General features: G+C 47.8%; 2 protein-coding genes across 12 annotated transcripts; one reads left to right on the top strand and one right to left on the bottom strand.

Moving 5' to 3' along the window:
• Positions 1-78,149: 78,149 nt before the first annotated feature.
• On the top strand, positions 78,150-232,659 carry LOC140459705 (fibroblast growth factor receptor 1-like). Of its 6 annotated transcripts, XM_072554130.1 has the most exons (19): positions 78,151-78,339; positions 122,777-122,932; positions 148,275-148,476; positions 170,429-170,692; positions 172,756-172,884; positions 179,228-179,397; positions 185,137-185,260; positions 194,996-195,186; positions 197,235-197,385; positions 208,867-209,063; positions 211,756-211,901; positions 214,285-214,406; positions 215,916-216,026; positions 217,328-217,518; positions 218,444-218,566; positions 223,940-224,010; positions 225,025-225,162; positions 228,737-228,842; positions 229,823-232,659. In XM_072554130.1, exons 3-19 carry the CDS (start codon positions 148,386-148,388, stop codon positions 229,997-229,999), a joined length of 2,502 nt encoding a protein of 833 aa, XP_072410231.1. In that variant the 5' UTR covers positions 78,151-78,339; positions 122,777-122,932; positions 148,275-148,385; the 3' UTR covers positions 230,000-232,659. The 6 variants fall into 6 exon arrangements, with proteins under 6 accessions (XP_072410234.1, XP_072410231.1, XP_072410229.1 ...); XM_072554128.1 differs by lacking the exon at positions 122,777-122,932; XM_072554132.1 differs by lacking the exons at positions 122,777-122,932; positions 197,235-197,385 and adding an exon at positions 201,306-201,450 and having other exon boundaries at positions 78,154-78,339.
• Positions 232,660-260,665: 28,006 nt separating this feature from the next.
• Positions 260,666-283,801, bottom strand: letm2 (leucine zipper-EF-hand containing transmembrane protein 2). 6 transcript variants are annotated; one of them, XM_072554121.1, is made up of 11 exons: positions 283,619-283,801; positions 278,447-278,747; positions 272,629-272,701; positions 268,609-269,038; positions 268,234-268,377; positions 267,445-267,582; positions 264,898-265,101; positions 264,521-264,640; positions 263,839-263,955; positions 262,819-262,947; positions 260,666-262,023 (listed from the first exon to the last, which is right to left on the bottom strand). In XM_072554121.1, the coding sequence occupies exons 2-11, from the start codon at positions 278,700-278,702 to the stop codon at positions 261,967-261,969; spliced, it is 1,668 nt and encodes a 555-aa protein (XP_072410222.1). In that variant the 5' UTR covers positions 278,703-278,747; positions 283,619-283,801; the 3' UTR covers positions 260,666-261,966. The 6 variants fall into 6 exon arrangements, with proteins under 6 accessions (XP_072410222.1, XP_072410223.1, XP_072410225.1 ...); XM_072554122.1 differs by having other exon boundaries at positions 268,609-268,960; XM_072554124.1 differs by lacking the exon at positions 267,445-267,582.
• Between the last annotated feature and the right edge of the window lie 4,557 nt (positions 283,802-288,358).

The following is a 288,358-nucleotide window of genomic DNA, read 5'->3' as shown; positions in this document are numbered from 1 at the left end:
AATCACCTGAAATCCATACCCTCCACCTATTGACGCATCAGACTTTGGAAACAGGCTTCTAATCTTGATCCAAACTGTTAATGATTTCAGACCCTACGTCTGAAGCGGCACTGAACCTTCTCTGCTGTAAGCAGACGAACGCCAGCCTCAGCAGTCTCTCGCATGACTTCCACCTTTCAAACCTCGAAGCATTGCACCCTCTCTAAAGCCCTCCCATCCTTCAAATTGGGCACAGTGCAGCCACTCCAAGGATCTGTACACAGCAGTTGGCAGGCTGATGCTGTTGGCAGTATTGTCTTGTGGTTTCGGATGTCATTGCCATACATGGAGCTTGCAGGTCCATGCAGAAGAAAACTAAATTAGCATCGACGCCACCATTTCCACAGAGGGTCATGAATGAGGTTGGCAAGTCAGAGTGAGGGCATGCTCCACCACTGGCAGCAGTCTATCAGTACCACATGTTGACCTTCCTCAACTTCACATCTGTACCTCTTGTCCTTTCTGCTGAAAACCCATCGTCTTTGACCGTAGATTTTGGACACCATCCCTCGCATCTCCTTCAATGGTTTGGTGTCAAATTATGCTTGATAATACTCCTGGAAAGCACCTTGGGATGTGTCACCATGTGAAAGGCACTTTACTCTCTTAAACTGAAAGTAGAGCTCCCTCTACTCTTTTAAAATAAAGGTAATAAAGTGGGATTAAACAGCACTGACCAACCACTGCAGCAAAATACAAATTATCGGCCGCCAGATACTTGCTAAATTAAAATAGCATCATCCAAGGTGATGACGCACTCCAGCCCCCGTGGTCCCCATTGGTCTCCAAAGGCCTCAATCCTGCCACTGAGTTCCCTCTCCAGGGACACGCAAACATGGATGTATGTGACCCATCAAAGAAAGGCAGACAGTCAGGTGCACCAACCCTTTACAGCCCAGTGCCTTGACCTGTTCATGGTCACTTTGGGCCAGGCGCTCGAGGAAACCAATGAGAAGGCTGTCTGCAGCTCTCTGCCCCTCCTCACACAGGCTGCCTGCAGATCACTCTACAAGGGCACTGCGCTGGCAAAGACACCAACTCTGATGAGACTTCGAAGCAAGGCAATGCAGGGCCACCGTAAAGAGGTGTGTTTACCACTTTGATCACACAAACCCATCTAAAGACTCACGTGTAAGTTTACACAATCTGCTGACCGAATATTTATTAATAAGCATGATCACCTCTGGATAATTTCCTCCAATTGAGATGCCTGACAAATATAAGGGAAAAGATTATCTGTTTCCATCTGCACACAGAGAGATCAACCTTCCACAGGAGGGACAATTTGTCCTGTTGTTTGTTTTATTTGTGCCTTGAGTCATAACTCCATGTGAGAAGGCAGGAAATGGGGAAATTGCAGCATGACTATGCACTGGGTTTCACAGACCTCGCTGTTTCACTGAGTTCAGGTACAGTATCTATCAGGAAAAAGTGGATTGATTTTTCTTTTACACAATAGCCCTTTGGTAATGATTTGAGATTGAAGAATCAATTCTTTAGTTAGTTTACACTGAGAATGCCTTGAGCTCTTGTGACACAATGGTAGTATTCCTACATCTGAGCCAGGAGGCCTGGAGTCAGGTCCAAACTGTTCCAAAATTATATAATAGTGTCTCTGAGCAAGTTGAGGTAGTATTGTGCTAGGCTTCCTGTTCCCTGGCCCAGCTAGTGCTCCTTCACCTCTGCACCAGGCTGCAGCGTGCACTCCATCAGCCCCTGCTAGCTCCATTATGGTCAGAACAGGGGGGCCATTAGGGATGGGTTTCTGTTGCACAGCCCAGGAACACGCCAATTCAAGCACAAAGCTGTATTTTGAGGGGTGAATGTGAAGCAGTCAGTGATGTAAAATGGTCACGAGTTTATGGCGGAGACAGAAGAATGAGAGACTGCTGGAGAATGAGCAATCTGTATGAGACTGTAGTAGGAAATGTCTTTTTGCAAACTGCTGGGATGGCCTAACGATGGGGTTGTCCAAGGTTACTCAGATAGGATAACAGATCAGGACAACCAGCCGGTTCAGCTCTCCAGGGGACAGGGACAAACAACATGAGAGGAAGGACAGAGCAGAATGTGGTGCTCCACAGACCCAAACTCCAAGCCAACCGCATCCTGGGAAGGGGCTGACTGCACTCCAGCTCAAACCAGTGTCGGCCAGCGTCCATGGAGAGAGAGCAAGCTAACGTTTTGAGTCGAGATGACTCTTCATCAGGAGCATTGGTGTTTTCAGTACAGATTCCAGCGTCTGCAGCGATTTGCTCCGAGCTGAAAATACTTGTCATTTTGACAGGCACGGGTCCCACCTAGCCCCCATTGGACAGAACAGATCTGACCACAGGAGAGATCAGTGAGGGGCACTCGATTGATCAGACAGGGCAAAGTAAGGACATGGCTGATCAGAGCATCCAAGGTGCAAGAGATGCTCTTGATCTCACCTTTGTTCTCACCTTTGTTAAAAAGCTTTCAAATAGACCCTGAAAGATTCGGAACTTCTTTGTTTGATAAGACAACCACAGCAACTGGGAGCTAGAACAAAAGCAGTGTCCCTTAAAGAACAAGGTCCCCAGGTGGGTAGCTCAACCCAGCCTGGCAACCCAGGGACACTACACTCATTAGCCTCATGGGTGTAACTCCTTTCCTTCTGACAGGTGGGGAGGGCACAGCACCCTCACATGGTTTAGAGAAGAAAGGAAAACAAGCTTTCGCACACTACCCGGGGACACGGAAGGCAGAACAAACACACAGTAAAGCCTCAGCCCACTGCACACGCGTTCCATCTCAAATGCTTGAGACAATAGATTTTGCATTATTGATTTGATTGAGTACAAAACAAAATGATTGAAAGCACACAGGAAGAAAGTGGAATTGCATTGCAGCTCTGTAGAGATTTTATACTGAGGATGTGGGCTGTCAATATGTATTATATCAAACGCTGGAGATCAGCATCCTTGATCATCTTATCCATGGGTGGGGGGAGGAAGGGGAGCTGAGGAGAAACTTGGCAGAATGTGACTTTTAGAAACTCCACAGTAAAGTGTTTTTTTTTAAAGTCTGTAGGAGAAGCAAGTTTGAAGCAGCAGGAGGAAGCTTTATGTTGTGGATTTATTTCTCTGTGAGATCTTGTCAAAGCAGCGAAATTCATGGAAGTGGCCTCTCTATAACACAGGAAGAGCCTGATTTTAATCTGCAAGGCCAGCCCTTGTAATAATGTACCAAGTTGCATTTCCTGTTCACGGCTTATTAATCCATCATGGATGTTTAATACTTGGCAATTAATGACTGTCTTTGACAGACACAGGTCAATACAGACAGCTTGTTTGGCAGAAAACTGCCACACCCGTACTCATATTGAGTGAACACATGCGGTCGAATTGAGTTGAAAAGTATAAAGTGACAGTGAAAAATTCATTGCCTTTAAGCTTCCTTCGTAACCATCACTAAAACCAGGATCCACAATTCTGACCATACTTTCTCAGAGGTGCATCTGGACAGTTGGAAGAAAATAAAGTCTGGATTTCACTGTTTCTTACCCGTTATCAGTAATTCATCTCTGAGCACTGAAATACCATGAGTCCTGGAGTTCCTGATGGATAGTCAGACTGTCTCCATACCACCGGCAATCCAGCTCCGACTTCCCTCACCTCCCTCCACATTCACAAGGCAGATTTGCACTGACAAAGCACCTTTCCCAACTCAGGAAGCTGGAAAGAGCTTTGCAGCTGACCCCGTATATTTGAGGGGTAGATACTCTTGCCATGTAGGAGATGCAGCACAGCAAGATCCCACAAACAGCAGCATCAGAATGAGCAGACAGACTGTGTCTGTTTTTAGCCGTCATGGGAGTACTGTAAATATTGATCAGGAGACCAGAGTTCATCTCTCTGTTGAGCCTCTCGTGGTTCCAAGGGAGATTTTACATCATTTGAGAAGGCAGTGAGAACCTTGGCCCTTCGGAAAGTCAGTGCCTTTGGCTGTGTCACTTTCTGTCAGCACTGTCCTGGATGTGTCGGCCACTCAAATGCATTGATTTCTTGCTGGAGTACAGAACCTTGGCACAGACCATCCATCAGGACAATCCAAAAGGAGCCATTCTTCATTTCAACATTTGTGAATGTTCACAATTCTTATTAACAATGAAGTGGACAGAATTCTCAGAGGACATGACAGATATGGATAGGGCCTTTCCCCTGGTGGGTGACTCAAGAAGCTCAACAACTGTGTAAGACTGAGGTGAGGAGGAATTTCAGTAGGTGCTGAACCTTTGGAATTCTGTAACCCAGTGGACTGTGGGAGTATAACCAACGATATGAAAGTGAGGACCAAAGATGCTGGAGATTAGAGTTGAGAGTGGTGTTGAAAAAGCACAACAGATCAGGCAGCATCCGAGGAGCGGGAGAGTTGGCATTTTGGGCATAAGCCCTTCATCACAAATGAGGCTGTGAGCCTTGGGGGTGGAGAGATAAATGGGAGGGGGTGTGGGACTGGGGGGGAAGGTAGCTGGGAATGCAATAGGTAGATGGTGATATGTCAGAGAGGAAGGTGGAGCAGATAGGTGGGAAGGAAGATGGACAGGTAGGACAGATCAAGAGGGCAGTGCTGAGTTGGAGGGGTGGATCTGAGATAAGGTGGGGGGAGGGGAAATGAGAAAACTGGTGAAATCCACATTGATGCCATGGGGTTGGAGGGTCCTGAGGCGGAAGATGAGGCGTTCTTCCTCCAGGCGTCGGGTGGGAAGGGAGTGGCGATGGAGGAGGCCCAGGACCTGCATGTCCTTGGCAGAGTGGGAGGGGGAGTTGAAGTGTTCAGCCACAGGGCTGTGGGGTTGGTTGGTGCAGGTGTCCCAGAGATGTGAAGTATAACCATTGAACAGGTTTCAGCCAGAATGCAAGAGAGTTCTGGTAATCACCCACATTAACGGGCAGGGAGAGAGTGTTGGGAAGTGGCATTGATTAGCTGCGAATACAAGACAGCAATGTCTTGTATTTACATAGCACCTTGAACATGCCCATTACTGAAGTGCTCTTGAACAAATGTTCATACCCAGCAATGTCAGAGGAAATGGATGTCTGAAACCTTAGGTTTTAAGGAGTGTCTCCATGGAAGAGGCTTTGCCAGGTGGATAGTGTTAAAGAGGAAATGTTAGAGCTTCAGGCTTTGGTAGCAGAAGGCCAAGTTATCAATGGCACAATAATTACAATCAGGGATGATGCAAATATCAGAGGGTGTTGGAACATTGGAGCTGTTTACACAGATGGGGAAGGACAATGAGGCTGTGGGGAGATCTGAAACCAATGGAAAACTCTCACAGCGAGGTCACCTCACAAGCACAAGGACACTGCCAAACCCTATTCTGATTTGGCCCTGAGCTTAATGTTCACACACCACCATCAAGTAACACAGGACTGCAGTCAGCATCAGTCACCCTGCCTGATATCGCCTTGCTCCAGGCCACCTCACTGCCACTGCTTGAGGATGATATGAGAGAGGAACCTGAGAAGCAGAGACAACAAACAGAAATCACTGCTGGTGGCAGGGCATGGAGAGAAGGCTATTTGAAAGATATGTAGCATCCTTGGCTCTGTTGGGAGAAGCTGAGGGCAGGTTTAGTAAGTCTTTTCAACTGTTTCCACTGGCTGCAGACCAGAGAATATAAAGCTAACATAATCGGTAAAGCCCCTGTGGCAAAGTGAACATTTTGTTAACACAGTGAGTTGTTTGAATCTGAAAGGCACTGCCTGAAATAGATTCAGCAGCAACTTGCAATGTTGAAAGTGACACTCACCTCCGTTGCTGGGCTGAATGGGCTGAACAGCCTTGACTGAAGTTGTCATTGTATTATGGTGTGGTTCCAGAAATACTCAGAAGGGAAAAGATTTGCAAAGCTGTGGGGGAAAGAGCAGGGGGCAGCAAAGATTTGTGATTTCAAACCCCTCGCTCTCTCTCTCTCTCCTCTCGCTACATCGACAGCTCAGCTTGTGTTTATTGTTCTCCCCATTTTGTCCACCCAAGTGCACTGCTGTGCATCAATTTGTCATCGATCAGTGCTGTCCTGGACCAGAGCTAAGCAGACAACTCTTTGAAAGCATCAGCACAGCACTAATGGGATGCATGGCCTCCAGCCTACACTGTGAGATTCAGCCTGTTTGCACAGTTTTGCATCAGGATAGAGTTTGAATCGAACATTCTCCCTGTTTGCATGCCTGCTACCTAAACTTGTAATCCCAGGATAGAGTTAACAAGGGGCTCGGGGTGACACTTCACTGGAAATAGGACAATAACAAAACTAGTTTTGAATTGCAGGGGCTTTTTTTTAAACATCCTGTCAGTGTGGTTTCCAAAGTTCACTTTGGTTTCTGTGGAAATTTCCCAAACATCAGAGGTATTCCTTGTCACTTACTGGTTTGCTTTGAACATACTGCTGGTGATGGAAAGCATTCTCATTCCATCCCTGCTGTCTGCATGTATCTGTACAATCTAGATAACTGAGATAAGAACTCCTGCTCGCCCCGCCCACCGAAGCAATCTCTTACCCGTAGACCACAGTCTTAATGATGCTCCTCTCCCTATCTCTGAACTTGGGAAGGTGAGTTTACCTCCAAATGGCACAATGTAAGGGGCAGGGAGCTTAGATTCCCTGGAGTCTCTTTCCCTCAATGCCACTGCTGTTATCTGATCTTGCTCCCTCTCTCTCTCGCTCTGTATTCTTATCCCCCTTCTGTGTCTCACAACTGTCAGTGACCTCTCATCATACTTTGTTCACATCCACATCAGCCGCCCCTTTCTGAAAAAGTCAATTTCGCTGGCACCAGAGGGAAGCCTGGGAGATTTCACAGGGAATACCACACTTTGCTGCTTTAGGGGCGACTGCAACCTCTTCTCAGGGAGCAGAGCCACATGTTCATGAAGACCACACGCAGCTTGGGTTGTCATCTCAGCTGAGATACCTCCAGCGTGCCAGTCTGTCTCATTGCCAATGACCAAGGTCCATCTTGACTGTGTCTGGGTGATGAATGCATGACAGTGAATCGACAGCCCTTTTTACACCTCTTCCCCAATTCACTCACGCACATTTCACACATGGAAGAAAAGCCAAAGTGATCGTAGAGCAGTCACCACCAAGGGTAACCTTCAGGTATGAGTGGCATTACAGCCACGCAGGGGAGTAAGTCATATTTCAATCCTCTCCTCCATCATTCCAGTGTGACATGTCAACGTGGACAAAGAAACTGATATCAGAAAGTTGACAGGAAGTATGTGCCAACAATATAACCCAGACATATTGTCAAAATGGTTGGAGTATTGTGACCATATGGCAAACACTTGGCCCAACTATTTTTCTTGTGTGTTCTGAATATTCCAGAAAATGTCCTGTGACACACAGGCAGATTCTAAATCTGGTCCTTCTGGAGATTGAGCACAATGTTGGCCCAAGGAGAGAGCCTCAGATATGTGCATCACTCCAAATTCCCAACTTTCCTTCAGCTCTGACCTGAACATTGTCTCAGTGTTGGGAAGGTCCCCTTCAGGCAGCACCTCAGCACCAAAGGTCATAGAATCGTACAGTCATACATCATGGAAACAGACCCTTCAGTCCAACTCATCCACGTCAACCACACATCCCAATCGGATCGAGTCCCACCTGCCAGCACCCGGCCCATATCCCTCCAAACCCTTCCTATTCATATACACATCCAGATGCCTTTTAAATGTTGCAATTGTACCAGCCTTCACCACATCCTCTGGCAGCTCATTCCATACACACACCACCCTCTGTATGAAACAGCTGCCCCTCAGGTCTCTTTTATATCTTTCCCTTCTCACCTTAAACCTATGCCCTCTAGTTTTGGACTCCCCCGCCCCAGAGGAAAGACCCTGACTATTTACCCTATCCACGCCCCCCTTATGACTTTATAAATGTCTATTATGTCACCCCTCAGCCTCTGATGCTCCAGGGAAAACAGCCCCAGCCTGTTCAGCCTCTCCCTGTAGCTCAAACCCTCTAACCCTGGCAGCATCCTTGTAAATCTTTTCTGAACCCTTTCAAGTTTCACACCATCCTTCCAATAGGAAGGCCTAACTAATGTCCTGTCCAGCTGCAACATGACCTCCCAACTGCTGTACTCAAAGAGCCAAGTGCCTTCGGCTCTTCGGTCAGATGAAGCATCAGCAACCAGCACCTGGGTGCGGCTGGCACAGCACCGTGATCTCTGTGGGTCTGCCTGCTGCTGGCTCAGGGAACGCTGTGATCAAACTGCCACTGAGAAACTGAGCCCAAAGCTGTGGCGTGACCCGAAAGCTGGATCTCAGTGAACAGAGGCTAGGCGTCTCTCCTCCTGTGGCTCACTGTGAACGTCCTACCCATGGATGCTTCTGGAGTTTCTCCAGCACCTTGTGCCTTTGTTTCAGATCACCAGCGTCTATGGCTCTGTTTTACTTGTGCAAGAATCTAGAACTGCTGAGACCTTCCTGTGCACAAATTCACACAACCATTTCTGATATTACTGCCATTGGTAACAAAACATTTTGAGACAGCCCACGATCATGAAAGACACTATAAATACAACCTTTCTTTCTAGTATACAAAATATAGAAAACGGCATTTATTCAAGTGGTTGGACTTTAATGTGGAGGATATCTCAAGCCAGTGTGGTAATAACTCAAAACAAGCAAAATACTGTGTCTACTGGGACTGACACAGTGGCTTAATGGTTAACACTGCTGCCTCACAGTGCCAGGGACCTGCATTCAATTCCACCCTCAGATGACTGTCTGCATGGAGTTTGCACATTCTCCCCGTGTCTGCCTGGATTTCCTCCAGCTTCCTTCCACACTCCAGAGATCTGCAGGTTAGGTAGATTGGCCAGGCTAAATGTGGTGTTACAGAATGAGGATCAGGGGCTAGGTCAGGTGGACAGTGCAGACTGATGGGCCGAATAGCCTGCTTCCACACTGATTTAGGGGCTGGCACAGCGGTTAGCCCTGCTGTCTCACAGCATGAGGAACTTGGGTTTGATTCCACCCTTGAGCGACTGCCTGTATGGAGTTTGCATGATCTCCCTCTGTCTTGGTCTGTGTGGGTTTCCTCCCACAGTCCAAAGATGTGCAGGTTAGGGGGATTGGCCATGGGAGATGCAGGGATAAGGTAGGCGTGTGGATCAGATCAGGATTCTCTTTGGAGGGTGGTGTGGACTCGATAGGCCAAATGGACCTGCTTCCACAATGTAGGGGTTCCATTATTCTTCCATATCTGGTGGAGGTTTTCATTTTTGCTTGCATCATCCTTCAAGAAGCCCAATCTATATTTTGCACTGACCGGACATCTGATCTCAAAGTACTTTTTATTTAAAATCATGAGTCTTCAATTAAGCTAATCTGCGCTTCATGCAATTTAGTCCCAGAGAGGTTTACATCATCAATCATACATGCTGAAAAACGAGAACCGTTTCAGAGAGGAAATTAAACTATCCAGAGGGTGTGCATTTATTTGTCAGGCAAAGTTGAGAAGTCAATGGAAGAACAGCAACAAAGTAGAACTAAAACACTGCAGATGCTGGAGATTGGAAATAAAGGCAGACAGTGGTGGAGATGCTCAGCAAGCCTATGGAGTTTATGGAGAGGGAAAATATACTATTGTTTTGAGTCCCAATGTGATTTAGTTCTGAAAAGGAGTCATGTTCAACTTGGAACATGAACTCAGTTTCTCTCTCTCCCTCCACAAGTCCTGCCAGACCTGCTGTGAGTGTCTCCAGTGCTGAATGTTTTTACTTTAGCCCAAGTTTGCACTGTGTGCTGTTGACTGTATGTTTAGCAGAAACCTGGAAATTACCTCCACAATTTCAGCTCTGAAAATGGAAAAGGTGGGGATGACATGATACATCGGGGCATAGATCACAGATGGTCATGAAATGTCATGCCACTTTCAGAGCTGACATCAGCATAGCATTTGAATTTTCTCACAGTGGTGGAAAGGTCAAACTTCTCACAGAGAAGAGGACATCAAATCAAGTCTTTCAATTGTCCCCTGCACCCATTCATTGAGGTCAGGCTGAATTCTGACTATCAATCAGAGCAAATTGCCAGGTTTATCAAAACCGTTGATTGGCACGAAACATATAATCTGCTATTTCAATTTGTTCTACAAGTGACTTTCTATTTTGTCCACAAACCACTAACATTGACTATGATGGAAACTGCAGCACAGATATAGAGCACTTTGTCCCTTGATCTGGAGCCATCCGTTTTATCCTCTTGTCCATGTGGGTTTGTACTCTCAATTAGCCCTTTAAATGTCACTGAACCAGATTCCAAACATGCCAGGAGGCCTTCGCTGACTTAGCAACACAGCAGTGGAACGGGGGTTGTGAAGCCCCTCAGCTCTGCCTCACCCTTCACTGATGTTACAACTCAATCCAACTGCTCCAAGGCTCCAGAACCTTTTCCAATCTTGTCCAGCTAAAGTCTCCGGATCTCAGCTTTAAAATGACTACCTGGGGAGATCCAAGATGGCGGCGACTCAGCAAGTCTGAGTCTATAGTGCTTCTCCCAAAGTGGAGCCCCCTCCCCCACCACACTCACCAAATCAACTAAAAATAGTTTTTATTTAATGTAATTAGTGGTTTAGTACTAAATTTATACAGTTCAGTCTCCTGTAAAAATGACTGGGGGAAAGGAGCCCCTCCCCAACCCTCCTCAGCTGCAGCAGAGGCGTCCGCAGCCGCCCTGGGGGACTTACCTACGGTAGCGAGCCTCGCAGAAATAATCTCCAAACTCAACGCGAAGATCGATGCTTTCATAGAAGAGTCCCGAAGTCAGTGGAATTCAGTCTCAACCGCGCTACAAAAGCACGGCCGAGACATCGAAGAAATTGAATGCCAGGTCGTCGAAAAAATATTCATTTGCTGGGCCTTCCCGAATGGGAAGAAAAAGGCCAGCTTACAAGGTTCCTTGAACAGTGGCTTCTGTAGTTATTGAATCTGAAGGCTGGATCAGGCCATGTAAGGGTAGAATGGGCCCTTCGGGTTGCAATATGCTCGAACCAGCGCCCCCACCCAGTCCTGTTCTGGCTGCAGAGCTATAAGGTGAGGCAGATGATCTTGGAAGCCTCCAGAAATCTTGGGAAAGATCCACAAGCCATGACTCATAAAGGATCCAAGATTATGTTATTTCAGGACTTTTCCCCAGCTTTGGTTCAAAACAGGAAGGCGTTTGATGAAGCAAAGAAGTGTTTAAGGGATTTAAACATTCAATACTCCTTGCGCTACCCAGCTATACTATGCTTTAGCCGTGAAGGGTCCGTGTATAACTTCGGATCACCAGAGAAGGCCAAGGAACTTTTGGACTCTCTTAGACAAATTATAAGAATTAATTGATGTTGTTTTGCCCTACCCCCACCCCGGTTTACCCCTTTTTTTCCCTTTCGTTATCTTACTGTTTAATATTATCTCCGGGGGGTGGGAAGAAGGGCTTATTTAGTCATCCTTTACTTAGCGATTTCCTTCCCCCCACGTGTTTTTATATATATATATATGCCAGGGGGTCTAGTTAATGTAGATGGGGGGAAGGTGGCTACCTTATCTTATTTTATCTTTGTCCTTGGGAGCAGGGTTGTTTCCCCTGTTATTTTGTATTAATATATTTAATTATTATTTGCTGAGACTGTAATTTTATAGTCATATATGTTCATACACGGTATTAACATTACCAAATATATCCAGGTGTTGGTGTGGGTGGTGGTAGAGGGGGTAGGGCACTCACTGTTAGTTCTCGTTCAGTAGTATACTTGAATTTTCTTTATCCTATCATGGGGTGCTTGGGTCAAGGGTGGGGCACTGATTAGGAGAGGTTATGAAGGGTTTTTTGGAAAGGAAGTGATGCCCCCTGGGAATAAGGGGGAAGATCTCGAATTAAATACGTTTTATACTTTTTTTTTACTATTTAGAAATAGCTTTTTTACTATATTGATCTGAATGTACTAAAGAGCTTTTATTTTTGTGAATTTGATATGCTCTTTGTGCGGGATATTTTGGATAAATACGGGTTTGTGTTGTGATCTGATGTTAACACATTCCGATCATGTATATCACTGCTCAGTTTATGTGTTATCCGTTGGATTTTTTTTTTCTCTTGGTATTTCTGTTTTCTTGTTTGATAGATTCTGGTTATCATTTATTTAAGATTTAACTGTATATTAATGTTTATACTTGGGTCGTTTATTTTAGTTTTCTTTTGTAAACTTGTGGTGTGAATGTGTCTGTGTGTGTGTGTGTGTGTGTGTGTGTGTGTGTCTGTGTGTGTGTGTCTGTGTGTGTGTGTGTGTGTGTGTGTGTGTGTGTGTCTGTGTGTGTGTGTGTCTGTGTGTGTGTGTCTGTGCCTGTGTGTCTGTGTGTGTGTGTCTGTGTGTGTGTGTGTGTGTGTGTGTGTGTGTGGTCACTCTGATTTTGATATGATGTCCCCTCCCTTGTCCTAGGCATTTCCTCTTCAGTGGAAACAGTTTCCACTTGCCACACTATCATCACTCTTCCTGGACAAACCCACGGAGATCTTGTCACTTAGCGGTAGTGTCCTTATCTCTGGGCTGGAGACTCTGCTCTAGTTGTCTCCATAACGTTGTGGCCATGGAAAGAGAGCCTATGATGCCCTTTGACAGACTAACCAGCCTGCAGGCCATTCCCCAAGGGAGGAGGAGTGAATGTGAAGATATATGAAGAAGATAGATAGATGAACCAAACCCTGCAGATAGGGAGATAGGGAACATCACCCAGAAGCCTTAGCCTGCTCCCATCCTTCAGGTTTCAGGTTCAGGGATGTCCACCTGATCTCCATGAACCACAATTCCAGCTCATTTTATTGAATGAACCCTCGGATCCAACTCGCAAAATCCAAATTCCAGCCAGTCAATAAATACATGAGAAAAAGATTGCTTCTAGTGAAATCAAATTGATTCATCAGAGAGTTTAGATTGCTGACTGGACGGATTAGATTACTGATAAAACAGCTATGATATTAGATCGTGATATTAGATCAATAGTAGGAAATGTTAAGATGTGCATGCTAGTACCATATGGCAAGATCACAATCTACAAGACAGAATATGGACAATTGATTGGATTAATGGATTACCAGGAAGACAATAAATCAGAACAGGTAGAAGCATCATGTGGCAAAATGTTGAATGTAACTTCTTCAAGAGCCAATGTCTTCCAAACAAAAAAGCTTCTCCCTCTTGCCAACAAAGGAATGCTATTTCAGGAGAGGGTGCCTCCCAGTTGGTTCAATGGTTACTAATCCTTATGTTCAGTGAAGTGGTACAAAGTCAATGATTCATTCGCCCCAGCTTTCACCCCGAGTCTGTGCTGAGTCTGTTGGCCATTTTACTTGCCTCAATGTTCATGGGTAGGGACAGAAAGAAAAATATGATTACTCTTTGTATGAAGATGATGAGAGAGCACAGAATTTGCCTGAGACATAATTAACAACAGAGTGAAATCGATCCACTGGCTCTTGTCCACAAAGTGCAGGACAAACCAATCTGGCCAGTTACTGCCTCATTAGTCCACTCTGAGTTATCAACAAAGCAATGGAAGATATTGTCAGCAGCAGCCCCTTGTTATGGACCAGGCCAGACCCCCTCAAAACATTTCAAGAAAGTAGCCCGGACCCTAACTTTACTCGTTGTCTTAAGTAGGTGTACAGTGGATATTCTAGGAGAGATGCAGCTGGTCCAACCACTTAGTTTTAAACAAAACCGAATTTATTTGCAAGATTACTGAATGAAACACAAACAAAAGAGATCAAAATATAGAATAACTTAACTATTTAACCTATCCAAAAACCCAACGGACTACCCCAACTTTATGATCCTGTTCCAAATACTCGCAACAATCCCCATAAACAGTCCTTTGCACAAAAGGTAAAATCAAACACAGGTTCTTACAGGAGAGAGAGAGATGACAGAGAGATTCGGTATGGAACACCTTCTTCCATGTACCTGTTTGTTTAACCAGCAGCCTCAAAAAAACCGAACTCTTGCCAAGGCTAAAACCAAACCAAACCAGAGAAAAGCTGAGATGGGAGAGCTGGCCCCTCCCCTTCCATTATCCAAGTGATTGTTTAAAAACTTAAAAGCTTCTTCAAGCAGATAAACCCAGACATTTTGGAAATCTATGTGTTTACAACACCTCTTAAAAAAAACTAAGGACAAGCTAACCTTGTTAAAGGAAGAGCATCATCACAATATGCAGCAATTCATAGTGGCCAATACCTAATCCACCAATGCTCAGTTTTGGTTCTGTCAGCATCACTCATCTCCAAAGCTCATTAATGCCTTTGCTCAATCATTCCTGATGAGAGTCAGGGTCCAAGACGTGAAAACATCACAATAATCCACAGCTTCTGTGCTTCTTGAATATCTCTGATTTGTATCACCGCATCAGTGGTGGCTGTGTCTTCAGCTAACTCACCCCTAATCTTTGGAGTTCCCTCACTCTCTCTTTCCTTCTTTAAAAACTACGTCTTTCACCAAGCATTTGGCTATCTGCCCTCTGCATTTGTGTAGCCTCAGGGACATTCCATTACACCAGAGGTGTTCTCCAAATAAAGCATTGTTAACAATTAACATTGTGGCACTGTGACTCTATGTGTATCATTTACAGGATTCTCTACTTCACAAAGTCAACTCCTTCACAACCTGAAAGATCAACAGGAGAAAATGCATTAGAACACCTAGACTTCAATGTTCCCCTCCAAGTCACACAGCATTCTGACTTTGATTTGATTGATATCTTTGATTTGATTTACTTATTGTCATGTGCATTTTGTTACAAAAGTTTTAAGATAGCACTGGAGACTGGCAGCACTACACAACACCTCTCACTGTGTTTTGTAACAAATTACAGTAAAAAGTGTTGTACAGTGTTGCCAATCTCCAGTGCCATCTGAAAATACGAAATAAAGCCAAGACACAGAAAATAAAGACAGAAAAATAAAGAAGATGTATTCAACTTTACAGTCCATCCTGCTAAGTGCTCTGCCATAGGTCATGGACACAAGCACCCTTGCCATTCCACCACTGCTGGATTAAGAGTCACCACTCTTCAGCACCACCTCACCTCCATCAACACCCTCACCTCCATGAGTCCTCGATGGACCTCACCCATGCACATGCCACCGATGCTGCAGGGTATCGGACTGGCTCAAACTTGACTCTGAGGGCGTCGTAAGTCCACGACAGGCCCACCTCACCAATGTGGCCTCTGCTGATGCTGCTGTGTCTCGTACTGGGTCCAAACTAGTCTCCACTACCACCTCCATGAATCTGTGCTGGAAACAGACGCTGCCAGGAACCCCACTGCAGCAGCCATGAGTCAGTAGTGGAACTGCCTCAACCATGCAGGAACCTAAACCCGTCTCTGGCACCAACACCTTGAGTCCACACTGAGCCCATTGAGTCCATATTGGGCCCACCTGAGTCCGCACTGGGCCCACCTGAATCCGCACTGGGCCCACCTGAGTCCGCACTGTGCCCACTTGAGTCCGCATTGGGCCCACGTGAGTCCGCATTGGGCCCACTTGAGTCCACACTGGGGCCATTTGAGTCTACACTGGGCCTACTTGAGTCCACGCTGGGCCCACTTGAGTCTGCATTAGGCCCACTTGAGTCCGCACTGGGACCACCTGAGTCCGGACTGGGCCCACCTGAGTCTGGACTGGGCCCTCCTAAGTCCGCACTGGGCCTACCTGAATCCTCACTGGGCCTAGTTGAGTCCACACTGGGCCCACATGTGTCCACGCTGGGCCCACTTGAGTCCACACTGGGCCCACTTGAGTCTGCATTAGGCCCTCTTGAGTCCACACTGGGCCCATCTGAGTCCACACTGGGCCCACTTGAGTCCTCACTGGGCCCACTTGAGTCTACACTGAGCCCACCTGAGTCCTCACTGGGCCCACCTGAGTCCACACTGGGCCCACTTAAGGCCACGCTGGGCCCACATCTGTCCACACTGAGCTCACTTCAGTCTTCACTGGGCCCACTTGAGTCCACACTGGGCCCACTTGAGTCCTAATTGGACCCATTGAGTCCTCACTGGCCCCACTTGAGTCCACGCTGGGCCCACTTAAGGCCAAGCTGGGCCCACATGTGTCCATGCTGGGCCCACTTAAGTCCTCACTGGGCCCACTTGAGTCCACACTGTGCCTGAATCCACACTGTGCCCACCTGAGTCCTCAGTGGGCCCACTTGAGTCCATTCTGGGCCCACTTGAGTCCATTCTGGGCCCACTTGAGTCCATTCTGGGCCCACTTGAGGGCATGCTGGGCCCATATGTGTCCATGCTGGGCCCACTTGAGTCCTTATTGGGCCCACTTGAGGCCATGCTGGGCCCATATGTGTCCACGCTGGGCCCACTTGAGTCTGCACTGGGCCCACTTGAGTCTTCACTGGGCCCACTTGAGTCCTCACTGGGCCCACTTGAGTCCATACTGGGCCCACTTGAGGCCATGCTGGGCCCACATGTGTCCACGCTGGGCCCATTTGAGTCCTCACTGGGCCCACTTGAGTCTGCATTGAGCCCACATGTATCCACACCGGGCCCACTTGAGTCCACACTGGGCCCACTCGCTGACTGCCACAACTTGGAACCATATCATCGTTTCTTCACAATCACTGTGTCTGACTCCCTTCCTCACAGCTCTGTGCACGCACCCACACCACATGGACTGCAAATGTTGAAGAGGACAACACATTGTCACCTTTTCAAGCACAATTAGTGTTGTGCAAACAAAAAAGCTGGCCTTGCCAATGACACCAGCATGTGAAAGAATTATTTGAAACAATGACAGGGAAGAATGGCTGGGCAGCAGTTGTATAGTACGGCTGTCAGGAGGAAAGTGGACAGGCCCATTGGAGAGAGGAATCATTGGATGAGTTGTACATCTTAATCTAGTTATTCAGTGAATCATCCTGCAATCGATTCAAGTTATCTGGACAGCGGAATTGAGCATATCCTTCTGATTGTATCATCAATGCCTCCTATATGACAGCGATTGCTGCAGCAGTTAAACGCTGAGATGTTGAGCTGATCTCCAGTGATTAACATTAATTCAGGCTGGAAGGTGTCATTCCAGTGAGCTAGGAGCCAGTTGGCATTGCACCAGCATCTCTCAACAGGCAAATTCTTCCAAGCATTGCTCATTCTTTCTGTGATGTTGAAATATTCAATCAAAATTACCTTCTGTCTTTGTGTAAGCATTTGATCACATGTGCCCTTCTCTGTCATGTCAGATGATTTAACACTTCCTGCTGCCTTCGATGGCAGCAGGTCTTGTCTTTGAACTGATTTGTTTTTGAGGCAAGCACTTGTGGTTTGTGTGAAGTTAGGAACAATCTTCCAGTTCCTCTCAATCTCTCTGGCAGATGCTGACTCCCTCCTGGTGTGTGATGGCTAATCCACCATGTGCAGTACTAGGGTTGAGCCTGACCATGTCTGTGCTCCCTTTCAAGTGCAGGGTCACTGGATAACAATCAGGAGCAGGAACTCTACTCCTCCTCCCAGTTAGAGCACTTGGACCCATTGTAATCCCCTCATATCTGACCCAGGTCTAACCAGATAATTGATTTGATTGGATTTGTACCTCAGGACAGTGAGAAGTTCTGTTTAGCATGCAGTACAGGCATATCATACTGTACAAATCATATGAGGGTAGTAAAGCAGAGTGAAGAGCACAATGTTACAGCTACAGGGAAGGTACACAGAGAGCGAGATCAACAGGAAATTTAAATATTGAGAGGTCCATTCAAAAGTCTGGGAACAGCAGGGATGAAGTTGTTCTTGAATCTGTTGGTAAGTGCATACAAACTGTGATGTCTTCTGCCCGACGAAGGAGGGTGGAAGAGCATATAACCGGGGTTGGAGGGGTCTTTGATTACGTTGGTTGCTTTCCCGATGCATGGGAAGTATAGATGATGTAAAAGGATGGGAGGCTGGTTTTCTTGATGGACTGAGCTGTGTTCACAACTCTCTGTAGTTTCTTGCAGGCTTGGGAACAGCGCTCGCCATACCAAGCTGTGATGCGACCAGCCAGGATGCTTTCAATGGGGCATCGACAACAATTGCTCTGAGTCCTTGTGGACATGCCGAATTTCCTCAGCCTCCTGAGGAATTAGAGGCATTGCTGTTCTTTCTTGACCTTAGTGTCAACATGGGTGGACCAAGACAGATTGTTGGTACTCATCACTCCTAGCAACTTGACATTCTCAACCATCTCCATCTTGTACTAATGATGCAGACAAGGCTGTGCCCTCCACTCTACCTCCTGAAGTCAATGGCCAGCTCCTTCACTTTGCTCATGTTGATGCAGCTAAGCACTCAATCTCTTTCCTGTACTCTGTCTCGTTCATTGTTTGAGACTGCCCTCTGAGAAGATAATTGTAGTCAAGTGACAAATGTGGAGGAGCTCCACAGGTCACATCAGAAAACAAAAAAAACTTTTTACAGGGACCAAAATGGCCAATTAAATACCTCATTTATCAATTTTAAAAAACAAGACCAATCTCAAATCTAAAATAAAATGTATTCAATAACACTGCAACAATTAGTTAACATGCACAGTCAGTGAAATGGAAGAATAAATGCTTATACCTCTGGGTATCCCCAAAATAAAAAAAAATGTCTCCACTTTTCAGGACAAGTAACTGAAACAGATTTCTCTGCAGAAATTGCCTTTCTGAAAAATTATTCTTTGGCCAAGAGGTTCTTGTTGAAGGAAGACATAGAATGTCCCAGAGTCTGTTCCTATGATGTTTGTATGGTGATGTCACTGTTATTCAATGTCTGACTTTGAAGCCTTGCAGACATGGCGTGTCCAGGAAAAATATCTTGAGGTGTTACTTCAATCACCTTTTTAAAGAGAATGAATAGTTTGACCCTGAACTCATCAAGAAGGTTTACATTTCAGAAATCAGCTGGGCAGCTTATTCTTTGTAAGCTTTCCTCCAGACTTAGCTTGTTCGTCCTCAGCTTCTCTCCAGCTGAACTAGATACAAGGCAGTCACTCTTCAAACACTATCCTAGTAAAAGTCAAGCATTTATCATCTGTAACACAGGAACCTTCTTTAAACAAAATCGTCAATGTCCACAGTGAAACTTCAATTTCCTCTTTTAAAGAAACCACTCCAGGTCTTTGCTTAAACCTGAAAATAAATCCATTTTCCACAATTCTTCAAAACATAGTCCTCCAAGCAATATTAATAATCTGGCAGGGTTTGCTGACATCAGCAACTTGTATGTGTGCTTATTCGGGTACATGCATGTGCCCAGTTCCAAACTCAATATCATCACGTGGACTTTATGGGTAATGTCCTTTGCAAATATACTGCTGCACATGCACAAGGAAGTGCATGCAATTTTCAACTGGACTTCAATAGTAGGGAGAGGTGGTGCAGGATAGGAGACAGAGGGGTGCTGGTCTTGAGGGAGAGGGTTTTGACCACAATACTGAAGGGACAGTGATATATTTCCAATTCAGGATGGTGAGTGGCTTGGAGGGGAGCTTGCAAGTAGTGGTGTTCCCCTGTTTCTGCTGCCCTTGTCCTTCAAATTGGAAGGTGCTGTCGAAAAAGCCTTGATCAATTGTGACAGTGCATCTCAGAGATGGCATCTATTGCTGCCACTGTTCATTGGTGGTGAAGGAACAATGAAGTTGGCAGATATGCTTCCAATCAAGCATTCTGGTTGGTGTCAAGCTTTATGAGTGTTGTTAGGGCTGCACTCATCCAGGCAAATGGAGAATATTCCAACATCCTCCTGACTTGTGCCTTGACATTGGTGGAAGGGCTTTGTGGAGTCAGAAGGTGTTTTACTCACTGCAGTTGTCCTAACCTCTGACCTGCTCTTGAAGTCGTAGAGTGCACTAGGCTGGTCCAGTTCAGGTTCTGGTGAATGGTAACTCCCAGGATGGCAAAGCAGTACCAAAAGTGTTCTGAGGAGGGGTCACTGCACCCAAAATGTTAACCCTAATTTCTTTCCACAGATGTTGCCAGACCTGCCGAGCTTTTCCAGCAATTTCTACTTTTGTACAAACTTTCCAGACTGTTCTGGGCATAGACACTAATAAAATCAGCTGACATCACAGGAACTGTTGTAAGACAACAATGCGAACACTGGCATTAGTCCTCATGGAATACAATCCCTACAGTGTGGAAACAGGCCACTCAGCGCACACTAACCCTCCAAAGAGCATGCCACCCAGACACCAACCCCATTCCTGCATTTCCCATGGCCAATCTACCGAACCAGCACATCCTTGGACTGTGGGAGGAAATCGGAGAACAAAGATGAAGCCCATGCAGACACAGAGAGAATGTGCAAATGCCCCCCAGACAGTCGCCTGAGGGTGGATTCAAACCTGGGTCCCTGGTACTGTGAGACGGCAGCACTAACCACTGAGCCACCATGACAACCACCACCAGGGCAATAAAGGATGGACAATCAGTGTTTTCCTGGCCAGTGATGCACATATTTCATGAACAAATTTTGTAAAAACAAACTTTGTAACCCCTTTGAGAAGCAGAGGGAGGGAGTGGGCATGTGGAATGAAAGCAGTTTGCATCATTGTATTTTGGGTATTGAAGTAGCTGAAACCTTATTGCACTCCAGAATGAGTTTTCAGCACGAACTGTATACCATACTGAAAATTCATCAGCATATTAGTCTAGAACAACTCTGCCTTTTGAAACTGGTCATTTGGGAATCGGGCAGATCGGATGCTCCACTACAATGTTGTATTTCCTTAAGATTAGCTGTTTCAGGAAACTGAAAAGTAATAAACTCACTGGAAACAAGGAAATGCGATGGATTGGACCCAGGTCCATTGAATCTGAGTCCAAGACAAAGTCTTGTGTCAACTAAGGGACCCAGCAAATGCAGCTTGAGAAAAACACGAAGGCTGATTGTGATTCAATCCCATTTCTGTTTGTTACTTGCTGATTTCTTTTTGGCAAATGGTCGTGATTAAACAGTGACCATTTATGCCCATCATCAGGAAACTGTTTGGCTTCAAACCCCTGAAACCGTCAGGGAGGAAGGTGAGATGAACATTAGTCAGAATTGCAGGCTGTTTCAGCAATGACATCATGTTAAACACAAATGTTTTAAAGATCAGCAATGAGGATGTTTAAGTTTACTCACAATTTCTCACCCAGCACATAGAGACCACAGTCATCCCACTGACACAGTGAAGGGGTTTGTCTGAAAAAATGTGCCCTGATATCGCCAGAATATTACCTGCAAAACAAGATACTCATTGAACTGAGGGGTACAGATGGCAAAACTGATCTGATTCCATTGTGTTTATTCCAGTGAAGAGTGAAGGACAGCAGGACGAGGTGAAAAGGATGATCATGTTCCAAGGACAGATGTAATTCCATATATCGAATGACCAGGTGCATCTGCTACCAAGCAAGGAGGCATTCGGTAAGGTGCTGACAAGTCATGTCCCTGTTACAGATGCAGTGGGTGAAATGGGATGGCTGGCTTCATCACAACAGCTATAGGAGATGAAAGCAATTTTGCACTTCAGAAAAATGGCCACAGTTTTGGCTGTACAATGGTTATAACAGCCTTAGAAAAGCACACCAGCCAAAAGACTAGGAAGGAACCTTGGACAATGAGAAAATGCTGAGAGGCTGTATAAACATAAAACAATAGTCTCTGCAGATGAGTCAGTTCGATTCAGAGAGGAGGAAACTTGCATTAAAAAGCCCCCTCTTCCATTCTCAGGACAATGAAGCAGTGACAGAAGTCACTGTTTTCATGTGGGGGTGCACTGAAGCCAATTTTCACACAGGCATGTGCCACAGGCAACAATGTGATAGTGACCAAATGATTTTCATTCATTCTGACGAAGGGATAACCATTGCTCAGGTTAAAAACTGATCCCCTGCTCTTTTCTTATTGTACAATGAGATCTTTTGCATTTGATTGAGGGGGAGGTGATGTAGCAAGACCATAGAGTGAACATGAACAGGCCCTATATATAACAGTTATGCCACACAAATGCCAGGCAATGAACACCTAAAAAAAAAGAGAATCTAATCATTGTCTCTTGATATTCAATAGTATCAGCACTGCTGAATCTACCACTAATAATATCTTGAGGATTACCACTGACCAGGAATGAAATTGGACTGGCCATATAAATACAGTGACTACAACAGCAGGTCGGACAATGAATCCTGCAGTGAGTAACCGACTCCCCAGAGCTTGTCCACCATCTACAAGGCACAAGTCAGGAGTGTAACTTGCCCGGATGGGTGCAGCTCCAACAACACTCAAGAAGCTTGACACCATCCAGGACAAAGCAACCCGCTTGATTGGCACCACATTGACAAACATGAACTCCCTCCACCACTGGGTCTCAGTAGCAGCAGTGTGTCCTATCTACAAGATGCACTGCAGTAATTCACCAAAGATCCTTTGACAGCACCTTCAAAACCCCAATGACTACTTCCATCTAGAAGGACAAAGGCAGCAGATGCATGGGAACAACACCACCTTCAAGTTCCCCTCCAAGCCACGCACTATCCTGACTTGGAAATATATCACCATTCCTTCTCTGTTGCTGAGTCAAAATCCTAGAATTCTCTCCCGAAGGATATTGTGGGTCCACCTACAGCATACGGACAGCAACAGTTCAAAAAGGCAGTTCACCACCGCCTTCTCCAGGAAAACTAGGGATGGGCAATAAATACTGGCCAGTCAGCAACACCCACCTCCCCATCAGAAATATTACATCATCAGATTATACCTAAATTGCTCACAATATATTCTGAAATTCACTCAGCTGTGTTTTGTGGGAATGGCAGCAGCCAATTTGCACTCAGTAAGGTCCCAGAAAAAGCAATACGTTGAAAGAGCGGCTAATTCAGGCTGAGTCATGTTGGTCAAGGGGGACGTCTTGGCCTGGGCTCTGGGAGTAATACCAAGGCTGTTTGAAAAATACCATGGGATATTGGCTGCCCCATCAGAAGGCGATCAGGGAGTTGGAATCAGTTTAATACTTCAACCTAAAGTTGCAAGAATACTTGTGAGCATTTTAGCCGCAGCATTTTTGAGATTTCCTCAAGTAAATGTGAGAATGTTTCCAAGCATTTAAGCAGCACTGAGATGCACATTGTACCCATTAGAGTCTGTTCAAAGAAAAAAGGAAACTAGGCCCAATGGAAGAACTGTGCTTTGTAGGAAAACACAAATCCTGTCGAATTCAGAGATGAAATCCCAAACCCTCTCATCCTTAGTGTTTGACCAAAGACAAATAAGCAAAACTATCCCCACATGCAAACATTTTCACTGGGCCAAGTGGATGCTGAATTTCAGGAGGTCAGGGTCTTAAACTCGGCTGTGACATGTTAAGTCCTACCATCCACTGGAGGAGTCAGAAAGTCAGTCTTCTCCCATATCCAGCCACCCATTAACTCTGCCACATTTGTGGCCGCTTTTGACTCCAAGACATGCATTGTAACATGTCCACTCCACTTCAGGAAAACATATTTATCTTAAGACTTTTATTATATGGAATGCACAACCTTACAAAGAACAGACTGCTTTAACTGTCTGAACAAAAGGCGTCTTGAAAGAGGCCCATATGATTATGATTGAAAAGTGGCGTCAGCAAGTTGAAGGAGTATTCAAAGAATGCATGTGGAAATGATTACCAGTCAACTTCCTTATTATAAACGCAACTGAAGTTACTAATGTAGTTATGCACAAGCTTATTCCTAATAACAGAGTGCCAATAAAGTTCCTCCCAAAGCTCCTTAAAATGCCTCGTTCTTTAAATCCTGTTTAATGGTACAGTGGAAACCTTGCCAGGAAACTCTAGTCTTCATGGGGTTACCAGCTTGTTGATGTGTTAGCTGAAAATAAACCAGGAGGAACAGAGCACGATCCTTCCAAAATAATCCCGGATGTCAAAAACTGACACAGGAAGGCAGAAGCACAAGATTTGCTCCCAATAAGACATATCAAATTTGACCAAATCTGCACTTGCTGTTTAACCACAAAACCCATATCTTTCATGTCACAAAGACGGAACTTGCTTGGAAAATTGAGTAGGTCTGGCAGCAACTGTGGAGGGAAAGCACAGTGAACGTATCAGACCCAGTGACCCTCCATCAGAACTGGAGTTTTTGCTGTAGTTTCTCATCTGTTCCTCTTTCACAAGGAATAAAATGCTCTTCCATTCCCTTCAATTCTCCTTTCTTGAGATCATATTTCTTGTCTTTTTAGGAATGAATGAACTGGTTCATCTTCTGCTTTACTCCTTGTCTCACAGTACTGACAGAAAGACAGCACCAGTCCTACCAAGGTCAGGATTGGGGAGTCTTTAAATTGGCATGTTCAAGACTTGCAACATTGTCACAACACAGCACTGATGGGAAAGCATGGGACCAGCCACTCTCAGTTTACAATCAGCCACTGAAGTGTGTCTCACGGATTTCAGTGAACAATATAAGCGCCTCTTAGCCAGCACAATGCACAAGCAAGATGTTCATTTGTTCACCTGAAGGAGCCAGGATTTCCCTCGGAGTGAATCCCAAAGTGGGAGGGGGGGGAGGGGCTGTCATTTACAGATGACAAGATTACAAAGGTCGAGGTCACTTTGGATGATCGATGAACATTCCCATCAAAACAGAGCCCATTAAAAATGGACCATGACTGCCACAGCATTTCCAGGCACTGTGGCTCATTGGTGAAGCATTTGAATCCAAGTTTCTGAGTTCCTGCATCTCTGACTGGGGCACCGTAACAGACTTGATCATACAAGCTTCACCTTCTCCTTGACCAATCTGACATCAATCCACGCAATAACAGAGGTCAGAGGAGATCCTGAATGTGGGCAACATGTCTATATTTAATTCTTTCACAGCGCGAGGACATCACTGGCTGGGTCAGCATTTACTGCCCCTTCCTCACTATCTAGAGGGTACTTCAGAATCAATCACGTTACTGTGGGTCTGCAGCCACATGTAGGCCAGAGCAGACAAGGATGGCAATTACCTTCCCTAAAGGACAACAGTAACCCAGGTGGGTTTTTCACCTGTACATTTGACAATGGATTTGTGGTCATTATTAATTCCAGACTATTTTTTATTAAGTTCCAATTCCACTACCTGATGTGGCGGGATTCAAACTCATGTCCCAGGACACTAATGGGGTCTCAGGAGTAGCAGCCCAGTGATAATACCACCAGACCATCACCTCGCTTCAGCTCCAAGGAAGGGCAGGAGAATATTGACCTTGACAAAAGGTAGAGCACCCATCCATTGGTGATCAGTTATGTTACCCTGAGCCTATAGTGTGAGAGTATGACCGTTCAAAGTGTATACTGTGTGACAAAGTACGGAGTGAAGCTGAGGAACAGCTGGGGGAAAGAGCTGGACATGTGTGCGCCATATGGCAAAGTACAAATGTCAGAGTGATACCAAGATAGGGAAAGCTTCCTGTTCGTGCCAGTAATTTAGAGGCAAGCTGAAGATCGTTTTTTTTTGTTGAAAATCTTGTGCTGGCTGTTTATATTTGCTGAGCCCAAAAGAACACATTCCAGCCTTTTATTCTCAACAGAATGCGAGATACTTGAGGCGACTGAGGGAGCCTCACTTGCCTGGTTTAATTGCTGTCAGTTGAAGAGCTACATGGAGGAGTGTCTTTGACATGCCTTCCCTTCGAATTGAGCAAAACTGGTTTCATTTGACAGCACACAAGAGATATCAAACCATATCCGTCTTGGAGATCTGCCTGCCTATTGCCTCAATGTGAAAGCTTGCGATTTATGGCAGGTTTGAAAGTTCAAGTTGTCAATTGTTTGCTTAGCTGGTTGCTCTCCTGCATGTTACTTTGCTCAATCTTTTTGCAAAGTCTTGGATGTTCATCATGTATACTGACCTTCAGCTGAGAGGGGGTGGCTCAGCAAGTTGTGCCAGGCTTCAGATACCATTCTGTAGTCAGTTGTTGGGAGAACATTTGGCAGCACCCCTTCGGTACTTCTTTCAGATGGCGATGTCTGTAACATACCTGGGCACATCTTTGGAAACCCATTCCAACAATAGAGACAGGGATAAAGATTTGCATTTATATAGCAACCTTGCACCTCGCAAGCCAATTGCATATGCTAACGTTGTAATGTGGGAAGTGCAGGTCTCAACTTATAAACAGCAAGCTCTCACAAGCAAAAAGGTCACAGTAACCAGAGAATCTCTTCAAATGATGTTGGAGGAAAGACAAATATTGGCTCACCTGCCCAGTTTTTATTCACTGTGATGTGGTACTGGACCCTTTCGGGTGGCAGGGTGACTCAGTGGTTAGCTCTGTTCCCTCACAGTGCCAGGGACCAACATTCGATTCCACCCTTAGGCGACTGTTTGGAGTTTGTATATTCTCTCCGAATCTGCATGGGTTCCCTCTAAGTGCTCCCACAATCCAAAGATGTGCAGGTCAGGTGGATTGGTCATTATAAATGTCAGGCTACAGGGTAGGAGCTGGGTGGCTGCCTCCAAAGGTGCAGACACAATGGGCTGAATTGGTCTCTTTCTCCACTGTCGGGATTCTCTGATTTATATCAAGCTAAACAGTCCCTCTGACATTCCACTGGTACCATGCTCAAATATCAGTGGGTTTTGTGCCTGAACCTTTGAACCCGAAATGGCGAGGGTGACCAGAGCTGGCCCACGTTTGTACAAACAAGGGTGAGGCTCCACTCCCCACCTTCAATTCCCAATATTGCAAAGAATGAGGGCTTCAGTAACCCTCACCTCACTCTCATCACTGACTACAAGACTGGACTGATGAGTGGATCTTATTGAGTACGGGCTCCCTGATTGGCCCATATTAACAGCCGTAATAAGGAATGTCAAACTCACTGAGATCCATCTGGTCCTTGCTCCAATCACTGCATTGTTACAGGGAGGTGGTGTAGACAGGATAATCATGGAGGTGTCATTGACACGTAAAGAGACCGAAACCAGCACCTGGGAGCATGAGATGGTTAGTAATAAAGGCACTGGGGGAGTTCAGGAGGAAGTGTCTTTACTCAAATGGTGTTGAGAATGTAGAACTTGTGATCACAAATTGGAGAATAGGATTTTCGCATTTCACAGAAATACAAAGAACTGAAAGGAACATGAGGGAGAGAGGACCAGAAGGATATGGATTGTCAGGTCGGGACATGAATAAATGAGGCAACTAGTCAGGTTCTGTGCAGGAGTTGAAATATCGTAAAGTTGGATCCCAATTCCAGTTTTTCTTTCACAAAGCATTTTAAGGACCCCCCCCCCCTGTTATTATTGATGACTGACTGGATTCAGTTAGTTTCCAGCTCCCTTCCTTTTATCGAGGATGGAGAGGCCTGCTCTAGTTTGACGAGGACCCTTATTGACAGTTCTTCCTGTTCAGTTCTTTCAGCTGTTGACCCAGTGAAGCCCCACTGAGTGACCCTCTGCCGAATGCATGCAGACTGTATCGAGGGCAAACATTAGTCCCTTGGAACTCATTCCTCTCAGGACAGTGCAATGTTCCCAGTTCCTGCTGCAAGCAGCCGGCCATCTTTGTACCTCAGGCATTGTGGGAAGAAAGCAATCAGAGAGAATACACCAGCCAGCACAGCAAGATCCAAAACACAGCGATGACACAATAAGCAGATTTCTCAGGTGCTGACTGAGAACCAATCTTCACCAGGATTTCGGGATGAACACATAGCTGAGAGAGAGAGAGAGAGAGAGAGAGAGAGACAGACCTGGTCTTTGTGTATTAACCATAAGTGAGTATTGTTTGCTAGTGTGTGGGATTGAGTTTGATGAACACTCAGAGGAATGTCAGGTTGTGTGTATACATTACCTCTGACTGGACATGGTCTAACCCATACACAGGATGAGAGTTGACAGTAGGCTTCTGGCTTAACCATCCCCCACTACCTCTGGTGGTCATGTCATCAATGATGATTTGGCCTACCTAATTTATATATTATACTAACTCTCCAACTCTCTGATTCTGGTCAATAGCTTATTTTCAATACTTTACAGGACAGCACAGTGGCTCAGTGGTTCGCACTGCTGCCTCAGCGCCAGGGACCTGGACTTGGTGACTGTGTGTGTGGAGATTGCACATTCTCCCCGTGTCTGAGTGGGTTTCCTCCAGTTTCCTCCCATAGTCCAAAGATATGCAGGTGAGGGTAGATTGGCTGTGCAAAGTTGCCCACACTGTCCAGGGATTTGCAGGTGGATTAGCCATGGGAAATGCGAGGTTAGGGTAGGAGGGCTAAGAATAGGTGGGATGCTTTTCAGGGGGCTGATGTGGGCTTGATGGGCTAAATGGCCTGCTTCCACATTGAAGGGATTCGATGATACGCTTCTTGTCCCATCCACCATAGAGCACCTTGAACAGCCCAGTGCACACTGTGTACTGTGCCAGGAGGGTCAGTCTGGACTGCCAGCTGCCAGTGGTTGCACTTTGGGACTCAAGAAAGATCCAGCCTATCATTCCATTCCTACAGTCATGCGTTCCTTTCACCTGCATGGCGGAAATAAAAGCAAGGTTTGTGTAGCTTAGAGGGTGGGCAGCTGCTGGGCTTGGGGAGAAAGTGCTGGACCGCAGATGCAGACAGGCCCATTCAAACTTCCAAAGATAGGAAGCTGAGATAGGTCCCAAATCTTACTGTATTACTTCCCTTCACAAACAACAAAAAAAATGACAATTACCACCTTCTGATAAGCTGCAGTTGACAAAGCCCTGGAAATTCTTGATTTCCTGTTTTGACAGAAAGTGCAGACGTCATTGTGCTCTGTTCGCCTGCTTTGCCCTGTCTTCAGCACAGGAAAGTGGAATGATCTTATCTTCTTCTGCATCTCAATCCTGTTCGCTCGACACAGGCCTTCCTCCTTGGAGTTAAGTCTGTGGAATGTAGCCAGCTTAACCCCACCCACTCACAGCAGCAGTCCTTCCTATTTTCCTAAATTCACGGCGATCACAAACAGCAAAATGTCAGATTGTTTAAGTTGGAGCGGGGGAGTGGAATTTAAGAAGAGGTGCCACGAGCAATATCACGATTCATTCCCCACCCCCCTGCAGCCTGAGACACTTGGAATAGCCAACTCACCGATGTAGTCAAGGTGGTCTGATAGGGGAGAGAGAAAAATAAAGGGAAAATAGAGTTTGGTTCGATTGTACACCAGAAAGATAAGATTAGAGTGGTGCTGGAAAAGCACAGCAGTTCAGGCAGTATCTGAGAGATTTATGTCTCCACCCTCAAGGCTTCCAGCCTCGTTCCTGATGAAGGGCTCCTGCCCAAAACGTCGATTTTTCTGCTCCTCGGATGCTGCCTGATCTGTTGCGCTTTTCCAGCAACACACTCTCCAGCATCTGCAGTCCTCACTTTCGCCATCAGAAATACACTTCCAGAGTATGATCCTCAAACGCTTTGTGAACTCTGCTGGCTGCTGAGGTGTGGGGGTTGGGGGACGCTGGGAACCTCTCATCTGCGATGTATCACATCGAAACGACGGTCTCCTCTCAATCAGTCTGAGCAGCGGGGATTGGACTATTAGAGGTGTCTCCAGATGGGCAAAACATTAACCTGAGGCCCTGCCTGACTGCTCTGCCTCACAGACGTTACCTTTGAGCTGGCATCATTTGGCAAGGGGCAGAGAATTCCTTGAGGAGAATTGCCAATGTCCGATGGTTCACCTTTTGTTTGCTGCTGCAGTGAGATCTAGCTGTACGCTGGAGTGACCATCCTCAATGGGTCTACTCCACGATGGTGACTGCCCTTCCATTGTCATTGTTTGACTGACACGGGAGAGGAGATGGGGTAGGACAGAGTGAGAACGATTGTATCCTTCCCGGGGTCATGAAAAGGATGTGAACCCAGCCCTGTGTAAAATGGCAGTCTGTGGGCAGCCTGTGTATTGAGCACAGTTGATAAACCTTCTCCTGTATGTTTCAAACCCATTATAGATTTGACAAGCTCTGAGCTGAATCATCCTTGGAAGCAGCTAATTTTGGTTGGTTTGTGGAAAGCATATATGTATATATAGCTGTAACTCTCCACAACCACTTGGCTCCCGACCAGACATCATGAGGCTTCACCTCACTTTCAAGTGATGGATTTCATGCCTGTGTAAAAATGAAGAGTTCTAGAAGAATGCACTGCAGTGGTAGTTTCCATTTACATTGACCCATTTCTCCAGGTTGGAGATCATTATGATACTGACAGTGACTCTCCCAGACAGTGAGCCAAAAGCTTTGACATCTCCAAATATATTGCTGATTCACAAAGTTCGATCTGTATCTTTTCAGCACCAGCTCTTTTCTGGGTAGCTGGATGGCTCAGTGGTTAGCACTGCTGCCTCACAGCCCCAGCGATCTGGGTTCAATTCCAACCTCGGGGGACTGTCTGTGTGGAGTTTGTGCGTTCTCCCCTGTGCCTGTGTGGGTTTCCTCCGGGTGCTCTGGTTTCCTCCCACAATCCAAAGATGTGCAGGTTAGGTGGATCATCCATGCTTAATTGCCCCATGGTGTGCAGGCAATGTGTTAGCCATGGGAATGGCAGGGTCTCAGGGATGGGGGTAGGATGCTCTTCAGAGAGTTGATGTGGATTCAATGGGCCAAATGGCCTGCTTCCAGACTTCAGGGATTTTCTCAAAGGACTTGACATGCTGACAACTGATAGCATGTTTTTACCAAATATCATCAAGCTTTTTAATGAGGACCAATGTGATTTTCTGCTTGCTCAGCTTGATAATGCATTGACCAATCTCTCACTAACCTTGATTAAACGTGTATAAGGATCTCAATGGGCAAGGGAGTTCTTAAACTATCAGCTGCTGTGATTTTTTTTCCAGAATTTTTAGAGAACCATGTGACTGATGGATTGTTTTGCGACTTGTCTGTAACACAAACCATTGGTGTGGGAGACAGAGCAGCCAAATTGTCTGCTGATTCACAAAAAGGACACTTCCAGTTGGAAAAAGAGCTGAGAAGAAAACACAGGAAACGTGGAAGTGGACTGTGTCAACTTTCACTGGATCAATAGAGCAAGAGAGAATCATTGTGGCAGAGAGGCCCAGCAGGATCTCTAGAGGTCAACAATCCATATCTCCCAGACATGTAGAGTTACAGGGATCAGGCAGGTGGTAGGATGCTCTTTAGAGGGTCAGTGTGGAGTCAATGGTCAAATGGACTACTTCTACAGTGTATCGATTCTATGACATGGGGGTTAACATTGTTGAAAAACTCCACAAGAGGCTGGTACTGTGTCACCAGGTTACCCTTTATTTACACGTGGAAAAAGATTAACACTGATCCAGCTCCCACAGAGCCAGCTTTCTCAGAGTGAACAAGACGTCTGACATCTCTGTTCTTTTTTTTCAGACACCCCTTTTTTTTTCTTCTTCTTTTTCTTTACCCCCCACATTACTGCCTAACTGTGGTAGTGCTTACTTTTTCCCCCAGCACCCATGGTGTGTGTGTGCAGGTGTGAGACACAGTGAGAGACACAAGGTGTATGAATCTTTATTCGATTTCCACCACCAGGAAAAAAGGAAACACCCGAGTGGCCAACGACAAGCACTGCCCTTCACATCAAAGGGCAATGCTGTGTGATCAAAACAGTGAAGGGGCGGGGAGGGACTAAATCAAAATAGAGTTGGAGGGGGAAATAATGCACTCCACTCCGTGCAGTGCCCATGTCTCTCAGAACAACTCCAGGGTGTTGGTGGACACCGCGTGCTCCTTCTCCAGAGACACCCGGGCTCTAACGTAACACCCCTGTTCTTTTTTTTTCCTTTTTTCCTACCTCTGACACGTCTGTTAACACCCCTGTTCTTTTTTTTTCTTTTCTTTTTTTTCCTTTTTTTGTGGACACCATGTGCTCCTTCTGTAGGGATTCCTGCTACTTTTTTAAAATCTTTTTTTTTCTTTCTTTTTTTTTCTTTTATTTAACCCCCACACTACTGCCTAACTGCGGTAGTGCTTATTTTTTCCCCAGCACCCATGGTGTGTGTGTGCAGATGTGAGACACAGTGAGAGACACAAGGTGCACAAATCTTTATTCAATTGCCACCACCAGGAAGATAGGAAAAACACCCGAGTGGCCAGTGACAAGCACTGCCCTTCACATCAAAGGGAAATGCTGCATGATCAAAACAGTGAAGGGAGGGTAGGGACTAAATCAAAATAACACCCCTGTTCTTATCTGTCAGCCAGGGCTCTCTGATTGGACCAGATTAACAGCCTCAATTTGGGAACTCAGATTCCATAAGGTCCACCTTGTTACAATCGTGATACATTTCACATCCACTGTGACTCATCTGAACCTTCTTTAGTTCCCTTCCAGAAGGCTAAACCAGTAAAACCAGCACATGGGACAGACTGGTCTGACTCCATCTTAAATACTTCAAAACACAGGGCCATGCCCACTGTGATGCTCACCCCCACGCCTTTCTGGTCTGATCCTCTGGGAGTTCTGCTGCAGGCATATTCATTTTACTCTCTGCAGAGATTGGACAAGGATCAGGTGAATCTGTTAACCTAGGTCACTCAGAGAGTCTCTCCATTCTAGGAACTGGCTTGGAGCTGATCGGTAAGAGCGTTGGTAATGTGCACACGTAACTAAAGGGTGACTTGTTGATGGGATTCTGGCCTCTCCACAGTTATTTCACTCACCCAAGCGTTTTGAAGATATGACAGTGCCAAGAATGGCCTCATTGGGACAAAGGTGGCAAACAGCAGCATGAGTCAGCAGTGAACATAGGAGCTTATTGTGGACAACGTTTGGACTGTTGGCCCACCACTGTTGGCTAATAGCTTTACATGGCATCTCCATCTGCATGTCCACATGGGGACCACCATAGTGAGCTGACACAGAAGTGAGTTATGCTGAATGGTTTCAACACTGGCAGGAGGATGTGCCCTAGAGTGCCAAGGAATGGTCTACATCACAAAACTAGCTGCCTACTTCAGGTGGGGGTTGTGGCGGGGGGGGATGCTGGGATGGGGAAAATGGATCCACACCTTGCACACCCCACACTGCCCTGTTTCTGACTGCATTCCCCACTGGGGTGGAAGTGTTCTTCATTGCTTTCTTCCTCAACAGCTTTTGAACAATCTTTCCCTCCCTGCCCAACCACTGAGCGTTTCGGTAAGGTTTGAGTGACAGTGAGGGCAGACGATGAGAATGTTGATCAAAGGGGTATGGTTAAAGGTGTGTGATGAAGGAAGAGGAATGGACAGCGGGAGAGGGTCAGGCAACTGAAAGCTGTCCCTGGAGGAGTGACAACAGTGGGGGATGTGCTCCTCCAGCTATTCCCTCTGACCAGCCTCAGCCACATTCCCTGATCTGCTGATGCGATGCTGTGCTCACGTCTCCTGTCACTACCCCTGAGGTGAGGGTCACTCTCCCCTTTCCACTACACTGAGGGTGGTGACGCCTCTGCTATTTCCTGCATCACCACCAGCATCATATTACTGTCTGCAACCACAGGCTGAGCTGGCAAGGTGCTCAAAGCACTGAGAAGCACCCATAAGTAACGGTCCACATAACTCACCATCACACAGACAGGTGCCAGGTGCAACCTGTTCGGGCTGTATTCTGCAGATTGGACAAACTCTGGGGTTGATGCAATGCTTCATACTCCACACTTGACCAAACCCCCTCGCCCTCAACTGGGAATTGAGGTTCCTTCCACTCGGGTCTAATGCTCTCCACAAGCTCCTGAGCTCTAGCCACAGCTTTCACTCAGGGAACAGACCAACTGAAGAAAGTCCTGTCGTTATCTCTAGTGGCACCTCCCAAACGTTTCTGCTGTTTTGGAAACGGTCACAGCCCCCAAGTGAGAACCAGGGAGTGAGGGGCTCAGTGTGCTGGGAGAACATGTGCGGTCCTGTGTCAGTGGGAGCCCTCTGTGTTGGTGCAGGACATGGTTGTTGTTGGTACTCAGTCAGATCCCTGAAGTGACCGTCAGTGCCTCAGAGCCCACGTTTTCCAAACCTCACCCAGTGACCCCTTTTGGGGTTTCACCCACCAGCTCCTTCCTTCACCACCTCCACCCCATTCCCAACCTCGATGCAGTGCCTTGCACAACATTTCAAGGCACCTTGGAAGTGCTGGTGAAGTGTAGACCCTATCATCATGTGAGGAAAATCAGCAACCAAGTCGTCTGTCCAAGGGACTGCCCGAAATGGCACTGTAATAATGACCAGCCAATCTGTATTCAGTGCTGTGGATTGAAGGATAAGTACTGGTGAGGATTGCCACTTATAGAATATTTGACGTCCAGCAGATACACCAGGAGCAGTTGGATGTGACATCCAGAGAAACGTTAGCCGTGCCAGAGCAGCACCCTCTCTGACCAGCCCAGATGTCCATCCTCCCAACTGGAACTGAGCACAACCTTTCAGACTGAGAGATGTGCATGTTCCCATCTGAAACAATAGGTGAGCAATTTCGAAACACATCTTAAAGATAACAAAAGCCCACACTGGGCTTTAAATCTTGTTTGCGAATTGCTTTTTAAAAATTGCTTTTCAGGGAAATTAACTGAGTTCTCGGGAATATTGTGGACCTTAATATTTATCCATGTTGAAGCCAGTCCTACTTCAGATCTCTGAACTCCAACCCCTACTTCCCTTGTCGCCCAGCTTTCTGAATTCTTTCAAAACCCCAATTGGGATGACCCGCAAACATCAATCCTTCAATACTTTGGCGCTGCTGCCTCACAATTTTACAGAGTGAGTGCGCCTTCAGTGCAAGACAGCAGCTCATCGTTATCTTCTCAAGCACGGTAAGTGATGGGAAATAAATGTTGTCCCAGCTAGTAAGGCCACATCCTCAGAATGAACACGCATTTTTAAAAAAAGTAACGGAAGTCCAAGCTTCAACACTTCAACTTGTAATGTCATTGGGGAGAAATGATAGCCTCTGCCCATATCTGCACTGTCAGCAGTTCATCTTGATTGGAATGCGCTGTGTGTGCAACTACAATACACAACAGAGGATTTCTGCCCCCCAACCACACTCACATGTCCACTCAAACCAGGTCGCTCATGTGTACCATCACACCAGGAGGCAAACTGCTGTGGCCAAACTTACGGGCAAGGAAGGGAAAATGTCTTGAAATGTTCAAGATTGCCAAAGAATTAACTTGGCATTGGGTGACATTACACTGACAGGAAGATGCCAGATGTTATCTCGTGGATGTGGTTTGTGGCAGACAAACCCACAATGAGACTGCAGTGAATGAGAAAAAGACGAGGCAAGAAATCTATATTTAGGCCAATCCTGCCGTCTTTTCGTGCAGTGTGTTGAACATCTGGGAAGTATCCAACCCATGATGGACACAGATGCAGATGGACTGTACTAAAGGTTTTCATGTTGTGCAAGCGTTCAATCAAATAATTCACAGATAATTTATCTTTTCCTTCCTCCTGAATGTTATAATGTGGGAGAGGAAACGAGAGAGAGAGAGAGAGAGAGAGAGAGATGCATAGTTGCATTCATATGCCACCATGATACCTCCTGGGGTTGTTTCAAAGTGTACAGACTGTGAGTTACCCTTCAAGGCAGGGTCACTTCCATTATGTAAGTAAGCACTGACATCAGTTTGTGCACTGAAAGATCCCGCAAACAATAACTGGGATACAGGACCATTTGTGGTGGTGATAGCGGTAATGACACTGACTGAAGTTGATCCTCTTGCTCTCCTGCGAAACACCTTGGGATGTTTCCTGCATTGAAGGTGCTATGTAAATTCAGGTTGCTGTCCGCGAACATTTAGTAATTTCTGGACTTGGGTATTCCTGCTCCTCTATCATTTCTAGTCACACAATATTGAGAAGATACTCCAATGTATCTTTCTGGTGAGGAAACCTCCCACTTTGATTCAACGGCATTTGCCATGGCTTGGCCCAACCATTTAATCTGTCTATGTCCCTGTGTGTCCTTACGATTACAGTCATGTGACCTCATGTGCTGTTCAACTTAGTGTCACCATTTAAACATCTTGAAGAGGAATATTCCCCTCAGGCTCCCCTCCTCACTACGTGGCATTGTTGGAATTGGACCCAATATTGGAATAGGAGTTCTGAATCTCATCTCTGGTCCAGTCTGCAATGCACAGTCATCTGCAAGGCACATGAAGAGAGAAAATGTTGGAAATACATGCACAGAAAATAGGACAGGGGAAGGCCATTCTGCCCTTTGAGCCTACTCCACCACTCAATCTGATCATGTCGTTTCAGTATCCCACTCTCGTTTTCAGCCACTCCCTCGTGATCCCCTTAGTCACAAGGGCCATGTCTGACTCCTTCATGACTATCTCTATCGAACCAGTCCCTACAATTTTCTGTGGGAGACAATTCCACAGGTTCACAGCTCTCTGAGTGAAGGAACTCCTCCTCATCTCAGTTCCGAATGGTTTACCCCTTATTCTTAGATTGTCTAGTTCTGGACTTTCCCAACATCAGGAACATTCCTTGCACATCTAGCCTGTCCAATCTCATGAGGTGTTTGTATGTTTCCATGAGAATCTCCCTTCACTCGTTGAAATTTCTGACAGGGCAGCATCGATGGGAAGAGATACAGCATTGATGTTTCAGATTGATCATGCTGTCTCCATTAAGATGGTCAGACAAGAGTGCTCCCATCAAGTCATTGTAGTCCATTAACTCGTGCTGCAACGAAGGATGCTCTCCACAATCTGAGGTACTACCACGGAGCCAATCGATCCTCCGAGGAAGCAGCATGTCTTGGGAGGCTGGAGAGAAGATCCTCTGGAACTTACAGCTTTATGGCCTTACTGACATGAACCATGACAACAACAACAACACAGCACAGAGAGGCATCATGAGAAGGAAAATCAATTCATTATTTCACTCCAAGGACAGAAGAGACCCAAAAGCTTCGGCAGGGTTCCAAGAAAAGACTTCTTTAAAAAAAGAATATAGAAAGGGTGAAAAGTGGAGAGTGACAGCAAAGGATCTCCAGAGCTTAGGACCCAGGCCAGACAGCAAGAGAGCTCAAGAGGTCAGGATTAGAGGAGCACCAAGATTTCAAAGGGGTTGGAGGGGATGAGATGGAGAGGGAGAGGCGAGGCCACCAAAGGGCTTGAACACAGGAAGAAGGATTTTAAAAGCGAGATGAGGCAGGCTGAGAACCAATGTTATTCAGCAAGCTCTGGGGTGGGAGGGGGAAGGGCTTGAATAAGGCAGGTAGTACCTGAAGGGGTTGAACCGACATCACCCACTATGTTAGAAAGTGCCATGCCACTGTTTGTCAAGCCTGAGCCAATGTTGTGCTGAAGACCTTGTGTGGGCTTCCTGCCTCTCACAGTACCAGTTGCTGAGGAGAGTTCCAGTGGCAACGAATCTAGTGAAGACATCAGGTGGCTCAGTGGTTAGCACTGCTACCTCACACAACCAGGGACCTGGGTTCAATCTCACTCTCAGGTGAGGGTCTGTGCAGAGTTTGCACGTTCTCCCTGTGCCTGTATGGGTTTCCTCCCACAGTCCATAGATGTGTAGGTGAGGGTGGAGTGGCCAGGCTAAATTGTCCCATAGTGTCCTGGGATGTGCAGGTGAGGTAGGTGAGCCATGGGGAATGCAGGGTTACAGGGATGGGGTGGGTCTGGAGTTGGGGGGATGGGGGAGGATACTGCCCAGAGGGTTAGTATGGACTTGGTGCGCTGAATGGCCTGCTTCCACACTGATTCGAACATGTCCACAACAATGTAAGAAAGGCGACTTCATCTGAGTCAGGAGAAAGGCAGCAGAGTTTTGGCTGAGCTCACATTTAAGGATAGTGAACAAACAGAAGACGGTGACTGATATTCAATCAATGCAGGTTCCTGCGAGGTCCCATTCACCAAGTTAGAGTCATAGATATACAGCACGGAAACAGACCTTTCGGTCCAACTCGTCCATGCCCACCAGATATCCTAACCTAATGTAGTCCCATTTGCCAGCACTTGGCCCATATCCCTCCAAACCCTTCCTTTTCATATACCCATTCAGATGCCTTTTAAATTTTGTAATTGTACCAGCCTCCACCACATCCTCTGGCAGCTCATTCCATACACATACCATCCTCTGACTGAAAAAGTTGCCCCTTAGGTCTCTTTTATATCTTTCCCCCTGACCCTAAACCTATGCCCTCTAGTTCTGGACACCCCCACCCCAGGGAAAAGACTTTGTCTATTTATCCTATCCATGCCCCTCATGAACGTAAACCTGCCCACGAAAGAATCACAGTCTCAAATGGCACCACTTCCAGGATTAAATCTCTTACTGGAGTTTTCAGAGTGCACACTGCGCTGCTGATATCTCAGGCTCCATGCAGGGGGAACAGATTTGGAAACTGAACCCAACTGTGCACAATATCCTGTAATCACAGGCGACAATGTGCCTGCAATCTGCTTCCCATGGGTGAGAAGCAGCTCCCCCTTGGGATAAACTTAATCACCTCCTGAATTCAGGAACAACTCAACCCAATGATTTAAAAGCATGCCAGCCAGCGCTGTTTTGCACCTTGAATGAATCTTGTTTCTCATTGACGTCAGGCACAGGATGATTGAGAAGCAGTCCAGAATGCAGCTGTTACAAATTCACCAGCCCACATCAGAAACTTAATGACATTTTTTGAGGTCTCTGCACTATTGTGTCTAATGAGAACAATGACAAATTCTTGGAAAGAAGCACTGGGGTCTGTTTCTCTGAAGGAGGCACTCAGTTAATGAAATTCACAGCAGGCCCACTCCTGTTCCCCATGTTTCTACAAGGTACTGAGTCGGATGATCAGCCATGAACACTTTTTATGTTGTACCAGGCAGGAAGGGCTGAATGGCCTCCTCCTGCTATGTTCAAAGCATTCTGTGCAGTTGGGCTGAGTCACGAGCACCACAAATGAGACTGTTTAGGATTTTGAGTCCTGCATCTATTCATTGATACCAGGCAGCATTGTGGCTGGGAAATTTCTGCTGGTCTGCAAGTCAGCAAGGGGGATCTCCAACAGACAGACAGTAAATCAGGGCTGATTTACTGTATGGGTGACCACAGTCACTCGACCCAGCATTAGTGCTCATGCATTCCACTTGGAATATCACCAGCAAGGAAGCATTTGAGCAAAACATAATATCCACTATCATCAGTGGTCACTCTGTAACCAATCCAGAAATGGCCATTTGTAGTTCTATGAGTACTCAACAGTCAGGCACTCTCTGTCACTATACCAGCAGAGACCAGTTGTAGCTCTGTGACCAAACCAGCAAAGACCAGCTGTATCTCTGTGACGATACCAGCATAGACCAGTGTAGCTCTGTGATTATACCAGCAGAGACCAGTTGTAGCTCTGTGACAACCCAGCAGGGACCAGCTGTATCTCTGTGACTATACCAGCAGAGACCAGTTGTACCTCTGTGACTATCCAGCAGAGACCAGTGTAGCTGTGATGATACCATGAGAGACTAATTTGAGTTCTGTGACTATACCACAAGAGACTAGTGTAGCTCTGTGACTATACCAGCAGAAACCAGTTGTATCTCTGTGACTATCCAACAGAGACCAGTGTAGTTCTGCGACTATCCAGCAGAGACCAGTGTAACTCTGTGACTATACCAGCAGAGACCAGTTGTATCTCTGTGACTATCCAGCAGAGACCAGTGAAGCTGTGATGATACTATGAGAGACTAATTTGAGTTCTGTGACTATACCAGAAGAGACCAGTGTAGCTCTGTGACTATACCAGCAGAGACCAGTTGGAGTTCTGTGACTATATCACCAGACACCAGTGTAGCTCTGTCGCTATACCAGCAGAGGCCAATTGTAGCTCTGTCACTATACTAGCTGAGACCAGTTGTATCTCTGTAACTATTCAGCAGAGACCAGTTGTAGCTCTGTGACTATACCAGCAGAGACCAGTTGTAGTTCTGTGATGATACTATGAGAGGTCTGTGACTATACCAGCAGAGACCAGTTGGGGTTCTGTGACTATATCAGCAGTGACCAGTGTAGCTCTGTTGTTATAGCAGCAGAGACCAATTGTAGCTCTGTCACTATACCAGCTGAGACAAGTTGTATCTCTGTGACTATCCAGCAGAGACCAGTTTTGGTCTGTGACTATCCAGCAGAGACTAGTTGCAGCTCCGTCACGATACCAGCAGAGACCAGTTGGAGCTCTGTGACTATACCAGCAGGTACAGTGTAGCTCTGTCACTCTCCCAGAAGAGACCAGTTATAGCTCTGTGACAATCCAGCAGAGACCAGTGTAGCTCTGTGACTATACCAGCAGAGACTATTTGTAACTCTATTACAATCCTGATAGACAGCAGTAATAACTATGGTAGACCAACTGACAGTGAAATACCTGTGGGCAATATTCCCATGTGACAGAATCAGTGTACTCATTCCAAGGAAATTGATTATTTCTACTGACAGAGAGTTTCCCCAAATGTAATGACCATTGTGAGGGAAGACCTCATTTCTCGAGGGGTAAACCATGTCTTTATTCTTTGGTCCCAAGATAATCAGGATAAAACACTGGGGTATGGTTTACAGAGTCTCCATTTTCAACCCAAGCTCTAGCTCAAACGCTGTGAAGAAAGCAGTCAGTTTTTAATCATTCCTGCCTTGAGTCTGCAATCGTGAGAATGTGTGTTCACTTTACGAGCAAATTGAATGTTCTCTGTAAAAGGGTTTAATTGCCAGATGATTAAAATGCAGGCACAAGATCAACGAACAGGCAAGAGTTCAAACTATTGACATAATAAATAGTGTCTAAATTCTCTGATATTTTGTGGAACAATATGTGCAGTTCCCTGAAGTCGGTGCACTGCTCCAAAAATAGCACTGGGTATGAAAAAAAGTTTATAATCTTTCTAAGGCCGCATCTTTGAGACTGCTTTTCCGTTGAGTTTTTGCTGCATTTTGTCAGGCTGGCCTCAGCGTGACTGAGTCACAAACAAACTGCACGCCTCGAATAGCGTTGCAGCTGCTCATTCACCAAGGGGGACCCCAGTCCTGTTGGTTTTCTAGGGGCAGCCTCTTTTATCATTGTCCAACTCAAACCGAGGGCTTTGAGCTGACAGGAAAGAATGACGAGTTCAGGGCTCTTCTCTTGACAGGAATAAGAAGGAGCGGCTGAGTGGCCCGTCTTTAATTGTGTGATTCTTCTGCTCACATTGAGGCGTTTGGGCTCAAAGATGTGTTCAGCTTTGGGCTTCGAAATAACACTGGCTTTTTCCATGTCAAGACGAAATACTGCAATGTATGGGATTCAGAGATGTACCAATCCCCTGTCTTTTTGATCCATTGCTGAAAGACCATTTCTGAAATTCTACTGAAATGATTGGAAATTGGTCAGCCAGGTGGATGGGATGGAATTTGAGTTCTCTGATCAGAACTATTTGTTTCACCCAATCAGGGAGCCCTGGCTGACAGATAGAAACGAGAGTGTGACTGGTCACTTGGGTGTTTCCTTTCTGCCTGGTGGTGGAAGTTTGAATAAAGATTCTTGCATGTTGTGTCTTTCACTGTGTTTCACACCTGCAACGCACACAACAGGGGTGCCGGGAAATTAATAAGCACTACCGCAGTTAGGCGGTAATGTGGGGGTTTTAAAAAACAAACGAGTGTCAGAGGTTCTGTTCACTCAGAGAGCTGGCTCTGAGGGAACTGGATCAGAGTCAAGGTTTCTACAAAACAAAAGAAAAAAAAAGAAACAAGAGTGTTCTAGTTCACTCTGAACAAGCAGGAGCAGTTCCAAGGGCTTTCCACCTGTGGAGATGAAGGGTGACTTGGTGATGGGGCACCAGCTTGTATGGAGTTATTCCATCGACCACCTCACGTTAGTTAGTCGCTGCTCCAAGACTTCACCACAAAACAAAAAACTAAAATACAGGACTGCGGGTGCTGGAAATCTGAAACTATAATAGAGATTGCTGGAGAAACTCAGCACGCCTGGAGTCACTGGAGTTGAAGTGTTAAATTTGCTTTTCTCTCTCCCACAGATGCTGCCAGACCTGCTGAGTTTCTCCAGCGCTCTCTGTTTTTGCTCGATGACAGAACACTATGAAGGGGATCTCTCGGAGCCCTCTCGGTGGAGGTCTGACAGTGGGGAGTTGGTGGGGGGGGGGGGCTGCGGGTGGTGTTGAGGAGCTGCTCTGAAAATGCACAGTGTGGCTGTCTCTTTGACTGTGCTCAGAGAGTGCTGGCTGAGTTGTGCAAAGTGTGGGTCGCCGTGGTGATGTCGTCCTTCCCCTGTTTTAGCATCAAACACTGCGGGATGGTGGGAGTAGGCAGACAGTGAGACTCTGTTCTGCCCAGAGACTGTTCCCACTGACCATGTACTGAATATGCTGCAGCACCCCCACTCCCCCCCCACCCAACTCAACCCACTCAGCCATGCGACACTCGGCATTTCCAGCTGTCTGTCTGCTCCACTACAGTCGGGCTGCCAATGAATTGCCAATTAGCACTGAGTTATGGGCAGTTTGAAACCGTGGACGTGAGCCCAGTCTGGGCTGGGACTGGGGCCACATTCCACCTCATAACCTAAATCATCCATTTAATTATTCCCTCGGCACAAGAAAGCCAGATTTCCCTCGTAAAAGGCAGTTTGCAAAAAGGACCCCTGTTGGAAAATCACGGCAAATTCCTCCCAAGATTTCATCCAGTTGCAAGTTGCAATTTGAATAACAATGGTTAGTTATCTCATTGTTCAGGCAGGCAACTGACATCGTTTGCCAACATTAATCACTTAAACAGCAAAGAAAGATGTGACGGTCAGGATGGAACAGAAACACCCAATTCTAGTGTGTGTCCCCTTCACATCAGTGGCTGTGACCACTTCACTCGCTCTCCCAGAGAGCCTCTCCTCATCAGAAAGAATCACATTCAGATAGTGTATTGCACTGCCTCAGGACAATGACAGTCTTCTGAATTGTCACCCGAGTTGTCACATCAGAGATGTAGGTCTGCATAGCAAGCTCCCAAAATTGACAGTGAGGTAACAACCAGATGTACTGCTTCTTGGTGATGTTATATTGGTCAGGAGGTCGGGAATGTTCTGAGGATGGTCACAAGACATCCGTGGAAGGTCAAGAGAGACCTCAGCTGAACCTTGTTTGGAAGGTGGTCCCTCCTGACAGTGGAACACTCGTTCAGTGCTGCAATCTTTGGATTCAGAGGCACTGAGATTTTTTCACTCAGTGTGCATTCTGTGTTGGCCTGAAGCAGCGGTGGCCAACTCCTGCCAGTAGGCCGGTGAAAGTACAGGCCAGATGTCAATCTTCCCTCCATCTCAGACCTATTCACAGAGTAAGGCATGACTGAAACATAACTTTTAACCTGACAAATGATCACTGCTACCAGGATCAATCAGTGTCTCAAGACATGTACTTCATGCAAATGGCAGGCTGGAAGACAGGGAGAGACTACTGGTCAAACAATGTCAAACCACTGCAGTACCATGCCAAGCCTGACCATGAACAACACAAGAGGTTCTTGAAGGGAGAGGGAGATTGAGACATTTTCTTCATCAATCTGTTTGTAAGTGTTACAACACCACACCTCCAGGAGATCTGGGTCCTTTCTTTCAGACCAGAAGTTTTTTAAAATTAAAAAAAGTCAATTGTTCGTATGTCTTACAAGACATTTCACAGGTGCTCCAGTAATCATTGAATGAACCTCCTCTGCCTGTTTATCCTGAAACTGAATCTGTCCGATTAACACGCTGAGCTGTTTGGCCAATCAGCCCCAAGTCTCCTCATACACCTCGACATGACTTCTAACTTGTGTGCCTGTGATTGTCCCAGTCCACCATCTTTCCCAGCCCTCTCAGGCATCCCCGATTTCAACCAGTCCCCCATCTGGTGGATGTGCCTTCGTCTGCTGAACCCTAAGTCTTTGGAATCCCCTCCCTGAATATCTCCAGCTCTCTCCTTCCCTCCCCACCTTCAATACACTTGGTTGAACTGAATGTCTTTCAGTCCATCTTGAACTGATATTTCCAAAAGTGGCTTGTTACTCCCATTTTGTTACTCCCTGAAACACGCAGACGATAAGGATGCAATGCAAATGCCAGTTGTTGTTGTAATTGCGAGAGCAGCCGAGTGTGGCGAAGTCTCTTTTCTGGCTGATGGAAATGTTGCATCAATTTGTGCAGCTGTGGCCCAGATGCTGAAATGCAATCTGGCTTCTCAAGCTACTGACCTCTGCTCTGATCCAACGGGTCCCCTGGTTTTCTGTGAAGCCACAGACCAGCGGGGGAAGGAGGTGAGGTTCCACTAAGTAACGTTGGCCTGAATGACTCAACTGAAGCAGCTGTCCCCCCAAGAGCAGGACCCCTCAGAGGTCCAGAGTGCTGCTCACCACAGATCCACAAACAAAAGCATCAAGTGAGGGACAGAACGGCAGGCAAGAGGCCCGACAGCTCAGCAGGGAGGATGAGCAGAACTGGTGTTCATTTCAATAGAACACTGAATGCAGTGAAAGCATTTTCTTGAGAAAGAAAATATATCAGCAGGTCCACAGCTCAAATTCTCATTATTGAATCAGCAGCATATAGCTGCCCTGGCTTTGTCAAACCATTGTTCAGTGATTGGCTCACTGGTCCCAAACATGGATATATATGCAGCACCCCTTTTGTGCTCAACACAAGACTGTGTCACTTTCACGTCACACACTGAAAAACTCAACGGAGGTGCTATCACAGATTCTGGATTAGTGGTGCTGGAAGAGCACAGCAGTTCAGGCAGCATCCGAGGAGCTTCGAAATCGACGTTTCGGGCAAAAGCCCTTCATCAGGAATTTTACCGAGTGTTATCACAGACAGCGGGCTGACTAATGCGCCAACTGCTCGATGAAATCACAATCCTACACCCATTCTCCACAACACTGCCACTCCCATTCCCATTCCCAATAACGCACCAAGCAAAGACAGATGTCATTGTGATTGGGACAGTATCGTCAAGGAAGGACCACTATTGTCTGTGGCCAGGATCGAGCGTCTGAAAGACTGTGTTACCTGGCTGGTCACCAGGTTCTCTGGTGGGCTGCACTGCAGATGAACTTGGAGAGGGAAAGGAAAGATCCAGTTGTTGGAGTCCATGTAGGCACCAACCATATCAATAGACAGAGGAAAGAGGCTTTGCTGAGGGAACGGGAGTGGCCAGGAGGCTAAATGAAAAAGCAGAGTCAAAAAGATAAGAATCTTCGGATTACAACCTGAGCCAGGGGCTAACTGGCACACGGCCAACAAGATTAACGAGGGAAGTGCAGGGCTCAAACATTGGTGTGCTTCTAATTCATGGGATATTGGATCAATCTTGGGGAAGGAGGGAGCTCTTCCAATCGGACAGTCTCCACTGGCACCAGACTCCGAGCAAATCACAGAACTGGGGCGAAACAAAATAGTGGGACCTGGGATCAATTGCATGGAATGTTCTGGAAGAAATTAAAAGGGACGCGGGATCAGAAATGTTATTAAAGTTCCCTGAACAATTCCTGGGATAGAGACTATGGGAAGTGTCAGGAATCTAACTGGAGGCACATCAGATTAGGACACAACTGTTAGGAGGTGGGGAGTGGGGGGAGGGTGAAGGGGGTGTGGAAAGGAGCCCTGAAGATATTGTGCTTTAATACACGCAGTATCTGAAACAAGGTAAAGGAGCTTGGAGCACAGATTGAAGTTGGCTGTGTTGTGGGTGTCACAGAGACATGGCTGCAAGGGGATCAGGGCTGGGAGTTAAACATCCAAAGATACATGTTCTTGCTGAAGGACAGTAGGTAGGGAGAGAGGGTGGAGTTACATTGTTTGTAAGAGAAAAACTAACTCAAGCACAAGACGTGGTGTCTGGGCAGAAGGTGCAGAATCTATGTGGATAGAGTTGAAGAACTGCAAAGGGAAAAAGACCCCGCTGGAAGTTAAGTTGAGGCCTCCCTGTAGTAGTCAGGATGTGGGGGAAAAAGTAAATCAGAATAAATAAAAGGCACGAATGAAAAACACAATGATAGTAATCATGGGCGATTTCAATGTGCAGGTGGACTGGGACAATCACGTTGGTAGTGGATCTCAAGGAAAGGAATTCGTGGAATGTCCCCAAGATGGTATTTTTTGGGAGCAGCTTGTGGTAAAACCCACTCAGGAACAGGCAATACTGGATTTGATGATGTGTAATGAGACAGACTTGATTAGGGAATGCCTTAGGAGCAGTGACCACAACATGGTTGAATTCGCCCTGCCATCTGAGAAGGAGAAACCGGGAATCAGGCACAATAGTTTCACAATTGGGTGAAGGGAACTTCAAAGACGTGAGGGAGGAGCTGGCCAGAGTTCTTTGGAAGAGGAGCCAAGCAGAGAAGACAATGGAACAGCGATGGCAGGAGTTTCTGGGAGTAATTCATGGAGCAGGAATAGAAGGTGACAAAGAAATCGCAGAGGAACTGAACAGATACTTTTCATCAGTCTGCACAGTGGAAGAGACCAGCAGCATACCAGAATTCAACAGAGTTTGGGGCCAGAGGTGAGTACAGTGACTACTCCTAAGGAGAAGGTGTTGGGGAAGCTGAAAAGCCAGAAAGTGGACAAATCACTCAGACCGGGTGGACTACACCCCAGAGTTCTGAAGGAGAGAGCTAAAGGGATTGTGGAGACATTGGTGGTGATCTTTCAGGAATCACTGGAGTCAGAGAGGGTTCCAGAGGACTGGAAAATGGCTTATGTAACACCTCTGGTTCAGACAGGAGGGAGAGAGGCAGAAGATGGGAAATTATAGGGTAGTGAGCCTGACTGTGGTTGTTTGTAAAATTTTAGAGTCCGTTATTAAGAGTACTTGGAAGTTCATGGTAAAATAGGACAGAGCCAGAGTGGCTCCCTCAAGGGGAGGCCATGCCTGACAAATCTGTTGGTAATGATCACCAAGAGAGTGTGTGATCTATTTGAATTTCCAGAAGGACTTTGATATTCAAAGTGCTGCCCAGGAGGTTTGTGAAACCATGACATCAGGGCAAGGTACTATCCCAGATCGAGGAGTGGCTGACTGGCAGAGGAGATAAAAGGGTCTATTTCCAGGAAGGCAGACAGTGACTAGGTGAGATCTGCAGGGGTCCATGTTTAGACCACAACGATTCACGTTATATGTGTTCATGATCTGCACGACGGAACTGATGGTATCGTTACGAAGTTTTCAGATGCAAAAAAGATAGGTGGAGGGGCTGGTCATGGTGAGGAAGACAGAAAGCTGCAGAAAGACTTGGACAGGCTAGGAGAGGGACTGAATGTGGCAGATGGAATACAACATGGGAAAATGTGTAGTTATGCACTTTGGTTGGAAGAACAGACGCGTGGAATATTTTCGAAACAGGGAAAGGCTTCAGAAATCTGAAGCACAACAGGACTTCAGAGTATTTGTTCAGGGTTCTTTTAAGGTTAACCTGCAGGTTCAGTTGGCGGTTAGGGAGGCAAATTCAATGTTAGCATTCATTTCGAGAGGGCTAGAACCCCAAGAGGAGAGATGTGCTGCTGAGGTTGTACAGAGCTTTGGTCAGTCCACATTTGGAAGATGGTGAACAGTTTAACATATCTAAGGAAGGATGTGCTGGCCAAGGAGAGGATCCAGAGGAGGTTTACAATGGTACAGGAATGAAGGGCATGTCATATGAGGAGCAGTTGGGGACTCTGGGCCTGTCACTCAGTGGGGTTTGGAAGGATGAGGAGGGTATCTGATTGAAACGTACAGGATCCTGAGAGGCCTGGATAGAGTGGATGTGGAGAAGATATTTCCACTCATCGGAGAGACAAGGAACCTAGGGCAGTCTCAGTGAGAAGCTACGAGCCTTGAGAACTGAGATGAGGAGGCATTAGTTCAGCCAGAGGGTGGGGAATCTGTGGGACTCATTGCTGCAGAGGGCTGTGCAGACCAAAGTCATGAAGTATATTTCAGACGGAGATCGATAGGTTCTCGATGAGTGAGGGGTTCAAGGGTTATGGGGAGAAGGCAGGAGGATGGGGCTAAGAAACATATCAGCCAAGATTAAATGCCCAAACAGACTTGATGGGCTGAGTGGCCAAATGCCACACCGAAATCTTATGGGATATTGTCTCCATTTTTGAAACACACCAACTCCCACATGATTTCCAATAATAATCACACTCCCATCTCCACTCTCAAGAACAATCTCACACACATTCCGCCCCCCCCCACCCGACAACCCCCATTCCCAATAACGGACTCCCTTCCATCTCCATTCCCGTTAAGATACCCCTTCCCATCCCTCCTGCTGAATTACACAGTCACCATTGAGACGAGTGAACAAATACTGTGGTTTTCTGTTGTTGTTTGTTGTAAAGAATCCTGGGCAGGGCAGTGGGGGCGAACTCCCCAGCTTGTTTTCACAGAGTGGTCTGACAGTGGCTCAGTTTAACATCTCATGTGAAAGGTGGGACTGGCAACAGTGCAGTACTCAAACTGTCAGCCGAGATTATTCAGTCAAGTCCCTGGAGTGAAATTTAAACCCACAACCAGTGACTCAGAGGTGAGAGTGCTCACCACGAAGCCACATCTGAATGAAGGTCAGCTTCAGTTTCTTTGCAATTTCCTTGTCATAAATCACATTGCAAAAATAAAAAAAAATTAAATAAGCATATCTTCCTTTCAATAAAGAATCCATTCCTGATCCACAGCGTTATTTGCAATTTAAGCAGTGAGTGAGATGAATTCAATGCCATGACTGTGTTGTCCCAAAACACCTTATGCTTGTTCCCTTGATCTGAGCAATGTCTCGGGGCTGTTCATTGAACAACAGTCTTCGAACTCTGAACCCATTCAGCCGTGACCTGTGTCATTGCACATTTGTATTTCCGAGCACGATCGAGCTCTTTTAATGAAACTGTGACTCTCTGGCCTGGTCAGAGGTGACATGCTCTCAGTGCTAGGTATGACCAAAATCTGTAAGGTTACAAGGGAATATTGGCAGAGCAGAGGAGGTGAATTAGAATTGCCTGTCAGGAACCCTCTGGCCCCAAAGGTGCCAATGGCCAGGTTAACAGAGAGGGAAAGAAGGGGAAAAGAAATTTTTGTTTTGCAGAAGGACTTTTCCAGAATTAGTTCTGGGATGTGGGTGCCCCTGACCGGATCAACATTTATTGGCCAAGTCAAATGGGCTGGAGAAGCTGGTGGCGAGTTGTCTCCATGAACGGTTGCATTTCTTGAGGTTTACGATCACCCACAATGCTGTTAGGAGGGGAATTCCAGGATTCTGACCCAGTAACACTGAAGAAAAGGCAGGATATTTCCAAATGGGCCAGTGAGATGCCTCGACGGGAACTTGTATGTTCTAGCTGGAAGTGATTATGGGCTCAGAAGGTGTTGTCAGAGTGAATTTCCTTGGTGAATTTCCACGTTGCGTTTTGTAAATGGGTAGACTTAGTTGCAAGTGAAAACTGCTGAGTTCCATTTTTGCTGTGGAGTGTGTGTATATGGGATACTGCCTTTGTTATGGAGTGTGCGTATGTTGGATACTGCCTTTGCTCTGGAGTGTGTGTATCTGGGATGCTGCCTTTGCACTGGAGTGTCTGTATTTGGGATACTGCCTTTGCTATGGAGTGTGTGTGTATCTGGGATACAGCCTTTGTGATGGAGTGTGTGTGTATCTAGGATACAGCCTTTGCGATGGAGTGTGTGTATCTGAGTTACTGCCTTTGCTATGGAGTGTGCGTATGTTGGATACTGCCTTTGCTATGGAGTGTGTGTGTATCTGGGATACTGCCTTTGCTATGGAGTGTGTGCATGTGGGGTACTGCCTTTGATATGGAGTGTGTGGATATGGGATACTGCCTTTGCTATGAAGTGTGTGTGTATCTGGGATACAGCCTTTGCGATGGAATGTGTGTGTGTATCTGGGATACTGCCTTTGCTATGGAGTGCGTGCATGTGGGGTACTGCCTTTGATATGGAGTGTGTGGATATGGGATACTGCCTTTGCTATGAAGTGTCTGTGTATGTGGGATATGCCTTTGTTATGGAGTGTGTGCATGTGGGATACTAACTTTGCTATGGAGTGTGTGTATATGGATTACCTACTTTGATATGGAGTGTGTGTATATGGGATACTGCTTTTGCGATGGAGTGTGTGTATCTGGGATACTGACTTTGCTATGGAATGTGTGTATATGGGATACTGCCTTTGATATAGAGTGCGTATATGGGATACTGGTTTTGCTATAGAGTGTGTGTATCTGGGATGCTGCCTTTGCACTCGAGTGTGTGTATTTGGGATACTGCCTTTGCTATGGAGTGTGTGTATTTGGGATACTGCCTTTGTTATGGAGTGTGTGTATATGGGATACTGCCTTTGTTATGGAGTGTGTGTATATGGTATCCTGCCTTTGCACTGGAGTGTGTGTATTTGGGATACTGCCTTTGCTATGGTGTGTGTGTATCTTTGATACAGCCTTTGCTATGGAGTGTGTGTGTTTCTGGGACACTGCCTTTGCGATGGAGTGTGTGCATGTGGGATACTGCCTTTGATATGGAGTTTGTGTATCTGGGGATACTGCCTTTGATATGGAGTGTGTGGATATGGGATACTGCCTTTGATATGGAATGTGTGTATCTGGGATACTGCCTTTGATATGGAGTGTGTGTATCTGGGGATACTGCCTTTGATATGGAGTGTGTGGATATGGGATACTGCCTTTGATATGGAATGTGTGTATCTGGGATACTGCCTTTGATATGGAGTGTGTGTATCTGGGATACTGCCTTTGTTATTGAGTGTGTGTATCTGGGATACTGCCTTTGTTATTGAGTGTGTGTATATGGAATACCTACTTTGATATGGAGTGTGTGTATCTGGGATACTGCCTTTGATAAAGTGTGCGTATATGGGATACTGGTTTTGCTATGGATTATGTGTATATGGAACACTGCCTTTACTATGGAGTGTGTGTATATGGAATACTGCCTTTGTTATTGAGTGTGCGTGTCTGGGATACTGCCTTGCTATTGAGTGTGTGTATCTGGGATACTACCTTTGTTATTGAGTGTGTGTATCTGGGATACTGCCTTGCTATTGAGTGTGTGTATCTGGGATACTACCTTTGTTATGGAGTGTGTGTATACGGGATACTGCCTTTGTTATGGAGTGTGTGTATCTGGGATACTGCCTTTGTTATGGAGTGTGTGTATCTGGGATACTGCCTTTGTTATGGAGTGTGTGTATCTGGGATACTGCCTTTGTTGTGGAGTGTGTGTATGTGGGATACTGCCTTTGCTATGGAGTGTGTGTTTCTGGGATACTGCCTTTGATATAGTGTGCGCATATGGGATACTGGTTTTGCTATGGAGTGTGTGTATATGGAACACTGCCTTTACTATGGAGTGTGTGTATCTTGGAAACTGCCTTTGTTATGGAGTGTGTGTATCAGAGATACTCTCTTTGTTATGGAGTGTGTGTATTTGGGATACTGCATTTGTGATGGAGTGTGTGTATCGGGGATACTGCCTTTGTTATGGAGTGTGTGTATCTGGGATACTGCCTTTGTTATGGAGTGTGTGTATATGGGATACTGCCTTTGATATGGAGTGTGTGTATCTTGGAAACTGCCTTTGTTATGGAGTGTGTGTATCTGGGATACTGCCTTTGCTATGGAGTGTGTGTTTCTGGGATACTGCCTTTGATATAGTGTGCGTATATGGGATACTGGTTTTGCTATGGAGTGTGTGTATATGGAACACTGCCTTTGCTATGGAGTGTGTGTATCTGGGATACTGCCTTTGATATGGAGTGTGTGTATCTTGGAAACTGCCTTTGTTATGGAGTGTGTGTATCTGGGATACTGCCTTTGCTATGGAGTGTGTGTTTCTGGGATACTGCCTTTGATATAGTGTGCGTATATGGGATACTGGTTTTGCTATGGAGTGTGTGTATATGGAACACTGCCTTTACTATGGAGTGTGTGTATCTGGGATACTGCCTTTGTTATGGAGTGTGTGTATATTGGATGCTGACTTTAGTATGGAGTGTGTATGTGGGATACTGTCTTTGATAGGGAGTCTGTGTATATGGGATACGGCCTTTGCTATGGAATGTGTGTATATGGGATACTGCCTTTGATATAGTGTGCGTATATTGGATACTGACTTTGCCATGGAGTGTGTGTATCTTGGATACTGCCTTTGCTATGGAGTGTGTGTATCTTGGATACTGCCTTTGCTATGGAGCGTACGTAGATGGGATATTGCCTTTGCTATGAAGTGTGTGTATCTGGGATACTACCTTTGCTATGGAGTGTATGTATATGGGATACTGCCTTTGTTATGGAGTGTGTGTATCTGGGATACTGCCTTTTCGATGGAGTGTATGTATCTTGGATACTGCCTTTGATATGGAGCGTCTGTGTCGTAGATACAGCCTTTGCTATGGACCGTATGTAGATGGGATACTGCCTTTGCTATGGAGTGTATGTATATGGGATACTGACTTTGTTATGGAGTGTGTGTATCTGGGATACTGCCTTTGCTATGGAGTGTATGTATATGGGATACTGACTTTGTTATGGAGTGTGTGTATCTGGGATACTGCCTTTGCTATGAAGTGTGTGTATCTGGGATACTGCCTTTGATATGGAGTTTCTGTATCTTGGATACTGCCTTTGATATGGAGTTTCTGTATCTTGGATACTGCCTTTGTTATAGCGTGTGTGTATCTCGGATACGGCCTTTGCTATGGAGCGTTTGTATTTGGGATACAGGCTTTTTTATGCAGTGTGAATATATGGGGTACTGCCTTTGTTATGGAGTGTGTGTATATGGGATACTGCCTTGCTATTGAGTGTGTGTATCTGGGATACTACCTTTATTATGGAGTGTGTGTATACGGGATACTGCCTTTGCTATGGAGTGTGTGTATCTGGGATACTGCCTTTGTTATGGAGTGTGTGTATCTGGGATACTGCCTTTGTTATGGAGTGTGTGTACGTGGGATACTGCCTTTGCTATGGAGTGTGTGTTTCTGGGATACTGCCTTTGATATAGTGTGCGCATATGGGATACTGGTTTTGCTATGGAGAGTGTGTATATGGAACACTGCCTTTACTATGGAGTGTGTGTATCTGGGATACTGCCTTTGTTATGGAGTGTGTGTATATTGGATGCTGACTTTGTTATGGAGTGTGTATGTGGGATACTGTCTTTGCTATGGAGTGTGTGCATGTGGGATACTGCCTTTGATAGGGAGTCTGTGTATATGGGATACTGCCTTTGATATAGTGTGTGTATCTTGGATACTGCCTTTGATATGGAGCGTGTGTATCTGGGATACTACCTTTGTTATGGAGTGTGTGTATCTAGGATACTACCTTTGCTGTGGAGTGTGTATCTGGGATACTGCCTTTGGTATGGAGTGTGTGTATCTTGGATACTGACTTTGTTATGGAGTGTGTGTATCTTGGATACTGCCTTTGCTATGGAGCGTGTGTATCTGGGATACTACCTTTGTTATGGAGTGTGTGTATCTGGGATACTGACTCTGATATGGAGTGTGTATATCTTGGATACTGCCTTTGTTATGGAGTGTGTGTATTTGGGATACTGCCTTAGTTATGGAGTGTGTGTATATGGGATACTGCCTTTGTTATGGAGTGTGTGTATATGGGATACTGCCTTTGTTATGGAGTGTGTGTATATGGGATACTGCCTTTGTTATGGAGTGTGTGTATCTGGGATACTGCCTTTGTTATGGAGTGTGTGTGTCTGGGATACTGCCTTTGTTATGGAGTGTGTGTATATGGGATAGTGCCTTTGCTATGGAGTGTGTGTATCTGGGATACTGCCTTTGCTATGGAGCGTGTGTATCTGGGATACTGCCTTTGATATGGAGTGTGTGTATCTTGGAAACTGCCTTTGTTATGGAGTGTGTGTATCTGGGATACTGCCTTTGCTATGGAGTGTGTGTTTCTGGGATACTGCCTTTGATATAGTGTGCGTATATGGGATACTGGTTTTGCTATGGAGTGTGTGTATATGGAACACTGCCTTTACTATGGAGTGTGTGTATCTGGGATACAGCCTTTGTTATGGAGTGTGTGTATATTGGATGCTGACTTTGGTATGGAGTGTGTATGTGGGATACTGTCTTTGCTATGGAGTGTGTGTATATGGGATACTGCCTTTGATATAGTGTGCGTATATTGGATACTGACTTTGCCATGGAGTGTGTGTATCTTGGATACTGCCTTTGCTATGGAGTGTATGTATATGGGATACTGACTTTGTTATGGAGTGTGTGTATCTGGGATACTGCCTTTGCTATGGAGTGTATGTATATGGGATACTGACTTTGTTATGGAGTGTGTGTATCTGGGATACTGCCTTTGCTATGAAGTGTGTGTATCTGGGATACTGCCTTTGATATGGAGTTTCTGTATCTTGGATACTGCCTTTGATATGGAGTTTCTGTATCTTGGATACTGCCTTTGTTATAGCGTGTGTGTATCTCGGATACGGCCTTTGCTATGGAGCGTTTGTATTTGGGATACAGGCTTTTTTATGCAGTGTGAATATATGGGGTACTGCCTTTGTTATGGAGTGTGTGTATCTGGGATACTGACTTTGTTATGGAGTGCGTGTATCTGGGATACTGCCTATGCTATCGAGTGTATGTATCTGGGATACTGCCTTTGCTATGGAGCGTGTGTGTATCTGGGATACTGCCTTTGTTATGGAGTGTGTGTATCTGGTATACTGCCTTTGCTATGGAGTGTGTGTATCTGGGATACTGCCTTTGTTATGGAGTGTGTGTATCTGGGATACTGCCTCTGCTATGGAGCGTGTGTATTTGGGATACTGCCTTTGTTATGGAGTGTGTGTTTAAGGGATACTGCCTTTGTTATGGAGTGTGTGTATCTGGGATACTGCCTTTGCTATAGAGTGTGTGTATCTGGGATACTGCCTCTGCTATGGAGCATGTGTATTTGGGATACTGCCTTTGTTATGGAGTGTGTGTATATGGGATACTGCCTTTGCTATGGCGTGTGTGTATATGGGATACTGCCTTTGTTATGGAGTGTATGTGTCTTGGATACTGACTTTGTTATGGAGTGTGTGTATATGGGATACTACCTTTGTTAAGGAGTGTGTGTAACGGGGATACTGCGTTTGCTATGGAGTGTGTGCATATGGGATACTGACTTTGTTATGGAATGTGTGTATATGGGATCCTACCTTTGCTATGGAGTGTGTATCTGGGATACTACCTTTGCTATGGAGTGTGTGTATCTTGGATACTGACTTTGTTATGGAGTGTATGTATATGGGATACTGCCTTTGCTATGGAGTGTGTGTATCTGGGATATTGCCTTTGTTATGGAGTGTGTATCTGGAATACTACCTTTGCTATGGAGTGTGTGTATCTGGGATACTGCCTTTGTTATGGAGTGTGTATATGGGATATTGCCACTGTTATGGAGTGTGTGTACCTGGGATACTGCCTTTGTTATGGAGTGTGTGTATCTGGGATACTGCCTTTGTTATGGAGTGTGTGTATATGGGATAGTGCCTTTGCTATGGAGTGTGTATATCTGGGATACTGCCTTTGCTATGGAGCGTGTGTATCTTGGAATCTGCCTTTGTTATGGAGTTTGTGTATATGGGATACTGCCTTTGCGATGGAGCGTGTGTATCTGGGACACTGCCTTTGCGATGGAGCGTATGTATATGGGATACTGCCTTTGATATGGAGTGTGTGTATATGGGATACTGCCTTTGCCATGGAGTGTGTGTATCTGGGATACTGCCTTTGCTATGGAGTGTGTGTATCTTGGATACTGACTTTGTTATGGAGTGTGTGTATATGGGATACTACCTTTGCTATGGAGTGTGTATCTGGGATACTGCCTTTGCTATGGAGTGTGTGTATCTTGGATACTGACTTTGTTATGGAGTGTATGTATATGGGATACTGCCTTTGCTATGGAGTGTGTGTAACTGGGATATTGCCACTGTTATGGAGTGTGTGTTTCTGGGATACTGCCTTTGTTATGGAGTGTGTATATGGGATATTGGCACTGTTATGGCGTGTGTGTATATGGGATACTGCCTTTGTTATGGAGTGTGTGTATATGGGATACTGCCTTTGTTATGGAGTGTGTGTATACGGGATACTGCCTTTGTTATGGCGTGTGTGTATACGGGATACTGCCTTTGTTATGGCGTGTGTGTATATGGGATACTGCCTTTGTTATGGAGTGTGTGTATCTGGTATACTGCCTTTGTTATGGAGTGTGTATATGGGATATTGGCACTGTTATGGCGTGTGTGTATATGGGATACTGCCTTTGTTATGGAGTGTGTGTATCTGGTATACTGCCTTTGTTATGGAGTGTGTGTATATGGGATACTGCCTTTGTTATGGAGTGTGTGTATCTGGTATACTGCCTTTGTTATGGAGTGTGTGTATATGGGATACTGACTTTGTTATGGAATGTGTGTATATGGGATACTGCCTTTGCTATGGAGTGTGTGTATCTTGGATACTGACTTTGTTATGGAGTGTGTGTATATGGGATACTACCTTTGCTATGGAGTGTGTATTAGATTAGATTAGATTAGATTACTTACAGTGTAGAAACAGGCCCTTCGGCCCAACAAGTCCACACCGCCCCGCCGAAGCGTAACCCACCCATACCCCTACATCTACATTTACCCCTTACTTAACACTATGGGCAATTTAGCATGGGCAATTCACCTGGCCTGCACATCTTTGGACTGTGGGAGGAAACCGGAGCACCCGGAGGAAACCCACGCAGACATGGGGAGAACGTGCAGACTCCACACAGTCGAGGCGGGAATTGAACCCGGGTCTCAGTTGCTGTGAGGCAGTAGTGCTAACCACTGTGCCACCGTGCCACCCTGGGATACTGCCTTTGCTATGGAGTGTGTGTATCTTGGATACTGACTTTGTTATGGAGTGTGCATATATGGGATACTATCTTTGTTATGGAGTGTGCATATATGGGATACTATCTTTGTTATGGAGTGTGTGTATATGGGATATTGCCTTTGTTTTGGAGTGTGTATCTGGAATACTACCTTTGTTATGGAGTGTGTGTACCTGGGATACTGCCTTTGTTATGGAGTGTGTGTATCTGGGATACTGCCTTTTCTATGGAGTGTGTGTAACTGGGATACTGCCTTTGCTATGAAGTGTGTGTATCTGGGATACTGCCTTTGCTATGAAGTGTGTGTATCTGGGATACTGCCTTTGTTATGGAGTGTGTGTATCTGGGATACTGCCTTTGTTATGGAGTGTGTGTATCTGGGATACTGCCTTTGCTATGAAGTGTGTGTATCTGGGATACTGCCTTTCCTATGGAGTGTGTGTATCTGGGATACTGCCTTTGTTATGGAGTGTGTGTATCTGGGATACTGCCTTTGCTATGGAGTGTGTGTATCTGGGATACTGCCTTTGTTATGGAGAGTGTGTATATGGGATACTGCCTTTGTTATGGAGTGTGTGTATATGGGATACTACCTTTGCTATGGAGTGTGTGTATCTGGGATCCTGCCTTTGTTATGGAGTGTGTGTATATGGGATACTACCTTTGTTATGGAGTGTGTGTATATGGGATACTGCCTTTGTTATGGAGTGTGTGTATATGGGATACTACCTTTGTTATGGAGTGTGTGTATGTGGGATACTACCTTTGTTATGGAGTGTGTGTATCTGGGATACTGCCTTTTCTATGGAGTGTGTGTATCTTGGATACTGCCTTTGATATGGAGCGTCTGTGTCGTAGATACAGCCTTTGCTATGGACCGTATGTAGATGGGATACTGCCTTTGCTATGGAGTGTATGTATATGGGATACTGCCTTTGTTATAGAGTGTGTGTATCTGGGATACTGTCTTTGCTATGAAGTGTGTGTATCTGGAATACTACCTTTGCTATGGAGTGTATGTATATGGGATACTGCCTTTGTTATAGAGTGTGTGTATCTGGGATACTGCCTTTGCTATGGAGTGTATGTATATGGGATACTGCCTTTGTTATAGAGTGTGTGTATCTGGGATACTGCCTTTGCTATGGAGTGTGTGTATCTTGGATACTGCCTTTGATATGGAGCGTCTGTGTCTTAGATACTGCCTTTGATATGGAGTGTGAATGTATGGGGTACTGCCTTTGTTATGGCGTGTGTGTATCTGGGATACTGCCTTTGTTATGGAGTGTTTGTATTTGGGATACTGCCTTTGTTATGGAGTGTGTGTATCTGGGATACTGCCTTTGTTATGGAGTGTTTGTATTTGGGATACTACCTTTGTTATGGAGTGTGTGTATCTGCGATACTACCATTGTTATGGAGTGTGTGTATATGGGAAACTGCTTTTGCTATGGAGTGTGTATCTGGGATCCTACCTTTGCTATGGAGTGTATGTTTCTTGGATACTGACTTCGTTATGGAGTTTGTGTATATGGGATATTGCCTTTGCTATGGAGTGTGTGTATCTGGGATACTATCTTTGTTATGGAGTGTGTATCTGGGATACTGCCTTTGCTATGGAGAGTGTGTATAAGGGATATTGCCTTTGCTATGGAGTGCATGTGTATGGGATACTGCCTTTGTTACGGAGTGTGTGTATATGGGATACTGCCTTTGCGATGGAGCGTGTGTATCTGGGATACTGCCTTTGCTATGGAGTGTGTGTATCTGGGATACTGCCTTTGCGATGGAGCGTATGTATATGGGATACTGCCTTTGATATGGAGTGTGTGTATATGGGATACTGCCTTTGCTATGGAGTGTGTGTATATGGGATACTGCCTTTGATATGGAGTGTGTGTATCTTGGAAACTGCCTTTGTTATGCAGTGTGTGTATCTGGGATACTGCCTTTGATATGGAGTGTGTGTATCTTGGAAACTGCCTTTGTTATGGAGTGTGTGTATCTGGGATACTGCCTTTGTTATGGAGCGTGTGTGTATATGGGATACTGCTTTTGTTATGGAGTGTGTATATGGAATACTGCCTTTGTTATGGAGTGTGTGTATGGGGTACTGACTTTGTTATGGAGTGTATGTATCTGGGATACTGACTTTGTTATGGAGTGCGTGTATCTGGGATACTGCCTATGCTATCGAGTGTATGTATCTGGGATACTGCCTTTACTATGGAGTGTGTGTATCTGGGATACTGCCTTTGTTATGGAGTGTGTGTATCTGGTATACTGCCTTTGCTATGGAGTGTGTGTATCTGGGATACTGCCTTTGTTATGGAGTGTGTGTATCTGGGATACTGCCTCTGCTATGGAGCGTGTGTATTTGGGATACTGCCTTTGTTATGGAGTGTGTGTTTAAGGGATACTGCCTTTGTTATGGAGTGCATGTGTATGGGATACTGACTTTGTTATGGAGTGTGTGTATCTGGGATACTGCCTTTGGTATAGAGTGTGTGTATCTGGGATACTGCCTCTGCTATGGAGCGTGTGTATTTGGGATACTGCCTTTGTTATGGAGTGTGTGTATATGGGATACTGCCTTTGCTATGGCGTGTGTGTATATGGGATACTGCCTTTGTTATGGAGTGTATGTGTCTTGGATACTGACTTTGTTATGGAGTGTGTGTATATGGGATACTACCTTTGTTAAGGAGTGTGTGTAACGGGGATACTGCGTTTGCTATGGAGTGTGTGCATATGGGATACTGACTTTGTTATGGAATGTGTGTATATGGGATACTGCCTTTGCTATGGAGTGTGTGTATCTTGGATACTGACTTTGTTATGGAGTGTGTGTATATGGGATACTACCTTTGCTATGGAGTGTGTATCTGGGATACTGCCTTTGCTATAGAGTGTGTGTATCTTGGATACTGACTTTGTTATGGAGTGTATGTATATGGGATACTGCCTTTGCTATGGAGTGTGTGTATCTGGGATATTGCCTTTGTTATGGAGTGTGTATCTGGAATACTGCCTTTGTTATGGAGTGTGTATATGGGATATTGCCACCGTTATGGAGTGTGTGTATCTGGGATACTGCCTTTGTTATGGAGTGTGTGTATCTGGGATACTGCCTTTGTTATGGAGTGTGTGTATCTGGGATAGTGCCTTTGCTATGGAGTGTGTGTATCTGGGATACTGCCTTTGCTATGGAGCGTGTGTATCTTGGAAACTGCCTTTGTTATGGAGTGTGTGTATCTGGGATACTGCCTTTGATATGGAGCGTGTGTGTATATGGGATACTGCTTTTGTTATGGAGTGTGTATATGGGATACTGCCTTTGTTATGGAGTGTATGTGTCTTGGATACTGACTTTGTTATGGAGTGTGTGTATCTTGGATACTGACTTTGTTGTGGAGTGTGTGTATATGGGATACTACCTTTGCTATGGAGTGTGTATCTGGGATACTGCCTTTGCTATGGAGTGTGTGTATCTGGGATACTGCCTTTGTTATGGAGTGTGTGTATCTGGGATACTGTCCATATTAGAACAGTTGAGGAGGAAATTACTGCAGATGCGTGAATCTGTTCTGCCGACAAAAATTGCTGGGAGCTGACAGCGGGCCCGTCAGCATCTGTGTAGAGAGAGCAAGCTCATATTTCGAGTCGACATGACTCTTCATCGGAGTATTGTCCGGCTGTGGTTTCCAGCATTTTTTGTTTTTCAAGCAGTTGATGATTCATGGTTTAACAATACATTATCTTGTTCAGTGTTTCAACAGGCTAAAGTTATGCCAATTCATCCTTTTGTTGTATTTTAACTGCGCCGTAAGAATAAAGTGTGTTTTGATTAAAGCGGAGTAGAACACAAATCGAATCATATCAGGAACATTGCCGTAAACATACCTTTTTGTAAAAACGTAAATGTTAGCGTCTTGTCCATCTCCAGAATATCCATTGGGGTTGGGGTCAGGTCTGGCTGGTGCATGACCAGACTTGACATTGGCTTCAGTGAGAGATTACACGTGGGAAGGCCGTGGGTTTTGTTTTGTAGGTTATTTGTTTCAGACGTGTCTCCTGTTTTGTGATGGGCTGACGTTGGCTTCCTGTTCAGAGACAGGTCGCGGGGAGGGGGTGGGGATGGAGCTGTTCAACACTGTGGTCACCACAGCTCTTTCCCTTGCCACCTATTGGTCTGGTTGTACCCACTCTCCTGCGGAGATGAGGAGACAGCGACCAGGAACAGGAATTCTGGCTGATCATCCTCTGAATGGAGGAGGCGTTCCAATGCAGCCTTCACTGAGAAAGCACCTCAATGCAGGAGAAGGAATGTGGGGACAGGAATAGGCCATTCAGCCACTCAAACCTGTTCTGTTCACTGTCTCTGTGAAGTCCTCGGTGTTCCTGTACTCATTGAGAGAGATAACTTGATTGAATCAAATTAAGACTTGGTTTGTTTAACCGGCTTCTGGACTTGGCACAGGACTTGTCAGAATAAGCAGACAAAAGCTATTTTCACTTGTCTCAGAAACCCGGAGAATTGATTTCACTCCCTCGCACTTTGGTGAGCGGTTTCAGGTTTGAACATCTTCCTTGCTGCGGTTCAGGGGTTCCGGGGGGATCGGATCCGGGGCAACAGCCGGATCCAGAGACTTCGGGCAGGATCAGCGGGGTTTCCCAGTGACTTGGGAATCACAACCCACCGTGTTCACTCCGGGAAATTCTCCAACAAACAGCAAAAACAAAAGACCAATGGAGAGGGACGCCAGTGGTTTGTAAACCAGCAGATGGTTACGGAAAATGGTGTATTGGCCAGAGCGTTAAGTGGCTGCTGAGCAAACACAGCAACTGCCAAAAGCCTCAGTTAATTGAAATTTGCTTTTGCAGTTCGGAGTGGATTAAATCCTCAAGCCCTTAATCTACAGTGACTGGTCAGAGGGCAAAGCACATTGTCATCTTGGCAACGTTAGACAATTTGCTCTCTCCTTCCGGAGGGGATGAAGCCTCCTTGGTAACAAATAGAACAAGGGAGCTGCTTTTGCACTCTGAAATGCTATTGAATTCCAAATAAAAGGAAGCTGGGCCAGGCGGACGGAAAGCACCAGTGATTTCACGGGATGATTACTGGGCCAAAAATGCAACAGGACTCTGCTTCCACTCATCCGGCCCCTCTGTCTCTGTGTGCCCATCTCCTTTCATATCTCCCTGCAAATAAGCTGGGCTCTGTCAGGATCTTCCTTTCAGGTAAACTCTGGCCATTTGATGTCTTCTCCCAGACATTTATTCACAGCAGGAGGCCATTCTGCCTGTCTAATCCATGCTGGCCCTTTCAAAGACCTGTCCACAAAGCGCCAGTCCCCTGTAAAGGACTCCTTTTGGTGATGAACCCAAATGTTTCTCTGGAGAGCAGGCTGCTTCCCACTGCCCTGTCTGTTGGGAGAGACACTGTGTCCCATCTTCCAACCCCTCCCCTGTTCCCTTTACCACTTGTCTCAATGTGAACATCACACTGACTGGCTGTCTCTGGGTGGGGGGGGTTGGGGGGGGAGGGGGGGGGGTGCTCTCTGTGCTGTAGCTCTCGTCCTGACCCCGCCAAGTCCCACATTGTGACAATGTTCAGTTCTGGTCTCCCTCCTACAGGAAAGATGTTGTGAAACTTGAAAGGGTTCAGAAAGGATTTTCAAAGATGTTGCCAGGGTTGGAGGATTTGAGTGAAAGGGAGAGGCTGAATAGGTGGGGGCTGTTTTCCCTGGAGCATCAGAGGCTGAGGGGTGAACTTATAGAAGTTTGAAAAATCATGAAGGTGTGAATAGGATAAATACATAAAGTCTCTTCTCTGGGATGCGGGAGTCCAGAACTAGGGGCATAGGTTTCGGGTGAGAGGGGAGTAGATATAAAAGAGACTAAGGGCAACGTTTCATGCACAAGGAGTTACGTGTATGGAAAGAGCTGCCAGAGTAAGGTGGTGCAGGCTGGTACAATTGCAACATTTAAAATACATCTGGATGGGTATATGATTAGGAAGGGTTTGGAGGGATATGGGCCGGGTGCTGGCAGGTGGGACTATACTCGGTTGGGATATCTGGTCAGCATGGACGGGTTGGACCGAAGGGTCTGTTTACATGCTGTACTGATCTTGAACTAATTGTTGCTGGTTGGAGTGACCATCACTGGGGAATGTAGTTACAAAATTAAGCTGATTTTATATACTTTTGTTATTCTAAGCTGTTGAAGAGGTATCAATATAAACACAGGATATAGATACAAGAAGTTGTATTTCATTGAATGGTGAATCTATCTTGATGGGCTAATTGACCTGTTACAATGTTTCCAAGTTCTTATTTCTTTCTTCATCATGTATATACGTTAACACCCTCTGAAATTGTATCTTTGCCTGGACCATATGATAGGAAGTTCCACAGTCCGACCACTTTCTCAGTTTTTCCGGAATCCCTCACTGGATATGTATATTGAAACCCTTTGGGGTTTTGTTTAAGAGGTGAGTGATGAATGGTCACTGTGCACTGAGATTGTTGCTCAGCTGTGACTCCCAGTAGATCTGCATGGAGACATTCACCAAGTCTGAAAGAGAATGACAGTGAGGAGTTCAGCTCGGGAGAAAACGGACAGCTTTCATATCGAACTGTCAATCGTAGAGTGGAACTCTGCTGGTTGAATTACCAGGAAAGTGCTCAACAGAAACTGGAATAAAAGACTTGAGTTCAGGCCAGGGACAGGAATACATTCAGCAGCTGGAGCCTGTTCCAATGGTCCATTGGAACTTGGCTAACTGACTTACTTATTGAGCTCTCAGAATTGGATGATTTCTCTGTAAAAACCAAATGAGTTGTGGATACTGGAAATCAGAAACAAAACCAGAAATTAGTGGAAAAGCTCAGCAGGTCTAGCAACATTAGTGAAGAGAAATCAGAGTTAACGCTTCAGGTCTGATCCCTGTCCAAGAGTTGGCTGGGAGTTGGCTGGGGGATTTTCACTGTTGCTGTCAATGAGCTGGGCTGACACAGAGCAGGTCCCAGATCATTCAGCAGGCTTTCCTGGAGCCGATGACTTGTCTCCTGTTGGTGCAAGTTGCTGAGCTGAGCTGAGCAGGGGCATGAGAAAGGTGAAGGCAGTGCTGAAACCAGCACTCCAACATGAGCAAGCACTCAGGATTTGATCCAGTGTTCAAACAATAGGTTCCAGCTGGATGAGCAAATACATCAGTTTACACAAAAAATCAAAGCTTTCTCTTCTGCAACAGTTAAAAGAGGGCAAACACAGTTATGACTAAGTAAATAATCACAGTGAGGCAAGCTGTTCAGACATGACAGTAAATAAAGAGCAATGCAGTTGGAGTGTTGTAAAACATGAAGTACTGAGGTTCCAGGCTCACGTTTTAATGAAATCTCTTCCAACCCTCCAAAAACATCATCAGTCAAGCCCCATTTACCAATCTCACCAATCCTGAGACATTAACATTGACTCAAAGTCACTGACAACTGCGATGTATTAATTCTCATTCTGTCATGGCCTCACCTATCCCCACCCTTCTTCATCTCTTTCCCAAAGTAGTCCCATGCTGCTCTCACCAACTACCTCCACCCCCCCACCTCCCGCCCCTACCCTGACTTGAATGACTGTTTGTCTTCTCTTTGTTTATTTACCTGCATGACCCAAAAAACTGGGATAAGATGGAAAGAGCCAGGGGAACGGTGGGCACACATCTTGCCCCTCCAGAATGCTATCCCTGAGAAAAGAATCCACCTGGTGATGTTTCCCCTTGACAATGATCTGATGTGCCTCTTTTAACAGCACCTTTCAGACCTGGGATCACTCCAGTACAGTGAGACAAGGGCAGCAGAAATCTGGGATTTCTCCTGCACCACACAAACAACAACAGCTTGAGAAGGCAGCTTACCGCCACCTTAACCAGGGCAATTAGGAATGGGCCCAGGCACCAATTGCCAAATCACATGAACAAATGGGGGATAAGGTTTGTTTGTGTGCTCGTCTGTAATGCACGCAACCTTACGTCCCCAGCATGGAGCACCCTCACCACAAGGAAGGTAGCAGCTATTGGTGATGGTCAGCAGTAGGGTGAGAGGGTAATGGATGTCGCCTTGTCAGCACTGTCTACATTTAGGGAAAAGTGAGAAAGTAAAATTGTTGTTTATTTGCAAGGTGCTACAGATAGGTTGACTGAGTGAACAAAACCATGGCATATGGAGTTGATTATAGCAAAAAGTTGTACAGTTTGATAGGACAAATCAAAACACAGACTATTATTGAAATGGAGAGAGACTCCAAACAAATGTGGTGCAGAGGGGTCTAGGTGTTCTTGTGCACAAAAGTGAGCATGTAACTAATTACAGAAGGCAATTTGATCTTCCTTGCTTATGGACTGGAGTTTAAAAACAGAGAAGTCTTGTTACAGGCTATCAGTGAGGCCACAACGTTGGTATCTGTATTTAAGAAAGGATATACTGTACCAGCATTGGACACGGTTCAAACGAAATACAGAAAGGTGATGAAGAAAGGTCACTGGACCCCAAACGTTACCTCTGCTTTGTCTCTCCACAGATGCTGCCAGCCCTGCTGAGTTTTTCCAGATTCTGAGGGGGTGTGAAAGGGTTGTGATTTGGAAAAGGTGCTTCCGCGAGTGGGGCTAACTCAGTCTATGGTACACAGTTACAGAACAAGGGAACAAGCATTTCAAACTGAGGTACAGAGGAAATCCTTCTCCCAGGAAGTAGTGAGAAGTGGAATTGTCTCCCTCAGAAAGTCTTGAACACTGAAGTATTTGAAGAGGAGATAAGTAGATTTTTGAAACATCGGAGTGTTGACGGTTGTGAGGAGCTGTCACAGAAGGGAAGTTGATGTCTGGGGCAGATCAGCCGTGATCTTAATGAAATCTGGGAGAGGCTTGAGGGGCTGAGTGGCCTACTTTGATGTTCTCACGTCCCTTATTACTTTGGTCAGCAATCTCAATACAGGTTCAAGGCAGTCAGTCTGACGGAAAGCTAAAATTCCCTCCTTTGTGCACAAAGCTGATTGACTACTCAGTGTTATGTGCTCAGACACATATACAACCACCACCTTTAAGGCCTTAATTTTGAATACAGACGTTCACAAAGAGAAGTCTATCAACCTCAGTTTTAAAGCGAAGAATTGATCTGACATGCATTGCAGTTTGGAGATGACTATTCCAGACTTGTCCAACAATTTGTGTGTGTGAGAGTCTTTCCATCAGCAGGATGTTATTGAGAAGGCAGGGGGCTTCTTCAGTTGCCTGGAGGACCATGGGAAGGCTCACCAAACCACGCAACCACACACCAACCAAGTGCCGGTGGGGACTTACCCTGGAGTGAAGATCCTGAGAATGGAAGTCCCCCCAGTACTTGCCACAAAGAAAACTGTCAGAGACCAAAAAAAAACTGCAGATGCTGGGAGACAGGCAGGAGGTTGGAAGAACATAGCAAGCCAGGCAGCATCAGGAGAGGCACAAGTCACCGTTTCAGGTGTAAAAAGAAGACTGTAGTTGCTGCAGGAAGATTGAGTCCGGACTCCCAAATCTCACCGAGCGGTGGGGAGGGGGGGTGGGGTTGGGGTGGGGAGGGTGGTGGTGGTGATGGTGATGGTGATGGGGGAGGGGGGGGAAGGCAGTGTTCAGGATGGGTGGGGTACTGGGTGTTGTTCTTCGGTTGGGATTTGTGAGGATGGGGGCAGGTAAGGTCCTGATGTCCAGCTCCTGATCCGGGCACTGAGGGAGCAGCTACCTTCCCACTACCTGCCCTGACCCCTGAGGTGATGAGCTTGGGTTGAAGGGTTTTGGCAGTCGGTGAATGGTGTGGGTGCAACATCACCCTACTTTCATCAAATAGCATTCCACCTTCAAGTTCTCACCTCCAGCAGCAGAAGATTTTGCCTAAAGTTTCACTGACAGAACAAAGAACAGCTTCTTTGGCCCACCAAGCCTGTGCTGACACATGACAGATTTCTCAGCCAAAGACCTTTTGCCTCTATGTGGTCCATATCTCTGTAATCCCTGCTTATTCATGTAATTGTCAAGATACCTCTTAAACATTGTTATTGTATCCACCTGCGCCACCCCTTCTAGAAGCACATTCCAGACACTTACCACACTCTCACATCTCCTCTAAACTTTCCCTCTTTTACCTTAAACCTAAATCCCCTAGTAATTGACATTTCGACCCTGGGAAAGAGACTCCAACTCGCCATTCTATCAATGCCTTCTATCATTTTGTCAACTTCCATGAGGTCACCACTCAGCCTCCAATGTTCAAGTGGAAACGATCAGAGTGGGTTCAATGTCTCCTCATAACTAATAGCCTCCAAATCAGGAAACAGTCTGGTGAATCTTTTCTGTACCCTCTTCAAAGCCTCCACATCTTTCTGATAGTGTGGTGACCAGAACTGGATGCAATATTCCACATCCGGCTGCAACATGCCTTGCCAATTTTTGCACTGTATGTCCTGACTGATGAAGGTAAGTATGCTGTACGTCTTGTTTACCACCTTATCCACTTGTGTTGCCACTTCCAGGAGAAAGTGAGGACTGCAGATGCTGGAGATCAGAGTCGAGATTGTGTGGCTGGAAAAGCACAGCAGGTCAGGCAGCATCTAAGGAGCAGGAGAATTGATGTTTCAGGCATAAGCCCTTCATCAGGAATGAGGAACAGCACACCTTGGTGTTGTCTGCAAAGTTACTAATCAGACTACCTACACTCTCCTCCAAATAATTTCTATATAAATTACAAACTACAGAAGTCCCAGCACAGATCCCCATGGAACACCATGAGCCAGAGATGTCCAGTTGGAAAAGTACCCTGCTACCATTACCCTCTGTCTTCTATGACCAAGCCAGTTCTGTAGCCATCTTACTAGCTCACCATAGATCACATGTTACCTCACCTTGCCATGAGGAATCATGCAAAACGCTTTCCTAATGTCCGTGTAGACAACATCCAGCCCTCTATCCTCATCAATCATCTTTGTCACTTGTTATGGACCAGACGAAACCCCCTTAAAACTTATCAAGGAAACAGCCTACACCCTAACTTTTAACTTGTTTAAAAGACAAGTGTAAGGCATTGTGATCCAGATTTGATTGATCAAACTATTAGGTTTTAAGTAGAAGATGTTTAATTCTTACACTAAACACAAATGAAAAAAGGTATAACCTTATTTAAAGACTTAATAAAATAATACATTATTTAACCACTACTCATTAACTGTTCCAATAGAGCAGCATCCCACAGACACACCCTTGGCAAAGGCAAATTGGGCAAACCAAATTACCCTTACTTACTATCACCCTCCATTCCAGAAGGAACACAGGCAGAATGAATCCAGCAAGGACAGAATTCAAGCTGTTTGTGGCAGCAGAGAGACAGCTGTATCTTGCCGCTACAGTCCCAAAACCCCAACTTCAACAACTGAAAGCAGAACTAAAACCCTAGGTTTGAAAAGTTTCCAACTTGCCTGTGGATTTACCTTCAACACTCCACCCAAATCGACATTCCCAAGTTCCTGTCTAATATTGTGGCAGTTATTGTCTAATATTGTCTAATATTGAGGACAACTCTTATCTGTATCCATAACTAACTTTAAACTTATGGAATTGTGATCACTGTTCCTAAAATAATCCCCTTTGATCACCTGACTAGGCTTATTCCCCAATATCAGGTCAAGTATGGCCCCTTCCTTCATTGGACTATTCAGCTACTGTTTCCAAAAACTGTTCTGGAAACACCTAACAAATTCCAACACCCCCATCCACCCCCCCCCCCCCCCCCCCCCCCAGATTCCTGGCGCTAACTGAGTCCCAGGGAGAAAGTGAGGACTGCAGATGCTGGAGATCAGAGTGGAGAGTGTGATGCTGGAAAAGCCCAGCAGGTCAGGCAGCATCCGAGGAGCAGGAGAATCGATGCTTCAGACATAAGCCCTTCATCAGGAATCCTGATGAAGGGCTTATGCTCAAAACGTTGATTCTCCTGCTCCTCGGACATTGCCTGACCTGTTGTGCTTTTCCAGCATCGCATTCTCAACAGTAAATGAGTCCCAGTCAATACAGGGGAGGTTAAGATCACCTTCCACAATAACCCTGTTGTCTTAACATTATTTGTCCATATATCTGTTCCTCTATCTCCTGCTGGCTGTTGGCGGGTCTGCAGTACAATCCCATCAAACTGATGGGACCCTTCCTATTATTGAGTCCTATCCATATGACCTTGCTGGATGGGCTCCCCTAGAGGTAGGCCCTACCTCAGGAGAGGTGTGGCTCCAAATTTTAGACCTTGTATTTTAGTCCCAGAGTCACCAGATTTCGCCTTTTTATCCTATGTGTTCCCCTTAAAGTCATGGTGAGGACGTGCTGGTCTTGGACTGGAGTTTACAAAGTTAAAAAAAATCACACAACACAAGGTTATAATCCAACAGGTTTATTTGGAAGCACTAACTTTCGGAGCACTGCTCCTTCATCAGGCTCAGATACATATACACTCTTACACACTCACACGATCACAGACCCTCACTCATGCACACACTCTCTCAGGGACACATGCACACACTCACACACACACAAACCCTTTCTCATACACACTCTCTCTCAGGCACTCTTACACACACACACACACCCTCTCTTATACACACAATCTCTCGCAGGCACACACACACTCTTACATACTCACACACTCACGCAGACCCTCTCTCATATACACGCTTTCTCTCAGTTTCACACACACACACACTCATGCAGACCCTCTCTCATGCACACACTGTCTCTCAGGCACACACACACACTCTTACATACTCTCACACTCACACAGACACTCTCTCATACAGATAGTCTCTCTTAGACACACAGACATACACACACACACGCACATACTCACACTCATGCAGACCCTCTCTCATACAAACACTCTCGCTTAGGCATACATACACACTCTCAGACACACACAGACACTCTCTCATACACACACTCTCTCAGGCACACACACACATACTCATACACACACACACACTCACGCAGACCCTCTCTCATACACACACCCACACACACACTCTTACATACTCACACACTCAGGCAGACCTCAGCTCAGGCACACACACTGCCTCTCAGGCACACACACTACCTCTCAGGCACACACACATACACACACACTCACAATCTTACACACTCACACAGACCCATACTCATACACACACTCTCTCAGGCACACATACACACACTCAGGCAGACCCTCTCTCATACACACACTGTCTCTCAGGCACATACACACACACACACAGACACTCTCTCATACACACTCTCTCGCAGGCATGCACACACACACACACACACACACATACGTACTCATGCAGACCCTCTCTCATACACACACTCTCTCTCAGGCACACACATACACTCTGACATACTCACACAGATCCACTCTCAAACAGATACACTCTCTCAGGCGCATACACCCACACACCCACACACTCTTGCGTACTCACACACTCACGCAGACCCTCTCTCATACACACACTCTCTCTCAGGCACACACATACACTCTGACATACTCACACACTCACACAGATCCACTCTCAAACAGATACACTCTCTCAGGCACATACACCCACACACTCTTGCATACTCACACACTCACACAGACCCACTCTCAAACACACACACACACACGCACTCTTACATAGTCACACACTCACACAGACCCACTCTCAAACACCCACACACCCACACACTCTTGCATACTCACACACTCACGCAGACCCACTCTCAAACACACACACACACACAGATCCACTCTCAAACACACACACTCTCTCAGGCACATACACCCACACACACCCGCACTCTTACATACTCACACAGATCCACTCTCAAACACACACTCACTCTCAGGCACACACACACACACACACTCTTACATATTCGCACACTCACACAGACCCACTGTCATACACACGCTCTCTCTCAGGCACACACACACACACTCAGACAGACCCTCTCTCATACACACACTCTCTCAGGCACACACGCACGCACTCACAGTCATGCAGACCCTCTCTTATACACACACTGTCTCTCAGGCACATACACACACACACACACACACACACACACACTCCCTCATACACACACTCTCTCAGGCACACACGCACGCACTCACAGTTATGCAGACCCTCTCTTATACACACACTGTCTCTCAGGCACATACACACACACACACAGAGACACTCTTTCATACACACTCTCTCGCAGACACACACACACACACATACACACACACTCACGCAGACCCTCTCACATACACGCACTCTCTCTCAGGCACACACATACACTCTGACATACTCACACACTCACACAGATCCACTCTCAAACAGATACACTCTCTCAGGCACATACACCCACACACCCACACACTCTTGCATACTCACACACTCACACAGATCCACTCTCAAACACACACACACACACGCACTCTTACATAGTCACACACTCACACAGATCCACTCTCAAACACACACACTCTCTCAGGCACATACACCCACACACACCCGCACTCTTACATACTCACACAGATCCACTCTCAAACACACACTCACTCTCAGGCACACACACACACACACACTCTTACATATTCGCACACTCACACAGACCCACTGTCATACACACGCTCTCTCTCAGGCACATACACACACACACACACACACTCCCTCATACACACACTCTCTCAGGCACACACGCACGCACTCACAGTCATGCAGACCCTCTCTTATACACACACTGTCTCTCAGGCACATACACACACAGACACTCTTTCATACACACTCTCTCGCAGGCACGCACACACACACACACACACACACACACATACGTACTCATGCAGACCCTCTCACATACACGCACTCTCTCTCAGGCACACACATACACTCTGACATACTCACACACTCACGCAGACCCACTCTCAAACACACACGCTCTCTCGGGCACACACACCCACACACCCACACACTCTTACATACTCACACACTCATGCAGACCCACTCTCAAACACACACACGCACTCTTACATAGTCACACACTCACACAGATCCACTCTCAAACACACACGCTCTCTCAGGCACACATACACACACACGCACTCTTACATAGTCACACACTCACACAGATCCACTCTCAAACACACACGCTCTCTCAGGCACACACACCCACACATACACACACACACACACTCTTACATAGTCACACACTCACACAGATCCACTCTCAAACACACACGCTCTCTCAGGCACACACACCCACACATACACACACACACACACTCTTACATAGTCACACACTCACACAGATCCACTCTCTCTCACGCACACATACACATACACAACTCACTCACAATCTTTCACACGTACACACTCATGCAGACCATCTCTCATACACACACTCTCTCTCAGGCACACACGCTCACACTGACTCACACTCTTACATACTCACACAGAGCCTCTATCTCATATACATCCTCTCTCAGGCACATACACACACATTCACACAGACCCTCTCTCATACACGCACTCTCTCTCAGGCACACATACACACACACACACACACACACACTCAAACGCACATACACACACACTCACTCATACACACTCTCTCTCAGGTACACAGACATACATTCACACACTCTTACATACCCACACACTCACACAGACCCTCTCTCATACACACACTCTCTGTCAGACAGACACACACATGAAAACACACATACACACACACTCTCACTGGCCTGTATTACATCACACGCACACACTCTATCAAGGACACAAACACACACACAGTCTCACACTGTCACACTTGCACACACGAACACACATTTAGGTCTGTGTGGTCAAGTTGTGTTTGCAGATACATTCTATTTTGTTCAAAAAGCACACAGTCTGTCGGCAGTCAATCCACGTGACATTTTATCAATTCCTACTTTGGAAATAGAACCAGTAAGGCTCATGATTGGAATACAGACAGACTCTAACCTCACACCTTTAATACATTATGTGAGCTGAGACATCACTTTTTTTAATAAAACCTTAAGTTATCCCAGGACTGTGATTTGGAAGTTGTTCTGGGATTTACGTGTTGCTGAATTGAAACTGCAACCCATTCGAAAAGATGGAAGACTTCACAGCAATCTAGGTTTGTTCAATATATCACCTCAGTTGTATGGCACAACGATCTTTTGTTATAAATTCTGTGTTCTATGGTCCTGCCCCACTAGCTAACTGATGAAGGAGCAGTGCTCTGAAAGCTTGTACTTTTAAATAAACCTGTTGGACTATAATCTGGTGTCCTGTGATTTTTAACCTGAATATCACAATGACTTTGACCGAATTCATCTTCCAAACTGCACAGAATGTAAACGTGGTTTGGTGTAATCTTTTCTTCTGAGTGATTCCTGTAAGTTTGGGTGTCAGTTTGATGAATTGACTCCGTGTTCCCTCCAAGGCCAGCAGATTCTTCACAAGGTGCGACATGCAAACACCACTTTCTGATGTCATCTTAAAGACCAGCAAATCACGGCACAGACAGGCAGAGAAAGAAATCAGTGACCTCCATGTTTTTATTGGATTGAGAATGAAGGTTACTGCATTTTGTTACCTGATCACAACCATGTGATTTATTGAAGGACTTTCAAGAAAATCACATTTAACCAGCCTTTTACACATTCTCACCACATCCTGTGATGGGGTGGTGCGAACTGCGTTATTTGTGACGATAATATGGCTTTAAGAGGCATATTTTGTCCTGGCTTTTTTTTGCAGAGAGGTTTTAAGGTCGAGGTGTTGAGCAATCTTCACAGAGCCACTGGAGTAAACACTTTGTGAGTCCTTAGGTTTCTTTTAAAATTGGAACAATAGAAGCAGCCTGAATGGGTGTGGTTGAGCTCTCACAGAACTAGGATCTTTTGTTTCACTCACAATTATTGTTGGGGTCTTGTGGCTGGGTTTGGAAGCAGAAGCGCATCTCTCCCTGCTACTCTCACTCTCTCTCAGAGTTTTCTCATTACGTTTTTCCTCCTGGGCTGCTCGAATTGAATGGGAGACAATTGGTTTTATTGACTTTGCTTTTGCCAAGTGTGTGTTGTTGGGGATGTTACTATGTTGCAACAGTTACTTTCTTGTTGTAAAATAGTCTTTTATTCTGTTAAATTTTCCAATCGAGTTCAGTTATTCCAATTTCCTCTTTCTTTTGTTGTATTTTAACTATTGTGAATGAATAAAGTGTGTTTTGCTTCAAATCTGGTTGTTTGACCAATGGGATTGCATCTGCAATACAATACCTTGCACTTGTCTTTAAAGTAAGGAAAAGTTAGGCTCTGGGCTATCTTCTTCACATCTGTTGAGGTGGTCCGGTCTGGTCCATAATATATTACATTGTCAATCTATCAGGACAATGGAAACACACTCTGTATTGGTGTGTCTGTTGTTTGCTTTTTTGGATAGATCTAATCTGAGCTGAGAAGCTGGAGAGCTTCCTCCTGGAGGGCAGAGTAGAGGGCAGCAGAGAGACAGGGGAGGTGATCCGGGTGGAGTTGGACGATGGATGTCATACAGTGGTTGTGGACAGGCGACAGAAGATGTGTTTGGATGGTGCATAGCATGACAGGAGATCTCCTGACAGCAGGAGCTAAAAACAGATGGACTGATGGAGTTTCGCAGACTGAGGACAATGCCAGGACAGGCAGCAAAAACTGGACAGATGGGTTCAGAAAGAACACACACATATATCTGCACTTTATTTGTCTCATGCTAATCAATTTCCTGTGCTGTATTTTCAACTGACCTTCTGAATGTTGGAAATGAAATATTTCAGTAAATAACAATGCACCAACTGTTTGCACTAAAGTAAATGTAAACGCAGCAGTTTATGGAACGATACAATTGCTTGTTGTGCTAACCTGTAATGTGTGTGCAGGTGATTGACAACAGTATGAGCAAGTTCCGTCACAAATCCTGTGACTTGAGTTCCAGATTTATTCTTTTTCAATCCAAAAGGTCGCAAATGAATCCTCCGTTATCTGGTATTGTTTCATGTAGAACAGAAGGCTTAACAATACTGGTAAAAAGGCTTATATGTGTGCTGGGTTAAAAGCTGGCTGTCTTCTTGTTACCAGAGTATTTGTTTTAGGATCAAAATCAAGACAAAAATATCTGTGGCTTGAATGGAGCTGTACAGAAAGATCCCAGGTTGGTACCGGTCAAGGTTTTGGTAGAGGTGAGGACAGAATTTAACCCTTCCCTATCTGGGACCTTCTGGTGAAGAGGGGGCACCACTGGGTTTGGAGATCTCTGAAACCATTCATGTTAAAAATTGAGCTCTTAATCTTGACGACTGTCGGTCCACTTGATTGTCATGGCTGCAATGCTCTGTTCTGGGCTGACCAAGGAAAGGGCACCATCTTAGGTTGGCTGAAAACCAGAAGAGATTGGTCCTTGTTCACAGTCTCAGCCCTGGGCCAGACAGATGAGAATTCAAGTCCCACTCCAAAGGCTTGTCTATGCAGTGCAAGCTGACACCAGGACAGCACTGTGCATGACATTGGTTCATCAATGAGATGTTACCCTGAAGTCAGCAGATGAATTATTCATTTTAAGTCCAAGATCGAGAGATCATATTCGCCAAAGAAACAAAGGAATGTGGGGAACAGATGGATCTGAGGAGTTAGGTTGGAGAATTAGATACAATCTCATTGAATGGGGAAGCAGGTTTAACTGGTTGAATGGCCTCTTACTGTTCCTTATGTTTCTACTTGCCCTCTTCAGTGGAAGTAAGATTCCGTGACAGTATTTGAGAAACTGGGGGGGGGGGGGGGCGGGGGGTTTGGTGTGTCGCCCCAATGTTCTGAGCACTACACAAAGTCTCTGTTTAAATCTGACCCGAATTAAGTTTTTTCATTGTGAAGGTGTAGAGTTTAAGGGCCAATATTCCTGACTTTGGTCGTCAATTTGCAAATGTTTCTTCAGATCTCAATCTGCACCATGCCAAAGAAATTGTGACTGGAACTGTTCATTCTCCCTCAATGTTCTTTCCCAGTGAACTCTGAGACAAAGTTTTCAATGACAGATATCGAAAGCAACAGTGGAAGCATCCCCCGAAAAAGTCAAACATCTCTGCTAAGCGATGGCCCACCAAAATGCAACGAGGTTCGTTCAGAAAGACACCAAATCCAAAATGTGGGGGTCAAGTCAAAGCAACTGAGGGAGTGGCATCAGGGTGGCTCAGTGCACTGCTGCCTCACAGCAGCAGGGACCCGGGTTCGATTCCAATCTCGGGCGACTCTCTGTGTGGAGCTCACACATTCTCCCCGTGTCTGTGTGGGTTTCCTCCCACAGTCCAAAGATGTGCAGGTTAGGGTGGATTGGCCATGGGAACTTGTCCCGTCATGTCCAGGGATGTGCAGGCTCGGTCAATGAGCCATGGGAAGTGCAGGGTTACAGGGATAGGGTTGGGGATGGGTCTGGGTGGGATGCTGTGGACTAAATGGGCTGGATGGCCTGCTTCCACATGCAAAGGTTCTGAAAATCTCCAAAGAATTCCTCTCACTGGCTTTCTGCAGGACACCTGTACAGGAATAGAGACTAGGTGAAAGTGGCTACTGCAGATGCTGGAGATCAGAGTCAAGATTAGAGTAGTGCTGGAAAAGCACAGCAGGTCAGGCAGCATGTGAGGAGCAGGAAAATCAACATTTCAGGAAACCAGAGCACCCAGCGGAAACCCATGCAGACACAGTGAGAACGTGTAAGCTCCGCACAGAGAGTCATCCAGAGTTGGGAATCAAACCCAGGTCCCTGGCACTTGGAAGAAGCAATGCACTGAGCCACCATGATGCTTTTGCCCGATGATGTCGATTTTCCTGCTCCCAGGACACTGCCTGACCTGCTGTGCTTTTCCAGGATTAGAGACTGAAGAGTGCAGCTTTCAGTTGTCAAACCCAGTGGAAGCATTGGGATTTCAGTCCCTGAAGGTGGAGGACTGCTGAGAAAGAAAATGAGACTGGTGTGTGTGACCTAATTTTAATTTATTTGGTATGTTGTAATTCAGTTGAGAAGTAATTTCAGCCAGTAATATGTTCATAAAACCAGGATGGGCAGAGATAAGGTGAGCAGCAAAGATCTTGTCCTTAGGGGAGGGTAGGCAAGTCCAAAACTGGAGGACACAATTTTAAGGTGAGAGGGGAAAGATTTGAAAGGGTCCTGAGGGGCAGCTTTTTCATGCAGAGGGTGGTGCCCATGTGGAACAAGCTGCGAGAGGAAGTGGTAGATGCTGGTCCAGTGACAACATTCAAAATACATGTTGGCAGGTATTGGACTAGCAAAGGTTTTGAGGGATATGGGTCAAGATTAGAGTGGTGCTGGAAAAGCACAGCAGGTCAGGCAGCATCTGAGGAGCAGGAGAATCGATGTTTCGGACAAAAAGCCCTTCCTCAGGACTGATGTGGACCAAGTGCAGGTGAAATTGACTCTGGGAAAGCTAGCTCGTATGGATGAGTTGGATGGAAAGGTCTGTTAAAAAGATTTGTCCTTGAATTTGTCTTGGCCTGACGTAACCTAACTCCAGTTTCAACACCGATTCCTGTGGGGGACTGTGATTCACTTAACGTCGTTCTGCTTCAAGCTCACAGTCTATGCCAACCACCATGAACTGAGGACTGACGGCGCTCATCTTCCGATGCGCGTCACCTCGAGCCAAAAAAAAACCCCGTTGGGATCTTGCTGTGCCGATGTTGTGGGTGCCAGGGCTGCCACTGGCCCGGTGCGGGAGGGAGAGACAGCAAGGCCAATCCCAATGGGATCCCATTTTGTGTTGGAAGTTTGTGTTCCCCCACAGACAGGGCAGGGCGCTGGGAGGGAGGGTTGCTTTCTGTGATTTTTTTCTGTTCGAGGTGGGGGGCACACCTCGGTCGTTAAGCGGGAGGAACACCAGAGGGGGGGGGAAAGGTCTTTGTGTGTGTGTGTGAGAGAGAGAGAGGTTGGCGGGGGAAAAGACCCAGCACCTTGCAACTGCTGAGAGACACACACACACACAGAGCTCAGAGCAAACTCTCAGGGAGAGAAACCCAACCTCTCTCTCTCAGTTTGTGTGTGTGTAGCATCACGTGTACCACCTCCTTCCCTACCCCCCTCCCCTTCTCACTCTCTCTCCAGCTCCAAGGAGGAAAGGGAAAACGCTGGAGCGATGGAGGCAGGAGCGAGCAGGGGGTGCGCTGGGCACTGAGAGACTCCAGGAACCTCGGCTCTCTCTGACCCGGGAGGGGGGAGGTGAGTGTGCTGCTCCAAGGGAATGGGGACAGACAGAGACACAGACTCCTCTCCGACTCACACAGACAAAGGCAACTCTCCAGGGGAGGTGGAGGGGGAGAGAAACTAAAGAAAAGTTAGCCAAAGTTTGGCTGCTGCCTTTGTTTGGAGCCTGGAGTCCCGCGCGTTCCCCTCGCCCAGGGGAGGGAGGATTGCAGGCTGGGGGGGGGGGGGAATTGGAATCGGGTTCGGATGGGAATGCATAGCCTTTCCTGGACCCATCTCCTCACCATTGACCCCCCCGGGGCGGGGGGTTGCCCCTGTTGAAGTGGTCCTTCCCCCTCCGCCCCCTCCAAGCCCCCCGATTCAGGGCAGACGCTGGGAAAACGCAGCGAGACCGACCTTTTCCCGGGGCAGGAGTTTGGATGGACCCGGGGAAGGAGGGAGAGAGGAGGGAGGGAAAGGCGGGCTTTGGGAAGCTCTCCTGCTCCCTGCAAACCCCGGGATCTCTGGCAAACGCTGAGCCCCTTCTGGTTGCTTCGGTTCAATGGAAACTGGGGTCTGCTGTGTCCCAGTGTCTCTGTCTGTCTCTGTGTGTGTCTGTGTGTTTTATTATTTTACAATGGTTTCGGGAAAGAAAGCCATGCTCGCTCCTTCCTCAATCCTGTCCCTGTGTCTCTCCTTCCCACCACCCCCCCCCCCCCCCACCCCCCACCGAGATTCCCAACATGAAATTCTTTCCTCCCGTTTCAACTGCAGCTCTGAGCCCACAAAATGGGGAGGGGAGGCAATGTTGAGCGTGGGGGGGGGGTGGTAAAGTGAGATTGTTCACCGTCTCATTCTGGCCCCCAGGTCCCAGAATCAGGGAGAGAGGGAGCGGGGAGGGAGGCTGATCCTGAGGGAGAGAGAGGGGGGAAGGAGGCTGATCCTGAGGGAGAGAGGGGGGAGGGAGGGAGCGGGGAGGGAGGCTGATCCCGAGGGAGAGAGAGGGGGGAAGGCTGATCCCGAGGGAGTGGGGGAGAGTGGGGGGAAGCTGATCCTGAGGGAGTGGGAGAGAGGGATGGGAGGCTGATCCCGAGGGAGAGGGAGGGGGATGGAGGCTGATCCGGGGGGAGAGAGGGAGCGGGGAGGGAGGCTGCTTCTGAGGGAGAGGGAGGGAGGGGGGAGAGAGGGAGCAGGGAGGGAGGCTGCTCCTGAGGAAGAGGAAGAGGGAGGGGGGAGGAAGGCTGATCCCGAGGGAGTGAGGGGGAGGGAGGCTGATCCAGAAGGAGAGAGGCGGAGGGAGGCTGATCCCGAGGGAGTGGGAGGGAGAGGGGAGGAGGCTGATCCCGAGCGAGTGGGAGGGAGGGAGGCTGATCTCGGAGGGGTAGGGAGGGAGGGAGAGAGAGGGGAGGGAGGCTGCTCCAGAGGGAGGGGGCAGGCTGATCCCAAGGGAGTGGGAGAGAGAGGGGGGAGGGAGGCTGATCCCGAGGGAGCGGGGAAAGAGAGGGGCAAGGCTGATCCCGAGGTGGTGGGAGGGAGGGGGGAGGCTGATCCCAAGGGAGTGGGAGAGAGAGGGGGGAGGGAGGCTGATCCCGAGGGAGAGGGAAAGGGAGGGGGATGGAGGCTGATCCGGGGGGAGAGAGGGAGTGGGGATGGAGGGAGGGCGGAGAGAGGGAGCGGGGAGGGAGGCTGGTTCCGAGGGAGAGGGGGAGGCAGATCCCCTCTCTCCTCTCCCTCGGGGAGAGGGAGGGGGTAGGGAGGCTGGTTCCAAGGGAGATGGAGGGGGAAAGCTGATCCCGAGGGAGTCGGGGAGAGGGAGGGGGGAGGCTGATCCCGAGGGAGTGGGGGAGAGGGAGGGGGGAAGCTGATCCCGAGGGAGTGGGAGAGAGGGATGGGAGGCTGATCCCGAGGGAGAGGGAGGGGGATGGAGGCTGATCCGGGGGGAGAGAGGGAGCGGGGAGGGAGGCTGCTTCTGAGGGAGAGGGAGGGGGGGGGGAGAGAGGGAGCAGGGAGGGAGACTGCTCCTGAGGAAGAGGGAGAGGGAGGGGGGAGGAAGGCTGATCCCGAGGGAGTGAGGGGGAGGGAGGCTGATCCAGAAGGAGAGAGGCGGAGGGAGGCTGATCCCGAGGGAGTGGGAGGGAGAGGGGAGGAGGCTGATCCCGAGCGAGTGGGAGGGAGGGAGGCTGATCCCGGAGGGGTAGGGAGGGAGGGAGAGAGAGGGGAGGGAGGCTGCTCCAGAGGGAGGGGGCAGGCTGATCCCAAGGGAGTGGGAGAGAGAGGGGGGAGGGAGGCTGATCCCGAGGGAGCGGGGGAAAGAGAGGGGCAAGGCTGATCCCGAGGTGGTGGGAGGGAGGGGGGAGGCTGATCCCAAGGGAGTGGGAGAGAGAGGGGGGAGGGAGGCTGATCCCGAGGGAGAGGGAAAGGGAGGGGGATGGAGGCTGATCCGGGGGGAGAGAGGGAGTGGGGATGGAGGGAGGGCGGAGAGAGGGAGCGGGGAGGGAGGCTGGTTCCGAGGGAGAGGGGGAGGCAGATCCCCTCTCTCCTCTCCCTCGGGGAGAGGGAGGGGGTAGGGAGGCTGGTTCCAAGGGAGATGGAGGGGGAAAGCTGATCCCGAGGGAGTCGGGGAGAGGGAGGGGGGAGGCTGATCCCGAGGGAGTGGGGGAGAGGGAGGGGGGAAGCTGATCCCGAGGGAGTGGGAGAGAGGGATGGGAGGCTGATCCCGAGGGAGAGGGAGGGGGATGGAGGCTGATCCGGGGGGAGAGAGGGAGCGGGGAGGGAGGCTGCTTCTGAGGGAGAGGGAGGGGGGGGGGAGAGAGGGAGCAGGGAGGGAGACTGCTCCTGAGGAAGAGGGAGAGGGAGGGGGGAGGAAGGCTGATCCCGAGGGAGTGAGGGGGAGGGAGGCTGATCCAGAAGGAGAGAGGCGGAGGGAGGCTGATCCCGAGGGAGTGGGAGGGAGAGGGGAGGAGGCTGATCCCGAGCGAGTGGGAGGGAGGGAGGCTGATCCCGGAGGGGTAGGGAGGGAGGGAGAGAGAGGGGAGGGAGGCTGCTCCAGAGGGAGGGGGCAGGCTGATCCCAAGGGAGTGGGAGAGAGAGGGGGGAGGGAGGCTGATCCCGAGGGAGCGGGGGAAAGAGAGGGGCAAGGCTGATCCCGAGGTGGTGGGAGGGAGGGGGGAGGCTGATCCCAAGGGAGTGGGAGAGAGAGGGGGGAGGGAGGCTGATCCCGAGGGAGCGGGGGAAAGAGAGGGGCAAGGCTGATCCCGAGGTGGTGGGAGGGAGGGGGGAGGCTGATCCCAAGGGAGTGGGAGAGAGAGGGGGGAGGGAGGCTGATCCCGAGGGGGAGAGAGGGGGGAGGTAGGCTGATCCCGAGGGAGCGGGGGAAAGAGGGGCAAGGCTGATCCCGAGGGGGAGAGAGGGGGGGCGGGCTAATCCTGAGGGGGAGGGAAAGAGAGGGGGACTGATCCAGAGGGAGGGGGGAGGCTGATCCCTCGAGAGTCGGCGAGAGAGGTGTGGAGGCTGATCCCGAGGGAGAGGAGGGCGGGGGGCTGAGCCCTCGGGAGTGGGGTGGGGGAGGGAGGGAGGCTGATCCCGAGGGAGTGGGAGAGGGGGTGGTGGTGGGGGGGGGGGGTCTTATCCAGAGGGAGAGACAGTGGGGGAGGCTGATCCCGAGGATGGGGGGTGTGGTGGAGGCTGTTACCGAGGGGGGGAGAGAGAGAGCGGGGAGGCTGATCCCTCGGGAATGGGCGAGAGCGGTGTGGAGGCTGATCCCGAGGGAGAGGAGGGCGGGGGGCTGAGCCCTCGGGAGTGGGAGAGAGAGGGGGGGAGGGAGGCTGATCCCGAGGGAGAGGGAGGGGGGAGGCTGATCCCAAGGGAGTGGAAGAAAGAGGGGGTGGGAGGGAGGCTGATCCCGAGGGATTGGGGGTGGGGGTGGGGAGCTTATCCAGAGGGAGAGACGGGGGGGGGGGCGAGGCTGATCCCGAGGATGGGGGGGTGGTGGAGGCTGATACCGAGGGGGAGAGAGAGAGGGGGGATGCTGATCCTGAGGGAGAGGGAGAGAGAGAAGGGAGGCTGATCCCGAGTGAGGAGGGGGGGGGTGAAGGCTGATGTGGGGGGGGGGGGTGGTGGTGGAAGGGGGTGGCTGATCCCGAGGGAGTGGGAGAGAGGGGAGGAGTCTGATCCTGAGGGAGTGGGAGAGGGAGACTGATCCTGAGGGAGAGAGGGGAGGAGGCTAATCCCGAGGGAGAGAGGGGAGGAGGCTGATCCTGAGGGAGAGAGGGGAGGAGGCTGATCCCGAGGGAGTATGAGAGGGAGGCTGATCCCGAGGGAGAGAGGGGAGGAGACTGATCCCAAGGGAGAGGAGGGAGTAGGCTGATCCCGAGGGAGTGGGAGAGAGAGGGGTGAGGCTGATCCGAGTTGGGGGGGGGGGCAAGGTGGATCCCGAGGGAGAGCAGGGAGGGAGGCTGATCCCGAGGGAGAGGAGGGGGGAGGCTGATCCCGAGGGAGAGGAGGGGGGAGGCTGATCCCAAGGGAGAGGAGGGGGGAGGCTGATCCTGAGGAAGTGGGAGGGGGGCTGATCCAGAGGGGAGTGAGGCTGATCCTGAGGGAGTGGGAGAGAGAGGGGTGGGAGGCTGATCCCGAGGCGGGGGTGGGTGGGGCGGGGAGGGTGAAGGGGGTGGCTGATCCCGAGGGAGAGAGGGCAGGAGGGTGATCCCGAGGGAGGTTGAGGGAGGCTGATCCCAAGGGAGTGGGAAAGAGAGCGGGGTGGGAGGCTGATCCTGAGGGAGTTGGTGGGGGGGGAGGGAGAGGCTGATCCCAAGGGAGAGGGAGCGGGGAGGCTGATCCCAAGGGAGTGGGGTGGGGGGCTTATCCCAAGGAGGGGGGTGTGGTGGAGGCTGATCCCGAGGGAGTGGGAGAAAGAGGGGAGGGAGGCTGATCCCGAGGGAGTGGGAGAAAGAGGGGAGGGAGGCTGATCCCGAGGGAATGGGAGAGAGGGGGGGGAGGCTGGTCCCAAGTGTGGGGTGGGGGGGGGGGATGAAGGGAGTGGCTGATCCCGAGGGAGTGGGAGAGAGGGGAGGAGGCTGATCCTGAGGGAGAGGAGAGGAGTCTTATCCTGAGGGAGTGGGAGAGAGGGGAGGAGGCTGATCCCGAGGGAGTGGGGGAGAGAGGGGAGGGAGGCTGATCCTGAGGGAGAGAGGGGAGGAGGCTGATCCCGAGGGAGTGGGGGAGAGAGGGGAGGGAGGCTGATCCCGAGGGAGTGGGAGAGAAGAGAGAGGCTGATCCCGAGGGAGAGAGAGGAGAGGAGGCAGATCCTGAGGGAGAGTGGGGAGGAGGCTGATCCCAAGGGAGAGGGAGAGAGAGTGGGGAGGGAGGCTGATCCCGAGGGAGCGGGAGAGAGGGAGGAGGCTGATCCCGAGGGAGAGGGGAGAGAGGGAGGAGGCTGATCCCGAGGGAGAGGGGAGAGAGGGGAGGAGGCTGATCCCGAGGGAGCGGGAGAGAGGGGAGGAAGTTGATCCCGAGGGAGTGAGGGAAGGAGGCTGATCCCGAGGGAGAGCAGGGAGGAAGCTGATCCCGAGGGAGAGAGGGGAGGAGGCTGATCCCGAGGGGAAGGGAGAGAAGAGGGAGAGAAGAGGGAGGCTGATCCTGAGGGAATGGGAGAGAGGGAGCACCAGGCTGATCTCAGGGGAGATGGGGGACAGACCCTGAGGGAACCTGATAGGGAGGATGCTGATCCCAGGAGAGGGGGCACTAACTGAGGGCAGGTTGCATCCCATTGTGTCCTCCTGTCTGTTTTGGACCCTTATTCCCCAGTGGCCTGTTCCGAGGTTTTGATGGGATGGACTATGAAATGTCTGTGATGATACAGTGCACAATCTCCTCATGCTAGTGCAGAATAAGATGGCCTAACATGAACTCCTGGTTGTTGCCTTGTGAAGTCCCTTGGGATTTTTGTGTGTTGTTCAAGGTGCGGTATGAATACTAAATGATGTGATGGAAGAGAATGCTTGGGCATTGACCTTGTTATGTTGTAAGAAGGACCTTGGTGTTGGAATGAGGTGAATACTCTGCTCCTGTCATGCTCCCTTCTCTCCGTCTGCTTTTTAAAAAATTCTTTGTGAAAATCCCAGCAACTGTTTGTTTCCCATTCACTGCCCGTGAAGCTGCTGAGCAAAGTCTGTGGGGCTGTTCCTGAGAGCACAGAGTGCAGCGTCCAAACCCTGGCCTCTGCTGGCCTGACTGACTGCAGGTTGTGTGACTATCCTGGGTTTGCCCATGGTTTCCTGGTTTGAGGAGGGGCAAGTTGACTTAGCCTCCTCCTCCTCCTCCTGAGCAATACTCAGGAAGGTGCTGGGCCTCCTTGGACAGCCATCAGAAGGGGGGTGTCTCTGAAGCAAGGTGACAGAGCTGATGAGCCAGTGCTCTGAACCAATCAAGCCAGCAATTGTTCATTCAATACTTTTCATCCAGGGTTACTGAGAGTGAGAATCTGTACTCTCTGGGTGATGATAGAGCAGGGAGTGATCAGAGCTTGCTTCTGCTTGTAAGTAGCAGAGAATGTGATGGGCTGAACAGTCTCCTTCAGGGCTGGAACCATGCTGTTGGTGTATTTCGATGAAGTGAGGGGATTGTGTTGGTTCTGTGTCTGCGTGCGATAATTGTCCCGGTTTGTTGGAAATGGAGCAGAATGCGGCAGCATGTTTCTGTCATGATCCAGCCTGTGTAGGTACCATGACCCCTGTCCTATCGGCTGCCTGGATGTGACAGCAACACCTGAGCAGTGGACTGGCTATCACAGAGGATTTGGAAAAGCCCAACACGTCAGGAAGCATCTGAGGAGCAGGAGAGCCGACGTTTCAGTCATAAGCTCTTCATCAGGAATCCTTCAGATGCTGCCTGCCTGACCTGCTGTGCTTTTCCAGCGCCTCACTTTCTGAGTCTGACTCTGCAGTGTCTGCAGCCCTCACTGTTCCTGGAGGACGGCCAGGGTTTGTTGGCCCTGGGGGATTACTGCTGCACATCTGGATGCACATGTGTCCATATGTCAAGTGCAGAGAACCTCTGATAATCCTGGGCCGAATATTTCTCCGAGATGTTCCCAAGGTGTCCTTGGACACTGACAGGGAATGCTGTGTTTTGAATTCTGCTGACCACTCTGATTAGGTTGAGCTACCCGCGGTGTGATGATATTGAAGAGAGGTGTTAAACCAAGTTGTATTCCTTCAGCATTAGATTCCCTACAGTTCAGCCAACAAGTCCACACCCACCCTCTGAAGAGTAACCCACCCAGACCCTGAATAATGCACTTAACCTGAACACTGTGGCCAATTTAGCATGGCCAATTCACCTTTGGACTGTGGGAGGAAACCGGAGCACCCGGAGGAAACTCACGCAGACACGGGGAGAACATGCAAACTCCACTCAGACAGTCGCCCGAGGCTGGAATTGAACCTGGGTCCCTGGCGCTGTGAGGCAGCAGTGCTAACCACTGAGCCACCGCGTTGAGAGTGAAGCTGGTCAGGTGCTGGGGTTGGGTTTGTGGTTAACAAACAAGCGACTGTGGGTGGCTGGGGATCTCAAACAAAAACAGCCAATTGTTGGAGAAACTCAGCAGGTCTGCCAGAGTTTGTGGACTGGGTCAAACAGAGTTAACATGGCCATTTAGAGTCCCGTTCTGAACAAGGGCAACGGGTCTCTGTTTCTCTCTCCACAGATGCTGCCAGACCTGCTGTGTTGCTCCAGCAATGTCTCTGTTGGTTTGTCACAGGGGAAGCTCTGGTATTGGGTGGATGGCCAGTTTGAGGTTGTGTTGAAGATTTCCCTCTCCTGGTCTGAGGTGATGTGTTAAAGTAGGTCAAATCCCATGCTGAAGGCTGTGTTCACTTCAGGTCACCCCTCTGTTTTTGGTTCGACATTGAAACGAAGCCTTGACTCAGCCCCAGAATATCTTTGGTGCCTGGCTACCTTTCAGATTGTACGAACAGCTGAGGATTTCAGCAGTTTTGGTGGAAACCACGCTGGCTTGCACAGCTCTTGTACAACTCAAACTGACTGGGTTTCGCAGACCCTGAACACACTGATCCTTACTCCTGGTCTGTTCTCTTCCAGTGCACACGTGCTCATTTATCTGAAAGCTCCTTCTGTAGCTACCGAATGAATAATGCAGGAAATGGACTAAGCAGTTGGGTGGTAATTTCTCCAAGACATTTCCAGGCCAGTTAGTCTTTGTGGCATTGTGTGTTCACCCAGTAATGTGGCAATCAGTGATAAGTTGCTCCAAAAGGGCATGGCTGAGGGGAGCAGAGTAAACCAAAGCTGGCAAATGTTGGGTAGGTTTTGCACGTAATTCCATTAAACCATTGATGAGCTCGGCTTCAGATGCATACTACTGGGTACTTGTATTGAAACCTTTATTTCAAAATGGATTATGAAGATTATTCTGAAGTGAGCATTGTATCCTCAGGGAAACTGTTTGTACCACACACGAGACAAGCTCTCTTTTTCTCGACCCCCTTCTCTCTAAGAGAAACATAAGGCTCCATGTTGCTGTTATCATTGCTGAAATCCTGAGGTCCTGAGGTCCTGAGTCAATATTGAGGATTCTCTCCTCTGTAGACAGCTGTGCTAAGTGAGCAGGGGTGTTGATCGCTTGTGACAATGCTTCCTTGGGGATTGTGGAGCAAAATTGTCGGATGACTCGACATGTTATGGCAGGGTCTGCAGGAGATGGCACGAAGGAGTTGGGCGAGGTGCCACCTGAAGGTACATTTCTCAAGCCAGAACTGCTTTTCTTTTAGCTGCGTTTTCTCAGCTTGAGTGGATTGCTTGGCCGCAATGGGTGGCCCTTACAGCTGTGACTGGCCTGGCCTGGGTTATTGAGAAAAGCAGAAAGCTTATTTCTACTCATGTTCACAGCTCCCACGTAGGAAGTGAAGGGCACGTTTCTCAGCATGCCAAAGCAGGTCTGAAGTCACTTCGTGGATGAGTTAGCCCGATATCACAGAATGCTGCTGTCCCCACTGTCAATCACAGGACACTGCCTGAGCTCGCCATTCTGCCCTTTTTTTAAGACCAGTGCGGTTGGTGTGTGACTCCAACCCCAATGTCACACTCTCAGCATCGCAATTTGGCCTCCCCTTCTTGCTCCATGCCCAAGGAAGTTGTGACTTGTGGGATTTGAGAAGAATCAGTCAGCACACCACTATCAGAAGGGGAAGCTTGTTGAAGTGTGCATGAGGGAGAAGGAGGGGACGGAGCAGGCTAATGCTGTCGAAGGGAACGTTTTTGAGATTTGGGTTGCTCAGCCTTATCAGACAGTGCTTTGAGAAACCACGTGGTGTCTTCCCGTGAGGTGAAATACTCCCTCAGTCCTACCCTGACTGGAAGCCTCTGGTTTTGTGGATTGTTGCTCAGGATGGTGTTGTACCAACTGTTGCCATGCTCTCTCACTTAGTCCTGTAGGTCAGCCTCACCCTGGGATTTTTTATGCCAGAGAGACCCTTTATCTGATAAATATTGAGAAGACACTGGCTTCTGAAGCACATTGGCCCCAGTTTTCTGAGGTGAAGCCTACATGTGGTCCCTGACTGTCTCACTCATGCCCCACATCCGAGATGATAGCCTATCACTTTACCTTCTGTTATTGCTAATTTACTCTGAAAGAATTGGAAATATATGTTTAACAATTACACTGAGGGCTGCAGTGCTTAACACTGGACCATAAGCTGTGAGTCCAAACCTTGAGGGTGATGTAGGATAAAGGATGAGGTCTGACTGTGGAATGCCAATTAAATGGTGTATGTCACAGGAAGTGATGCAGTCACATGATCTTGTGCTGTCTTGCAGCCTGGTGGTAAGATGGAGCCACAGGAAAGTATCTTTCCTTATACTTCTGTCAACTCTTGTCAATATTCTAAAGCATCTTCTGGAAGGCTAAGTTCACTTCTGGTCCCCTTCCTATCGGAAGGATGTTGTGAAACTTGAAAGGGTTCAAAAAAGATTTACAAAGATGTTGCCAGGGTTGGAGGGTTTGAGCTACAGGCAGAGGCTGAACAGGCTGGGGCTGTTTTCCCTGGAGCGTCGGAGGCTGAGGGGTGACCTTATAGAGGTTTATAAAATCATGAGGGGCATGGATAGGGTAAATAGACATCTTTTTCCTGGGGTGGGGAGTCCAGAACTAGGGGGCATACGTCGGGGTGAGAGGGGAAAGATATAAAAGAGACCTAAGGGGCAACTTTTTCACACAGAGGGTGGTGTGTGTATGGAATGAGCTGCCAGAGGAAGTGATAGAGGCTGGTACAAATACAACATTTAAAAGGCATCTGGATGGGTATATGAATAGGAAGGGTTTGGAGGGATATGGGCCGGGTGCTGGCAGGTTGGGACTAGATTGGGTTGGGATATCTGGTCGGCATGGATGGCTAAGACCAAAGGGTCTGTTTCTGTGCTGTACATCTCTGACTTGCTGACCAGAACCCAATGAGACCTGGGAATAATAACAGATAGTAAACCAATGTGAGATCGTATGTCTGCACATGGAAAGATATGGAAACACATACTGGATGCTGTGATTGAATATGTGGTTATTTTGAGTGTTTTTGCACACACGACCTGGAAAAGTGTACACGATGTTTTGGTTTGCCATGTATTATCAGTGGGTTTTTTTTTCTTTCATGATTGAAGCTCAGTTAACAAATCTTAAGTGTAATGACTTGCGCAGGATGCAAGCATTTGTTTTCTGCTGAACCCCCCCCCCCCCTCCACATTTTGCTGCCACAGTGAGACAGTTTGTCCTCCCCGCCAGTTGGGAAATTCAACCCATTTGAAGGCACCACCCTCTCTGTTGGCACCAGGTGAGAGAGCTGCAGCAAAACTTAGTTGCTTCCCTTCAACTCCAGAAGATCCAGCCTGTTTTCTCCCCAACTGTGTTCACTCAGGTAACGCTGTGGCTTTCTGCAGAAAGTGTTTGAACCCTCTGGGCTCAGATTTCCACTTCTGGTAGATACCTTGGCGCTGACATGAAAGCAGCCGGGCCTGAGCAACAACACAGTGCAGTGTGAGCGACAGATTTCCTTTGTTTGTCAGTGCTTTACTCCGTCTCCCTTCGAATTCACGCCTCTGTAATCCAAACCAGAGCCTGACATTAAGGGCCAGTGAAAATGTGCAAATCCTTTGGTGTACCTTTTCCTCTTTAATGGCTTGAACTTTACGTGAACTCTATGTTGATGAGGAAGAATTCGAAACTAATCAGTGGGCCCGGGGCCCAGCAAGTTGGGAAGAGGCCTAGAGCTGGTTTCCAAGGAAGGGCTCACCCAATTCATATAGAAACGAGGAGGAATCTCTTCTGTTGAGGTTGGGATTTTGTTGAAGTTGCCCAGACAAGAGAACCACAGCAGCAGCTGGCTGATGGGACAGATTCTTGCTCCATGTCAGAAGTTGACAGGCCGTACTGAGATCGAAGAGCTGATTCCTTCACCTGTTTCCGCTGACCTTACGAAGTGGCACGTGTCTGGGGGAACGAGATGGGTTCATGGAAGCAGACCAAACTTAGAAAAAGGCAGTTGGGAGTTTTTCCATGAGAGAGAAACACAACCTCGGGCTGCAGCTGGGCAAAAATGAACAAGGAACATGGACCAATTGTACAGCTTTGAAAGGGCTAGCACGACCAGAATGGGGTGAATGGCCTCCCTGTAATTCCGAGACGCGCGTTTTGAATCCAAACACCTGCATTGGTATTGCAAGCTGGACATATGAGATTCCTGCAGGTTTGACTGTAAGGGTTTGGTCTCCATTGAGGAGCTGCGAGGGAAGGGGTTGAGTCACGTTCACAGGATTCTTCTGTCCTCTTCCATGCAGTTGCCATTTGAAAAGGATTGTGCATCACATGTGGTGTCAAGGTGAGGGTTAAACTTGTGGAATGTGGCAGGAGCTATCATTGAGAAGTCCGGCCAAGGCCTTGCTGATAGGGAGAGTTCAGTCCACTGTTTCCACAGTATGTTCCTCAACGCAACTGCTTCCAAAGTAATATCTGTTGCTGAAGGACTGGCGCCAGGTTGCCAAAGTGTCCCTGATATCACACACTCTGAGAAAGGTAGGGAGTCTCCAGCAGTGCAGTTCCTCTGAACAAGCTGGACTGAACCCAATGTTGTCAAACCAGCATTGCCAAGGGCCATCCCACTTTGGAGTATTAACTCTTCATCGCTCAGTGAGGACACTAAACTCAGATCAGCCTGAGACTCCAACACTTGCTAGAGTCAGAGGTTATTTGCAATCTACTGAAATAGCCTGTTATTGTCAATCAGACTCCAGCATGGGTAATGCCTGTTTCTGGCCGTGCCATGTTGGACCTATGCTCAGTGGTGTTTGGAAGAATGAGGACTGTCCAATACTGAAGAGGTTTTGGCAGGAGCAGGAGAGACAGACTGCTTTCACGACTTGAAAACACAGGGACATAGCCTCACGGTAATGGAGTTCATCATTTTAGAGTCATAGTCATAGAGATGTACAGCATGGAAACAGACCCTTCGGTCCAACCTGTCCATGCTGACCCAGATATCCCAACCCAATCTAGTTCCACCTGCCAGTGCCCGGCCCATATCCCTCCAAACCCTTCCTATTCTTATATCCATCCAAATGCCTCTTAAATGTTTCAATTGTACTCGCTTCCACCACTTCCTCTGGCAGCTCATTCCATACACATACCACTCTCTGCGTGAAAAGGTTGCCCCTTAGGTCCCTTTTATATCTCTCCCCTCTCACCTTAAACCTATGCCCTCTAGTTCTGGACTCCCCCACCCCAGGGAAAAGACTTTGCCTATTTACCCTATCCATGCCCCTCATGATTTTATAAACCTCTATAAGGTTACCCCCTCAGCCTCAGACACTCCAGGGAAAACAGCCCCAGCCTATTCAGCCTCTCCCTGTAGCTCAAATCCTCCAACTCTGACAACGTCCTTGTAAATCATTTCTGAACCCTTTCACATTTCACAACATCTTTCCGATAGGAAGGAGACCAGAATTGCACGCAATATTCCAGCAGTGGCCTAACCAATGTCCTGTACAGCCGCAACCTGACCTCCCAACTCCTGTACTCAATACTCTGACCAATAAAGGAAAGCATACCAAACGCCTTCTTCACTATCCTATCTACCTGCGACTCTGCTTTCAAGGAGCTATGAACTTGCACTCCAAGGTCTCTTTGTTCAGCAACACTCCCTAGGACCTTACCATTAAGTGTATAAGTCCTGCTAAGATTTGCTTTCCCAAAATGCAGAATCTCGCATTTATCTGAATTAAACTCCACCTGCCACTTCTCAGCCCATTGGCCCATCTGGTCAAGATCCCATTGTAATCTGAGATAACCCTCTTCGCTGTCCACTACACCTCCAATTTTGGTGTCATCTGCAAACTACTAACTGTACCTCTTATGCTCGCATCCAAATCATTGATGTAAATGACAAAAGATAGAGGACCCAGCACCGATCCTTGTGGCACTCCACTGACCACAGGCCTCCAGTCTGAAAAACAACCCTCCACCACCACCCTCTGTCTTCTACCTTTGAGCCAGTTCTGAATCCAAATGGCTAGTTCTGCCTGTATTCCATGAGATCTAACCTTGCTAATCAGTCTCCCATGAGGAACCTTGTCGAACGCCTTACTGAAGTCCATACAGATCACATCTACCACTCTGCCCTCATCAATCCTCTTTGTTACTTCTTCCAAAAACTCAATCAAGTTTGTGATACACGATTTCCCACACACAAAGCCATGTTGACTATCCCTAATCAGTACTTGCCTTTCCAAATACATGTACATCCTGTCCCTCAGGATTCCCTCCAACAACTTGCCCACCACCAAGGTCAGGCTCACCGGTCTATAGTTCCCTGGCTTGTCTTTACCGCCCTTCTTAAACAGTGGCACCACGTTTGCCAACCTCCAGTCTTCCAGCACCTCACCTGTGACTGTCAATGATACATATATCTCAGTAAGACGCTCAGCTTCCCACAGTTCTTGGGTACACCTGATCAGCTCCTGGAGATTTATCCACCTTTCACCATTTCAAGAAACCCAGCACTTCCTCCTCTATAATCTGGACATTTTGCAAGATGTCACCATCTATTTCCCTACAGTCTATATCTTCCATATCCTTTTCCACAGTAAATACTGATGCAAAATATTCATTTAGTAACTCCCCCATTTTCTGTGGCTCCACACAAAGGCCGCCTTGCTGATCTTTGAGGGACACTATTCTCTCCCTCGTTACCCTTTTGTCCTTAATATATATTTGTAAAAACCCTTTGGATTCTCCTTAATTCTATTTGCCAAAGCTATCTCATGTCCCCGTTTTGCTCTCCTGATTTCCCTCTTAAGTATCCTCCGACTGCCTTCATACTCTTTTAAGGATTCATTCGATCTATCCTGTTTATACCTGACATATGCTTCCTTCTTCTTCTTGACCAAACCCTCAATTTCTTTAGTCATCCAGCATTCCCTATATCTACCATCCTTCCCTTTAACCCTGACAGGAATATATTTTCTCTGGATTCTTGTTCTCTCATTTCTGAAGACTTCCCATTTTCCAGCCGTCCCTTTACCTGCGAACATCTGCCTCCAATCAGCTTTTGAAAGTTCTTGCCAAATACCGTCAAAATTGGCCTTTCTCCGCTTTAGAACTTCAACTTTTAGATCTGGTCTATCCTTTTCCATCAATATTTTAAAACGAATAGAATTATGGTTGCTGGCCCCAAAGTGCTCTCCCATTGACACCTCAGTCACCTGCCCTGCCTTATTTCCCAAGAGTAGGTCAAGTTTTACACCTTCTCTAGTAGGTACATCCACATACTGAATCAGAAAATTGTCTTGTACACACTAAAGAAATTCCTCTCAATCTAAACTTTTAACACTATGGCAGTCCCAGAGAGGAACACTAGTTCCTTCAAATGATTGCAAATCTTTGGAGTCCTCTGCTTTATCCCAGAGGAAAGTGTTGAGTACATGTAAGGTGGGGATCACCAAGAATTCTGGAATCCCAGGGAATGAAAGGACATAGGAATGAGTGGCACAGGGGAATTGAGGTCAGAGATCAGCCATGATGGTCCTGGGTGACAGAGTAATCTCGAGAGGCGAAAGGGTCTATGCAGGATAGCTGGTCAGGGAATTGGGAAGTTCAGACTCAGATCGGTACTTGGTGGAGGAGGTCAGGCAGAGGAGAAGGTACTCTAATCTTCACCTGACCTGATGAGCAAAGGCTTAATCCTGACACTGGGTGCCTGATATGCAAGATATGTAAGGCTGGTATTTACTGTGTTCCCAAACTCATTCCAAAGCTCTTGACAGCTCTTGAAGGACCTGGTGAAACATAGTTGCTGTTGGAATTTCTACACAGGAAATGCACCACACTGTGTTAGCATTGCCAGCTGCAGAGTCTCTCTCTTCAAAGTTGTTTCTTTCTTTGTGGTTGAGGAATGAACTTTTGCTAGGTTTGCCAAGTGGCATGTTTTACAGCAGAGGGCAGGTGGGGGTGGGGAGGTTGGGGGCGGGGGGGTGCTTGTTTACATGGTCTCTTCTTAAAGACAGCATTGAAGTGTTTGCCTGGACTCCCCTGGATGTTTGGGTTTTGAGTTGTCAGCGCACTGACATCAGGCAGTGTGAGAGTGCTGAGGTGCAGCCACAAGCTGTTCGAGCACTTCATTCACAAGGAGCAGCCTCTGATGCCTGTTTCCATCACAAAACCGATTTCACAGAGATGTACAGCACAGAACCAGACCCTTCAGTCCAACCCATCCATGCCTATCAGATATCCCAACCCAATCTAGTCCCACCTGCCAGCACCCGGCCCATATCCCTCCAAACCCTTCCTATTCATATACCCATCCAAATGCCTTTTAAATGTTGCAATTGTACCAGCCTCCACTACTTCCTCTGGCAGCTCATTCCAAACATGTATCACCCTCTGTGTGAAAAAGCTCCCCCTTAGGTCCCTTTTATATCTTTCCCCTCTCACCCTAAACCTCTGCCCTCTAGTTCTGGACTCCCCGACCCCAGGGAAAAGACTTTGTCTATTTATCCTATCCATGCCCCTCATGATTTTATAAACCTCTATAAGGTCACCCCTCAGCATCCGACCCTCCTGGGAAAACAGCCCCAGCCTGTTCAGCCTCTGCCTGTAGCTCAAATCCTCCAACCCTGGCAACATCCTTGTAAATCTTTTCTGAACCCTTCCACGTTTCACAACATCTTTCCAAAAGGAAGGAGACCAGAATTGCACAAAATATTCTAAAAGTAGCCTAACCAATGTCCTGTACAGCTGCAACATGACCTCCCAACTCCTGTACTCAATACTCTGACTAATAAAGGAAAGCATACCAAACACCTTCTTCACTATCCTATCTACCTGTGACTCCACTTTCAAGGAGCTGTGAACGGGTTCAACCTCAAACCTAAGCTCCAGAGATGATTCTATTTCTTTTATTTGTTTTTAATTTCTCACAAGCTTTGTTGAATCTTGACTCTGTCCAAATCTGGTCCAGTCCACGTGGCCTTTTGTTAGCCAAGTCATGTCAGTGAGAGCCAGAGAATCCCGACAGTGTGGAAGCAGACCTAATCCACATGGACCCTCTGAAGAGCATCCCACCTGGACCCACCCCATAACCCTGCATTTCCCATCGGCCAATCCGCCTGACCTGACCTGGACTGTGGGAGGAAACCAGAGCACCCGGAGGAAACCCACACTGACACGGGGAGAATGTACAAACTCCACACAGACAGTCGCTTGAGGCTGGAATTGAACCTGGGTCCCTGATGCTGTGAGGCAGCAGTGCTAACCACTGGGCCATGGTGCCACCCCCAGCCTATTGGTCACAGGTTCTGGTTTGCTGTTGCCACTGAATATCACGCGTATTTGCATGAACACTTTCATTGTCGGGGTGAGTAGTGCTGAACATGGCAAGCCTGTGTCTCTTACCTGCCAGCCTGCACACGTTAGCTATAAATGGTTGAACATTCTTTGTGAAATCCTTGCCTTTGAAGTGTGTAATGAGCTGCTTGCGAGTCTTCAGGAGCATGCTGCTGTCTAGCCGAGTGGAATTTGTAGGCAATTGCAGATGCCGTGCTTAAAATGGCATGTTCGCCCCCAGACTGCGGTGCGTTAATATCTGTTTTTAGCCGCCTCCCTGCCCTCAGGATCATTCTGTGTAACACACACGAATGTATTGATGTTGTCAGATCAGAGCGCCACTTTCCCCAGCACTTTGTAGGGCTGCCAGGATAAGCAGAGGTCTGACAGCTGTGGGAACACAGGGCCCCACACAGTGCTTGTGAAAATCGCTCTTCCTCATGCGTGGGAGGATTAGCAGCAATGATAATGCTGCTGAGGAAGGTGGGGGGCGGGGGGGGGGGGGGGGGGGGGGGGGGAGAGACACTGGGAGACAGCTACAGTGGGAATACTTGCACTTGCCTCATTGTAAACTCTACATCAGAGAGACGGTGCCATCCATGGCTCAGTTCAGACGGAATGGAACACAGTTTCTGAACAACCGATTGGTGGGCTCAGGCATTTTGACACAATGAGCTAGTCCAACCTCAAAGTTGGCAGGAACAGAGTCTGGTTTCAGAAGAAAGGTAGACGACTCTTTGAGCAGTAGAAGAAGCTGAAGGGTGCTGAGGGCAGGGAATTGGATAGCTCTGTCAACAAACCAGCATGACCTTGATGGACTGAACAGCTTCAGTTCACCCCCAGACCTCCCTGCCCCCACCCCGACTCTGCAAAAACCCATGTTTTGGCATTGAGCATTGACCTCTGGCTGAAGTCAGTGGGGCTGGGCTGGAGAGGTGTTGAACTCATGGCAATATTATCCCCTGCTTGCTGACAAGTTAGCCCCTGTGTTCCCAGAGGTCGGGGTCCGGTGTATTCGTTCCGTCCTGGTGAACAAGGTCTTTGCAGTCAGGATTGGAATGGAGTTGTGCGCTGTGACACATGGGGGACCATTCCACCAGAGCCAATGAAATGAATCTGCCCTCTGCATCATTCGAGCCCAGTGTAGAAGGCAGCCGCTGGAGGTTTCTGATGATCATATTTAGCTGCAGGGCCAGCCGCCATGGTCAGCGAAGGCAGGTCCTAGCAGAGAGAACTCAGCAAGAGAGGGTCTCATGTGTCCAACCAAGCAGTGTGAAGAAAGGTTTTCCAAGCAGCCAGTGGTACCTGAGTGTGTGCGCCTTTGCAATGGGATTGGGATGGTGACCTGAAGGGGGATTGAAAGGGTCTTGGGGCAAGGCTGGCTGGCTGAGAAGATCCAAATGACTGTGTCAGAGAGCTAGCACAGACAGGCTGAAGGGTCATTTTCATTCAGTGCTGTGGTTGTTTGATTATTCCGTGTGATTTTGTGCGAAATGGACAAAATCCCATTTAATGTCATTGGGTAAAAGTCCAAATTAGTGCAGATGGAGTGAGTGTGTTTGAAGCTCTCCATCATAAACAGCGCACTGGACAGTGTGACCAAGCAGTTGAGTAGCCTCTTGTAGATTGGTTCACCTTTGCTGCATAGCCTGTGCTATGTCAGACACTGCTGGACATGGAGTGCCACGTGAACACAACTCAATGAACTGAAGTCCACTTCAAAATTGCTGCGAGGACTTTAATTTTAGTTTTGTGTCAAGTATAAATAATCTACTCTACTGTCAAGTTTTGATATCTCAAGTGTCCTGCAGAGAAACGCTTCCTGTTTTCAGTCGTATTTGACCAGCCCTTGCATTCTTTGGTGTTGTCAGTCATTTTCTGCTTGTGCTGTTTGGAGCCCTTGTCTGCAGTGTATGAAATTTCTGTGCACATGCCAAATATCAACAGAGGTGTGACTTGGTGCTTTTGTATATTGTTAGACACATTCTTGCCACATGGAAAGATGCTTGATAACCCAATAGTTCGTCTTGAAATGTAGTCACAGTTTGTTTTCAGATCGAGTTGGCGCATCACACTAAGAAAGTGAGGGCTGGCCAAAAGGTTTTCCTCATTGGTTGAGGAATAAATCTTGAATGAGACCTAAGAACTCCTGTCCTGATCTTTGATGCAAGGTGTCGGATTTTTTTTTCCCATCTGTCTCAAGAGGTGCCCAGGGGCCCCTGTGTTGCAGCACAGTGTCAGTGTTGGTGATAAGCTAGAGTCTGGGACTTGAGCCCACGACCCTGGGATATGAGAATGCTATAGGAAACGTAAAGGACGCGAAGCTGCTTGGCTCGAGCAGAGAAGAACTCTGAAAGACTGATTGCAGATGGAACCTGAGGAGTTGTTGCCTTTGGATATCGAGCTGTGTTAATTACAGCCTGTGTGTGTCTGGCTGAGCGGTACAAAGACAGACTTCCTGAATTGATCGGAATGCACGGGCTATGCATGTTTGCACATGCTGGAAAATGCAAGCAGGTCCTCTCCTTGGGAATGCCGGAGTGTAGCAAGGCAAGCGGATAAAACTGTTGAGATACAGAGGTGATAGGGCTGACCTGGTGATGTCAGGTTTTGCTTTCAAATGGAGGGGCATATGGAAAGCAGTGTTCGCCCGTCATGGACAAAGATTGGTGGCATGTGATCTGTACTGTCTTGTTAGTGGGTTTGTGGATCCTGACAGGATTATTTTGCTGATGGTGCAACACACTCTGCTGTTACCTTTTTGGCCCTCTTTCTGCTTGCTGAACTGGTCACTTCTCAATGCGTGTGAGAAGCTGTCTGGCTGGGAACCTTGATGTGGTTGAAGAGGTTCCACATGGATAACCCCTTGTGAATCTGATGGGGACAGGGATACAAACCAACATGAACTGCCTTTTCGCCTGCTGCAGACTGTCTCCTTTCCAAATACAGAGCAACGTAAGAGTCAGGACTGGATGAGATCCTACAGGCCTTCAAGCCTGCTCAATCACCAAGATTTTGGCTGATCAGATGTCTTTCTGTGCCTGGTTACCCTTGATAACCTATTGCCCCCTTTTGTTTTCATCAAGAATTGATCTGCCTGTGCTTTCAAAATGTTCAGGCATTCTGTGCCCACTGCTTTTGAAGGAACAGAATTTCAAAAACACGCAACCTTCTGCAAAACAACATTTTGCCTTTAGTACTGGGCACGTTCCCATCAGGTAGCACCCTTTCCACCTTCACCCTGTCCAGACCTGCAAGATATTGGGTTGTTCAATCAAATCCCCTCTTCACATCCTAAAGTCTGATATTTATGAGCTTAACTGCTCATCGGAGTATCCACCTTTTTCATAGAGTCACCTCGTAATGTATCTCTGAATTGCTTGCACAGCACTTACATCCCTCCTGAATGAAGATGACCAGTTGTGTACCCAGTATCCAGGCGTGAGTTCACCAATGTCATGGGTGACCTCCCTAATTTTGTTATTTCCTTCACAATTCAAATCACAACAAGTAGCAACACAGGCTCAGAAAGCTGCCAAGAAAAGGGGGAAATGGACAAGTAGAGGATTTAGATTTGTGAGTTGTGTATCCAATCTGGTGGGCGGGGGGGGGGGGGCGGTTACAGCATTATTAAAAGGATGTCGAGGCACATTTGAGGGTGTACAAATTAAAAAATCCTCCATGATATACATCAGCAAAGGGCGAGTAGTGGTGGGCATGGAGAGCTGAAAAATGCTGAAACGTTTGCAAAGCTGGGGACAGAGAATGTGGCCAGAACTCTCTTGGTTAAGGAAGTGTTCTCAAGGGCTGAGCTGATCGTTGGTTTAGTTCCAAAGCGTTTCTTACATTTCGAGAACTCCTTTTCCATGTTAGCCAAATGCTGAGGAGCTTGACCGGAATCCAGTTGAAAAGACACATGAAACTGGAGAAAGGGTTATCAGGATGGATGGCCTACAGCTCACTGAAAGTTTGGTCTTCAAGGAGTGAGGGAGCTGTGAAAGTCGAGAGATTGGGGGAAGAGTACTGTTATGGAAAGGACTGAGGCATATGTTTTCTTCAGAGCAATCTTCTTAATCCATTGGTATGGAATATTAGTAATATCATTGAGCGAGATTAGCCCTCAGACCACATGGACGTGAGGTAACCTGGCTATTCCCACCTTAGTCTTGGTGGCTTGTGTTTCCTGTCGGACAGCTGGTGACATTGCCCATGTTTTGATCAGCTGTAACGTGGTTGGAGATGTCGTTATTGCGTGCAGTCAGAACCCTAATCTTAATTTCTTGTGTCAACTGGCTTGCATTGAGACTGATCACTTGTCTGTTGCTGAATGAAGGGTCTGTGTTTCCAGCTTCCTTTTGTGGCTATCACATTGACCTGATTTGTATTAGATTGAACCTCTCCAGCTTCAGCCAGTTACCAAGGCTGTTGGTTCACGAATCATTTAGAGGGTGAGAATGCTTCCAATCTGAGTGAGCATCCCCTCTGGTGGCAATGAGAAGATACTGCACAGCTAGGTCCAAGACTAGAATGGGATTACTGGTTGGAACCAGAGAACCTTGCCAGCTAGCTGCAGATCAAATGATGATCAGAAATTCACCCTTGGCTTGACCTCTTTTTGTTTTTTAAAAATCAGATTTTTCTGTCCGGTTGGGGTGTCAGTTCCCTTCATCCCTCAGCCTGCCCCTCCCTCCCTGTATCTCTCTGTCCCACTCCTCCAGTGTGTTTGGAGATGGTGGGGGACAGTGTAGGTGAATTGTTATCCATGTTCCCAGAAACCCAGGCAATCATTCATCAATCTTCATGTCTGAATGCTGCAGACCTGAGGAACAGCAAGAGTGGAGTTAGAAGCCATTCAGGTGAAGGGGTGGTGAAACCATCAACATGTCAACTTTCACATCAGCTCCACCTCGATGCTTCTTCCAGGCTTCAGGCTGATAGCATTCTGTGTGAGTCTGGGACTTGGTTCCTCCTTGCTGAGGTCTCACTTCACTGCGGTTGGATTGCTTTGTCTTCATTTCATTGAAAAGGCAGTGGGAGCTGTCTTTCTGTGCTGGAATGCCAGTGAAAGCTCAGGTTCCTGGTGGAAGATGGCATTGAGACCGTAATCCCAATCTGTTCTATTCAGCACTTGGAAAGCTCAACACTGCTCCTTCACAGAGTCACATGTCCCATTTTAAGGGACAATTGAGTTGGCTTCTCATCTTAGTGACGTGTATTCATTTGTGATTCTGGGCTCCAGCGCAGGGCTAATTTGGTTTACTACATATTTGGAGGCCATTCTGTCAGCTTCCTGAGTCCTGTTTATCTTGGAACTGCTTGCCCAAATGATCATCTCTACTTTTCAAGTACATCTTCGGAAGTAACCTTTTGATCAAGCCTTTGGCCACCTGCCCCATCATGGCCTTGTGTGGCTCTTGTTCACATTTTGATTGAAAGTTACTCTGGGTAAAATGCCTCAGAATGGCTTCCTGCGATTTAAAGGTTGGGAATGGATCCAGGTTTGTTGTTGTGATGAAGGCCAGCCACCGTCAGGTCTCGGTGGGAACGCTTGCTGATTCCTGGAGTTGGGAAGACCAAACCTTCAGCTCTTGGCATGGTGTGTGCTTTGGCTTCTGTTTGTCTCTGGTCTGTTGGGTTTGTATGGGTAAGGGTTGCCATTTGGTGATTTGTGGGCCTATCAGATAGGGTTGTGTGTGAGAGTACAATGAGCATACTCAGTGAAGGAGGGCAGACAGAGACACCGCAGTAAGCACCCAGATCTGATCAGCGTGTACTCTCCAGCTGGCCAACACTACACCAGGAGGAAACACAAAGGGGGACTTGGTGAATTGGTTTGTGTTTTACCTCATTGTTAAAAGAGCAAGGTGAATATTTGAATGTTAGCACCTCACTATCGTCATGCCAACGCGCAGTGTGTCAGTTTGACCTCCCTTGCCTCTGTGTCAGAACTTTTTGGGTTCGGATCTCATCCTGGGATGAAAGCCTGCAGCAGAGCACTGAGTGAGGGCTGTGCACTGTGGTCTGCCTGTGTGTCTCAGTTGCCTGGAAAAGGATCCATTCTGAACAGATTCTCTCCAGTCGCTGCACCTCAGGCATCACTAGAGGGAATAGGTGGTCACGTGACTGGTGACGGAAACTGGCTGCTGTGTTTCTGACACCCCAGCAGCAATACGACTCAAACATTGCCTCGTTCAGTATGAATGCAAGTGGCCTTTGTGAAATCAGTACACTTTTTAATGCTTGCTGTGATGGAGCAGCAGCAGCAGCTACAGAACTCCAGGCAGTATGTGCCTCCATGTTGTGCAGAAATGGAATAAACTGACATTGAGGTTAGCCAGAGATGGTTTTGGTGTGAGTTGGCAAACTATAACTGTGAAGTTATAGTTTGAGAGCAGGTGGCTGAGGGGTTCAGGAGGTAAGATCACATTGTAAAGTGAGGGATCTGGTGGAGGAGACCATCTGTGGATCCCTGAGTGAGTGTGTCTGTCCTATTAACACGTCAGTGCAAAGCTTGCTGTCAGATTCACCTTCTGTTTCCGCCTTCTTTCAGAGACCAACGGATCTCCTGGTTTTCTGGTGACGCTCCCTAAACAGTGAGCTGTGAGGGATGAGTAGACAAGTGGATCTGTTTGATATTGTGAGTGTGTCATGAGCTGAAGGCCAACGCAACAGAAGGTTGCAGTGTTCAAGCGAAGGACATGAAGAATTGCCTTTGAGAGTGAAGCTAGAAGGTCACTTCAATCCCATGGAAAGGCAGCCAGCTTCATTGATGTGTTCGAGACAGGTGTTATTCACTGGGAGGGATTTCCCCAGAAGCACTCCTCCTGTCTGAAAAGGTGACTGAGTGGGGTACTGTGTGTTTGCAACCTCCTTATGCACCAGCATTGCATGTACAAGGTAACGCAAGGCTGAAGGAGTGAATGTCAGGGACCACCATGGACTGTGTGCAGGGGGATCAGAGCCTTCAGAGCTGGGAGCGGGTGATTGCTTGGTCAGTGGCCTCTGCTTTCAGCAGTTCCTGTCACCCAGATACAGGCAGCATTGGGATTACATAGCACCCTCCAACCTTGAGCAAGGGTGCCCTGAGACTGACTGTTGGTAAGCTGTTTGACCACCAGTCTTGCCTCCCTGTCCTGGACAGCTTTGAGCTCACAATGATCAGGGGGGTGGTGAGGGAGAGAGACAACTCTGTTCTGTAAGATATTCCTGTCAGTGCTGGTGTCTGTTCCTCTGGGGAAGAAAAATTAATTGCTTCATCTTCAGAAATCTGAACTCAGAGCGTTGACTTTTCATGAATAGTGAGACGTCATCGAATCAACAATCAGGTGGAGCAGGAAGTAGGACTGAGTTCATTCATTGGGACACAAGCCATTTCTCATCACCCATTCAGTGACATGTTCAGCAATTTGTACATTAATGATGTGAGAGGGAAAAGTCTTAGGATGTGTATTACTGGCTAAGAGCTGAACATGATATGCACTTGAAGTGCTGACTCTTAAAGTGTATCGGTAATTCTTGATAGATAATAATGGTGAAGACTCAGTATGGTTTGAGGAGGCCCATATTCTGTGGAAGGTGAGAGAGTGTGGGTGTGGAGGATGGAGACTGAAGGAAGAGTGATGTTCGGTTTGGGGTAAGGACAGTGGTGAGGGTGGGTCACATCCTGGCCACTAAGTAGAATTTGCAGTAGGGTCTTGTGAATGGTAAACTCAGATGGTATTCCAGACTTGGGTGGGAGGAAAGCTTGCACACTGAATAGTCAGTGGATGTACTTGTGTAACTCATGGACCAGCATTGTAGAGAATGTCAGTGTTGCTACACTGTGGTGAGACAGCATTTTGGATTGCCTCACACTGCGTGGGTGTGCCGGTGCTGTTGGCTCGCTTGCCAAGGTCACCGCTCCAGATGTTGTTTCGAGGTCACTTGTGGAAAAATAGCATGCTGGGCAGCATCTGGGAGGGAATGGAGTCCCAGGATAAGTGTGGTGGAAAGTTTGTGACCATGTACCAGAACAAGGTGACCAGAGCAATTCCCATAAGGCATCTCTCTGCTGAACACAGTAGGAATGTACTTGCCCATGTGTTGCCTTGGTGAGACTGCAGATCATGGCTAATTACTTCTATCCCGGATCTCACTGTCATCCCAGAACTTGGAAGGACTTCAATTTGTGTGATTTTTCATAATCTGGAAGTTCCAGGAGTAATGCATAAACCACTATATATTGGCCTCCTCCATCTCACCAAGGCATTTGATCAAGTAAATAGAGCAAAGCAATGGAGAAAATTGGCTTCCTGTCAGAGCTGCTCAATTTCCTGTCCTCTTTTCAAGACAACATGATGGGTAAGGTCAGTTCGGGAGAGATGAGGCAACTCTGATCATCAATCAGCAAGTGTGCCAAGTGTGGTTCTCAATGTTTTTCTGTATACAGGTGAGACTTGGACACCATGGGAGAAAAGGCAGAATAGTTGGCATTTCCCTGTCTCTGTCCTGCCTGTCAGATTGCGAAGTGTGTGGCCATTGGTTTGAATTGCTGCCAGTGTTGCGCATGCAATGTGACCAGTCAGTTAAGGGTTGGTCACTGAGGTTGGGTTCAGGGAACCAAGTCTCAACTTGTTGGAATTTTTTAATCCAGCCACTTTTGAATTGATGGCCCCTGTGTTTATTCAGGGCTTTGTTTGCTGAGTTGCTGGGCTGACATGTCTCGGTGTTGAGCTGGGCTGATGTGGTGGAATGAATCTCATCGGGCCCCCAGTCCGGTGGGTCACGGTGTCATTTGGTTCCCTTCAGATCAGTCCCTTAACAGCAGTCAGCTCTGCACCTTACCCTTGTGTGAATGACCTTCTGTGAGCCTGGGAGCATACAGCTGACAGCGTGTCGTCTCTGTGCTGCTGCTGAACGCTCCCAGTGGAACCATCCGACCATATGCTCAGGCTCAGAGCTCCCGGTTTGGAGAATTCCAACACCACATAACCTTCACTATTCAGTCCCTTCACTACCAACACACAGTGGCAACTGCACTGTGCTGACTCTCCCAAGGCTCTTCCAAAAGCACCATGCAGACCCACAACCTCTGCCATACAAGTCGTGTCATAACTGCACAGAGGCTGGTGTCCTGTCACCAAATGACCCTTTATTTACACATGGAGCATCCTTGAGACTGAGCCAGCTCCCTCCAAGCCAACTCTGTCATTTACACATGTCAACCAGGGCTTTCTGGCTGGGACGGGAAGAAAGTGAGGACTGCAGATGCTGGAGAGTCCGAGTCGAGAGAGTTGTGCTGGAAAAGCCCAGCTGGTCAGGCAGCATCTGAGGAGCAGGAGAATCAACGTTTCGGGCATGAACCCTTCTTCAAGAATGCCTGAAACATCGATTTTCCTGCTCCTTCCTGATTGGGACAGTTAACCTGGTTCAGTAAGGGAATGCCCATTCTCTAAGATCCACTTGGCTGACTTTGTTACAATCTCTACAGTAGTCTGCGTGTTGAGGGCAGTGTTGAGCACTGGTGCCCTTCTTGGTTATATAGTGTTTTCTTTCTCTGCCTCGTGAGTGGCATGTTATCTTTATAATCCCCTCTTCTACTTTTCTCCCTGTAAAGGCAGGTCTATTCATCCAGCACTGCTCCCTATTCTAGGTTAACCTGAAAGGGTTAATACTGAGGAGTGTCACATGAGCTAGCCAGTGCACCGATGCCATGTGAATGTGTGGGCAGGCCTGATTCAGCCCTCGAAGCAGTACAATGTAATAGCAGGTCCGACTCAATGTCTCTGTCACACGGTCTATCAATAGCCCACTGCTGACCTGTAACAGACCTGACCTTGTTAATACTGTGGGAGTCTTCTAGTTAGACCAGGAAGTGGTTTTGCTCTGCCATGTTTACATCCTGTATAGATAGCTACACTTTGAGAATGGTATCCTCACCTTCACTAGGAGGTCAGGCAGTATCCGAGGAGCTGGAGATTCGACATTTCGGGCATAGCCCTGACTGAAGAACGGTCACGGCCACATTTTGAACTCTCCTCAAATGCTGCCTGACTTGCTGTGCTTTTTCTAGCGCCACGCATTATCAATTCTGACTCTCCAGCATCTGCAATCCTCACTTTCTCCTACCTTCACCGGGAGCATCCACTGACCACGTGGAAAGGAGGAGCAAATAGAATACAGGAAGAATTCAACTGTTGGAGCATAGGGAGAGGGAACGAGACAGTTTATGCTGTGTGTCCACAGAAAGAGGAATCTTTCCTGTGCAGTGCTGCATCACTTACAGTGCATGTTTTATCTCTGGCGTTGACAGGGATTGAAGACTCAATTCAACACTTGAAGAACATGGGATTAAATCAAGTGAGATTTGTAAAAGCAAAGCCCTCTTCATTTGTTACAAGATCTTGCTTTGGAAAAAAAAAGCTATTTAAAAATGCACGTGACATCAACCTCAAAGGGAACCATTTTGATTGCGTACAAAGCACCTTGAGAATGTGCACATTTTCATTTGGGAGACCCCCGTGTGGGAAAGAGTGGATCAATCTGGGATAGCTGTTTGAGTGAAGAAACCCACTGGTTTCTGTGCTGTGTGATTCCATAACATTTCCCAGTTGGCATTTGGTCAGTTGACCTTTGAATAGGCCAGGGCCTGATGAGGAGAGGGACAAGGATGATTCATTTTTAAAATGAGTGTGTATGTATGGCAATCCCTCATAGCGCATCAGTGGAGGAGGCGAAAAACTGATTGCAGCACACAAGTGCAGAGTTCCAGCTGTAATGTATTACAATTCAGGCAATAAATCTGACAGGCAGGAACTTGACTGAAATGTAAATACCCAAGAAAAGAATAAGATGAGAAATAACTCACCCGGGAGGAAGTGCAGACCGGATTTGGCTCAGACCTGCATTGAGGGAAACACGATAATGTGTCGAGCAGTGCTCAATCAGCAGGAGTGAGAGAAGGGGCATGGAGGGGGAAAGGGGCTGGTGTGTGGGTGTGTCAGCTCCTGCTCCTGACCAGAGCTTCTCTCCACATGCCTCATGTGTGACTCCCTGGTCACATTGGAAAAGTCTGTCTCTTCTCAGTGACAGTACAACAGCCCAAGTCTCCCATATGGCCAGAGAACAGTCAGAGCAGTACAGACCATAGGTATGTGTTGGGACCATCTAGATCCCGCTAACTGTGGAATTTGTTCAGGAAGTTGGGTTGGGCAGTGAGTAGTTGCCCTGCATGTGAATCCCTCTGAAAGATGAGAGTCCTGTTGGAGAATTTGGAGGGCTCCACTTCACTTTATGGAATGGTTACCCAGGCAAAGTGTTCACTCCTCCGGTAAACATTCAACCAATCCCCTGCTCACTGTTAACTCTCCGACTGCACTGCCTTGCAACCAGGGAACCATCCCCTGTCCTGACCCGACCTGACCAGGGCAGACCCCCTCAAAGTGTTTAAGAAGGTAGAGTGGACCCAAACTTGTTCTTATTTTAGAGGCAGACGTGCAATGAATATTGCAGGTGTGATGCAGCTGGTCAAACCACTCGGCTTGAAGCAAAACAATTTCTTTCAACACTGCACTTAAACACAAACAAAAGAAAACAGAATTTAGAGTAACTTAACTATTGGAAAGATTAACCGACCCAATACAGCAACTTAACTGAGGAGCTGGTCCAATTCCCGTAACATCCCATAAGCACACCACTTGCCAAAAACTAAATTCAAACACAGGTTCTTACAGGAATGAGAGATTTCAGAGAGAAAAGTCCGGCAGGGATTATCTGCTGACACATGGAACCTTTTGCACTGCAGCAGCTTCTGGGACTGCTACCACTAAACCTCACGAGAAAAATCCTGAAATGGGAGAATTGGCCATTCCCTGCCATTGTTAAGGGAGACATTTCCGCACCTCTGCCTTTATGACCTCTCTTGGAAAAAAACCCAAGGATTAAATAACCTTTTTAAAGTGACAGCATTGTCACAATGGTCATGGCCTGACATGACTTTGCTGGCCCGAGCCTCTCCCACTACCATGCACACGACATCCCCTCCGACCTGTCTAACTTGACTCCCTCATCCCAAACCCCCTGATCCACATGGAGCACTCACTCATGCACATAGCACACGACCCACTTGGCACACCAGCCTCCTCACCTGCCTGACATCCTGACCCCACCGTTGTCTTATGTACTTCCCTTTCACGGGAGCTGTTGAAGTGTCGGCTTAGCTCATGTGCTTTTAAATCCCAGAACGCAGGCACAGGCGCACACACACACACACACACAGACAGACATATACAGGCACATGTGCACACACACGTCTGAGACAGGTCTGTCAACCAGTACCCCTGCCCAGGAACTGCCAGTACCAGACAGGTTGTGTTGCAGCTGTATAGGGTGCTAGTGAGGCCACACCCGGAGTACTGTGTGCAGTTTGGGTCTCCTTACTTGAGAAACAATGTACTGGCAATTGAGGGGGTGAGAGAATGTCCACTAGGTTGACTCCGGAGTCGAGTGAGTTGGTTTATAAGGAGAGACTAAGTAGACTGGGATTATATTCATTGGAATTCAGAAGAATGAGGAGGGATCTCATAGAAATATATAAAATTATGAAGGGAATAGATAGGATAGAAGTAGAGAAGATTATTCCACTGTTGGGTGAAACAAGCACTAAAGGGCATAGCCTCAAAATTAGGGAAAGCAGATTTAGGTTTGAATTGAGTAAGAACGTGTTTACCCAGAGGGTTGTGAATCAATGGAATTGCCTGCCCAGAGAAGCAGCTGAGGTTACCTCGTTGAATGGTAGCCCATGGAAAGGTCAGCCATGATGTTACTGACTGGTGGAGCAGGCTCAAAGAGGCTAGGCAGCCTACTCCAGCTCTCGAGGGGCATTCTTTAATTCAGAGTTAGCAAATGGGTTTCTGCATCTGATGGGCATATCTGGGCCATAGGTTATTGCATGGCAGCACTGTTCGAGAAGGTGAGGTGGTGGAGCCCAGGGTAAAGACTACCGGGGGGGGGGGGGGTAGAGGTCGAAGGTCTCACTCAGGCAAGGTCCTAAACTGGTCAGTTGTCAAGTCCAGATGACATCATGGTGTGGATAGTGCTTCAGTATTAAAACTCTCGGATCGGTGGACAGCATAGACCATTTCCAGCAGCAATGGAAACCAAGAGAGTTGGAGAACAGTCGGCCGATCTGTTCATCCCCCTGCCATCAGAAAGCGCTTGCATTGATTTAGCGCCTTTCACCATGTCCCAGCGAAGTCTTGTCACTGTTGATGTGTAATCTTTTGGTGGACTGCAAAATCCCACAAGCAGTCGTCTGGTAATTGTGATTCAGGCAAGGACTAAAAATATTGGCCCAGCCATTCTGACCAACACCCCCACGCCTGCCTCCCCAGATCTCCTTCGGAACAATCCCACATCATAGTTTATGTCTTGCTGAGCAAACCAAGAGAACCTTGGTGCGGTTGGTCTTCATTACGCTGACTCAGGGAGAGTGTCCCTCTTCAGTAAAACCGAGTGAAGCATCTCACTGGGGTGGTAGCTCACACAGATGGAGCCTGTGGCTTCTGAGCTCAGGAACAGGGGAGAAACCAGTACATTTCAGAGAGGCGAAGACAGGCACTCTCAAGATGTGAGGCATGTGACACAAGAAACAGGAGCTGGACAACGCCAAGAAAGAAAACAAGGCACATTTTCTCACTTTCAAACGGATTTTCCAAGAAAACTGTTAATGAAATGGCATTTCCTTGCAAGTACAACGTAGCTGTAAGATTTGTTTTGGTTGAGAAACAAATGGAGCCATTGATTACCATCCAAATGGATGTTGTCAGTTAGGGTCAGGAGTTAGGGTACTACATGGGCTGCAGGCTGGGCAGTCTTGGCTGGTGGGGAACAGTTGGATCTTGGTATACAAGGTTATGACCTCGCCAGCGCGAGGATGAATGTACTAAAAATCTTCCACTCTTCTCCTCCAACCCCTTGCAAAAAGAGACAGCTAATAGACCATTTGCCATCCCAATTGCTGGTACCCACCACCTTACAGTGTCCAGTATGCTACCTGCCAGGGACAGCAGTCTGTTGTGGTTTACACGACAGTGGGAGCCAGGGTTGGAACATTGGCCTTGAGTACTGACTCATTGATAGTAACCTGCCTGTGTTTGCAAGGTGCTCCTGTGTGTGACACCTTGTCTTGGTTCCAGTCTGGGGAAATACGCACAGTGTTCTGAGAGCAGCCGGCCAGCTGACGAGGCTCCAAAGAGGGCTCAGAAATCCAATAAAGGCTGGCTTTGATATGACCATCCTCACAATGCTTGGAAGACCAATTAAAAAGTCAGTTGACCCTTCGTTAACTTGAGTGGAAGATTTGTGACTGTCCGCTTAAGCAGCCGTTTCTTTTCCTTATCAGGGTGTTTTGGTTATTCACAAAAGGTTTTCGGAGGAAATGTTGCAATCTGTTGAATGCCCACGCAGCACCTCTTCTGGGTTTGCAATATCCTGAAGATTGGTGAGTCTAGGGCAATCCCAAAAGCTTGGCAACCCTTGCTTCATATCATAAGGCAAGTCCCGTTATTGATGGTGTGACATCTGTAGCTGTCCTTCCCACAGGGCCAGCAAATCTCTGTTGTGTATCACCTAAAGCAGTGCATTTATAGCCTTTGTGTTTGTCAAGGGAAGGTCAAGCCCTGAAATGAAAACCAAGTCCAGGAGTAAGCGTTGCATTTTGTAAGAATGATCTGGCACCGTTATCCCTGCACTTTTATTGAAACTCCTTAGGATGTTCTCAAAGTTGAAGAAGCAATGTAAATTTAATTTTCCTTGCTTGTTTCTCATGGGTACATGCATTGCTGGTAAGTCCAGCACGTTGTTGCTCATGCCCTTGAACTGAGTGGCTTGCTCGGGCCATTTCATTGGACGGCACAGTGGCTCAGTGGTTAGCCCTGCTGCCTCACAACACCAGGGACCCGGGTTTGATTCCAGCCTCAGATGACTCTATGTGTGGAGTTTTCACATTCTCCCCGTGTCTGCGTGGGTTTCCCCTGGGTGCTCTGGTTTCCTCCTACAGCCCAAAGATGTATAGGTTAGGTGAATTGGCCATGCTAAATTGCCCATAGCGTTAGGTGCGTTAAGGAAACGGGTGGGTTGCTCTTCGGAGGGTCAGTGTGGACTTGTTGGGCCGAAGGGCCTGTTTCCACACTGTAGGGAATCTAATCTAATCTTGAAGAGTCAACCATATTGCTGTTGGTCTCAAGTTGCATGAACGCTAAATGGATGAAGTGGTCAGAGTTCCTTTCCTGAAGGACGTGACTGAGTCAGATAGTGGTCATCACTCCAGTTAACTTGATAATTTGACCTTCATGACTTGAACTCAGATCTCACCAGCTTCCATAGTTGGATATCAATACCCATCCTTCACCTCTGGGTGATGAATACAGTCACATGACCGTGATTCTCCCATCTTCCCTCTGTTGCAATTACTGTAAGCAAAATGACTTGGTTCAAATGTTGTTGGCGTGAGACAGTCTTGTGGTAAAATCAGCTCTCCATGTTACATTATGCCTGCTGTTTGTTAATCTATATGTTGTAATTTGGTTCATGTAAGTTGTGGAAGTAAATCACTGAGAGAATACATAGAGCTGCACATGTCCTCAGTAAAATTGTAGATTTGTGAATCTGGTCCTAATCTAGTAGTAAGATCATTTATTTTATCAAGGACTCGAGGGAGAGGTGTATTGGATTAATCTAATTGTTCATCTCTTCCATTCATAAGATTTCTTGAACTTCCTTTTCTTCATTTCTTTGCCCTTTTGAAAATGTGCAGTGGTGTATTTCCCTGAATTGTTGGCGAAGTCCAATTTAACAGTGGCTCACAGCAAATTCTTTTCATTTAAAATAAAGTTGGGTTTATTCAAAACCCAGTGAAATGGTTTGTGACATGAATCCTATATAAAGAGAGAAAAGGGAAGCGAAAGGAAGTAGTGACAAATTGCACCAAAAAAAGTTCCAAGCTATGAAAAGCAGTTTGTGTGAATTTGAGAATCCAGTCTGTCAGTGTCCAGTTTGTGTTCTTGTACAGAGGGCTCGTCTATCAGCCTTCAGATGCTGTTGGAGTGTGGGAGTTGCAAACTGAGAATTGGTTCGCTTAGCAAGAGAGAGACTGGGGAAATGGGTGGCAGGAGTTTGGATCAGCCTGGTTCAGGTAGCCTGTTACGCTGCGCCAAGCAGTTGGAGGAGCAGAAGTTGCACTCTTACAGGTGATTAGAAGGACTCAGCAGTTTCTGTCAGGTTGAGACAACTAGTGGTGAGGTGCAGTTTGCTGCCCCATGTCAGAAAGCATTGTTTTGTTGCAGGGAACGACAGAGTTGCTTGCATCAAGTTAAGCAATAATGAAGTTTGATGGTCTCCCTTATTCACTCTTGCTTAGTGAAACATTGTGTTTTGGTTTGGTTGGAATATTCACACAGCGCTCAGACTGTCACCTTCCAGGATCTGTTGAGTTTGCTTTTAGCCTGATCATTGCTTGAACTTTTTGGAAGCAGTTGACTTGCTCTTTGGTTTGTTACCAGCCATTTTAAGAACTGGCAATAGTCCATTTTAAAAACAATTTAAACAAGGCAGAATAGTTCCTGAAAGTAACAAGTCTACATCTTGACCTTCCTATCTGCTGGGTGTTTGAGATTTCAGAGAAGATGAGGTTCAGAATGTCTCAGCTTGGAGGTGAAGGACTTGCAGGGATTGTTGTCCCAAGGACATGTTTCTGAAAGTGCTGAAGCTGGAGTCAGGTATCTCTGAGTCTGGTGTGAACTGGCAGCAGTTGGCAATGCCCACTGGACTTGATACACTGCACCATGACCGGGGTGAGAGGTGGCAGAAAAGGAAGTTGGCGCCAAGTAGCAGTTGGCTTGATCAGGAAAGTTTGCCAAGGTCCTCTGGCCCAGCCAGTTTTTTAAAACTCCTGCCCCCGCTTGCCAGTCACGTGTGATAGCAAGGATGGCCGGGATACGACAGCAGGCTGTAGAGAAATGTGGAGGAAAAGGGAAAGGACTTTCAGGTCCAGCACTCCAGCTGGTTTGATGTGGAAATCGAGTGGGAAATGGGATCACTGCTGTTCCTGGGCACCATCCTGTGCCAACAGGAAGTGTGTTTGAGTTATTTCTTTCCTGATCGAAGCCAAGGTGTTTCCCTTTCTGGTCTCACTGTGGGGTTGTTGAATGAGCTCCTGCTATCCATGGACAGTATCACACTTCCCACTCTCCACTATCCTCCTGCAGGCCTTATGGGGATTGGAATACACAGTTCGCATTTCCCTCCAGCTTCACATCGTTCATAACACTTCACAGCTTGATCCGATTTTGAGTTATTTTCAGCAAAGGCAGTTTCCCCACAGCCCTCACGATAAGCAGCTTGTTCATGAATAGAGATTGCCTTGGAATTAAGGGGCATGTTGTGAACTTGTTCAGTCAAGAGTGGATTGGATTTGAGCATGATATTACCCAAGGATACAAGAGTGGACTGGGTTTGAGCATGATATTACCCAAGGATACAAGAGTGGACTGGGTTTGAGCATGATATTACCCAAGGATACAAGAGTGGACTGGGTTTGAGCATGATATTACCCAAGGATACAAGAGTGGACTGGGTTTGAGCATGACGTTACCCAAGGATACAAGAGTAGATTGGATTTGAGCATGATGTTACCCAAGGATACAAGAGTGGACTGGGTTTGAGCATGATGTTACCCAAGGATACAAGAGTAGATTGGATTTGAGCATGATATTACCCAAGGATACAAGAGTGGACTGGGTTTGAGCATGATGTTACCCAAGGATACAAGAGTAGATTGGATTTGAGCATGATATTACCCAAGGATACAAGAGTGGACTGGATTTGAGCATGATGTTACCCAAGGATACAAGAGTGGACTGGGTTTGAGCATGATGTTACCCAAGGATACAAGAGTGGACTGGGTTTGAGCATGATGTTACCCAAGGATACAAGAGTAGATTGGATTTGAGCATGATATTACCCAAGGATACAAGAGTGGACTGGGTTTGAGCATGATGTTACCCAAGGATACAAGAGTAGATTGGATTTGAGCATGATATTACCCAAGGATACAAGAGTGGACTGGGTTTGAGCATGATGTTACCCAAGGATACAAGAGTAGATTGGATTTGAGCATGATGTTACCCAAGGATACAAGAGTGGACTGGGTTTGAGCATGATGTTACCCAAGGATACAAGAGTAGATTGGATTTGAGCATGATGTTACCCAAGGATACAAGAGTGGACTGGGTTTGAGCATGATGTTACCCAAGCATACAAGAGTAGATTGGATTTGAGCATGATATTACCCAAGGATACAAGTGATTGCACCATGAGCTTTAGTGCTCATTCCTAGTGACACTTTTGTCCTTTACTGTTCTTGCAATGAGGTGATTTGCATTTTGGAGGAAACGTATTGCTGGCGGGATGCCAAGCCTGACAGAGCAGGAGGACTCAGTGACCCACATGAAAACAGCCAATGCCAAAACCCAGCAGAACCTGGGCAACTTGCATGGGCTGACGAATGAACCACAATATTTGTGCCACTCGCATACGAAGAATTGGGCCGAAGGGCCTGTTTCCACACTGTAAGTAATCTAATCTAATCTAAAAAAAAGAAATGACCTTCTGGAATAAGTAAGGCTCATGCTATCTCCCCATGACCTTCAACGGGATCTCCATCTTGAATCCCTGATGACCAACATCATTAACATTCCACCATTCCTGAGCAGAATGAAGCTGATAACTGCAGCACACAGCCTGACACTGGGCTCTCAGGAGTAACTGATCTATTGACCTGTCAGACCATTCCGCAAGGTTGTTTCAAAAAAGGGGGTGGTGTTGTGTTTCTGGAATCTTCATCTCTCACTTGTGACAGTAACTTGTGGAGGAACAGGGAGTCTCCATTATCAACCATGTTGGCGACCTTCTCTTATTTACCACAGGACAGGGATTGCAGGAGATGGCTCAGTCATGAAGAATTTGGGTTTCTTTTGTGAGCCCATGATGGTGTTTCTGACGTTAAATCGAGCTTCAGGAAAGGGCAGGAAATCTGCAGGATTGTTAGTTTGGAGGAGTCTACTGACACTTTCTCAGGACATGGAGAAATGGTCAGAAAAAGAGAGTCAGATTACCCCGGTGTAGGGAGTTTAAGTTAAAAGTTCGAGACTCGAAGCATTTGACTGAAGGCCTGAAGGAGGTATTTGAAGCTGTATCTTAATGAATTATATAGTTATTTTACAGGGAGGAGCATCCAGATAAGGCAACATGTATATTAATTGGGTGACCATTACAATCAGCAAGGGTCAATAGTAAAGATTAAGCCATCTGTGTTCCATTATGAATAACTGACGTCACATAATGAATACTTTTCACCGTGTTAAACTGAATGCTACCTCATCTTGTTAAATGGATGTACATAATGAATGCGTTTCCACATTGTTAACCCATTACCCTTGCCTCCAGCACCCCCATTTTAACTGCAAGTTCTTATCTGATCTGAGTCATGCTCAGCTGAACCTATTGTTTCACAAAACTCAAAACTGAACTCTTTCCCTGCCTGTTTATGCCCTATACGCATTCTCAATCCAACATCCTGTACTGCAAGGACAGAAATCTATGATTAAAGCATCCTCTTGTTAAATCTTGGGAAGACCGAAGGCGTTGTTTTCTCACCTTGTTCCAAACTTTCTTCCCTCTCCCTGGCAACAGCCTGTGATTAGATTAGATTAGATTACTTACAGTGTGGAAACAGGCCCTTCGGCCCAACAAGTCCACACCGCCCCGCCGAAGCGCAACCCCACCCATACCCCTACATCTACCCCTTACCTAACACTATGGGCAATTTAGCATAGCCAATTCACCTGACCTGCACATCTTTGGACTGTGGGAGGAAACCGGAGCACCCGGAGGAAACCCACGCAGACACGGGGAGAATGTGCAAACTCCACACAGTCAGTCGCCTGATGAGGGAATTGAACCCGGGTCTCTCGCTCTGTGAGGCAGCAGTGCTAACCACTCTGCCACTGTGCCGTGATGAGCTATGTCTGTTTATAACCTCGGTGTCCCACCTGATTCTGGAGCTGAGTTTCTGATCTCATCTTCCCAGGGCACCCTGTTTCCATTAAAGCTCCACCACACTGCTTCATGTTGTTGATCCCAGGTCATCAGCTGCTGAAACCTTAACTCCCTGCTGATGTAACGCCAACACTTGATTGGTTACTGCATTGAGAAGAGGAGTTGGGAGGACATGTTGTGCCTCTCTGGGACATTGGTTAAGCCACTTTTGGAATATCATGTGCAGTTCTGCGCTCCATCCTGTAGGAAGGATGTTGTGAAACTTGAAAGGGCTCAGATAAGATTTACAAGGATGTTGCCAGTGTTGGAGGATTTGAGCTATAGGGAGAGTTTGGATAGGCGAGGGCTGTTTTCCCTGGAATGTCGGAGGCTGAGGGGTAACCTTATAGAAGTTTATAAAATAATGAGGAGCATGGATAGGATAAATAGACAAAGTTTTTTTCCCTGGGGTCGGGGAGTCCACAACTAGAGGGCATAGGTTTAGGGTGAGAGGGAAAAGATATAAAAGAGACCTAAGGGGCAACTTTTTCACACAGAGGGTGGTACGTGTAAGGAATGAGCTGCCAGAGGAAGTGGTGGAGGCTGGTACAATTGCAACATTTAAAAGGCATCTGAATGGGTACATGAATAGGAAGGGGTTAGAGGGATATGGGGCATGGACGGATTGGACCAAAGGGTCTGTTTCCATGCTGTACATCTCTATGACTCTGATATGCCTGCTTTCCCAGATTCGACAGCTTTGCCACCTGCCAAACATGAAGCTAACTGCACGCCCCATTGTCCTGTCGGCTCCTTAACTTGTCAGAGCAGACTAGCTCCTGGTCAAGCTGCATCAACATTTCACTGTGCTTTTGTCCCTTCCTATCTCCCTCATCTCCTCCAAGCTCAGAAGTCCCCGAGGTCTCTGCATTCCTCTGAACCTGGTTGCTGCAGCAACTTACCGTTGGTTATCATGGGGTCACTGAACATACAAGTCAGGAGCAGGAAAGGCCATTCAGCCCCTCCAGCCTATTCCAGCATTCATTATGATCATGGCCAATCGTCCAACTTAGTCCTGTGTTCCTCTCCGCTTTCTCCCCTTACCCTTTGATCCCTTTAGCCTGGAGAATAATGTGTAAGTCCTTGAGAAGGAATCCAGGCCCCAAACTTTGTGATTCTCTGTCTGCATGTTTGGTGTGCTCCTGATCTCTCTCTCCTTCCACTTTTCTGAGCTGATACTTGTTTGGCTACCTCATTCATGTCACTTGATATTTCCAATGAATAGGGATAGAAACCAGCCTCTCACCTTGAATTTCGAACATGATGCTTTCAAAATGTACAATAGCAAGCTTCTCAGTGCAAATGGAAGTTTACTCAGGACACTGCGTTTTAAGGTGTTATGCTAGGAAATTAATCTGTTGAATTTCGGCAGAGCTGCTGCAATTGGTTCTTGCCATTGGTTACCTATTTGGGATTGGAACAATTGAAAGTTCCTCCCTGCAGTTCTTTCCCCTCCCGAGCTCAATGAGAAGCTCAGGCTGGAAGTACAGAGTCTTTTTTTTTGGTATTTTTCTCAAGAAGAAGCCATCTTATGATTCGTCAAAACATTCTGGTTTGCTGCATTCCAGCACTTGGAAAGACTTCTTAGATATCCCAGTCCCTGACATCACTGACTCTTTACACCTGCTTAACCGGCTGCACTCAGTGTGGGACCACTGTGCTGATTGAAGATGGCTTTGTCTCCATGAACTGTGTTTGTCAGGGACAAGTTATTGATTAGTGTAGGGATAGCAATAGTCTTAGTTGTGGCTGGTTTCTGCTGGAACCCCTTCCTAATGGGATGAAGCAGTTCGGAGGGAGGCCTATCTAGTGGGCACCACACGGTTGGATGCTGCTTGGGTTTCACCTGCACGTCCTGCATCACCCGAAACGAAACTTGGAAGGGTCAGTCACTCGCACAGTGCCAGAGGTTCAAATGATGGTGAGACCGAGTCCCCGTGACGACCTGTCTGCTCACGGTTTGATTCCAGCTCATGCCCCACAAACTTCAACACCTCCGACTCACTCAGTTTCCCCTTTTCTGAACACGGGGGAGGTGATGGCCCAGTGGTATTATCGCTGAACTATTAATCTGGAGACTCAGCTCATGTTCTGAGGACCCAGGTTCAAATCCCATCACAGCAAGTGGTGGAATTTGAGTTGAATAAGATGCTGGAATTAAGAGTTCAATTCTGTGTATTGTTGGAAAAGCCCCTCTGGTTCACTGCCCCCCTTCAGGGAAGGAAATCTGCCATTCCTGCCTGGCCTGAACTACATGTGACTCCAGACCCACAGCAATGTAGTTGACTCTCTATTACCCTCTGGGCAATTAGGAATGGACAATAAATGCTGCCAACCCAGCGGTGCCCTCGTCCGATGAATGAATTGAAAAAAAAACCCAAAAGAACTGTCCATGCTGTCAATCAGAAACAAAAAAACAGAAGTTGCTGGAAAAGCTCAGCAGGTCTGGAAGCATCTGTGGAGAGACATTAATGTTAATGTTTCGGGTCTGGTGACCCTTCCTCAGAACTGATGGCTACATCCAATTCATGTATTTATTCAAGTGTCTTTGAAATGTTGTAATTGGACCCACATTCACCACTTCCTCAGAAAGTTTGTTCCACACATGAGCCAGTCTCTGTGTAAAAACAAATGCCCCTCATGCTCTGTCCCCATTGACCCAATTGATCAGGACCTGGATGTAGGTTTGCTCTATGAGCTGGAAGGTTTGTTTTCAGATGTTTCATCACCATATTAGGTATAATGTCATCAGTGAGCCTCTGGTGAAGCTGCACTGGTAGGGTGACGAAACGTCTGAAAATGAACCTTCCAGCTCAGTGAGCAAACTAACATCCAGAACCTCAACCTGAGTTATAAATCTTCTCAAAACTCGCTGTTTGAGATCTCTTTGAAATCTCAGATGATCATCTTCACTGTCCACTATACCACTAATCTTGGTGTCATCCACAGACATAATAACCCTGTCTCCTGTATTCACATCCAAGTTATTTATATAAAAAGAAAATAAATGTGAACCCAGCATGGATTCTTGTGGAATACCACTGGTCACAGGCCTCCAGTCTGAAAAACAACCCTGTCTCCTGCCATTAAGCCAATTTTGTATCCAATTGGCAAGTTCTCCCTGAATTCCATGTGACCTAAGTTTGCTAATTAGTCTACCAGGTGGAACGTTGTTAGAGGCTTCACTAAAGTCAAAGTTAGGTTTTTCTCTTCCTTTCTATTAACGGTTTTCCCCTTTCCATCAACTTTGAGTCCAGATGAATTCCTGCCCAGTGTTGTGATTACCGATAGAGTGGGCAGTATACTTCCCACTGTGTGTTCCCACTGAGCCACTTGGTGAGATTTAAGTGTTGTTAGTGTGAACTGTCAGTAACAGTGACAAGAACCAAGGCTGGGAATGGGTCGAAGATCTGAGAGCAGAGACCCAGAAGAGTTGGGCAGAGGGGGATTTTGGAGGAGGAGGAGGTGGGGGCTCAGCTACTTGAAGCTATCTTCAAATGGATGTCCCATTTGACTTTCTGTTATCTTGGCTGTATCGAGATGGAAACTTTGCAGGATATGTGCTCCCGAAACAGGAACCGAGATTCAAGCCGTTATTTGATCTTTGACACATTGCTGTCTGTGTGAGTTTGATGTGTCTAACTCAGTTGAATTGTTTCCTAGATTATAACGGCAGTGTGTGTTGCAATGTCTGTGGAGACCCACACTTGATGAGAAATCTGGACACCCTCTGCTGAAAGTAGAAATCACAATTTTCCACAGATGTAAAGAAATAAATTTCACCAAATAAAGCAGCCTCAGCGAAACAATTACTGTCGAAGATCATTGCCAAGATGTGATTTCAGAAATCACAACAAAACATCAACTTGTGATTTTGACTCAAATTGTCAGTGAACCCTCTCCCTGTGTCACAACAGTAGCCTTTCTTATAAGTGTGATACATGGCATTGCATCGAACAACCTCGGGGAGTTGGGGAGCTGGATCAGTCTTAAGGATATCCATGTGGAAACGAAAGGTGACATGGTAACTGAATACTGGCCTCCCTGCAGGGATTTCCCCCTCATCAGTCCTCTCTTACCTCTTGGGGGAGAAAAGACCAAGTTAATTGGACATGAGGTTTTGGTTGGCACTCTGTAATTAACCCCCCCACCCTTTTGCATGCACATTCTGCACTGAATAATTGTTTCCATCACTATCCCCATGACCCAGTTTGAAGTGACCGTCCTGTAATTGCTGGGTTTATCTTGACCCCCTTGGTCGAACTTGCTTGTCATGTTTGAAATGGTCTTCTCTGTCCTGGAACGCAAGTTCTTTCTTAAACCTTCATCAGTCCTGAAGAAATGTTGAAGAATGTTGACTGAGCAAGGGGATGTGAAATGAACCCAGACCTTTGTCAATGAGGAGAGGCTGTGATCCTCACTTGACCCCAGCTCGGCCCATTGTTCCCCATCTTCACCCTTTCAAAAGGTTTTGCTCAGTGTGTACTTTGGTTTGCTTTACTGATGACCATGCGGTGCCTGTGCTTGGCGTTGGCAGACGTGCGCAGACACAGACATCTTGTGGTGAAGCAGGAACCTCTTGATAAGGAGTCCTTTGTGTTTCAGCTCCCCATCGCTGGAGCCAGCTCCTCCTGTGTACTCCCTGTCTGAAACTGAGGATGTGTAGGTTCCTCTGGACGGTGAGTGGGAGGATGAAGGACTCCTGTTACTCCATCGAAAGTGCTGGAAATGTTTTCCTGGCAGATGCAGTGTAGGATATTCCCAACTTCCAGAGAGGGAAAAAAATAAACAGTGTTTACACACACTGCTGTCTAGACAGGAACTGGAACACAGCAAAGAGCTTTACATTGGGGGGGGGGGGGGGGGGGGGTGCAGGTTGTGCTGTGAGACATGACTACTGAAAAGCCCGGATACATTGAGGGTGTTAATGATCGATGTGTTCAGGTTCTAAGAGTGGGACTGACTGAAAACAGACAAGTATTTAATATAATCCCAACCACTGTGCCGTAACCCTGCGCTTTGCCAGGACGCTGGTTGGATGTCTTCTTCACTGTTTGCATCATTCTGGAGAGTGTGGTTGTGTTTGCTGCCACTGCACATGAAGCATGCTCGCCGGATCGGGTGGGTGGTCTCTGAGCTGACCTGGCAGCATGGGGAGGGGCAGTGAGAGGTCACCCTGGCCGCAGCTGACTTGGTCACTGTCCGATAGACTGTTAGAGTTACTGAAGGTTACTTGTTGAGAACATGGTGAAAGTTTTTGTCCTTCCCCGATGTTTCACGACGCCAGTCAGGGTAGAAGAAGCATCCCGATGCTTTGGCCCAGCCTGTCCCACTGTTTGAGAAATGCACAGGCCATTCACAGTTGATGCTTACTGCACTTGTTCCACCTAATTCTTCACAGCAGAGCTTTCTCCTCCCTATTGCCTTGTTTCCCTCTAACCTATCGCTGCTTATTCGCCCTGACCACTTGCTGTGCTGACAGGTTCCAAAATAACAGCCACACACTCAGCAAAGGCATACCTTCCAAATTCTCAATGTAATGAATGAGTCACTGTCTTTGAGGCTTGTGGGTTCTCCTTCAAGTGAAAACATTCAGACCACCTCCATCAGGTCCTTCAATGAAAGGGGAGGAAGAAAAAGCCTGTTCAGTTTTCCCTCCCACACCCCAAAACTGTGGACTGAATCCGAGGCGTTTTAAACATGGTATGCATGACGTGGCTGTTGGCGAATCTGCCTGACACAATTACCTCCAAGACCAGTTGACAATTCGGTGACAATTTCTTCCTCACTCACAGTCCAGGAGTGCAGTCTGTGTAAAAGCTAGCCTTTGGCCAGTGAACATATCACTGAAGTAGATTTATAGCAGACCCAAAACGATAACTTTGCTTTCTCTCCATGCCTGCTGGCAGAGCTACCGAGTTTCCCCAGCACTTGGTGTTGTCATTCTATTCAACGTAGCTGTCTCACTGAAGTCAGCATTTGTCAATGTCTTGTGGGCTGACAAGGGAGTTGCTTCACTGATAATTCTGTTTGTTTTGAGATCATGTCCGGTTCAGATCTGTTGCTCAGAAACCTTTGTTGACAATATTGTGTCATTTAAACAGGAGTGGGTGAGTTGGAAGAGAAAGCCTGTTTAGTGTCAGAAGTAAACCACAGGATTCATTCCATCAGCCCAGTTCCTTGGAGGGTTGATGTTCAAATAAGTGAAGAGCATATTTACTTTCTGCTGTCTCAAGCTGCACAGGGCACAGCCTCCTGATGGGAGACCCTTGGCTCTGCCAGACTCGGTTGACTGAATGCCATAGCAAGCCCAGCAATGCTTGGGAATGATTGGGAACCTTATCCCGGAAGTGTTAGGGGGCCAATCTTCTGCATCAGTCAGCACGTGGGGGTTGATGTCACAGTGAGGATTGAACGGGGTTGATGCAGGAAAAGAAACAGCCTATTCTTTCTGTAGCGGGGACATCAAGAACAAAGAGGTTTGGCAATAGAGTGGTGATGAAACAAAGCTGTTGATGCTGGGAGCACTCAGGACTGTTGTTGCTGGCTTTCTTGTTGGACCCCGAGATTGAGGGACAAGGTTGAGAAGGAGAATACAGGTCAATGTGACCCTGTTCAATGCTGGAAAAGGCTTCAGGGCTGAAATGGCCTGAACTCATTGTCCTGTGCCACTGAATGGTTCCACGTTTGATTGCACTGACTGTTCCTTCACTCTAAATGTTGAAAGATGACCTTTCAGAATCCAGTGGGTCCTTGAGAGAGGCAGTGAGAAAGACCTCCTCCCCTTGGGTTGTTCATTGGTGTTAAGTTGCCCTTTTTCAGATGCAGTGTGTAGGTGAGGCTCAGTTTTGCGCTCCCAGGTGTTGTCATCATGCTCCTGTTGGCTATGTCCTGCTGCCTGCCCGATGCTGGGAGGAGACTTGTAACAGTCTCACTCGGATGAGTTTCTGACAGCGTGACAACCACAAGCACAGGCTGTAAAAACACTGAGCACCTTTCCCAACCTGCAGGCTCATGTAAGGCCAAATCTTTACATTGGGAAGTGTAGGTCACATGCAGAGGCAGCTTGGAGAATTGAGCATGCCTGGCCAGTGGTTGCTGTGACGACGGTGCCAGGTACCCTGACTGCTGATGCACTCTTTCCTGGAAATGGAACGTAATATTTTGATTGATGGGTATAAAGTGCACGCACGCAGCTTTATTGCTTTGCTCACCGTTGTGAGGAGACCACTGGCTAAGTTTGAACTCAAGTCGATTTCCTATCCCAGGATCCAGGCAGTGGCTGGAAGGTGCAGCTGCAGTGTCAATGGCTTTCTTCTGAATAAATTAACACACCAGCATCTGGTGCCGACCGGTGGATTGGACATGTGTTTGTCTCGTGAACATTGTCCTTCTCCTCTGTCTTTGTAAATAATTGAAACACTTGACTGTGAATGGATTTTTCTTCCTGCCTTTCAGAGTGTGCTGATAGCAGGGTCTGCTGTCTGACGGCCGCTTTCTGACAGATGAAGGTGGAGCTTCCTCAGGACTGCTTCTCCACTTGCCTCCTGACTCCTGCACAGTTTTCGGGCTCCCCTTTGTCATTCAGGAAAAGGCATGCTTGCGTGGGCTTCGGTGAGTTGAGGGCCGCCCCTCTCCATCAGTGACAACGGCAATATCTTGCAGTTACATAGCAGCTTTGTCACAGCAAAGCATCCAGAGGGCCCCCACGGGAGTGTTGTCCACCAAATCCAGCAGGTATTCATGCGGAAGATGTTATCTAGCAGGGCACTTGGAAAACATTGAGGGTCATCAGGCAGAGTCAACATGGTTTTGTGAAAGCAACAAGAAATTTATTTGAACAAGTAACATGTGCTGTGGATGAAGGAAATTGAGTGGATCGACTGGGTGCGGATTTCCAGAAGGCCTCTGTTAAGGTGCCACGTGGCATGTTGTTGCTGGGGGTGCAGGGCCTAACACGTTGGCATGGAAAGATGATTGGCTGGCCAATAGGAAACTGGAGAGAGCATACGTGGGCATGTCCTGGTTCACAAGGTGTAAGCGGTGATCAGTACTTCGACCTCAACGCATTGCCAGTTGCATTCACAACGAGGATGGAGTGATCGAGGGTCTCGTGGTAAATTTGCAGATGACAGAGAGATGGCGAGTAAAATAAATTGTCAAGAAGGCACAGAGAGGTTGCAGGGGGATTTGGAGAGGTTAACTGAGGAGGCAAAAATCTAGCCAACAGAGGATAAGGTGTGAAAATGTGAAATTACCCACTGTATCAGGATGAACAAAATAGAAAGATGATCCAAACAGTGAGAGACTGTAGAGCTCTGACATAGGGTATCCTTGTGCAGGAAGCATGGGATAGGTTTGTTTGGAAGTGAAGCAAGTAATGAGGAAAGCTAATGGAATATTGTCTTTTACTGTGAGGGAATTGACGACAGTGGTAAGGAGGCTATGCCACAATCACGCACATCCTTGGTGAGATTGCATCTGGAGTGCTGTGTGCAACATTTGCTCCCCTTAGAACATAGAACAATACAGCGCAGAACAGTGGATAAAAACAAATTACTGCGGATGCTGGAATCTGAAACCAAAAGAGAAAATGCTGGAAAATCTCAGCAGTTCTGGCAGCATCTGTAAGGAGAAAAAAGAGCTGACGTTTCAAGTCTAACTGACCCTTTGTTAAAGCCCTCGATGTTGCACTTACCTGTGAAGTATTCTCAACTCGTCCCCCCACACTATTGCAAAATTACCCATGTGCTTATCTAAGGATTGTTTAAATCTCCCTAATGTGGCTGAGTTAACTACATTATCAGGTAATGCATTCCACGCCCTTACCACTCTCTGTGTAAAGAGCCTGCCTCTGACATCTGTCTTAAATCTATCACCCCTCAATTTGTAGTTGTGCCCCCTCGTACACGCTGATGTCATCATCCTCGGAAAAAGACTATCACTGTCTACCCTATCGAATCCTCTCATCATCTTGTATGTCTCTATCAAATCCCCTCTTAGCCTTCTTCTTGCCAATGCAAACAGGTTCAAGTCCCTCAGCCTTTCCTCATAAGACCTTCCCTCCAGACCAGGCAACATCCTGGTAAATCTCCTCTGCACCTTTTCCAATGCTTCCACATCCTTTCCGAAATATGGGGACCAGAACTGTACACAATATTCCAAGTGTGGCCGCACCAGCATTTTGTATAATTGCAGCATGATATTGTGGCTCCGGAAGTCAGTCCCTCTACGAATGAAACCTAACACACTGTATGCCTTCTTAACACCACTATCCACCTGGGTGGCAACTTTCAGGGATCTATGTACATGGACTCCAAGATCCCTCTGCACATCCACACCACCAAGAAACTTTCCATTGACCCAGAATTCTGCCTTCCTGTTATTCGTCCCAAAGTGCATCACCTCACTTTTAGCTGCATTGAACTCCATTTGCCACCTCTCAGCCCAATTCTGCAGTTTATCCAAATCCCCTTGCAACCTGTAACATTCTTCCAACTGTCCATTACTCCACCGACTTTAGTGTCGTCTGTAAATTTACTAATCCATCCAACTATGCCTGCATCGAAGTCATTTATAAAAATGACAAACAGCAGTGGTCCCAAAACAGATCTTTGTGGCACTCCACTAGTAACTGGACTCCAGGCTGAATATTTTCCATCAACCACCACTCGCTGCCTTCTTTCAGAAATGATTTGGAGATGTCGGTATTGGACTGGGGTGTACAAGGTTAAACATCACACAACACCAGGTTATAGTCCAACAGGTTTAATTGGAAGCACACTAGCTTTTGGAGTGACGCTCCTTCATCAGGTGATTGTGCTCCGAAAGCTAGTGTGCTTCCAATTAAACCTGTTGGACAATAACCTGGTGTTGTGTGATTTTTAACTTCTTTCAGAAAGCCAGTTTCTAATCTGAACTGCTAAATCACCCTCAATTCCATGCCTTTGCATTTTCTCCAACATCCGACCATGCGGAACCTTATCAAAGGCTTGACTGAAGTCCATGTCTACCATGTCAACTGCCCTACCCTCACCTACATGCTTGGTCACCTTCTCAAAAAACTGAATGAGAATTGTGAGACACAACCTACCCTTGATGAAACCATGTTGACTATCTGAAATCAAATTGTTGCTTGCTTGATGATTATAAATCTTATCTCTTATAAGCCTTTCCAAAATCTTTTCTACAACAGAAGTAAGGCTCACTGGTCTATAATTACCTGGGTCATCTCAACTGCCCTTTTTGAACAAGGGCACAACATTTGCAATCCTCCAGTCCTCTGGTACCAAACCTGTCGACAATGACAACTCAAATATCAAAGCCAAAGGCTCTGCTATCTCCTCCCTGGCTTCCCAGAGAATCCTCAGATAAATCCCATCCGGCCCAGGGGACTTGTCAACTTTCACTCCTTCGAAATTGATAACACCTATTTGTAACTAACCTCGATCGTTTCTAGTCTAATATCTCATACCTCATTCTTCTCATTTCCAATATTCTCCTTTTCCTGAGTGAAAACCGATGAAAAATGTTCGTTTAGCACCTCTCCGATCTCCACAGTGTCCACACTCAACTTCCAACTTCTGTCTTTTCACACTCAACTTCCCACTTCTGCCTTTGACTGGCCCTAGTCCTACCCTAATCATCCTCTTATTCCTCACATACCTATAGAAAGCTTTAGGGTTCTCCTTTCTTCTATTTGCTAAAGACTGCTCGTGTCCTCTCTTTGCTCTTCTAAACTCTCTCTTTAAATCCTTCCCAGCTGACCTGTAACTCTCCATCGCCTCATCTGAACCATCTTGCCTCATCAACACATAAGCCTCCTTCTTCTTCGTAACAAGAGATGCAATTTCTGTTGTTAACCACGGTTCCCTTACCTTATCAGTTCCTCCCTGCCTGACAGGAACATACCTATCAAGGGCACGCAATATCTGTTCCTTAAACCAGCCCCACATTTCCATTGTCTGCATCCCCTGCATTTTGCTGCCCCATTCTATGCATCCTAATTTTTGCCCAATCGCATTATAATTGCCCTTACCCCATCGATAACTCTTGACCTGTGGCATGTACCTATCCCTTTCCATCGCGAAACTAAACGTAACTGAATTATGGTCACTCTCTCCAAAGTGCTCACCTACAATTAAGTCAAACACCTGACCTGGTTCATTACCAAGCACCAGATCCAGTGTGACCTCCCCTCTTGTTGGCCCTTTGATAAACTGTGTCAGGAAACCCTCCTGTACACATTGGACATCCGACGTACTGGAGTTATAGCATTTCCAGTTAATGTTGGGGAAGTTAAAGTCCCTCATAATGACCACCCTGGTCCTTTCACTCCTTCCCAGAATAATTTTGCTAATCCTCTCTTCCACCTCCCTGGAACTCTGTGGAGGCCTATAAAAAAACTCCAAGCAGTGTGACCTCTCCTCTCCTGATTCTAACCTCAGCCCACACTACCTCAGTAGACGAGTCCTCATCAAAAGTTCTCTCAGCCACCGTTCTCCTACCCTTCACTACCAAGGCCCACGCATCCCCCTCTTTTACCACCTTGCCTGTTCTTGCGTCAGGGAGGATCTGAATGAGCTGGAAGCAGTTTTGAGAGTGTTTGGTAGGTGCGTATTTGCAACAGGCAAGTGGTCTCGTGAGGAATGGTTGGACAGGCGGGACTTGTATCCAGAGAGGTGACTTGTCTGAAGCATTGATGACCCGAAGCAGTCCGTCACGGTGTGTGTGAGTGGGAAACTTCATCTTGCGGAAGGGTGAAAATGCAGGCTTGAAGAAGAGGCCAGAAAGGAGGGAGTTTTGGTTTGTTCAGCTTCAGGTGAAACAGGGCAGCCCCAAATAGCGCTGGGAAGTGTGTTCACTGCACCAAGTGTTCACATCCAAAGACCGGACACACGTCAGTGGGAATCTTCCCAACTTGCATGGTCTGCTAACACACCAAGTGCTTTTTTTTTTGGAAGTTGTTTGCTGCTGCGCTTTCATATCACATCCAGGCAAACCTTGGAAACACATGGTTGAGTTCCATTACATTGAGGGCATGATTGCTCATCATCATGGCCTTCCCATCCAAAATATTGCACACACTACTCCAGATGCAATCTCACCATTGCTGTGCATGAAGTGCACAATTTGTCTTGCTGTGTCACTCACCTATCCCATTAGCCTTTGGGTTCTGTTTGGTGAATCCGTGTTTCAGGTCACTCCAGAGCCCTGAGCCACCTTTGAGAATTCCCAGCCACATCATCTTGACACATTTTTCATTGGAATTCCACCCCCACCACACCATGGGAGTGCTGGACATCGGAACGCCAGCAGCCAGTGCATCAGTGATGTTCACACAGTGGAATAGCCACTTCCAAAACTAACCGAAGCAGAGACAGTATCTGCTTCGGGGGCAAGGTCCCGGACGCTGGGGGAGCAAGCCACATGCCATGGACATGAAATGGCAACATAGCTGCTATTGGGGAGTGGTGGGGGGCTTCGGGGGGGAATCAGAAACGTCAAGAGAGAAGTGTAGGAAATGCTCAACAAGACAGGGAGCATCCACAGGTAGAGAAAAACAAATGTTCTTGTGACCTTACAGGAAGGGCATGGTTAGCGCCTTTTTCACAGGGAGCGGAGTCCCAAACTGTTTCTTGCAGAGGGTGGTACGTGTATAGAATAAGCTGCCAGAGGAAGTGGTGGGGGCTGGTACAATTGCAACATTTGAGAGGCATTTGGATGGGTATATGAATAGGAAGGGTTTGGAGGGATATGGGCCGGGTGCTGGCAGGTGGGACTAGATTGGGTTGGGATATCTGGTTGGCATAGACGGGTTGGATTGAAGGGTCTGTTTCTGTGTCATACAGCTCTATGACTTGATGTTCTGGGTTGAGAAAGAGCTCGTGTGAATTTCCTAACCCGCACTATCCTTTGTGTAACACCTTTTTGCTCTCAGTGCACATCAAATCTTAATTTATCCACAATTTGAAAGGAAAAGAAAGCAGGAGGAAATGGGTTTGCTGTAATTGAAGTGCACAAATGTCACATACTGAGTTTACTTCGTGTGTGTGTGTCTCTCTCTCTCTCTCTCTCTCTGTATGTTTCTGTGTGTGTGTGCGTTGCACTGATTGGTGTGGTAATGTGAATCACAGTGCTTGCAAATGGAAGGGTTTGTGTTAATCCTTCACAAGGAACAGCAAGTGATGGAAGCAATAATGCCAAACAGAACGCACCTCAATCCTTCATTTCCTGCTTTTTGAGGGAGCTTGTGGTGGACACAGCTGCTGTATTTAATTACCATTTGAAGGCAAAAGCCTCCGAATTGCAGTTATGTTGAGGGGGCATGTTTCAGTTTTGTGAAATGGGAATCTTGCCTCACCCAAGCTGTTGCTGATGAACGTTGTTTGTTTCTCATCCCCAAACATGCTGGGAATTTGGAGTGAAAGACCAAGCATGGAGAGAGGACTCATCATTGGCAGAGGCGCTGTTTTTGTCCCAGACTCATAGAAATGAAGCCAGGCCACGTTTCAAAAACCAAGAGGGAGATTCTCCTCCAATCCCTTGCGAACATCAGTCCCACAAACCATGCCAATTTAAGCAGAGCATCTGTTCCCAAATGGATCAGGACTAGCCCTATCAATACTGTGGCTCCGAGAGTCGATCAGAGGCTGGGAGCTCACATTTCCTGACTCCCCGCAGCCTCTCCATTTCATGGACAAGTCAGGTATGTGATGGAACTCTGGAGTGGGGGTGTGACCACTTGACCCGATGCTGAAGTGTCAGTGAATCCTTCCCTATTTTACTGTCTGTGCCTGAGAGTGAGGAGGCATGCTGCTGGAGCCAGCCTCCGGTTGCTAAGGTTAGGATGACTCCTGACTCATCAAAGCCTGTCCAGCATCTACAAGGCACAAGTCAGAAGTGTGAGGGAATACTTCCCCCTTGCCTGGATAGGTGCAGCCCCAACAATACTCAAAATGCCTGACACCACCCAGGGCAAAGCAGCCTGCTTGATTGGGACGAGATCCACAAGCACCCACTCCCTCCTCCACCACCAATGTTCAGCAGCAGCAGTGTGTACATTCTACAAGGTGCACTACAGAAATTCACCAAAGATCCTCACACGGCATTTTTCAAACCACAATCACTTCCATTTAGAAGGACAAGTGCAACAGATATTTGGGAACATCACCACCTTCAAATTCCCCTCAAAGTCACTTACCATCCTGACTTGGAAATATATCGCCATTCATTAACTGTCACTAGGTCAAAATCCTGTAATTCCCTCCCTAAGGGCATTGTGGGTCAACTCGCAGCGGTTTAAGAAGGCAGCTCACCCCCACCTTCTCAAGGGCAATAATAAAATGCTGTCTCAGTCAACAGCACCCATATCTCATGAACAAATTAGAGACAAAAAAAGCATTTCAGTTCCTCCTGTTGAGAAGCAATTTCTCAGGGAGCTGACGGACCACGTGCCGTTTGGATGGAGTGGGACTTGCTGAGGGCTGGAATAGTGACTGGTCAGTCGTTGTCAGGCTATAAGTTTGGGAGGTCTGTAGCCTGTGGGGACTGATGTTTGGAAGAGGTGGCGGGGAGGGGGGGTCTGCTCTCTGAGGGTGGATGCTTATTGCACTGTTGCAATGCCAGTTCTCATCAGGCTTTTGTATTTTGCCCAGTGCAACAAAAAGAAACAGTGGGAGTGCTGGAAAGGTGAAATATTAGCAGACAGTGCTGGAACCACAGCACAGCTTGTGTGAAGCAGTTGGAGTGTTTTTTTCTGCTTCTGTTTTCCATGTTGTGAGCAGCTTGTCTTTATGAAATGAGATGTGACAGTAGCCATTTGCTGGAGAGGAAGCCTCTTGTCGCTTCCCAGTGTGCTGCACGGTTGCTTCCTCACTCCCAGTTCTGTTCACGATTGTTCCTGCAGTCACCCAGTCCAGGAACACCTGGACTTTTTAAGGTCAACTTGGCATTGTTGTGTCCGAATCCGATCTGGATCCTTCCCTAAGATCTGGTGGCTGTCACTTCAAAGAACTGGTGTTGTTCCTAATTCTAGACTTGTGCATGTCTCAGATCTTCTCCATCCACTTTTGGCAGCTGTGCCTCTGAATGCCTCAGTCCACAGTTCCAGCGTCCTCTCCTTATCCTCTCTGCCCCTCTTTACCTGCCTTTGATGTACTGCTTTCCAACAAGATGTGTCTCAGCTTTTGGTTCCTGGGCCCTGATGTCACATGCTGTTCAATAACACTGAGATGAGGCACCTCATGATATGTTCAAGGTGCCACGTGAAGGAAAGTTGTTGTTGTTGGAGATTAGGGGTGACTCCTGGTGTGTTTCCTGAACCTCGTGGCCTGTGTGCTGGGCTATACAATCCCGACTGAGCTTAGCCAGGCAGCTGGAGTCGGTCAAACTGTGATGAGTTAGTGTGGTGGGAGTGGGATTGGGGAAGGGAGAGGAATATTGGGGCTTCACCATAGCCTGGTCACCATGTGGGAAACATCAACATACAAACGTGGAAATTGGGTGTGCGACAAGAAAGGGTCAGAATGGTGATGCCACTGCAGTTGAATAGCTTGCTGCTTTCAGTGCTGGAGCACATTGTCAGGAAAGAGGAATGGCCCACACCGTTTCAGTGTGGTTTTGATGCAAACAGCCTGAAGCTGAAATAGTGGCAGCATTTCACCACACACTGTCAGTGTTCCAGAAGGTGAGATCCGCCCAGGTAACTCTCTCTGTGATACCTTGGCCAGTAGCTAACAACAACCCACCTGGTCATCATCTCATGCACTGTTGGTGGGATCTTGCTGTGCACAGAACTGGCAGTTTATTTCCCTGCTGCACTGCCACTGCATATACAGTCATAGAGATGTTACAGCACGGAAACAGACCCTTCGGTCCAACCCGTCCATGCTGACCAGATATCCCAACCCAGTCTAGTCCCATTTGCCAGCACCCAGCCCATATCCCTCTGAACCCATCCTATTCATGTACCCATCCAAATGCCTTTGGAGGTCCTTGCTGGCTTTGTAACATTCTGTAGCTGCAAAAGGTGCTATGTAAATTCAAGTTGTTTCTTTAACCCCACACCCTGCCCTTTCTGGGTTCAAGGAGAGCAAGGTATGGGCAGGTGAACTGAAAGGAATATCGATCTTACATTGACTGCAAGCCCTGAGGCAGTAACTCTGACTCACTGACTTTACTGAATCTCTCCCGCTCGCTCTCTCTAAATCTCCCAGTCCAAATGGGTACAGGTTAGGCTGGATTGGCCAGGTGGAATTGTCCCGTAGTCTCCAGGGATGTGCTGGCCAGGTGAGGATCACCCTGGGAAATGCAGGGTTACAGGGATAGGGGAGGGCAGTAGGTGTGGATGGGGAACGGAATGGTCTTCAGATGTTTGGTGTAGATTTGATGGGCTGAATGGCCTGCTTGCACTCTGTTGGGATTCTATGATTCTGAATGAGAAAGCTCCAAGCCACTGAGTGGAGTGTGGCCTGTGTATTCTGCCTGGAGAAACCGTGTGTGTGAAACCCGGTGCAGGAATTGTGCCAAGTGCTTTGTTTGTTTTCCAGCCTTGGGTTTCTTGCTCACTTGTTTTCAATCGTTATGAAGTCTTGCACAAAGCTAGAAGCGGTGCATGTTCTTTTTTACAAGGATTTTTTGTTTGTTTTATTTTGAAAACTCCTTTCCCACCTCATGGAGAAGAAGGAAATGGGAAAGCCAGGGTAAAGTTAAGGCCTCTCGCTGCCTGAAGCCTTTTGAGGCTGGTGTGAATGGAGTGGTGGCTGGGAGGGGGAGGGAGAGAGAAAAAAAACACAGCTGAAGGAAAAGAGAAAATCTCTGTGGGGGGAACATGCGTTTGAATGGAGCTTTCCTAACCTTTTATACAGCTGGCTTCCTCCAGCCATTGTTCCCAATTTAAGGAGAGCAATCTGTCTGAGGCCCTGAAGCAGTCTCTTGTGCTCTTCTCTCTCTCTCTCTCTCTCTCTCTCTCATTCTATTGCACATACTTTTTTTTTCTCAGACTAGTAAGGTGGTGGGGGGGGGCAGGGTGTTTGGGGGCCAGGGAGATAGTGAGGAAAGAGCTCAGTCTGAGACTGGTACAACTGGGGAAGGGTGCAGGTCAAACAGTCAGGGGAGGCAGGAACAAAGCAGAGGATGAGGTCAGACTGATAAATTGATCTGCGTTTACTTCAATGTAAGGGGCCTAACAGGGAAGGCAGATGTACACAGGGCATGGTTAGGAACATGGGACTGGGATATCATAGTAATTACAGAAACATGGCTCAGGGATGGGCAGGACTGGCAGCTTAATGATCCAGGATACACATGCTACAGGAAGGATAGAGAGGGAGGCAAGAGAGGAGGGGGAGTGGCTGTACTTGGCATGACATCCAAGGAGGTTATTTGGGTGGAACTGAGAAATAAGAAAGGGATGATCACCTTATTGGGACTGTATTATAGACCAAATAATAATAGTCAGAGGGAAATTGAGAAACAAATGTGTAAGGAGGTCTCAGCTATCTGTAACAATAAGAAGGTGGTTATGGTAGGGGATTTTAACTTTCCAAACATCGACTGGGACTGCCATAGTGTTAAAGGTTTAGATGGAGAGGAATTTCTTAAGTGTGTACAAGACAGTTTTCTGATTCAGTATATGGATGTACCTACTAGGGAAGGTGCAAAACTTGACCTACTCTTGGGAAATAAGGCAGGGCAGGTGACTGAGGTGTCATTGGGGGAGCACTTTGGGGCCGGCGACCATAATTCTATTAGATTTAAAATAGTGATGGAAAAGGATAGACCAGATCTAAAAGTTGAAGTTCTAAATTGGAGAAAGGCCAATTTTGACGGTATTAGGCAAGAACTTTCAAAAGCTGATTGGAGGCAGATATTCGCAGGTAAAGGGATGGCTGGAAAATGAGAAGCCTTCAGAATTGAGATAGCAAGATCCACAGACAGTACGTTCCTTTTAGGGTGAAAGGAAAGTTTGATAGGTATAGGGAATGCTGGATGACTAAACAAATTGAGGGTTTGGTTAAGAAAGGGAAGAAAGCATATGTCAAGTACAGGCAGGTTAGCTTGACTGACACCCTTCGAAGAGTATAAAGACAGTAGAGATACATTTAAGAGGGAAATCAGGAGGACAAAAGGGGACATGAAATAGCTTTGGCAATTCGGGTTTATGAGAATCCAAAGGGATTTTATAAATAGATAAAGGACAAAAGGATAATTAGGGAGAGAATAGGGCCCATCAAAGATCAGCAAGGCAGCCTATGTATGGGACCGCAGGAGATGGGGGAGATACTAAATGAGTATTTTGCATCAGTGTTTTCTGTGGAATTCGACATGGAAGATGGAGAATGGGGGGAAACAGATGGTGACATCTTGAAAAATGTCTATATAACAGAGGAGGAAGTGCTGGATGTCTTGAAACACATAAAGGTGGATAAATCCCCAGGACCTGATCAGGTGTACCCAAGAACTCTGTGGGAAGCTAGAGAAGCGATGGCTGGGCCTCTTGCTGAGATATTTGTATCATCGATAGTCACAGGTGAGAAGCCGGAAGACTGGAGGTTGGCTAGCATGGTGCCACTGTTTAAGAAGGGTGGTAAAGACAAGCCAGGAAACTATAGACCGGTGAGTCTGTCCTCGGTGGTGGGCAAGTTGTTGGAGGGAATCCTGAGAGACAAGATTTACATGAATTTGGGAAGGCAAGGACTGATGATGGATAGTCAACATGGCTTTGTGCGTGGGAAATCATGTCTCACAAACTTGATTGAGTTTTTTGAAGAAGTAACAAAGAAGATTGATGAGGGCAGAGCAGTAGATGTGGTCTATATGGACTTCAGTAAGGCGTTCAACAAGGTTCCCCACGGGAGACTGATTAGCAAGGTTAGGTCTCAAGGAATACAGGGAGAACTAGCCATTTGGATACAGAACTGGCTCAAAGGTAGGAGACAGAGGGTAGTGGTGGAGGGTTGTTTTTCAGACTGGAGGCCTGTGATCAGTGGAGTGCCACAAGGATCGGTGCTGGGTCCTCTACTTTTTGTCATTTACATAAATGATTTGGATGTGAGCATGGAAGGTTTTGTTAGCACGTTTGCAGATGACACCAAAATTGGAGGTGTAGTGGGCAGTGAAGAGGGTTACTTCAAAGTACAATGGGATCTTGACCAGATGGGCCAATGGGCTGAGAAGTGCCAGGTGGAGTTTAATTTAGATAAATGCGAGGTGCTGCATTTTGGGAAAACAAATCTTAGCAGGACTTATACACTTAAATGTCAGGTCCAAGGGAGTGTTGCTGAACAAAGAGACCTTGGAGTGCAGGTTCATAACTCCTTGAAAGTGGAGTCGCAAGTAGATAGGATTGTGATAAAGGCATTTGGTGTGCTTTCCTTTATTGGTCAGAGTATTGAGTACAGGAGTTGGGAGGTCAGGTTGCGGCTGTACAGGACATTGGTTAGGCCACTGTTGGAATATTGCGTGCAATTCTGGTCTCCTTCCTATCGGAAAGATGTTGTGAAACTTGAAAGGGTTCAGAAATGATTTACAAGGATGTTGCCAAGGTTGGAGGATTTGAGCTACAGGGAGAAGCTGAACAGGCTGGGGCTGTTTTCCCCGGAGATTCGGAGGCTGAGTGGTGACCATATAGAGATTTATAAAATTATGAGGAGCAAGAGTGGCTTTGTAGAACTTCCCACTTCCCTGAAAGGAGAGCATGATGAATGTGAGCTAGGCATGGTGAAAGGCAGCTCTGGTTCCTATTCCAGTTTGTTACCCATTCCTCTCCATGTGACTGCAGTTTTGAGCTCAAGACTGATGGATTATGGGATTGAATATCTCAGTGGCACTCCATTGTAGCCACTGACAAAGAACAGTCACTTGGGGCTTGATGGTTCTGCAGGATGGATGATTCCCACGAGCTGCTTCCAATCCCATTCAAATCATTGACTTTTATGCAAATGATTCTGTTCCTTCATGTGCTTGGGCCTACTGGTGTCATGTATTCACAGGGCGCTATCAAATGGACATGTTGTCCTCCTGCTGTCAGCAGTTTGGTCTTTCTGAGCTGGAAACCAATTGTTTTGATGTGATGTGAAGGTTGTATCTGGACTCGGTCTTTCTGATTTGGCTCCAAGCTGAGCAGTGAGGTGTTACCTGCAACATTCTTTCTGAAATTCTCAAAGCTGAAGAGCACTGAATGTGGATGGGTCAGTGGACAGCTGAGTCGATTCACAAAGTGACGAGAACAAAAGAAATAAGTCAGTCCTCAGCACGAAGTATTATTACGTGTCAGCTTCAGTTTATTCCTTCACCCAGTCTCCAGACTGCCTTGCCTCTTTGGCAGTTGGATAAAGCAGCAGTGGGTTTGACCCTGTTTGGGGTTCAATCTTCAGGACTGCGCAAGCAAAAGGGGATGTTGTCTTTGGAAGTATTGGTGTCCAGGAGTTTCTGAGGCTCCAGGGGTTCGATGCTGAGTACACGTTGGGATCCCTGCAGTCCAGGAAATGAGCAGCTGATCTAACCGAGCTGGTTTGCATCACTTCAGAAAGGGTTAGAAACAAATTAGGAGCCGCAGTAGGCCATTCAGCCCGATGAGTCTGCCCCACCATTCAGTGTGATCATGGCTGATCATCCAACTCAGTCTCCTGGACCTGCTTTCTCCCCATACTCTTCGATCTTGGGGTCAAAGGGATCAAACTCCTTCTTGAAAACATTTGTTGCTTTCTGGAGAGGACAGTTCCACAGGCTCATCGCTCTCTGGGTGAAGACATTTCTCAAAATCTCATGGCCTACTCTTGTTGCTTCAACGGTGAGCCGTGGTCATTGGGATTATGTGTCCAGCCCTGTTTGACCCCCCATTCTTGTCAACTCGAGTGAATAGAGTCCAAACCAATCCAGTTTCTCTTGAAACCTGAGTTCTGCCATCTCAGGAAGCAGTCTGGGAAAGGGTTGGTGTGATCCACGGGGGTAAAAAATAGACACTTCTCCTGGTTTGGGAGGGGGTACTCATGCACAAAGGGGCCTCATTCAATTAGGTGCTCGCCTTTTCATGCTGTCTGACTCCATATTTTGTTTGGGAACATGGCTGACATGGACTGGATGGACCGAAGGGTTTGTTTCTGTGCTCTGTGACTCTGACAGTGTGATTTTCTTGGAAAGAGGGAATAGACCCAAGAAAATTGTCTCCCCCAACCCACACTGCTGAGGCTGGGCAGGGTTGGAGTGGGGTGGTCAGGTATGAATTGGCAATTACCCGTCTTAGATTGTGGAAAGTTTTATTTTGTGGGGTACCCAGGTCAGTCGTTCAGAGTTGATGAGTAAAACAAGAGTGTTGCAGATCACAGTCACTGGTGGAACAACACTGAGGGGACAGAGTGGCTAGCTCTGGCTTCCCAACTTGTGTGAGATGGCTTTACAAACTGATGGGGGGAGCTGAAGCTATTCCCCGTGTGATTGAACAGGGAGGGAGATGTTGACGCTGTATAGCGTGATTGGGCAGGATCATTGATCAGTACAAAGATTGAAGAGGAGGGTTGGAAGAAATTCTGTGGGCAGGTATAACACAATACAAACCTTTGTGGGAGGGAACTCCATCGCCCTCTCTAAAAAACAACAAAATCGTTTGTTACGGGAAGGTGCAAGGCTTTCCCGATTCACGGCAGTGTGCGTGTACTGGATGGTGCCCTGTGCTTGCACCTCAGCTCAATGGCTGTCTGAACCCATGAAGAACTACTTGCAAATGGTCATGTTCAACCCTTTCTACTCATTTAAAACAACCAAAATTCGTTTCAACAGCTGCTAATGGGGCATGCTGACAAAAGTACAAACTGACAGTACCCTTTCTCAGGTTAGCAGGGCCTACAGAATCACAGTGTGACCTAAAGACCTTTCCTTTGACAGAAGGAATGGCAGGAATGTTGTAGTACCCATGGCATGTTCCAGCAGCTGGCTCTGCCTTCTGAGAGCAAAGTCTTTGTTTCAGTTTTTTTTTCACTGATTTTTTTTTGTTTTGAAAAAGGAAGGACAAATGTAAGCATCCAGATGTGGCACTGAGCTGGGTCCCCTCAGGCTGCTGGTTTTCCATCTGGCAGCTTCATGTGTACATACAGAGAGAGAGGAGATTGCTTCCCTCCCTCCACTTGGATCACACTCACTCCTTCATTGACATAGAATACCACCTACAGGAGAGGGGTAAATTGCAGGTTGTGGCATTTGGAGTTAAGTTGACTGCCCAGAGTTGATCAATAAAAACCAAGTGAAACCATCAGTTCTCGACATTTTTGAGTCATATACCACAGAAACAGAGTCTTCTCAAACTAAACTAGTCCCACCTGCCTGCTCCTGGCCCTGCATCCCTCTGAATCTTTCCTATCCACGTACCTATTCAAATGTCTTTTAAACACTATAATTATACCCACATCCACCACTTCCTCTGGCAGTTCATTCCCGACACAAACCACTTGTAATGACTGAGCAAAATGTATAGCAGTACCCAGGCAGTTCAATGTATTATCCCACTCTTTGTGAAGAGAGACTGTCACAGTACCTGAGACCCCATCATTGAGAGCTGATCCATTGCAATGCAATTCCATGTTTAATAGGGGCTACATCTGAATCTCTGATGAGCAACCTCTCTAGTTTGGAAAATGAACTTTGAACACATGTGGTATCGGGATTGCTTCCAATGTTCATATTTCCCGGAGATATTTGTTTTGAGCCTGAGATTCTTCAGTGTTTTAGTTTCTGTGACCTTTTATTCCAATCTTTTCCATCTTTCCCTGCCCTTTGGAGTTTGCTGTTGTCATTCGGACATAGGGTGCCTCACCCAAAGCTTCCACAATCTGCTGGTTGCAGGAGTCACACCGTTATGGTCCCCTTTCCACACAGGCCTTCAACACCGTGTGTAGGTGTTGGATTTTCCAGCACAAAGACCCAGAGAGAGTTAACGGGTGAAATGGCAGGGTGAGATTGACCAGTGACTGCAACCTCTGATCACAGTCCACGTCGTCCATCTCTCAGAAAGGCATCTCAGGCTTTCACCACTTGGAAACGAAGGGGGTCAGGTCGTGCTACAGGAAGGGGATAGGTTTGTGAGGCAAGAGCAGGAGGAATGGGGAGAGGCCGGTTCGAATGAAGCACAGTGAAGTGGCTGACTGCTCTGGATGATGTGTTGGCTGAAAGTGTGTGTATGAGTGGATATAGCTGAGGATACATCCTCCATATACTGGCAGGGCTGGAGCTAAGGTGAGTTCTGGTGCTGAGATGGCAAGTTCAGTTGCTCACACACAGGTCTCCTGACTGCCCACTTCCACACTGGAATTGAAATGTCCACAGGACAACGCTGTCTGCAAAGAGGCCTCATAACCTTCTGAGAGGCAAGGAAGCCACACACACACGAGCTAAACTTCCTCATCCAAATGATGTTGAGTTCAACCTGTTTTTCTTGAATTTGAGCCTTGGGCCAGTTTGGCCAGAGAACACAATCCTGTTTGATTTTGGGGAATGGCCAGGCAGTCTTCCTGCCGAAAGAGAGTGTTGAGCGGAGTTTTCTTGATGGTTTTGGACTGAGAGGATGCTTTGTGACATGGAAGGCAGCCTCCCACAGTTTGTTTAGCTGGAGGGAGATTGCGAATGTGCACCCCATGGCTGGTCCCTCTGAACACCCACACTTGGGAGGGAGGGAGAGAGCGAGGGCAGTGCCAGTTTGGAGTAGGCGTTTCCATGGGGAAGGAGGGGACTTCCTCTCCAGCCCTTCCCCATTCCCTGACCCGCTTGGCTGGGATGGTTGCAGCGGGAGCTTTGGTGCTGGGCAATGCCAGAAGTGAAATTCTTGTGGCTGAAGTGATATTATTTGGCACCTGGAAAGGAGCCCTGGAGAAGATGGAGAGGAGGTCTGGGGGCTTGAGCCAAATTGAATCTTGCATTCTGTCTGTAATTAGTGTGTCATGAAAGAGGGTGCTGATGATGCCCAGGTAGGCAGTGAGGGCAGTCTGGGTCACATGGGCTATCTTTGCCCTTCTCACACGGCCCACCACTTCATCGAACAACAGGCGGAACTGAGTGTGTGGTCAGTATGAAGAGTTCTGTCCCACAACATGGCACTGGAACAGTGAGGTGGGGGGTGGGGCCATGAAAATCCGGCTCGTCGGGGGGCTTCAGAGCTTGCTCTGGTCACGATTCCAGCAAAGTGACCTGTCCCAGGGGTTTGTATGGTGCAGGCATCAAAGCTCACGTTTCACATACTGGGAATCGAACAACAAAGAGCTGTTCCAGATGCAGCAGGCTATGTTTTCTTGGTTTTACAACTTCCAAGATAGTTATTCGGTTCGACAGGCTCCTTCTCCAAACCAGACAGCGAGCGTTGGCCAGTCCCTGCACTCTGAAACAGCCAGCCTTTTCATCGGAATGATTACAGAACACACAGTCTCATCTTCCCTTTGGTTCACAAAAACAGAAGGGACTGACTGCAGTAATCTGGGGGGGGGGGGGGGGGGGGGGAGGGGTGGGGGGGTGGGGTGGGGAGCCTGGGAGCCTGGTTCCTGCCCAGGCACAGGTGACGATTACTTCCAGGTTGCAAGCTGTTGTGAGGGAAGCGTTTTGTCTCCCTGCTCGGTTTGTCTATCGCACCAGGGCGCTGCTGTTTGCTGCTTTGAGGATGTGGATCTTCTCTGCAGCCCAGTTTGAACGTTTTCAGTCAAGCTGCCCCCTCCTCCCCAATTAAAGAGGCTTCCCGGAAACTGGCATAGCACCGGCACCTCCCTTTGCTCAGTGATGGTGCCCCTGGCAGCTCACCCTGAACAAAAGCATCGGAAAGTCTTGCAAAGTCAGGAGGAGACTCCCACCTGCAACCTGAAGACCCAGAGAGAGAGAGAGAAATGTGGGTGATGTAAGGGATGTGGCACAAAACCAAATGAACATGGATGAGATAGAGTCGTAGAGTGGTATACCGTGGAAACAGACCCTTCGGTCCAACCCGTCCGTGCTGACCAGATATCCCAACTTAATCTAGTCCCACCTGCCAGCACCTGGCCCATATCCCTCCGAACCCTTCCTATTCATATACCCATCCAAATGCCTTTTAAATGTTGCAATTGTACCAGCCTCCACCACTTCCTCTGGCAGCTCATTCCATACACATACCACACTCTGCGTGAAAATGTTGCCCCTTAGGTCTCTTTTATATCTTTCCCCTCTCACCCTAAACCTATGCCCTCCAGTTCTGGACTCCCCGACCCCAGGGAAAAGACTTTGTCTATTTATCCTATCCATGCCCCTCATGATTTTATAAACCTCGATAAGGTCACTATATACCTCTATAAACCTCTATAAAGTTGATGGGACCTCATTGGCGAGGCTAGCATTTCATTCCCATTTGGTTAAGGGAGTAGCAGGGGCCAGCTGAGCTGTCATCCTGAACTATAGACTCTGTGTGGATCTCTGGGATGAGACCAAAACAATATCACTAGCTGAGAGACGGTAGCTGACAGGAGAAATTGCCACTCCATTCGAGATGGCATTTTGGCTATGCTTTGAGGTGAGTTCTGGAGTCCTGTCAGGGGATTCCTGATCTACACTTCAGGATCCAGAACAGAATCCCCAATCCCTTTCAGAATGCACCTGCCACCCACCCCCCTTCTTCGATGATCCCGTCAAGTTCCTGCAGCTAGCCCCAGGGTGTGGAGTTTGGTTTTCTCATCTCCTATCGGAGAGAAATAGTATTTGGGAGAGCAGGGAGCTGCGGCTGATGGAGTACTTTCACTCAGAATTCCTGCCTTCACATGGTTGGGATTGCACATGACTGAGATGATCAGGCATGATGTTGGGGTTACTGGTCGGTGCAGGTAAGCTCACCCCCACAACCCAGTCCTTGCCCTGGATGTTAGTTGTTGAGTCAGCCTGGGGGGTGTTGGGGTGGTCTTGTTGGAGAACCCATCTCTTTGATCGGAGCTGAGATGTTGACCTTGTGGTGCAGCTCCATGCTACTCTGAGTTGAGAACGAGGATGTATTGGTGCCCAGTTTTGCTTCCTTGAGTAAACAGACATGGTTTCCAAGTTGAAGCTAATCCAGACTGATTTCTAATTTCCTGTATAAACAGGCCTGTGGGTTCCAACAGGAAGTTGGGGAAGAGGGAGAGATCTTTTTATAAACTGCAGTTTATCTTTTCATCTGCCAGCCAAATGAGTTTGGATTTAACTGTTTGTTATCTCCGCTTCTGTCAGAGGAAGTGGAACGGGTGTCGGTTTATGAGGCTGTGAGTGGCTGTTCAGCCCATTGAGTGTGTGCGGTCCAAACATCAATGCTGTAATCCAGCTTTGTCTGCAGACACCAGCACTTGCAGTGTCCCTTTGATGGCGGTTTTGAGGTGGGGAATGTTTCTCCTTTCAGCGCTCTCTTACCCCCTCAGCTCCTCTGCCCCATGACCACCTTTTCCCAAACAGTAGAAGTCAGTGCACTTTGGTGACTGTGTTCCATTCGTGGAAGCAGATCCTTCCTTGCTGTCCAGTGCAGAGCCAGGATGAATGCTGTACTCCTGGATGTGGAGTCCCCCTGAGCAGTGTGGTATTGCAGTTTGGCTGAAGCGAGACGTTTCATTGTGCTCCTGGGATTTGTCGGAGAGCTTGGAGCTCCTGTGGCCCTGGGGACCCATGAGGACACCCTCCTGATGTACTCATAGGGCTCTGAGCTGCGAAGTCCCCGCACTGGGAACTTCCCACTTCACATGGTCAGCCTGTATCCTCCTGCTCCCTTGGTGTTCCTGGTCTTAAAGCGAGTTGGATAAGAGTGAGCAGAGATATACATGTACACAAATCCATGATCAAAGGGCTGAGCGCTGGAGAGTCAATATTATTCTTCAATTGAAGAAACAAGCTCGAACAAGTACAAATAATTTGAGGCCGGTTAGCATAATGTCAGTGTTCAGAAAAATAATGTAGTCCTCGAAATGACCCCAGGAAACATTGAGGAATTGCAGCCGAAGGGAAGGTCATGCTGACCAGTGTCACTGAATTTTCAGATTGAGAGTCACAAAGTAGAAATAAAGGGAGTGGGAGAATCAGAGAACTTTTACAGCTTAGAAAGTCCTTCAGCCCATTGACGCTGACACTACCCAGCAAACCTCCATGATCAGTTATATTTTCAAGAGATCTTCCACTGAGCAGCACTTTGCAGGGCCGGTAGCAGAATGGGTAGCAAGTTGGCACCAAGGTGAGAGGGTTGTGCACTCAGGATACTGAGTTAAACTGGCAAAAAGAGTGCAATTGTGTTATGGAGTCATACAGCACAGAAAGAGTCCAGGCTGAACATCATCCCACATTAATCTATTGGCCCGTATCCCTCTGAACCTTCACTATTCACATAAATGTAGTAACTGTACCTGCATCCACCACTTCCTCTGGCAGTTCATCCCACACATGGTTCACTGTGTGAAAAAGTTGCCCCTCGGGTCCTTTTTGAGTTTTAACTCCCAACACCAGGTCCCACTCTGTCACCATGCCCCACTGGCTAACCCATCTGATGTGCACACCACAGAACAATTTTGCATGACCAACAGATGTAACCTGTACATCTCTGGACTGTGCAAGGAAACCCACGCAGACACGGGGTGAAGATGCAGACTCCACACAGGCAGTCGCCTGAGGCTGGAATCGGACCCAGCTCCCTGGTGCTGTGAGGCAGCAGTGCTAACTTACTGGGCCACCATGTCACCCACCCTGTCTGTGTATGAGTACTTCTTAACATCTGTCCAGAATGGTCTGGTCCTAACACTCCGACCATGTCCCCTATTCTAAAACCCTCAACCAGTGGAAATAGTTTAGCTTTATTTACCCTGTCTTCTCCTGTTAATAAACTGCAGACTTCGATCAGGTCACCCCTTACCCTTCTATATTCTGGAGAAAACAGGCCTAATTTGTATCATCTCTCCTCATAGCTTCACCCCTGATAGTTTCCCACCTTCCCTGCTTCTGTGAAAGGAAATGCCTCTCTCTCCTCAGGGACTTCTGTGCTGCTGGCTCTGCCCAGCCACTCCCTCTCTCACTGGCCTCCTCTTGACTTGTATCCATGTTCCAGAAGTGATGTACTGTTTGACAGACACAACCTTCTAGTTTAACAGCAGGGCACGGCCTCTGCCCTGTGAGGCTTCATTTTTCAAGAGCACTGACTTGTTAAGATTTTCTGTCTGACCGACTCTTGGTTTTGGCTTGTCACGTGTATCTTTAAGGGTTTTCTACCTTGTCAAGGGAACGGATTGTTTAGCCTTCCTGTGGTCAGCTTCATGGAGGATTTCTCTGTGGGTCTGCTAAGAGGTCTTGATCAAGTTGAAGATGTTTTTGACTGGTGTCTGTGACTGCAAGCCATGAATATGAGAGTCAGTACTCAATCCGTTGTAAATCCAAGGGAAACGTGTTCACCCAGAAAGGGGTTAGAACGTGGACTGTGTTCCCACAGGGAGGAGTTGAAGTGACAAGCGAAGGCCTGATCGAAAGATGAGAGAGAGAGAAAGAGAAGAAAGCCAGGACTCATGAATTGTGTCAGATGAAGAAGGGTGGGAGCATGCAAGCCAAGCATGGTTCACTTGGGCCGAATGGCCTGAGGATGAACAGTCAACATCACGTGGAATTTACTCTTTAACTTTCTGACTGAGCCACCGAAGTCACAGCAGCCTGCAATTGTCAGAAAAGCCTGAGATGGATCTGGCAGGAGGAGGAGTCAAATGATCGGGATCTTTCCCTCCGTCTGAAGACCAGTACGAAAGCAGCTTGTCCCTCTCTGCCACCAACCCCCCTTCTGAGCAGTGACGGGGCTGGGGGCACAGGGGTTAAAAGCTGAAAACATGCTGGAGTTGTTTGACAGTCCGAGCAGAGCTCCGCCGATTTGATCTCTGGCCATGTTGATGCTCCTAATACTTGGAGAATTATTCAGCGCTGAAGAGCTTGAGCCAGATCTCTGCTGTGTGCCTCATTCCTGAGTCATCAGCACGTAGTAATCATGATGTGGTTGTTGCTGTCGCTGCCAAGTGCAGGTTATACAGTCAGTTGATTGGAGCCATGCATCATTCTGACAGGAACCACTCTGTACTGGAGAATCATATTGATCGAAGGGACTATGCCTGATGCTGTCACTGTCTCTGTGCCACACAAGTGATTTGAAGTAGCAAACCTCGCACTGGTCACTTGCAAAACCAACCAACGTGGACAAATATGATCAGCCTTGAGGCTGTTTCTTTTGAGGAGAGAACAGTTGGGTCCTTCAGAAATGCTGGTTGATTTCCTGCCTGTGCGGTTGGGAGGCCGGAGAGAGTGATAGATTCTGACAGGCTGTGTGTCACAGGCAGAGGGTGGACTCTGGCCTTGCCCTTTATATGACGTGATCCCCCCCCGCCACCTCCTCGTGTTTGCTCAAGGAGCTTCTGAACAAGCCGTCCGCAGCACAGGGAACTTGGAGGAGTCTGTCTGCTCTCCAGGCTGGCTCAGCATCACAAGGGAGTGTCGCTCCTGCCCCGGTCCTCAGTTGTCGGAAGTGAGCACGGGCAGTGAATCGTCATGGTCTGTGGAAGGTGGTCTGTCGCTGTCTTTTGAAGTGGTGTTTGAGCCTGACCCGATCTCTCTGTTGTGAGAGAGACACAGGACTGCAGATTCTGTGTGAGCAGCACCCGGCAACTGGAGTCTGACTGGAAGTGCCGGCCTTCAGTTGCCTTTCCCTGCAGTGGGGAAATTGTTCACAGAGCCAAGGAGAGTCAAGGGAACAAACGTTCACATTTCAACTTGCAGCAGGTCAGGAAAGGAAACAATGAATGGTAGATTCAGTGTACTTTCAAGAGTTTGAAAATCTCAAACTGAGAGACTTGTTAGTTTGTGTGTGTGTGTGTCTGTGTTTGGGGGTGTGTAGGGGGGTGGGGGTGTGTGTGAAGGGTTTTCTGTGTGTGTGTGTGTGTGTGTGTGTGCCTGTATGTTTATTGAAACAGATAGCTGCCAGAGTGATCATTGTTTGCCCACAGGTTGCACAGACCGCACACAAAGTGGGTGCTTTGCTGAGATTGCCTTGACAACAGTGCCTTAGCTTTCTCTCAGTGAAACTCTGCAAGTCTCCAGCAGCCAAGGCGTCAGGAAAGGGAGCAATGTTTGGAGTGTACCCTGTGGTACTTGAGGAGGGACCAAGGGAACTCTGAAGGGCTTGGGCTGCTGGGGTCAGTGGGTGGCTCTGAGCTCTGATGATGAAAACTGGAGATGCCCAGCACAGTCCATCTGATGGGTGCTTCTGTTCTGCCAGCTGCTAGTTTGTCCCCGTTTAGTGTAGCAATGGGGGTGGCTGCCCTTTTATGCTGCTGCAGCAGTAATTGGAGAGTCAGAGCCACGATGTGAAACTCGGTGCTGGCATTAACAACCTGAAAATGTGTTCGTGCTGGTGAGGCCATACCTGGAGTAGTGTGTGCAGTTTGGGTCTCCTTACTTGAGAAAGGATGTACTGGCACTGGAGGGGGTGCAGAGGAAGGTTCACTAGATTGTTTCTGGAGTTGAAAGGGTTGGCTTATGAGGAGAGACTGAGTAGACTGGGATTATATTCATTGGAATTCTGAAGAATGAGGGGGGAATCTTACAGAAACATAAAATTGTGAAGGGAATAAATAAGATAGAAACAGGGAGGTTGTTTCCACTGGTGCGTGAAACCAGAATGAGTGGGCTTAGCCTCAAAATATGGGGGAGCAGCTTTCAGACTGAGCTGTGCAGGAATTTGTTCACCCAGAGGGCTGTGTACCTGAGGGATCCCCTGCCCAGTGAGCTTACCCTCTGTGAAGGTTTTGTAAGGCAAAGGTGGACAAGAGGTTTGAACAGTAAAGGTATGAAGGGTTATGGTGAGAGGGTGGGTCAGTGGAACTGAGACCTCAGAAAGATCAGCCATGATCTTACTGAATGGTGGAACAGGCTCAAAGGGGTCAGATGGCTACTCCTCCTGCCTGTATAGATACCAAACTCCAAAATAAACCAGGCGATGGTGCTGGGTGTGAGTGCAAGGGTTTTGTTTTCTGACTGGGAGTAATAGCCATTTTCCTGGCTATCTCCTGGTTCCCAGCTCCAGTTTGCCATGTGTGATCCTCAGTCGTAGCTGGGTATTGCACAGTACCCGAGGGTCTTGGTTCCTCAGAGCCTGGTTTGTGGTGGGATTCCTGTGCAGTCCAGTAACCTTGGCGGCTGTGTCACCCAAAAAAAATTCCGTGGGCTCATCCGCAAGCTGTGAACATCTTGTAGGAATGTGGGAATGTGGGATTTGGGAAGCAGGTATTCACTGGTTCTCGTCAGAGCTCAAGCCCACGACAAAAGCAGCTCTCAGTGGTTTTGATGCATCTCAGTAATATAGCTCGGGATTCATGTGTGTTTCCACCGGGCCGATGGTGTTTGACTCCGAACTGAATGATTTGTTGCTGCTGTAAAGTCTGCCATGACAGTGTTTCACGAGCATTAATGTGGTGCACCAAACACAAGACCGTGTCTCAGGGTACTTTGCAGGTGCATTATCAGATGAAATTCGACACGGAGCCCCTGATCAGGGCTGCTGAATGGAAGCCTGGTCAGAGTGACATGATTCAGATGTGCCATGAAAGATAACAGTGAGGTCGAGAGAGAGAGAGAGAGAGAGAGGTGAACGGAGGGAAGAGCAGGCTTTAAGACCATGGTTGCTGAAGGCGCAGTGATCAGTGGTGGAACCAGAACTGGAAGAGCACAGATAACTGGGAGGGTTGCTGGCCTGGGAGTTCCTTCTCAAGCTGAGGAGGGACAAGGCAGACGATGGAGGTGAAAATACGTTTTTATTAAGGCTTGCCCATCAGCCAGTGTTGGTCAGTGGGCACAGGGCTCATGGCTGCATTGGGACTTGGTTGGTGCAGCAGCGTTGGGCTGATCTAGATTCTCCAGAGTTTGCAAGGTGGGAGGCTGCTCATGATGGGGAGCTCTGGTCCAGCCAAACCCAGTAGGAACAGGGTACAACCTGTGACGAGATCATTGGCATTGCTCGACATGTTGTCGAGTGGTGGGGCAGGGGAATGTGCTGTCATTGCTTTCATAGTGATGTGCAAGTTCGATCCCAGTCAGAGTCTCTCCTGGCTCTGCTGACATGTTGCTTCAGAGACAGTGTGTGCACTGAGGTCAATAAAACTCGAGGTAAGAGTGTTGAACTCTCACTCATGAGCCACTGGCTATTTAGCGAGTTACCTCATCACAGAGAGTAAACGGGACATGTCAGCCTCCACACCGATGGGCGAGGGAGATTGGTAAACCCACCACAGTACCCTGAGCTGGGAAGGTGTTCACCTCATGGGATTATTGCTCAAGTGTTAATCCAGAACCTCAACTCATCTTCTGGGGACCCAAGTTTCAATCCCATCTGGTGGAATTCTCATTCCTTTGGGGGAATGAACAATCTATTAATGACAATGAAACCATCATTGATTGTCAGAAAAAGCCCATCTGGTTGAGTAATGCCCTTGAGGGAAGGGAATCTGTCATCCTGTCCGGCTTACATGTGGCTCCATATCCACAGTAATGTGGCTGGCTCTCAGCTTCTTCAGGTTTGGGACTGGAACAGGGTTGTGGGGAAAAAACAACAGGGTTGGCTGTTTTTGATTGATGAACTTCTGCACCCCCCCCCCCGGCAAAAATGCGATACGCACTCACACACAAACATAGAGACACACACACACACACAGGCACTCTCACACTCACACACAGAGGTGCGTTCGTGCACACACACATGCGCACCTGATGTCTGAGATTTGCTGAGATTCTCAGCACCTTGGGCCAACACAAGGAGTCAGCCTGTTGAAGTGCCATGAGAATGTTGGTCACTGTGAAGTGATCACCCACATAGTTGATTCCCCAAACGAATTGCTCTGAGGAACATGGCACTGATTTGCTGGTTGAAACTGGGCCAGTTTCCTTCCTTGTTGGTTTTAATTGGAAACCTTCTGTTCTTTGACAGCTGCAAGATCGCAGTCGGGCGAATCGCTTGTAGAGGTGGGGAAGCTATACCGGACCGGAATACAAATGGTGATAGTTCGGGCCATTGGCTGAGAGCTGAAGCAGAACTGGAATGATCGGCTGCGTTCACCTGGTGTGCTGGGCTGTGCTTGGCTTAGTGTCTGTCTCGACAGCACGGCCAGCACTGACCTTCCCAGATCAAGGTAAGGACTGCTCTCTGACCGGGCCATGATAGCCTCACATTCAGGACAGTGGCAATAGCTTCATCACGCCACACTCTGGCTGGGAACAGTGTCTGCTCAGGGTTAGCCAGTGAGCCCCACACGAGACACGAGTCCGTCATTCAGGTTGATGTTCCCTGGGAGAGTGTCGCACTGTCTGAGGTTCTCTGATTGGGCCAGACTTTGTTTGTTCTTCTCCACCATGTTTCTTTCTGTGTCAGCGCAGGAGTTAGATTGCACCTTTGTCAGTGAAGTAATAAGCATCCACCTCACACCCATCTGCAAGGATGGAGTTGAGAGAATTTGGTGCACACGTGTGAATGTATTGGTAAATGCATGGAAATAACTGCTATCCGCATGCATCATGCTCAATTCCACTGTTTGCTACTTCTTCTGCAAACTTGTCATCCTGTTTACAAACCCCTGCCAGAAGTGAGAGGAGACTGGAAAACTGCAAGACCCATTGATGACACAGTTTGCCCATGTTCACTCCAAAGATAAGAATCTGAGTCAAACGCTGAGAATGCTGGAGGAACTCAGCAAATCTGGCAATATCTGTGCAGAGAGAGAGAGAGATAATGTTTCAAATCCGGTAGGACTCTTCGGCACTGAATGAGCATCATACCGGGTTGGGAATGTTAATTCGGTTTCTCCCTGTGTAGCAGTGCAGCCATTCCTGCTGCAGCTCACTAGCATTCTCTGTGGTAGTTTCAGGTGACCAGCATCTGAGGGCTTGGGCCTGGAGAACAGCTGTGAGGGCTGTGCAGCCCTAGAGTACGGGCTGCTTGGAGCTCCGTTGAAAGTACGTTTGCCGATCTGAGGGAGATCCTGTGGGTTCCATTTGCAGTCTGAAGATTGGAACCCGTTAGCTCGGTATGGGCCCAGTCTGTGATGTGTACCCGTTAGCTCGGTATGGGCCCAGTCTGTGATGTGTACCCGTTAGCTCGGTATGGGCCCAGTCTGTGATGTGTACCCGTTAGCTCGGTATGGGCCCATTCTGTGATGTGTACCCGTTAGCTCGGTATGGGCCCATTCTGTGATGTGTACCCGTTAGCTCGGTATGGGCCCATTCTGTGATGTGTACCCGTTAGCTCGGTATGGGCCCATTCTGTGATGTGTACCCGTTAGCTCGGTATGGGCCCAGTCTGTGATGTGTACCCGTTAGCTCGGTATGGGCCCAGTCTGTGATGTGTACCCGTTAGCTCGGTATGGGCCCAGTCTGTGATGTGTACCCGTTAGCTCGGTATGGGCCCAGTCTGTGATGTGTACCCGTTAGCTCGGTATGGGCCCAGTCTGTGATGTGTACCCGTTAGCTCGGTATGGGCCCAGTCTGTGATGTGTACCCGTTAGCTCGGTATGGGCCCATTCTGTGATGTGTACCCGTTAGCTCGGTATGGGCCCAGTCTGTGATGTGTACCCGTTAGCTCGGTATGGGCCCAGTCTGTGATGTGTACCCGTTAGCTCGGTATGGGCCCAGTCTGTGATGTGTACCCGTTAGCTCGGTTTAGACCCCAGTGTGTTACTCAGGGATTTGGTGATTCTGTCTTTCAGGTGAGAGATAGTTGCGTGTGGACTATGCCTTGATGCTGTGCAAGGGGTACTAACAGAGCTTTCTTTTCTCTCCTGGCCAATATGTATTCATTGCTTAAGGCTTCAACAAAGAGCATCTCATTTTTCAGTTAGTGGGATCTTGCTGTGCAGAGAGTGGCTGCTGTGTTTCCTGTATTGTAACTCTGGTGATGCTGTCATGTGTTCTGGGATGTCGTGAGGTTGTAAAATATGCTACAGAAATGCTCATCTCACTCTGTCAAAATGGTTCAGCAGGAAGGCAGTCCCAGGAGCTTGGGTCCCTGGTGACAGACCCTGATGTAGGAGTGGGTTAAGTACTGAAGTCTTGTTGTTTGAAGCAGGCTGTCCATCTGTGTCCAAGGCCTGAGATTAACCTGTGTGCTGTCGATGCACAGAGAGTACTGACACTTGCGAATGTTATTCTCTGGCCTCTGCCAAGTCCTCAGTCCCTGCCAAGCTGAAGAGTCAGGCAAATTGTTTGCAGGTGATGAAGACTTGGAGACGCCAGTGTTGGTGGTGCACTTACACAGAATGAGTGATTTCACACTGACTCACTAGCAGGCCGTGGTTCAGGAAGAGGATAGCCCCCCTCCCCCACCAGCCAGCCCCCCCCTGTTAGACCACAACCTGTTAGTGTGAGCCACATATGATGAACAAGGCTAGCAGTCCCAGGCATTGCATCTGACCTGGGAGACTTCAATGCACTGCTGCATCGCGGTCTCAGAACGTTAGCTCCTGAGAGACGATGCCGAAGAGGACTCAGTTCCCAGGAATCGGAAAAGTGGAGGAGGTCTTCAGGATGATTTTGGGTGGTATTGACTGGATAGCGAAATCCTTTTTCTGCTGTTTTCAGAAAAGCATTGAGGAGATGTGAAAATAAACAGAGTCAGGCCATTGGCGGAACGAATGGGGAAACGCATATTCACTTTCTCCACAGAAAGCAGGAGATCCCTGGGGACTGAATCAGGCATCAATATAGTTCACAAACCAATCCATAAAAGGGTAGGATGGAACGACATTCCAGGACAGTCATTATTTCATTGAAAGGCAAAATCCGAATCAGGGGATGAATGGTTTCTTCCACTGCATTTTCTGACAACAAACTAAAACTCTCTCGACTCTTTTAAACTGAAAATAAAGCTCCTTGACATTGATTCTGTCCAATACTCCCAGCACAGGAGTACGACAGAGTTCGAGACAGAATAAAGCTACTTTGACACTCGGAGTCAATCTAACTCTGCTTTCAGTTTAAAAGAATGTTCTCGACTCTTCCAAACTAAAAGTAAATTGAAAATACAGCTCTCTCTACACTGTCTGCCATCAAACGCTCCCAGGACAGGGGCAGCACAGGGTTAGAGTAAAGCTCCCTCCACACTGTCCCCCGTCAAACAGTCCTAGGACAGGGGCAGCATGAATACAGATACTGAGTAAAGCTCTCTCTGCACTGTCCCCCTGTCAAACACTCTCTCAATGGGGACAACAAGGGGTTTAGATACAGAGTAAAGTTCTTTCTACACTGTCCCCATGAAACACTCCCAGGACAGGGACAGCACAGCAGCAGAATGGCGATTTGGTGAGCTTGCAGGATTGAGAGTGTGTCATGATGGGCTTCAGAGTCACTCTCCTGTTGAGACTGGCACATTCAGTCACCAAACCCTTGCAAAATACTTGGCTGACTGCAGCCCAAATGGTGCTTGGAATGATGGAACCGAAGGTCGTGGCTTCATTTGGTGTGGTTTTCTGCAGATATCTCATTGCCCGGCGAGGTGACATTGTCAGCACATCTTCAGTACGGTGTTGGTGGTCTGTCCCGCCTGGTGTGGAACCTAAGGAGTGGAACGGAAGGAAAGGAGGAGGGATTTGAACTGCGGGGCCAGGAAGGGGTGGCTTCGGTCAGGTTGTGGATATAGGTGAGGTCCCGTTGTGTCCTGTGCAAGGCACACAGCCGTGGGTTGGTATTATCAGGCATCAGCTGCCTTTGATTTGTTGGGCTCTGGGCGTGTTGGGTTCTGCGTCACAAAGGCCCTCAGGCTCTGGCCACTTGTGCAGGCATTGGGATTGTCGGGAATGGCTCACAGAGGCAAATCTCGGCTCGGCTGGTCTGCTGGCCATCACATTGCCTGAGGCAGAGGCCTACAGGAAGCAGTACCTGACGTTGTGTGTCTGGAGCGGTGATGAATTGAGCAGCTCTGGGGCCTGGGAGGTGGGAGCCACTTGATTGATTATCACGGTGAGTGGGCCCCTGCGGTCAAAGGTGAACTGAGACAGCTGGGGCAATATTTTCCCAGAGAGAGAGGTGGGGGGGGGGGGGGTGGCGTGGGGGGATGGTGGTGAGACCAGATTGGGGGTTGGGGGTGGGGTGGGGAAGCAGCATCCCCAGAAAAGAATCTTGTCACATAGTGAATCAAGTGGGGGGAGCTGTCTAAACCTCAGCATGTCAGTTAAGAAACTCAGCATTCAGCTATTACTCACAGCCTCCATTCTATAGCCCCCATCACCAGCTGAAATTGCTTTTTTCAGGCATGGCGTCTCAGTTTGCAGTTTCAGGTTTCTAACAGCCCGACGCACACTTTTGTTTAACCCTTTGCTGCTCAATCTTTTCATCTCCGTGCGCAACCATCTCTTGCCCCCTCTGCCATTCTCCACCCCCCACCCCCCTCCCCCTCCCCCCGCTGTGGTGAGCACCTGTCTCGGATTCGGGTTTGTCTGTTTGCTTTTTAAGGTCAAAGGTCACATGACAACAAGTTCATTGGAAAGCACCAGCTTTCGAAGCACTGCCCCTTCATCAGACTCCTGGGTCTTAACAGTTGGAAGACTCAATAGTAGAGTGAGCTGGGAACTGTTGGGGGAGGGGGTGCCTTACGTGATGTCCCACTTTGATTCATTCATTCCCCCTCCCTTGCTCCCTCCCTTTGCCTTTGCTTTGTTGCTGCTGCCCTGGCCGCAGTGGGTTGTGCCTGGAAGATATCCCTTTAATTGGAAACACACATGATCTGGTGGGAGAGAAGACCCGTTCAATGTTGTGCAGCACTGTCTCTGGATTGAAATAAAAAGGAATTATTAAACTGCAGTTACAGTGAAAGCAGCTTTGGTTTCTGTCTCACTGAATGGCTTCAGTGCAAATGGACAGCCCAGAGTGGAAGAGGGATTTGTAATTTGGAGAATCAAGGACTCTGGGATTGGGAAATGAACAGGGTGAGGAACTCTGGGATTAAGGATCACAGTGCAATGATGGAATTTGAGATTTGAAATCACGGAGCAATGAGGGACCCTGGAGCTAGGAATCATGAGTTAATGAGATCCTGACAGATTGGGAGTAATGGGGAAATGAGGGATTCTGGGATGGGGCATTGCAATGCAGTGAGGGACTCTGGGATTGGGGATGTTGGTGCAGTGAGGGAGTCTGAAATTGGGAATTCCAGGCAATGGTGGACCCAGAGTGACGGAATCTGGGTTTGTCAATGATGGGACATGGAGGAACTCTGGGATTTGGAATCATGGGGCACTGAGGGACTTTGGGATTGGGAACTGGAAATAGTGAGGGATCCGGGATAGGGAATCTTGAGCAAATGGGTCTTGGAGATTGGGAAGGCAATCTTGTTGAAAGTTCACTATCTCACTCCACTGGGATGAAGCAGGTTTATTTATCCTATGTTTATCTCTGCAATCTCAGTCTTTACCCAGTGATACGTGGACCACAGGAAAGTACAGACTGATGATTCTGGGAGAGTTGTGCCAAAATCAATCTTGGGCTCTGGTGTTTTGTTGCCTGTTTTGGGCTCTGTGTCCCGTAAACATTACATGGCTCAGATTGCGATGTGGATGGATGTTTCCACAGGCAGTCTCTTCAAACATTGGACAAACCTGCTCAGATGTTTCTAATTTAAAGAGTATTTTCGTCCCAAAGATGATGTGCTTTTGGAGTGAGTCTGTCCGTGGGTGGATCTGCCTTTTCCATTTTTAACTCCCTCCTCATCTATGCATCTGTTACCACAGGATGTGGTTATTCCGATATCCTCCAGGCCAGCCTCCAATCTTCCAATCAACAGAAACAGGAAGCTGCCTATTTCCTGAGGCACAGCTCAGGCCCTGTTCACCCACCAGTACTGAGATCACCTGCTCCAGCTACCTTCCCATTTTCAGACTCACATTACAGCCTTGCAGTGCCTGGCTCCAACCTGTTCCAACCTTGAGATCTCACTGTGCTTCCATCTCCCAGATTCCTCAGCTCTGCAATTTCACAGGCCCCCCCACCCCCACCATGCGAAACTTTGATGGAGTTGGGGATTTCTCCTCAAACATGTTTCTTCGAAGCTCCCTCTTCCCTGCCATTGGGGAATGGGTGTCCAATTGAATTTGGGCCCATTCCTGAGACAAATCCCAGATGGTTTTGGAATGTGGGATTGTCTGTCCCGTGAGGGAACTCCCCTGTGGGAGCAGGAGGCTGGATCTGAGCATTGCTTCCTATAGCCTGTGGGTCTGACTGGAGGCCCACAGGCCTCTACTCCAGTTGCGTGTTATCTGATGTCAGCATGGCATGGTTTTTTTAACTCCACACAAGCTGTGCTTGGTCTCAAAGTTCCCTCTCCAGAAGGGCCAAATGTCTTTTGCAGTCAAAGTGAGGGTTCCACTTGTGCCACTGGGAAATTGGAAATGGGATTTATGGCCAATCAGAGCTCATTGCAAAATGGTGGCCAGCAGCACCGATACTTAGGAAGCCGGGTTTCTCCTGGGCTTGTTCCTCAGCTCCCACCTTCATCGTGGCTTGGGCTTGGGATTTGAAAAGCAGCCTTTGATTTGTGCGATTGTGGGGTTTTCTTACCCAAGTGGATTGATTAGATTAGGTTCCCTACAGTGTGGAAACAGGCCCTTCAGACCAACAAATCCACACCAACCCTCTGAAGGGTAACCCACCCAGCCCCATTCCCCTATATTTCCCTCTAACTAACGCACCTAACACTACTGGCAATTTAGGATGGCCAATTCACCTGACCTGCACACCTTTGGACTGTGGGAGGAAATCGGAGCACTCAGAGGAAACCCACGCAGACACAGGGAGAATGTGCAAACTCCACACAGACAGTCGCCCATGGCTGGAATCGAACCTGGGACCCTGGCACTATGAGGCAGCAGTGCTAAGCACTGAGCCACCGTGCCACCCATTAGTATGGACTACTTGGGACAATGCCTGGCCATCTCTTTTGGCACTTGCTGTATGCTGCTGGGAAGGAATTTATTCCCCCCAGACATTACTGCCATACGAAGGATGTCCCCATCACAGAGTCAGCTTCTTGAAAACAGCTGGGGATCACAGCCACATGTTCCTGAAGCGTTTGATCTCCCAAGGGCTTTGTTTCAATTCAGTCCCACTACATTGGTGAGGTTGCTGCACAGGACTGAAATGTTCTGGGCAAGGTTGGAGTTTCCCAGCAGAATGCCAGTGTCTTTGTTCAGAGCTCTGTAAACATCGCCTCTGCAGATGTGTCCAGCTGCCCTTGTGGTGCATCCACTGCTTTCAATATATCATCTGGTTTTCTCACTTTCTTCAGCATTGAAACTGTGTCCGTGTCGAAAAGGGTGGCGCTGGAAAAGCACAGCAGGTCAGGCAGCATCCGAGGGGCAGGAGAGTCGATGTTTTGGGCATTCCTGATGAAGGGGCTTATGCCAGTGTAGTCCCTGCAGAGGGGAATGGCCTGTGTAGTTCCTTTCAGACAGGAATGGCATGAGATTTGTCTCAGAGAGAAAGACCACTGGCTTGAGGGAGCCCAATCTACACACAGGAAGATCCCACATACAACAACATGGCTGACTGGTTGGTGACAGTGGTTGGCAGAGAGAAGCAGGAACCAGTCTCACTGGAACTGCTGGGTGCTTGGGTGAATTTACCCTTTGCAGGGTAGCAAGTCCTCCCTATGCCCGTCACGGACCCAGGGTTCAATAAGTAGCCTGTCAGCTCAGCCTGGGCACACTGGGCTCTGGTACTTTCCTCAGGCTTGGCTGGCACCTGTCAGCCCTCAGGATTGGTGCCGACGTGCAGAGAAACCACCGAAAACACGAGAGGACTTTGCATTTATCTGCCACCTCCAACCAAATCCCCGGGAAATGTCATCACCTTCGTGGGCAGCCTGTGCTGTGCTGTTCCCCAGGGACTGTGAGGCCCCATGCAGTTGATAAGCCAGTCACCCTCCATGGCATTTCCTCAGGCAAAAGGGTGGTTGAATCCAGGAGTATAGACCGCAGCTTTCTGATGTGTGGCTCGGCACGGCTGGTCCTTCACTGTCTGTTTTTCTCTCTCTCACTGTGTCTGCTCTCTTTGTCCTCTCTGTGCTCTCTCTGTCTCATTCTTGTTCTCTCACTCTTGCTCCCTCACTCTCGCTTGCTCTCTCTCACTTCCTGACTCTCCGTGTCCCTGTCTCTCTCTCTCTCTCTCTCTCCCTCCCTCCCTATTCCCGTTCCCCTCCACCAAACACCTCTCCACTTCTCAGGGGATGGGGAGGGTCAGTGGGATGAGGGGTGTAGTGGGGACCAGTCTCTCATTCCCAGCGTTCGGAATCTGTCCTGAAACCTGAGCAGCAGCAAGTAATCCCCTGGTCAGTGGGAAGGATAAGGTGAGGTGTGTTGAAAGGAATGCAGTAAATACTGCAATCATATTCAATACACGACAGGCAGACAAAAGCCCCACTGTCTGTGCACGCTGGCTACACTCAATCTCTCTGCTGCTTCATTAACCGCCAAATAACTTAGGGTGCCTACCCAGCCCAGCCTCTCTGCTGCCTGCACCAGCAGTCGTCATATAACCATTACACCGTGGGGCAGGGGCTGGTATCCACAGCTCTCTCTCAGCTTCTTGTTGGTGATTTCTCTTCCTTCTCACACTCTGACCTGTTTGCCCCCCACCTCATCCCTTCACCAGCGCCCCCCCCCCCCCCCCCCCCAACACGCTCTCACACTCTAGCTCTCCCTACCTCCCCTTCTCTCTCTCTCCCCCTCTCTCTCCCTTCCCCCTTTCTTACCCCACCTCCTTCCCTCCCTCTCCCATTCCCTCTCTTTCCCAAATCCCTCTCCCCACCCCCCTCGCTTCCACTCTCTCTCCCTCTCCCTGTCCCCACCCCCCCACCACCTCTCCACAACGCTTGCCTACCCACTCAGTCAGTCAGTCAGTGTGGGGGGTGTTCCAGGTCATCCACAAGCTTAGCCTGAAGCAGGGGTTGCTATCGCTAATTGCTCTCCTTCATTGGCAGCCATTTTGGGAGGAGGATAGAGTGGAGGTGCGAGTGATATTCAGAAGAAAACCCAGTCAGTGGACAATGAGTGATGGTGGTGAGGGAGCCACTGTTCTTCCAGTGTCTTGGATGGCCACTGGGGTCCAGAACACTAGGGGGAGGAGAACCTGGCTGTCGCACATTTCTCTATTGTTCCTCGGGCAGCCATCTTAGCCGAGAATGCTGGTGGTGTTGGCATCAGTGTGTGGGCCTTTTGCACACATAAGGGACTGGGTCAAGACAAGCAAACTTCCAATAGCTTGTGTTTACACAGCAGTCCCAGGGTGCTGCACAGGACAGGGTGGGGCGGTGTTGGGGAAGGGGGCGAGTGATGTCAGTTTTGGCGAAAGTTAGCGTCGTTTCTCGAGGAGAGTCTGAAAGCAGGGAGAGAGAACGATGTGAAGGGTTTTCATGAGGGGATTGTAGAACCCATGGGACGTGGGAGATGAGGATTGATTAGCTAGAGGAGGGCGGAGATTTCTGTTATTTGTCGGGCTCCTGGAGAATACACGGTCAGGAAGGAATCTGGACATGTCTCCTGTCACCCAACACCTTCCTACGTCCGGTTCAGTCTCTGGCTTGTGGTGGTGCAGAGGGGAACTGGGAAGAAGGTTGATTTTTCAAGAACCCACCATGCTTTCAGTAACCCTGCAGAGGTGGGGCAGCCCGCAAAGGTGTTTCGATTTGTGAATTGCAGTGAGCTATTTGACTGTGGTGTGCATCACACTGGAGCCCACTTGCTGCAGATGAGGGGAGTTGGGTGGTTGCTGAGTTTTCCCCCATTCATTCCCAGCTGTGGTGAGCCCTGGTCTCTGATCCTTCAGAGCCCTGGGGTGGGCTGCAACAGGGAGCCATTCAGCCTGCAATGCTGAAAGCCCCTGGCACTCCGACAAGCTGCTGGGATTGAGTTCCGCCTTGGCTGTTGTTTGCACATGACATGCATTCCAGAAAGACGGATACACTCACAGTTCTGGGTCGAGTGCCCTTTTCACACAGCACGAGGCCTGATGGAAGGGGGAGTCTCGGGGTCAGGGAGCAGGCAGGGGGTTGAGGGGGTGGGTGGGACGGAGGAAGAGGCGGACGTGGGATGGAGGGAGGAGGTAGGCAGGGGACGAAGGAGGGAGGGGGCAGGGGGAAAGAGGAGATTAGGGGGTGAGGGGGTGAAGGAGGGAGGGTGGGGGGAGGGTGTGGGAGGGGATGAAGGAGGGCGGGAGTGGGCAAGGGGTGAGGTTTCAGGGTGGGGGGGGGGGGGGAGGCACGAGGTGGGCCCGAAGTGAAGGAGGGGGAAGTGGGATGGAGAAGGGGACATCAGGGGAGTGTCTCGGGGGGGGACAGCAACAAATTCTCCCACCACCAGGAGCCCGGGTGAAAACATTGTGTGCCGAGCACACACACAGTGACTGACTCAGTGACAGTAACAAAGGGACCTTTTGTCCTCCAGGTTTGGGCCTTGCTGGTGCAGTCACTTTGGGAACTGGCCATGAACTTGTGTGTTCGATAAAACTTAACATGAGCTACGATGCCTGGAGGGAGGTTTCTCAAAGAATGTCACACTCTTTTTGTTCAGAACAGTCTGTCTACTTCCTTCCTGGCAGGTGAGCTGGAGGGCGTGGGGCTGCCTGATTGTTCCCAGCATCTCTCCTTTACCAAATGGTCCTCCCTTTACTGTACTCACCCCGTCAGAGAGATAGCAACAGGCCCTTCAGCCCGTCGACTCGCTGCTGCTGCTGCTGCTGCTGCTGTGCCTTTGGTTTGGATCAGGGCTGATCAAGAGGCAGCTCGCTGTCGGCTGTTCGGCTGTGGAAGGCATCCAAACCAATGCAGGTTGACCCCATAAGGTCACTCCTTTTGGGAGGGCGTGGTGACAAGAAACAAGAGGGTTCGGAGCTTTTTGGTTCCCACGGCAACAGGGAATGGGTTGGATCTCTGTACCCCTGAGAATCCCCAGAACAGAGTCTATCCCTGATTTGCGAATACAATGGGGATGGGGGAATTGAAGGAACCTCACCTGGGGCACCAACTGAGTCTCCCTCCCCAACCGCGTCCCCTGTCGTGGCTCACCGATTGAAAGGGAGATCCGAGTTTGAGGACAGAGCCTCCTTCTGTTAGTCCCACTTGTTAGTTTTTTGGGGATTGCTGTTCATATATATCTCAGTCATGGCCCACTGTGGCTAAGGAAGTGGTGAAGTGCACAGTTCACAGAATCATAGGTCAATGCCGACAGTGCAGAGAGAGGTCCACTGGATCCACACTGACCCTCCAAAAAGCATCCCACTCTCCCCTTCCCCTGAATTTCCCAAGGTCAGCCCACCCTAACCTGCACACCTTTTGGGCTGTGGGAGCACAGAGGAAGCATACACAGAGATGGGGGCCATTGTGCAGAGTCCACACGGTGGGTCACCAGAGGCTGGAATCGAAGCCGGGGCCCTGGCGCTGCGAGGCAGCCATGCTAACCACTGAGCCACTGTGCTGCCAGGTTGGTGTGGGTGTGGTTGGATCGCCCCCCTACAGGTACCGACTGTGGCCCCCCCTTGAGAGATTCCTGCAGTGGGCTGAAATAGTGAGCAGTTGGCAGATGACTCCCCGTCCCAATCCCCATGTCCCAGCCAAGTGGAAAGGAGTGTGTGAACAACAACATGGCTGCCTTTACACCCCCAGCTCCATACACTGAGAGGCTCGATCCCCATGGAGAATGGAAACCAGTGGGAGGGCCTGAGACACACACACACACACACACACACACACACACACACACACACACACACACACACTTGTGGCCAGCTGCTACCTCACAGGACTGGAGCAGGGTCACACTCTCCTTTTCCAGCCTTGGGATGTGCCTGCCAGCTCTCACTGTCTTACGTTCAGGATGGAAGGCAGGGAAGGGGTGCATTGACATGGCACCTTTCATCCCCTGTTCCCGCGATGATTGGACAAGGCAGCAGAGAGTGAGTGCAAAAGCCCAAGTTGTTACTGCTGTGCACTTTTGAATGCCAGGCCTGGCCGTAGTGTGGTCTTTCAGTCAAACCTGTAAACTATTGCCCATCTTCCCTCTTTGAAACCTTCCCCCACCCCTGTCTTCCTGCCAAGATTTGGCCATACTGTGGCTGACACGGGGATACGGGTTTGGATGGTTTGGTACAACTTTGTCTGGAGGGGACTGGCTCCTTTCTCCCCTTCCCCTTAGGGTTCCCTGAAATTCCAGGCGGTGGGTGTGCGCCAAGAGGAGACACCAGACTTGTTCAAGCCCCTGGCATAGGATTGATGGAATTCCAGGTGGAAAGATGGTTCCTCTGAGAGCGTGTGTATTTTTGTGTGTGTGCGCATGTGTGTTGTGTGTATTTTTGTGTGTTGTGTGTATTTTTTGTGTATTGTGTATGTACACGTATGTGTGTGTGTTGTGTGCACGTGTGTGTTGTGTATTGTGTATGTACATTATGTGTGTGTGTGTTGTGTGCACGTGTGTGTTGTGTATGTGTATTTTTGTGTTGTGTATATGCATGTGTGTATATATATCTGTGTTGTGTGTGTGTATATCTGTGTTGTGTATATCTGTGTTGTGTGTGTATATCTATGTTGTGTGTGTGTGTATATATCTGTGTTGTGTGTGTATATCTGTGTGTGTATATCTGTGTGTGTGTATATATATCTCTGTGGTGTGTATATGTGTATATATCTGTGTGGTGTGTATGTGTGTGTATATATCTGGTGTGTATGTGTGTGTGTATATCTGGTGTGTATGTGTGTGTACATATCTGTGTGGAGTGTGTGTGTATATCTGTGGTGAGTGTGTGTATATATATCTGTGTGGTGTGTGTATATATATCTGTGTGGTGTGTATGTGTGTATATATATCTGTGTGGTGTGTATGTGTGTATATATATCTGTGTGGTGTGTATGTGTGTATATATATCTGTGTGGTGTGTATGTGTGTGTGTATATATATCTGTGTGGTGTGTGTGTATATATCTGTGTGGTGTGTGTGTATATATCTCTGTGGTGTGTATGTGTGTATATATCTCTGTGGTGTGTATATGTGTATATATTTGTGTGGTGTGTATGTGTATATATATCTGTGTGGCGTGTATATATATCTGTGTGGTGTGTATGTGTGTATATATATCTGTGTGGTGTGTATGTGTGTGTATATCTGTGTGGTGTGTATGTGTGTGTGTATATATATCTGTGTGGTATGTGTGTATATATCTGGTGCATGTGTATATATCTCTGTGGTGTGTATGTGTGTATATATTTGTGTGGTGTGTATATGTGTATATATCTGTGTGGTGTGTATGTGTATATATCTGTGTGGTGTGTATGTGTATATATCTGTGTGGTGTATGTGTATATATCTGTGTGGTGTGTGTGTATATATCTGGTGTGTGTGTATATATATCTCTGTGGTGTGTATGTGTGTGTATCTGTGTGGTGTGTGTGTATATATCTGTGTGGTGTGTGTGTGTATATATCTGTGTGGTGTGTGTGTGTATATATCTGTGTGGTATGTGTGTGTATATATCTCTGTGGTATGTATGTGTGTGTATATCTGTGTGGTATGTATGTGTGTGTATATCTGTGTGGTATGTATGTGTGTGTATATCTGTGTGGTGTGTATGTGTGTGTATATCTGTGTGGTGTGTATGTGTGTGTATATATCTGGTTTGTGTGTATATATATCTCTGTGGTGTGTATGTGTGTGTATCTGTATGGTGTGCATGTGTATATATCTGTGTGGTGTGTGTGTGTATATATCTCTGTGGTGTGTATGTGTGTGTATATCTGTGTGGTGTGTATGTGTGTGTATATCTGTGTGGTGTGTATGTGTATATATCTGTGTGGTGAGTATGTATATATCTCTGTGGTGAGTATGTATATATCTCTGTGGTGAGTATGTATATATCTGTGTGGTGTGTATGTGTATATATCTGTGTGGTGTGTATGTGTATATCTGGTGTGTGTGTATATATCTGTGTGGTGTGTATGTGTGTGTATATATCTGTGGTGTGTATGTGTGTATATATCTGCGTGGTGTGTATGTATTTATCCATGTCGTGTGTATGTTTGTGTGTGTATATATCTGTGTGGTGTGTGTGTATATATCTGTATGTTTGTGTGTGTATATATCTGTGGTGTGTGTGTATATATCTGTGGTGTGTGTGTATATATCTGTGTGGTGTGTATATATCTGTGTGTTGTGCGTGTATATATCTGTGTGTGTTGTGTGTGTATATATATCAGTGTGGTGTGTATGTTTGTGTGTGTATATATCAGTGTGGTGTGTGTGTATATATCTGTGTGGTGTGTGTGTATATCTGTGTGTATATATCTGTGTGTTGCCGGTGCAGTTTGTCAGTCTGTGTAAGGGAATACGACTGAACAGTTTGACTTCCGTGCTGCTGAATCCACACACTCCCACTCTCTCCTCCTGCTTCCTTGGCAAGCCCTTTTAAAAGGAAATGGAGGTTCACATTTTTGTTTTGGTGTTTGCCATCTGGTCTGAATCAGATCTCTGAAGCCTCGATTACCTCCCCTGGGGTTGGGGGCGCGAGGGAGCAGGAGATGGGGGCGGGGGCAGCCAAGCGGTTTCACTCCAATTGGAATCTCTGGCTTCCTTCTTCACAGGAAACTGGGCTGTGACACACTTGGCACACAGCCTGGATCATGGCCTTTCACTCTTTAGCAATTTATCAGGCATTTCCCTCTTACCCCCTCCTTCCCACCCCCCCCCCCTCCCCCTGTCCTCACTCCCCCACCTGACTCATGTTAAAGATGGCCCAGGGTTGAGTCACAATCTTGCGTGACACATTGCATCAAATTCCACGCACAGTTGGTGGTTGAGGCTGGGGAGAGAAAGCTCTCTGGCAGGTGGGAACCATCAACAATGTGTTTTTTTTCTGTTGATGATTCAGTGCGGTTGGTGCTGCAAGGCTGCAGTGGTGTTCACCCCTCCCCTGCCTTGCTCTGTTTTCCCACCCCCTCCTCTGGGGGAACGTATGTTGGAGAACCAGACCATAAGAAACAGGAGCAGGGGTAGGCCTCGGAGCCTGTTTGCCATTCAGGATGATCATGGCTGCTCTGATGTGACTAACGTCCACTTAACTGCCCCGTCCCTGTAACCGTTGATTCCCGAACTGATTAAGAATCGATCTCAGCCTTAAATATACACAAGGAATCTGTGCCCACAGCTCTCTGGGGCAAGGATTTGCAAAGACTCTCAGACATTTGAGAGAAGAAATTCCTCCTCATCTCAGTCTTTGATTGATGTCCCTTTATTCTGAGACTATACCCTCTGGTCCTCAACTCTCTCTTGAGGGGAATCATTCTCTCCATAATTATCCTGTCAAGCACCTTAAGTAACCTCAATGATTCAATGAGATCACCTCTCATTTGTCAAACTGCCAGTGAGTAAGAGTCCGAACCAGTCTAACCTTTGCTCACAAACAATGCCTCCATACCAGGGATCATCCCTTGTGAACTGTCTCTGAACTGCCTCGAATGAATCTTGGCTTCAGTAAGGGGAGCAGAACTGTTAACGGTACTCCACTCAACTGTTGGACAGTTCCAGTAAGATTATCCTTTTAAGATGCTCCAACCAGATGTGGCTCTGACAGGGGCTGGAGGTTTCCCCAGGTCATGGGAGGACAATACGTATCGGTGGGTAGAGCGATTTTAACCCGAGCTGCCCAGCTCACTCCAACCAGGGTTAGAATGAGACCTGGAGCTTTGATTTTTTCTTGACGTCATGCATTCGGTGCAGTAAAATACATCAAGCACCTCAAATACTCAAGCAAAGTGTGCCAGCCTGTCCCCAGGAAATGGGCTTTCCCAAGTGCCTTTGAGAGTCAGGAGATGTTTAGCCAGGGAGGGGGTGGGAGTGGGATGTTCCAGAGCATGATAGCTGAGCACCTGAAACCAAGCTGCCAAGATCAGGTCAATGAAAACCCGGGACCGTGAGATGACAGGATGTGAGACGTGTCAACAGCTTGTGTGTTTGGGAAGATTCCAGCGACAGGGACGAGCTGCCAGTGAAGGCCAGGTGAATACAGGGGAGTGACCCATGGGAGAGTTGTTGTTCTCTCAGTTGGTGCTGGCTGTTAGATTGGCTAAGAGTGAGCTGGAATGACCGGGCATGCTGGGACTCGGGAAGAACAAACCGTTAGCAGGTTGCTTCTCATTTGTCAGACTTGATCCGGATTGATTTCCCATCGTTAACTCTTGTCCCTCTCTCAGCAAGCCTGGTCTCTGGTGTAGAGCACTGTCCGAGAGTTAGCACAGAACAAGACACTGAGGGGTTTGAAGAAGTTGCATGAGGGGGAGTGAGGTGAATGTATTGACTGTTGGTCAGCTCATTGGCGTCTGGTTTAACTGGAACAATACGTCATTTGTGTGACTTCTACCCAAGCCAAGCTCGGTGTGGGTAAAGCAGCAGTCCTCACCAACTCTACATCCCACAGGTGGGGGGGCGACACTTGGGTGGGGGCTGTACACAGCAAGAACAGGAAAGACTCAGGTATAGTGACGAATGGATCTTTGGATCGGAGCTCAGAATACGGAGAGATACCACCGAGGGGATGGAGCAGAAAACAGGGAGTGACTCAGGTGGGGTTGGATAAGGGCTATCACAGAGCAGTGATGGACAGAAAGGTGACCGAGGATGTGTTTGCATGATGCCTGAACCAGGGCAGTGTAACATGCCAACAAAGCTCCTGATGGGATAGGACAAGTGGGAATTAATGGTCTTTCCATTGGGAAATAGTACCTGCAGAGGTGGTTTCAGGGAGAGACTGCAGTGAGGATTAGATTAGATTACCTACAGTATGGAAACAAGGCCCTTCAGCCCAACAAGTCCACACCGACCCTTCGAAGAGCACCCCAACCAGATCCATTCCCCTACACCTAACACTATGGACAATTTAACATGGACAATTCACCTGACCTGCACATTTTTGGACTGTGGGAGGAAACCAGAGCACCCGGAGGAAACCCACGCAGACACGGGGAGAACATGCAAACTCCACACAGACAGTCGCTCAAAGCAGGAACTGAACCCGGGTCCCTGGGACTGTGAGACAGCAGTGCTAACCACTGAGCCATCTTGCCGCCCTTCAACTGCTGTTATTTTCAGTGGGAGAGGGAGGGGATGGGAATGGGGGAAGTAAGATTGCCCGGGGCTGGGGAACAGTGTGGAAAGAGGAACAAGAACTAATGTCAACTCGACACTGAAGGAAACCTTGTTCACTTTGGACCCATTGGCACTTCACAGCCCATTCCCATCCCAGCCCAGTCCCATCTCAGGATTGTTGTCCTGTGTCTAACCTTTCCTTCTCTCTCACCCACGTTTTCCTGGTTTCCCAGCCCCTTCAGGCCAAGCCCAGTCTGGTACAGGACGAGAGTGGTCGTTCAGTTCAGTATTTTGGCAGTTCCTTGGGGTTTGAGGATACACTGAAACAGAAGATGTGCTAGTTCCTTCGCCCAGGGAGGGAGGGCAGGTTGCATTGGAAAACAGCTTTGTCCTTGCCCCAGTGCTGACACTGATTCAAGACAGGGAGCCTGGTTAGCAAGGTTAGATCTCATGGAATACAGGAAGAACTACAGACAGAGGGTGGTGGTGGAGGGTTGTTTTTCAGACTGGAGGCCTGTGACCAGTGGAGTGCCCACAAGGATCGGTGCTGGGTCCTCTACTTTTTGTCGTTTATATAAATGATTTGGATGCGAGCATAAGAGGTACAGTTAGTAAGTTTGCAGATGACACCAAAATTGGAGGTGCAGTAGACAGCGAAGAGGGTTACCTCAAATTACAACAGGATCTGGACCAGATGGGCCAATGGGCTGAGAATTGGCAGATGGAGTTTAATTCAGATAAATGCGAGGTGCTACATTTTGAGAAAGCAAATCTTAGCAGGACTTATACACATAATGGTAAGGTCTGAGGGAGCTTGGAGTGTAGGTTCATAGCTCCTTGAAAGTGGAGTTGCAGGTAGATAGGATAGTGAAGAAGGCGTTTGGTATGCGTTCTTGTATTGGTCAGAGTATTGAGTACAGGAGTTGGGAGGACATGTTGCAGCTGTAGAGGACATTGGTTCGGCCACTGTTGGAATATTGCGTGCAATTCTGGTCTCCTTTCTATTGGAAAGATGTTGTGGAATTTGATAAGGTTCACAAAAGATTGACAGGGTTGGAGGATTTGAGGTACAGGGAGGGGTTGAACAGGCTGGGGCTGTTTTCCCTGGGGCGTCGGAGGCTGAGGGGTGACCTCATAGAAGTTTATAAAATCATGAGGGGCATGGATAGGGTAAATGGGCAAGGACTTTTTCCTGGGGTTGGGGGAGGGGGGGTGGAAGGTGAGGTTGGGGGAGTCCAGAACTAGAGGGCATAGGTTTAGGATGAGAGGGGAAAGATATAAAAGAGACCTACAGGGCAACTTTTTCACGCAGAGGGTGGTACACGTATGGAATGAGCTGCCAGAGGAAGTGGTGGAGGCTGGTACAATAACAACATTTAAGAGGCATTTGGATGGGTATGTGAATAGGAAGGGTTTGGAGGGATATGGGCCAGGTGCTGGCAGGTGGGACTAGATTAGGTTGGGATATCTGGTCCGCATGGGCTAGCTGGACCAAAGGGTCTGTTTCTGTGCTGTTCGTCTCTATGACGCTATGACAGAGGGAGCTTTTTTTTATATTTCTTCCCCCCCCCACCCGCCCCGCCATCTCTCGCTCTCTCTCCCCCAACCCTCTCTCTGTCCTTCCACCTTCTCCCCCCACCCTCTGTTTCCTCCTGTCCCTCACAGCTCTTGCTTTCTCTGTGTCACTCCATCCCTCTGTGTCCCTCTCTCTCTGGCTTGGCGCCATTTGAATGCAGTGAAGCAGAGAAAGACAGAGGGAAGGCTGATGCTCCCGGGCTGTTGGGCTGATGCTCAGGGTTCCTTGTGGTTAATCTTTTGACCATAATCTGCCTTTCTTTCACTTTGGGAAAGTCCCAGTTACTGCACTGTTTGCAGAAGAGAGGAAACCAGCTATGGTTAACTCATAGGGTGCAGGCTTTCCCTTATGAGCTTTGTTAACTGCTCACAGACAATGTTCCTGTTCTCCTGGAGACCTTGACTGTCCTGAAGATCCACTCCAGGGCATTGCTTCAGAGCCGAGCTGGGCAGTTTTCCCTTGGGAGAGCAGCCTTGCTTGGGAATGTTGGATGAGGATGGGTGTGCTGGGGCTGGGGCGGTTGGAGCTGAGGGACTGTGCCCTTGAACACAGCAACACACCAGTGCGCGGTCACTCCTCACCTGTTCCCCAAGTCAGCCCAGTGACTCAGTGTCACCTCTTGTGGCTGGAGTGCCCTGGTCAGGTGAGCAAACAGCAAGGCAAGGGGTGGTCCCATCACCATAATCCCAGACGACCATCCTCCGAGAAAGAGGGAGAGGGGAGCTGACTGGTGGTGGTTTCACCTGAGGGTCTCTGCGCCTGAGAAGAGTAAGCTCAGTGGATGATGGGAATTGAGGCCACACTGTTGGCATCCCACTGCACTGCAGAGCAGCTATCCAGGGAGGACTGCAGATGTGGGAGAGTCCGAGCAGATAGAGTGTGGCGCTGGAAAAGCACAGCAGGTCAGGCAGCATCCGAGGAGCAGGAGAGTCGACGTTTCGGACCAGCCCCGAGCTAACCCAGCCTGTCACCGAGAGGGTTCAGTAAGCTGCCATTCCCCATCCAACTCTTGGGGAATCTTGTTCCCCCACTTTTCCTGGTAGTACTCCAGCTGCGATTGGGAAAGGCTGTGCCCGGAGGGTGTTCGGCCCACGGCCTGCTCACGATCGGAGGGATGGCTGGGTGCGAAGTTGTGTTGCGTGTGCAGTTCTGGTGTCTCCCACAGTCCTTCCAGGGAACACGCCACAGGGACAGTCTCCAATAGTGTGGTCCCTGCCTCAGTCCAGCTGGGCACAGGCTGAGCAGTGTTGTAGACCCAGTGTTTGAAATGCCAAGCCAGAGAGACATCACTGCTGGCAGCCTGGGCACCAGGCACTGGCAAGGCAGTTGCTTATTTGCCCAGAGGCTGGCTTCATGGCATGGAGGGCCATCCACAGCAACTCGGAACCTCATCCCAAGGAGTGCAGTCCCTGGTTAAAGAAAGACACCTGCATTTGTGTAGCGCCTTTCACAGACTTGTCATTCTTGGAAGCCCGGCAACTGGTTTGGGCCCAGCAACCTCCCACTGCGAAACACAGTGTTAAACACATGCTGTTTCCTGACCATGTGAGGGGAAGGACACCAGAGCAGCTCCTTGCAGTCTGTCCTAGCCCACCCTCCGTGGCACTAGGTGCTGGGGGCATCCTGCATTGGTGGAGGTGCCATATGAGATGGGGATCTGAGGCATGGAATTCTCCAGCCTTGCGCTGTCTGAGTTAGTCAGACATCATCTGGAGGTGGCAAAGCAGGCAGTGAGGTCAGCCCTGGCTTTTGGGATCTTGCTGTGCAATACAGCCCAGGTGGTTATTGATGGAGTCCACAGGCAGGTGACTCAACAAGACTGGGCCCTCCCCACCCAGCTGGCTCTCCTGAGGCCAAGGGATGTGGGCATACAACTGGCAAACAAACACAGAGCCAGTCCCAACTGATCGAGCTTCTGTTCGCTCTCGGAGAGTCTCCCCGTCCTGAGAGGAGCACTGAAATAATCATACCAGGTGAGCTGGGCTGTGCTTAAAACAGCAATGAATTGTCAAGTTTGAGAATATCCCACTTGCACCTGGGACCCTCTCAAGCTCTGTAGTCCCAAAGCTCCTCTTGATGTCTATTCGTTACCTTGAAGTAGAGAAATGACCATATCGTGCTGACTGTTATTAATTTTGTTGGGAAAGGGTGGCACGGTGACTCAGTGGTTAGCACTGCTGCCTCACGGCGCCACGGACCCGGGTTCGACTCCAGCCTCGGGTGAATGTCTGTGTGGAGTTTGTACATTCTCCCCGTGTCTGCATGGGTTTCCTTTGGGTGCTCCAGTTTCATCCCACAGTCCAAAGATGTGCAGGTCAGTTGAATTGGCCATGCTAAATTGCCCGTCGTGTTCAGGGATGTGTAAGTTAGGTGCATTAGGCAGTGGTAAATACGGTAGGGGAATAGGTCTAGGTGGGTTACTCTTTGGAGGGTCAGTGTGGACATTTTGGGCCTAATGGCCTGTTTCCATCCTCGGGATTCTATGAAGTTTCATGCTGATACTGCTGCTGTTTCTCAAAACCCTCTCCTGACCAGGAGTGGGCAAGAGAAAGCAGAGAGATATACTGGATGTTCCCGAAATGGGGGGAGTAGGAGCAGACCGTGGTATGGAGGCATTTGGTCACGTTCAGCAGTTATTCCCCCCAGAGTAGAAACCTTCAGGAGAACATGGTGATTCACGGCAGGAGGAGCTCATTCGGCCCTTTCAATCTGGTGCTGGTCAGTAAGATGGTGGCTGATCGGGATGTGATCTAATTCAGTTCAGGGTTATAGTTCATGGCTACCATGACCGAGGCGAGGTTTATATGGCAGATTGATCAGTTGGATTGAAATGCCACCAGCTGCTCTGATGAGGTTTGGGCACATCTCCACAGAAAGTTAACTTGGGCCGATGGGTGACTGGTTTACAATGAGGGACCACAGCACTGCCATCTCCCCCTGTACCAGAAGTACGATAGTCCCAGCACTGTTGGTCTCCAGTGTGAGGGTGGGATGGAGGTACCTTGAGGCTGACATGAAGGTTCTCTTCACTGACACCAGGTCAGAGGATGTTAAGGATGCAGCACAGAAGGAGGCCATTTTTCCCATCATGCCTTTGGTGGCTCTTGGCTCAGGCCATCCAATGGCCATAGATTGTAGCATAGAATCCAAGCTGTTTTGTAAGGCGGCCATGTTTCTTTGGTGCTGAACATCAGGGCTGGTCTGACTCTCGGTATTTCTGGCCTCAGTAATTTGACAGGAGTTTGTGAGGTCTCAGAGATTGACCATTCTGTTGCAGCTGGCGGTGCCCGTTCCTCATTCTCTCTGAGTGTGCGAGCAGTGCGTTTCCTTGTAGCATGGTGTGCTGGTTCGGTGTGAGCTCTGTCTGGTGTCCCTGACGCAGTGAGCTGTTCTCACCTTTTGCAGACTCCCTGAAACAGAGGCTGGACGTGGAGAAGTACCCAGCCCACCCAGGCCAGACCCTGGAGCTGCGCTGTCGCCTGAGGGAGGATGTGCAGAGCATTGATTGGACCAAGGATGGGGTCCAGCTGCCCACCAATAACCGGACCCGCATCACAGCCGAATTCCTGCAGATCACCAGCTCAGTGCGAGAGGATTCGGGTCTCTACACGTGTGTCACGGGCGGGCCGTCTGGCAGTGAGACTTCACGCTTCGCTGTCAATGTCTCTGGTACGTGGTAAGCCTCATCCATGGCCTGGGAGAGCTTCACTACACCTTCCAAAGGGGGCTTTCACTATCTGTCCCCATGAGATGTGACTGCTCCGTCCCCATCCTGACCAGTCGTCCATGTCAGGTCTATCCATATCTCAGCCCTGTATCATACAGTGACACCCAGACATCATCCATAGTTTGGTGTTTATGGACCAGACCGAATCCCCTCAAAACAGATCAAGGAGATCTTCTCGACCCTAACTAGCACCTCAGTTAAAGGTGAGTGTAAGACACTACATTACAGATGTGATTCGATTGGTCAAACTACGAATGCTTCCAGCAACACCCACTTTATTCTCACACCACCAATAAAATGCAAACAAAACTAAAAGAACTGGCATAACTTTAACTGTATTGAAATATTAAACAAAATAAAATATTATTTAACTAATAGCCGTTAATGGTTCCAATAGAGCAACATCCCCACCGGAATAATATATTATTTAACTGCTACCCATCAACTGTTCCAAAAGAGCAACATCCCCTAAACACACCCTTGGCTGAGGCAAATTCAGCAAAGCAGATTTCCCTGACCTGTTACCTCCTCCACTCTAGGAGAAGGGACACTGACAGTATGAATCTTGCACCAAGGACAGAGCGAGAGCTGTTTACAGCAGCTACAGCAGCAGCAGAGAGAGAGTGGTATCTTGCTGCTTCAGTCCCAAATTCCCGACTTCAACAACTGAAAGCAGAACTAAAGCCCTGTGCCTGTGGGAGCGTGAATCCACCCACTCACCCTCCTTTTGTCTAATTGAGGAAAAAAAAACCCATTGCTATTTAGTCTGCTTTCCATGGAGTAGACACATCAGCACCAAGTTTACAACACTCTTCTTCAAGAGAGCCGGGACAGAACAAATCCCGCTTCGAGGCACACACGTCCCTCCTTATCTCTGTGAGCTCCTCCACCCCCACATTGCTCTCAGATCTCTGCACTCCTCCTTCTGTATTTATCCCCATTTTCACCATCTGCCAGTGGCAACTGTGATAGTGTGAAGCTCTGGAAATCCCTCCCGCTCCCTCTCCTCCTTCAACATCCCGCAAACCCCTCCAAACTGCCAGCTAACTGACAGCATTCAAAATCATGTGCTGTCCAGGCTGAAGATGCGCTGTGGGCAAGGTGTTATCTCAGTACAAGCTGTTAGTGATCTTTCTGTTCTCTCCCTGGATTGGTTAGTTGCCTGGTCTGGGTGTGAGAGGGGAGGGGAGAGAGATCTTCTCCTGGGAGCGGGTACGGGGGGCTGACTCCAGTTGCTAATAGAACATAGAACATAGAACAATACAGCACAGAACAGGCCCTTCGGCCCACGATGTTGTGCCGAACTTCTATCCTAGATTAAGCACCCATCCACGTACCTATCCAAATGCCGCTTAAAGGTTGCCAATGATTCTGACTCTACCACTCCAACGGGCAGCGCATTCCAAGCCCCCACCACTCTCTGGGTGAAGAACCCACCCCTGACATCTCCCCTATACCTTCCACCATTCACCTTAAATTTATGTCCCCTTGTAACACTCTGTTGTACCCGGGGAAAAAGTTTCTGACTGTCTACTCTATCTATTCCTCTGATCATCTTATAAACCTCTATCAAGTCACCCCTCATCCTTCGCCGTTCCAACGAGAAAAGGCCGAGAACTCTCAACCTATCCTCGTACGACCTACTCTCCATTCCAGGCAACATCCTGGTAAATCTTCTCTGCACCCTCTCCAAAGCTTCCACATCTTTCCTAAAGTGAGGCGACCAGAACTGCACACAGTACTCCAAATGTGGCTTAACCAAAGTCCTGTACAGCTGCAACATCACCTCACGACTCTTGAATTCAATCCCTCTGCTAATGAACGATAATACTCCATAGGCCTTCTTACAAACTCTATCCACCTGAGTGGCAACCTTCAAAGAAATACTGTGCAGGCTGTCCATCTGTGAGGACTGTGAAACTGGGGCGTGGCAGCTGTGTGGTTGTCACCAGGATCGTGTTTGTGGAAACACTGCAGTAACTAACGGAATCACTCCCTGGTCTAGATGCTGTGTTCTCAGTGGATGATGATGACGATGACGATGAGGATGAGGATGAGGACGACGAGGTACCTGATGCTGACCACGATGAAGAGAACGATTCTGAGGAAACGGCGAAAGGCAGGAAGGAAGCACGTGAGTACAGAGTGGCTGGAAGGCCAGCTGAGCTGTCAGTTATTGGCGAACACCTTCTCCTGGACTGTTTCTGAGGTGATGGTGAAGGTCCAGGCATGATGGCTGCCTGGTATTGGCCACTTGATGCGGGATCTCGGTGTGCCCACCACTTGTCGGTCCAGGAGTGTGTTGGAGAGTTTGCCTTTGACAGCAGCTCACTGACGACACAGCAGAGTTGTGCTGATGAATATTCTGTTCACCTCAAAGGCACGGGCTCTTCCACATGCAGCTGGGAGAAACATAGCAGCTGGGGATGAAGCTGCATTTCCCACCCTCACCCAGTGGGGAAACAACCTGGAGGGCATCCCCCACACGCACACAGAGGCAGAGGGGAATGAGCAGCTGTCCCCCTCAGTGACAGTGGCCTGTGAGTTCAGTGCCAGCCAGCTGTGAGGGGCCGCCAATCTGAGGTGGGCATCTGAGGTGAGAGGCAGCACCTCTGACCACCATGAGTGAAGCACTGGAACTACCTGCAGCCTTGGCGCTTGCCTGAACCAAGCTGAGAGTGGGCCCACCAGGGTTTAGCATTTAATAAAAGCAAATTACTGTGGATGCTGGAATCTGAAACCAAAAGAGAAAATGCTGGAAAATCTCAGCAGGTCTGTCAGAATCTAAGGAGAAAAAAGAGCTGACGTTTCAAGTCTAACTGACCCTTTGTCAAGCTTTGATAAAGGGTCGTTAGACTTGGAACGTCAGCTCTTTTCTCTCCATACAGATGCTGCCAGACCTGCTGCGATTTTCCAGGGTTTAGCATTTGGCTGGTGCTAACTCTCGGAAGGTACATCCAGCGGGATGTGAGGTGTTTAGTGTTGTACCTGAGCGGGAGGTTCCTTCCAGGATACAGCTGAACCGGTGAGTTGAACAGTGTCCATGACCAACACCAAACTACCCACTCGCTTTGGGGTTGCTGGGGCTACTGCTTCTTGAAGGGTAAGGGAGACCTTTACAAAGCAAGAACTGACTTGAGAAGCTTTTCCTGATGACACTGGGGTGGTGAAGGTGAGAAAGCTCGGAAGGGAATGTTGAAAACCCTGAGTGTGAGGGTGCATCAGATTCCCACATGGATTTCCTGGATGTGATTATCCCGGTTTTACTTGAGGCTTTGGGGGAATCTGAAAAGATGATTGAGCCATTTGAAGCTTGCAACAACCTCAGGGTCACCGTGACAGTTCCTGGGGTCAGGATCAGAGTGGTGCTGGAAAAACACAGCAGGTCAGGCAGCATCTGAGGAGCAGGAGAATCCATGTTTCGGGCCAAAGCCCTTCATGACAGTTCCTGGCCAGAGTTGGAACTTCCTCCTGTTGTCCCACTTCCCTCATGGGTCTGGCCTTGTTCCCACCTTGCTGTTGTCCCTCCCTGTATCCCTCCCACTCTCCCTCTCTCCTGGCCGGACTGCTTCCCACTTGCTCCCACCCCAGTTATAATCTCTTCCATCAGGCAGAAGGTGCAAAAGTTTAAACACACAGACCAACAGGTTCAAGTACAGCTTCTTCCCCACTGTTATTAGACCTCTCAAATTTTAAATTTCATGGTGACCTCGTTCTTTGCACCTCTCTGCAGCCTTTACATAGTATTCCTTGCTCTGCTCTATTCCCCCTTATTCACTTGGTATAGTACCATCTGCCTGTACAGCATGCAAAACAAAATGTTTCACTGTACCTAGGTACATGTGACAATAATAAATCATAGCAAAAAGAACCTGCTCCTCCAGCTTTGCCTCCTTCCCTCACCCTCTCTGTACCTCTTTCCCTCCACCCCACTGTTGCTCTCTCCCTCCTTCTCCACCCCATGCTCTGGCTCCCTCTCTCACTCCCCCTGTTCCTTTCCTCCCCTCTCTGTCCCTCCTTTCCCACCCTCACCTGCTCCCTTGCTGCCTCCTCTGTTGCCTTTCTCGGTGAATGAGGCCGATGTCCTGTGCTGATGGGTGCTGAGCCTGTTGGATGGAGATGAATGGGTAAAGGTGATAGGCCGAGTTTCCCAGCCTCCCTTTCAGTATGGTCAGTCAGAGAGATTGGCAGCATCCCACAGGTATCAGAGGACAGAGCACACCAGCTTGTCAGCATCCAAATGCCTTTTCTCTTCACTGATTGTCACGAGAATTGTTCTCTCTTTTCCTCCTGTCAATCTGTCAATCAGGCAACCATTATGTAGCTGGGAGAAAGTGAGGACTGCAGATGCTGGAGATCAGAGCTGAAAAATGTGTTGCTGGAAAAGCGCAGCAGGTCAGGCAGCATCCAAGGAACAGGAGAATCGACGTTCCTTGGATGCTGCCTGACCTGCTGCGCTTTTCCAGCAACACATTTTCAGCGACCATGATGTAGCTGTCATTCTTTTGATGATTATTTTTGGTGCTAATGTTAATTGTGACTGTACCTGAATGGTAGCGGCTGTTCCAAGTGTTTTACAGCTCTGGCATTTTCTCATTCAGAGACCTGTTCTGACACAGCTCTGCAGCAGGTAGGGTGTGAGGCAGGGACACTGCCGCGGTGCCACACTGACGTTTACACTGTACTGGAGCAGCACCTAATATGAATGAGGATGACTCCGGGTAACACTTGCAGAGTGTTCAGTCGCCATTTACACAGTCGCTGCACTGCAACACCAGAGAAAAACTGAAAGAACAGCAGATGCTGTCAGCCTGAAACAGAAACAGATTGCTGAACAAGCTCAGCAGGTTTAGCAGCATCCGTGGAGAGAAATCTAAAACCAGAGAACTATTCTGAGGAAGGGTCACCAGACCTGAAAGGTTACCTCTTGATTTCTGTCCACACATGCCAGACCTGCTGAGCTTTTCCAGCAGCTTCAGTTTTGGTTTGAGGTAAAGCAATCGAGATGGTCAGTGGCTCTAGGGGGGAGAAACAGTGGCAGGTTTCAGGTCACTGCCCCTTTGAGTAGGAAATGCCCCTCTCCAGGAGGATGGCCTGCCACGGGCTGTGATTTGCTGGCTACTGTTTTCCTGTGGTCATTCGGTGGAGGTGGGGCAGTAGGTAACTGAGTCAGCGCCCGAGCTGGACGGGTTCACGAGGAAGGTCAGGGAGCTTTCACAATCTGGCCTGATTCCCAGAGGGAAAACAAACCTGTGCAGGATAGGATGCAGAACAAGAAGACGGGGGTGGGGAAAGTGCTGCAGTCAGGAGGGGAACAAGTGTACGCTGCTTCAGAAAGGTGTGCGGGGTGTGCTGTGTTCAGAGGTTGGGATTGTCTGCTGTTCACTTGATGCACAGGCTGATGTGACAATTCCTTATCGACCATCCCATTGGTGTTCATGGTAGGATGTACCCCTGTGAAGGGTAAAGTAACAGGAGGCAGTATGTTTCTAACATGCAGGGCCTTCGAGGTGGGAATGTGTCCGTGGGTAGGATCCACAGAGTCCCTGTCTGTTTGTCAGTGTCCCGTTTCCACTGGCCCCGACTCCTAGTGTTGGTGGGTTTGGGTCGAATGATGGAGCTCGCTCTCCACTCCCGAGTCACTGAGTAGCACAGCCCTCTCTGCCCTGTACCCAATCCCCATCTGAAACAAGCAGCAATCTCAATCACAAACACGAGGCACAACCCCAAATCCGTGACAGCAGGAAATATGAAATGTGACTGGTTTTATCAGCCGTTTTCCTGAAGGCTAGAGCTGAGCTGAGAGCTGATCTGGGGTGACCTATTTCCTGCTGACAGGGTTGTACTCCTGTCACAGTGATTGAGTACATCGGGTGATTAAATTGGAGTGAAAACTCATCCAGTGTTATTGGCAACTTGATCTCTGAGTGTGCCTCTGGCTCCCTCGATTAATCTCCTCGTCTATGGTTCTTAATGTCAGCCCATTCTGAAGTGTGTGATTTCCGGAATGGATGTCACAGTCAGACAATGGTATTGAGAGGTGCGCACTCAACTCTTGTACAGGTGTGTTAAAAAGGGAATCAAAAACCTGCTGTTTAAGGTTTAAAAACAAGTGAACTCCCTTCTGCAGGAATGGTTTCCCATGTTGTACAAGAGCTGGATTCCCACGTTCTTCCTGACCATGTGCTCACCTTGACCCTGGCACCTTGGGATTCTGGGAGCTGACCACACAGGGTCAGGCTGCTCATGGTTTGGGGATGCTCCCTGTGCCCGAATCAGCATGTACAAGGTCCAGGCTTGATACCCATCCCCTGTCTGCCCACTTGCAGGATCTCCCAGGAAACCTGACCAAGGGAGTGATCTGCAGGGTTCCTGAACAATAACTGGGCTTTCAATAAACAATGCCCTTACTGCTGTTGATGATCAGAGCTGCCCCTGGGAGCTGGCTGCATACAAACTGACTGCACAGCTCTCGGGGACGTGCTGAGGTAGGCAGAGGTGCTATATAAATGCCGGACCTTTTTCTTTTATGAGGGTGGACTCAAAGAACTGGGGCAGCTCTACTGGGCGAGAAGCAGCGGCGTCTGCTGGATTCTGATGTGGGTGTTCCCAGTGGGTGTAATTCCCGATGAGTCTGGAATTCCCTGGGAATATCCAGCCCAAAGTGCTTGGCCACCAGGAAGGAAACCCTGGACAGGGAGTCCCAACTTCTCCTTGGGAACGGCTTGCAGCCATGAATCCAGTTGGAGTTTGGGATAGCAGGGGAGTGAGCGAGGTGGTTGTGAATTGGCCTGGTGTTCTGAGTGCAGTCCTCCCAATGGCAATGACCAAATGGCACTGGTATCCTGGCGCTGGGGCCTTGACTAAGGTGTACTTGGGGGAGGCGAAGGCCAGACTCCGAGTTTACCTTGTTGTATAAATTACTGTTGGTCAGTCACATGAACTGGGGTGGATTCGGTTGATGTGAGAATGTTGCACAGGGTTTATTTTCAAAGACTGCAGTTAGTGCTACCAACTGACCCATCTGTAGCCGAGGTGTCTCTGTTGGGCTGTGCTGTGCCAGTCAGTCCTTGGCTCATGAGTATACCCAGCTGTTAATGCATCGCCAGCAGGAGCACATTGGGAAGCACGGGCAGGGCTCAGTGACCCTCTGATGTGAAGGAAAAGACTTGGATTGTGTAAGCCGCCAGCGTTATTGTACGGGAAGGGCCCTTTCTGTCCCGACTGGCTGGGTGTGGCAGCTGCAGGCATGGGCTGCTGGCGTTTGAGTGTCGGCTGGAGCAGCTTGAATGAAGGTGTCAAACTGAAGGGATCAGTCTGGGCCATGTAGGAAGCCTGGGAGCTTCTCCTGCAAGAGTCAGCTATCACTTACACTCGCAATTGTCAGCAAGCTGCAGGGTTAATCCTCTGGCTGACTGACTGACTGACTGACTGCTGCTTGGGAAGATTAGGGCAACATGGGATCCTCCACTGAAGGAGAGCAGCGTTTGTGGAAACACACTGCAAGGCTGCAGGCCAAGGGAGCAACTGATGCCAGCAGCAGAACCTCTGCTGTGCACAAGCATGCAACCAGGTAAGCTGCATTCACGTAGTGCCATGAATGTCATGTGTCAACAATGGGTGCTGCTGCTTGGGTGTTCTCCCACCACCCAGTCAGCCAATCGCAGTCCGCAATGCGTGTCGTCCTCACACGCCGTACACACCCGAACAGCAATTTGCCTATGATGCCACCTACTGTCTCCAGCTGACCTCTCCCATTTGGCCCCTGGAAGAAGTTTCCAGAGATTTTCAGCTCTGGCCAGACTCCAGTAGGAGGCCTGAGGGCAGACCCACCGAGAGCGACATCCCGAATCTCCGGTTGAAGTCGTGACTGAGGGGAGGGGAGAGCCATGGATTTCAGAGCCTGACACCCACGTTGTGAAGCTGCTGTTGCTGATCGGCCAGGTGAATACAATGGAGAACGAACCCAGGGATGTCAGGAGAGTTGCTGATGAGGACGGGCAGGAAGCCATGTTTTGACCCAGTTGGACTAGCCTTGTGAGGTGGTTCAGCATTGCAGAGGAAGGTGCAGTAGTGCCTCCTGCTGGGGAGGAGCAGCATAGACCGGTTTATCATAAGGTTGAGGTTGAGATCAGCCATGATGGTATTGAATGGGGGACTGGATTGCTCACTCCTGCTCCTGGTTGATATGTTCCTACTATGAAGAACTGCTTCACAGCAAATAACTGCAGAGCTAAAGCTCAGGATTAAAACAAACAGTACCATAACTCCCCTCTCCACCACCCCCCTGCCCCCCCTCACCCCCGACCCACCCACCAACACCTGCCACCAAGGTAAGAGATTGCAGGGGTTTCAGTACATTATGGTTGAACTGAGAATTGCAGCTTGTGTACAATTCCCTGTTTCCAGTCAGCAGCTTGACATGCCTGGCCCATGGTGCCTTGGGTTCCAATAACACGTCTCTTTGTTGTCCGCAGGAGCGCCGTACTGGTCACAGCCGGAAAAGATGGAGAAGCGACTCCACGCAGTGCCGGCCATGAAGACAGTAAAGTTCCGATGTCCCGCTGGTGGGAACCCCCTGCCAATCCTGTACTGGTTAAAGAATGGCAAAGACTTCAAACAAGACCACCGCATTGGTGGCTTCAAGGTGAGATCATTGACCTGTAGCCCAGGAACCAGGATGATGCACCCTGAGTTGGGGTTGGGGGCGGGGGGTTAGCTTTCACAATGAGCCTGGGTAGCACTTCAGGGAGATGGTGTCTGGGTCACCCACCTCACACCACTACCCCACCTCTGCCCTTTCCCACAAACCTGTCAATCTGAGCCTGAAATACACCCGGTCACTGGGCGTTCACAGAGCCTGAGAATCTGTTTGGTTGATGGAAACTGGGCAGGGCGTGGCCAGAGTTGGAGAGGGGCAAGGCTGTGGGCACTTTCGATGCCCCTCATTCATTCATGGAATGTGGGTGTCACTGCCATGGCCAACGTGGGATTCCCATCCCTCGTTACCTTGAACAGGGGTCTCCATGCTGTGGGGATGGAGTTACGTGGAGCTGAGGCATAGTAAGGATGGCAGATTCCTCTCCACCCGGGACAGGACAGGACATTGACAGGATGCAGAGCTGGGCTGAGAAGTGGCAGATGGAGTTCAACCTGGAAAAGTGTGAAGTGATTCACTTTGGAAGGTGGAATTGTGAATGCAGACAAGAGGGTTAAAGGCAGGATTCTTGGTAGTGTGGAGGAACAGAGGGATCTTGGGGTCCATGTCCATAGATCCCTCAAAGTTGCCACCCAAGTTGATAGGGTTGTGAAGAAGGTGTATAGTATGTTGGCTTTCATTAGCAGGGATTGAGCTTAAGAGCCGCAAAGTTAGAACACACTTGAAATATTGTGTTCAGTTCTGGTCACCTCATGATGGGAAGGATGTGCAAGTTTTAGAGGGTGCTGAGGAGATTTACCAGGATGCTGTCTGGACTGGAGGGGCATGTCTAATGGCAAAAGGTTGAGGGAGCTAGGGCTTTTCTCATTGGAGCAAAGAAGGATGAGAGGTGCCTTAATAGAGGTGTACAAGATCATGAGAGGCATAGATAGAGTGGGTAGTCAGAGACTTTCTCCCAGGGCAGAAATGGCTAACACAAGGGGGCCACTATTTTAAGGTGATTGGAGGAAGGTTTTGGGGAGATGTCAGAGGTAGGTTCTTTACACAGAGAGTGGTGGGTGTGTGTGGAATGCACTGCCAACAGTGGTAGTCGAGTTAGATACATTAGGGACATTGAAGCGACTCTTGGAAAGGTACAGGGAGATAGTACAATGAACGATGTGTACGTTAGTCTGATCTTAGAGTAAAAGGTCAGCTCTATATGGAGGGCCGAAGGGCCTGTTCTGTGCTGTACTGTTCTTGAGGAACTGTATTCGGATGCCAGCAGCAGCTGCTTTGAAGAGCCCAGGACAGGGAAATTTTTTGCCTGAGCCTCAAGTTAGTTAGTTAGTTTGTGCATTGATATCTGGAGGGTAGTGGAGCTGGAGGAGATTCCAAAAACAGGGAGGGGACCCAACCTGTCGATCTCGGCAGCCGGGCTGTAACCTGAGATCCAGTAAGCTGAAAGGCCTGAGGATACAGTAATGAAATCTCAAGTGCCAGTCGGGTGAAAGCAGGCAAGTGAGCTGTTGGAGACAGAGTCACTACCAAGGAGTGTGTATCAGGTGTCAGTGCCTGCAGCACAGGCTCAACTTCCTTCAAAAACACTCCCTTTTGATGAACTACCTCACTTTGTTTCAGTCTAATAGAATGCATTCCCATCAACTCGGTGACTTAGTGCACAGCATTACGTTCTGGTGTTTGAACTCAACAAGAGTTTGCGAGCAGACACTGGGGGAATGTGTTGGTGAATACAGTGCACAGACTCGGTCGCAATCTGTTCAGAAACATACCCAGAGAGGCTGGGTGTCTTCAATATGCTTCTGATCCCCATGATGCTGCCCCCCCCACCCCGAGAGATTCAGAAATGTTTGAACCTGACCACGCAAAGCTGCCACACCAGACAAATCGAGAGTGGTGATGAGACCCACATTTCCCATGGGCCAATCCGCCTGACCGGCACATCTCTGGACTGTGGGAGGAAACCCACACAGACACGGGGAGAATGTGCAAACTCTACACAGACAGCTGAAGCTGGAATCGAACCCAGGTCCCTGGCGCTGTGAGACAGCAGTGCTAACCACTGAGCCACCGTGCCGCCCACCGCCATCTTCTCCAGGGCAATAAGGGATGGATTTGAGTTAGAGTTGCCACGACCCAGCAGAAAGCATGATTGCAGCTTGCTTTGCACTGCTGCAGAATGTAGCAAGGCCACACATCCATTACTGCCAGTCCTCATGAAGACTGAAGCAGTTCAATCTGTCGCAGGAGAAAGTGAGGACTGCAGATGCTGGAGATCAGAGCTGAAAATGTGTTGTTGGAAAAGCGCAGCAGGTCAGGCAGCATCCAAGGATCAGGAGAATCGACGTTTCGGGCATGAGCCCTTCTTCAGGAATGAGGAGAGTGTGCCAGCAGGCTAAGATAAAAGGTAGGGAGGATGGACTTTGGGGAGGGGCGTTGGGAATGCGATAGGTGGAAGGAGGTTAAGGTGAGGGTGATAGGCCGGAGTGGGGGTGGGGGCGGAGCGGTCAGGAAGAAGATTGCAGGTTAGGAAGGTGGTGCTGAGTCTGAGGGTTGGGACTGAGACAAGGTGGGGGGAGGAGAAATAAGGAAACTGGAGAAATCTGAGTTCATCCCTTGTGGTTGGAGGGTTCCTAGGCAGAAGATGAGGTGCTCTTCCTCCAACCGTCGTGTTGCTATGGTCTGGCAATGGAGGAGGCCAAGGACCTGCATGTCCTTGGTGGAGTGGGAGGGGGAGTTGAAGTGTTGAGCCACAGGGTGGTTGGGTTGGTTGGTCCGGGTGTCCCAGAGGTGTTCTGTGAAACGTTCCGCAAGTAGGCGGCCTGTCTCCCCAATATAGAGGAGGCCGCAGCGGATACAGCAAATGATGTGTGTGGAGGTGCAGGTGAATTTGTGGCGGTCCTGCACCAACCAACCCAACCGCCCCGTGGCTCAACACTTCAACTCCCCCTCCCACTCCACCAAGTACATGCAGGTCCTTGCACTCCTCCATCACCAGACCATAGCAACACGACGGCTGGAGGAAGAGCGCCTCATCTTCCGCCTCGGAACCCTCCAACCACAAGGGATGAACTCAGATTTCTCCAGTTTCCTCATTTCCCCTCCCCCCACCTTGTCTCACTCCCAACCCTCAGACTCAGCACCACCTTCCTAACTTGCAATCTTCTTCCTGACCTCTCCGCCCCCACCCCCACTCCAGCCTATCACCCTCACCTTAACCTCCTTCCACCTATCGCATTTCCAACGCCCCTCCCCCAAGTCCCTCCTCCCTACCTTTTATCTGAGCCTGCTTGGCACAATCTGTTGCAGGGACAAGAGAGGGCAGAGCAAGTTCAACTACAGGGCTGTGGATCAGATCCTCACAGGAGTCTGTCAGAAACTCAGCAGGAAGACTGTTCTGTCAATTCATGCCACCGGAATCTGGCCAGTCAGTTAGCTGAAGTCACGCGCTTTATTCAAAATGACCCATTTCAGTCACTGTTCCCAATAACTTTCTGACCTTCCAGTGTTGGCTGAGACCGGGAGAGCGTGTGGAAAGCAGTGCTGGAGGGGTGGCTGCAGTAGAAACACAGGCACCATCAACATTGGGCCGAATGGTCCGATTGGACAGGGTGGATTCCGAAATATGGGAAAATGCAGGATTAACTTGGCTGAAATCAGGGTTTTTTTCAGTCATGACACTTGTTAAAATAACCACCTCCTTCAGGTGTTCATGTGTATGGAGGCTGTTCTCTGCACAAGTGTGAAGGATTGTTGGTAACGTGGACAGTTAAAGATGGAACTCAATTGTGAGCCCTTACCCCCACAGTGTGTGTGCCTCAGGCAGCTTGACCCACTGATGTTTCAGACCCTCTCCTTAACCCTGGCCGCACAGAGCTCCAGGGTTTGATCCCCGTAGGAATGACATTGCTGGACCAGCATGGATCCTTGGGGATGAATGGCCTGTTGTGCTAGGTATCCTGACTGTGAAATCATTGGAACACAGCAGGTACCTGTTCTGAGCTGCATGTCTATTCAGCCCCATTGCGAGAGCTAGTCTGAGGCACGTGCCACTGACTTGCTCAGTCCATAACCGGTGAGGTTTCCCTCAGCTTTGTGCATTGACCCACATGTCCCCTTCCAGAGGGTCTTGTTGGGGACGAGTTTGCTGCCTCATCAAATCCTTTTGGGCTTTGGGGAAATGGTGTTGTGAGCTGGATTTGACCCTGCCCATGTGTCAGTGTGAAATAACAGCCTGGTCTTGTTGCTGATTTTTTGGTGTACGGCCTGAGAGAGAGAGAGAGAGAGAGATGGAAGCCCCTCTTTGCCAGGCTAACGTGGTTCACATTGCCGAGCACTGCGATCCCATCATCTGTACCATGTTGACATGACCGTGATGAGTTAGTGTTTCTGTTGGGTTTGAGCCTGTCAGCTGGGATCGATTCGACTGTCCTTCCTGAAGTGGGTTCTGCCTCGTAACTGTTCAAGAGTTGTACGTGAAAGGCCCGAGATTTCCCAGCTCTGTGTAACCACTCTCTCCCTGGCAGGCTGGGTTTCTCTGTGCCCCCTCTGTGGGATTACACAGCCAAACACTGTGTCTGTCTAAGGTCCACCTCAGCGAGAACAGGCTGGAGGTCTCTTGTGAATCCTCTCAGCCTGGCTTGCTCACCTTCCTTTCAGGCTTCACCCAAATCCTGCTGTTCCGAAAACCTCGGTCTCTGGGTTTCTGAAGACATCCTGAAGCTAAGTGGGCAGTTTCTTACTCAACCAGTGGGACAGCAAGAGGCCATTCAACCCCTTCACAGTGGGCCGCCATTCAGTTTCAGCATCAGCCCATCTGCACTCCCTTTCCCTTGGATGCTTTCAGCGGTGGAGTCAGAGCAAAACTCCATGCTGGATTCGGGTGCTATACTTGGGAAGTGTTTGTGTTGTGTTATTGGCTTGAGAGGAACAACAACTGGTCTGTGTCTGAGGCAGTGTGCCCCTGGGATGAGGAGTTTGTTGGGGACCAATCAGATGCAGTCAGGGTCAAGCCTCGCAACTGTCCACTCACCTGCGTTACAGGTAAACACCTTCAATTCGGCCTCAGTTCATGATCGTGTTCCTTGATGTGTGAAGATGTTGAGCAGTAGAGGTGGGGATTGAACCCTCAAGTCCCTTTCCCAGTGGCCCTGTGGGGAGGAGTTGGAATTGTCAAGAGCAGTCATCAGTTGATTTTTGTTTTTCAAGTGACTTCAGAGAGATAATTAGAGCCCCACCCCCTATTCTGGTTTCCCTCTCTCCCTCACTGGGAGTGACCAGCCCACCAGCACTTGTCTGGTTCAGTGGGTAACCCTGTTCGATCTGGTTCAGAGGATTGGGCATTCACTTCCCAGTCCACGGTTTCAGCGTAGTTACCAGCACAGAGGTCCGTGCAGAGAAAGTGCTGTTTTTCTCATGCAGTGTCAGACCCTAATACTCACCGTGACCCGGCTGTGCCCGCTCAGAGATGTGTACAAGATCCCATGCAGCTTTTGTGAGGAGGAGTCGGTGTTGTGGCCAGTAGTTACCCCTGACCCAGACAGATGGCTTGGCTGTTCTGACCTGCTTTCTGGGAGTTGGCAGCGGGCAGACTGGCCATCATTGAGACAGGATTGCCTTCACAAGTGGATGATTGCTTGGACACACGTGGGGAGATCTGGTGGTCAGTGCAAACCTTTGCTGAGTTGTCTGTTATTTTAATTGATGTTCTGTGCTCTTGTCCTGAAGATCCGATCGCAGCACTGGAGTCTGATCATGGAAGGAGTGGTTCCCTCAGACAAGGCCAATTATACCTGTGTGGTCACAAACAAGTATGGCAGCATCAACCACACCTACCAACTGGATGTTGTCGGTAAGAGCCTTACACTGTAGTTTATTGTGGGAAAACCATTATCCGTGTTCTCACAGAGTGACTGCAGTATCTCCATCACAATCTGCCTTCCATCGCTTACAACAGCTGAGGTCCTGTGGAGTTTCTCAGACTATAAAGGGTGCACCAGACTGTGCCTTCTGCTGCACATCTCCCAGGGTCAGTGAGGGGGCACTGTGGGTATCGCCCGGGGTCAGTGAGGGGGCACTGTGGGTATCGCCCGGGGTCAGTGAGGGGGCACTGTGGGTATCTCCCAGGGTCAGTGAGGGGGCACTGTGGGTATCTCCCAGGGTCAGTGAGGGGGCACTGTGGGTATCGCCCAGGGTGAGTGAGGGGGCACTGTGGGTATCTCCCAGGGTCAGTGAGGGGGGCACTGTGGGTATCTCCTGGGGTCAGTGAGGGGGACACAGTGGGTATATCCCAGGGTCAGTGAGGGGGGCACTGTGAGTATCTCCCAGGGTCAGTGAGGGGGACACTGTGGGTATCTCCCAGGGTCAGTGAGGGGGACACTGTGGGTATCTCCCAGGGTCAGTGAGGGGGCACTGTGAGTATCTCCCGGGGTCAGTGAGGGGGACACTGTGAGTATCTCCCAGGGTCAGTGAGCGGGACACTGTGAGTATCTCCCAGGGTCAGTGAGGGGGGCACTGTGAGTATCTCCCAGGATCAGTGAGGGGGACACTGTGGGTATCGCCCAGGGTCAGTGAGGGGGCACTGTGGGTATCTCCCAGGGTCAGTGAGGGGGGCACTGTGGGTATCTCCCGGGGTCAGTGAGGGGGACACTGTGAGTATCTCCCGGGGTCAGTGAGGGGGGCACTGTGAGTATCTCCCAGGGTCAGTGAGGGGGACACTGTGAGTATCTCCCAGGGTCAGTGAGGGGGCACTGTGAGTATCTCCGGGGTCAGTGAGGGGGGCACAGTGAGTATCTCCCAGGGTCAGTGAGGGGGGCACTGTGGGTATCTCCGCGGGTCAGTGAGGGGACACTGTGGGTATCTCCCAGGGTCAGTGAGGGGAGCACTGTGAGTATCTCCCAGGGTCAGTGAGGGGGCACTGTGGGTATCTCCCAGGGTCAGTGAGGGGGGCACTGTGGGTATCTCCCGGGGTCAGTGAGGGGGACACTGTGAGTATCTCCCGGGGTCAGTGAGGGGGGCACTGTGAGTATCTCCCAGGGTCAGTGAGGGGGACACTGTGAGTATCTCCCAGGGTCAGTGAGGGGGCACTGTGGGTATCTCCCAGGGTCAGTGAGGGGGGCACTGTGGGTATCTCCCGGGGTCAGTGAGGGGGACACTGTGAGTATCTCCCGGGGTCAGTGAGGGGGGCACTGTGAGTATCTCCCAGGGTCAGTGAGGGGGACACTGTGAGTATCTCCCAGGGTCAGTGAGGGGGCACTGTGAGTATCTCCCAGGGTCAGTGAGGGGAGCACTGTGGGTATCTCCCAGGGTCAGTGAGGGGGCACTGTGGGTATCTCCGGGGGTCAGTGAGGGGGCACTGTGGGTATCTCCCAGGGTCAGTGAGGGGGAACACAGTGGGTATCTCCCAGGGTCAGTGAGGGGGACACTGTGGGTATCTCCCAGGGTCAGTGAGGGGGCACTGTGGGTATCTCCCAGGATCAGTGAGGGGGGCACTGTGGGTATCTCCGGGGGTCAGTGAGGGGGACACTGTGAGTATCTCCCAGGGTCAGTGAGGGGGGCACTGTGGGTATCTCCGGGGTCAGTGAGGGGGGCACTGTGCGTATCTCCCAGGGTCAGTGAGGGGGGCACTGTGGGTATCTCCCAGGGTCAGTGAGGGGGGCACTGTGGGTATCTCCGGGGGTCAGTGAGGGGGACACTGTGGGTATCTCCGGGGGTCAGTGAGGGGGACACTGTGAGTATCTCCCAGGGTCAGTGAGGGGGGCACTGTGGGTATCTCCGGGGTCAGTGAGGGGGGCACTGTGAGTATCTCCTAGGGTCAGTGAGGGGGGCACTGTGGGTATCTCCGGGGTCAGTGAGGGGGGCACTGTGGGTATCTCCCAGGGTCAGTGAGGGGGCACTGTGGGTATCTCCCAGGATCAGTGAGGGGGGCACTGTGGGTATCTCCGGGGTCAGTGAGGGGGGCACTGTGGGTATCTCCCAGGGTCAGTGAGGGGGCACTGTGGGTATCTCCCAGGGTCAGTGAGGGGGGCACTGTGGGTATCTCTGGGGTCAGTGAGGGGGGCACTGTGGGTATCTCCCAGGGTCAGTGAGGGGGGCACTGTGGGTATCTCCCAGGGTCAGTGAGGGGGGCACTGTGGGTATCTCCGGGGTCAGTGAGGGGGGCACTGTGGGTATCTCCCAGGGTCAGTGAGGGGGCACTGTGGGTATCTCCCAGGGTCAGTGAGGGGGGCACTGTGGGTATCTCCTGGGGTCAGTGAGGGGGACACTGTGAGTGTCTCCCAGGGTCAGTGAGGGGGGCACTGTGGGTATCTCCCAGGGTCAGTGAGGGGGGCACTGTGGGTATCTCCCGGGGTCAGTGAGGGGGGCACTGTGGGTATCTCCCAGGGTCAGTGAGGGGGACACTGTGGGTATCTCCCAGGGTCAGTGAGGGGCGCACTGTGGGTATCTCCCAGGGTCAGTGAGGGGGGCACTGTGAGTGTCTCCCAGGGTCAGTGAGGGGGGCACTGTGGGTATCTCCAGGGTCAGTGAGGGGCGCACTGTGGGTATCTCCCAGGGTCAGTGAGGGGGGCACTGTGGGTATCTCCCAGGGTCAGTGAGGGGGGCACTGTGAGTGTCTCCCAGGGTCAGTGAGGGGGGCACTGTGGGTATCTCCCAGGGTCAGTGAGGGGGGCACTGTGAGTGTCTCCCAGGGTCAGTGAGGGGGGCACTGTGGGTATCTCCCAGGGTCAGTGAGGGGGACACTGTGGGTATCTCCGGGGTCAGTGAGGGGGACACTGTGGGTATCTCCGGGGTCAGTGAGGGGCGCACTGTGGGTATCTCCCAGGGTCAGTGAGGGGGGCACTGTGGGTATCTCCCAGGGTCAGTGAGGGGGGCACTGTGAATATCTCCCAGGGTCAGTGAGGGGGACACTGTGGGTATCTCCGGGGTCAGTGAGGGGGACACTGTGGGTATCTCCGGGGTCAGTGAGGGGGACACTGTGGGTATCTCCGGGGTCAGTGAGGGGCGCACTGTGGGTATCTCCCAGGGTCAGTGAGGGGGGCACTGTGGGTATCTCCCAGGGTCAGTGAGGGGGGCACTGTGAGTATCTCCCAGGGTCAGTGAGGGGGACACTGTGGGTATCTCCGGGGTCAGTGAGGGGGACACTGTGGGTATCTCCGGGGTCAGTGAGGGGGACACTGTGGGTATCTCCGGGGTCAGTGAGGGGGACACTGTGGGTATCTCCGGGGTCAGTGAGGGGCACACTGTGGGTATCTCCCAGGGTCAGTATGCTGTGCCTCTATCAAGACTGAGTGAGAACTGAGCACCCTTCTCGAGTACAGCACTTCCAAAGGGACTGAATGTGAACCTGCTGTTCAGTGTGCCCAAGGAGCTGGGAACCCTTTCCTTGTTCTCTTCCTTACAGTCTGACTTGGTTTGTTTTCACCTTGAATCCTGCTCTTAGCTCATGTCGGCAGCTGTGGGGTTTATTGGCTCGGTGTCAAGTTGCTGTCTCACTCTAGCTTTTACCTTTGTGATTACCCTGGTCCTTGTTTTCCATAATTGCTCTCTCTCCCATGCCGTTTCCCTCACTGCCAGCTCAGTGCCAGTTGGTGACCCTGTTTTGCCAAACTGTTCTTCCATCTCATTTCAAAGCCAGTCAGCAGAGAGCAAGCGCTAATGGAGCATTGCAAACATTGACAGCGATACCAGAATCCACAGGGAGAGAGCTCACACCTTGAGCTGACGTTCAGTGCAAGTGCATCACTGGAAAGTACAGGTCTTTCAGAGAATTGCACTTGCCCAGTGCGGCTGTCAGATGATTATTTTGTTTCTCGAGTGATTTCCGAGGGATAATCAGATGTCTGTCCAGCCCCAATCCCTGTTGTGGTTTCCCTCTCTCCTTCTGTCATTGCCCAAGCCCACCAACAAAGGCCCAGGGGGCTACACAATACACAGTGAAATGTCTGTTCTCCCTGATTCCCTCCTCAGAGTGTCGGAGCTGTGAGCTGAAGTCCCACATCAGAGCTGTCGCCACCAAATGCAGTGCTGTACTGTCTGGAAAGGGTGATCCTGCTGATGAAACATGGAACTGAGGATCCCGAACCCCTCTCCGAACAAAATACAGAAGGTCCCGTGGTAATGTGCTGAAGATGCCCCTCGTGTCTCAGCCACCATATCTATCTCTCCATCAATATGAATATCAATATTGCTGTCAGGTACCATGCAAATGCAGGTTTTATTCCCCCCTCCTCTTGCTGTGTGTGATGAGAGCTGTGCAGTGGCCAGTGCTGAGAAGCAATGTTCTGACCTCTCTCTATCACCGCTGCTGCTCCTCCTGTAACACACAACTCTCCATGTCGGGCCTGGGGAGAAAAACCATTCTGCTCCCTCCCAACAAGCACCCACAAAACAACAGCAATCAATTCTTCAGCTCCCGCTCAGAAACTGGCTATGTTTATAGAAGTATAGACTCCCATTACTGCCCCTGTTCTAATTGGGCCCGACTTAGTATTGACCACTGGCTCACTTTCAGTGGAAGACAGGCTAGCTGTAATTTACTCCTGTTCGGGAATTCCATCACTTAGCAATTCCTTTGGAAAGCTTCTGTGTACTAATGCTGAAGCTGCCCTGATCGAATCAGGAAGGAAGTGGAGGTGTGACAGTGAGGAGAGCACGAGGATGTTGGGTTTGGGAATGGGTGGAAGCAGCCGAGTGCTCAGGAAGAGACCATGTGGTTCTTGTGTTTGCTTGGCCAGTCAGAAAAATTGTCCCCTGGTTTTCTGCCCACCTTGTTCTCCCATCTCCCAGTTCCATGCTGTCTTAGAATAACAGTGTAGTCTTTGGGGGTGGCACTGTGGCTCAGTGGTTAGCACTGCTCCCTTATAGCACCAGCGACCCGGGTTCGATTCCAGTCTCGGGCGACTGTCTGTGTAGAATCTGCATATTCTCCCTGTGTCTGCATGGGTTTCCTCCGAGTTGTATTATAGACCTCCTAATAGTCAGTGGGAAATTGAAAAACAACTTTGCAAGGAGATCTCAGTTATCTGTAAGAATAATAGGGTGGTTATGGTAGGGGATTTGAATGTTCCAGATTGTTAAGGGTTTAGATGGAGAGGAATTTGTTAAGTGTGTACAAGACAATTTTCTGATTCAGTATGTGGATGTACCTACGAGAGAAGGTGCAAAACTTCACCTACTCTTGGGAAATAAGGCAGGGCAGGTGACTGAGGTGTCAGTGGGGGAGCACTTTGGGGCCAGCGACCATAATTCTATTTGTTTTAAAATAGTGATGGAAAAGCATAGACCAGATCTAAAAGTTGAAGTTCTAAATTGGAGAAAGGCCAATTTTGACAATATTAGGCAAGAACTTTCGAAAGCTGATTGGAGGCAGATGTTCGCAGGTAAAGGGACGGTTGGAAAATGGGAAGCCTTCAGAAATGAGATAACAAGAATCCAAAGAAAATATATTCCTGTCAGGGTGAAAGGGAAGGCTGGTAGGTATAGGGAATGCTGGATGACTGAAGAAATTTAGGTTTTGTTTAAGAAAAAGAAGGAAACATATGTCAGGTATAGACAGGATAGATCGAGTGAATCCTTAAAAGAGTAGAAAGGCAGTCAGAGGATACTGAAGAGGGAAATCAGGAGAGCAAAACGGGGACATGAGATAGCTTTGGCAAATAGAATTAAGGAGAATCCAAAGGGTTTTTACAAATATATTAAGGACAAAAGGGTAACTAGGGAGAGAATAGGGCCCCTCAAAGATCAGCAAGGCAGCCTTTGTGTGGAGCCACAGATAATGGGGGAGATACTAAATGAATATTTTGCATCAGTATTTACTGTGGAAAAGGATATGGAAGATATCGACTGTAAGGAAATAGATGGTGACATCTTGCAAAATGTCCAGATTATAGAGGAGGAAGTGCTGGATGTCTTGAAACGCATGTAGGTGGATAAATCTCCAGGACCTGATCAGGTGTACCCGAGAACTCTGTGGGAAGGTAGGGAAGTGATTGTTGGGCCCCTTGCTGAGATAATTGTGTGTAGAAGGTCACCCCTCAGCCTCCAGTGCTTCAGGGAAAACAGCCTCAGCCGATTCAGCCTGTGTGTGTGTGTGTGTGTGTGTGTGTGTGTGTGTGTGAGAGATAGAGACTCGGGCTGTTCAGAAACAGTGAAGCAGGGGGATTGGGCAGCAGCTGCTTTGCCCCCTGAGAGGGTCTCCCATCAGGCACAGCGTTGAGTAGAGGAACTCTGGAAGACAAGGCCAGTGTGTTGGGGAGTGGGATTCTGAAAGCTCTGTAGCAGTCTTAGCTCAATACAGGGTTGGGGGAGCGTGAGGGGACAGTGGTCCCAGGAGTAGAGGAGTGGGAGTGGGAGTGGGGGTGGGGGTGGTCTTCGATAACCTGGAATGCCTGGAATGTCATACTGATGCTCGCTAACAGCTGAAGTGCCCTGCAGCCTGGTGCGAAACAGCCAGAAAGGGGATATTATGTGGAGCTGCTCCTGGATTCCCAAGCTACCACCGCTGTATTTTCTTGTAAAGGACCTGAAGAGAGGGCAGGACCCAGTTAACGCTTAGATTCTCTGGAACGTAGCTCTGGTTAAACTGTGCAGCATCAAAACACAGTACTGCCTGCCTGCTCTGTCAAACTCCCTGTGCGCTGGCCCCATAGCAGCAGGGACAGGAAACTGTTGGAGCCTGTGAGGACCAGAAGGGAAAGGGATATGAGCCACTTCAAAAGCCAGCCGGTGTAATTGAAGGCGGATGTCACAAGCACATACATTGCCGAGTGCAGGAACACTCAGCTCTCGAGTATTTCCAATGGGACATGGGAGCCCTTCCAAGCAGAGCAGAGTCTGACTGGATGCTGGCAGAAACAGACCAGGGATCAGGTCAAACAAAACTGCTCAGTCCTTTCGCATCTTTGTACTGAGGGCCACAGATGAACCAGTCCCCAAAGCCCTCCTCGTGTGGGCTGCCCTGGTAGCTGTCTCTGAAACATCGACAGATGTGGATTTGAGAAGCAGATTGTGAAATGGGAGCTGGTATTGAAAGGGCCTGCTTCTTCACACCCCATCTGTGGGCCTTAAACACAGCCTGGACTTGTGTCCACCTCAAACCAAGCTTCCCTGCCTTGATTTCTCTCTCAGCTTTTTTCCTTTTACTCACAGGATGTCACTCCTTGACCCTCTGTATCTCACTCTCACAGTTTCTCACACTTCCTCACCATGTATTTTTTCTCTCTCCTACTGTCTTGATGTTATGTAAGGGCTTGCTGTCCTATTCCTGTTGTCCTATCTCTCCCTTTCTGTCCCAGTGTGTGACATTTGGATAAGTACATGAATGGGAAGGACCAGGAGCAGGCAGTGAGGAATTGTTAGTCTCTGATTATGTTTGGCATGGACTGATGGGAAGAAGCTCTGTTTCTGTGCTGTATGACTCTGACTCTCTCTCCCCCTCCCCCCTTTTTCAAAACTACTGCTGAGTTTGGTACTGGTCAGACACTTTGGTTAGGGAAGGAGCCACGCTTGGGTTGGGGACGGGTTGGTAAACACAGAGAAACACCGCAGCATCTGCTGAGAGAGAGAGTGAAACCGAGTTAACACATTGCAGCCTGCAGACATTTTGAACAAGAGACTATAATGTAGGAAGCAGGGCAACCAATTTACAGACAGCAAGCTGCCACAACCGGTACATGTTGGAGGAACCAGTCTGTGTGTGTTTGTGATGTGGAGTTTCAAATAAATGTTATCCAGGACTCCCAGGATAATAACTCGACGCAGCCTCCAATCATATCCTGTGAGCTTCCATTGTGAACACAAGAGCAAGGAGGTTACACTGGAGCTGGATCTGATATTACATAGACCACAGCTTTAGTACTGTGTGTAGTTCTGGTCATCACACCCCAGGAAGTATGTTACTGGTCCAGAGGATAAAACCTGGGTTGGACTGGTACAGCTTTGAAGAGAGATGGGAAAGGCTGGCATTGTTTTTCTCAGATCAGAGAGACTTAGTGGGGACCTGACTGAGTTGTACAATGTTGTGAGGGGCATAGACAGAGAGAAACATTTTACCTAGTGGAGGAGTCGATAATTCGAGGGCTCAGTTTTAAGCTGAGGTTTAGAGGGGATTCACCAGACGGTTCATTGTCTGAAAAGGGTGGTCGAGGCAGGAACCCTGAAGACATTGAACAAGTATTTTGATGGTCCCTTGAAATGTTGTAGTTGATGAGCGTACAGGGGCCAGTGCTGGAAATTGGGATGAGAAGAAATGACCAGCCCAGATCCCAAAGGTGAAAAGCCTTTGTCTGAGGGTATCCAAATGAGTAGATGCACCGAGCCCCAGTTTCTGTCGTGACCTGAAAGGGAGCTCCTGTGACAGTGTGGCACTCCATCAAGACGGCGGTGTGAGTGTTGGTCTAGGCTGTGGAGCTGACGTGTTTGAACTCCTGGGCTTCTGACCCGGAGATCAGGATGTTACCCTTGGAGCCACAGCTGTTGTCACAGGAGAAGTTTGTTGCAGCTGGAGAACAGGATGGTAACCAGGCAGGATGTGTTGTTTGGAGACCCTGCTCAGATTGGGAAGGCATCTGCAAATAGTAGCATGTTTAAAGTGTTTTTATTCCACGCTTGCATGCACACTGAATCAGGACTTTGTTTGCAGCCTCTCAGTAAAGATGAGTTAAATGATCAGTGCAGTGTTCATTAACTAAAGAGTTATAGTGAATAATCATGCTTCAACCTAAACGTGGACAAAGAATTTCCAATTAATTAAAAAATAATCAAGACTGCAAAGAGCGTTCATTTAGTCCTGAATAAATTCAGCACATGAAAACTTGACACTGGAATTAGTCTCGGTTGCAAGAAACGAGAGAGATTTCTTTCAGATTGAATTTGTTTGAAAGTATGACTTGCTAACAGCATCGGGTAACTAGAGAATTGGATTGACAAATTTCCACACGTTGGTGGCGAGTGATGTTTTCAAAACTGCTCCATGTTAGTGCTGAGGAGCTAGGGAACAGATTGTCTTCCCTTCCTCTGGTCAGATGGTGTTCGGTTTTGGAGTGTCTGTTTTGGGCACTGCCATTTGTACCCTCTGCCTGTGAGAAGGGCACTTGGGTTCACAGCCAGATTAAGATTTGAACCTCACTCCGTTTATCCCAGGAGATAGGCATGCAGCCTGGGACTGAGCTGCTTTCACCTGTGCACCCCAGGGACAGGAATCTTGGTTTCTCCCACTTGCCTTTCCCAGTTTGGAGCAATACTGTTAATGCGTTCCCCTCCAAATCACCACCAAAATGGCCTGAATGAACAAAATGGTAGTTCTGTACGAAACATGCCGTCTTGCACCTACTCAATTCTCCTGAACTGTCTGAGTGTTGTGAGTTTGACCAGCTCCAGCCTGTGTGTGTAGCTCAGACGAACCCAAATGCTTGGTGTACCCAGCTTGTTCAGTGACTCCTTGCCGTTCATGGAAGGTGCCTCAGAGGACCGAGAGATGGTCTAGCCCCATCCTACTCGAGGTTATTGAGTCCAAAGCTGAAAGTGTTTTGGCGAGTAACTGCTGACTGAGCGGTGTTGTCATTTTGCTTGGTGTTTTTGTCTCTTTCAGAACGCTCTCCCCACCGGCCAATTCTCCAGGCTGGCCTGCCCGCCAACAAGAGTGTGACTGTGGGCAGTGATGTGGAGTTTGTCTGCAAAGTGTACAGTGACCCACAGCCGCACATCCAGTGGCTGAAACACGCTGAGGTGAATGGCAGCAGGCTAGGCCCCGATGGCTCACCCTATGTCTCCATCCTCAAGGTAAGTTAGCATTCTGTGCTCTTCAGCCTGACCCCGATGTGGGAACAAGGTTTCCTCCCTGACCAGGAAGTGTGCCACCTTCAACCTATCTTACTCAGCATTCCCCGCTGGCTCAGAGCTGGCCCCCCGCACTCAGGACAGCCTGTTCCTGAGAAACCTGAAAGGAAGTTATTCCCTCTGTTCCTCTGCTGGAGCGTTCTAAAGCTGCCAGCCTTACTCACTCAGGGATCGGGCCTCTCCCTCAGTCCCCTCCACTTCTCATGAGGTACAAGGAGGATCGAGCTCTGTCTGTAGGTCCTAACCACGGGGAAGAAGTGCTTGAGAATGTGGAGCTGTCAGTCCAGTCTGATCTCCTGGCTTGATGTTACCCTGGGCTGTGCCATATGCCATTGGGTGACCTGCTGTCACTTTGTACCCCACAGCACTTCAGCGATCATTGTTGACAAATACTGAATGGGGGTTGTCACTCCCTGTCTGCACCCTCGCTACTTCCAACCCATTTCCAAGTTCTGCTGCTTATCAGTAAAGATAATGGCCAGCCCTGTCTGGGTTGCCTTTTCTCCCAATTCCATTGGCTCCTCTTTGCTTAATGAAGCTTGTGCCTGGGAGGACGTGTATCCCAATCCCCAGGCCTTCATGCTGCCAGGGTCAGTGTCTCAGACTGAAAGATTTAGGGACAGAGTTTTTGTTGTGGATTTGGAATATATGGTGGACTGTCACTTGACGTGATATTAGTGGCCATTTTGGGTGGGAGACAGCCGAGTCAAAGTACAGAGAGAAGCCCTCCAGAATAAAGCTCCTGCTGTTGTTAAACACTGTGCCCACCTGCCCTGTTCCTCTTGCCCCCTGCTGCCCTGCTCCCCAGCATCAGGCCAAGCGGCATCTGTCTGCAGTGACTTGTCCCCAGTGTGCAGTGTGATGCCACCCACCCTGCTTGTAAACAGCAGTAGAGCTTGCCTTTTGCAATCAGAAACCAGTGCCCAAACTGCGTGAGGATGAGCCTGTTAGGAATCCTACCAGGCAAACCTACCCCCCATCCCAATGACAGAGCAGATAGTGGCTATTTCACTGCTGGTTCGGGAACTTGACTTGTTAACGTGTCGGTGGTGGTGGGATCCAGGGGTCTTCGTCCACTGAGAGTCTACAGGGGCCCTGGGCCTCTTCTTTCCCCATGAAATCTCAGAGCCCAACAGAAACGTTGCCCAGCCAGAGTCCATGATCTGGCCGTGGGTGTGCCTGGGCTGTCCACATTGGAAAGAGGAGTGCTGAGTATTGACACTCTAAACATTCCCAGCTCTCTCTCCTGGATGTGTGTGGCCACAGGTCATCTTACCCAGCATTAGGGACTTACACGCACACACACACGCACACAAACACACACATACACACAACACACACACACGCACACAAACACATACATGCACGTGCAGATACGCACACAGACAGACATGCACACACACAGACACGCACACACACACACACTCATACACATACACACACACAGACACGCACACACACACACTCATACACATACACGCACACAGACACGCACACACACACACTCATACACATACACACACACAGACACGCACACTCCGATCTCTGGGCTGTCCCCCAGCAGCTTAACATGGCAATAAGCCTGATCTCAGGATGTGGGTGACTCTGCTGAGGCCAGTGTCCCCCATCTCTCCTGGCCCTGGGTCAGCCGTGTTGCTGCTCACTGCAGCCTCAAGTGGTGACTCAGTAAGTGGCTGCGGAGGACATGCAAGAGCTCCCCCACGTCGTGTGGGCAGTTGGGCACACAGCGGTTGTGGTCCCAGTGCCCAGGATTGAGGGACACTGCTGGGTTAACCAACTGAATTTACCCAGAATCCCACAGTGTACACACTGGCGTGATCAGCCTCAACCCCATGGGAAATGATGAGAGAGGAGCCACTCTCCACCGCCCCCTGGTGACCGATCAGTGGAGGAAGCCCCATGGATGTGTATCAGTGAAACGCTGTTTGATGACAGGTCTGCCAACGTTGTCTGTTATTGGTTTATTCTAGCATTCTGGGATTAATAGCTCGGATGCGGAAGTGCTGACTCTGTACAATGTGACTGAAGCTGACAGCGGAGAGTATATTTGTAAAGTTTCCAATTATATTGGTGAGGCCAATCAGTCTGCGTGGCTCACAGTAAGCAGCCCACAGTTGGAAGGTAAAACCCGAAGCCAGACAACAACTCCAAAGACAGGGCTGGGATTTCTGTAGATGGTGATGAATGAGATTCCATCCCCATTCTGGTGGTTTAAGCTTTTGGTCTCTCCCCCTTCTTCTGCTGTTCATGTGCAAATCCAAAGATGACCATGGAAAAATGCCCACAATGTCACTGAACGCTTCCATTGCCCAGTTCCTCCTCCATTCTGCTACGGTTCATGTTCTGCTTTGCTGTTGTCTGTCTGTCCTGTCTGTGAGTAGGTATAAGCCATTCAGGTTCTTGCACTTGTTACCCCATTGGTAGTCTTCCTGATGACTCCACAAGCGCACCAACCTATGCTAATCTTCCATCCCTTTGCTTATCCAGAATCCGTTACCAGCTAGTGCCCGATTCAGCTTCAGTGTATTTTCAACAAGAGAGTTGCAAAGACTCCTGTCCCTCTGAGAGAGAAGAGTCCATCTCCTCCCTCTTTGAAGTGGGTGTGTTTAAACAGTGAGCTTTGGTTCAAGAGTTGCTCACGGGAGGAGACATCCTCGCGGTCACAACCCCATCCTCAGCATCAAATAGGTTTCCATCCTGTCACCCTTTTCATTTCCAAAAGCCCATCTGAAACCAGTTGTCCTTCGACAATAACCTGTCTATGCCAGATACTCACCAGATGAACCTTCTTTGGTCGTATGGAAGAACCTCATCCATAACCTCTTCACCTCAGGAGATCTCCCATCCACCGCCTCCAACCTCACAGTCCCACAACCCCGCACCGCCTGTTTCTACCTCCTGCCCAAAATCCACAAACCTGACTGCTCCGGCCGACCCATTGTCTCAGCCTGCTCCTGCCCCACCGAACCCATCTCAGCATATTCGACACGGTCCTGTCCCCCTTCATCCAAGAACTCCCCACTGACATTCGGGACACTACCCACGCCCTCCACCGCCTCCAAGATCTTCGCTTACCCGGTCCCCAACGCCTTATCTTCACCATGGACATCCAAGCCCTATACACCTCCATCCCCCATCACAAAGGCCTCAAAGCCCTCTGCTTCTTCCTTTCCTGCCGACCCAACCAGTACCCTTCCACTGACACCCTCCTTCGACTGACTGAACTGGTTCTCACTCTGAACAACTTCTCTTTCCAATCCTCCCACTTCCTCCAAACCAAAGGAGTAGCCATGGGCACCCACATGGGCCCCAGCTATGCCTGCCTCTTCGTAGGATATGTGGAACAGTCCATCTTCCGCAGCTACACTGGCACCACCCCCCACCTTTTCCTCCGCTACATCGATGACTGTTATCGGCGCTACCTCGTGCTCCCACGAGGAAGTTGAACAGTTCATCCACTTTACTAACACCTTCCACCCCGACCTCAAATTTACCTGGACCGTCTCAGACTCCTCCCTCCCCTTCCTAGACCTCTCCATTTCTATCTCGGGCGACCGAATCAACACGGACATTTACTATAAACCAACCGACTCCTCCCATCTCCTCCCACCCTGCCCCCTGTAAAAACGCCATCCCATATTCCCAATTCCTTCACCTCCGCCGCATCTGCTCCCAGGAGGACCAGTTCCAATACAGAACAACCCAGATGGCCTCCTCCTTCTTCAAAGACCGCAATTTCCCCTCAGACGTAGTCGACGATGCTCTCCACCGCATCTCCTCCACTTCCCGCTCCTCCGCCCTTGAGCCCCGCCCCTCCAATCGCCACCAGGACAGAACCCCACTGGTCCTCACCTACCACCCCACCAACCTCCATGTACACCGTATCATCTGTCGTCATTTCCGCCACCTCCAAACAGACCCCACCACCAGGGGTATATTTCCCTCCCCTCCCCTATCAGCGTTCCAAAAAGACCACTCCCTCCGCGACTCCCTCGTCAGGTCCACACCCCCCACCAACCCAACCTCCACTCCCGGCACCTTCCCCTGCAACCGCAAGAAATGCAAACCTTGCGCCCACACCTCCCCCCTCACTTCGCTCCAAGGCTCCAAGGGATCCTTCTATATCCGTCACAAATTCACCTGCACCTCCACACACATCATTTACTGCATCCGCTGCACCCGATGTGGCCTCCTCTATATTGGGGAGACAGGCCGCCTACTTGCGGAACGTTTCAGAGAACACCTCTGGGACACCTGGACCAACCAACCCCCCCCAACCACCCTGTGGCTCAACACTTCAACTCCACCTCCCACTCCACCAAGAACATGCAGGTCCTTGGACTCCTCCATCGCCAGACCATAGCAACACGATGGCTGGAGGAAGAGCGCCTCATCTTCCGCCTAGGAACTCTCCAACCACAAGGGATGAACTCAGATTTCTCCAGCTTCCTCAATTCCCCTCCCCCCACCTTGTCTCAGTCCTAACCCTCAAACTCAGCACCACCTTCCTAACCTGCAATCTTCTTCCTGACCTCTCCGCCCCCACCCCTACTCCAGCCTATCACCCTCACCTTAACTTCCTTCCACCTATCACATTTCCAACGCCCCTCCCCCAAGTCCCTCCTCCCTACCTTTTATCTTAGCCTGCTGGACACACTTTCCTCATTCCTGAAGAAGGGCTCATGCCCGAAATGTCGATTCTCCTGCTCCTTGGATGCTGCCTGACCTGCTGCGCTTTTCCAGCAACACATTTTCAGCTCTGCTTCTCCTGAGGCAACAACATCGTCATGGTCAGAGGTGAAGCCTTGCGCAGGCTGTTACTTCTTGGTTCACCTATCGGCTCTGTGTCTCAGAAAGCAAGGCAGACCCTTCCCCAAGGCCCTGATGTGCTCCATTCAGAGTGCTGACCCCTGGTTTCCCCCAGTGACTCTGCAGCCTGCCCTCAAGTTGACAGATCAACTGAAATTGGCCAAATCACCAGACCCTCAGCTGCTTCTGATTTGGGGGGGGGGGGGGGGTGGTCAGACCAACTGAGGTCCACTGCAGTCCTGGGGGTGACAGGTCTGTCGACACTTTTGGCTGTAGTGCCTGGGTATTAAACAGGACCCACGATGGGGGGGGGGTGCGGTGATGGGAGAATGTTAGTCTTGATGTGAAAGAGCAGGACAGGCGAGAGAGGTGGTGCAGATCCACTCTTCCTCTCACCTCGTAGGTGAGCAGTTTGAAAGTTTTTCTGAGTTTCCAGGGAAAATGTGGGGATCATTTTGTTGTGGTACACCTATTAAAGAAGCAGGCATGCAGTGAAGAGATTGCAGTGGGTTTGTCACAACCCTGGCAGGAAAGAGCTGGCTCATGGGAGTGCGGCTGTCCTTCCCATCCACTGAGGGACTGACAGGAGTCAGCCATTTCACAATAGCTGGAACAGCCAGAGTCACACTCATCCCCAGAGATTGGCTTCCAATCTCAGCAAACATAAAAAGATACAGCCTGGGGGGGGGGGGGGGGGGGGGGGTTGGAAAGTAGGTACATCTATTTGGAGCTGCTTTTCACATTGCAGACATGAATAATTCCGAGTTCCCACTTGTCCAAGGCTTTAGCAAACAGCTCAGTGCCCTCTGGTATCTTCTTCCTCTTGCTATTGTGCCTCAGTGCTTTACACTGCATTCCTCCTGAGACTGTCTTCCACACTGTCTCCCCCTCCCTGCTTTCCCTCCACGCTGCTGTACACTCCCGGCGTCTTCTGGACATTGTGGGTCCATTTTCTCCATGAGGCCCATCACTCGCATGTGGAGATGGGTGCGATGAAACAACATGGTGGCGGGTTTAACACATAACTGGAAACCTTTTTGCTTCCTAGGATGAGTCTGGACTCACGCGGTCCTGGAAGGTCACTTGTTGAGCCAGGTATCACCTTAACGCAAAGCCTAAGTGGATCTCGCTGGGAGTGGGCCAATGGCACTAATAACATGGTTTCTCCAGCTGAATCTGTCCATTGTCCTCATGTCATCTGCTTGTCCATTTGCTTCCATTCTCTCTTCCAGACAGCCGGTCTTAATACCACGGACAAAGAATTGGAGGCTCTATATTTACGCAATGTTACTTTTGAGGATGCTGGGGAGTATACCTGTTTGGCGGGTAATTCTATTGGGATTTCCCATCACTCTGCATGGTTGACAGTTCTTCCAGGTACATTCTGCTGTTTTCTCGACAATTAACCCCTAGAACAAAATCCCATGGGTCACACTGCTTCGCAAGAGGGAGTGAATCAGGCGGGGGAGATTTAAAACAAAAACCACTGGCTCCAAATTATTTCCACAAACCATTTGACCGCACACTGTGTGTGATGGGAACCCAGTCCTGTGTGTTGTACAGGACAGAGGCTTCTTGTGTTAAAGGAATATAGTACTTCTCAGCCCAGGTCAATATCTAGCACAAAGGTCCAGATCACAGCCTGGATTCATATCAGTCATCACCATGTCTCTACTTGATCCTCCACATTCCATTATTGCAGCAGGTATCCCAGGTGCCATTTTACCTGAGGATGACCTTTGACCTGTGCTTTTCCCATGGTGCACCCATTCTGAGGCTTGGGAATGGCCAGGGGCTTCCAGGGAAAGGTTGTTGAGGGTGGGACAGAAGGTGAGAAGAGCAATAAGAGAGGACAGAGTAGGGTCAGGGGAGCTGTGCGTGCCCAGAGGTCGGTGTCTCTCTGCTCACTATGCCAACTGATTTCAGGACCCACATTTCAGGCCTGCCCGAGTCTAGTCTGTACTGTCCTGCACAGAGCACTCTGCATTCTGCAAACATCCAAGCATTGCTCTGCTTGTCACCTCGTCCTTTCGACTCAGAAAAGACGGATTTGAGCCAATCCCAGAGCTGCGAGTGGCAGTGCAAGCTGGAGGTGTTCCATGGTTCAGAGATCAAATGTCCCTGTGAAGCCACGTGCAAGTTGGACAGTGGAGCTGGCTTGGGAGAGTCGACTTCTGAGTGGACTTGCACAGATTTGGTGACGTGGGCAGTGATCTGCCTTTTTCAGATCCTTGTGCTGTTTCATGTTGGAAGCTCCCAGTGTAGCCACGGTGGTGTGTGAGCAGAGCAGTGACAGAAATTCTGGCAGAACTTCCCCACAAAATAAAAACTGCAAATAGCCAGAACCTGTTCTGATGATCAGTCATCAACCTGAGATACCAACTTTCCACCTCTGCACAGTTGCTGAAAATTTGCAGTGTTTTTGGTTTGAATTTCAGATTTCCATAGCTGCAGTGTGTTCCATCTACAGACAGTGTTCATTCAGCTTTTAGATTAGATTCCCTACCGTGTGGAAACTGGCCCTTCGGCTCAACCAGTCCACACTGCCCTCTGAAGAGTAACCCACCGGGACCCATTTCCCCTCTGACTAATGCACCTAACACTATGGGCAATTTAGCATGGCCACTTGCACATCTTTGGACTGTGGGAGGAAACCGGAGCACCCGGAGGAAACCCACACAGGCAGAGGGAGAATGTGCAAACTCCACACAGACAGTCGCCCGAGGCTGGAATCGAACCCAGGTCCCTGGTTGCTGTGAGGCAGCAGTGCTAACCACTGAGCCACCCCTAGGAGACAGGGGTTTCCAAACCTCTGGCTGGGAAGGAGCCGTCAACTCAGCAACAGCACCTTGTATTCAGAATATTCCTGTAACACATCTAAATATCACAAGGCACTACACATGAGCACTGGAAAACAAAACAAAAATGATTAATTGTAAAGACGGTTCAAGCCTGCAGAGACTCAGTAATGGCTAACTGAGCTAGGTTTTCCAAGTTTGGAAGGGGGCTTTTCTGACCAGTTTCCATGCCAGCCATATTTCCATTCAAGAGCAGCTCCTACCTTGTGGAAGCAGTGTGCAAACTCCAAGGCCAGCTTACTCCATGACGGATCAGAGTGTTCCAATCACCAGGCCGAAGCCGAGGGGATACAGTGCATCGATGACCCAAGGCTGAAGTCATGCCCTGTCCACCATCACACTCACCCCCAAAACAAACAAGTTGCAAGTCACGGAGTAAATTTGCTGGCCTTGCAGTTCATGGGTTTTGTTGAAAAGAAACTTCAAAATGCAAATTTTTTTTCTCTTATTTTGTAGTTGTTTTTCTTTTTGCACGTTTTCTTTACAAACTGACATTGCTTTCTCCAAAGCATACCCAAGCAGTGGTATGCTTCCTTGATGCCACCTCCATTCCTGTGGAAGTGACTATCAATGCAGCGTTGGCAAGGGCTGATAATTGGCAGCAGATGGAAGTTGCCATGCTGGGCACTGCATGGAGCACACTTCCTCAATTATCAGCAAGGTCCCACCTAACTTGCCGAACGTAAACCTCTTCCAAAGGATCCTTTCTCTTCGTAAATTTAAAGTTCACTCTTTTGTTTTCCTTCAAGCTGCGTTTCTGATGAAATCTGTCGGGAGATGTGAGGGTTTCTGAGGGTCGGGGTGGTGGGTTGTGGAAGGGAGTGGGGGCGGTGGGGAGATAAGGCTGCCAGTTGGCGTTGTGTTGTGTTTTGAAACCTTGCACATTCAGTGTGGCTTTTCCCAGAGGAGTCATAGAACGTAGAAAGCTAGAACTTGGCATTCCAAGGCTGAACCGCACTGCATTAAACCAATGAACGGGGTTGGTCTGTCCCCGTGTTCAGGTACGGTGTGCCATTTGCTCATGCAAACAAATTGATACTTGCTGTTTTAGAAACAGGATTGCTGTTCGTGTGTCAAACCATGAAGGGATTATTACTGCAGTCAGATCTGAAGCCAGTAAGTGACCGAGGACTGGTCAGCACAGTGTTGATGTCTACTTGCGAGCACATGCAAGACATTGTGAGAGCTTGGGTTTCCTCATGAAAGCTGTTTTGCGAAACTGTGTTGTTATTTTCTTCTCTTTGTAACACAATGAGTGACTCTGTTTTTGGCCGGAGCAGACCCCCTCAAATTATTATGAAGGAGGTAGCCTAGACCATAACTTCTCCTGATTTTAAAGGTAAATATAAGGTGCCGTTTTCCAGATACAATTTGATTGATCAAACTACTCGAAGTGAGGCAAAATCCAGTTAATACAGACACTATAATAAACACACAATATTAGAAAGAAGAACCTGTCATAACTTAACTCTAATGGAAAGCTTAACAGAATTAATAATTGCTAATTACCTGTCCCAATATCCTCACATCCCATCAACACACCTCTCTGGCAAAAGGTGAATCCAGAACACAGTCAAAAAGTATGGTGCTGGTAAAGCACAGGCCCACACCTTTTGACAGTGGTCTCCAGCATCTGTAGTCCTCCCTTTCTCCGAGTTGATTAAATCCGAACCGCAGATTGTCTCACATGAAATTCAGCAGCTGAGGAAGAGGGGACCCCCCGCCACCCCCAACATTTGGCTGTAACCGAGAGAGGGGAAAACTAACTTCTGCTTTCTAAAGATTCCCACAGCAACTGCTGCTGAAAAACTACAAACTCAAAATCCCCGGGTCTGTGGGAGGGAGCTTGACCACACCCAGTCACTGCTTCCATTTTTTCAACTTGTTAAAAAAACAAAGGCTTTCTGAGTTGTTATCTTCTCACAGACTACTGGGTCCCAGTCTCTCTCTCTCTCTCTCTCTCCAAAAACAATCCAGGAGAAAACCCACCTATTAAAGCCACAGTATCCATACACTTCCCTCAGCTCCAGCTTATCCCATTGCAATCCCAGAGTCCAGGATTTGGCTCAAGTCATTGACGTTCCACTGAGGTCAAAGATAAGAAGACATATCACTGTAAGGATGAGGTTTTAAGCTTTGGACAGTATTCATTCTTGTTCCCCTTGGTGAAGTCACTGTTATCCTGCCCAGTTTGATTTTTTTGTCCCTGAATGTCTTGTCTGTCTGTCTCTCTTTCTCTCTCTCGGTCCATAGATAGTAAAACATGTTGTGCAAAATGCGCCAGACAGGTTGAGTGAGGGTGCAATAGGTCTGGCAGATGGAAGATGTGAAGTTGTTCACTTGGGCAGGACAAACAGACAGTCAGCATGTTCCTTAAACAGGGACTGCAGGGACAAATCTGTGACGCAGAGGGATTTAGGGTGTTTGTGCACATTGTAATGTCTTAGTCTACAGGAACAACCAATAATCAACTGAGGCCAATGGCAGGCCATTCTTTATTACAGGAGGAATTGAACATAAAAGTTCTGCTTCAGTTTGATTGGGCCTGAGTGAGGCCACATCTCAGATACTATTGGGTCTCCAAGGAACAGTGTAAATAGATTGGAGGCAGCTCAGAGGAGGCTTCCTTGGGTGGGCCGTCCTCTGAAGAAAGGTAGGCCAAGGCTGGGCTTGTTTCAGAGAGTGAGGGTATAACTTGATTGAGTTAAATCACATCCTGAATGACCTTGATGAGGTGGACAAGGAGAGGATATTTCCTCTTGTGGTGAATCCAGAACTTGATGACCCTTTCAGGATTGGGATGAGGAGAATTCCTTGTCCCCAGAAGGTTGTGGAGTTTTGGAGCTCTGCCTTAAGAGGTTATCAGGGCACGGCAGCCACAAACCATGGGCCAATGATCCATGAATAAACAGTTCAAGAGGCTGAACGGTCTACTTTGGTTTTAGTTTTGTGTGTTTGTATTGTCCAATGTGAAAGAAGTGCATGTGGAACTAGTCGATGCATTGGTGGTCATCGTTCAAAATACTGCTCAACTCTGGAGTGGTCACTGCAGATTGGAAGGAAGCATAGAATCGCTACAGTGTGCAAGCAGGCAATTTGGCCCATTGAACACACACCAACCCTCCAAAGAGCATCCCACCCAGACCCGCATCCTCGTTCCCTGTAGCTCTGCATTCCCCGTGGCTAACCCACCTAAGCCTGCACATCCCTGAACACTATGGGCAATTTAGCATGGCCAATCCATCCTCGCGTGTACATCTTTGGACTGTGGGAGGAAACTGGAGCACCCGGAGGAAACCCACACAGACAGTCACCGAAAGGTGGAAATGAACCCGGGTCCCTGGTGCCCTGAGGCAGCAGCGCTAACCACTGAGCCACCGTGCCACCCTAAAGGAGAGAGAAAATGGGAGAGGACTAGTCTGTGAGTCAGACTCCCATCGTTGGGGTGAAAATGTATCTGAGTTGAATTGGGCAGAGTTGAGATGAATTTCTGAAAGGGAGGTCATGTTTATCAAATTTCTCACTTCTGTTTGCTCATGTAACTAGCAAAATAGATTCGGGGAACTGGCGGTCACAGGATTTTTAGATTTTCCAGAACTGTTTGATGAAGTCTCGTGCTTATTGAGAGAGCCAGCACAGACATGATGGGTCAAATGGCCACCTTCTGTGCTGTAACAGTCCTGTGACTTCTCTCTCTCAGTATCTCCCTCTTTGCTTCTTCATCTGTCTTGTGCTGTTTTCATTCCTGTCTGTGTGTGTCCATGTGTCTGTGTCTGTCTGTGTGTGAGTGAGTGTGTCCCTCGGAATAAAGCAGGTTTCTGTTCTGTGTTCCCAGTGCTGCCTGGAATGAGTACCTTGGCTGGGTCTTCTGACCCCTCTGCCAAAAGGGAGACTTCCTTCTCTGACCAGACCCCTCTTGCTGTTGAACTCTTAGGTTGCATTTCTGCGGAACCTTCCCTTCTGGAAAGAGGGCGTTCCCAACCTCTGCAAATTGTTCTCAACAATCGTTCCCATACTTTCTCCCTCACATCTACACATTCTTTCGCCCAGAACTCAACACAACACCCCAGCTCATTTGGAGAGGAAAGGAAAGAGTCAGTCAACCCAGTTTATCACCCCTCAGTGAACTGGCATCCTGCCAGGCATTTGCCTTCTGTGTCAAGCTGTCTTTTATGCTCGCACATCTTAGCAACGTCTGTTCTTGGTGAGGATGATGTTAATGAAGTTGGATTGATTGACCTAAGGTTTAGCTCGCGATAAGCTCAGGGTAAGTCTGGACTCCCTGACACTATTCAATCCCAAACGTACCAGTCTGAGACACACAGCCTCAGCCTCTTGGTGTCAGGGATGTGAAGACGGTGCATTGAGTTTGTGTTGGCGTTTTGCCCAGTTCATCTTGTGCTAGACAGCTGAATGGAAGCTGCGAGGTTTGTTACTCTGTAATTATGAACTCAGTGCATTGATATTAACCAGCAGGGCCTCAATTAGGTGCCAGTGTGGTTCGGTCTGTTATCCAATCCATTACCTGTCTGCAAGTGCTCCTCTCCAAAGGGCCAGGGGGCTGTGAGACCATGAAACAGTAGAACAGGGCAGCAGGAGTCCAAGCCTCTAGCCCTTGAGTCTCTGGATGTTCTCCAGGTAATTGTCACTGGGTGGGAGGGGATGGAGAAAGGTATGGGGGCCTAAAGGAGTTGGTAAGCATGAACAGCACTAGCTCTCCACTGTGGGGAAGAGAGAGAGCATGGTGCCGTGACACTAGGAGCACGTTGATGACCCTGAGTCCGTGTGGGTGTCTGGGACAGACTGCCACAGCACATTGTTCAGGGCCGATGGTAAGGTCAACCCTCCTGGACTGTTTGGTTTACCTTTTTCTAGTTGGTGGTCAGTCAGTGATGGAAGGAAGGGCTAGTCCTTGGGAGAAGAGGAGACAGTCAGCTGATTGTGCTGGAGTGGTTTCCTTATCCTTGGAACATGATACCTGAGTCCAGAGCGTGGGGCTGGAAAAGCACAGCAGGTCAGGCAGCATCCAAGGAGCAGGAGAATCAAGATTTCAGGCAAAAGCTCTTCATCAGCACTGAGGCTTGTGGGCTCGGAGGGCTGAGAGATAAATGGGAGGGGAGTTGGGCTTGGGGGAAGGAATGTAATAGGTAGATGAAGCTGGGGGGGTGGGAGAGGTGATAGGTCGGAGAGAAGGGTGGAGTGGATAGGTGGGAAGGAAGATGGACAGGTAGGACAGGTCATGAGGACGGTGCTGAGCTGGCAGGTTGGAACTGGGATAAGGTGGGGGGGTGGGGAAATGAGGAAACTGGTGAAATCTACATTGATCCTGTGTGGTTGGAGGGTCCCAAGGCAGAAGATGACCGCCAGTGGGAGGGGCCTGTCAGTTCACCCACCCACCCAGCTTTGGGAGAGGATGCATCAGCCAGACTCACTGCACGTTGCTCTCCGTCTCTGTCCCCAGCAGAGACAGAGACAGTATGGCTGCCGTGCCTGGAGGCAGGGTCCGGATTTGCCTGGGGGTTCCTTGTCACAAGGCTGCAGGAAGTGGGGGTCCCATTGGGAATCTCACCTGTTGCTGCCTGCCCACGGTGTGGGCTGGGCGGAGTGTGAGCAGGCAGCTTTCCACGCTGGTCCACCTACGATGTCTTGCATGTGTGAGGAGTGAGGGCAGCAGGGCAGGGAGAACAGCATGAGGCCGAGGGTATGAGCCAAGGGACTGCAAAGGTATGAGCTTCCTGCTGAGCTTTCACATGGAGCATGTTCTCCAGCAGCTTGTGATGGAAGGCCGTGCAGCATTCACAGTGTTGCTGCTGTGTTTCTGTCTGTCTCTCTCTCTCTCTGTGTGTGTGTGCCTGTGTGTGTTTCTGTTCCCCCTTCCTTTTCCCCCCTTAGTAAACCAGCTGTTTTCTCCCCACCCCCACCCCACCTGCACCAGTGATGGAGGAGAAGCCATCGACCCTGTCCTCTCCCGTCTACCTGGAGATTATTATCTACTGCACCGGAGCGTTCCTCACCTCCTGTATGATCGTTGCTGCTGTCATCATCCGCATGAAGAGCTCTGCCAAGAAAGCTGACTTCAACAGGCAGCTGGCTGTCCACAAGCTGGCCAAGAGTATACCCCTCCGCAGACAGGTAACAGAAAGTAAAGGAAGAGTTCAAGAGCACTTTTAACCCCCACCCCAGACACACTGTGCAAGCTTAGCTTCCGACTCACCAGCAGTCTGACCTTGCCCATCCCATTGGGCTCCCTGCTATTGAGGCGGCCAAGTCAGGAGGATGCCAGTAGGCGTGTGGGCTGATGCAGAGACAGAGACGGTTCCTCAAGCCCGTCTCTGCCCTCTGCTGATGCTCCTCATTTTGGGTTGTAGATGATTCAGGTGCTCTCGTTGGGCTGGGCAATACTGTTGGCACCTCAAGGGGGGTTTGCTGTGCTGGTATGAACTCATCCCATTATTCAGATCAGGAGTCCTTTCCCATTGCCTGAAGAGCTCTCCCTGTCCCCACAGTAAAGCCCTCTCTCCAATCAAACCCAGCACTTTGATCAGCTTGTCGCTGCATCCCATCGTGTTGAATTAAGACTCCTTTGTTTGTAAGTTGGCAAGTGTTTATCTTTCAAGCAAGTCTCTGCCCCACTGGGCTTCACTAGGCAGAGGTGCCATTGAATCAGCAAATGGTGCTGAGGGAGTAAGGAACTGTGGGAAACCACCACCAAGGATTTCTAGTTACAGACGTGGCTGCATCCTCCCTGGGATGGGGATTGGGATTGGGATTCCATCTGCCATCATGAACTGAGAGGTGTTTCACAAGTTCCCCTCACCAACAGCACACCAAGGAGATGGAACTGTCAGGGAAGTGAATTGGTTTAACTCCTGGATAGCGAGTGTCAGTATTGGGTCCAGCAATACGTTGTGAACGAGTCACCCACTTCTTCCCCTTCGCTATTCTGCACAGCCAGAGCTGATCATGTTCCTCACCTCCGCATTTCCGAATGCTCCTGACAATCCGAAAACAGGTGCGTGTGGTCAGCCCTAGTCTGGGGTAGAGCAGGTCAGTGATTGAGCAGGTATTCCCACATCTCTGTTCACAGTGGCTGACCCAGGAACCTGCCATGGGCTCTGGGGATGGACGAACTTCCGGTCATAGTCAGTATCAACTCTATCAGGCCGCCTGCTAACTGCTTAGCCCCACCTCCCCTCACCGCCACACTGCTGCTGACCCACTGACTGTCCTCAGGAGAAAGGCCACCCACTGGGAGGCCCGTGAAGGGCTTATGCCCGAAACCTCGATTCTCCTGCTCCTCAGATGCTGCCTGACCGGCTGTGCTTTTCCAGCACCACACTCTTCGACTCTGATCTGCAGTCCTCACTTTCTCCCACTCACAAGGACAATCAGGGTCGAACATCACCCAGGAGCACTGCACTAGGAATCTCGACACTGGTCACATCACACAAAACCTCAAAAGGCAGCAGAAAGAGCAAGGTGTTTGAGTTTGTCAAACACGTCTGCCTTTCCAGGGAGATGTCTGATCAGTCAGGAATGAAAGCATCCGCTTGGGAATCCAGTGCAGGCATGATGGGCCAAATGGCCCCCAACCCATTAAACCCATTCAGTGGTACCACTCAATGGTGTTTTGCACTGAGTGGATGGGGATATTGGGTGGAATAGAGAAGAGATGGTTCATTTGGCATGATCACCTCTATTGCCCCAATTTGCCTCTCAGACAGGAGGGTCAGAGAACGAGATGGAGAGACTGGTTCAGCAGCAGAATGGGGGAGTAGTTCCATGACATTCTCAGTGTGAGGCAGAGAGGGTTTCAGTGACAACCTCCCTAATCCCCAGGGAGAGGTCTCTGAAGTAGCAAGCCTCATTTCAATGGGGGGGACAACTCTTTGTTTCCCTGAGAGACAGACAACTGAGAAACGCTCTCAAGTTTCCAAATCAGAAATCAAACTGACCAGTATCTTGCAGGGACAGATATGTCCCAAGATACCAGTGATGTTGAGAGATCTGGGAATAGGCCAGGAAAATGGCAGCATTAAGGGAGATGTTCACCAATGATCTAGAACGCAGGAGCAAGCTAGAAGGGCTAGAAGTCCCTATGTTGAGCCCTGTCCATTCCTCAGCCACCGAAATATGGGTCTTAGAGATACTGAGTGACCTGCTCAATGTCCCCTGTCTTGGTCTAAGCTGCAATAGGAGGTGGCCAGTTTACATGCATGTGCGCGCAGACACACAGACACATGCACATACAGTCTGTCACACACACCTCTGCGCACACACAGAGTCTCTCTCACACACACCGTCTCTCACACACACGCGTGTGCGTGCACAGTCTGTCAGACACACCTCTGCGCACACACAGAGTCTCTCTCACACACAGTCTGTCACACACATGTGCGCACACACACACAGTCTGTCACACACACAGGGATAGGAAGACTGCACTCATCCCCCAGCCTCTCCCAGCACTCTCGATGAGTCCTGTATATGTCAGAGCCATGGCTCATCTTGCCTTGGAGAGAAGCAGCCCTTGCTTTGGCAGCCTGCAGCAAGCTTGCTGTTTTGTGTCCTGAACATAAACACAGGGCACCAGGGCCTGGAAAAGGCAGGAGTTGGAGCTGAGGCCTTGGGGAGAGCTCCTGGGGAATGCAGCTTTGAACAGCTTGCCTGGGATGGACAAGGTGGGAGATGGGGGTGGAGGGAGGTAGTGGGAGAAGGCTGCTGACACAAGTGACAGCACAGCCCAGTGCAATGTGACGGGGTGCTGTTGGTGAATCCCATGTGCAGACTGTAACCAGTAGGGTCTTTGTGTGTCCTACTGCAGGTGTCCATCGATTCCAGTTCCTCCATGAACTCTGGGGTCCTGCTGGTTCGTACAGCACGTCACTCATCCAGCGGTACCCCAATGTTGGCCGGGGTCTCTGAGTACGAGCTACCTGAAGACCCTCGCTGGGAGTTTCCCCGAGACAAGTGAGTACACTGCCTGTTCAGTCAGCCTCTGTGGCACTGCCCTCCAGCCTGGGGTTGGCGAGGTGTGCAGTTTGAGGTGCTATAACCGGAGGGGTGGGTGGGTGGGTGGGGGCTTGGTGGAGGTGGCACACAGCCAAGCTTTCCATCAACACTCAGGCTCACAGCTCATTCATTCAGAACAAAAACAGGAACCAGAGGGAAACCGAGAATGTTCTCTGAATGTGACCAGATGTATTTATAACACAGTGCTGCTGCCTGTTTATGAAGCTGTGGTTCAGAGGCTGGGCATATGGCCTGAGCTGAACTGGGTAGCTCCTTCCTCTTTGAAAGCCCACCCATTCACCTCAGACAGAGTGGAGCCTGACACTAGCTGTTTTCACCATTCAGAGCCCCTGCGCTTGGCCATCTCCCATGGACTGAGAGTGCTGCACATTGTTGGCAATGAGATGGTGGATGAGTGAGACCTGTTCAGCAGCTCTACGCCATGTTGGACTGCAAGCCCCACTGCTGCCTACTGTCACGTCCATCTCTTCGAGCTGCCCCTCACTGGTATAGATCCCCCCACCCCCAACCCACCATCCTGCCAGCCTCTCCCCAGACAGAGCCTGTGTCACATTGTGGATCCCAGTGTGTGTGCTGGAGCTGCTGGGGTCCACACCCTCCCTCAGTGAGGGGCTGACAGTGTCATGAGATTGGAGTCACAGTGAGAGCAACAACAGCCAGCAGCCTCCCCAGCTGCTTCTTCACCCTTTGCCTGCAGAGGTGGACAAGCATTACTGAAGGTGCAGCCTACCTGTGTGAGACACACTGCTGGTTAGTGTCACACTGCCTGGAAATGGATTCAACCGCTTCACTCAGTTCACTTGGGACAGGCTCTGGTGTTTTGTTTTGAAGACACACATTTCATTTGTGTGGACATGTGTGTGTCTGTGTGTGAGAGAGAGAGAAACAGAGAGAGCTGGGTGGCACGGTGGCACAGTGGTTAGCACTGCTGCCTCACAGCGCCAGAGACCCGGGTTCAATTCCCGCCTCGGGTGACTGTCTGTGTGGGGTTTGTACATTCTCCTCGTGTCTGTGTGGGTTTCCTCTGGGTGCTCCGGTTTCCTCCCACAGTCCAAAGATGTGCAGGTTAGTTGAACTGGCCATGTTAAATTGCCCATAGTTGTTAGGTATAGGGGAATGGGCCTGGGTGGGTTGCTCTTCGGAGGGTTGATGCGGACTGGTTGGACCGAAGGGCCTGTTTCCACACTGTAGGGAATCTAATCTAATACCCCAGTGAGAGTCTGTGTGCGTGTGTGTACTGAGGGGGTGTCCAGGATCTGTGAGCTGACTTGCCTTTGACAGACTGGTTCCTGTCAGCAGGGCACTGAGCTGCACGTTCTTAGAAGCCGTCAGTGCCCTCCGATTCCAGCTTGCCCATTGCACAGCCCCTGTTCCAGAGAATGACCTTGTATTCTCAGGAGCTGCTGTGCTCACCTGAGAGAGTCTGTTTGAATGGAAGGGGAGACTAAAACTAGAGGGCATAGGTTGAAGGGAAGAGGGGAAAGAGACAACACGGTCCAGAGGGGCAATTTTTTCACACAGAGGGTGTGAGGTGTCTGGAACAGGCTGCCTGGGGTAGTGGTGGAGGCAAGTACAATTTTGTCATTCCAGAAACATTTGGACAGGTCCATGGATGGGATAGGTATGCATGGATATGGAGCAAACACAGATGGATCTCAATTAATTATGAAAACTGTGCAGCGTGGACAAGTTGCACTGAATGGGCCTGTTTCCATGATGTAGACCTCAGTGACTCGAAGGGGCCTGTCCTGGGATCAAATGTACAGTCATATTTGGGACAAAGTGGTTCTTAAAGGAACTCTCACGCTTCTTATGTACCACTGCCCACAGTAGGGAAGGACAGCAGATTCTGTACTGGATAGCTAAGGACCAACAGAATCCAGACAGAAGGGGAATTGGAACATGTCACATTCACAGCTTATCCCTCACGAAAATTGATGCCATTCCAAATATTGGTTCAGATTGGGGGGGTGGGGAAGAAATATTAGGGTCCCCCTTGGGTTGGCGCTGGCGTGGTGGAAGGGACTTGAGGGGCAGTCGGTCTTGAGTGAACTGGATAGGGGCGTAAGAGATGAGTTTGGTTCGAGGAAGTGCATGCCTCAATTTTCTCGACCAGAGAATCCTGCCGTTTTCTGAGTGATCTTTGTCAGTGTTGGTCTGCAGGAATTTGCCGGTGTTTCAGAGCGACTTCGGCACAATCCCATTGAACTGGTGAATGTTCACCTGGCTGTATTCTCGACTGTGGGGTGGGTGACGTGATTGGAATGAGTGGAGTGGCATCGCAGCCACTGACGCAATGTCTTTTCTCTCCGGTGTTCAGGCTGACTCTGGGCAAACCGCTTGGCGAAGGCTGCTTTGGCCAGGTGGTGATGGGAGAGACCATTGGCATAGACAAGGACAAGCCCAACAGGCCGGTTACTGTGGCTGTGAAGATGTTAAAAGGTGGGTGCTGCTGCATTCGGTGACACCTGTCAGCTCGCGGGGTGGGCTGACCTGTTGTCAGCGACATTTGGCTGGTTAAGAGTGTCATGTCTGGGAGGCAGGGGCTTGTTGGAAATGTGAGATCCCTATTCCCCACTCTTCAGCAGTCAAGTGTGTTCATAGCCAGTGTGTTTAAATATCTCCTGCCTGCCATTGGGCCAAGACTGAGTAGTCATGTGGCAAAGCTCAGATGTTGGCGCGGTTCCCTGTTCATGGTAAAGGCCTGGTGATGGATGGCGCAGGCTCCCTGGCTCGTTCCCAGCAATGTGTTGTGTCCCTAGATGGCAACCTTGGCTGAGGTCAGCCAGACCCACCCTTTGAGAGGGCACCACATTGATGGTCGCATTGGAACACTGCCGGGCGTGTGCCAGCATTTGCTCATTATCGTGGCGCGGTGAGCAGTCGTACCAGTTTTACACATTTCTGTGAAACGGTGGCAAACAGAAGCGTGGAGCTGCAATGTGCCCTCAAGGAGCTGCCATTCGCTGGCCACACGCAAGGTTTGGAAACATAGTGCGAGAGCTCTCCACGCACCTCACCCTGAGGAACAGCATTGTGTTAGCCAGTCAGCAGATTATTTCAGCAGCCAGTCTCACTGCCAGGAACAAAGGAGTCCTTTTTAAAACACTGCCCCAGCTAACTCATCCTGTAAAAACTAGAAATGGCAGAGCACAGGGCTGCCCCAGGGGCCAGAACAATGCAATCCCTCTCTGGCTGGGGGTACAACTGTGAGGACTGTCTCAGAGTTAATTTGATTATGAGTCGGGGGTGGGGGGATCTGATTTAAAACTTCGAGAATACTGAGAGGCCTGGAAAGAGTGGATGTGGAGAAAACGTTTTCGTGAGTAGCAGAGATGAGAACTCGAGGGCACAGCCTCAGAGTGAAGGGAGGACCCTGGAGGACTGAGATGAGGAGGAATCTCTTCAGCCAGAGAGTGGGGAATCTGTGGGACTCATTGTGCAGACCAAAGTCATGGAGTATATTTCAGACGGAGATCGATAGGTTTCTGAAAAGTGAAGGGTTATGGTGAGCAGTCCCGAGAATGAGATTTGAAATACCTGGAAGCCATGTTGGAATGGTGGAGCAGCCCTGATTTATCTTACTGTGTTGGACAACTATCCCCTTGTGAAGATTTGAATCACACTCATTAGCTGTGGGGCCACTTGCAGACAGCAACTGAAATCAGGTGAGGGAAACAGGAACCTATTGTCACCTCTGCACAGGAGATAATCACAGTAACATCGGATAAAGCTGCGTATCCAGAACCTAGAGAGATGAACCTTTCCTCAAGGTCAAATCCAAACAACACAGCTTGTTCATATTGGGTGCAGAGAAGGTTACCCTCAGTGTTGTGTTGGCACTAACCTTTTTAATTGAAACCTGGTGGGTCTGTTGGCTGTGCCCCTTGGCTTGTCGCTGGGGGAGGTGCCCGGTGTAATGAGCACTCACATTGCTGCCTTTGTTTCCAGGTGATGCCACCGAGAAGGATCTGTCTGACCTGATCTCCGAGATGGAGATGATGAAGATGATCGGAAAACATAAGAACATTATAAACTTGCTTGGGGCTTGCACTCAGGATGGTGAGTACTGGGTGAAGGGTGAGGCACTCCCTCTGAGACACACTGATCTTGTCATCTTCCTTCATTCACCAGTTCTGTCTCAGCCTCAGTATAGATTTATAACCACTTTGATGGAGCTCTCTGAGAGCCTGACCCAGTACACTGTCCTCCCATCCACTTTCTCAGGCTGCTGTGGTAGGAGCTGATTCCATGGTTCAAACTGATGCCCATGAACGGTGGGTGTGCCCCTGCATGGACACTGTCCAAAACCTCGGACCAACTCCACCCAAGGCCTTTGCCCATCAGTCAGCTCCCTCCCCTCCCACCAACACAAGGCAATTTGCCCACTCTGCTGCACCACTGGCTCAGAGCACCACTGCTGGCATTCACCTCCAACAGCAGCACATTGGAAACATGTGACCTGTATCTCTTGGTGAAGAGGAGAGGTGCAGGGACACGTGGGAATGCTACAAGCCCCAGCTCCACACACCATCCTGCCAAATGCCTTCCTTCAGTGCTGCGGGGTCACAGCACTATGGCTGTACCTGCACCACATGCATTGCCAACAGTGCCACCTTCTCCCGGGCACTCAGTGCTGACCCAGCCATCAACAAATCCCATTTACAATGAGAGTGATGCCGAGCTGTGACAGAGCCTGGCTTCTCCTGGCAGTGAGGAGCTTCAGTCTGTGGGGCAGACACAGTATCTGCAGTAAGCTGCCTGGATCAGGCCCGGTCTGATGTCCATTGAGACAGTGCCACCTACCCTGACAGGGAAGGCATGGGCACCAGTACAAAGCTAGGAGAGAGGGCATTGTGCACCATCTTCAAATTGGCAAAAGGGAAAATCCCCAGAGGGTTGGAAGGTCAGAAGGGATCACACCACAGAAGGATTGGTAAACAGAAGAGGTCAGTTTGCAATAGGAGGGTCAACCAGGGAGACATGGGAGAGGTGAGCACAAAGTGTCAGCGGATGTTCCAGTGGGTGACCAAGGGAACACTGCGCTGTCGAGGGTCTGGTTTTTCTGGTTGGGCCTCCCCCCACACAGACAACATCCCACAAAGGAGCTTGCCCATGGTGCCCTGGGCTGGACCTAGCCCCTTCCCCCGGGAAGACAGACCATGGGGGTGATCATTGTCATGTGACCCTTGATGTCCAATGGCCACCATGTCTGTGTAGGGCACAGTGACTCCACATCACGTCACCCCTCTCAGAGTATTCAACATTGGCCTGACATTGTGGAAGTTGCCATGGAAATGTGGTGCTGTCTTGTCCTTCCTTGGTTTGTGTCGGGGACACTAACTTTGGCCATTTGTCCACAGGCCCTCTGTACGTTATTGTTGAGTTTGCCTCCAAGGGCAACCTTCGTGAATACCTGCGAGCACGCCGTCCCCCTGGAATGGAGTACTGTTACAACCCCAGCCACGTACCCGTCGAGCAGCTCTCCTTCAAAGACTTGGTGTCCTGTGGTTACCAGGTATCCAGAGGCATGGAGTACCTGGCATCGAAAAAGGTGAGGAAGAGGAAAGGGGGGGAAGTCTGTAGAACAGAAAACCTCAGCCACGGGTTCCATAAGCTCAAACACCAGCTTGTGTGGAACATGATCCCATGAGAATGCTAGCACCATCGAGAAGGGCAGAACGACATGGACAGAGCCCTCGCGGTGCCCTTCGGGACTCAGGGAGAGCACAGCTGGGGCCTTCTGAACAGTTTCGGGTCTGTATATGGAGGGAAGGCTGATTCACATTCACACACATGGAGTGTTACAGAGGTTGGAATGATTGTTTCCGGAGGTGGGAAGATTGTTTTCTGTGGAGTAATTCCTCTGCTGTCCTCTGCTGTCTGATGCTTCTGAGGTTTAGGATGGTCTTACGGCAACGTCAGATCCTGAGAGGACTTAACAGGAATAGAGACGGTCCTGTCTCTCGTTCTCTCGCTCTCTCTCTCGTTCTCTCGCTCTCTATCTCTCTCTCACGCTCTCTCTCGCTTGCTCTCTCTCTCTCTCTCTCTCTCTCTCTCTCTCTCTCTCCCCCCACGTCTCCGGAGAATGGGTTGTCCATTTTGGGAAGAGATGAGAAAGCAATTCCCTCCTGATGAATATCTGGATCTCAGGATTGTGAACCCTCATGTGCTGAGAGTATTCCAGGGTCAGAGTTTGACAGCTGTTTTGATGCAGGGAGAAGGGAGGGATATGGGGACAGGCTGGCATCGTGAGCTGAATGAGACTGTGGGCCAGGATTTGGGTGGGGGAGAGCAGCAGATGCCAAGGGTTCGACAGTTTACACCTGCTCCACGATCTGTGTCTTTGTGCATTGATGAAGCCAGGACCTTGGCTATCTGTGTCCAGATACCAGCCCTCACGTTGGGTGGTGAAACACTGGAGGGTGGTGGTGGTTTGGAAGCTGGGCAGATCATGTAATGAGACTTTCTCTCCTCAGTGCATTCACCGGGATTTAGCTGCAAGAAACGTTCTGGTAACTGAGGATAACGTGATGAAAATTGCTGATTTTGGGCTGGCGCGGGATATCCACCACATCGATTACTACAAGAAGACAACCAATGTAAGTGTCTCTGTGCGTCTGTGTCTCTGTGTGAGTGTAAGTGTGTGTCTCTGTCTGTGTGTGTCTGTGTGTTTGTGTCTCTGTCTGTCTGTCAGCAGACAGCAAGCAAAGTTAATAAAACTGTTTAACAAGAAGGAAGAGAACACAAGCTTCCTTGGGTGTTCACATTAGACTCTTCCAACTCGGCACTGTCCTCATGACCTGTCCTACCTGTCCATCTTCCTTCCCACCTATCCGCTCCACTCTCTCCTGTACCTGTACCTTTCCCAATGTCATCTACTCCATCCATTGTACCCAATGTGGTCTCCTCGACATCAGGGAGACAGGACGCCTTCTTGGGGATTGTTTCAGAGAACATCTCTGGGACACCCACACCCACCAACCCCACTGCCCTGTGGCTGAACACTTCAACTCCCCCTCCCACTCCGTGCAGGTCCTGGGCCTCCTCCACCGCCAAACTGTTACCACCCGACGCCTGGAGGAGGAGCGCCTCATATTCCACCTTGGGACCCTGCAACCATATGGGATGAATGTGGATTTCAATAGTTTCCTCATTTCCCCTCTCCCAACATTATCCCAGTCCCAACTCAGCACCACTCTCTGGACCCGTCCATCACTCCCCCCCTTGACCTAGCACCTTCTCCCCCATCTTCATCCACCTATCACTTTCTCACCTACCTTCCCCCACCCCCCCAACCCCACCCCTCCCATTTATCTCTCAGTCCCCCAGCCCACAAGCCTCATTCCGGAGGAAGGGCTTGTGTCCAAAACGTCAATTCTCCTGCTCCTCAGATACTGCCTGACCGGCTGTGCTTTTCCAGCACCACACTCTCAAATCTGAGCTCCAACCCTCAGTTTCAACGAACATGATTGAACTCCATATTGAGTCCTGAAGGCTGCAGGGTGCCCAAGTAGAAACTGAGGTCTGATTCTTCCAGCTGATGCAGAGCTTTGCTGCACTGCAGCAAGCCGAAGACAAAGATATTATCAAGGGAACAAGGTGGTGTGTTCAAGTGGAGGATATTCCTGGAAATACATCCAGGGAAGTTATTTGGGTAGAACTGAGAAATAAGAAAGGGATGATCCCCTTATTGGGATTGTATTATAGACCCCCCAATAGTCAGAGGGAAATTGAGAAACAAACTGGTAAGGAGATCTCAGCTATCTGTAAGAATAATAGGGCGGTTATGGTTGGGGATTTTAACTTTCCAAACATAGACTGGGACTGCCATAGTGTTAAAGGTTTAGATGGAGAGGAATTTCTGAAGTGTGTACATGACAATTTTCTGATTCAGTATGTGGAGGTACCAACTAGAGAAGGTGCAAAACTTGGCCTACTCGTGGGAAATAAGGCAGAACAGGTGACTGAGGTGTCAGTGGGGGAGCACTTTGGGGCCAGCGACCATAATTCTATTAGATTTAAAATAGTGATGGATAGGGATAGACCAGATCTAAAAGTTGAAGTTCTAAATTGGAGAAAGGCCAATTTTGACGGTATTAGGCAAGAACTTTCGAAGCTGATTGGAGGCAGATATTCGCAGGTAAAGGGACGGCTGGAAAATGGGAAGCCTTCAGAATTGAGATAATGAGATCCACAGACAGTACATTCCTTTTTGGGTGAAAGGAAAGTTTGATAGGTATAGGGAATGCTGGATGTCTAAAGAAATTGAGGGTTTGGTTAAGAAAGGGAAGGATGCAGATGTCAGATATAGACAGCAGAGATTGAATGAATCCTTAGAAGAGTATAAAGGAAGTAGGAGTATACTTAAGAGGGAAATCAGGAGGGCAAAAAGGGGACATGAGATAGCTTTGGCAAATAGAATTAAGGAGAATCCAAAGGGATTTTACAAATATATTAAGGACAAAAGGGTAACTAGGGAGAGAATAGTGTCCCTCAAAGATCAGCAAGGCGGCCTTTGTGTGGAGCCACAGATAATGGGGGAGATACTAAATGAATATTTTGCATCAGTATTGACTGTGGAAAAGGATATGGAAGCTATAGACTGTAGGGAAATAGATGGTGACATCTTGAAAAATGTCCAGATTACAGGGGGGGGGGGGGAAGTGCTGGATGTCTTGAAACGGTTAAAGGTGGATAAATCCCCAGGACCTGATCAGGTGTACCCGAGAACTCTGTGGGAAGCTAGAGAAGTGATTGCTGGGCCTCTTGCTGAGATATTTGTATCATCGATAGTCACAGGTGAGGTGCTGGAAGACTGGAGGTTGGCAAACGTGGTGCCACTGTTTAAGAAGGGTGGTAAAGACAAGCCAGGGAACTATAGACCGGTGAGCCTGACCTTGGTTGTGGGCAAGTTGTTGGAGGGAATCCTGAGGGACAGGATGGACATGTATTTGGAAAGGCAAGGACTGATGAGGGATAGTCAACATAGCTTTGTGTGTGGGAAATCATGTCTCACAAACTTGATTGAGTTTTTTGAAGAAGTAACACAAAGAAGATTGATGAGGGCAGAGCAGTAGATGTGATCTATATGGACTTCAGTAAGGCGTTCGACAAGGTTCCCCATGGGAGATTAGCAAGGTTAGATCTCATGGAATACAGGGAGAACTAACCATTTGGATACAGAACTGGCTCAAAGGTAGAAGACAGAGGATGGTGGTGGAGGGTTGTTTTTCAGACTGGAGGCCTGTGACCAGTGGAGCGCCACAAGGATCGGTGCTGGGCCCTCTACTTTTTGTCATTTACATAAATGATTTGGATGCGAGCATAAGAGGTACAGTTAGTAAGTTCGCAGATGACACCAAAATTGGAGGTGTAGTGGACAGCGAAGAGGGTTACCTCAGATTACAACAGGATCTGGACCAGATGGGCCAATGGGCTGAGAAGTGGCAGATGGAGTTTAATTCAGATAAATGCGAGGTGCTGCATTTTGGGAAAACAAATCTTGGCAGGGCTTATACACTTAATGGTAAGGTCCTAGGGAATGTTGCTGAACAAAGAGACCTTGGAGTGCAGGTTCATAGCTCCTTGAAAGTGGAGTCACAGGTAGATAGGATAGTGAAGAAGACATTTGGTATGCTTTCCTTTATTGGTCAGAGTATTGAGTACTGGAGTTGGGAGGTCATGTTGCGGCTGTACAGGACATTGGTTAGGCCACTGCTGGAATATTGCATGCCATTCTGATCTCCTTCCTATCGGAAGGATGTTCTGAAACCTGAAAGGGTTCAGAAATGATTTATAAGGATGTTGCCCCGTTTGGAGGTTTTGAGCTATAGGGAGAGGCTGAATAGGCTGGGGCTGTTTTCCCTGGAGCATCAGAGGATGAGGGGTGACCTTATAGAGATTTATAAAATCATGAGGGGCACGGATAGGGTAAATAGACAAAGTCTCTTCCCTGGGGTGGGGGAGCCCAGAACGAGAGGGCACAGGTTTAGGATGAGAGGGGAAAGATATAAGAGAGACCTAAGGGTCTTTCACGCAGAGGATGGTACGTGTTTGGAATGAGCTGCCAAAGGAAGTGGTGGAGGCTGGTACAATTATAACATGTAAAAGGCATCTGGATGGGTGTATGAATAGGAAGGGTTTGGAGGGATATGGGCCAGGTGCTGGCAGGTGGGACTCGATAGGGTTGGGATATCTGATCGGCATGGAGGGTTGGACCGAAGGGTCTATTTCTGTGCTGTACAGTTGCAGTTAACTGAAAGCTGAGGGTTGTTTTCGCGAGCAGTTGACAGTGCTGACTGTACCTTAATGGACAGGCTTTGTAGAGTCAGGTGGTGAGTTAGCTGCTGCAGGATTCTTCCCCAATGTGTTTATTCAGCATGTGTCATTGAGTTGATCAGGTAGGAAGACCAAGCAGAGGCCCTGAGACAGTCATCTGGTGAGTGGTCACTTGGGGGCTGGGGGGGGCTGACAGGATTGTTATTTTTCCAGCAGTTCAGTCCAGCAGGATGTGGAGCAGAGACTCAGGCACACCCAAAACTAGTCTTCACCTTTTGACTACATGTGCTTTGGGGAAGAGCAGAGGTGCAGAGTCTTTCTCCATGGACTGGGAGAAACGTTCCTGAAAGCCTGGAGCTTGGCTGTAGGTCATGAGGGTGGCACTGGTGGTTGGAAGGTCCATGAAAGCTGGTGGCTTCCACCCAAGACTGGCCAGTGAAGCCGTTGAGTTTTGAGCAACCATTTTGTCGGTAGTTTGTGAAAGGCGGGTGAATAAATCGTTAAGGACAAACACACTCAAAGGAGTGAGAGAAACTGATTGCTCTTTCTCAGGGCTGGTGTAAACTAGATGGGCTGAGTGGCCTCTTGCAGCATCATCATCATCACCATAGAGGAAGACTGGGACATGCCTCAGCTCATCATGCCTGCTTTACGGAGAATTCCACTTTGCAATCCTAATTGTTTGGATCTGGAAGACCACACAGCACAAGAGGAAGTCTCTCGCCACACAGAGCCTCTGCTTGTTCAATGTTGGAGCAATCCTCAGCCAAGCCCAGACCCCCGGCTGTCTCCTCAGGTCCCCTATACCTTGCCCCAGAATCAGTGGGATCTCTCCTCAGGGTTGGAGTTGGCTATGTTCAGTCACGACCTGTCTGCCACGTTCGAATTCCCCACTTTCGTTTGCTATCCATCAAATCCTGAACCCGTCCTCGTTGACCATCCCCCGGACAGTGTCTCGCTGCAGATTGGCTTCCACATGCTTAACCACTTTACTCAAGTCGCAATTCAATCAATGCATGGGTGATTTTTTTTTAATGGCTTCTAACTTTGGCGCAATGTGTAAATGAGAGCAGGTCTCTTTTCCACCCCACCCAAATCCTTTCTCAAGTTTGACAACTTCCATCAGGTCACTGGCTTTGCACAGGAAAAGTGCCCCAGTCTGTTCAACCTGTCCTGATAAGTGGGTCCCAGTTTGACATTTCTAAATCCAGCTTCTCCAATGACCCTGTCTCCTTTTGACATGCTGGACCCCAGCTCTCTGCTGAGGAAGCCAAGAGGGGCATGAGCAAGATTCGATTGACACGTGACATGACCCAAAAGCATTGCGCTTGCCTCTGGTGCTACCTGAAGACCAGGCCTCAATCCGAGGGTGAAGTCAGTGATCATGCACCATGTGCCCAATCCAATCAGAATCTTGCACACACCCCTCCCCAGGCTCTGTTGTCCCACCGTCCGTGCTGAACAGATGGAAACACTAGGCACCCATGGTGGTGGCAGTGGTAGCCTGCTGTCAGACAGGGACATGCTGCTGGGAGCTCGTGTCTCTCCCACTGCTCGCACAGGGTTGGGCCTTTTTGTTGAGATGTATGTTGTTGGGAGAGTGTGTTGTGTTCTCACTCGGTTGTGTTCACATGTTCAAGGTCTCTCACTGCCTTTCTTCACACCTTGTTTAATCCTGCTCACTGGTTTTTCAGGGCCGGCTGCCTGTCAAATGGATGGCCCCTGAAGCTTTGTTTGATCGGGTCTACACACATCAGAGTGACGTGTAAGTAACTGACCCTTACCCTGCCAGCTGGATGAAAGAACAACATTAACAGAAGCTTCCAATCCCTCCCTTCACAGGAACATGATGGCACCCACGTTGACCCTGACTTGGGCGATGCACAAGGCTGAGCAAGAGTAGGGTTAAAGGAGCTAAGACCTTTTATCATTGAAGCAGGCCATTCAGCCCATCAACCCTCTGACAACCCACCCCCCTATCCCTGCATGTCCCATGGTTAACCCACCTAGCCTGCACATTCTGGGCAAGTTCCTCAGACCAGTCCGCCCCGACCTGCACATCTTCGGATTGTGAGAGGAAACGGGAGCACACTCACTCAAACACGGGGAGAATGCACAAACTCCACACAGGCACTCACCTGAGGCTGGATTCAAACCTGGGACCCTGGTGCTGTGAGGCAGCAGTGCTAACCACTCAGCCACCGTGCTGTCCTAAGGAGGATCTTAAAGGAGTTGTGGGGCAAGGGGAAAGGGGGTAGGTTTTGGCACTGAACATAGCGGGGGAAGGGTTGGCTGAGAGAAGCAGGCTCCAGGCCAAACCAGTGGAGCTAGTCAACAGCAGGAGTCAGGCCTGTGGCCTGTTGTTCCTGACTTGCCAAGTGGCTGATATCTCCCAGAGTGGGGGAGGAGTTGGGAAAGGGAGAGTTTGAGATGCAGCATCATGTCTGCCTCCAGAGCCACTGGTAACAGGAGAGAGACTGCAATGAGTGCCCAGCCTATTGCCAGGGAGGAGAATGGTCCAAAGGGGTGAGATTTTGCCAACTGCCTGATTGTCATTGAGGGCCCAACAGCCCATTGTGTACGTGCGTGTCTGTGTGGGTGTGGGTCTGTGTATGTGTGTGTGTCTGTATATGACTCTGTGTGTGTGTGTGTGTGTGTGTGTGTGGGCGCGTGTGTGTGTGTGTGGGCGCGTGCCCTGATATGTTGTGAATCACTGCCCTCTGCAGGGTCTCTGTGAGTTGGTGCTCTGACCAGAAGCTGTTGTTCCTCTCCCCCTTAGCTGGTCCTTTGGTGTGCTGCTCTGGGAGATCTTCACACTGGGCGGCTCACCGTACCCTGGCATTCCTGTCGAGGAGCTCTTTAAGCTGCTGAAGGAGGGACACAGGATGGACAAGCCCTCCAACTGCACCAATGAGCTGTGAGTAAAGAGGACACACTAGGGTATGGCTGGGGTATGTTGCAGAGGGAGCTGGGGATGGAAGCAGTCACCTCCATCCCACCACTTTGGTAATGTCCGAAGGACTCGGCTGGAGGGGACAGCAAGTCTAAACCTAACGTGGTGATCTCCCACCGAGACATGGGCACTGAGACTAACATGGCATTCCAACCTAGAGCCTGTCATCCAGTGAGCAACATCTGTCTCCTGGTCACAAAACGGGGGATAATGGGAGAGAAAGGGCAGCCTGACATGCTGCAAGTCAGATCCTGTGGTTAATGAGGTGAATGGTCCTCTCTGCTCCCCCCCGCCAACCCCGTCTTGTCACACTGTACTGCACAATGGTAAAACAGACAGCCAAGAGCTGCACATTGTTGTATGCCTGCCTTGCTGTTTCAAAACCTCACGGTATTTACAGTGATTCATACCTGAGAATTGAGGGATTCTTTCTGCAGTGCTGCCCATATCCCAGGCCAGCTATGGAGGAAGGCCCTACTGAGCATCACCACCAGCATACAGTGTGGACACCATGCTGTGTCTGCAAGTTCCAGTCACTTTAACTGTTGATCAAGATTGTCAGGAGTGCACTGTGAGTGAGCCTGTCACTGTGATGCAGAACTCTTTGAATGCTACTGACAGTCCGTAGTAAGCCCTCTGTGGAAGAACATTTCACCTGGTTCTGACCATGGCTGGTGTGAACACTCCATACACAGAGTCCTGCTTAGCTCCTGGATGTACTTGCTTGTGGATGTAGGTTTGCTCACTGAGCTGGAAGGTTTGTTTTCAGACGTTTCGTCACCGTACTGGGTGGCATCATCAGTGAGCCTCTGGATGAAACACTGGTGGCATGGCCCACTTTCTACTTATGTGTTTGGATTTGCTTGGGTTGGGTGATGTCATTTCCTGTGGTGATGTAATTTCCCGTTCTTTTTCTCAGGGGGTGGTAAATGGGCTCCAAGTCAATGTGTTTGTTGATAGAGTTCCGGTTGGAATGCCATGCTTCTACGAATTCTTGTTCCTAGAACAAGCCAAAGAGAGACACGCACGAGAATGGATGAGAAAGGATGCAGCAGGATCTACATCATTTGGAAAGTTTTTGTTGGCAAAATGGCAGTTGGAGTTTAGTTCAGACAAGTGTAAGGTGATGCATGTTAGGGGGTCAAATGCAAGAGGAGACTATCCTGGAGATGGCCAGGCACTTAGGTGCACTTAGGTGCACTTGATGTACAGAGAGAGGTCTTAGGGTTCAAGTGCATAGCTCCCTGAAAGTGGCTGTATAGACATTGGTTAGGCCACTGTTGGAATATTGCATGCAATTCTGATCTCCTTCCTATCAGAAAGAGGTTGTGAAACTTGAAAGGGTTCAGAAAAGATTTACAAGGATGTTGTCAGGGTTGGAAGATTTGAGCTATAGGGAGAGGTTGGATAGACCGGGGCTGTTTTCCCCAGAGCTTCAGAGGCTGAGGGGTGGCCTAATCGAGGCTTATAAAATCATGAGGGGCATGGATAGGATAAATAGACAAAATCTTTTCCCCTGGGGTTGGGGAGTCCAGAACTAGAGGGCACAGGTTTAGGGTGAGAGGGGAAAGATATAAAAGAAACCTAAGGGACAGTGTTTTCACACAGAGGGTGGTTCGTGTATGGAATGAGCTGCCAGAGGAAGTGGTGGAGGCTGGTACAATTGCAACATTTAAGAGGCATTTGGATGGGTATCTGAATAGGAAGGGTTTGGAGGGATATGGGCCGGGTGCTGGCAGGTGGGACTAGATTAATTCAAAATATTTGGTCTGCATGAATGAATTGGACTGAAGGGTCTCTTTCTGTGCTGTACAACTGTATGACTCTCGAACAAGTGGATAAGGTCATATGGAAGGTGTATAGTGGGCTCACCTTCATCAATCAGGGCATTGAGTGTCAAATTGGGAAGTGGTGTTCCAGCTGTATAAGACTTCAGTTAGGCCATGTTTGGTATATTGCATACAGCTCTGGGTTACCACACTACCGGAAGGTTCTGGATGCTTTGGAGAGGGTTTTAAAATGGGTGTTGCCTGGATTGAAGTGTATTAGCAATGAGGAGTGGTTGGCTAAGCTTGGGTTGTTTTTGCGAGTGTGTTGGAGGTTAAAGGGCGACCTGATAGGAGTGCTTTTGATACAGCGAACATGAGTTCAAGTCCCACCTCCTCCAGAGGAATATAATAACATCTCTGAGCAGATTGATTAGAAAATACCTACAAAAATCAGGGCACACCTGGCCAGGACGGAGAGTCCAAATCTTTTTCTCTGGGATGGAAATGTCAAATAGCCAGGGGGCAGAGGTTTAACGCGAGAGAGGGAAAGCTTCAAAGAGAGGTGTGAGCAAAGGTTTTGACACAGAGGGTAGTAAGTCCCTGGAACGTACTGCCAGGGGGAGGGGGGGGTGCGTTGGAAAGCAGATATGATGACAACATTTAAGCAGCATTTGGACAGATTCCTGAGCAGGCAGAGAGTAAAGGGATACAGACCATGTGCTGGCAGTTGAGATTAGTTTAGAATGACATCATTGTCGGTACAGGCGTGGTGGGCCAAAGGGTCTGTTCCTGTGCTGTACTGTTCTGTGTTCACTGAGGAAAGTTCCAGTTAAACAGTAAGCTGTTTCTCTCCCGCAGTTAGCAAGCACCGGGTTTTCACAGGACCAGCCCTACTTGGGGAGTGGTGGGAAGGTGGGGTGGGCAGCGCCCTTGTAGTAAACCGCACACCATGCCCCTGGCCAGACCCAACCAGCCAGCTGCCAGGCTCCATCTAGTGATCTGGGACCCCCCTGTATGACCGATCTGTCCCGTAGACGAGGTGCACCAGGCAGGCAGCTGATCACATTGCGGAGATTGATTTGAAATGGTCCTCTGTGCTTCAGAGAGACAAAGCTGGGAGGTAGGGGTGTACTGAGTATTGTGCAGGTGAATAGTGGTTGGAAAGAGGAGGGGCAGCTGATGGTGACATCCCGGGAGCTGCTTTCTGTTTGTGACCAAAGACAGTGCCTGACCCGTCAGCCTGGTCTGCTGTTTACTGAGGTCCCCAGCTCTGTTTGTTCTGATCTGAGATCCACACTGCCTGGTGCAGAGACCTGAGGCAGGGGGCCCTATCAAACTGGACCCCATTCTTTACCAGCTTGATTCCATGACATCACATCGCCTAAGTGCTTTGAAATATTGGTTGTTTTATTCACTGAAGCCAATGAGACACTTGTCTCCTGTCCCCTTCTGTTGTAACTCGGCCCCTTCCTCAAGTCAAATTCTGAAGCACTCACCAAAGGAAATCTCCAGGGTGTTTGCAGTGTTTTGCTTTGAGGAATTAAGGGAATCTTGCTGAGGTGCTGCCTGTGTGGAGGAAGCCCTTTTTTTGAGCACCACCTCCAGAATACTGACCTGTGACTGAACTGAACTCTCTGTTCACTGGCTGCAGTGTTGAGGCTTTGGTAGTCACTCCAAACCAGACGAATGAAGTGGACCTGTGTGGCAGTGGGATCTTGCTTTGCAGGATGGGGTTGACTGGACTGAATGCGCTTCCTCTTCCTGCCCAGATACATGACAATGAGAGACTGCTGGCATGTAATGCCTTCCCAAAGACCCACCTTCAAGCAGCTGGTCGAAGACCTGGACAGGATTCTGGCAATGACTTCCAACCAGGTGAGGCATGGGTTTTGGCTGGGGAGAACCGGGTGCATGAGTGTGAGAGACATTTGGCCTGTACCAGCCCAACTCTCTGCCTGTCCAACACTGATAGACAGAGGAGCTGAGGTGGAACAGCAGCCTCAGTCTGTTGATGAGCATGGGGTGGCATTCGGCCATGTTGGTGAGCATGGGGTGACAGTCGGCCATGTTGGTGAGCATGGGGCGACAGTCGGCCATGTTGGTGAGCACGGGGCGACAGTCGGCCATGTTGGTGAGCACGGGGTGACTGGCCCAGGGCTCTCACTCACATGGGTCATCCACACTGGCCAAGTCAGACACTGGCGATGGCCATAGTGTTTTTACATGAGGAGGGGGGGATAGTCCTCCTGAGGAATGGCTTCAACCTGCCTTATCCTCACTCAGCAGATTCCCAGTGCTTCTAGAAGCTTCTGTTTCCATGCCAGTGGATGGAGCCCACAACAGCAGATAATTTCGGGCTTTGAACTGACTCGCATGTTGTCAGCCATTGTCCCCTCTGGCCTGCCAGGGGCCAGCTATCAGAAAGGAAAGGCCCAAATTCCGAAGTAGCTGCTGGGCGTATTCTGAGGCTGGGAGAACTGAAGTTGCATGTTTTGAAATGCTACTGTATGGCCATAATCCAAACATACAATCACACTGGGCAAAAGAAACAATAATATTTGGCTTTGGGAAGGGAATGTCGAAAGGCAAGTTTTCAGCTGCCTGAGACAGAGTGTTGTAAAGAGCAATCTGAGGAGCTGAATGGGAGAGCTGAGAAAGACCATTTACAAAGAGCTCTTGGAATAGCCTGGATGACGTGTGCTTACAGACCCTTCAGAGTTTGGTTAACTTGGCCGAGCCGACAATCAGGCCTTGCACATTTCTGCTGTCTTGGTGGAGCCTCTCAGTTCCTGGCTAGTCATGGTGTTTATTTGGAGATTGAGCTCATTGCTTATTTTGTCTTGTTGGCTTTGCAGGACTACCTGGACCTGTCTGTCTCCTTGGATCAGTACTCACCCAGCTTCCCGGATACGAGAAGTTCCACATGCTCCTCCGGTGAAGATTCAGTCTTCTCTCATGAGCCTCTGCCAGAGGAACCCTGCCTTCCCAAGTATCCGGGGCACAGTAACGGATGCCTCAAGCGGAAACACTGAGACTGTGACACCCTTGTTCCAGTCCAGCAGAACTCATCGAGCTCGCCATCTTACCCACTGAGTCAAACCTGGTTTCTCTGCACAGCCGTGTGTCGTGGCCTGTGGATGTTTGGACAGTCTTGCCCTCTGAGGCTCCTCCCACAACTGCTGACCAACGTTTGCCAGCTTCTCCTGTTTCGACAAAGCCATGAGCCATTTCCTGAGGTCATCTCAGCCATCCTAAAGCATTCTGGGGGAGGACAGGCAGCAATGGCAGCCTTGAGGAGCTGGACTGTGTTGAGCGGCTTGGCCTCCTTACCCCCTTCTCCCAAAACCCCCATCTCCCCACTCTCCCTCTCCCCCTGGTCTACAGGCCTACAAGAGGCAGCTTCATTCAGACAGATCTGATCAAACTGGTGGACTTGGAGCCAGTGTCGGAGGGATGGTCAACCTCCTGTCACTGGGGAGAAAGGCTCTTCATGGAGTGGAGGACTCGGGGGGGACTTTCGACAAGGACATGGAGGGATCTTCCATTGACCCCAATCTCCCGTGCACTGTCTCGCTGTGGACTACACTGAAGTTGCTGCCTGTTTCTCCCTGTGTCTCAGAGCTGGCGTTCTGGTAGGGGACCAACAGACACTAACTGATGCGTGGAATGCCATGCCTTTTACACTTGGGAACTTCACTCCAACAGGGTGCAGAAGACAGCTCGACTTACTTTGTAAATATAGCCAAATATGTATAAATATAAATATATTTACATGAAATTTTTTTTTTGTAAAGAGAAAAGGTGGTTCCCAGGATATGTACCTGTAGGAGTTAACATATAGATAATCTGTTTGTGTCTTGGCTTTGTTGTTAGCTTGGGCTTTCTGCAGGCTGTCAGTAAAAAAGGGGTTCTGAGATGAGGGCATTCTGGTGATGAATTTGGGATTTGCCATAAATAAAGGAAATATATTGGAGCTGGATCTGTTCGATCATGGGGACATGGGATAGCAGAGAGTTAGATCTGAGTATCAGCCTCTGAATTCACTGGTCGGACTGGAGATCATTGTGGACATTGTGGAATTGGTGTGTTTTCAGTGTTTGGTTTTTCTCTCCCTTGTGGGATATCCCACATGGGAGTTGTGACACCAGCTGAGAAAGTTGGCACTCTGAAACAACAACAGCAACAACAGTTTTCTGTTGCACCTTTCTGAAAAGATATCCCGTTGCCAAGACAGGGGTGTTGGGTCATCCTGTCTGTGCAGCCGAATCACTCGATTTCAACCCTCCCCCCACCTCTCCACTGGGGTCAGGATGTGCCAGTGACAGAGCTAATGCCACACTGCCAACACCAAGAGGGGGTGAGAGCAAGAGGCCAGTAATCTGCCACATTGAGAAATCTGAGGAAACTGGGTGAAGGCCTATCTGACTGGAACAGCCTGTCGCTGCACCCCCCCCCAAATCAGGAGTTTGATGTTCAGTGAAATCCTACCCACCCAATAGTAACCCCTCCCATTGTACAGGGTAGTTGGTATGAAGTTGCTGATGTCAGTGGTTGGGCACGGCACCATGACAATGAAGATTGCCTCCCCCCACAGCCCACTCATGCTGGTTGGCTCCAACAGCATTGCTTCCTGTGAGCAGTAAAAACAAAGCCCACAGTGCGAAAGCAAGTAGTGTGGGCAAACCAGGATGTGTCGCATGAGCAGCAACAGCACTGACTTTGGTCAATACAAGCACTGTGTGCTGCTCTCTCCCAGCTGGTGGGAACATCAGCAAGCCATGTCAGGTTACTGTAGTCACATTGGTCAGTGGCAGGAGAGAGGACTACTCTCCCACCCCCACTTTCTCCTCCTGCTGCCCCTCTGACACCCCCTCAGGAAATGCTGGTTGTGGACAGGTTACAGACCTGTCTGTGAAGCTGCAGTGTCTTGGCAAATGTTCCCACACGAAGCATGAGTCAGACATGACAGCACACAAGGCCATATTGTCTCTGCACTCGCTCTTGGGAATGCCCTTATTCCCATGTCTCCTCACAGACCAACAGCAGCTCCTTTTTGTGAGTGACAATTAAAACCCAGCCTCTCAGGCACAGCCGTATCGACTTGAGTATAAGAAGTTTTTTGTTTTTGCTTTTGCCTTTTGGATATTTTTTTATTTTTTGTAACAGTTATTGTAAGTCTGTGACCTGTCGTTCCCCTTAGCTGTGGAGTCCGCTCTGCTACCACTTGTTGCGTGTTTGGTTTTCCACTCTGACCCCTCAGCCTCTGGGCACACAGTTGTCCTCATTCCACAGAACGGGTTTGACGCAAATCCCCCTACCCTGGAGATTCAGTGTCTTTGAGCCGGTAACATTGATTGCAGGTCTCATCAGACCGTTGCCTTTCCTGTGGGTGAGGGTTGCTCTTGCCACTATGTCCTGTTTGTATCCTGTGCTCTCAAAGTAAACCAGTGTGTGCCAGAGACAGCCTTGCAGCTCACACTCTGGGTGGTCTTTCTCTGCTCTGAGTGAAAAATCACTGAGGGATCACACTTCGAGTTGTGCATGAGTAAACCTGCTTTACCTAATTTATTGTTTTTTTTAAATAAATGATTTTTTTCCCCTCTTTTTATAAATGTTTATGCTGGTTTCAAAGTTGACCTGTAGTTATTCTGATATTTACCATTTTTGTGATTAAATTCCTCATGACATTTCACTTGATGTTGTTGTTCTATCTGTGGCCCTTTCCTTTTGTCCCTTTCTGATGTCCCTCTCTGTGAGTTCTGCATATGATTGAGTTTTCTTGGTGTTTTGCAAATTAATGTTGGTGCAAGGCCTTACTGCCCCTGCCCTGGGACTCTCACTCTGGGCCAACATAGGCAGCTGTAGCCAGGCCTGGGTCCTTCCCAAGAGCTTGAGACCTTGGCCTGACCCCTGCTCTTTAACCTTTGTCTCCTATCCCTTTGGGAGAAGTCCCATCAATGATGGGATATTGGCCTCTGACTGTGTGGACAGGCCACGGGATCTCCCTAAATCCAGCTTTTTGGTATTGCTTAATTAATTTAAGGGTCAAGTGACCAGTGTTTAAATGCAACACAACCTGGACAATTTCCAGGTTTCGACACAAGTGATGTGTTGGCGACACAAGTGCCAGGCAATGACCATCTCCAACAAGAAACCAACTAACCATTGCCTCCTTGATGTTCAGGACCATCACTGAATTCCATCATCACCCCCATCTGCCATCCCTGTCAACATCCTGGGGGTTACCAGAAACTCAACATGACCCGTCAAATTAACACAGCAGCTGCAAGAGTAGGTCAGAGACTAGGAATACTGCGGTGAGTAACTCACCTATTGACTCTCCAAAGCCTGTCCACCACCTAGAAGGACAAGGGCAGCAGATACATGGGAACACCACCACGTTCAAGTTCCCCTTCAAGTCACTCACCATTCTGACTTGGAAATATATCGGCATTTCTTCACTGCCACTGGGTCAGAATCCTGGAATTCCCTCCCTAAGGGCATTGTGGGTAAACCCACAGCAGGTGGACTGCAGCAGTTCAAGAAGGCAGCTCACCCCCACCTACTCCAGGAACACTAGGGATGGGCATAACCGTTGGCCCAGCCAGTGCTGCCCAGATTACAGGATGCCCCTTGAGTCTCTTTCCCCATTCAGATTGATAAGGACTGCTCTAGCTCTGGATACTGGTTGATGTCTTTTGTGCCATCAGCCCCTGGCCCTTCTTACCTTAAGGTTCAACAAAACCAGAGAGTTTGACAGATGAAGATTGCATGGTTAAAAGATGGATCAGAAAGGGGGGTGGATTTCAAATGGAAAGGAGGAGGGGAGAGAGCCAGCAGCCAAAGGAATTCTCACGGTGTTGGTGATGAAGTAGGAAATGAGGCAGAATGTCTTGAGTCTCTCAAGAGTGGACCCAGAGATGGGGGCAGCCACATAGGGGCAACTCAGTGAACCATTCCAGGTGTTGGGAAGTTGTGAGGAAGTTTTCCTGGATTGTCCAGGTGCCTGCCAAAGGGTTCTGGCAGCTGCTTTGAGAGTGATTTTCCAGGACTGCAGAGTACACCAGCCCCTCAGTGTACAGAACCTCCCAGCTCCATGGAGCTTCCGTCAGGACTTTAAGGTCCACATTCCAAAGAGGGAGCCAAGCCCATACCTACTGCTAGCACGGGTTCCTCTGCCTACACTCCTGCCCTGCCTGGCCGCTGCTGTTAGTTTGCAGCTGCCTCTCTGGGTGGCTATGCCTTGGGGTTCCCAGCTGGTCTCCAACCCTAGCTGCTGGCCCTCTGCTGCTCGAATGGGTATGCTGCTCCTCCAAGGTGAGGGCCCAGGTGGTCAAATAGCCAGTCCATGAGGAGGGCTCAGTCAGGGCCCCATTCAAACCCAACATCTGGAGAGCTCTGCTGAATGGTGCCGTTCACCCTGGTGTTGGTCAGAGTGGATGGACAGAACAGAGTCTGGGGTGTCATGGAGGTTGTATGAATGTGAAGTGGAAGCAAGAGCTGACATGGACTAGTGAGGCCGAATGGCCTGGTTGGTGTTCGAACTTCCCTGAATGGACATATTTCCTGCTTGCTTGACATGCCTGATGGCCAGTGAGAAAGGTTTGGGCTTGGCCAGGTCACTGATTTGACAACGGAGCGGCCAACTGCTCAGGTTCTGTAAGCTGGCCCTTCCTTGTTTTGATGGGAAGGTGAGGCTGAATGAAGGAGTGTTTGGGCTGACCATTGTCACCGCCAGGATGTGGCCCATGTGCTATCTGAGCCCACTGCAGTCGATACCGGAGCCTTTCCCCATGAGGACATGTAAAACCTCTGACCCCTGAGCTGGAACAGACAATGAATCAAACTTGTTTCCCAGTGGGAGGGTCTCTCCTACCTGCGCAATTTTTACCAGCCCAGCATTTACTCAACTGTGTGAGTCTCCTGGCCTTTCCAAGGCCCAGCGATAGGACTATGGCCCGTACTGCACTTCATATCTAGAGTTCCCTTCCCAAATCACCCGGCTGCCAATTCCAAATCCGGCCTTGCTAAAAGTTACCTGTCAGATAGCCTGTGTCCTTTCTTCCCCAGGCTGCCTCCTGTGGAACACCGAATGTGTTGTCAGGGACTGTGTGGGTGCATTTCTCACTAGGCCTGACCTCACAGAGACTGCTCAGAAGTTGGCTTGTACTCTGATGGTCTGACTTCCCTACCCCCTTCAAACCAAAGCTGTCCCGTGTCCAAGTCTTTCTTGTGGAACATTGAAAGAAGGGGGTATGATCTATCCAAAGGGCTGGGGGCCAGAGGGAACAGTGTCTCACGCAGTGGCTAAGGTGTTTGTCATGAAAACGTCGCTGACTGTATGGACCCCATGTCCCATGAGAGCTATGGGATGCTCTGTGCAAACTGTGTGAGAGAGTCAAGTACAAGTGTGGCATTGCAATGAGATGTTTACATCCAATGCTTTAAAATTAACTTTGTCAATGAAAATGCAGCAAGTGTAAGAATGGGAATGGAACACTGGGGCTCTTGGGCCAAACAGAGAGTCAGTCTCTTATGTTGGCACAATCCATGTCCAGGCCCAAACTTCTGTTTCACAACTTTGACCTTCTTTCTCAGGTGGAGTTAGCTGACCAAAGGCCAGGTTTGACTTTGCAAACTCTTATCAGATCTCGGCTTTCCAACCTGGGTTTTCACTCTTTAATCCCCCGGATTCATTTTCGTATGAAATGAATGTTTGGAAGTAGGCTAGCTCCTCAAACTAATTCCTGTCATTCACCAGAGTATTGTGGCGGCATTAATCCACGAAGGATAGGGGAAGCTGTGGGGAAATGGCCACAGAGACACGGGGAAGTTGTAAGGTCGATTGATGAGGATAACGGCAGATAACTCCAAACATCGAGCGGTCAGGAAGAGTTCAACGTGACTGTTGCTCTGAGGTGGTGAGCTGGTGTCTCCAACGAAAAGGCCACCAAACTCAGGGGGCAGAAGCTGGCCCAGTGATGTATCAAATCCAGTCAGCAATTCAGAAGGAATTGGAGAGTGCGTTTCGAATGTATACGTGTGCTGTGTTTTAGGGGAAGCGAAAGGACACACAAAGGTGAGGTTAATCCATTTTGGTTTTTGTTTATTCGACGTGACCATTAATTATTGGCTGTTACTCATTAACTTGTGGCCTAAACTTGTTCATGAACTGCTGCCATCCGTGCCAGGGACACACTCGGGCAGTGAGCCCCAGGACTTTGGCCCAGTGACAGGGAGGGACACTCCTTTCCCAGGCTTCCTCATCTTTCCATCTGGTAAGATGTGAGATAAAGACAAGTGGGAAGACCCTCCTCACAAGAAGCAATAACACCGAACAATGGGCTGAATGGCCTGTTCTCGAGGTCCGTTCCATGGTATCAGAAATGTTTTCATTGAGGTCCCACAGTAAAAGGTGGGGAGGCCAGTGTGATAATACATGGATTCACAGGAAGCAGCAAACAGTTCCCTTTGCTCTTCAGAGAAAGGTCTCTCTCAGCAGACATAGAGTCACAGAGATGTCCGGCACAGACACAGATCCTTTGATCCAACTCGTCCATGCCGACCAGAGATCCCAACCCAACCTAGTCCCATTTGTCAGAAGGCAGGGCAAATGGTGCTAGGAATGTTTGAAGTACAGGTTGGCCAGGATGCAGCTGAATGCTGGCATTGGCTGAAGAGGCTGAATGGCCTCATGCTGAGATGGGTGCCTCTGGCAGAGGCTTCAAGTTTGGAACATGTGCTGGCTTGTACCCTCAAAGACGGTGCCCAGAGAGAGTCAAAGAGAGAATGTAGAAGCCCAAGGCTCCTTACCCGTGAGGCTTGGCAGAGAGAAGATGGTGACGGGTGCTGGGGAAGGATGGTATGAGCACCAGCCAGCAAAGCTGAGCTGAGTGAGCAGGAACCAGAGCAGAGGAGTGGGAATGGCCAGAGGCTGCATTGCTCTGAATACAACAGCCAGGTTTCCTGCACTGGCTAGCACAGAATTCAAACTTCTATTGCTTCAACCACTGTTGGAATATTGCGTGCAATTCCGGACTCCCTGCTATCGGAAGGATGTTGTGAAACTTGAAAGGGTTCAGAAAAGATTTACAAGAATAGATTGGGCGGACAGTGAGAGTCTTTTTCCTAGGATGCTTGTACAAGGGGGTATAGCTACAAATTGAGGGGTGGTAGATTTAAGACAGATGTCAGAGGCAGGTTCTTTAGTCAGAGAATGGTAAGAGCGTGGAATGCGCTGCCAGCCAATGTAGTTAGCTCAGCCACATTAGTGAGATTTAAACAATCCTTGGATAAGCACATGGATAATGATGATGGGATAGTGTAGGGGTATGGGCTTAGATTAGTTCACAGGTAGGTGCAACATCGAGGGCTGAAGGGCCTGTTCTGCACTGTATTGTTCTATGTTCTATATTGTAGAATATTGCCAGGGTTGAGTGAGAGGGAGAGACTGAATAGGCCAGTGCTGTTTTCCCTGGAGCGTCGAAGGCTGAGGGGTGACCTTAAAGAGGTTTATAAAATTATGAGGGGCATGGATAGGATAAATAGACAAAGTCTTTTCCCTGGGGTCGGGGAGTCCAGAACTGTAGGGCATAGGTTTAGGGTGAGAGGGGAAAGATATAAAAGAGACCTAAGGGGCAACTTTTTCACACAGAGTGGTACATGTATGGAATGAGCTGCCAGAGGAAGTGGTGGAGGCTGGTACAATTGCAACATTTAAAAGGCATCTGGATGGGTATATGAATAGGAAGGTTTTGGAGGGATATGGGCTGGGTGCTGGCAAATGGGACTAGATTAGGTTGGGATATCTGGTTGGCATGGACGGGTTGGACCGAAGAGTCGATGTCCATGCTGCACATCTCTGTGGCTGCTCAGGGAGCTGTCTCTGAACTGTATCACTTGTTGAGCCACTTTGATTGAATGACAATCATTTCAACTTGGCAACAGGAACAGCTTGGGTAATGTTGTTTGGTTTGTCTGGAGCTGCCGTCTCACAGGGAAGGGTTTGGAGGTGGGGTACAGTGGGAGAGAGCTGGAGGAAGTGAATGGACAGTGTGAACCTGCCTGGTTATTGATGAAGGCGTTTTATCGTGTTTACTGGTTGCTGGTGCTGTTGCCTGGTAGTTCATGGCAGGTTACCTTCCAGCTAATTAAACATGGAAATACAGCCCTGACAGCAGAATTATTTGTCTGCCGCGAGAGTGCCTGGAAAACAGTGAACATTGCATTGACTGCAGCAGCCACTGACCTGAGCAGTCTCTGAGTCAACTCCACCAGCTGCTCTTAGCACTGAAACTGGCTTCGCTTCTTTAGAGTCATAGAGTCATAGAGATGTACAGCACGGAAACAGACCCTTCGGTCCAACCCGTCCATGCCGACCAGATATCCCAACCCCATCTAGTCCCACCTGCCAATAGCCGGCCCATATCCCTCCAAACCCATATACCCATCCAAATGCCTTTTAAATGTTGCAATTGTACCAGCCTCCACCACTTCCTCTGGCAGCTCATTCCATACACACACCACCCTCTGTGTGAAAAGGTTGCCCCTTAGGTCTCTTTTATATCTTTCCCCTCTCACCCTAAACCTCTGGAGAAAAGGAATACTTGTTTCTTTCAAGACAAATGGTGTCAACATGTTTCCTGACTGTGAAAAGGTTCTCCATGTGGGCTATTCATTGGGCAGTGGGCACACTGTCACATACCAACAGTCTGGGCACTTCACTCAGGGTGTTGCAGGGCACCGAGGGTCTGACCGGGCAGCTTGGAGAAAGGGGGAGGGGTGCCAATAGGGGGAGGGCGAGCCTGATATTTAACTAAGTGGGGCATCGCTTGGAGGAGCTGCATTCTGCAGTCTACCTTCCCCAGCAGGAACCGTCCTGTTGGGTGACAGTGGAGTGAAGTGGTCATGGCGAAGTGACCCCAAGACCTCGCCTGACCAAATGTTGTGGTGGGGGGGGCGGAATTCCAGAGGTGGTCAAAGGAGGGGAGGGGAGTGGGGTTATCGGGGGACGGTGGGAGCCATATTCAGCCAAGATTGGATCAGCACCGACATCTCAAGGGATGTAAGAGATACTGACCGAGATAGAGAGGGGTGGCATTATACACATTGTCGACTTTCCTCCTCCTTCAGATAGTCTTCAGGAATCACCTTCCAAACCAACACGGGATGGACAAACCTTCATTAGCCATGGGACCCCTTCCCCATTGAGCAATGCCACTCTCATTTTCCATCCTCTCCTTCCTGGGGGAGGCCGGGCACTGTGCCTCATTTAACGGAGCTAGGACTAGGGCCCCAAACACTGGGCGGGTCAGTCCTGCCAATCTCCGTGAACCCCCTGTGATGGGGGATGTGAGAAGAGACCACAGTGGAGGTAGGACTCTGCTGTCTTCCTTGGTTGAATAGCCTGGTGGGATCTGGCTGGTGAGAGAGCACCAGAGAGTCCTGATTCAGGAGAGAAACAGGGGAGTTCAGACACACTGTGAAGTGAGTTGGCAGAAGCTCTGGTTTTCTCCTTGTGGTCCAAAGATGTGTGGGTTAGGGCAGATTGGCTGTGATAACTTGCTCATAGTGTTAGGTGCATTAGTAGGGTATACGTCGGGTAGGGGAATGGGTCTGAGTCGGTTACTCTTTAGAGGGTCAGTTGGACTTGTTGGGCCAAAGGGTCTGTTTCCATACTGTAGGGAATCCAGTCTAATCTCATCTAAACCGCACCTCCAGATATTGCCACCTCAGAAATACTCCCCAGTTTGTGCTGAGGTGGTATCTGGGCTTCCCATAGCCTGCTCGGAGAGCCAGCTTTTCCCCTCAGGGGCTGCTGTCAGTCACACACCGTAAGGCAGAACAGTGGGAGCAGGCCATTCAGCCCATCATTCAGTGAGATTGTGGTTGATGGCGATCATCTTGGACTCCCTTTCCTGTGGCAATTCCCTTACTGATAAAAGATCTGTCTCTCTTAGCCTGGAGTTCCCTCAGTAACCCCATGAGCGAGAATTGCACAGCTTGACTACTTGCTGAGAGATGGAATTCCTGCCCATCTCTGTCTATCATGTGTGACCCCAGTCCTCGACTCTCCCGCACGAGGGCAACATACCTCTCCACATTGACCCTATCAAATCCCTGAAGAATCCAACCTGTTCAGCTTCATAAGGTCACCTCTCATTCTTCGAAATTCCAGGGAGTTCAGGCCCAACCTGCTCACCCTTATTCCCTGGAACCTGCTGAGGGAACCTTCTGTGGACTGACCCTTGGGTTTCTTCAAGTGAACCCAGTTGTCTCACACGTACCATACAAACACACACACACACACACACACACACACTCTTTCTCCTGTTTCTGCACCAGCGCAATGTGCTGGGGCACAGATCAAAGCCTCCAAGGCCGGCAGAAGCTCTGCGCAGTTGGATGAATGCCTTTGGATTTGATCAGGGTACATGGTGGTGTCCTATCACCCCTGACTGGGGGTGGTGGAGGGCTGATTGGGGACGGGACAATGTGCTCTTTGGAAGAGCTGGCAGAGGCTCGATGGGCCAAATGGAGTCTTCCCATTGCTGTCTAGCCTGTGACAGGGTGATGCGGCTGTGTTGTGTCTCAGCATGGTGCTGGACAGGTGATCCACTCGGAGTTTGTGTCCTCAGTGCTGGACAGTGGCCTGTAGCCCCACTGAAGCCAGCCAGTGAGCCCAGCAGTGTATTAGCATGGCTGTTCTGGACACAGGACAAAGGTTTCTGAGGCCCCAGTTTGTAAATGGAAGGTAAGTGGAGATAAAAATGCTGGCATACACCTTGATGAAATATTGCCCTCTGGTTTGTCTGACTGTAAATGATATATACACAGCCTAATTATACATCATGGAACAATACACTACATCACTGGCAATTTCTTGTCTGTAAATGATATGATCATGCTGCATTCCTTTATAATGATATCAACATCACACAATGCACCAATTGTGTTCCTGTGTGCTCTGTCTGCCACCTGACTCTCACCAAATCTCATTTACCCATCGTTCTCCTGTTCATCAACCTGTCTTACTTCCCCGTCTCGCAATGCATCAACCTGAACAATTTCATCCTGATTCCAAATACTTCTGTCACCTCCTGACTGCTGGAATGTTCTCCAGTTCCACTGGCTTCTCCAGTTTCTGCTCTTTGCTGTTTAGAACAGGTCTTCAGTGTCTCATTCTGTTATGTTTCTGTGGAGCGCTTCAGAATATTTGTCACATTCAAGGTGTTTTTTCACATAATATTCAGCCCCTTGAGCCTGTTGTGCTTTTGGATAAGATCTTGGCTCATCTGATTGTGGTCTTGAATCTACCTCATAAACTTTGACTCAATTTTCTCTCGGAAATCTAACTTAACCTTGGAAGAAGTGCAAAGACCCATTTTCCCTCGCTGCCGTCCATCTGAGAGAAAAAGAAATTCCCTTCATCTGCGCATTGGAAATGAAACTGTGTCCCGAAGTTTGAGTGTGTCCCACAGGAGGAACCATCCTCACTGTAGACACACCGTCAGCATCAAACCATGTTCCTGTAAGCTCACAACTTCTCCACTCTCAACAGGATGCAGGCCCAAACTGTCTAACCTTCACTCAGAAGCAAACGATTCCTCTCAGGAATGAGTCATGTGAACCTTGTGTCAATTTGCTCTCGTGCAGTTCCATCTTTTCTCAAGGAATGAGACCAAAGCTAGAGAGAGTATTCAAGGTGTGGTCTCCCCAAGGTCTGGTTACAGCTGCAGCGACTTTTTCCCAGCTTCATCTTCAATTTGTCTTGCAGTAAACATCAACATTTCATCTCCCTTCCTGATTACTTGCTGTGTCTGCATACTACCTTCCTGTGGGATCCCCAGGACCCTCTGTACATGTAGGGATTCTGCAGTGCTTCTCTCTGTCTCTATCTCTCTCTGTTTTTCTCTCTCTCTCTCTGTCTATCTCTCTCTCTCTCCACTAAATCACTTGCTGCCAGTCTATTCTTCCTGCCAGAGGGGACAAGTTCACATGATACTCAACTTGGCCAATTGTTCGCTACTCAGTGAACCTTTCCATATCCCTTTGTCAGCTCTTAACTTACTCTTGACAACTTCACTGGTATCACAAGCAAGTTTCGGAATGAAACATGAGTTTTGTCTCTCCGAATCTTCCGTACAGATGGTGAATGGTTAAATCTCTGGGTCCTTCAGCAGTACCAGCTTCCCCCCCCCACCCCCGAAGATGCTGCATTGATCCTGACTTGCAAGCCATCATATGGAAAGCTGCTTTAGCTGCAGCTCTCATGGAAGAGCTGATAGCTCAGTAATCCTTATTGCTTTCGCACTGATTGGGATTGAAAGGTAAATGTCATTTCACTTGCAAGAGGAACACACAGGGTAGAGACTCACACAATAGAAGGCACTTTTCAAATTGATTTGTCCTCTCCCCACCCAAGGTGGAAGTGCTACATTGACCCAGATGGGTCAAGTCTGGGTCCCATTGTTGTGCTGTCTCATCATTAACCCTTATCCTTCTGTGCTTCAGGTGAGAAATGTTTATCTTTCCTTTGAAAGATGTAATTGTGTTGATCTGGATCATTCTGTGTTCCAGTAAACCAGCCTTCCAGCTGCAGTAGACATCTCCAGGCCTTGGGAACTGATCATCTGACACACTGTGTGCTTGGCTCCAACTTCCAGACAGCATTGTAAAGGGTAAGTCAGAATCCCATGTGTGGGGCAGCATGTATTGTTAACAACATGTTCACAACAGGGCAGGCAAGTGGACAGTGGTGCCCAGGGTAGCAATGGTATTGTTTCACTTGACCTTCTGCCTTGATGGTCCGGTAGGTTGTGGGTACTCCAGATGGACGCCATGTGAAGTGTAGTCAGTGCGATAAGGTGAGAGTCACATTGTGAGAGGGTCTGACAGGTTGAGAGCTCCTTTAAATCCTGACCCTCACATCTCCTGTGTCCACGAATCCTTTGCTTGAAACTGGGCTTTGTTAAAGTGAAACATATTGTAATAAATGCCCTTAAATGATAGTGTCATTGAAAAACAGCAGGTGATTTCTTCAGTGTGACTGACAAGTTTTCATCAGGGCAGAAATGAAATAGTTTAGTCTATTTGTTCCTTCCTTTCTGGTTTTCCAAAAAACCTGTTGTTTGAGTACAAATGTTTTTCTTTCTGTCTTCACCTGGAAGAGGCGCTCAGGTAAAGCTGTCGTCTAACAGAAGTTTGTCTGAATGCATGTCTCAGACTGTCTTTTCAAAACTGCCTGATCCCTCAGAGAACGATAGTGAAGGGTCCGAGAAACCCTCTGTTGTAAAGTTTCAAAGCTCGGAGTCCAATTGCGGGAGTCAAGTGGGGTCTTTATTCAATATGCTGAGAGGTGATACTGGACACTCCACGTACCTCTCTGTCCAGGTACAAATAAGCACAATTTCTACATCTTTACAGAGTCTTGCTATTGTCCTCTGGAAACAGTGCAGAGTGTGTGTGTGTGTGTGTGTGTGTGTGTGTGTGTGTGTGTGTGTGTGTTTTTCAGAAAATGTTTATGAGAGGGTGAATCAATCTGGTTTGAACCATCAGATAATGTGATAGCGACCTTGCCCACTTGTTCAGGTCACCCTGCATCAGGCTTTGGCCCTCCCCCTAGCTCATGGTCTTGACTGGCACTCTCAGGTTAATGCACATTTTGGATCTTCATTAGCAAATCCAGCAATCAACAGCAAATAATCAGAAGCCAGTTGAAACCAGTTGCATTGCTCTTGAGTGTTTGACGCAAATGTTTTTTTTTGAAGGAATGTCTGCAAGTTGACAAGGTGTCATTATGTTTGTGTGAGAGGGAGAGATGGTTTAACAGCTTTAAGCTTGTGGCATGGTGAGCTAATTATTCCTGAAGAAGGGCTGATGCCCGAAACGTCGATTCTCCTGTTCCTTGGATGCTGCCTGACCTGCTGCGCTTTTCCAGCAACACATTTTTCAGCTCTGATCTCCAGCATCTGCAGTCCTCACTTTCTCTGAGTTGATTATTCAGTCAACTACTGAAGGTTGAGGTGGATAATGTGATCCAATCAGTAGGTGGGTGCAGTGTTGAGTGTTTTCGATCTGTTTCTGTGCTCCATCCAGATGTAACGATAGATTGGGCAGTGGTCTTGTTGTCTTTTCTGTATCAGAACTGTGCAGAGATGACCCGAGCTTCTGGGTGACGAACTGGTTTCAGTCACCTTCCCATGAAATGTCTGCTCCACACTGTGAGCTACGGCTTATCGATCTGAAGACAGCTTAATATCCTGGGAGCCTTATCCACTGGAATGAACATCACTAGGAAACAGAATCAAATAATCTAACACACAGCAATTGAAGCATGTATGCATCCAGTCAAACTCCACAACCTTTTCCAGCTGCAGTTACCAGGTGTCTGTACAAGCCAGTCCATCATTCCCGAGCAGTTGCTGTGTGTCATTCAGTAACCAAGGGAAGTAATTTTGAGGAATGATCTTTTCCATTCAGTAACTCTCATTGTTATCTCTACAGAAACTTGTGAAATATTAACTGGTAGATTAGAACGGAAATCCACGTAAAATGTCATGTTGATGTGGCCTATTGTGAAGGAAGACTCGGAGTGAGCTACTTAGAAACTGGTAAAAGATCCCCAAGTCCACGGCCATTGTCAGATTCAGTCTTCAGTCGCCTGGACGAGGGAAATCTGGAGCTGTGCAACTGAATCTGTTTCAATCCAGCGCCCAAGGGAATGCTGAACTGTCGGAGGTGCTGTCAATCATTACAGTGCTTGTTTGCAGTTTCTGGAGGGACACATGCACAATCTTGTCACTCTGTCTGAAGGGGCATTGCCTTGACAAACGCTGACCGTTTCCTCGATCAGCATTAGTACTGGCTGAGGAACTGGGTGTTCGCGAAAGGAGCATCACGTTTCTGGATTTCCAGGCCATGGGGTCCTTGAAATGATTTCTCAAATAAAAGTTGAGTCCTTTCAGTTGCTCTGAATGGTTTGGTGAGATTGGAGGATATGAAAAGCACTTGATGAAAGCCAGTGGCAGTGCTTTCGCCATGACCCTGTAACCCAGCGCAATCAGGTCTGTCTGAAATCTCCTTGGTGTCCTTTATCACAAACAAGCTGACTGCCCTTGAGCTCTTTGCCTATCTGCACGCTGAAGGTGTCAGTGAGAGATGGACAGGATGTTCACTCCCTTTGCTTCCACTGACGTCGTTATTTACATACTGAATGTCGAAAGGCTTGTCAGTTCAGACAGCCTGAGACAGAGCTGGCGATGATGAGGGAGTCAGAGGCTGTCAGTCCTTGAAGGTTTGATGCTGAATTGAACGCCCTCTGTCAATGTGTCATGAATCATGACAGCATGAACTGCAGCACTGAGAGAGGCTCTTATCTCAGATTGACTCCTTGAGCTGAAAGCTGTGTGCTTGTCAATGCAAATGATAATGTATGTGAAGAATATTGAATTTGTTTTGTTTTTGGCATGAGCAATTTCGTTTGGTAATACTGGAACTGACCTCTTAAAGTAAAAATTCATCACAGAGTCCCTCAGGAGATGCAATGATGGAGATATATCCACTGTTTTCAAACCCACACTGACCTGGAATATTTTCTTTCAATCTTTATGGTGATTTTTTATTAACTTTTTTTTAACAGCTGAAGTCTGCTGCATGATATTGGTTTTGAAATCTTTATCTGTCCAGTTTTTGGGGTGAGTGATCTCTGTATCCCTGATTCAAGAAGTGTGTTCCCCTTCTGATCATTACCCAGACACTCTCAGCCGAAGCTCAGTGCATTGAGGTATCAGGTGAGATGAGAATGGACTTGGTCTTTGATGCTCCCTGACAGACCGTCTCCAGGTCAAAGCAAAATACTGCAGCTTCTTGGGATCTGAAATAAAAACAGAAAATTGCAGGAGAAACTCAGTAGGTCTGACAGCATCTGCAGTCAGAGAAACAGAGTTAACATCGGACTGGACTCTTCTTCAGAACTGAAAGAATTGGAAATTGGTTTCTTTTTGCTGTAGACAAATGGCAGAGGAGAACCAAGTAGGATAGATGATGAGGTTGCCCAGAAGGAAACAAAGGGAGTGCTCGTGGTGGTAAAAGAGAGGTAGGGATGCAAAATAGGTGTTAATAATAAAGAGACACTGGTTCTGCTGTGCTGGGAGCAATGCTAGCAAGACATGCAGTGGTGAGGGTGATAGTGATCAAACTGGAGGACAAAGTTGTGCTTTGAAGTTGCTGAACTCAATGTTGAGTCTGAATCTGTTGTTCCTCCAGCTTGCATTTGGGCTCTGATGGAACGCTCGAGAAGGCCCAAGATGGAAAAGTTAGCCTGGATGCACAATGGATTATTGGCATGGTAAGCATCTGCAAAGTGGGGGCCATTTTTACAGACAAGTTGGATGTTTTCTGCAAAATGGTCACCCCCCCCCCAAGTGTGCTTTCAATCCCGCCAACTTAAAGGAGACCACATTGTGAGTGGTGAATATAGTTGATGAGATCAAAAGAGGTTCAATTAAAATGCTGCTTCACCTGGAAGCTTTGTTTCGAGCCTTGAACAGTGAGGAGGAAAGAGGTCAATGGGCAAGTGTTACAACTTGTCAGATTGCATGGGAAAATAGCATGGGGGAGTGGACTGGGATGTTGCAGTGGAAACAGTCCCTGCAGCATGTTGACAGTGGAGGGAGAGAAAGATGTGTTTGGTGGTGGTATCCTACGGAAACAGCACAGGATGGTTGTTTTGGTGACGAGTGAGAGGCAGAGGGAACGCTGTCTGGGAGAGAGGAGGAGGAGTGGTGGCAGAAGTACAGGAAATGGGTTGGACACATTTGAGGGCCATGTTAACCATGGGAAGGAGGGGCTGAGGGGAATCCTCAGTTGAAGAAAAGGGACATGTTGGGGGCATTTCATTAGAATGTGGCATCAAGAGGGATAGGTGAGTTGGGGAAACTGGGAGAAAGGAATAGAGTCTTTTAAGGAACCAGTGTGTGAGGATGTATAGTCAAGGTAACTGTGGGAGTCAGTGGGTTTGTAATTGATAACAATGGCCACCTTAGCCCCAGAAATAGAAACATGGAGGTAAAAGTCAGAGTGTTACTGATGGATCCTCAGTGTTTCAGGGAAAGACTTGTGGGTGGGAGCCAGAGGAAGAATGTTGCTCATAGCCCTCAAAGACACAGGCATCAGAGGGACCCATGCAGATACCGTAGCCACATCTTATACTTGGAAAAAGTGAGAGAGATTCATACAGCATGGAAACAGACCCTTGGGTCCAACCAAACCACACTGATCATGTTCCCAAACCAAACTAGTCCCACTTGTCTGCATTTGGCCCATATCCTTCCAAACCATAAGACCAAAAAACAAAGGAGCAGAAATGAGGCCATTCAGCCCATTGAGTCTGCTCCGCCATTCAATCATGGCTGATAAGGTTCTCAACCTCATTCTCCCGCTTTCTCCCCGTAACCCTTGATCCCCTACACGATCAGGAACCTAACTACTTCTGTCTTAAATACACTCAATCACCTGGCCTCCACAGCCTTTTGTGACAATAAAGTCCAGAGATTCACCACTCCCTTGCCGAAGAAGTTTCTCCTTAAGTCCGTTCTAAAAGGTCTTCCCTTTACTCGAAGGCTGTGCCCTCGGGACCTAGTCTCTCATACCAATGGAAACATCTTCCCAACATCTTCTCTGTCCAGGCCATTCAGTATTCTGTAAGTTTCAATTAGAGCCCCCCCTCATCCTTCTAAATCCCACTGAGTTTCGACCCAGAGTCCTCAAATGATCATCATATGTTAAGGTTTTCATTCTTGGGACCATTTTTGTGAACCATCTCTGAGCATGCTCCAGGGCCAGTACATCCTTGCTGAGATATGGGACCCAAAGCTGTACACAGTGGTCCCAATGAGGTCTGACCAGAGCCTTATAGAGCCTCAGAAGTACATCCCTGCTTTCATATTCAAGACCTCTCAAAATAAATGCCTTCATTGCATTTGCCTTCCTAACTACTGACTCAACCTACAAGTTTACCTTAAGAGAATCCTGGACTAAAACTTCCTCGTCTCTTTGCACTTCAGACTTCTGAATTTTCTCCCCATTTAGAAAATAATCCATGCCTCTTTTCTTCCTACCAAGGTGCATGACCTCACACTTTCCCACATTGTACTCCATCTACCACTTCTTTGCCCATTCTCCTAACCTGTCAAAATCCTTCTGCAGCCTCCACACCTGCTCCCTGTCCCTCTACCAATCTTTGAATCATCTGCAATCTTACCCAGAATGCCCTGAGTTCCTTCATCTAGATTGTTAATGTATAATGTGAAAAGTTGTGGTCCCAACACTGAGCCTTGTGGAACACCAGTTGTTACCGGCTGCCATCCTGAGAAGGACCCTTTTATCCCCACTCTCTGCTCTCTGCCAGACAGCCAAGCATCTGTCCATGCTAGCCCCTTGCCTGTAACAGCCATGGGCCCTTATCTTTGTCAGTATTCTCTTGTGTGGCACCTGGTCGAAGGCCTTCTTGAAGTCCAGGTAGATAACATCCATTGGCTCGCCTTGGTCTAACCTGCTTGTTACTTCCTCAAAGATTTCTTGCAGATTTGTTGGGCATGACCTCCCCTTGATGAAACCATGCTGACTTTGCCCTATTTTACCATGCACTTCCAAGTATTCAGAAATCTCATTCTTTACAATAGGTTCCAGGATCTTACCCACAGCCGAGGTAAGGCGAATCGGTCTGTAATTTTCAGTCCCTTGCCTTAACTCCCTTTCCTCTTCATGTATCTATCCAAATGTCTTTTAAATGTTGTATCTGTACCTGCATCTTCCACTTCCTCTGGCAGTTCATTCCACACACGAACCACTCTCTGTGTAAAAATGTTGCCCCTCATGTCACAGAACTGGACAGCATGGAAACAGTACCTTTAGTCCAACCCGTCCATGCTGACTAGGTATCCTAATCTGACCTAGTTCCATTTGCCAGCAGTTGGCCCATATCCTTCTAAACCCTTCCTATTCATATACCCATTCAGATGCTTTTTAAATGTTGTAATTGTACTGGTCTCTTCCACTTCTTCTGGCAGCTCATTCCATGAACATACCACCCTCTGTGTGAAAACGTTGCCGCTTAGCTCGCTTCTAAATCTTTCCTATCTCAACTTAAACCTTTGCCCTCTAGTTTTGGACTCCCCCACCCCAGGGAAAAGACCATGTCTATTTATCCTATCCATGCCCCTCATGATTTTATAAACCTCGATAATGTCACCCCTCAGCCTCTAATGCTCCAGGGAAAACAGCCCCAGCCTATTCAACCTCTCCTTGTAGCTCAAACCCTCAAATCCTGGCAATATCCTAATAAATCTTTTCTGAATCCTTTCAAATTTCAAAACATCCATCCTACAGCAGGGAGACAAGAATTGCACACAAGAGGCCTCACCAAAGTCCTATACAACCTCAACACAGTGTCCCAACTCCTGTACTCAAAGGTCTGACCAACGAAGGCAAGTGTGCTAAACACCTTCTTAACTACCCTGTCTACCTGTGATGCAAATTCTCTGTTCGACAACACCATCCAGGGCTGTACCATTAATGGCTTACGGCCTGCCTTTGTTTGTTTTACCAAACTCCAATAGCATGCATCAATCCAAATGTAAACTCCATCTGCTATTCCTCAGCCCATTAACCCAATTGATCAACCTCCTTCACTGTCCACGACACCACCAATTTGGTGTCATCCACAAGCTTATTAACCATGCCTCCTTTTTCTCATCAAATCGTGCATATAGATGACAAACAAGAGTAGACCCAGTTCTGATATCTATGGAACACGACTGGTCTTAGGTCTCCAGTCTGAAAAACAATCTTTCACCATGAAGGAAAAGTATTGGGAATGAGGCAAGCCCAGCTGGGCAAAGGTGATGGATGGAGATTGTTCACACCTCCTTTCAAGGAAGAAGTGGAGAGCTTGGCACCAAACCAAGTTGGCAGGGCATTCCCTGGGATCAGAGGTGGAAGGAAGGCCACAATTTGTTCAAGTGATGGAGGGCTAATGCACATATAAACTGGACACCAACATAAGGCTGCTCTTTTACAATGAGGGTGAATGAGTTTTGAGAAGATTTGTAGCTCAGGTTGAGATTCGGGATCTAAGTTTGCTCACTAAGCTGCAAGGTTGATTTTCAGACGTTTCATCACCATACACAGGAACTGACATCACCACAGGAAATGATGTCATCAACTCAAGAAAACCTAACACAGAAGTAGAAAGTGGGTCACTAACACCAGTGTTTCACAAGATGATGTTACTTTGTATGGTGATGAAATGTCTGAAAATGAACCTTGCAGCTCAGCTAGCAAGCCTAATTCAATGAGTATGAATGTCCAAGGAGTTCTTTGAAAATGGACTGGAGAGATGACTTGGCAACTGGGTATGAACATCTCCTCAGACTGCTTTCCAGTGAATTTTATTTTCTTTGACACTAGTGTGTATCATGGGGCCTCCAGCAGGTGGTGATGGTGCAGGAGGACACTGAGCAGGGGAAGTTGAGCAGTCAGGAGTCAAGGGTAGCTTTGTCAGGAAGAAGCCTGTGGAGACAAGGAGAGACAGACAAAGAACTGTGTCGGTCAGATGGGGCATCTGTATTTGGCTGAAGCTCATGAAAACTGCAGGTTTAGCTCCATATCATTTCATTCTCTGCTTTTCTAGTTTAAATGAGTGGCATGGTGACTGAGTGGTTAGCACTGCTGCCTCACAGCGCCAGGCACCTGGGTTCGATTCCAGCATTGGGTGACTGTCTGTGTGGAATTTACACATTCTCCCCATGTCTGCGTGAGTTTCCTCTGGATGCTCCGGTTTCCTCCCACAATCTGAAGATGTGCAGGTTAAGTGAATTGGTCATGCTAAATTGTCCGCAGTGTTTTGGGATGTGTAGGTTAGGTGCATTAGTCAGCGGTAAATGTAGAATAATAGGGTAGGCGAATGGGTCTGGATGGTTTACTCTTTGGAGTGTCGGTGTGGACTTGTTGGGTGAACGGCCTGTATTCACACTGTCGGATTTCTATGGAAAATGTAATTTTCCCTCTTGTTTGTAAAGTATCCCTGCTTTATGACCTATGCACAATCTGTGTGTTTAAACTTTATGTTAGACCAATCTGAGTCCAACTGACGGCACCCATTCTGAACATTGGTGCTCAATTCCTATCAGAAAATGTCTTCTTGGAGAAGCAGTTAGATCAGTTCTCACAGCGTGATATAGTACAGAAGGGGGCCATTGTACCAGAACTTTGTCCTGGACTGCCTCTGTGTGACTCTCTGGCTGTTAGAAGTTATCCAGTTAAACCCACCCAGAAGCCACCCTTTCTTCCCTTCAAGTAAAGGAAGAATGATCTTTTTGCCGCCTTGATTTTTACTGGGGATGGGTCCGCTGTGCTGTGGGAGGTAATGTTGAAACCCTGTGTAAGGGGGTTGACAGGGGTGCATGGTCTTGGTCAGGAGCAGGAACATGAGCCTGTGACACACCCAAGGTGTGAGTTGCCACACTGATCGAGACGCCACCCTTACGCTCCTCTGTGACCTCCAGGCAGACTGTGTTCTGCTGACCACGAGTGGAAGATGGATTTCCAGTGCCTGCAGATTTGATGTGATGCATTTTAACTGGGGCCTGGTGATGTATTGCCACAGAAAGCTCTGATGGCAACACAAACCATATTTACATCATTACTTCATAAACTGATGTTCGACATTCTGCATAAGTGGGAGAAGTGTCAATCTGAAACACTCGCAAACAAATTCACTTGACACCTGATAAATGAATGGAAACCGTATTTCTCCCAGAGGACATTTATTTCAGTTAGTAATGTTGGAGTGCTGGAGTTAATGGATGGCTCTGATACCTCTGTTTTTCTCTCTGCTGTAACTCCATGTAGCTCTTTGACCTTGGCAGAAATGAATCCTGTGACTTTCACAACAGGATGAGGTCTAAGAGACTTGCAAACTGGTCTTGAAACAGTTTCTCATGCAATACTGCTCTGTTTCACTTCTGACTGTTTAAAGGAACATCACCTTTTGGAAAGAGGCAGTCCAGGATAAAGTTACGTCTTTTAGTGTTGTTAGCTGTGTGACTATGCAAGTGACACCATGTAATTCTGTCAGCTGGAAAGGAGATGGTGAAAGAATAGAGGGATGGCATGGAGCAAATAGCTCTTTGTGTGTGTGTGTGTGTGTGAGAGAGAGAGAGAGGGTGGGACAGTACGGGTTTGATGGAGTGAATGGAGAAGGGGGGCACGGGGAGATGGAAATAAATGGAGAACTTTTCAGAGAGAGAAATCACAAGACAAGAGGTTACTAGTGTTTTGTGTCACCAACGATGACAGATGAGAAGCTGAGTAACCATCTTCTCTGTCATTGAAAGGTCTGTCACAGGTTCAAGCAACCCCCAACACCGCCCCCCCCCCCCCCCCCCAACTCCCCAAATGCATTGGGCTGATGTTCTAGCCCAGTATTGAAGGAGTCTGTCAGGGTTAAACCCAGGGCTGAGCTCCCCTCTCAAAGTGGAAGAGAAAGATCCCAAGGAACTATTCCAAGAAGAGCAGGGGAGGTCGGTTGGACATCAGCTGGAAATTGCTGCTTCTCTTCACCTGGTCGAGGCTGTGGAGAAGGAGAGCTAACAGCTCAGCCACCTCCAGGCCACAGCTCAGCAGCTTGTTGTCTTGCAGCCTCCTGCTCGTTCCCCCAGGACAATCAGTCAAAGGAAGTCAGTGTTTCCCACTGGTGTGGGTTTGCTGTTGCAGCCTCAGTCACTGGGATTGCAGTGTCCTTGCAGGATTTGTGTGTGTGTGATGTTTTTAGCCAAGGTAGGAAAGGCCATTGGACTATTGAAGTGTCTCTCTCTCTCGCTCTTCCCTCCACTCACTCTCCCTCTCCCCCAGTCTCTCTCTCTCTCTCTCTGTGTCTCTTTGTCAGTGGGACCGAGGTAAAAAGAGATGCCCTGAACGTCAATCAGGAACTGACTACTGCACAGGTTACATGTGGAGCCAGCACCTCCTGGTGGCTGACAGTGAGTACCACATGTGCAGGCTCACTCAGACTTGTAGGCCTCTCATGGAGGGCATTGGAATTGCTTTCAGTCGGACATGCAGTACCATGAATCTGGCTGTTTGCCTCCATGTCCCCCTCCCTGAACCCACTCCCCCAACGTGCACACATTGCCACATGAGGAGACCACTGTCCAAGGCTCAGTTTCACGGCCACTTGACAGCACTTTGACAGATTAACAGCAAAATGTATGAAGGAGGGGCGGACTGCAACCGAGGAAGGACAGATCTGCTGAAGGTTGAGTTGAGCAGGTCCCTGTTAACCTGACAAGCCAGTGTTGCAGTCGAGGGAGGGGAGCTCTGACCAAACAGACTGTGAGTTTGCCTTCTCTGCCCAGTGTGGTTTGAACCTCTCGAGCTGATGATTAACCAGGGCTGAAAATGTGTTGCTGGAAAAGCGCAGCAGGTCAGGCAGCATCCAAGGAGCAGGAGAATTGACGTTTCGTTCATAAGCCCTTCTTCAGGAATGAGGAAAGTGTGTCCAGCAGGCTCAGATAAAAGGTAGGGAGGAGGGACTTGGGGGAGGGGCGTTGGAAATGTGATAGGTGGAAGGAGGTCAAGGTGAGGGTGATAGGCCGGATTAACCAGGGCTCAGTCAACCTCTCCTGATATCAGCTGGGACGATGTTAGGATGATGGTGGTTCAGGGGACACCAGGCAAGAGACATTGCGAATCAAACTGACCTTTTCATTTAACATTCCGTTAACTATTAACGCCCTTCACAGAATCACGGAATTGTCACTGAGCAGAAAACGACCATTCAGCCCATCAGCCCTTCAAATGAGCATCATGACTTGGTTGCAGTCTTCCACCCTTACCTCAATGTAAAGCTGGAGACAGGACCATCTGTGTTCAGTCTCTACTCTCTGTGATCTCTCATGATCACTGTTGTTTTTCAGCTCACTATTTCCACATGTATTTGCCCTTCAGTCAATATCTTCCTCCAGGCATTATATAATTGACAGTGTCTTACAGGAATGGTGAAGCAAGCTCAAGGGACTGTCTGGCTTTTGTTTCTTAATGTCCTGCTGGTGGGGGACACACACTCTGTCGCCTGTAAGCAGAGATCTAGGCTGGGCTAGGATGTGGGGAAATGATAAACGCAGTGTTGATCACAGCTTATTCCTCAGTCAGCTCTCACAGAGCAAGGCCCCACACAACAGCAAAAAGGTACCAAATGAGAAATTGTCATACTTTGGTGTTGCTTGAGGAATAAGTTTTGTCAGGACACTGGGGGAGAGCTGCACCACCCTTACTGGATATCCAGTGTGGTGCATGAGAGGGAAGATTAGATTAGATTACTTACAGTGTGGAAACAGGCCCTTCGGCCCAACAAGTCCACACCGACCCGTCGAAGCGCAACCCACCCATTCCCCTACATTTACCCCTTTACCTAACACTATGGGCAATTTAGCATGGCCAATTCACCTGACCTGCACATCTTTGGACTGTGGGAGGAAACCGGAGCACCCGGAGGAAACCCACGCAGACACGAGGAGAATGTGCAAACTCCACACAGTCAGTGGCCTGAGTTGGGAATTGAACCCGGGTCTCTGGCGCTGTGAGGGTTGGGGAGTCAACATCTGAGTTCTGGCACTGCAGTACTCCTCCAGGAACATCAGCCTGAATGAGGTACTCAAGTCTGTGAACTTAGTCCTAATCAGGAAACAATGAAACAAGGGAGAAATCAAAGCAAAGCTGAAGAGGATTTGTTGAATATCAAGGCAAGCAGAGTCGTGGATGGGCTCTGTGTTGTGCCTGAGCTTTGTGTTTGTGTCAATAATGAGAGGTGGAGGAGGAGGTAGTGTCTTTAGCCTGAGCGATGAACCATTAACCCAGGATATTAGTTCCAACTTGTTCTTTCTGTTCAGATCACTGCACCACCATCCATCACAGCACAGGCTCACCATTATGTGGATGAGATCATCCAATAGCAACAGAAAAAAACACTACCGGTGCTTAACACCCATCAACACACACACATAAAACAATGTGAACTTACATTTACATTGGGCCTTCTAAATAATCATATTCCAAGCTGTTTTATAGCAAAGTGTTCAGATCAAAAACTATTTTGAGATAGTCAGGCCGATGACTGAAGGCTTTTGTCAGAAACAGGTTGTAAGGAGCGTGTTAGAAAAATAAAAAGGTTACAGAAGAGAGACCGAGAGAGAGTGAGTTCCAGAAGGGTCTTGGGAGCAGACAGCGTGGCATCTGTCGGTGTAGTGAAGAAAATCCAGGGGGTTCAATTCAAAGCCAAAACTGCAGGAATGCTGGGATCTAAGAGGGTCAGAGATTGGGAGGGTCCAGGCCATAGTAAGATTTGAAATTCGGAAAAGGATTTTAACATTAAAGTATGGTTAGACAAAAAGCCAAAGTAAGTGAGGGAGAACAAAGGAACAGGAGGTGAGAGACTTGTTGTGAGTATGGAGTTTTCAGTCAGCTTAGGCTGGAGGGCCAGCCAGGAGGCTATTCATACACAATCATGCAGCAAGTACGTGTCCTCCTGCATTCTCCAGCCTGTGATTGTCGAGTTGGTTCAGAGTTACTGATTGTATTTTTCTTTAGCTTGAGGACAGTGGATCTACTGGCATTGGTAGAGTAAGCGCTGAATTCCATGATGTGAGACCTAGAGTGGTTTTGGCTGCGGCTCAGATCACTAGGTAAAAGGTAGGTAGGTTGACTTTAATGATTTTCATCAGAGGGCTCTGCTGGGACTTAACTCCATCGTATTTTGGGATAATGTTTTTTAAACCTTGGCTGTACCCTTCATTGTGATGTCTTGGGACACGGAGGATGTGGTGTTGGGTGGAATTGACGTGACTGCGGTAGGAGAAGCTGGACAGATGACAGAAGCAGTTTCTGTGTTCCTATGAACACACCATCCACTTGTCAAAATGTCATCCAAGTGATTTCATCAACTGTGCTGTAATTAAAATGTGATTGGAATTTGTTGGTGATTTCCTGATACTGAGCATTTCCTGATTGAGAAAATGATCCCAAACTAACACAGCGTGAAGGAGCTAGGCCAGACTTGGGGGGGAAAAATCTCAGTGTGTCCAGGTTCTCTGTACTGAGGACCAGTGCAACAATAAATAGGGAGTAGATACTCAGCTCTCAACAAAGGGTCATGGTGAGGCACCTTGATCCAATGTTTTTGTCACATTTCCGTCATTTGTCTCACTCACTGGTTGTTCTCTGTGTATTTACTAATAGTATTTATTCATGCATTTGGGTGCGATCCATTGAACAATCAAGCTGACCCCACTTGTCAGTCTGTTTGACCCAAAAGATAGTTAATCACAGCTGTAATGTCATTGTAGAATCAACATTTGGGTACGAGCCGGCACACTGGGACCCTGGGGATCCTCTGAACTACATTACACGGAGAAACCAGATGCTATCCTTTCAGTGAACTGACCTCATCTGACTTTGATGAATAACCTGTTCTTGCTTTCTGTGGGTGAAAGAGTCTAGAAGGGCTTATCGGAAGCATTTAATTACTCTCCACTGCCCCCTCCTCCACCCACACCACAAGTACTGCAGCTCCAGCATTTCTTGTGTTCAACATTGTGGAGTTTCTTTTTAATGCATTTGTGAAAAGGATTTGAAATACTTAGTTTGACAATGGAACCTGTCAAGAAATAACGTTAAAAGTTGGCTCATGAACCATGTTAGTACATGGCAACTTGCAGCCTGCAGTTCTCTGGGCCTGCATTTGAGTATCCCACTTCCTGTTCCTGCTTTTTCTAACTTTGAAAGTTGCCCGAACTCTGCAATTTTACACCTTCACCCAATTCCCTATTGGCTGTCCCCTTCTCTGTATTTCATGTGTCTTACCGAGGCTTCGTCCCCTCTCAGTACATAACATAGAGCAATTAGCTCAATGTAATTGTGAATCAGTGATGAACTCCTTGTTCAGCTCCCTCACTGCACTCATTCAATCTGTTAAGGGCTGCTCAGGCAACAGCAGTGGCTCAGGGATGTTTAGCTCTGAACTGTCTCAGTTGACAGCAACTTCCTCTTGGCTGTGCTGAGTAAGCCAAGTTCTGTGGTTCTGCTTTCATTTGGAGGGGAGTGTGGTTGAGACAAGAGGGCAAGAAAGGTGGGACGAGAGTAACAGAGAACACATGAAAATTCTGGCAACGTGTTTGCCTTTCGTACAGATGTGATGGGCTCAGGGAGTGGTGAGAGCTGCCAAACTTGAGCTAATCAATGGGATCATTGTGCAGTGGCTGAGCAGGATGTAATTAGTCTGAATGCAAAGTGCAAACACAAACCTGAAAGATATTCCTAATGTAAAATATTGATTAGCTTGTTTTTCCCCTGACAAATTATGGGCTGGAAATCAGTAGCAGTCATGTGTAACAGAGTCACCGTTTGTAAGAAGTGACACAGTAGACATTAGAAGATAAATGAAATCAGTGACAAATTAAGCTAAGCAGAGCGATACTGACCGGAGACTGCATCTTAATGAAGAGTGAAGTGCAGTTGTGGTTTATTAAGGTTCCAGCGAGAAGTCACTTTTTTGGATTGAGGGCACAGCCTGTTTTTGATGTGGTGACTGTATGTCCCCTTTATCTGGGGACAGACAGTGGATGAAGGAATGTGCTTTGGGCAGAGATTCACAAACTTCATTCTTCGACCCCCAATGCTTGTTTGAGGGAGGTAAGGCAGAGTAGAAAAACCAAATATTGTGGATGCTGGAAAATGCCCTAAAAATACTTAGCATGTCACAGGAATACAGGAACAGCAGTGAGTCATTCAGCCCAAAAAGCCTAACCCACCATTATACAGCTGACTGAAGTATTTAATGACTTTGCCCACACTACTCTCTTATCCCTGTATGTTACAGATAATCATAAATCTATTGACCTCTGTCTTAAATATCCTGAAAGACAGAGATTCTAAAGCAGTCTGTGATGGAGAATTTCAATGGCTCACCACTCTCCCAGGGGAAACAAAATTCTCGTTTTTGACCAAAGTGACATCCCCCTTTCATTTAAATTATATCCCCTGGTCCAGACTTGCCGACACAAGCAAGCATCTACCAGGCCTCTCCTTTTACTATTTTCTCAGTTTCAATGAGATCACCTCTCATTCTTTGAAACACTGAGATTCCAGACCCTGATGGTCCAATCCCTTTTATAGGATAATCCAGACATCCTGGGAACAAATCAGGTGAACCTTTGTTGCATTCTCTTGATGACAATAAAATCAGTTATATGACCATTTGATCTTTTACTTATAAATTCTGTGTCCAAGGTCTCTCTCTCTCACTTGCACCTGAAGAAGGAGCAAGGCTTCGAAAGCTTGTGTTTTCAAATAAACCTGTTGGACTGTAACCTGGTGTCATGTGATTTTTGCCCTGGTTCAATCCAGTCCAACACCAGCATCTCCACACCATAGCAGAATCAAGGATGAGCAAAATTCAACTTGAAGGAACCTAAATGGAGTCAGAAGCAAGTATGGTCTCTTGTAAGAAAGGAAATTCTTCACAGCAGTTAAAATAAGTTAGCACGGTGTTGGAGGAGAGTTTTTAAAATTTCCAGATCAGGAAGAATCGGTTACAGTTTTGAGGATCATTAAAATACTGAAGAAATCTAACCTGTCAGTTGTGTCAAGGGAATGGCCTCACAACTCACAGGACAAAGATGGAGAAGAAACAATTCAGTCAAAACCTAAAATTGTGCTACATTTTGGATATACATGAAATGATGATGCTGGATAGTACATGAGATTTTATTTGCTGAGTGCTTTGCAATCTTTCAAATGACTGTATTTGGATTGCTTGTTTTGTTTGTTTGTTTTTAATGTGCTTAATAAACTTTTGTTTGTTTCAACCACATCTGGAACCTTTTGTGCTTAGGTTTCAATGAAAGACCGCCAAATTAAAGTGAAAGAAAACCAAAATATGATTGATTAAGCCAGATTTCATTCGAAGCCCTCACTTGTCCAGGAGCAACATTAGCTGGGGTTGTAATAGAAGTCATTAATAGGAATTGTTTATAGGTCCCCTAACAGTAACCACAATGTATTTCAAAATAAATAAGAATTATTAATGGACGCTTGTGAAAAAGGGACAGCAATAATTCACGGATGATTTTAACCTTTCAAAATTGGAAAAAAAATCAGTTGGGAAGTGCAGATTTCTTGGAATGCTTGTGTGAGAAGTTCTTATATCAACATGGTATGGAAGCAACTAGAAAGTAGGTTATCCAAGATTTGGTAATAATATTGTGCCGGTATTAACTAATGACATCTCAGGAGCAGCAATTTTTACATCCAGTTTGGACAAATGGAAGAGTGGGTCTAAAATTAGCATTTTAAATCATTACAACTTTGTGGCATGAAAGCTGAAACAGAGAGATGGCAGCTGAAGTTTTTTTTTAAATTGAGAAACCAGTAAGTTTAGGTCCCCCAGTGTGCTGCAGAGTGTTGATTGTGCAGTGGCACTGATTTTTGCCCTGTAGATTCTTGCCTAGGAGTCAGCTTCCAATTGTTACAAGGGGCCTCAGAGTTTCAACTTGATCCTGGTGACATGGGAGAAAGTGAGGACAGCAGATGTTGGAGATCAGAATCGAGAGTGTGTTGCTGAGAAAGCACAACAGGTCAGGCAGCATCCAAGGAGCAGTAGAATTGACTTTTCGGGCATAAGCCCTTCATCGGGATTCATTCGGGCTTATGCCCGAAACTTCGATTCTCCTGCACCTCGGATGTTGCCTAACCTGCTGTGCTTTCCTGGTGATATGGGGATGGGTTCTGCTCCTAAGCCCAGGATGGCCTTTACGAAAGACATTTGGTGGTGGGGATGGTGAGACAGTGAGGGAAATTAGCCTGAAAAATTCCTGTGGGCCTTCCAAAAGCTGAAGAAATTTCCCTTTGTCTTTAGCTCTGTCATCTCCTCCTTTTCAGTCATTAGGTTTACCCGGATCTTGAAAACAAATGTGCAAAGTGACTGACAGTTCTCCTTACATAGGAAAACAAGATTATGGGACTTTGGAGCAAGGTTTGGCCATTCTAGTTTTTCGGGCCTGCTCCACCATTCAGTCAGATCATGATCGTTGTACTGTGGTCGAATCTCCATCTTCCTGCTGACAACCCATAATTCTTGACCTCTGGCAGCACAGTTGTCAAGGAGTCGGCAACCTACGTCTGTTTAAACACAAAATGGTCAGAGGTGGTCAGGTTTCAGACATTATGTTATAATATTCTTTCTCGCCCTGCGTTTGGAGCTGAGATAGTTTTTAAATGGTCAGAGATGAAGTTGTGATTCTGGTGATGTGTAAACAGAACCTGTTTCTGTGTCCTTCACCCTTGTGGATATTTGATAGTGTCATACAGGTAGTTCTCTCTGTCTGACCAACAGCTAACCAAGCACAAAGGCTTTGACTTCAGGGTGGGTCATCTGTGCTGAATGCCATTGACTGCTTTTATTGTGTTCTACAGAATGCCATTCACTGAAGGTTGTTCCAGCTCAGGACGTCATGGTGGACTAACAATATTTCTTTTTTTTTGTCTGCTTCGGAAGACAGTGGAATGGATTATTCTAAAGATTTTCATGTCCTTTCACCAGATGACATTAAGTGCTGACCATGTGACTCAGCAGTAATCAGGGTCACCATTTTATTTTTTAAAAAGACATGGAAACAAGAGTAAATAGCTAGAATTCAAACAGTAAGTTTAGGTATTGATAGAAATTTGTTTCACTATCTTCAGTGACTGCGTGATTGCATTTGAGAACTGCAATTCTGATCATTGACATAACGAAAGGCATGAACAAAATAACCAATCGAGTTGACCCCTCCAAAAGCTGAATGTCCGATGCTTCATCTTCACTCTGTGATGGAAGGATGCTCAGTTTCTCCGTGGACCTTTGGATCTCCAGTGTTGCAGCTGAACAGGTATGAGTCCACCCATTTCAATTGCACATCTTTCAAAAGACCACAACAATGTGTTGGCATTTTCTTAAAGATGTTTGTCCTTTTTCTCTTTGTCGTTTTTGGAGCATGGGGAATAAACAGTTGCTTGGATTTCTCCAGGGCCAATTCTCTCTGCTCCCAACAGCATCTGGAAGGGGGGAGGCAGATGTTTGTGCTGCTTGGGAAAGTCACAAAGCGAGAGCAACTGATTTTAAACATGATAGGCAGTATTATAAAATATGGTGATGTCTTCAGTGATGGATTAAGAAAACTGTGGACTTCTGCAAGGGTGAAGAAATGATACGTGCTGTGCTTTGTTCAAATATCAACAAACACCAGGTAAATAAGTTAAAAGTGTTATCTTTTTAGTCTCAGCATAAAGCTCCTGTATAGTCCCAGTTGGTTTTATTCTTGACAGTATTTTATCAGCACCTCGATCATGCCACATGCCATGGTGGGATACACCAGTGTACAGTTAGTGTGGTCCTGTGCTGATCACTTTGGTTGGTATCTGCTGTTACTGCTATAAATATAATCACATCAGAGATCACAGGAAAAAAATCACCAAGCTGCACTGTCTGTGTAGGTTTGTGTTTTTCCCTGTACTAGTGCCATAACTATATTTCAAAATATTCACACTGTTTTGCACAGGGTGTGACTGTGCATTGAAGAAGAAGCTTTCCCTAGTTACACCCCAGCATCACTGTCCTGCAGCAAATAAGACAAACCTGTACTCTACGTACAGAATCTTGTCTTAATCACATTACCTTTCCTTGTTCAAATGTGTGCTCTTTGGTTCAAGCATTTGTGTGCTTATTACCAAGCCATCTGCTAAGTGTTTGCACCCTCAGTACATTATAGAAGCATCAACAGCGACAATGGTATCAAAAGTCCTCAAAAGTGTCCATTTGGTGGAGTTGTCCTAATATGGATCAACTGAGATGACAAGTACTCTGGCATGAGGAGGTTGTCCCTTTCTCCAGTTTTTCTGACTTTGTTCATCCTGAACCATTTGCAGAGGCCTTAGTTTTTTGGGCCTCTTCTCTATCTGTAGACTGAGAAATGGCAGAGATTAGAAAGAACATTGGATAAAGTCAGCCAGGAGCAGAACTGCAGCAGGAGGTTGGAAGAACACAGCAAGCTGGACAACATCAGGAGGTGGACAAGTCAATGTTTCGGCTCAAGACATCAACGTCCCCACTTCCTGATGCTGCTTGGCTTGCTGTGCTCTTCCAGTCCCCTGTTGTCAACCCTTGATTCCAGCATCTGCAGGCTTTTTGTCTCTAACCAAAGGAGCAGAACTGTGGCCAGAAGCCAGTCACAATGAGATTCAAGAGAATAAACTCTGGATGTTTGTGAACTTCTGCTCACCGAGGAGGCAGCAAACTCCAGCAGCTTGGGAGATGTAACCTTGCTGCCACTATCTCAACAGATTCACACACGCCTCCAGTCCGTGCCTAGGACAACTTAGAGCAGGAGTTAAATGCCCACCATCTTCTGCCATATGCCCATTCCCTGGCTCAGAGCAGCTGCCTCCACCCCCAATCTTCTGCAGCTCAGAGCAAGGGAAGGAGCTCGGTACCCACTGTGTCCTGTACCATGTAATTTCTGTTTCAGAGAGAGCAGGAGATGAGAGAGTGCCCCAATCTCTGCCCCTCCTTTTGCTTGGATAAAGTGTAGGAGCTGAGGCATCCAGTCTTGCCCAGCTCAGAGCTGCAGTATTATCTGGGCACCCAATGTCTCCTGACAATGCCCAATCTGTCTTGGATCTTGTCTTCAAAAGTGTTCTTTGTCATCAACAAACTGAGCAGAGATGAATGCTGATCAAACCCAATAAGTCACATTCATACCTTCACGTTTTTCAATGTTGGTGTCAAGTCAGACAATGAATCTGAAGATGGCGGGGTTGATGGTTCAGTGGTGGTTTTTCCCTTGGGTTGTTCCTCTGGTTCTTTCTTCAGGGTACCAGTAATGCCCAGCTGGAATGTAAAGTCCACAACAGATATACGTGGTATTAAACTGATTGCATCTTGTTGAATTGTATTTAACTAGGTGTTCACTAAATATGCATCTGCAAACTACTGACATTCCTTGTAGAAAAACGATAACTCATATTCTTGACCTCTCAAACCTCAGTTATCCTGCCAGAATTGAACAATCTACTTAAAGGCCCCTCTGAAAGCAACCTCAAGTGGATTTGAACAGATGTGCCAGGTGCTTAAAGTGACTTGCCTGATTATTTTACAAGTCTCACCTTGACTCTGGGTAAATTTATAGTTTGGGACCCATATTAAGAACAGTCACATGCGTTGTTATCGCACAGCTGGTACTTCCAATCGGCAGAACCCATATATCCTTTCCTTCCGAGTTATTTGGCCATATTGCTGCAACTCTCTCCCTGCAACAACACTGTTCATGTACCTACACAAAGGAGGCGACAGAAATTCAAGAAGGCAGCTCACCATCAGCTTCCAAAGAGCAGCTTGGGGGCTGGGCAATAAATATCGCCCAGCTAGCAAAGTCCACATCCCCTCAATGAATAAAGAACAGTGCCTATTGAAAATGTTTAAATGAAGAGCTGGAACATGCAACATGTTGCATTATCTTTGTGCATCCTATTTGCCTTCACTGGAATATAAGGAAAATCCTGCAGAAATTGGAAATCTGAAACAGATTCAAACACTGCTGGAGAAACACAGCAGATTTCAAGTCCATTAACTAAATTTCTGTCTCTAAAGATGGTGCCAGATCTGCTGAATCTCTCCAGCATTTTCTGTTGTTGTTGCCTTCACTGATCTGCTATTTACAACAAGTTCAACTTAAATACTAATACAAACTTGGAAAGAAATTCATGCAAGAAGAAAGGTCACCTCAATTTTTGGCACTTTCTGTACAACAGTTTTTGGTTTGATATCAGTCAGGTACATAGCGCGAGACAACAGTAGCAATGATGGAGGTACGTTTTCTTTCAGATGCAACTGAAGCCACTGCAGAAAAAGAAGTTGATTTACTTGTCAAGTTGTACTTTTATGTGGAGAAACTAAACATCAGAACTGCAATTAAGAGGAATCAAAAAAGAAATTATGTTCTTACTGCTTCTTTTGAGAAATTGTACTTCATACGGTATACTGTAAATATTTGTGCTAGAGAACATATTCTAATGCTTGGAAACAGAAATCCATTTGGCCTTCCAATGACATGTATGACAAGGTTATATCACACCTGTATTTAGATCTTCATATTGATTTATACAGGGATGATGTGGTCACAATGTGTGAAAAGCATTGCACCTGGAAAGGCAGTGTTGTGTATCACATCAAAGGAAGTATGAAAATGGCCCTAATTAGTTTCTGGCCTGAGTTACTCCCATTTGCTAAATCCGATGGACCTTGGCTGATAAGCAATATTAAGAGGTTGTATCCAGGTCAAATAGTTGGGAGTTTTCAAGGATAACTACTTTAATATGTTATAAATGGCTTTACTTGTTGTTTCATTTGCATTTTGTTGTCACAAAGACATTGCAATTGTGCACAATTCTACCATATCCATCACCTGTTTGAGCTGATCTTGGAGCTGTTTCTCTGTCAATCCTAATGATCTCATTCCCCTTGCTCTGCATGCTGCCTGCAGTTCTGACACAGTCAAAAATTCACATCCTTCTTCAGCGATCATCTGTAATTTATAGGCACAATAGGGATGACCAATTACTGAACTCCACAAAAAAATTATTTTACACAGAAGATTCAACTGCTTTGTGATTCAGTTCTTATAACAAATCAGTGTCAACATTTTCGTTAAAATTATAGAAGTGTTAACTGTTTTAAAGCTGCAAGTTCAACTTTTGTTTTAAATCGTGGATAGTAGCTTGCTAGAAAGCTATAATCTTTGCCTTCATAACTATACAATAATGTCTTTAATTTTATACTTACTTCATCATCTGCTTTTATGGACCTCAGTTCCATTTGAAGCTGGAAGCGAAGCAGGTTGTTTGTGCCGAAAGGTTGGAGTTCCAAAAGCCTGCACAGGGCCACCAGCTGAGGACGGGTCAGGTGCTCCAGTGTCAACTCATCTTCGAAGTGCTTGGAGAAACGCACTATGTCCTGCGTGCTTGGACTTTCTCCTGAGCGACGGACCTTGAAAATTTGGACAGGTAATCAAATATTCAGCTTCATAAATTTCACTATTCCCTTTTATAAAATGTAAGTTAATTCAAATTGATTTGATATGTATTCAAAGTAATAAATTGGGTTTTCATTGTTCAAACATTGTCTGAAAAATTAACGTTTTGTAGAATTTAATGTGCATTTTTACACACAAACCAAAATGGAATTTGAGACATTTGCCTGACAATAGTATGTGAACTGTCCTGAAATTAGTTTGTGCTGAATGAGGAGCAAATGAGGGCAATGTCTATTTTTTTTAAAAAATGCACACATTTCAACAAATTTCCAAATATAGTGGACTAATAAGGTCAAATATTACAAATAAGTATGGTTGAAAATTAAATCCACTCCCAACCGGAGTCAGGGAGGAAGAACTTGCGTGAATTATTTAAATATATTGTTCAAATCAATAGAAGTGTTTTGGTCCATTTTACGATTGTTTTTCAAGTTTGTTGCTTTGTGCTAGAAAAATCTGCTATCTGCAGCAGATGTTAGAGCAACTGTTATAGAAACCTCATGCTGTGCACATCTGCCAAATTGTTCTCATAAATGTACCTTATTGTGTCATATGCCTGCACAGCAATAAAGACCAGTCATAAAACAGAAGTACCAATGACACTACATTATGGATTTACTATAAATAGCAGCTGCAACCAACATGATTATTGTTCTTCTGATAATTTTAAATGTTTTTGATCATGTGTAGAACAACAATATCATGAAAATCTTAAAACCCAATCAATAACTTGGCAAAGAATGGCAATTTTTGCTTTGTTGAACAGATAGATACAATCCAAATTGGACAAGAGATTTGAAAAGTAACTTTGCCAAAGAAAAAGTTTATTCAGCTGTTCAAAGATACACCTGCCCTAAAGTCACCTCAATTCATCAGTCATTTTTATTAATTCATGGTTCTGTACATGTCACTGGCTTCACCAGCATTTACTGCTTAAACCTAATTACCCAGAGGGCAGTTAAGAGTTTGAGAGTCTGGAGTCACATGTTGGCTGGACAAGGCAAGGATGGCAGATTCCATTCCCTTAATGACACTTGTAAACTTGATGAGTTTCTTGACAATGGTTGCATGGTTGCCATTAGGCCAGATGTTTACACCCAGAGCTTTTTTCAGATTTCACAATCTGCCATAACAGGATTTGAACCCATGTCCCAGACAATGAGCTTGGGGTTCCAGATAACTAGTCAGGTGACATGAAATGACAAAAATAAAACCAATGAAGGCTATGCACATGAGATGCTAAACTGGACTGACAAAGCAAGGGGCGCGAGTTGATGTTTCTCCTTGTTGGAAATCATGAATGAGAGGTCATAGATTTATGGTGAGGGATGTCAGACTTAAAATAGAGATGAAGAGGAATTACTTCTGTCAAAAGGTCATAGATCTTTAAAATCTAGAGTGATGGACATTGGGACAATGAATACGTTAAACAAGAGGATAGATTTTTAATTTATAATGGGTTAAAGGTTATGGAAGTGGACAGGAAAGTGGACTTGAGGCATAGAGGAGATCACCCATCATCATATGAAATAGGCACAAGGGGCTGAATTTCTTACTGCTGCTCCTGGAGGTTTGAAAAATGTGAGGTGATCTCATTGAAACACATAGGATTTTTAAGGGACTTGACAGGATAAATACTGAAAGTACGTTTCCCCTCATGGGACCAGAAGGAATAGTCACAGAATGAAGGGGAACCAATTTAAGACTGGGATGAGGAGGAATTTCTTCTCTCAGAGTACTGAGTCTTTAGAATTCCTTGCCACACAGAGCTGTGTGGCCAGTGTCCTGGTGTGTATTTAAAGCTGAGAAAGATAGATTCTCCATCAGTAGGGGAATCAAGGGTTATGGGGAAAATACAGGAAAATGGATGTGTGCAATGTCAGATCAGCCATGATTCAACTGAATGGCAGAACAGGCTTGAGGTACCTATCCCGATGGTCTTATAGTTCTTATGAATTTTCAAATGATGTGTGAATATTTGTTTCTCAGACTGGAGCAGAGTGAGTAGAATGCTTCAGGAGTTGGTGTTTGGGGTTACTTGAGCCAAGCCTTCAAAATGCTAAAACAAAAAAAACATTCATGTGCTTTCTTTCTCTCCCCTTTAAGATCAGCATTTAAACAATTTAATTTTTGAGCATCCCCTAGGACAAAGACAACCCTCTGCTCATGCCTCCATTCAGCCAGCTATTAGAAAGTGTACAGTGCAAGGTAATTTCTAATGGTCAAACCAGCCTTTTTATGGAATTATGTGGCAGCTGTTTCACAATATGAGATATGCATGAATGTTTGAAGCAAACCTTCTGTACATAGGAAGAAAACTGTTTGGTTGCCTCTCCACCTTTTGCTTTATTTCTTTTAGCCATTTCTGCAATAGTTTCTTGGAGAAATTTTGCAACCTCAAGTTTTGCTGCCAAGGTATTTCTCTGATTTTCTTCCTAGGAAAAGAAATGATCAAATCCAATGAGATGAAGTTCTTGCATGTATTTTACCTCAATTATGGAACTGTAGTTTATGAGACATCTGGCATCATGATCAAAGTGCTCTTATTTGCAACTTTTCAGAACGAATAAAAAGTGCAGCTTTGCATGAATATTCTAACTGTCTGTAATGTTGAAAACCTGCTCAGCCTATTCTTAAATATTATTAGGTGCAAGACTAATCATCATTGTAAATTTTCTTTGAACAGGGAAGCCTGACTTGTCTGAAATGGCACTTGTCAGCCAGCATTTTTTTCAGTTGGACTGCATTATGCTCGATAGTTCACCTGCTTTTTCACTATGTGGAGATTGGCTGAACCGAAATTACCTTAGTGGAAGGAATTTAATCAGAGAGACAGAATTCCTCAGCCGATTCTTACTACCTGGCATTTGAGAGCGGTAAAGTTTTGTGTGGCATAACCCTTTTGCGTGCTATCTCTTCCACTTTCTGCTCCAGTCTTCTCTCAGTAACTCATTCTCCCCAAATGGCACCTTTTATTTTGTCACTTTGAGCAGCTGGCCCATCCTTAGCTGGTGGCACTGTGCAGGCTTTTGATCATAAAAGTATTTCATCAAACTGAAAACTTGTACAGAAATAATCCCACCAACCTTTGACATTTTTGTCTCAAATGTAGATGGCAGCATCCCTGGAAACAATTTCAGAACAACTGGCAGCAGAAATTCCATAAATGGCACAATCAGAAAGATCATGAATGGAAGTAGGCGGAAGAGGTCAACACATGTTCGTATAAGCTGGAAGAATTTACACAAGACAAAATGCATGAGTATTACAGCAAGGGTAGGACTTGCTATTCTCTCAGCTGATATGTGCACAATGACCATGCTGGTGCAGTCTTCAAGGAAGATACTCAGTACTTCAGAACAGGAGTGGAAGAAAAAGGATACTTAGAAAACCCGAATTTTACCACAAACAAACAGGTAAAAATGTTTTGAAATGAATTGCAGCTGTAAAATCCTACCTACCCTTCGCCTCTCTCTCCGGGTAAGCCGATGTCCAACAAATAACCTTGACAGGATCCTCACTGCCACCTTTGTGTCAATCCAAAGTAATCGGAATCCGTTGTAGTAGTGTTTCAGTTCACTTATAATTTTCTGCTTCCAGGTTGGCTTCACAACAACCTTTTCAGTTGTCTGGGAAAGTGATTCTTCTGCCTCAGACTCTGGTGTATGTTCATTTTTGTCGGAAGAATCTTTATTCACTTTAAGAAACCGAACCGACGGGTGGTATTTGCACTTAGGTATGAAAGGAGAGTGTGGTAAACTGCAGGAGAGAAGAGGCCAGGTCCTCCCAAGTCCTTTAACTCTGGGATATAGTCTGTTTGAATGAAAATCATGGACCTGGAGAACCACAACTGAAGCCCATAAATTGCTATGTGTGAAACAGCACATTCCTCTGTTTTTAAATAAAAAGCATTACATTTTGAAATGTATATTACTAACAGTGACATTTCAACACAGAAAAATATTTTATTATGTACTTGGAGAACACTTGTTATGTCTAATATGGTGCAATGCACAAATTTAGAAATTTCATTTTAATTCCAACGTCCAAACCGCTTCTGTGAAAAGTGAACAGCCTCAGTCCCAGCTTTGTGAGACACCAATTTTACTCCTACTAATCAGTGCCATTTAGTCCCAGAACTTTGCTTTCAGCTTTGAAGCCAGCAAGCAATCCACAGCTTCAACTTATTCCCAACTCCATGTTTTCTGATCTCATTCCTCAGTTGATTCTGAGGCAAATTATTGAAAACTTTTTGAAAATGCAAATTAAGCACATCTACTGTATCCTACCCTACCATCTTAACAAAATTAAATAAAGTTTGTCAGTATAGACTGTTCATTATTATATTTCCCACTTACAGGTGTTCTCCTCTTCTTATCTTCCTTCGGGTTTCATTTATTTTTCTTCTAACCAATGTTAAACTGACTGGTTTGTAATTGTGGAGAGAAAGAGGAGTTAATGTTTTGGGTCCATTGACCCTTCTTCGGAACTGAAGGACAGGTTTGGAACTATAGTATTGAAGAAGGGTCAATGACCCCAGAACATTAACACTGTTTTCTCTTCACAAATGCTGCCAGACCTGCTACATTTTTCCAGCAATTTCTGTTTTTGTTTGATTTCCAGCATTTGCAGTTCTTGGGGTTTTTTTTGTTCTTAACTTGCCTGGACATACTGTTTCCCTTAACAAAAATAAAGGAATTGCATTAGCTATCTGCTAGTTCTGTGGAATTATATATTTACTATCTATTATTAAATATGGATAGTAATATCTATGTTATCTCTTTCTTTAATTCATTTAAATATCTGGATGCCATCCATGTCAACTAAAGCCTCTTGCCTCTTTGAGTTCACTGCATTCTTATTTTTTTTAAAATGACTTAATTACTCGTCTCAGCATTAATGTCATGTTTCCTGTTCTATCCCTGGCAAACAATGACACCAAACATGTGAAACATTTCTGCTATCTGTCTGTCGTTATCTGTGGAATAATCCAGACTATTCCTTAATGGTCTCATTACCATCACATACTCCTTTTGTTGTAAAATATTTCACAATTTTATTGTTCCTCATTACTATCCACTTTTCTTTTACTTCTCTCGTAAACTTGTCACATTTTCTATCAATATGCATTTTTTTGCTCCCTGTGCACTTGATGCATGCTTCTTCCCTAAACCTCAGTTGTTCCTTTCTGACTTTATTCATCTATGGAACCATACAAATGATAAATGTATGTTCTTGGTGTTTAGTATTTAGCATATGTTTATCCTGTTTGGAATGCCCCCTCCCCCATTGTTGCTTTGCATTGCTGTTTGCCAAGCTCGTTGCCCATATTATTTTCTTAAGTTCTCATCCCAGCCCTTCAAACTCAGCTTGTCTCCAATGTGGAAATTTGTTTTTTTTAAAAGATATTTTTGTCATTGAATGAATTATATCATGGACAAATGCTCCCATACTTAACTAAATTATTCTGGTTCATACTCAGTAACCAGACCCAATAGTTAAACTTTCCTTGCTGGGTTGTGATTGGTTGGGTGAGGCAGTAGTTCTGTACACACAATGGATATGCCATTATCTTGTCTCATTTGCTTAAATCTTCAGTCTAGTTAATATAAGGATAATTGAAATCACCCATGATTATTGTTTGATGACGTTTACATAACTTTCTAAATTGTCTATGTATTTCTTTCACTATCTCCCATTATGTTTCTGTACTACACCTCAAACTGTGATCTTTGATCTGGGTCCAATATGAATCCAATTACTGTCATGCTGATCACTGCATCCTTTTTCGCAGCCGCCATTATGTTATTGTGAATAACAGCAGCCACTCCATGTCCCAAAATATCTTGTATCCTGCAGTGTTTAAGACCCAATCATGATATTTCTGTTAACAAGTTTCTGTAATGTTCATTAAGCCTGGTTCTTTGAAATACATTTACTGGAGCAGATAGGACTTGACCCAGGTCTTGTGACTGAGAGGGAGGGACATCACCACTGCACCATTCTATTGTATTATGGATACTACACATTGCTGTTCAGACATTTAATTTGTTTTTAGTTGCATTTTCTCTAAATCTACGTTGAACTGATTGTGACACCCATTCTTGAAATGTAATATTTTTCTTCCATTAGAATCCATTAATTCTTTCCTGTGTTCTCCTTTGTTTATAATTTGACTGATGACAGATTCTTCCTGCTGCCTTACTCCTTGAAAGCCTTTCTCTGCCAGAACACAAGTCCCACCCTGGTTCACGGGAGCCAATACCACTGGTCCAGCTCCTTCCTGTTTCAACTGCTGCCAAAAGTCAGTGAAAAGAAATTCCTCATTCACACTTCAGCTCTTTCACCACACCTTAATTCTCTTGATCTGCATGCTCCTACATCAAATTACATGTGAATCTGGAAATAACACTCTAGGTTTTTAATCTGGAGTCTAAGTCTTGATACTCTTTGCACAGAACCTGCTCAATCCTCCTACTTACTTTACCATTCCATGATAGACCACAAGAACTGCACTTATCCCTGCCATTTCCAAATTTGTGTCCAGCTACTGTGTGATGTCCCTCACTCTGATGCAAGGTAGGTGACACATCCTTCAGGATTCTTGGCTGCAGAGAAGGCTAGCTATCACCTTAATTATTCTTGGTAAGTTCCAATTCTATTGTTTTCCCTACCTGCACCCTGTCATGACCAACTGAGACAGCCTTCGGAGCCATGTGCACTGTCACTGTACTTGCTATTAACTTTCTCCTTGTCCTCACAGGTATCGAGTACATTGGATCTGTCAGGCAGGACCAGGGTCTGTGGTACCTCCTGCACAACTGCCTCTAAATCCCAATGAACCAACTGTGGAAAATCTCTTTGGTCCAATCACACACTGGTGTTTCACCCATGATTTTCCTACATAAGTGCAAACAGTTAGCTGACAATTCCATGGTGTCCAGCTCCATTCACAATTCTGCTAATAATGAGGTAACAAATGCCAACTTGCAACAAGACTGACATTCAGGAATTAATGTTCATGCCATCTTACAGCCAGGGAATGACTGCACTGAGTAAGAAATACCAACAATTATTGCTAGAATTCACATTTTAGGGGAGATGGTGGTAAAGTAGTAATGTCATGGGACTAATAATCAAGAATTTCAGATTAATGTTCTGGAACATAAGTTTGAATCCAATAATCAAATGTGAATTCTATTGCATGCCTTAAAGGCAACTGTGTAACAACTTCAGATTGTCATCAAAACCCTTATGGTTTATAAATGTCTCTAAGGGAAGGAAAACTGTCACCCTCACCTAATCTAGCCTACACATCACTCCAGACAAAGGATTATCAATCTTATTTTAGAGTATAAATCTAGGCAATCTCCTAGATCTGATATTGATCATTTATCTCATTAGAATCCAACTGATTCACAAGGTTTCTAAGCTGACATTTTCTCTTTTTTTTCATTTAAAACAAGAATTCATTATCTTACCTTGATTTGGCAACAGAGGTAAGTAAACTTGGGCTGAAATAAGCCATTTCCTCAGCAAGTACAGCATGTATTCCTAAATGATAAGAATACAGTAATGCAGCTATTTACAAAAATTAACATCTTGAGAATACACAATGTCATTGAGGCAGTGTTAAATTCAACAAATCAGATGGTAGTTCATGATTTTGAAACCATAGTCAGGAATGAACTTGGATCAATTGCTGGTTCACAACAGCGAAGCTAGCAAGACTTTGATCATTGTGATGGTAAGCAAAGGAAACTTGGCTATTGGCTATTCCTGATTATCGTCCAGCCATGACCTGTATGAGAACAAGCAATGAACAGTGATAAGGATGGAGTCAATAGCTTCAGGATGAGAACAGGGATTTGGCAGAAAACATCATAAGAACAAAAAATGCAGAAGTATTTCAGTGATAATTCTGTTTTCAAATGGAAAACATTATAAATTTTAAAAGTAATTTTCTGTTAGCACTTAGTCAATAAAGAGAGTATACATTTCTTGCTGGATCGGATCATCAACACAACTCTCGTGCAAAGATTCCATTCACACAGAAATTGTTGGCAATACGTTCAAATATGTCTCCTCAATATGTAAAGCACTGCTCAAAATATATCCTTCAGGGATATAGACTAAGTTCCAATGTAAAGTTTAGGTTGAATTCCTGAACATCATATAATACCAACGAGAATTATGTTCTTGTGGATATTTTTCTGCCCAGAAAATTGAATGAATGATTTATTGTCACTTACATTTTTCACTTATTTTTGTTAAAAATACAATATGATCCAGCACCATTTTGACTTTCAGAAGATAAACAGATACAAAATTGAAATTAAAAATAGGACTTAAGTATAAGTAAAAACAGTCATCTTCCTTCTTGTGTTCCACAGAAGAACCGGGTGGGGGTGGGGTTCGCCACTTCGGGCTCCGGGCATTGCCCTAGCATCACAGTCCATTCCAGCAGTACCAAATCGGGCCTACTGCATTACAGCAGCTGAAGCCCAACATCTCTAATTCAGACACCCCGCAGATGCTGCCATCTCCGCCAACATCGCCATGATGTCCATTCCGCCAATGTCAGTGCTAAACACAACCAATATTGTAGTTGCTGATCTTCAGGTACCATCGTTCACCACTGGGCCTACACCACTGACTTTGCCTCCACTGACATAGCAACCGTCGATGCCGATACTGGGTCCCAAGCTTACCTCTCTGCCAACTCCTCTGCCGCCATCTTAGTGGAATCTCCTGCCATGAGTCTGCGCTGGGCTTAGTTGCTGCAACCGAGCTCTTCACAGGAGGTAAGTACAAGAAAAAAGAAAACGAGGAAACAGGCAAAAGCTGGGACCCCTGCTGTTCAGTAGCTTACTCAGCCACCTTAAATGTTACAAATAATGCATAGATTGAAATACTAGAGTGTAAATGTGTAGGATTACATATTTCTCAGGGAAGGGAGGGTCAAGTTTCTAAGCCAAGTTCCTTTAAAAGGAAGAGGTGTGTGTCTTAAGAAGTATAGGGTAGATAGGTTCCCGGGTCCTGAGAGGATCTATCCCAGAATGCTGAGTGAGGCAAGAGAACAAATTGCTGGAGCATTGACAGACATCTTTGTATTTTCTTCGGCTACACGTGAGGTCCCAGAGGACTGTAGAATAGCCAATATTGTCCCATTATTTAAGAAGGGTAGCAGGGATAATCCAGGAAATTACAGGCCTGTGAGTCTCATGTCGGTGATAGGGAAGTTATTGAAAAAGTTTCTCAGGGACAAGATCTATATGCATTTCGAAGCAATGAAGTTAGTAGTGATAGACGGCATGGTTTTGTGCAGGGGAGATCGTGCATTACTAACTTGATCAAGTTTTTTGAGGAGGTGATGAAGATGATTGATGAAGGAAAAGTCCATGTTGTCTTCATGGACTTCAGTAAATCCTTTGACAAGGTCCCCCATGGCAAACTAGTCTAAAAGGTGTTATTGGGGTGAGCTGGCAACATAGATACAGAACTGGCTTAGTCATAGGAGACAGAGGGGAGGGGTAGCAGGATGCTTTTCAGAATGAAGGGCTGTGACAAGTGGTGTTCCACAGGGATCAGTACTGGGACCTCTGTTGTTCATGATTTACAGAAATGATTTGGACAAAAATTATTAAGTCTAATTATTAAGTTTGCGGATGATACAATGATTGATGGAGTTACGTATTGTGAGGATTGTCAAACCATACAGATCAGTTGGAGTTTAATCAGTTGGAGACAAATCTGAGGTGATGCATTTTGGAAGGTGAAGTGCAGGTTGAAATTATACAGTGAATGATAGAACCCTTAGGAATACTGATATGCAGACGGATCTGGGTATGCAGGTCCACAGACTACTGAAGGTGGCAGTGCAGGAAGATAAGGTAGTAAAAATGCTAATGGCATGCTTGCCTTCTTTGAAAGGGGCGTTGAATAAGTTCAACAAGTTATGTTGCAGTTTTTATAGAACTATAGTTAGGGCACACTTCAAATATTGCGAACAGTTCTGGTCACCACACGAAAAGAAGGATGTAGATGCTTTGGAGAGGGTACAGAAAAGATTTTCCAAGATGTTGCCTGGTATGGGGGGATCTTAGCATTGACAAAAGGTTGGATAGACTGGGTTTGTTTTCACTGGAATGCAGGAGGTTAAGGGGCAATCTCATAGATGTCTTTATGATTGTGAATAGCATGGATACAGCGGAAAATATGAGGCTTTTCCCCAAGATGGACAGGTCAATTATCAGGGGACACAAGTTCAAGGTGTGAGGGGTGAAGTTTAAAAGAGATGTGTGAGGCACATTTTTCACACAAAACTTGGTAAGTGTCTGGAATGTGCTGCTAGAGGAGGGTGTGGAAGCAGATACAAGAGCAGCATGCAAGGAGCACCTGCAGAAGTATATGAATAGGAAGGGCAGAGAGGAATTCAGATCCTCCAAGTAAAGACACTTTTGGTATAGAAGGACAAAATGTGGTGGAACAGGCTTGGAGGGCTGAAGTGCCTGTTCCTATACTGTACTGTTCTTTGTTTTTTATTCCCATATGAAATAACTTGCAAAATGAAACAAATCACCAAATACACAAAACAAGTGTACAGCAATTTTCTCTGCAAAAAGCCTTAAACTTGGAATTGAAATGCTGTATGTTTCTAACAGCGAACATGAAGAACGAAAACAAGTCTTTAAAAATTTGCCTTTTAAGAAACGCAATATAAATGAAAACATTGTAAATAACTGTTGAAAATTAACCATTTAATTTCAGATTGAATCAGCTCCATCTAGTGACAGATATTGGTCAATGTCGGCTGCCAACGTCATGGACTATCTGCACCACCAGCTTCTGTCACTAGATGGGACGAGCACTTCAGGCATCAGAAAGGGTGCAAGAGCTAAAATGGTCTTAACAACATAAAACAGGGTCTTCAAAGCTAACAACAGAGAGTGGACAGGAAAACTGGAGAGAAGTGGGTCACAGGGTAGGTGGGGACGCAGGCTGGGTTTCACAGTGGAGCAGCTTAAATCTAACTGTGAGGTTAGAAAAGGAATTTCTAAGCAGCTGCACTGAGGGAAAGGTCTTTGTCCATGAAGACCACAGAACTGGAAGTCTGTGGCAAATAAGAACAAAGCAAAACACAATGTCAAATGGATATTTTGGAACTCCTGGAGTCAGTTAATAACCTTAAAGTTAAAAACTGCTGTGACATAAAAAAGACAGCAAACAGTGAGCATAAAGCAGGAACATTTTGTATCAACAATTTTGTTTCTCTGTCAAGAAAGCACAGTGGGAACAAATAGAGAAATGAAAGAAGGTTGTATATTCAAGAACGTCACAGATAACTCAATTTCTCGGGTGATAAACTCTTGATGCTTTCTTACTTTGCTTGGCATTACAACACTGGTACATTGTTGTCTGAACCCTCCCCTCACCTGAGTTAGTTTAAAACTTCATCCATGGTCCAAATTATAATTCACTGGAACACTGATCCGAGCCCAGTTTAAGTTGAGTAAATTCCAACAAAGTAGTTCCTATTTTCTCAAGTGCTTGTGCTCAAGTAGAATGAATTCAAGTGCTCTGTTCCTATGCCATTCTTTCAGCCATGCATTTATTTTTCGGATCGGCTTCACACAATTCCAATTGGTGCCTGGCTCAAGTAACAGTCAGGGATTACTACCACTGAGTTTGTGCATTTTAATTTGGACTGGCACATTTAAAATTATTTCCAATTCTACCTCTTACCTTGGTTCAATATGGATCCTGACAACTGAATCCTCACCGCCCCATTCCACTTGAATCTCCAATCACAAGGAGTTTTTTCCCTATACTTTAACATTGGCCAAGCACCAAACCTTTGGAGCTTCTGCATTCTCCTGTACAGAATGGTGTTTATTCCCCTGATATACTGGTGATGGTCACTGCACGTTGCTTTCTGCTTGCCCACTTGAACAGTGTCACGGTCTGTTTGCTCATTCACCTTGCAGTCCATGTTCTCATCTGGAAAAGTTAGCAAGAACCTCAAACCTTTTGGGAACAATCTGTTGTTGAGACTCCTCCATTATGACTCAATGGATACCCATTGTTCCCTGATTCACTGTCACATCTTCCATCCCTGACATTTGGTTAACTCAAATACCTCCTGGAATAGAGTGTCCATGTCATGCTTCCTCTCCCTGATGTTCTCCAACGTATGAAACTGACACTCAAACTCAACAATTCTGAGCCTCAGTTGCTCAAGCTGCAGTCAGTTGCTGTAGATACAGTTGTCTGTATTGCCATGAATTTCACAGATTTTCACACACTACAGTCATGGGACATGACCAGTCCTTGCAAGATTTTCTACACATTTTCTAATCCACTTATTCACCAATGTTGGTATACACCTCTGCAAGAGATGGTGTCCTGGTATCAAGGTAGGGACACTACCACTGCACCAAAGGAGACCCCTCCAGATCTTTTTATTATTAATATCTGGAAGTGTTATTGCAAACAAAAGGCTATCCCACAATTAATCATTAACTTATTTTTTGTTTTTGCATGTCAACTTATCACCATTTGAACACTCATGCTGCCCAGTGGATACTATCATTTTTGGCAATGCAAACCATCAAAGTGAGTGAGGGGTAGGTTGAGTGGGAAGGATGGAAAGCAAAATGTTCCAAATCATGATATTATTTATTTAGAGTCAATTAGCTATTAATTTAGTTAGAGTAATACAACTTTGTCCCAATCACACACTTACTAACTGCTGGAGGGAGAACAAGAGTGTGTGAACAGGGCACTCAGTAAAGCACATACTGTGTAAACTAAGTATTAGGGCAATAATACAGTTCCTACTTACGGTTTTCCCTGCTAGGTTGAAATTCTGTAACTACAAAACTAAAAAGAGAAATCTCTGCTGAGGAGCTTTCACCTCACTGAGGAGACTTCAGATAAACCAATATAAACCCAGACCTCTCCCAAAAACTAATCCGTTATTCCTTCGTGCATATGTTATTTGCATGCCAAGCTTTGGTGAAATCCATCATCATTTTTGAGATATATTGTTTACAGAAATGCTGAATATCTAACCAAACCACAATGGCAGAGATAATAAAAGGCTGATGCTTCTCCCTCTGCACCAAATTCCCACTTGTACCAAATTCCTGATTTAACATTCAGGTCACAGAGCACTTGTTATCAATATGTGCTGAGTTTAGACAGTGAATGTTGATGATGAATGGGGTCATTATTCAGTCTACATGCTTCCTCACTCAATGCTTATTTTATACATAGCCAGTAGGGGTCAGTACGGACCTACGTCAGGTACTTGATTGTCATTCCTCTCCCTCACCACGGAGAACAAATACTGTTGCTCAGACTGAGACCAGGTATAATCACCAGCTGTTGACGATACTGACTCTTTCTCGTTCCCTTTTGCATGTATTATGCCACAGTAGTCTGATTCAAAATGGAATGCAAGAATTGTGCTGGGTTTAATTCTGTCTTCCCACAAGAGATGACACATATTTTGGTGCAGCAGAGTAAACAATATCCACATGACAAGGAACATAAAAGCTGATGCTGAACTCCGCCATTACAATCCAAATCAAATCATCTGCAAGAGAAACATTGCATATTAGAACAATTGCAAACCAGAAAAAAGATGTAAAACTGAGTTATGCAAACACTTAAAGGTTACACCAGCTAATGATATGATACATAACAACAAAATGGGGAAAATATTAAGAAAAAATTGATTTTTTTTTAGCTTTAAATCTACAGGTTCAAAATCATAATCCTCACTTGAGTCACTCCACCACTATACTTCTAAAACTTGAATTCAAAATTATATGCAACTTCAAAGTTATTGTTCCTTTCACAAAGAATTCCTCAACAATAATTTGATTTCCACACCATGTTGAAAAAATATATTGGCAGCCACTTTTAAACAAAGGTGTGAGAATTACACACATTCTATCTCAATTTCAAGGTGGTGCATTCTCACTGCTGTTATCACTTTGCTGAAAAGGAAGTTGTCATGACTTGATAAAGAAACCATGACTAAACTTGAGCAAATCAGTTAAGTCCAAAGTTCTTCCAAAGCTCACTTATACAATTTATCAAATATATGGCTCACAAGAATGTTACAATCAGCGTTGGCATGGGTTTCAGCCATGTGTACAGCTGACAAAACAAGATTGCTTGAATTGTGAAACAAGATAAATTGTCTTCCCAAACTTCAGTTGTATGTTAAAAATTTTAAAAGTTGCTAATTAACAATTATTGGGATTAGTTTAAGCATATCAGCACATCATAACTGATGACAATTGAAGTGGGAGTTGACACGGGGCATGCTGACACGGGACACAGAAACAAGTTGGCTGCTGAGACATAAATTAATTGATCACTTACCACACAAGATGGCCACTGAGCCATTACATGGAAAAAAGTATACACACATACTGCCTGAGGCTAACAGGATACTGACACAACAGACACAGATTAGTTTAAGGCAGGTGGAAGACAGAATACACATCAGGCTAGTGCCCACCAAAATGTGAGTCCAGCCACCAACTACAGTAGAAATATTAACTACCTGGGACTGCTTGTATAAAAGTGTTCGTACTTCAGATCTGCAGTAATGTAAAACAATCTTCCTTCTCAGGAAGAATGATCATGACCACTGAAACTGACAATGATTTTGTAATGTTTTCTGTAAACAAACCATGCTGAACAAACAAAGGCTCGATATCGAACTATTGTACCACAAAATGTATAAAATATCATGACGTGCTCAGAGAGTCAGAGGAGGGTCACAGCTGACAGCCGTGCTGATGAGCATCTTTCTCTTACCGGAGCTCCGGTTTCTTTATACTATAAACTCTGTCGTTGAATCCAATTCTGACAATGAGACTGGTGATTTTCCACACAACACAAGTATATTTACAAGGTACCATTAATGTGTTTTGACTCATAAAGACAAATCTGGAACAAGGTGCCAACACTAGCTACAATATCTGCAGAATGATGGGGAATGAACTAAAGGGTGACATGCATTCTTAGGAAAAAGCTGGTAGACAGACAGGATGGGCCCAAAAGTCTTGCTTGTTGCTGTCTGGTTAGAGCAATGAGTCAGAAAGTAAAATTGATGATCAGTCACTTTTGTTTTGAGGTTGGGAAACAAACTATTTCATGCTGGCAAGGATCATCATGTACAACAGTTTTTGTACAGTTGCTGAAAAAAAACACTGGATCCATGTACAAGACAGTTTGATGAAGGGGTGGGGTAGTGTGGATTTCAAACCATTTGCCAGCCATCCACTCATTTCAAACATATGGAAAACTGAAGCCATTGGCTTTGCCCTCACCCAACAAACTCCACTAACTTGAATCTGAATCTTTACATTTGGTATGGTGCTCAATTCCAAGCTTCAATTCTGAACAACATCCTCCAAAATACAGATGCTTTCCAACTCCACAACATGGCCAGCCTTAATTTCCGCCTCAACCATCAGCTGCTAAAGCTCCTTTCCACATTTTTTTCAATAGACAACTTGTACAAAGCTCTTTTTGCAACACTGCTATTCACCACTCAGTCTGCTGTCCACATCTTACCAAGCATCAAATTTAAATGTTAATCAATGTCAATCCATACATGACCTTATCTTTATATTTCGGCTCCACGAGACCCTTCAAATTCCTTCCCCTAACTGTTACTGCTCCAGCATAGTCCTGTAACTGGTCAGATCCTCACACAATCTTTTCAGCTTCAGTTAGATCATGTATTCTTCTGAATGCCACTGCATCAAGGACTATTCAGCATCTGCAGTCATTGTTTTTACTTCAAGGACTATTCCAGTCAATCGAGAAATACATTAGACAGCACCATTGACACAGTCACACTGGTGTTTGGAGAAAAGGAATTTAAATCTTGCGCCAACTGGGAGACTGGATGGCGGTCTGAAGACTTGGTTTGATGGTGCACTTCAGCTGCACTGTGTCAGTTGGGACAGTCTCGCTGGAATACAATAACATTTACTTAAAAAGGCATGGACTAGTCACAGATAGTCAACATGGTTTTCTGAAGGGAATGTCATGCCTTCCAAATTTGATTGAATTATTTGAGAAAGTGATAAGAATCAAAGAGGGGAGTGCAGTAGATGTTGTCTACATTGAAGATTTTACTAAGCTGTTTCACAATGTTCCACAGGGCAGATTGTTCCACAGGGTCGAAAAAGTAAATGCCATGGAGGACAGGGTAATGTGTCAAATTGGCTTAGTAACAGGAAACGAAGGGTAATAGTCGATGACCGCCTTTGTGAACAGAAAGCTGTTTCATTTGATGTTCCACAGGGCTCAGTATTTGGATTCCTGCTGTTGGTTTTGTACATTAATGATTTGGACTTGAACATGGGAGGCACAATTTGGAAATTTGCAGACACAAAAGTTGGCCATGTTGTGGAGAGTGCAGAGGACATCTGTAAGCTCCAAAATAATATAGATGGGTGGGCAGGAAAGTGGCAGATGGAGTTCAACTCGATGGAGTTTAGAAGGATTAAGGGGGATCTAATTGAAACTTACAGAATACTTAATGACCTGAACAGAGTTGATGTTGGGAAGATGTTTCTATTGGTAGAAGAGATGAGGTCCTGAGGGCACAGCCTTGGAGTAAACAGAAGACCTTTTATAACATAGATAAGAGGAAACTTTTTCCATCAGACAGTGGTGAATCTATAGAATTCAGTGCCACAGAAGTGATTGAGTGTATTTAAGGTGGAAATAGATAGGTTCTTGGTGGTCATGGGGATCAAAAGTTATGGGGAGAAAGTGGGAGAATGGGGGTGAGAAACTCATCAGCCATGATTGAATGGTGGAGCAGACCTGGTGGGCTCAATGGCCTAATTTCTGCTCCAATGTCTTGTGGTCTTATAAGTGTGAGATATTGCATTTAGGGAGATCAAACAGGAAAAGGGAACATACAATAAAAGGTAATATACTGAGAGGTGAAGTTGAAATGAGAGATCTTGGTATGCAAGTACACAGGTCCCTAAGTGTAGCAGTACAGGTAGATAAGATTGGAAAAAAGACATAAAGAATGCACTCATTTGTTGACAGAGGTACAGAATTCAAAAGTATGGATATAATGATGAAATTATGAGATACTGGTGAGGCCACAACTGGAATATTGTGTGCGGTTCTGGTCACCATATTACAGGAAGGATGGAATTGCTCTGGAGAAAGTGCAAAGAAGACTTGGTAGAATGTTGCCTGAACTGAAGAAGTGTTGCTATGAGGAGAGGTTGGAGAGCTTGGGGTTGGTTTCCTTGGCGTAGAGAAAGCTGAGGGGTGACATGATGGAAGTCAACAAAATTGTGAGGTGTAGAGAGAGAGAAGGCAGGAGGAACCCATTTCTCTTGGCAGAGAGTTTGAAAACCAGGGGGTCAGAGATGCAAGCTGAGTGGGAGAAGGATAAGACGAGACGTAAGGAAAAACTGCAGGGGGTGATGGGTCTCGGGAATTCGCTGCCTGAGTTACTGCTGAAGGCAAAGACCCTCACACGTTTTTTACAGGCACCTGGTTGGTCAGCTGCAGGGCTTTGGTGCCTGTGTGTGGGAAGACAGGACCAGAAAGGAAATCTGAGGGGTGACCTTATAGAGGTTTACAAAATTATGAGGGGAATGGACAAGATAAATAGACAAAGTCTTTTCCCTGGGTTGGGGAGTCCAGAACTAGAGGGCATAGGTTTAGGGTGAGAGGGGAAAGATATAAAAGAGACCTAAGGGGCAACCTTTTCACACAGCAGGTGGTACATGTATGGAATGAACTGCCAGAGGATGTGATGGTGGCTGGTACAATTGCAACATTTAAAATACATCTGGATGGGTCTATGAATAGGAAGGGTTTGGAGGTATATGGGCCGGGTGCTGGCAGATGGGGCTGATTGGGTTGGGAAATCTGGTTGGCATGGACGGGTTGGACTGAAGGGTCTGTTTCCATGTTGTACATCTCTCTATGACTTTGGTTGGCATGGACAAGATGGGCCCAATGGCCCCCCTTCTGACCTGAATAATTTTTTTCAGTAGTTCTACGGTTGTAACCTCTTCAGTGACAGTCTGGTCAGGAGTTGCATATCCGCTCCATTAAGACTGGATACGGTGCACCATTGACCCAAACTTTGATGCACCATCAAACCGAACCATCAATTTGCCTGACTGACTGGTTGTCCCCTCAGATGAAGGGAAACCCAGGGCTGCAGTGTGATGCTCAAAGTGGGATATTGCACTCAAGAGATTGCGTCATTTGGTACTTGTTTTGGAAGAGCTGCAGCAGCATGAGTGGGAATGGGGGGGGGAGGGGCAGCATCCCACCGCCAGGCCCGTTTCCATGGAAACACCAAGCTTCCCCTTTATCCGCGCGTTTCTGGTGGGTGCACATCCGTAGGCCGCAGCTCGTCGCTTCTCCCTCGTCGTTCCGCCGCACACTCACCGGGCCCGTGGGTTACGGCGGTGTCACCCATTTTCCCTCCCGCTACACCGGTGTGAGTGGGGAGTTTGGGGTCCGGGGTGAGGGGAGGGGGGGGGGGTCGAGGGAATCGGTCCTTTACAGAAGCAGCTTCGCCACCGGAGCGCGGCCGGCGGCACCCCGTAACCGCCGGCCTCGAGACATAACGGTTCTTCTTCAATGGAGTGAGGGGGGGGGTAGGTCACGGGGGGGGGTCACCAACTGTCAAACCGTCGAGCGGCCTTGGCTCGCAGCGCCGCCCCTTGACCGCGATTGATGGCCGGACGCACCAACGGCAAGGCCGGAAACCCAGATTGATGGGCCTCCGGGCCAATGGTACGCGGGGAAAGGGTGGGCGGGACCAGCTGGGCTGCTGGGCCACCTGGATGAGGGGGTCCAGGTCAAGGATGGACATGTCAAATGTCTCTGAAGCTATAAGAGGAAAGCGGTATGTTTGGGTCCAACCGTGTGCGAGCCTTTCAACACATTTTTTTCTCGGCCCTCGACCTTTGTATGCGTTCATTCCGAACTGGCCAATATCCTTTTTGCAGTTCCGTGAAAGAATTGGCAAGAGCGAAGAGTCTCTGATTTCTTTGACCATCGCATTAGCATACAACACCTGCCGACGCTATTTTCATGATTTATCGTCGATCTTAGTTCCAAAGTCAGTTACAAAGGCTCTTCTTCAGCCTCACTGCTCCAAGTGCATAAAGTTAACTTATCCCTTCCCCCATCGCAACGTTGTTCCAGAAGATCATTCAACTGAAACATGAACTGTTTCTCACTTCACACATGTTGTCTCACCTGCTTATAACTTGCAGAATTTTCGTTGGTTGCCTTTTCACTTGCTTTAACACTTGTACCTCTCTCTCGTCCAAAATTTATGATCAAGCCTCATTTCCAAATTTGTCCAACATAACAAACAGGACTTGGACCCGAGTGAAGTCCGGTGTTGTCTTTCTTGTGTTAACAATCTATTTTCATTATCATAGCCCTTATATAACTGGTTTATCTGTTTTTCAATCATACCTTTTCCCTATTATGACTGTCTTCAATGCTGCACTCGTGTATCTTTTAAAATGCTTATTAACAATGATATAATTGTCTTGTAAGTAGTCCCAGGTAATGTTACTTTTTGTGGATTAGTGGTGCGTCTTCAAATAAATGAACTACTTTTGTGTTGCCTTCTGGTCTTTCAGTAGATTTAATGGAAATCTATGCATCAGAGCTTTCTGTAAATCAGAGAAGTTGCAATAAATCATATCTAAAAAGCAATGCTTATAGCTGGAGTTAATTTAGTTTCTTAATTCATGTTTCAGATTATTTGATACTTTTCTGCAAACAGTATAAAAACAATCTTTTGTTCATACCAAGTTTTCTTTCTCCTTTATTTCTTTCTGAACTTTCCAGTTGTGTGTACATCTCAAGTGATTGTGCTTCAGACAATATACTGCATAAAGCAGCAGTGTCTATAACAACCATATTCAAGAAATGCACTTTCTCCTCAGCCTTTGGTTTCCATTCTCAGGTTCGAATTTCCTCTGCAAGTTTTGTTCCACACATCTACTCCCACCTCCCCTCATGGTTTCACAGGTTTCTTCTGAAGAAGATTGACACTGAACTTGACTCTGTTTCTCTCTGTACAGATGCTGCCAGACCTACTGAGTTTGTCAAAGATATTCTGTTTTTATTTCTGATATTGAGCATTGGTTGTATGTGTGTATGTTTAAGTGAAGACATATTTCACTTGAGTGAAAAATAATCTTCGACTGACCTACAGCAGTGCCAGCATAAGAAAGCGACTACTAACATTTTCTCAAGGGCCATAAAGGAAGGACAATAAACGCTAGTTTTGTCAGTGATGCACACACTCCATGAAAGATTAAAAATAAATGGAATGCAATAAGTTCAAAATTGGCTTTACCATAAAAATGCTTATTATGGTAATTAAGGTCAGTGACCCGCCGGTGCATATAACCCACAAGGAAATACCATATTTTAATAATCATGGCTCAAAAATGGGCCTAGGCCTAAATCTTGTTAGGTACTAAGTGTTGGAGGAAGGCAAGTCAATGAGAACAATTTCCAGTATTGACTGAAGATAATATCACAGTACTGGAAGAATGAGGAAGAAATTGATTTGGTTAGTTAGGAGAGTCCAGATGCTACTACACAATTTTGTAGATCATCAAATGCTGCAAAAGATATGCCAGATCAAACTTTCAGGAAACTTATTGAGATGATGCAACAAGTATAGAGTAGTGCATTTAATTATCCTAATTTACACTGGGTTAGGAATTGTTTAAAAGCTGAGAACAGCCAAACCTTGAATTCCTTACTATCAAATGCCGCCCCTTCTATCTACCACATGAACTGACCACTGCTATACTAACTGTTGTGTACATACCGCCACCAGGAAAGGTTGAGGAAGCCCTGGATGTGCTGTTCTCCACCATTAACACCCTGGCGACAGAACACCCTGAGTCCCTGTTTAATTGTAACTGGTGACTTCAAGAAAGCTAATCTAAGGATAGTGTTGCCCAAGTACCAACAGAACGTTACCTGCCCCACCAGGGGCCTGAATATTTTAGACCACTACTACACCACCATGTAAGATGTTTCCTGCTCCGTCCCCCGTCCTCATTACGGGAACTCCGACCGCAATGCTGTGTTTCTTCGCCCGGTTTACAGTCAAAATCTCAAGCAGGAGACACCCTCACAGTGCTGGTCGGAGGAGGCAGAGGATCAACTCCGGTGCTGTCTAGAATCGGCTGATTGGGCCATGTTCAAGTAGTCCACAGGTACTTTGGACAAGTACGCCACCACCGTCACAGACTCTATCAGCAAGTGTGTGGAGAACTGCATACCGAGGAAATCAATCCAGGTGTTCCCCAACAGGAAACCCTGGATGAATCAGAACATACAGAACCTGCAAAAACCAGGCATGAGGCCTCCGCGTTAGGAGACCCACTCAAATATAAGGAATCCAAGTATGACTTTCACAGAGCCATTAAGACAGCCAGGGACCAATACTGATCCAAACTAGAGACCCAGACAGATACGCGGTGACTATCACAAGGACTAAATGACATCACAGACAATAGACAATAGGTGCAGAAGTAGGCCATTCTGCCCTTTGAGCCTGCACCACCATTCATTATGATCATGGCTGATCATCCTCGATCAGTATCCTGTTCTTGCCTTATCTCCATAACCCTTGATTCCACTATCCTTGAGAGCTCTATTCAACTCTTTCTTAAATGAATCCAGAGACTGGGCCTCCACTGCCTTCTGGGGCAGACCATTCCACACACCCACCACTCTCTGGGTGAAGAAGTTTCTCCTCATCTCTGTCCTAAATGGCCTACCCCTTATTTTTAAGATGTGTCCTCTGGTTCGGGACTCACCCATCAGTGAAAACATGTTTCCTGCCTCCAGAATGTCCAATCCTTTAATAATCCTATACGTCTCAATCAGATCCCCTCTCAGTTTTCTAAACTCGGGTATACAAGCCCAGTCGCTCCAATCTTTCAACATAAGATAGTCCCACCAGGAATTGACCTCGTGAACATACGCTGCACTCCCTCAATAGCCAGAATGTCTCTCCTCAAATTTGGAGACCAGAACTGCACATAATATTCCAAGTGCGGTCTCACCGGGGCCCTGTACAGTTGCAGAAGAACCTCTTTGCTTCTATACTCAATCCGTCTTGTTATGAAGACCAGCATGCTATTAGCTTTCTTCATGACCTGCTGTGCATGCTTGCCTTCATTGATTGGTGTACAAGAACACCCAGAACTCTTTGTACTGTCCCTTTACCTAACTTGACTCCATTTAGGTAGTAAACTGCACAGGTTCTAAAAAGAGGCAGTCCTAGATAGCAGATGATGACACATCCCTTCCAGATCATCTCAACACCTTCAATCCTCACTTTGAGCTGAATTTTAGCAGTGAGGTAACATCTATTCCAACAAGTCCTTACGAACCTATCCCAACAGTCACTGCATCAGAGGTCAGATCAATTTTCCTTCATGTGAATCCAAGGAAAGTGATGGGACCAGACGGAGTACCAGGCCGTGCACTCACAGCATGCGCAGATCAACTAGCAGAGGTCTCCTCAGACATCTTCAACCTCAACTTGCAGCAGGCCAGTGTCCCTGCCTGTTTCAAGAGGGCTAACATCATCCGTGTGCCTAAGAAGGCTTATGCAGCATGGCTCAATGACTACCGCCCAGTGGCCCTAACTTCAGTGATCATGAAGTGCTTTGAAAATCTGGTCATGGTATTAATCAACTCCAGCCTCCCTACTACTCTTGACCCGCTCCAATTTGCCTATCGGACCAACACATCTATGTCAGATGCCATATCACTTGTCCTTCACTCCTCCCTACAGCATCTTGACACCAAGAACAGCAATGTAAGAATCCTATTCATTGACTACAGTTCGCCATTTAACACTACTATCCCTTTGAGACTGATTACTAAATTTGGTGATCTCAGACTAAACCTCTCTTCTGCAACTGGATCCTCAGTTTCCTGACCCACTGGCCACAATCAATGAAGATTGGGGATAATATTTCTCCTCACTAACACTCAACACTGGACCCCCCCAGGGGTGCATACTCAGCCCCCTACTGTACTCACTGTATATCCATGACTGCATCACCATATACCAGACTAATGCCATTTACAAGTTCACTGATGACACCACCATTGTCGATCAAA

The sequence above is a fragment of the Chiloscyllium punctatum genome, chromosome 35 (genome assembly GCF_047496795.1).
Source record: "Chiloscyllium punctatum isolate Juve2018m chromosome 35, sChiPun1.3, whole genome shotgun sequence".
Lineage (NCBI taxonomy): Eukaryota > Metazoa > Chordata > Chondrichthyes > Orectolobiformes > Hemiscylliidae > Chiloscyllium > Chiloscyllium punctatum.
Note: the sequence above shows the minus strand (reverse complement) of the source record. Positions and strands in the feature narration are given on the sequence as shown.

Excerpts from the sequence above, each read along its gene's own strand:
- LOC140459705 (XM_072554128.1), top strand. The coding sequence starts at position 148,386 with ATGATCGGCTGCGTTCACCTGGTGTGCTGGGCTGTGCTTGGCTTAGTG. Across the intron at positions 179,398-185,136 it reads ACCGCATTGGTGGCTTCAAG|ATCCGATCGCAGCACTGGAG; the intron begins GTGAGATCATTG and ends CTTGTCCTGAAG. Across the intron at positions 209,064-211,755 it reads GTATACCCCTCCGCAGACAG|GTGTCCATCGATTCCAGTTC; the intron begins GTAACAGAAAGT and ends GTCCTACTGCAG.
- letm2 (XM_072554121.1), bottom strand. The coding sequence starts at position 278,702 with ATGTTCCTTGTCATGTGGATATTGTTTACTCTGCTGCACCAAAATATG. Across the intron at positions 267,583-268,233 it reads TTGAGACAAAAATGTCAAAG|GAAGAAAATCAGAGAAATAC; the intron begins GTTGGTGGGATT and ends TTCTTTTCCTAG. Across the intron at positions 262,024-262,818 it reads CAACATTGAAAAACGTGAAG|TCTACAGATAGAGAAGAGGC; the intron begins GTATGAATGTGA and ends GCCATTTCTCAG.